Source organism: Myotis nattereri, assembly GCF_964212035.1.
Source record: "Myotis nattereri genome assembly, chromosome: 2".
In the NCBI taxonomy this organism is placed as follows: Eukaryota; Metazoa; Chordata; class Mammalia; order Chiroptera; family Vespertilionidae; genus Myotis; species Myotis nattereri.
Window position 1 is genome coordinate 202,762,132 of NC_138076.1, and position 275,492 is coordinate 203,037,623.

At 49.5% G+C, this 275,492-nt stretch overlaps 1 protein-coding gene across 2 annotated transcripts; it reads left to right on the top strand.

The window, feature by feature from the left end:
- Positions 1-14,982: 14,982 nt before the first annotated feature.
- On the top strand, positions 14,983-240,328 carry CHST11 (carbohydrate sulfotransferase 11; the record flags this gene model as incomplete). 2 transcript variants are annotated; one of them, XM_081083351.1, is made up of 3 exons in its annotated part: positions 14,983-15,100; positions 125,947-126,032; positions 239,474-240,328. In XM_081083351.1, 3 exons carry the CDS (start codon positions 14,983-14,985, stop codon positions 240,326-240,328), a joined length of 1,059 nt encoding a protein of 352 aa, XP_080939477.1. The 2 variants fall into 2 exon arrangements, with proteins under 2 accessions (XP_080939477.1, XP_080939478.1); XM_081083352.1 differs by having other exon boundaries at positions 14,983-15,085.
- Positions 240,329-275,492: the final 35,164 nt, after the last annotated feature.

Genomic DNA, 275,492 nt, shown 5'->3' on the forward strand with positions numbered 1-275,492 from the left:
AAATATTCATTGGGTTACCAATGAGATCAAAGAAGAAATTAAAAACATCCTGGAAACTAATGAGAATGAAAACACAACAATCCAAAACCTATGGGACACAATGAAAGCAGTCCTGAGAGGGAAGTTTATAGCTCTACAGGCCTATCTCAACAAAAAAGAAAAAATGGTAGTAAATCATCTAAATCTACATCTCAAAGAATTAGAAAGAGAACAACAAGAAAAGCCCAGAGTAATCAGAAGGAAGGAGATAATAAAGATTAGAGCAGAAATAAATGACATAGAGACCAAAAAAACAATACATAAAATCAATGAAACCAAGAGCTGGTTCTTTGAAAGGATAAACAAGATTGATGAACCTCTAGCCAGGCTCACCAAGAAGCAGAGAGAGAGGACCCAAATAAACAAAATCAGAAATGGTAGAGGCAAAATAACAACAGACCCCACAGAAATATAAATGATTATTAAAAAATACTATGGACAACTCTACTCCAACAAACTAGACAACCTGGAGGAAATGGACATATTCCTAGAAAAATACAACATTCCAAAACTCAATCAGGAAGAATCTAAAAATCTCAACAGGCCAATAACTATGGATGAAATTGAAAGAGTCATCAAAAAGCTTCCAGCAAACAAAAGCCCAGGACCAGACGGCTTCACAGGGGAGTTTTACCCAACATTCAAGGAAGAACTAAAACCTATCCTCCTCAGACTACTACAAAAAATCCAAGAGGAAGGAACACTTCCAAGCTCATTCTATGAAGCCAGCATCACCCTAATACCAAAACCAGGTAAAGACAACACAATGAAAGAGAATTACAGGCCAATATCCCTCATGAACATAGATGCCAAAATCCTCAACAAAATCTTAGCAAATCGGATCCAGCAGTACATCAGAAAGATCATACACCATGACCAAGTAGGATTTATCCCAGGAATGCAAGGATGGTACAATATCCGCAAATCAATAAACATGATAAATCACATAAACAAATTGAAAGAAAAAAACCACATAGTCATATCAACTGATGCAGAAAAAGCGTTTGACAAAATTCAACGCCCATTTTTGATAAAAACTCTCAGCAAGGTGGGAATAGAAGGATCATACCTCAACATAATAAAAGCTATATATGACAAACCCACAGCCAACATCATACTCAATGGACAAAAACTAACACCATTTCCCCTAAGAACAGGAACAAGACAGGGATGCCCACTCTCACCACTCCTGTTCGACATAGTACTGGAAGTATTAGCCATTGCAATTAGATAAGAAGAAGAAATAAAAGGCATCCAAATTGGAAAAGAAGAAGTAAAACTGTCCTTATTTGCAGATGACATGATATTATACATAAAAAACCCTAAAGACTCCATCAAAAAACTATTAGACTTAATAAATGAATTTGACAATGTAGCAGGATACAAAATTAATGCCAAGAAATCTATGGCATTTCTATACACCAATAGTGAACTTACAGAAAGAGAGACTAAAAAACAATCCCATTTACCATTGCACCAAAAAAATTAAGCTACCTAGGAATAAACTTAACTAAAGAGGTAAAAGACCTCTATTAAGAAAACTACAGGACGTTGAAAAAGAGATAGAGGAAGACATAAACAGATGGAAGAACATACCATGTTCTTGGATTGGTAGAATCAATATCATGAAAATGTCCATACTACCCAAAGCAATCAATAAATTCAATGCACTGCCCATTAAAATACCAATGGCCTATTTCACAGATCTAGAACGAACTCTCCAAAAATTCATCTAGAATAAAAAAAGACCCCGAATAGCTGCAGCAATTCTGAGAAAGAACAAAGTAGGTGGGATCTCAATACCAGATATCAAGCTGTATTACAAAGCCACTGTTCTCAAAACTGCCTGTTACTGGCACAAGAACAGACATATAGATCAATGGAATAGAATAGAGAGCCCAGAAATCGGCCCGAACCAATATCCTCAATTAATATTTGACAAAGGAGGCAAGAACATACAATGGAGTCAAGATAGTCTCTTCAATAAATGGTGTTGGGAAAATTGGACGGATACATGCAAAAAAATGAAACTAGACCACCAACTTACACCATACACAAAAATAAACTCAAAATGGATAAAGGACTTAAATGTACGACAGGAAACCATAAAAATACTAGAAGAATCCAAAGGCAATAAAAATCTCAGACATATGCCAAAGCAATTTCTTCACTGATACAGCTCCGAGGGCATTGGAAACTAAAGAGAAAATAAACAAATGGGACTACATAAAAAAAAAAAGCTTCTGCACAGCAAAAAAAGCCATCAACAAAACAACAAGAAAGCCCACTGCATGGGAGGACATATTTGCCAATGTTATCACCGATTAGGGTTTAATCTCCAACATTTATAGGGAACTCATACAACTTAACAAAAGGAAGATAAGCAATCCAATCAAAAAATGGGCAAGGGATCTAAATAGACACCTTTCAAAAGAGGACATTCAGAAAGCCAAGAGACATATGAAAACATGCTCAAAGTCACTAATCATCCTAGAGATGCCAATCAAAACAACAATGAGGTACCATCTCACACCTGTCAGACTGGCTATCATCAACAAATCAACAAACGACAAGTGCTGGAGAGGATGTGGAGAAAAAGGAACACTCGTGCACTGCTGGTGGGAATGCAGAATGGTGCAGCCACTATGGAAGACAGTATGGAGTTTCCTCAAAAAACTAAAAGTGGACCTCCCATTTGACCCACTGATCCCACTTCTAGGAATATAACCCAAGAAACCAGAAACACCAATCAGAAAGGATATATGCACCCCTATGTTCATAGCAGCACAATTCACCATAGCTAAGATCTGGAAACAGTGTAAGTGCCCATCTGTAGATGAATGGATTAGAAAACTGTGGTACATCTACACGATGGAATACTATGCTGCTGTAAAAAAGAAGGAACTCTTACCATTTGCAATAGCATGGATGGAACTGGAGAGCATTATGCTAAGTGAAATAAGCCAGTCAATGAAGAAAAAATACCACATGATCTCACTCATTTATGGATAATAAAGACCATTATAAACTTATGAACAAAAATAGATACAGAGGCAGAGCTGCCTCGAACAAACTGTCAAACTACAGTGGGAAGGCCAGGGAGGGTTTGGGTGCAGGAGGGAGGGGGGGTAAGGGATTAACCGAAGGACTTGTATGCATGCATATAAGCATAAACAATGGACATAAGACACTGGGGGGTAGAGGAGGCCAGGGGATTGTCAAGGGCAGGGAAAAAAAGGAGACATATGTAATACTCTTTGCAATACTTTAAGCAATAAAACAATAAAATAAAAAAATTAAAAAAAAGAACAGAGAAAGACAAACGCCTATGATTTCACTTATACGTGGAATCTAAAAACAAGCTAAACGAACAAGCAGAACAGAAACAGACTCAAAGATACAGAGAACGTGTTGATGGGTGTCAGATGGGAAGGGTTTTGGGGGATGGGAGAGAAAGGTGAAGGGATTAAGAAGTGCAAATGGGTAGTTACAGAATAGTCATGGGGATGTAAAGTACAGCATAGCCAATAATCCTATCTAATAATAGACAAATGTGGTAATTAACCATGCCTCGGCTATGCTTCCCATTGGCTAATCAGGGTGATATGCAAATTAACTGCCAACCAAGATGGCAGCCGGCAGCCACGCAGTTGAAGCGAACATGAGGCTTGGTTGCCCCGGCAATGGAGGAAGCCAAGGTTCCCCGCCTGCTGCGCCCGGCTCTGAGCCTGAAAGCAACAGCTCCGAAATGCAACTATGTTTCAAGTATAGAAGCTAAACAAACCCCAGATACCTGCTTTCAGACAGCTGGCATCAGAGCTGGAGCTGCAACAAAGTTTCAATTACAGAAGGTAAATAAATCCCAGAATTAAAAAGAAAAAAGGAAAAAAGGAGAGACTGGGAGCTTCAGTTGCAGGCTTGGCCCGCCTGAAAACAGCCCTCAGCCCCTCATCCAGGCTGGCCAGGCACCCCAGTGGGGACCACCACCCTGAAGGGGGTTCAGGCAGCCTGAAAATAGCCCTCAGACACCCCAGTGGGGACCCCCACCCTGAAGAGGGTGCAGGCAGCCTGAAAACAGCCCTCAGCCCCTCATCCAGGCTGGCCAGGCACCCCAGTGGGGACCCCCATCCTGAAGGGGGTGTGGGCAGCCTGAAAACAGCCCTCCGCCCCTCACCCAGGCTGGCCAGGCACCCAAGCGGGACCCCCACCCTGATCCGGGACATTATTCAGGGCAAACCAGCCAGCCCCCACCCGTGCACCAGGCCTCTATCCTATATAATAAAAGGGTAATATGCCAACTGACCCTAACAGCAGAAAGACTGGGAATGACTGGTCACTATGACACACACTGACCACCAGGGGCAGACGCTCAATGCAGGAGCTGTCCCCTGGTGGTCAGTGCGTTCCCACATGGAGGAGCTCTGCTTAGCCACAAGCCAGGCTGAAGGCTGCCAGTACAGCAGTGGTGGTGGGAGCCTCTCCTGCCTCCTCAGCAGCGCTAAGGATGTCCGATTGCAGTTTAGGTCTGCTCCCCGCTGGCAAGTGGACATCCCCTGAGGGCTGCCAGGCTGCCAGAGGAATGTCTGATTGTTAGTTTAGGCCCAATCTCCTGGGGAGAAGGCCTCAGCCAGCAGATGGTCATCCCCCAAGGGATCCCAGACTGTGAGAGGGCACAGGCCGGGCTGAAGGGTACCCCCCCAAGTGCACAAATTTTTGTGCACAGGGCCTCTAGTATTATAATAACTATGCATGGTGTTAGATGGGTACTAGATGTATGGGGGTGATCAGTTAATAAGTTCTATAAATGTCTAATCACTGGGTCGTATAACTGAAACTAATATAATATTGTACATCAACTGTAACTGAAAAATAAACAGCTATTTAAAAAACCAAACATGGACTTTGAGATCTGAATGTAATAATTCTGAATGCCTCCTGCTGCAGGCAGAGACTCAGGTAATCGACTGCAAAAAAAAAAAAAAATCAATATGAGAGAGAAACATTGATCAGTTGCCCGCTGTTCACACCCAACCAAGGATCCAACATGCAATCTGGGCATGTGCCCTGATCAGGAATCGAACTGGTGACCTTACCGTGCATTGGACGATGCTCAATCAACCAAGCCTCATCGGCCAGGGCAAGACTTTATTTTTTTAAAGAGCCATTTAAAGTTCATAGCAAAATTGAGAGGGAGGTATAGAGATTTCCCTATGTCCCCTCTCCCCACACACATGCCTCCCCATTATCAACACCCCCCCACCACCACCAGAATGGTGCATTTGTTACAGTAGATGAAACTACTTTGACACCTCATCATCATTCAAAGTCCGTGGTTTGCATTAGAGTTCACTCTTGGTGTTGTACATTCTATGGGTTTGAACAAATGTATAATGACATGTATCCATCATTATGGTGTTACACAGAGTTTTTTCACTGCCCTAAAAATCCTCTGTGCTCTGCCTATTCATCCCTTTTCCCCCTTCCTCAGTCCCTGATCTTTTTACTGTTGCCATAGTTTTGCCTTTTTCAGAATGTCACATAGTTGGAATCATACAGTGTGTAGTCTTTTCAGATTGGCTTCTTTCACTTAGAAATATGCATCAACCATTGCATTTTCTAGTTGGAAAAGTGAGATTTGGAATATCAGCGTTCTTGGTGAAAGGCTATTACTATTCTGCTCATTTATGAAGAACATTGCTATTTTAAAGAATGTTAGGTAGCTCACAGAAATTCCAGGAGGGTCAGAGGAGCAGGTATGTGCCTAGTCAACAAGAAACAAGACTCTCATGGGGCGGCTCCAGTAAAGACATCGCTGTTATCATCAGAATAGGTTGACTGGTGGCCACCAAAAAGGTATATCCACACCCTAATCCAGAGACACCGAGAATGTGACCTTATTTGCAAAAAGGGTCTTTGCAGATGTGATTAGGTTAGGATCTCGAGATGAGACCGTTATGGATTCTCTTGGTGGGCCTCAAATTAAAACAAAACCAAAACCAAGTATCTTTATAAGAGGCAGAAAGGAGAAAACACAGACTCAGAGAAGGCCAAGTGAAGATGGAGGCAGACATTAGAGCGATGCAGCCACAAGCCAGGAACACCTGGAGCCGACAGAAGACGGAAGAGGAACAGATTCTCCTCTAGAGTGTTCAGAAGGAGAGCCGCCCTGCCGGCATCTTGATTTTGGACTACTGGTCTGCAGAACTGTGAGGAAATACATTTCTGTTGTTTTCAGCCATCAAGTTTGTGGTAATTCGTCAGGGCAGTCACAGGAAATGAATATACTGCCACTGGGTGCATGGGTGAACCTGAGATTGCATCCTGTAAACTCCTGGCAGCTGTTCCAAAGAGCCAGACACCTCTGCCACTACCCCGGCCACACAGCACACATGTCTGATTGGCAGAGTCTAGGTCCCAGGCTGCACCCTAGCTGCAAGGGATCCTGGTAGAGCACTTCCAGGATCTGGCTTCTGCCTTGAGTGGGAGAGACTTATAATAAGGAATGCTCAAAGACGCTGGGTAGCTCTAAACATGACCAGCGTCCTCTAAAAAGGTGATTTACCCAAAGTCAGTATAGTATTAGTGTGCTCAGGCTACTATAACAAATACCACAGACTGAGTCGCTTACACAGTAGACATTTATTTTCTCATAGTTCTGGAGACTGGAAGTCCAAGATTGAAGTGCTGGCAAGGCTGGTTTCTGGGAAGTCCCTCTCCTCGGCTTCTAGGTGTCTTCCTTCTCGCCGTGTCCTCACGTGGCCTTTTCTCTATGTGCCAGCAGAGAGCGCTCTGGTGTCTGTTCCTCTTCTTATAAGGACACCAGTCCTATTGGATTAGGGACCGACCCTTATGACCTCATTCAACCTTAATTACCTCCTTAGGATTCTATCGTCAAAACGTAGTTACATTGGGGGTTGGGCTTCAACATGAATTTTGGGGGAACACAATTTAGCTCATGACAGTCGCACAGTTAGTTTGAGATGTGTTGATATTTGAGGACAGGCATCCTGGTTCCCAAACCACCTCTGAGCTCAACTCCCACTAAACTTGGACATGCTGGGTCACAAGGTAAAAAACAGAGGTCCGTGTTAGCTTATTGCCTGGCAGGAAGGAGGCAGAGAAGGAGAGGAAATGGAGCATAGAAGGGGAGGAAACTGGCCGAATTCTCTCAGATACATCAGTGGCTCGACTGTAGGTTCTGCTTTTCCATCTATACCAGTGATGGCGAACCTTTTGAGCTCGGCGTGTCAGCATTTTGAAAAACCCTAACTTAACTCTGGTGCCGTGTCACATATAGAAATTTTTTGATATTTGCAACCATAGTAAAACAAAGACTTATATGTTTGATATTTATTTTGTATATTTAAATGCCATTTAACAAAGAAAAAATCAACCAAAAAAATGAGTTCGCGTGTCACCTCTGACACGCGTGTCATAGGTTCGCCATCACATATCTATACTTTGTACTCCGTATATTCTGAGTCCTTAGTGGCAAGCCACAGAAACTGACTCTGATTTATACAAAAAAGGAGTTTATTAAGAGGATAATGGATAACTCAGAGAAACGCTAGAAGGGCTGCTAAAGAGCTAAAGCATTAGGGCGACGGCTGTCGTCTTTATCACAGCACAGAGGCCATCCAGAAAGGCCACCACTGCTGTGGACCCCGGATGCCGCAGCTGCCACCACTAACTCAGATCCTCTGCACTGTCTCTGCTTCTCCGCACCAGCAGCGCCTGATTCAGCATACGCAGTGGGTGCCTCTGATTGGTCAGACTTAGATGTGTGTAGGCTCATAACAATTCTAAAAATATGCATTATCACTCCCACTTTACAGACAAGGAAACTGAGGCTTAAAGACATTACATGACCCGCCCAAGGCAGTTAGGTCTGCCTGACTCAACAGCCCATTCTCCCAGGAACCACATTTGGTGCCTCAGCGCCATTGCTCGGAAAAGGACACAGGGCTGTTCCAGTGTTCTACCCACGAGGTAAGGCGGTCTGTCCCCTTCTCACTCCACCCTTCCCAGCATCAAGAGCTACGTATCATTTAGCACACACCTTTGCGGATTTGATAGACTAAAATGGTGTCTTCTTGTCTTGGTTTTCTTTAACTATGAGGTTGAACATTTCCCCATATTTTGTTATCAAAGTATGTTTCCTTTTTGCATGGGAAAAAGCCCATCCACGCTTTTTGTCCATGTGTCTATTGGGGTCTCAGAGGCATCATCTTAATTGTTCCTCTGAACGCTTCCTATTGCAAAGAAACTTAACGCTCATCTTTCTTTCTTTTTTTTCCCCCCAATGAATATTTTCATCGCATTTTCATTTGCTGTTTAACTGTGTTCATTTTCCTTTGACACAAAGGAGTTTCACATCTTAGGAACAAACATTTCACAACTATTTCTCAGGCTGCCCACATAACACGAGGGATTGTTTTAGGGCAAAACATTTCTAACACTGGATACTCAGATAATTTCCCCCTTTTCACGCCTTGCTAGAGCATAATCCTTTTGGGTCCATAGGTCTTCAGTGAGCCCTTTCATCTGGAGAGAGAGGGCCATAAACAACTCTGAGAGGCATGGTTCTTCACCAAACCCCAGGGCAAAAAAATGACAAGGGAACATTGTGCCAATAATTTACAGACTCATCTTATCCTCCCTCCCATCTAAACAGCTATTTGCAGGGAGAGAGGAGAGAAGGACCAGAGAATGCTAAGGCCCTGGGCTTAAAGGTCACCAGCATTTGAGCTGTAGGAAGCAAGGGCTCTGAAAGGGAGCATGTCTGTGCGTGCAAAGGCAGGAACCCCGATGAGGGGTGGAAAAGCTCTCCTTTAGCCCCAAATGGCCCACCTCCCATCTCCCCTGTGCTTAGGTGACCTCTGCCCCCAAGCTCCTTTAAGCTGGACCTTGTAAGGCATGATCTCAACGAGCAGTCTAGAAGAGATGCTGTCAGTTGGCTGTAGAAGACATTGACACGGTCCGTGCTCTAAAGCATGGGTCTCGGTACCACATAACCTTGATTCGTATCCCACCTCCCACCAGCGCTTAGCAGCTGTGCAAATGCGAGCAAGTCCCTTCATCTTTCTAAGGCTCCGTGTTGTCACCTGTGTAAGGGGAGGCTCGCGCTGTCCTTGTGTGATTGCTATGAGGGTTAGCAGTGGGGCATGCAACGTGCTCAGCAGAGCCCGGCACGTAGTAGGGAGCCCATTCTACCGTATCAGGAAATTAACTGGCAGGGGCTTGTGGGTCGTCTGCTTCGTGCTATGGCATCAGGTCTGTGGCAACGGTCCCAACACTCCACCTTCATGAGCTTCGACTTGGGGCGGCCTAGGAGATGGGGCACAGCTCACCAACTGACCTGCAACTAACTGTACGGGAGAGTGTAGACTGCGGAGTACAGGGACAATCTAAGAAACATAATCTTCTCGATTGATGGAAGTTATACCCCTGTAGAAATTTGCTAAAACCCAGCAAATGATACTTAGGACGAGGGGGGGTTATTTATGCCTATTATACTTTAAAAAAAAACAGGAGAAAAAAATCAGAAACAAATTCGAACTTTCTTCGTATCTCTTCCTGCTTTGGTCTGCTTTCTAGTTTGAGTTACACAGCGGAGCGGCCACCACGAGGTTTTCAGTTACAGGTTAGGTTCTCAGCATCTTAATCTAGACCTGGCAGCAGAGCATCAGGCCCTTTGGGTCAGGCCTGGGTCACACTGGGCACCGCCCAGGCATCTGCTGGCCTTGTCTTCCCAGCTCCCTTTATGCCCTGCTGGGGGCACTGGGATCCTGGCTCAGGGGCCACTGTGCCAGGGTCCAGCCTCTCCTTTTAACTGCAGAGACCCTCTGCCTCCCAGGGCACAGAGCGGGAGGGCTCTCACTCCTCCCTTCAGAATCTCCCCCAAAGCTCCCCTTCTCTCCCTGGCATTATTTCTTCCATAGTTTTTTTTTTTTTTAATTTTTAATTTTTCTTTTGATGAGAGAGAGAATAAAGGGGAGGGGGAAGAAACATTAATTTGTCATTCCACTTATCTGGTCACTCATTGGTTGATTCTTGTATGTGCCCTGACCGGAGATCGGACCTATAACCTTGGCGTATCAGGATGACGCTCTAACCAACTAGGCTACCCGGCCAGGGCATCTCTTTCATAGTTTAAAAATTTTCCCCAAGAAAGTCTTTATTAACCCCCTCAGGCAAGGTCGCACAAAGCTTATCTGAAGTGGAGGGGTGGGGGGGTGGAGAAGTAAAAAATACAGGAGAATACACACAAATATTTCATTAAGTACTGACTGCTCAGGGAATGTCAGAGGGCCTACGTAATGCTAATGTCCTGACTGCGGAGCAGCAGGAGGCAGGGGGCCTGGAAAACGGGTCACAGGAGCTCTGGAGGGGCCCGCAGAAGCCCAAAGCGTCATTGAGTGCCATGCCGCCCTCTCTGGCATCTGGCCAAGGAGGCAGCTGCAGCCACCTTCATGTTACAGGCGGAGAAAGCAGGGCTCAGAGAGGTGAAGTGACCTGCTCTGGGTCACACGGGTCCATCTGAGCCCTCAGCCCGACGAACGGTCTGGAGAGGAGAGAAGGGACCGTGGGGCCACTGCCACTCGCTGCCTGGCTTCTGGCGCTGTGACCTTGGGCCTGCCGACACCACTGTGGGCCTGGGTGTGTTAGGTCACCTTTTCCGCCTCCGTTTCCTCCTCTGTGAGAGAATAACACTGGCCCCATCTGGAGGGCTTGGGTCAGGGGCAATGTGTACCGAGCAGGACCTGGCCCGGAGAGCTGTGGAGATGGAGATGCACCCCTGTCTTAGTGGGGGTGCCCTGGTGGGCGGGGTGGGGGGTGAGGTCTTTGGTTGCAGCCTGAGAGCTTCTGTCATCTGGATGGGAGTTTGGGAGTTGACCAGGGGCCGCCTCTGAAGAAATATTGAGAAGGATGAGCAGCTCCAAGGGGCCAGGAGGGTGATGGAGGCCACCTGGGGGCAGGTGGAGCGGGCATGGGGCAGGGTCCAGGTGCCGCAGCCCTGTCTCCTCGGGAAGCGGGCAGAGGAGCCACGGCAGCATCCGATAGCCAAACAGTAACAGTGGGCACATCTTTCCTCCTCCCTCTCCTCTAGCTCATTTCCTTCCCATTCTCTCTCCTTTCTTCTTTCTCTGTCCCTTCTTCCATCCGTTTCTCTCTCCCCGTCCCTGTTCTAAGAGGCCCGTGAAGCGCAGCCTGCTCTCCGCTGTCATGAGTGACCCGCTTGTGTACCTGCGGTTTACCTACCTGTAGAAGATTTGTACCCTGGATCTCCACACGCTGCGGACAAATGTTTTTAAATTCAACTCCACAAATATTTACTGTGCTCTGGGTAACTGAGCGTACTTTGTGCTGGAGGTGACAGAGAGATGCAAGTGGGCAAAGCCAGTCCTCGGAGGAGCCAGTGTGGGGCCCCTGGCCGGTGCTGGCAGGACACATGCCCTCCTGCCCCAGGGAGGCTAAGGAGCTCTCTGTCTACCAGGGCCCCGGCCCACTCCTCTCCCCCCACAACGTGCGGAAAGGGCCATGGCTGCCAGTCCCGCAGGATCTCAACAAGATGGTGCATTGAAGGCGTCATCTGCAGGAACGAGGCAGCACTCGGCCTGCAGGGCTTGGTGAATATCTGTCTGTTCGCCGCGGGTGGCACAGAGGAGCCGGAGTTTGGGTTTTGCATCCATTTCTTCCTCTCCTTATGAATGATCTGAGATCAATCTACGTAGGTCTTTTCCTCAACATGTTTTTCGGGCCATACCCTGCTTTGACACAGATAGGCCCCAATTTCATTTGCAGGTTATTGAATTTGAAGAGGAAGGGTTCATGCCTAAGGATCAACCAAAAGGTTAAGCCAAGTCCCACAATGAGCAACGGGGACTATTTGCAGAAGCTCTTGGGGCAAAAAGGAATTTAGAAAAAGGAGGGAAAATAAGATCCAAAAAGGGACTACGAAGTTGCGGCCAGGGAGACGGTGCCCCACACACTTTAGGCTCTCTGACTGCCTGGCCTGGGCGTAGAGTGGAGCAGTATGTGGGTTGTTCTGGCTGATAAATGATGGACAGAGCGACACGTGCTACCTTGGGCTGGATCTCTGAATTGTGCCACATGTACAGCTCCTCTGCTGATCCCGCAGACATGTGGTGGAGTGAGATATGAGCCCTGGTTGCTTTAAGCCACTGAAGTTAGGGCTTGTTTGTTACTGCAGCAAAACAAGGCCATCTGACTGTTACACTGGAAAGACAAAAAGCTTGATTTGAGAGGCAAACTTTTGTTTCCCTCTCCTCAAAGTTCAAAATATCAAATCTCCTTTTCCTGCCATTTTATCAGTCAACACTGTCCTTTATAGGACCAATACTTATCATGTAGCATGCACAAAAGTTGTAACCGAGTTTTGTTAGGATACTAATGGAAAGGAAGCAGTGACTCTACTTTTCCCTCAACCCTAAAACAACTAGTTGAACTTCCTACTCCAAGAAGGCATCACCTCTTCATCTCTGACTTATTTGTACCTACTAGGTGCCAGCTGCAATGCTGAGCATCACAGAGAGACAGAAACGAACAAAACTCAGCCTAGTAGGCACAGTGACTCAAGAGGGGTTTGGACCTAGTGCTCAGAGCACAGAGGAGGAAAGAGGCCACTTCAGGTGAGAAATCAGGGCAGGCTCCTCGGAAGAGGTGGTAATTTCCCTGTCAGAACCTTACCCCTCACTGTATGTTTAGGCCAAACCCTGATTGTGGAAGGCTGGGCATGGCTCCCCATCCTTCCTCACCACGTGGGCCACCTTGACCCCTCCATGACCCACCAGGATTTGACAACTGACCTCTCCCTTGGCCCTGTGGCATCCCAGACTGCTTTATGCATGTCCAGGCCTTTGTACAGGTACAGTGTGGTCTCTGCCCTGGAAGGTGAGGGACCCGTTGAGTGAGCAGGGAGCAAATCCCTTCACACCGTTGCTCCCCCCACCGCATTATGTGAGAGCAGGAGTTAAGGGCAATCACTGGAGAAGGACTTTGTGCTGCAGCTTGTTTAGCTGGGCTGCAACTCATTCACATGTGAGCACACACGGATACAGTACAGACCAGCTACACACACATTGTGCTGTAATTGATTGTCTTCTGTAATCAAAGGCAAGGCTGCTGCCTTCGCTGCTTTCCCCCACGTGGTGACTGCTGGAGGAAGACTTGGGGGGAAGGGAACTGAGGGCACAGCGGTGGTGTCTGCCGCGGCCTGATCTGTTTGCAGGTTGTGTCTCTGATGTATGGAGAGGATGAGGCCCATTACATTCAGACCCAATAAGTATTCGTCAAATGCCTATTATGGGAGAAGCATTGAAAGACACATTATCTTGTTTCATCGTTAAGTTATAGTAGTAACAACTTGATTACAAGGCACAAAAGTCAGAGAGTCTTTACAAGAATATTTTTCCTGGTATATATTATTGTTAGAGTTTAAATAATGCTTTAGCTTTTAAAAATACTGCGTACATTTATAAGGAACATAGAAGGACACGACAGTGCCTGAGTCTGCTTACAGAAACCACAAAGGACAGAAGAACAAGATCTGGGGTTCGGGGTGGTAGATGGGTGGGCTGGGTTGGGGAGCCTGTGATCACGGTATTTGCCCGCATCCACTTTATTGATTGCGAAACAATCGAAAGGCATGGAATCGAACATTTTAAATCACTTCACACAATATAAGAAAGCGATAGTCAGCCAGGCTTGGTCTTGGATTTGGATGAGAGTGACTTCGCGGGGCATCCTCACACTCACATCCATCCACGAGGCTGAGACTCAGGGAGCTCTCCCCGTAGGAAGCCAGAGCTTTACAATCCACAGCTCCCTTTGCCCCGTGGAGGGGTGGGTGTCAGAGGCTCTGCATAAATCCCGGGAAAGCTCAGCCCTCGCCTGACCCTGCGGGTGTGCAGCTTCCCTAACCTTGACCTGAACTCAGCCTCTTTAGCACCTTTCCACAACTTCGCTCCAGCTGGGGTGTCCTTTCAAAGACAAAAAAAAACACAACACCACCACGAAACCACCCCGCTCTGGGAGTCGGGAAGGGGTACTCGCTCCCTGGGGGGCAGGGACAACTTCCCGGCTACCTCCTCCGTCCAGGGGTTTTAAATCATCGCATCCCACCAGACCCCTGCGCGCTCCCGGTGCCCCACCGGCTCCCGCCACTTCCTCGTACAAACGCCGGTACGAGCGGGTGGCAGCACCGCGGCGATTTTATGCGTATTTTTTTCCTCCGGGTTTTGTCATGGAAACGCTGACACAACCTCCAGACGGCGGCCCAGCCGGCCGGGGACTGAGGGCTTTTGGGACCCTGCGGGAGCGCGGCGCGCACTCCGCACTCCCCGGGAAACAGCTGGACGCGACCAAGTCCCGGGCAGGGGCGGGGGGACCCCGACGCTCCGCCCCTGCGCTCGGGGCCCTCCCTCCGCCCGGCTCTCCGCGGGCGCCCTCCCCTCGCCGGGGGCTGCGAGTTGCATTTGGTAAAACCCAGCCCCGGAATATATAGATCATTGGAGCGCAATGAAGTAGCCTTTGGAGAGGAGGGAGGGTGCCGGTCGGACAGCCACAGCGGCCAGCGCAGCGGCGGTGGCAGCGGCGGCGGCACCACCATCACCGCTCGCACCCCAGCCGCCCGGCCCGCGCGGAGGCGGCGACGGTGAGACGAGGAGGAGCCGGAGGATCCGAGCGCGCAGCCGGCGGGTCCACGCATCTCGGCACTTCCAGAGCAACTCCGGCGCCTTCCACACCCCAGCCCGGGGCTAGGGGCTCCGAGAGCGGCCGCAGAACCAGCCCGAGCCTCCTCTCGAGCCCTCCCAGCCCTGCCCTGCGCCTCCCGGGCTCCACTCCGCGCCGCGGGGTCCCCGCTCCTGCGCCCCGGGCGCGCCTCCCGGACACCCCGGTCCCCGCAGGCAGGACAAAGCCATGAAGCCGGCGCTGCTGGAAGTGATGAGGATGAACAGAATTTGCCGGATGGCGCTGGCCACTTGCTTGGGATCCTTTATCCTGGTCATCTTCTATTTCCAAAGTATGTTGCACCCAGGTAGGGGGCGCGTTAGCGTGGTTTTGTTGGATATTTTCTTCTCTCTCGCGCTCTCGCTCGGCCGCTCCGCCTGGCTTCTCTGCCTCTTCCACCCTTACCTCCTCTCTCTCGGCCACCTCGGGGCCCCTCGCTGCCCGGTTCGGCCGGGGTCACCGCGTCGGGATGGGAAGGCGGAGGGTAGATGTGCTCCCTCCTCGGCTTCCTCCCGGCTCCGGGCTGGAGGATGGGACCAGGAGGGGCGGTAGTTTTTTTTCTTTGTGTCTCCTGTCTGTCCGTCTGCGAGGTAGCTGGGGAAGGTAGAGGCTGTGGGCAGCTGCTGGGGAGCGGGGGTCGGTTTGAAGAAAGCGAAACTTCCTCCCCATTCCGGCCGAAGTCGGAGGATGAAAGAGGCGCCGGGAGCCGGCCGCGCTACGCCCGGGCACGCTGCCCCTTCCCGGTGGTGGTGCCAGGGGCGAAGGGTGCGGGCTCGGGCGAGGTAGAGACCCCCTGCCGCGAGCCCTGGAGCCCGAGGCCGGGCTCCACGTGTCCGGGGCTGGGCGCCGCGCCGAGCAGGTGTGGGGAGAGGGTGGGTGCCCGGCCCGGCGCTGCCCCTCCGCCAGGCAGGGGAAGGGGCCTGGCGCTGGCTGTTTGCCCCCGGGGTCCGGATCCGCATTGACCTTGCGGCTGGTTCCGTTGGGCCTGGTCCAGCTGCCCTGTCCCCTGCCCCCTGACTCTTGCCTCCTGCCTCCTGCCCTCTGCCCCAGCCCCCTGCCCCAGCCTCGCGCGCCCCAATCCCCACCCTGCACCCGGGGACCCGGCGCTCCTGGGTCACGCCTTGGCCACCGCAGTTTTGGAGGAAACTTCTGCTGGGACCTGGGCTGACCATCAGGTTGCGCACCCCCCCCCCCCCCTTCCTGGGCTCCTAGCACCTGGAGGCCCCGGGCCGCGTGGGAATGAGTTCCCTCCTCCCAGACCCCGGGGCTTAGGTGCTTTCACCTCTGACATCTGGAGGGGGCGAGCCAGGCTCCTCCTCCCGAGGGGCGCGAGGGCAAGTTTGGGACCTGGAAGGGTCGGGCGCCCTGTAGCGCGGCGGCTCCGGGCCCCCAGCTCGCCTCTGAAGCCCAACAGGTAGAAAGAACCTTCTTCAGGGCAGGCTTCCGGGGTAACTGGTCTCCCCGCCCCACCAAGCCCCCCCGCCCCTCCCCAGCACTGACTCTGAAATCCGTTTTTTACGCCTGTGGGTTGTCTTTCTCAGCATAGTCGCAGCAGTAATTTGCTTTTATAATTTTAAGGAGGAGGGAGCTGGAAACACGTTTCCTTCCAGGGAAACTGGATTTCTTTTTTTCTTTTTTTCTTCTTTTTGCCTCCGTCTTCTCCATTCTGCGAATCTCACACTTCCAGCAGACCTGGATTCACCCAGCTGGCGTTGGGGTCAATGGCAGAGGAATAAAGCTGTTCTTTCCATCAGATAGGCAGGCTGCGGACTGCAAGCTTCCTTGACAGCGAGGGGTCAGAATGGCCCTCGGTCCCCCTGGAGGAGCAGTTGTTAAGGCGGCCACGCTGCCAGGGACATGGTCTGACACCATCCCTTGCAACCTCAGGACATCTGAGCCAGCCTTGTCAAAGATGGCTTTTGTTGGCCGTTGGGTATTTTTAGTTTCCTGTCAGCAAACGACAGCAGGGTTTGTCACCTCACCCAAACCCGTGGCTGTGAAACTTCTAAGGGGATTTAAAAATGGACCTCGCTTGCATCGCCTGTCGTCCGGCCGTGGTTGCAGGGACAGGACCAGACAGACAGTGGCATCCTGGCGGCCAGGCCAGGCTCCACCCCGAGGGCTGGAGGACTGGGCAGCGTGCACAGACACTGAGGCTCAAACAATTTAAATCAAGGACCGAGTGCTTTGCTCTAGACTCTGGAGATGTGTTTAGGCCGCATAAAGTTTTGCCTGGACTGAGGTGCCAGGTAATTCTCTGCCGAAATGCCCGGAACAGGGAGAAATGCCAGCCTCGAGCAAGAATGCCCTTTCACTTCTCTGTACGTGTTAGCTGTCCAGTGAAACAGTAATACTACTACTAATATCACCCATGGTTTCCAGCACAGCCTGGGCTTTTTTCTTTTCCTGTGTGAGAATTGGGAAGTAACTTTCTAGCCAGAGATACCGGTAAGAGATACCAGAGACACCAACTTGGAATGGGCACGTGGCTAAGAATTCCAGCTCTAGTTAAAGAATCGGAACCCAACTGGAAAGTGGCACGAGCCCTTGCCAGTCTGGGCCTGTGGGACCAGCAGGAGGATGCTCTCTAAGGCTCTCCGGGTCAAGAGCCTCTGTCCTTGCCCCTCTGCTGTCAGCCTTTGCTTCCCGTCCTGGTTCCATTTCCTCCTAAGAAATGGCATTTGTTCATTATTCTCATCTATGTGAGTGTGCTGTCCTGATATTTTCTCCCCCAGTCCATAGAGCAAATACTACTTTCAGTACATCCTATGGAATGTGGAAAAGAATTGTGGAGAGCTCGACTAAAAAGTCTTCCTTATTGTGAGTTACCTTTGGTTCTACAAAAACTCCGTTCCATGATTTACTGTTATATGGGACATAAATATAGGCTTTGAAACCCATAGGAAACATTTTCTTTCTTCTCCATTAAAAAAAAAAAAAAAACTGCTCTGTTGATGACAGCGGATGCGAAAGCTTTGACCTACCGCTTCGATTTTCTTTGAAAGTCAGCTGATCGTTGCTCCCCTGAAGGATTTAGGGCAGTGATAGCCGATCCTTTCCCCGGGCGCTTCCGATTTAGTCTCTCCGGATCACCCTGCAAGAGGCAGAAGGCACAGCGTGGCACAGCTTGTGTAGCTAAAAATTTGGAGCCCTCTGGCAGGAGTTCTGAGTACCTGTATCTGAGATAGAAAAATTGTATTCCAAGTGACATGGATTCATTGGCGGCTGGAGAATGCCTGGAGCGTATGAGGTGGGAGAGAAAGAATGAAAGGAGGCAGCTCAGTGATGGTGGCGGGGGGTGTCTCTTACTCTGAATTTGATCTGGGTGCCATTGTCTTTCATAAACTTGAGTAATTTGTACACTTGAGTGTTTGAGCCTTCATTTGGTTGGAGGGTCAGCAGAAGTGGTCCTTGTCAGTCAGGAGGCAGTTTTCTCAGTGATGGCGAACCTTTTGAGCTCAGCGTGCCAGCATTTTGAAAAACCCTAACTTAACTCTGGTGCTGTGTCACATATAGAAATTTTTTGGTATTTGCAACCATAGTAAAACAAAGACTTATATTTTTGATATCTATTTTATATATTTAAATGCCATTTAACAAAGAAAAATTAACCAAAAAAAATGAGGTGACACGCGTGTCATAAGTTCGCCATCACTGCTCTAGATCTTTGACGCTCGGAGTCAGCGGTCTTTGTTAAGAGTGTCTTTTAGGGCAGGGCCCAGGTTTCAGGCCACGTTCGAATCCTGATGTTTTGCACAGTGCCTGACACAAAGTAGGTTCTCAATCAAACACGTGCTGGATGAATGCATGAAGTGGCTAAACTCTAGAAGACCGGCTTCTCCGGTGTTCAGGGATGCGTGCCAAGCCTTGCCAAGCACGCCTGGTCCGTAAGTCTGGCTCTATCCGGTGTGGACGCATCCCTGCCTTTCTGGTCTCTAAGGGAGCTGCGTGGTGCCAGGCAGAGCTGAGCGCCCCCAGGCTGCCTGCGTGCCCAGTGCCCAGCTCCGTGCACCTTCCTTTTGTGTTCCTCCCAAGGCCTGTGCTTTTGTGTGAAGGCCCCTGTTCATAGCAGCCTGCAGAGGAGAAAGCCCTTTGCCTTGTTCCCTTCCTCTCATTACAATTTTTTTTTCCCCTTTTGCAACATGTTTACTTTCACTGCCGCCTGGGATTGCTTTGGTTGAATGTATTGAAAGAAAGGCTGTACTCTTTACTTAAAGACTTCTTGAGTTACCCCTTTGTAGTTTCGCTTGATGAGATTTCAAACACTTTTGCATTGCAACTTTAATCTACTTATAAACAATGTGTGCTCATTTTAGAAAACGTAGGAAGTACTGAAGAGAAACAATCCTTCCTTATTCCAGCACCCAAGGGCAACTGGTACTTTTTTCTATATATTATGGAATATATATGTATATATTATATTTAAAAAATAGCTGCGATCACATCATGCATTTTGTACCCCGTTTGATAGAAATACACCATTATGGTGACAATTAAGTTTAAAGACCGAAAATTTAACCACAGCTTTTTCAATTTATAGACTTGCACATACCTCTACCCTTCCCCCACCTCCTTTGCAAGATATCAGTCTAATCTTTTTCTTTTGCTTTTTAATTTTAAATTTAAGAATCTTACTCATGAGTTGAGTCTTGGAGTTGCAGGGGCTGTGCTTATGTTCTCTATCGGCGACTTCCTTTGAAAAGGTCTAAATAGGAGACGGTTATGAATCCTGAAACAGCGTTAAATTAACGGACGGATGAGCCATTTCCAGTGTGGGGTGGCCCCTTGGCAGTTTAAGTGTTTGCGCCTCCATGGGGCGTGTTCACAGCTGCATTCAGATAAGACAGATGCACTAGGGCAGTTTCCTGAGACAGCTCTAGCCATTGCTGAGGAGTCCTCTTTCATTGCCTCCTGAGATAAAAGTGGTGCTCAGGCCCCAGAGAAATGGGGGTTGGGGGGCTTCTTGGGGGCACGGAGCCAGGGAAGCCATCCTCAGCAGAGGCGGCTTCTGTTTATGTTTATCTGGTTGAAAAGTCGCTTTGTTTAGTACCAGCTCTATTAGCACAGCCATTTAGAAACAGGAAATTAAAGGCACCACCCTTTCCCTTCTTAAATCCAGCAAAAGGACAAACCTCTTAATCTGGGGAGGGTTAAGTGAAAAGGGCTCCCTAGAAAGTCCTAGCCGGCAGGCCGCTGGTCAGCTCAGATTCTGAGAATGAACCGGAAGTTGTTATGCTGACTCATTTTCTCTTTGTAGTTTTTCCCCAGTTGAATTTTTGAGACCTCACCTTTATCACAGGGGAAGCAAGAGGCAGGTCTTCCGATGAGATTATTGGATAATCTGATCTGTCCATCAGAAATTCTTGGAATTGGTAATTTGACGCATCTTAGATCAAATAGGACTCATCGAAACTTGAGAGCAGAGTTGCTCTCTCCGTCTCTCCGTCTCTCGCTTCTGCTTGGTGCCAGATTCGTTCTAGGCACTGGGGATAAAACACACACTTTCATTTCTGTCCTCAAGGAACTTACACTCTAGTGGGGAAGCCACACTCGAAACAAATGCAGAAATAAAAAATGTATGGCCTGTCAGATGTGTAAAGAGAGAGAAACAAAGCAGAGAAGATGGGTGAGGTGGGTGAGAGGCAGGGATTGCAGTTCCATCGAGGTGATTAGGGAATGCCATTGATCAGGTGACATTGGAGACCTGAAGGAGGCAAAGAAGCGGCCAGGTGTCCGTCCCAGGAAGAATGCCCCAGGCAGGGAGCAGCACCGTCTGGGTCCCTGAGGTGGGAACATGCATGGCCCGCAGCGCTGAGGGAGGGAGCAGCCACAGGTTACGAGCTGCAAAGAGACCGTGTGGGCCTTGGCCTTGGGCTTGGCCTTGACTGAGTTTGGGATGGGAAGCTCTGGCGGGGTTAGACCAGCGACACTGGCAGGAGGGGCATGGGACAGGGCTGGAAGCTGCTTGCACTTTTTTTTTTTTCAAATATATATTTTTATTGATTCAAAGAGGAAGAGAGAGAGAGGAAAACATCAATGGTGAGAGAGAATCATTGATCACCTGCTTCCTGCACACCCCACACTGGGGATTCAGCCCGAACGAAACCCAGGCATGTGCCCTTGACCGGAATTGAAACCGGGACCCTTCAGTCTGCAGGCCATCGCTCTATCCACTGAGCCCAACCGGCCAGGACAGCTGCTTGTCCTTTTGAGCTGACCACTTCATCAAGTGGTCGCCATGTAAACCCTACCCCCCCTCCGCCAACCCCGCCCCACTTAGACCACCCCTCTGCCCCGCGGTAAAGTAGTCATGTGCACATCAGGAGAAGAGCCTTGAGAACTTGTTCCCCTGAGCTTGAGCTGGGAAATGGCATTCATCACCAAAAACCATCGGAAGTTGCCCTGACTTACGTAGGTACTCAGTAAAAATACGGAGATGGAATGGACTGCTGACTTGGGAGCGGAAGACCTGTGTCCTAGCGTGGGGTTCCCCCGCTTCCGAACCCCGTGAATTACTGGAAGACACTCGTTTTCTCAGGTTTGTGCTCGTGGGACTTGGCCGTGTTGTCACTGATGGCGTCTCAGCACTGCTGTCCTGGGCAGGTGTTTCTCTTTCAGGGAACGCAGAGCAGCACCTGTGTGAGTCCTGACCCGCTTCCCATAATTGTGGGAAGGCCGGGGAAAGGCACTCCCGCCAGACCCCAGGCTCCTACCCGGCCCGGAAGGACCCGGTAGGCCACGGCCCCCTGCTTCCTAACCGCCTTGCCCCACCTTTGCCCTCCGCAGGCCAGGCCGCTAGTAAGGCTTTTCTGCCCAGCCCCATGGGGAATCTGCACCTGTTGTCAGAGCCGGAGGGCCTGCAGCTAGTGTCTCTCTGAGAAGCTGATGAGGCTGGTAAGAGACTGGGAAGGGAGGGGAAGTTCTTTAACTTGGGGCTGGAGCCTGGAAGTCCAAATGGAGGTAGACGGGGACATTGCTTGGGGAAAGGCTCGCCCGGGTGGATTTTAGATGCTTTCCCGCCGCCGCCGCTGAGCTCTCTCCTTGCCCTTTAGAATGTGTTGTGGTTGTTGGTTTACTTGTGCTTTTTCCTTTCGGATTCAGCAGGGGGTGGGTTCTGCCTCTGAGCTGGGCCCGGAGGTGTTTAAGAGGCATTTAGAGAGTAAATACAGTCACGCGCTGCGCTGCTGAGCCCGTAGGATGAATATGTGCTGAGAAATGCGCTGAGAAATGTGTCTTCAGGCGACTTCGTCCTGTGGAACCTCACAGAGTGCACTATACAAACCCAGGCAGGATGCCACCCTAGGCTGTCTGGTCTAGCCCAAGCATGTCAAACTCAAGGCTGACACGGGTCAAATAAGCCAGGTGTAAGTTTACGTGGGCCACAAAAAACCCAAAAGCTTCAATTTTCATAGAAACGTAGGTTTATTTCAAAAAGTATAGTATTGGGAAAAAAAAGAACAAGAGCAATGATAAAAATGACTTTTTCTTCCTGACACTTGGCATCTCTTCTCTGCTACTACCTTTCGTACTTCGGGGGAAATCTTGTTCGCAGTGATTGCTTTCAAAACTGACCCAAGGTGAATGTCAGTAATTCTGGATCTGACAGGAGACTTATTTCCTTTCATAATTGTAAATAAGTGCTCACACCGTTATATCAGCTGGGCCGCAAAAATATTTCTTGTGGGCCGTATGCAGCTGCGAGTTTGACATGCTTGGTCTAGTGCAGCCGTGGGCAAACTACGGCCCGCGGGCCGGATCCGGCCCGTTCGGCTGTTCTATCCGGCCTGAGGAGCCGAAAGAGCGGAGGAGGGTTCTCTTGCTCTCCCCTCCGCTCCTTCACCAGCAGCAGTGTTAACATGGCAACGTCGGGAAACACGGCCGCAGCTCCTTCTTCTGAGTCCAGTTTAAGAACCCATTGTGGCCCTCGAGTCAAAAAGTTTGCCCACCCCTGGCTAGTGCAATGGTCGGCAAACTGCGGGTCATGAGCCACATGCGGCTCTTTGGCCCCTTGAGTGTGGCTCTTCCACAAAATACCACGTGCGGGCGCGCACGTACAGTGCGATTGAAACTTCGTGGCCCATGCGCAGAAATCGTTTTTCGGCCTGGGCGAGCCTATTTTGAAGGAGTGCTGTTGATATTTGGCCCTGTTGACTAATGAGTTTGCCGACCACTGGTCTAGTGTATTGCTCCTCGGCTACAAGCCTGCACACCTGTTTCTGTACTGAATACTGTGGGCAACTGCAACGAAATGGTAAGTATTTGTGTGTCCAACCGGATGTAAACATAGAAAAGGTGCAGAAAAAATAAGGTTATAAAAGAGAAAAATGGCACCTGTATAGGGCACCTACCATGAATGGAGCTTGTAGGACTGACAGTTGCTCCGGCTGAGTCAGTGAGTGAGTGATGAGTGAATGTGAAGGGCCTAAGGCAGGGGTGGGCAAACTTTTTGACTCGAGGGCCACAATGGGTTCTTAAACTGGACCGGAGGGCCGGAACAAAAGCATGGATGGAGTGTTTGTGTGAACTAATATAAATTCAAAGTAAACATCATTACATAAAAGGGTACGGTCTTTTTTTTTTTTAGTTTTATTCATTTCAAATGGGCCGGATCGGGCCCACGGGCCGTAGTTTGCCCACGGCTGGCCTAAGGCATTCTTCTGCACTACAGCAGACTTCATAGTGTACAAATTTCAGGCCACACTGAATTTATAAAACAACACGAAATTAAAGCAAGCAAGAAAATGATGCAATCCAGAGACACAGTAAAAACGAGATATATGAAGCTGCTGCTGGTGTGACACGGCATGCTGTTTCATAGCAAAACTTTTTTATTTTATAAGTAGAAAGAGCACACTCTAGAATAATAATAATAATAATAAAGTATAGTATAATAAGTACATAAACCAGTAACATAGTGGTTTAATATCAAGTATTTATCGTACATCATTGCATGTGCTATACTTTTATATACAGATGGGTGTAAGGCATTGCGCCACAGTGTTACAATACTGTCATGTCACTGGGCTGTAGGAATTTTTCAGCTCTGTTATAATCTTACTAGAAGCCTGATGCATGCAATTCGTGCAAGAGTAGGCCTTCCTTCCCCTGGCCTTCCCTCCAGTCGCTGGCAGGCACCGGGCCCTGGGTTTCCCTCGCAGCCCCGGCTTTGTCTGGAAGGTCGTCCGGACGGTCGTCCGGTCTAATTAGCATATTATGCTTTTATGATTATAGATGGGACCACAGTGGTGTAAGTGGTCCATCCTTGAGTGTAAGTGGTTCTCAGACACCTCTTCGCTCCTGTCCCCACCTCACCGATATGCACAGAGCCAGGCTGGCCTCTCACATCCAAACTGCTGCTTGTGTGGCTGATCCCACTCTGCCCCTCAGACCTCTGTGCTCCTGGTCTGCTTGGCGTCAGTGGACTCAGGGCAGGAACTGGGAAGCAGTCTAGGCATTTAAAGCAGGAAAGCATTTCATGCAGAGACTCTGGTGCTGATAGAATTGGTGGGAGGGTCTGGAGGCCCAGGGATCTCGCTGGGCCTTCAGGAATGAGTCGCAGTTAATCGTAGTACATGTAATAATCTAGAAACACATGTATTGGCATGGCTGCTCAAAGCTGGCCCACCAGGGGTTCTGCTACCCCTGAGACGGTCCCCTGGGACGTCCCAGTTCAAGAACAAATTGATGACACATCAGGAATCCTGATTTCAGAACTGGGACATTTACCCACTGCAGCTGCCTGTCGATACCCAGAAAACAGGAGAGCGGACCCTGTGATGCTGTAGCCAAAAACCCGTATGTCCCCATCACTAACTTTGCCAGCAGCAAACAACCCCAGAGGCAGGGAGCTGGCCTCTCACTCATGCTTTCTGAATCTTGAGTGAGTGCTTCTGTTTTGGGGGAACCATATTCACATCCAAAAACCTGGCTTCAAGGCAGCCTGGGAAATACGGCTTTTACCTGACCAACCTCTGCGGTATGGGAAGGCCTTACCGTACAGGAGGGGGTGGATGGGTGATGAAACATCTGCAGCGCTCGCCACACCCTGTTGGTGAAACATACTCGAGCCGTCATCCTCAGCATACTTTCTTTCTAGATAATCTGTGCATATTGCTACCAGTAACTACGCGTCTAGGATAAGGGTACCGTATTTCTAACTTTCTAACAGTAAGTGATTGTAAATCCACACATTTATTCTCGTCTGGGTGGTTCTGCTGGCTGACTCCGTGTCAGCTCTGATGCTATCGTCCTTCTTACCTTGCAATTCTTGTGTGTGTGTGAGTATTATCTCCCAGCCATGGTTTCCTGGCTGGGATCTCCTTAAATCCCCATTCCGTTTTGTGAGGATTACTTGAGGTGGAAGTAGATAATATAGCCTGTAAGCCTATGTATGATTCAGTGGTAAATGGTGGGCCATTGAAATGTGCTCAGAGCAGTGGGATTATTGAGGCGGCCACCAGAGTCCCTGTAAGTGTGGCTTCCCAACTCCTTTTTCAAAAGTTTCGTAAATGGCTTGTAACTTGATAATGGTGGGTTAGGTGGAGGTGTTTGTATCCATTTGTATTTAACATTAATTCCTTTTTTAAAAAAAATATTTTTATTGATTTCAGAGATGAAGGGAGAGAGAGAGAGAAACATCAATGAGAGAGAGAGAGAGAGAGAATCATTGATCAGCTGCCTCCTGCATGTCCCCACTGGGGATTGAGCCTGCAACCCGGGCACGTGCCCTTGACCAGAGTCGAACCTGGGACCCTTCAGTCCACAGGTTGACGCTCTGTCCGCTGCGCCAAACCAGGTAGGGCAACATTACTTCCTTTTTAAAAAATATATGTTTATTGATTTCAGAGAGAAAGGGAGAGGGAGAGAGAGATAGAAACGTCAATGATGAGAGCGAATCATTGATCAGCTGCCTCCTGCACAACCCCCACTGGGGAATGAGCTCGCAACCCAGGCAGGAATCGAACTGTGAGCATAGGTCAACGCTCAACCACTGCCTGGGCTTACTTCCTGTTTTTAATATGAGTTTGTTTGTTTTTTACAGTAAGTACAATGGAAGGCCTGGTGTCTTCTTCCTAGGCGCCTTGGTGGCGGGGAGCATGCCCACTGGACTTTGGAACCCCAGGTCTGGACTTGTGAATGGAATTGGTGATTGTCAGACCCATCATGGTCAACTGTGAACGAAAGCCCGGTGTTCACCGGGGCTAGTCCTAGCACTGGGGAGTCCGAGTTGGCTTTAGATAAATAGTATGGGGAGGACCGAATTCAGTTCTAACTCAGGTGCCTGTGGATAGAGATACGGAGACCCCATAATATAAGTGTTTAAGTCCTTATCAAGCTCTGGCTGGAGTGATTCTCTTAAAAGCCCTGGGAAAGAAAAAGACACACCACTAAGGCAACTCGAGTGAAATAGGCGGGCGGCTGGGCTCCTGCTAGATGCTGTTCGCTTCAAAGAATCCCAAAGAAGGACAGCGCAAAGGCCCCCCTAAGGCAGGCTGTAATGTGACACTTCGCCCTTCTTACTGGTTGACGCATTTTACCTTTAATACCATCGTATACGTGGCCACTCGCCATAGCGAGACGAGCCCAGACTCTGCAGTCCAGAGACCCGCTTTCTGCCCCCCATGCCCATCCAGCATCGCTCAAGACATTTCTGGTGAAGGCTTCCTACGAGGTAGGCTGTGTTGTAGGTGCTACAGACACAGCGGGGACCAAAGAAGACACACATCATGGTACATGCAGCTGGGGAGACACAGTGAACACATGCATGTTTAACAGACAGAGACGCCGGATGGTGACACGTGCTTCGGAGAAAAAGCAGAGCAAGAAGAAGGCTGTGCGGTGCACGCGGCGAGGGCGGCATTTTTAAACAGCGTGGTGAGGGGCGCTCCCTGTGGCGGTGGCGTTAAAGGTCCAGGGGATGAGGCTGTGTAGGGGGTGAGCTGGTGAAATAATACAGGTATTGCTTCCTGAAGGCTGCCGTGGGTCAGGTGTTTAGTGCATATTATTCCTCACGGGCATCTTACAACGCACCCTATTCTTATCACCGTTTTACACGGGAGCCACTGAGGCGTAGAAAATGCCACTTGTCTGAAGCCCCACGGGAGAGGAATTGATGGAACTGGAATTAAGCCGTGGGTCTGACTGAAGGCCTGTTGCTCTGGATGTCTGGGGCGGGGCTGTCCATTGGGGGTTACCCCACCCCCACATTGGGGAATGTGTGGGGATGCTCTTGACCCCCTCAAGGATTGAAGGCATCAGTTCAGTGGGCAGGGCCCCGGATGCTAGATATCCTGCAAAGGGTGGGATCTTTCTGCTCGTCCAGGAATCATCCGCCCAAGTGCCAACATGCTCCTCCCTGAGAAATAACCTGCCGACTCCACGCTCCAGCAGCACCTGGCATGGCCCCTGCTTACACCCCGTGACTCGGCCAAGTGCCTGGCACAGTGTAGGGTCTTAATAATTGATCGACTGGTGACTGAGTGGAAGTCACAGACTCAGAGATTTGGTCCCTTCATTTGCCAGGTGACGGCGGTAACATTACCTCTCTGACATGGTGGTGAGGACCGAAGGAGAAAAATGAGGAAATCGGTGCGAAAACGCATTGGAAAGAGGTGCAGAAACAGCACACGCACTGTTCTTACAGCAAATGCACCGTGGAGCCTCCTTCTCAGATTTTAATCTTCGTGTTTGCAAAGTGCTGTTGTATTTTATCCTATTGGAAACCCGGCAAGTGCTCATCCTTCTCATGTGTGTGCCGCACGCGGTAAGGGCTACTGGGAGTCGCTTCTGGACTCCTGTGAATGTCTTCTTTCTGAGGGTCCCACCCTCTGCTGAGCTGGCGCGCCTCCCGGCCCAGGCCTCGTGCAGCGTTTTGCAAAAGCAGAGTTCATTTGGTGAAAAGTCAGCCTTGTGGTTTCATGCCGAATGCAAAGGCCATAGCTCCTCCGCCCCCAATTATACACGTAATTACCCCTCAGGTTCCCATTAGCTTGAAAAAGTGACACTTGAAAAATAAAACAACATGGGGCGCCCGTCAATGCCATTTCCGAAGCTGAGCTCCCAGGAGGAGGAAAAGTTCGTTATTGGGGGGTGGGGGGGTGGGGGGGTGTGGGGGGTGAAATTGCCGTGTAACAGCCGGCCTTACAGGAACAGTGGTGCGAGGCTTAGGGTGGCTCATGGCACAGGACAGCACGTTCAGGCCTGTTGTGTGCAGAGGGGGACTCTACCCATAAAGTCCCTTTGCCCAGGGGCCAGTCATGCCCACTCTTTTAAAAATATATTTTTATTGATTTCAGAGAGGAAGGGAAAGAGATTGATAGAAACATCAATGATGAGAGAGAATCATTGATCAGTTGCCTCCTGCACACCCCCTACTGGGGATCGAGCCTGCAAATGAGTCACATGCCCATTCCAGGGACCCTTCATTCTGCAGGCCGACGCTCTCCAGCTGTGGGCAAACTACGGCCCGCGGGCCGGATCCGGCCTGTTTGGCTGTTCTATCCGGCCCGCGGAGCCGAAAGAGCGGAGGGTTCTCTTGCTCTCCCCTCCGCTCCTTCACCAGCAGCAGTGTTAACATGGCAACGTCGGGAAACACGGCCGCAGCTCCTTCTTCTGAGTCCAGTTTAAGAACCCATTGTGGCCCTCGAGTCAAAAAGTTTGCCCACCCCTGTGTCTAGCCAATGAGCCAAACCGGGTAGGGCCCCCACTCTTGGCTCTGCTTCCTCTGGTGCTGGGATTTCCAACCTTCCTCATCTCGTGGCACATATAAACTCATTGCTGAAATTCTGTGGCACACCAAAAAAGGTGTTACATTTTTTTTGCCAATCAGACAAAGGAAAAAATAGTATAATTTAGATTCATTCATTCTGGACGGCCATTGTTGTGTTGGCTGTTGTCATTTTTTCATTTGGCAACATAAGGGAAAAGAGGGCAGTGCCCCTGCCTAAATAGGCAGGCATTATGTGTTTTAAACATTCTTGAGGTGCACCTGTTCACAGCTGCTGCTTTGGGGGATGACGGAGACCCATTTCTGCCCATTGTCATCAGAGCAGGCACTGAAACCGAGTTAAAAGGCTGTAATGCTGCTGTGGGTGAGGCCCAGGGTTCTTCAACCTGAGGCTGTGGGCATAGTCGACGCTCTTCCCTGCTCTGCCCCTCGCCCCTCAGAGCCAGGGCCTGCTGAACTTGATACTTAACCGAGGGTGAGGAGTCTGTCAGGGCTTAGGGTTTTTCACAAGTTGAAAAAGTCTCTTTCTTTTTAGGCACTCGACCCTCCAGTGAACTTTCTGCCTCAACTCATTATTGGTTTATAACAGTGGTTCTCAATTGGGAACCATTTTGCTCCCTTCTCTCCCTACCTGCAGGGGGCATTCGGCAGGGTCTGGAGACACTTGGGGAGGGGAGTCCCATTGGCATCTAGTGGGTAGAGGCCCCGGATGCTGCTAAACATCCCACAATGCACAGGACAGCCCTCCCTCCCCTCAGTAAGAATAATCCAGTGCAGAATACCAATAGGAAACCCTTGCTTAGGTACAATATTTTTGTGATGCGTCACTAAAAGTAACACTAACAACAGTGCTCATTTTCTGGGAATTACGGCGTCAGGTAGTATGCCACCCTTGAATCATAACATTTAATCTTCATTACAACCTTGTCAGGGGAGCATTTACCAGTCCCATTGCACAGATGAGGAAACTGAGGCTAGAGAGGTTAAGGAGCTTGCCTAAGGTCCCAGAACTGGAAAGCTGGAACAGGATCCTGGCTCAGGCCTGACGGACACAAAGACTACACTATACCGCACCAGTATACCCCTTGTGCATGTTCTTGGTCTCAGCTAATTAGGTCAAGAGGCAATTATTTTACAAGAGCCTTAACCTCGCCGTAGACTCTAAGTGGGACATTCAGTGATAGCCCCTTCTCTCCTTACCCTACACTCTATCCCTGGGTGAGCTCATCCCCAGAGGGTCAGTGCTGTCATCTGTGTTCAGATGATACTCATTCTTCTCTTCGACTTGGATGTGTCTTAAGATCAAATGTTACATCTGCGTGAAACCTTCACCCCTCTTAGACAGACGGAGGGGATGGATGTCCTCCTCCGTGTCCCGTGGTACTTGGTGTGTGTACACTTCCATTATTATACTCTCTGGCATTCTGGCTCATTAAAGGCAGGCCATGACCTGCTTACCACAGTATCCCAACGTCGGGAGTAGAGCCTGGTACATAGTACTTGCCTTTTGGCGGCTGCTGCAGCAAAACCACAGGCGAGGTGGCTTATGAACGACAGGAGTTTATTCCTCACAGTTCTGGAGGCTGGACGTCTGAGATCAGACTACCGGCACAGTTAGTGAAAGCTCTCTTCTGGGACACAGAGTTAGTTTTGTTGTATCTCTGGAGTCTCTCCTATTAAGGTCACTAATCCCATTCCCGAGGGCCCCACCCTCATGACCCAAAGACCCCACCACTTAATATAATTGCTTTAGACATCAGGTTTTCTTATTTTTTAAATAGTTAGACTAGTGATAAATTTTATTTTATAGTAGAACTAGAGGCCCGATGCACGAAATTCATGCAAGGGGATTGGCCCTTGCAGCCACGGCAGCTTGCCTCAGCCCTCAAAACCCCAGCTTCGTCTGGAAGGTCGTCTGGAAGGATGTCCGGAAGGTCGTCTGGCTGTCTGGTCTAGTTAGCATATTATACTTTTATTATTGATTGCTTGGAAAATTTCACTGTACTTTTTATTTATTTATTTAAAAATCAAACATTTTTCCCAATTACAGTTGACATACATCATTGTATTAGTTTCAGGTATAGAACATAGTGATTAGCCATTTATATACCTTATGAAGTGAGCACCCCACTAGTACCCATCTGGCACCACGCATAGTTATTACAATATTATTGACTATATTCCCAACGTGTGAATTTGGGTGGGGACGCAAACGTTCAGACCACAGCAGTAGTCACTCAGTGACTATTTGTTGAATGAACAACTGCACTGCTGGTGATTGGCGGCCAAGCAGAAGGCCCCGTGTACTGGGATGGCCCTTCGGGAATTCTCAGCCACAGTCCTCGCCGGTTTGATTTTCCGTCTGATGCTACAGTGAGTGAGCTGCCGTGTGAGAGCGCACAGGACAAGTCATCACAAACCTAACACCACGGCTCGATGTAGACGCAGCCAAAAACCAAACAACTGGCAAGATGTGGTGCTTCTGTGCTGTCCCCCGAGAGTGACGGGGTGGGGGGGGGGGGGTGGTCCCAGGAAGGGATCTACTCACTCAGCTCGGAGGGAGGGTCTGCAACAAGACTCTCCTGGGCCAGCCCTGTCCAATGGGAATGTTCTGTCAGCTACATGGGCAACTACTAGTATGTTTCCTGGTAGCCACAGTGAAAAAAGAAAAGAAACAGGTGAAATTAATGTCTAAAATGTTTCCATTTTCATAGGCAATCAGCATTAAAAAATTATTGAGGTATTTTACATTGTTTTGTACGAAGTCCTCCGAAGTCCAGTGTTTATTGTATATAACACACCTCAGGGCAGACGCGTGCTCAGTGGCCACCTCTGGCTAATGGCTAGCTACCATATTGAGTACTGCAGCTCCGAAGTGCTAGAGAACTTTGTATGCATTGGGTTGCAGTTTTATGCTTGCCTTTCTCCCTCCCCCCACTCCCTACCCCTTTATTTAAGGGCAGGTTTTCATTCCTGGCTTTAAGCTACATCCTTTGGGAAGACTGTTGACTCTCTCAGGACTTAGGTGTTCAATCAGAGAGATTAGCCGTGGAGTCCTACGGGTCTAGCTAAAGTATTTCAGGCCCCTAAGGTAGATATCTTCAAAGCCTTCTGGTTAATCAATCGCCAGCCACGAGGCAGTGAAACTCAGAGGGGGTCAGGAAATGGCTTAAATTAGGCTTAAAATGGTTTTCACACAAATGTTGGCGTGTAAAGACCGGCCCAGGGACCATCCGTTCTGCCGGCTGGACAGAAGCACCTGTGATGAACTGTCTTATGGGCCAAACATGATGGGGCTACACAGAGAGGCCAATTGGTAAGGGAGGGGGAGGGGGGGATTGGTTGAGAGTGGGGTGCCGAGGAGGACTTCCTGGGAGAGGTGACGTTGCACTGGGCCCTGGGGGAGGAGGAGAGATTTGCTAGGGGGAAATGGGGGAAGGGGAGGACAGACATTCCAGGTGAGGGCTGCTGCCTGAGCAGGGTGAGATGGGAGGGAGAGTGGGCTCAGGGCGGACATGTGGTTGGCAGTGGGCCTGGAGGCCCCTGAATACTCTGAAGTTTGAGTTTTATTCTTGGGACCAGAGAGCTGCAGGGTCTGCTGTTTTGCAGATGATGAAACCTAAGCTTGTTTTAGTGAAACTTGGGTTTCACTGGCAGGGCAGACGTTTTCAACTCACTTTCTCAAATTGAACTCTGGGCCATTTTTGAAATAGTTGCGATTATGATCATTTCATGGAGGTAAGCTTATTCATGAATGTCTAACGTGCCGAGTAAGAAATAGCTCAGAAGCACTCTGGTGGGCTTTGAAACTCCGCTGTTTGCATTGCTTGTGCCCAAATGGTAGGCTGTGGGGGCTGAGTTTCAGTGTCTCGGTGGCTCAGGGTGCCCTGGGTCACCCGCTGAGTCCCGAGTAGCAGTGGCAGGAGCAGGGGAAATGTGTCCGTAGATTCTGGGAGACTTTCTCGCTTCGGTGTGAGCTCACGGAGGGCCTGGGGTCAGGGTGCGGCTGGGTCTGGCCCGGAGATGAGCAGTGCAGACAGGCCGAAGTCAGCCACTTCTTCCTGGGAGCCAAGCCCCGGGGGTCAGGCTGAGGGCCCCCAGAGGACACTCACCCTGTGCGCTGTGTGTGGGATCCGATCTCGCCGTCCCCCGGAAAGGTGCTGCCCTATGTCATCTTCGTATCAAAAGGCCGCCTCCTTTGAGGTCCCCAATCCCAGGCTGTGGGAGGGAGGATGGGTGAATTGTGGAGCTCATGCACGACATAAAAAAGCATCTCTGGCCTGAGCCAGTTTGGCTCAGTGGATAGAGCGTCAGCCTGTGGACCGAAGTGTTCTGGGTTCAATTCCAGTCAAGGGCATGTTACCTTGGTTGCAGGCTCCTCCCGGGTCTGGGCCCTGGTCAGGGCACATGCAGGAGGCAATCAATCGATGTGTTTCTCTCACATCACTGTTTTTCTCGTCTTTCCCTCTATCTTTTACTCTCTCTGAAAATCAACGGAAAAATATCCTTGGGTGAGGAAGAAAAGCAAAGGGGAGGGGAGGGGAAGGGAGGGGAGGAGAGGAGAGAAGAGAAAAGAGGCGTCTCTGGCTTTCAGATAATTTCTGGGGGGCATCGTGCTCGTACAAAACAGAGGGCCCCCTTCATTCCTCCGCTAGCCTGTGCCGCCTGCCAGCTGTCAACAAATATCCCAGGGCTGGTTTCCTCATAGGGCATCTCACCAGCTTTGATCCCCCATCCTTTTTTCCCCATTAAAACAAAAACGCACGGGGAGAACTCTCCCCAAGGTTTCATTAAAAACAAAAAGTAAATATAATGTCATTATAGATGTGCAGCATTTTTTAAGGGGGCGTGTGGCCATACAGACTCCAGGGGGTCCTGGATTTACACTTGTAAACTTCTAAGGATTTAGGGATTAGCGGTTGGAAGGTCTCATTAAAGCAGTAATTATTATTGGACGTCTATGCAAAAGTATTGGAATGGAGATCCCTTTGAAAATGGGAGAATTAGATAGGGGAGCCTCTAAGCCAGCGGTTCTCAACCTGTGGGTCGCGACCCCTTTGGGGATCGAACGACCTTTTCACAGGGGTCGCCTAAGACCATGGGAAAACACATATGTAATTACATATTGTTTCTGTGATTAATCACTATGCTTTATGTTCAATTTGTAACAATGAAATTGGGGGTCAGCACAACATGAGGAACTGTATTGAAGGGTCGCGGCTTTAGGAAGGTTGAGAACCACTGCTCTAAGCCCTCAGGGTTTATCGTTGCGCTTTCTGTGCAGCTTTGCTCTTTAAAAATGGAAGTGCCGGTTCGAAATCGGAGCAGGCAGTCTTTTAGTCACTTGTAATGCAGCAGCTTTTGTTGGGAGAGCGTGAGCCATCAGATGAAAGACAATTATGCGCTTAAAAATATGAATTAGTCACAGCAGCCCTGCTCCTGTTAGGCGAATCCCTTTAATTCAGGAGGGGAGTGGCTCGGGACTGCGGGGAGAGAGAATTCTTTTGAGGTTTTCACAGGCTTTGTTCCCTGCATCTGTGAAAGCAAATTGAGATCTAAAACAACAAATACAGATCTGAGAGCAAGTGGCTTCTTGAAAATGGAATTCCAGTGAACGTGGAGGATGTTGTCATTGGAGGGCCGCAGGACATTCCTCCTTTATTGTCGTCGGAAATAAACGAGCGATGGGTCAACAGCAACGCGTTCTGAGCCCAGAAGCCTTTGCTGTCGTCGCTGAGCGTTAGATTCTTTACAAAACACGGTGACCCCGACAGGAAGAGGCGGCGCAGGGATAGAAAAGGCCCTGGGGTGGAAGTCAGGAGACCTGTGATCTGGTCGTGGTTCTTCTCCTCAGTTCTGGGACCTTCTCACGTGTTACTAACACATGGCCACGTTGCTCCTTCATGCCCAGGAGTGGTCATTCCAGGCCCAGGAGGGTTTTGGTAAGCCCACCCGTGTCAGACAGAGTGCCTCCCAGCCTCGCTGTTGTCTATTTTGGGGTTCTGGGTAAAATTGTGCTAAAAAGAAAGTGTTTCAAGGCTATAAAGCCATCAACAACTTGGCAGTTGACTGCTTACTGTTTCTAAGACTATTTCCCCCAACTCAGATTTCCTTCTGTGAACAGTTCTCCGAACTGATACACACTTACAGTTAAGGGCAAATCATAATTAAAGTGAGAATTCCTGCTAATGCAGGAGGAACAGGTTGACATCTACCCACCCCTCCATCCATCACTGAAACATTTATGCACCAAACATTTATCTGACTCAAGAGACACATCTAAAAGGGACTTAGTTCCTGCATTCAGATAACTTGCAATTTAGCAAGTGGTGACAGACCCATAATTGTGAGCTGCTGTGCTTTGGGATAATGGCTATGGGCAGCTAGAAAAAGAGGGCGTAATTAGTTTAGGGGAGGTCGGGGAACTTTGCAGAAGAAGGACATTTGAGCAGGACCCCGGCCAGTCATTCAGCGACTCAGCAAGCCTACCGTGTGTGCCAGGACCGGTCCAAATGCTACGGAAACAGCAGGAAACAAAACAGATGATGATTCCTGTTTCGGTGGAGCTGACATGCTTGGCCGCCAATTTATCAAGTGGCAAGGTTGGCCACACTACTGCTGGCTCCTTCTCCACCATTATATCTCTACACCCCCCCCCCCCGCCCCCGCCCGCCTATGCGATGTCAAAGTAGAGCAGTGTTCACATGTGTATTTATTTATATTTCTGATTACAAAGTTAACCCATAGAGAATTTTGAAGAAAGGAACCTACTTCTAAAATTGTCACTCCTGATCCCTGCCACCCAGGAAGAATGCCTGTTAAACTTTAGTCTGTTTATCTGTGAATATATATATATATATATATATATATATATATTTACAAAGATGCAATCGCTGTGCGTATATTACAGTGTATCTTGCTTTTGCCACTTAGTGCTGCATCATGGGTATCTTTTCATGTCATCCAATTTTCTTTGAAGACACCACAACCTTCCATTGTATAGAAGTCATAATATTCCATCATATTGTCATTCTCTTTTGTTGAACAATTTTGAAAAGGACTTTTTCCTTTAAAAAAATTACCACGATGCACCGTTTTGTGCATTAATCTTTGCCTGAGTTTCTTTACGTTTCTTCGAACTAAATTTTCAGAAGGAGAATGCCGGGCTGCAAACGGTGGAGGGCGTAGGAGAGGCCTGGCCACATTGTTTTCTGGAAGGTTGTGTCCGTTTATGTTCCAGCCAGCAGGGTATATAAATGTGTGATGTCTGAGCCAGCCCGATGTAGCTGTGGTCTGGATGCCTAGCAGCCTACCTCAGACTTGGCCTGCATGGGGCCTATTTGGTTTCTGATCCACACTGGGTTACATGCAGTGTCCCCAGTGCCTGCCCTCTCACAGACTTGCCATGAACACGTGTTTGTTAAGTACATGCCTGCATGTCTGCATGAATGAACCAAGGAGAATGGGGCAGTTTCTGTGGGAAGAAAATGGAATCTCTGTCCTTGTCCCAAAGCACCTTATCAAGGGCCTTTCAGGGGACGGGAAGCCCGTCTACAGACAAGTGCTGGTCTGGAAGCCACCTCCACAAGCTCAGGGCCTGTCCAAGGCCTGTGGATAGAGCATCCTCAGGGCTGAAGTTCAATGCGAAGAAATGTCTTGACTGCTTGCTGTCTGGGTACCATGTAGTCTTCTCCGCAGCCTGACCCGGGAGGCACTCTCCTCATCCTCATGTTTAGGTGAGACTCAGAAGTTTTAAAATTCATTTGAGATAACACAGAGCTATGGCCCACCCTCCGCCCCCCAGTTCATGTGCTGGAATCGCCAGTGTGATGGTGTTAGGAGGTAGGAACTTGGGAGGTGCTTAGCTCATGAGGATAGACCTGCATGAACGGAACGAGAAGACAGCCATCTGCGGACTGGGAAGAGGGCCCTCATGGACCATGTTAGCACCCTCATCTTGGACTCCCGTCTCCAGAACTGGGAGAAATCAATTTCTGGTTTTTTTTGTTTTGTTTTTAAGCCACTCAGTCTGTGGTGTTTTGTTACAGCAGCCAGAACGGACTAAGACACACTGCTGGTAAGCGGTAGAGCTGGGATTCCCAAGTCTGTCGGACTTCAAATGCTTTACTAAGATCGTACCTCTGTGTGCAGATCATGGGGTAGTGTCTGTGTGAAAATCTCCTTCTGTGATGGAGAAGGAAAATGTGTGGTGGGATGATCCCTGAGCTGGAATAGCAGGATGATCCGTGAGCTGGAAGGCAAGTGGACAATTGCTTGACGGTTAACAGGGCCTGATAACAGCTCTAGGAGGCATTGTGCACCCAGCGGCCCTCGGCAGGTGTGAGGAAGGGATTCGGATGCAGGGAGTTCATGTAGTGACAAGGACCAAGATATTGTGGCACCGATTCTTTTTTTTTTTTTTTTTTTTCATTTATTGATTGAGAGAGAGAGATGAGGGGGAGAGGAAGGTGGGGGAGAGAGAGAGGAACACCGATTAGTTATTTATGCTTTCATTGGTTGCTTCTTGTATGTGTCCTGACTGGGGATGGTGCTCTAACCAACTGAGCTACCTGGCCAGGGCCGTGGCATCCATCCTTCCATGCATCCTGCCACTTTCAGAAGGGTGATGGCTAGCAGTGTCCCGAGAATGAAAGCTCTCTGGGAAACTACTTCTTGATGAAGCTCTCACGTTCCCTAAACAGGAAGCAGGGGTGAGAAAAGCAAAACCAAACCCAGCCCGTGACTGTGTTTTTTCTTTTGCAAAAGTGAAAGATAGTTACACACACACACACAAATACAAATACACACATGTACACACGCACATGTGCCCAGCAGATGGGGCTTCTGTGAGACATCTCTGTTGCCTGGGCCTCCAGAGGGGACGCCTGGATATATTTCATCATTCTCTCTTCTTGAACATTTTACAAGATTTTCTCTTTAAAAAATGCCACGATAAACATTTTCACACAGCAGTCTTTGAGTTTTATGTCATTTTTTTGAAGCAGTAATGGAAAATCATTATTCTTGATATCAGAGTGAGACTGGCTGTCCACCACTCTAGTGGCAGCACCCAGGGGTGGCTTGGGGGAAACTTTAGGTCCCCACATTTTCCACCAACCCACACTAGCCCACCCCAAAGACACACTTAGGAAAAATGCCATGTTTTTTATGCAAATGCAGTGCCTGGCACCACTCTCCTATCCGGTCGTCTCTCCCATCAGCCTTTTTGTATCAGAGCCGTCACTGTCCCTCTCCTCATATTCTCTCTCTCTCTCTTTCTCTCTCTCGCTCGCTCTCTCTCTCTCTCTTTCTTTCTCTCTCTCGCTCTCTCTCTCATCCTCTCCAGGGTATATTTTCCCCCATTTTTAGGGAGAGTGGAAGAGAGAGAAAAACACAAAGAGAAACACATTGATTGGTTGCCTGTTGCATGAGCCCTGACCAGGGCCTGGGCCTGGGGGGAGCCTGCAACCAAGTACTACATGCCCTTGGCTGGAATCGAACCGGGGCCCTTTGGTCCACAGGCCGACACTCTATCCACTGAGCCAAACTGGCTAGGGCCTCGTATTCTCTTTTATGCACACCCTGACTCCCATCCACTTAGCACTGTGGTAGAACCGGAGGAGGGGAAGTGAGAACGGGTCTAAAATAGCTGGCTATTAGGTTTCCTGTTAAATAGGATGTGGTCAGTTAACTTCAGTTATCTGTGTGTCTCGTTCAGACACAGCTAACAGTAAGCATACCACATGCCCGGAGCACAGTGGGGCCTGCCTGGGACTGAAAGGTGTTACCAGAAACACGGGGCCCACAAACAGCCTGAGGAAAGCCACTGTGACTTAGCGTGTGGGAAACAAAGGTGACATTACCTGGAGCCCTCGGCAGCAGCCGGCGATTTCAAGAGCTCCAGGAGGCAGCTGGGAACATCTCATTTAGGGCCATTGGGGGCCGTGGTTATGGTTTGGTTCTTCATGCACCGTGGGCGAGACCCTGAAGTTGTCTCTCTGGTCCAGGAGGTTACAGGAGGGAGTGTTTTTGTTGTTGTTTTTGCTACTGGAAATGACAACATGGACGGAGCTGTTAAACAGGGCCTGGGGTGAGGCATGTTGATGGATGGGCCATTTTCAGAAAATCTGCCTGTCTTTATTTGGCATTTCCAGACTTGCCTCAAATACTTGTCTGAGGAAGTCTTAAGGTATTGGCCAGGAATCTTTTAGATGTAAATTATCCCTCCCCATAATTCCATTCACATTGGTTTTAAGCAGAAAAGGGACTTTTTTTTTTTTTTTTTTTTGGTGCAGGGAACTGAAGGAGACCAAGGACCCTAGGACCTGGTCCCCCATGCCTTCTCTCTCTCCTCCTGGTGGCAAGATGGCTGCCATCAGTTTCAGCCTCCATCCACCCTCTCAGAAATCAATAAAAAGAAAGAATAGTTACTCCCGACTCCACGCCCCCCTTTCCCCCGCCTACCCTGCAGCAGTTTCCACAAGAGCTTTGGTATGCAGACTCATGAGGGCAAGGATTTTTCTATTTTGTTCACTGACATTCCCCAACCCCTGGAACAGTACTTGGCTTATATAGTAAGTGTTCAGTAAATACACGAGTGAATGAATGAATGAATGAATGAATGAACCTCATTGGTGTGGCTGGGATCACAGGCCCAGTCCAGGAGTTGTGCTGAGTGTAGGAGAGAATGGCTCCCTAAGCAAACTGGGGGTGCCGTTACCCAATATGGGGCATATGAAACTGGACAGAAATCACCCCGTGTTTGAGTCGAGCTGGACCAATGGTATTGGACCTGCGTTGAGAGCATTGGAGGAGCCTTCTAGCAAAACCAAAGTGGTCACTGAGTATCGATCGGCCTCATAACCGGGCAGCAGGCATTCTCGCCGGGCTGTGGAACCCTAGACGTCACAGTGCCTTGATCGAAGAGCTCAGGGAAGAGCTGCCAGCACGGATCCTGTGACTGAAATAAGAGCCTTAAACGGGCTGTTGAAATCTTCTTGAAAAATAAGACAACACTGTGACATGTTCAACATGCTCACTCCACGTATAACTTAGGGACATATGGCATCCTGGCTGCCTTGGACCCAGGGTCACCGAGGGCTGCTGACAGGTCCTTGGTTATCTCAGTTCTTATCTTTAGCCTGGGTTCTCTCAGCCCTTCACCTTAAAAAAAAGCAAAAACAACCAGCTCAGAGAAAGTCAGCCTCTTATCGTCACACAGAGATCGGGGATTCTGAGAAACCCCGCCCAAGGCCACGGATGCAGAGCGAGAAGCTGGAGGGGCACGGTGGGCCCTGCTGGTGCCTCACCCTGGCCCAGGTCTGCCAGGCGGTCCTGGGTGGCTGCTCCGGGATCCTGGCACACAGTCCCAGTCACGCACCGTCACGTTGGAGGCGGCAGAACGGCCCCTGTGTTAGCCCGGTGGGGTCACGCGGACCTCGGTTCAGCAACCTCGGTGCTTGAGTTCCGGCTAGGAAGTCATAGAGGTAGAAGAAGTACTTTGTAGAAGAAATGGGCTTAGGAAGCAAGTTATGGAGGTCAAGGAAGGGCCCTTGGAGCTTGGGAGTGAGGAAGGTGATGGTAATACCCTGGGGGAAGGGGGAGGAGGAAGGAGAAAGGCAGGGGCGTGCTCCTGGGGGGGAGGGGCGCTGGGTCCTCCATCCTAAGGTTTTAAGGGTGGAGATTTTAGGGGAGGTCCCAGGGGATGATCTCGATAGAATATCCATCAGCTTTCCAGGTGTGACCTTTCAGGGTCTGGGTCTCCACTGATTGATTGGTAGGGACCAGGGAAGGGGCTCATCACCCAATGCAGCTGGTCCTGAGGTCAGCCGTGGGGTTGCGTGTCTGGTTTTGCCACTTTTCTGGGCTTGGAGGTGAACTACAACTGAGGCATAGATGCTATCTCTAGGGAGGAAAGGTCAGGGGGTCCAGACCGAATGACCAGTGATTTGCTAGGGGAGGAAACGTCACCCTGGGGCGAGGTCCCGCCCTACAATTGTCCTTTGCTAGGCACCCTGGGCTTTCCACCCTGGTGACCTTCTGAACCTGACCCATGGCCCTTGCTGTGCTCATGTCTGCCTAACGGCCTACCACATCCATTGTCAGACTCGGGAAATGGGTCCTGGGGAACCTTGAATTCCAATCCAAAGCATCTCTCATGTGCAGTAACTATAGCGCGTTTGGGATCCATGGGGCTTATGGGGAACCCTGGAGCTGAAAATGGAAACGATGGGAAAATGACAAGGTCTCCAAACGCAGACTTCCTGCTGGCCCACCTTCCTCCTCCGTTTGGGGGCACCTGACATACCATTTTTAGGCGGCAGGGCGATCTAAGGTGGATTGGATCTTGGTTTGAAGCTGGAGTGTAAATCATCGCACAGATGTGTGTGTGTGTGTGTGTGTGTGTGTGTGTCTCCTCTCCTCGCAGCCTTCTCTGCCTGGGAGTTTCCCTCTGCTGGGTGCCGTCCAATGCCTGATGCCGCTAGTCATTCCTGCTTGACCTTTAGATTGTTCTCTGTAGGGAAAATATGAGTCTGTGTTCTTGAGCCGATGTCTCTCAGTCTTCCTGCCTCACTCCCTGTCCCTGGGAGAAAACAGGGTTAGTGTGAATTTCATGTTCACAGGATGGAAACGACGATCAGATGGGAAGACCATGCCGTGGCTCCTGGCTGTCGAGGCGGGAGTCTGAGGATGGCCCGTGGGGCGCCCGGCTCTTGAAGGTGATGACTTCAGCTATTTGGGGGTCTGGCTTTTTGCCTGTTGGCAACACAGCCTGGCTGGACTGTGGGGCTCATTAGCCCGTGCGTGCCTGCGAGTGTGACAGCCCGGCCACGTTCGTGAGCTTCGTGCTCTGGTCCCCTCTCCTGGATGCGGAGATGGTCTGAGGCTGTGTCCCGGGAACTTTTCAGTTGGCTGAGCCATGGCGCCTGTTTAACGACCACACCTGAGAGGCCAGCCTGCCAGGGCTGCTCCGCAGGAGAGACTGAATCATAGGGTCATGACAACTCAGAGCTGGAAAGAGCCCCTACAAATTAGAGGGACGAGACCTTCCCTGGGAGTAGAGAGACCCCCAACTCGGGGCTCCAACTCCACTCCTGTTACAGCTGAAAGGGGTTTCTGATGGTGGGGGTGTTTATAGGCGGGTGTGTGTGTGTGTGTGTTTATAGGCACGGGGTGGGGTGGGAAGCTTGCTAGCTTTCTACTTTTGTTATGCAAATACAGAACAGTCCAATTTAGCAGCCTCATAGAACTAGGTTTTCATAAAGAGGCACATCTGGATAGAGTGAAGAATAAGCCACATTTCAGTGTGAGATTAAAAAAATATATTTTTATTGATTTCAGAGAGGAAGAGAGATGGAGAGGGAGAGAGAGATGGAAGCATCAATGATGAGAGAGAATCATGGATCGGCTGCTTCCTGTACGCCCCACACTGGGGATTGAGCCCTCAACCCGGGCATGTGCTCTGACCGGGAATTGAACCGTGACCTTCTGGTTCATAGGTTGACGCTCAACCACTGAGCCACGCCAGCTGGGCTCCGTGTGAGATATTTTAAAGTCTCACTTTGCTTTTGGTGACTCCACGGGTCACTTCATGAGGAACACAGCAGGGGGTGATCGTAGGTCTGCCTGCCTGTAGTCTTCTCCCCATCCATGACTCCGTCAGAAATTCATGCTTAAAATGACCCTATTGTTCCCAACAATTACTAGACTAATAACAGTGGCGCCTCTTCTTGAGTGCCTGTGACTGTCATGCTGGCCACTTGAGAAACAGTGCCTTGTTTAACACAACGGCTTTGGGGAGGTTCTCGTTGTCCTTATGTGACAGCTGAGGAAGTTGCACTTGGAGAGGCAGAACATTTCTCTGAAGGTCACCAGCCGAACATAGACTGCTGGCTCCTGCAGGTTCAGAATCCCGTTACAATGTACCTGTAACAGTGTGGACTCATTTTTGTAAAAAAAGCAAGAGCTAAATCTTCCCGGGTGGGAAGTAGGGCTACAGATCATTTTATTATTTGTGTTTTCTACTATGTATTCTTTGCATGTCTAAAATACTGGTAAAATTTTCAAACAGACACACGTCTGACAACTTAAATTTTTTATTTTTATTTTATTATTATTATTAAATATATTTTTATTGATTTCAGAGAGGAAGGGAGAGGGAGAGAGAGACAGAAATATCAATGATAAGAGAGAATCATTGACTGGCTGCCTCCTGCACGCCCCCCACTGGGGATTGAGCCCGCAACCTAGGCATGTGCCCTTGACCGGAATCGAACCCGGGACCCTTCAGTCCGCAGGCTGACACTCTATCCACTGAGCCAAACCAGCCAGGGCAAATTGTTTATTTATTTATTTATTTATTTTTTTTAATATATTTTATTGATTTTTTACAGAGAGGAAGGAAGAGAGATAGAGAGTTAGAAACATCGATGAGAGAGAAACATCGATCAGCTGCCTCCTGCACATCTCCTACTGGGGATATGCCCGCAACCCAGGTACATGCCCTTGACCGGAATCGAACCTGGGACCTTTCAGTCCGCAGGCCGACGCTCTATCCACTGAGCCAAACCGGTTTCGGCTGTTTATTTATTTTTTAATTAAGCTAATGTGCCAAGGGCCCAAGACTTCTGGGAATGGGCCTTTGCACAGGGGATGAGGGTCCCGGGGAAGGAGGAGGAGAAAGAGGCTTGCTCTGTCCCAAGAGGCGGGTCCAGCTCGGGGCACCCTGGAGACCGAGGATTCGCTCCGTATCTAGGTGCACCTAAGCCTGTTTGCTGCTCACCATTGTGTCAGCTCAGGCCGCCTTAACCAGATGCCACAGGCTGCCTGGCTTCAACCACGGGAATTTATTTTCTCTTACTTTTGGAGGCTGGAAGCCCAAGATCAAAGTGTTGGCAGGGAGGTTTCTCCTGAGGCCTCGCTCCTTGGCCTGCAGATGGCTGCCCATTGCTGTGTCCTCACATGGTCTTTCCTTTGTGTGCATGCATCCCCGGTGTGTCTTTTTGTGCCCAAATTTCTTCTTGTAAGGACTCCAGTCAGTTTGCATTAACGCCCACCATCACAGCCTTATTTTACATAGTCACCTCTTTGAAAGGCCCGTCTCTAAATACAGTCCCATCCTGTGTTCCTGGGGTTAGCACTTCAGTGTGTGAATTTGGGGAGACACAGTCCAGCCCACAGCAACCCTTCCTGGCATATTTGGGCAGAGATCCGTGCCTCCAGCATTTCACGGGTGCCAAAGGCCACGGGTTCCCCATGTTATCCGTCGTGGGGATGTTAAGACGACAGCAGGCCTTAGACCAAGTCCTGCCTCGTGTACACTTTTGAGCAACCAGCCATGTCAACCTTCACTGTAGCGTATGCTTGGACCCCGAGGGAGGCCCGGTTGTGTGATCTCAGGCTGTCGGACAGCACCTTGCGTGGAAGTTCCTCTCACAGCAGGTGAGAAAGTTCTGGGGGCAGCAGTCGGCTTGCTAGTTGGATTAGGCAACAGAATCCCCTGCAAATGTCTGGCGGGACCCTGGGCCAGAGCGTATCCTGACAGATGTCAATCTTGGCCTAGAGGGTGTCAAGTCTAGCCAACCCATCCATCTTGAACACCCCTCACCCCTCACCATTGTGAAATTATTTCTAATATTCATGATGCTAAATTTCCCACCTTCTGGTGCATATGGGAGATAAAGATGGCGGATGGGCTATTAGACCGCCAATGGGGAGTGGGCTTCTGACTTCCTTCTTTCCTTCCTTCCTCCCTCCCTCCCTCCCTCCCTCCTTCCCTCCTTTCCTTCCTTCCTTCCTTCCTTCTAAAATTATTTATTGGTTTGAGAGCAAGAGGGAGAGAGGGGAAGGGAGAGAATTTCTCCTTTCACTTATTTGTGCATTCATTGGTTGCTTCTTGTATGTACCCTGACTGGGAATTGAACCTGCAACCTTGGCGTATGGGAACGCTGCTCTAACCAACTGGGCTACCCAGCCAGGGTCTGATCGTCATATTTCAGTTACTAACCACCCTGGCAGTGTGTGTTTCCCATTTAGGGACCTTACATATTACCTGGCTGCATCTAGTGTCAAATGAACATACACTGTGTCATCCAGTTGCTCCTATTGTATTTTAAGGTAAATTGCAGACAATATAAGATTTTGTGAGAAAACTTCACCATGTTAGCATTTAGCCCTGAGCCCGCAGTATTCCCAGATCAAGGTATGAGCACGGTGATTTCCTGTCTTGAAACGTTCAACAAAATCAGGAGAGGGATTGGATCTGATGCTGCATTTTTATTAGATGTTAAGTCTTGAAACGGTTTTCCCCCAACATTGCCCTGGGGAGTTAGAGAAGCAGAAACTGAGTTTCTGTTTTCACCCTTTGAAAAGAGAGGATGGATTCATAACAAGAACTGACATTTCAAAAAAAAAATACGGTTTGGTATGTGTGATGGGTCTGAAGAGACATGCAGAACTCAGGAGTACATATTTTTGAACTGTTTCCAAAATTCTAGCGTAAGATTTGAGGAATAATAAAATATTGACCATCGTTCAAAGAGGAAAAATGCAGGGCAATCTTTGGCAAAGCCTTTCACTTTGCTCACATTTCACTCCTTTCTGTGACTTGTTGAGAGCCAGCCCCGACTGTGATCTCCTGATGCTAGGGGAGGTCTCTGAGGGTTGTTTTTTGTTTTTTGTTGTTGTTTTTTTATCTTATCTCTTAAGCCTCCAGCCTCGGGTGGACACAATATATTGAATCACTTACTCGTTCATCCCAGAGATATTTCTGAGAGCCCATTGTGTGTAGGCACTGGTGCTAAGCTCACTACAAGCAGCCTCTCACTAGGTCCATATTAAATCCTGTTAGATTTCCCCCAGATTATCTCCCTTCGTGACCGTCAGAGAGAATTGTCGCTCCAACCCACCACACCCACTTCATTGGATGCAGACTTTTCTGAGAATGACCTGGGGTAGGACAGACAGGAGAGATTAGCAGGAGCCCTTAAGTAAAATCTACATAATGGAGAGTTGCCCCCAACTCCCATGATCTGTTCTTCCCATAGCAGTCTTAAAGAGATTTTTAAAAACAAACATCAGTTTACTTCAGTCCCCTCCTTAAAACCCTCCAGAACTTCCCATTGCCCTTGGGCTGAAATTTTCACCACTTACTGGGTCTACAAGGCTCTTCAAGACCTAGGCCTTGTCCACCTTTATGATCGTCTCCTGCTACCTGTGGTCTCACTTGCTGTGCTCCAGTCATGTGGATCTTCTTGGTCTCAGAACCTGCCTCAGGGCCTTTGCACTTGCTGGTCCCTCTACTGGGAATGCTGTTCTTGAAGATTGCCTGATTTCCATCAATCTGACCATCTGTTCTGAAAAATTACCTCTTGTAACACCACCCCTTAAAATAAATAAATAAATAAATAAATATTGATTTCAAAGAGGAAGGGAGAAGGAGAGAGAGAGAGATAGAAACATCAGTGATGAGAGAGAATCATTGACAGGCTACCTCCTGTATGCCCCTACTAAGGATCAAGCCCATAAGCCGGGCATGTGCCCCCACCAGGAATTGAGCCATGACCTCCTGGTTCATAGGTTGATGCTCAACCGCTAAGCCACACCGGCCAGGCACTTCTTTTTTCTTCATGTTTGACTCCTTGAAATGAGCTTCTTTTTCTTTGGCATTATCCATTTCCTCAAGTCAGAATAGAGGCTGCCTGAGGGCAGAGTCTTTGTCTGTTCATCCTCCCTATGTATCCCCCACACTACCCCAGTGCCTGCCCCAGAGTAAAAGTTCAATGAATATTACTGTTGACTCATGGAATGAATAAATCTCTTTTAATGCCCTTGGGCAGCTGTGAGTTAAGAATGGAATTCCTTTTTAAAGTTAATGCTTTTGGCTGAGGATGTGATCCTGGAACAAGACTCAGCTTGGAGGTACCACCGTGGGGTATGGCATCTGTTGATTTAAGTTTTTTTTTTTTTTTTTAAACAAGAATCCAGGATGTAACTGAGGAAAATTTCAAGTTGAATTCATATCTGCACTTACCTATAACTCTCTTACTGACTTTCAGCCAATTTGCATTTTCTTGACCAAAGACAGATCAGCAAATGGAACAAAACAGTCATGGAAATGGTGTGTTAGGGGTCCGGTTTGCTGGCAACATGGGCAGCTCAAACCAATCACATTCATGGGGCGCGGGGGAGGGCGGGGCTCTGATCCCCATGCTCATCTGAGGATGGGTGGGGAAGAGAGCATTGTTTCCTGGAACCAGGGAGGTCTTGGGCTATTTAATTTGTTCTTCGGTAGACAGACAGAGGTGTTTTCCGAGTGCACCAGTCGTTCCCTCAACAGGTATTTGCTGAATACCTGTTAGGTGGGAGGTACCCGGCGAATAAAACAGACATGAGGACTTGTAATCGAGTGGCTTTGGACGCGTCCTACGTGAGGGAAGTGGAAATAGTGTGTATGTGCAGATATGTGTCAAATGCTTCATAAATGGTGAGGGTGTTAGTTAATCGCTGGGATTTGTACTAGAAAAAGCAGGCTTCTGGTGGGCCATGGAGGGGTGATTTGATGGCCCTGGGACAGTGGCTCAGGCTAATGCTGGAGGTGACTCACCCAGGTCCGAAGGGAAGGGCTCACCTAGGGTCTTGTATATAGGGAGACCCATTAAAGGTCTGTGGAGGGCAGTCCCTCCTGAAGCATTGAATCCATTGGTGCGACACTGACAGTAGGAGCGAGCTGTTCGTCATTTGTAAGCCCTTCAGTGCACCAGGACTTGGGGCTACAGTTGGGTGGATAGAATTGGGTCGATTTCCTAACTCTCCACCAGTGTCCCCCCTGAAGGGATGCCAGATGAAAGCTAGAGCCTGCCCCACTCGCTGTCACTGCCTGGGAGCCATCCCATCCCATGTTAATGTTCCTCATCACGGCTCTCCTTCCAGGGGCTCAGTGATAACATCTCAGAAATGACACACACAGTCTCCACTTCTGAGGATGTGGTGAATTGGAGGCAGTTTTCCAGGGGAAGGACTTTGTCTCAAAGCATTAAAATAGAATCTGTTCTAAGTCAATATCTCTTTTCAACTTCTCTGAACTCCTCCAATCCACCACGAGATCCTCCACTTCAGCAATTTTGTAGGCGTATTAGTTCTGTAAGTCACCTTGAATTCAGAATAGTAACTCTGGGGTTGGGGGCAGGGGACTAGCTGATTGACTAGAGGCATTTAGCGTGCATTTAAAAAAAACATTTAAACCCAGAAGGTGGTGTGTTTTATAAAGAGATTTTTAACAATTAAAAAATTTAAAACTACAAAAATCATGTAACATAAAAGTTACCATTTTAACCATTTTAGGTGTACAGTTTAGTAGTATTACGTATATTCACAGTTCAGATCTCCAGAACTTTTATTTATCTTGCAAAACTGTATTTGTTAAACAATTCCCCTACTCCCAGCCCCTGTTAACCACCATTCTACCTTCTGATTCTATGAATTTGACTACTTAATACCTCATAAAGTGGAATCATATAGTATTTGTCTTTTTTTTTTTTTAACTGTCCTATTTCACTTAGCATAGGGTTCTCAAGGTTCATCCATGGTATATAGTATGTATCAGTTATTTTTACTTTTTATTATTTTTTATTTCAGAGAGGAAAGGAGACTGGGGGGAGGGGAGGGAAGAATCATAATTGGCTGCCTCCAGCACGCCCCCCACTGGGGGTCGAGCCTGCAACCCCGGCATGTGCCCTGACTGGGAATCGAACCCTGACCTCCTGGTTCATAGGTAGAGGCTCAACCACTGAGCCACGCCAGCTGGGCAGATCTTTTTCCTTTTTAAAGTTGAGTAACACTCCATTGTAATGTATGTAACACACTTTCTTTGTCCATTTATTCAGTGATGGATGAGATGACACATGGGTTGCTCCCAGCACTTGGCTATTTTGAATAAGTGTTAGGAACATATATATGCAAATCTCTTTGAGACCCTGCTTTCAATTCTTTTGGCTGTATACCCAGAAGTGGGATTACTGGATCACATGGCAATTCTATTTTTAATATTTTAAGGAACTGCCATACTGTTTGCCGTAGCCTCTGCACCATTTTATATTCCTACCAACTGTGCATAAGGGTTCCGCTTTCTGCACATCCTTGCCAACACTTGTTGTTTTCTGTTTCTCGATAGTAGCCATCCTGATGGGTATAAAGTGGTATCTCATTATGGTTAAACAATGCAGTTTATTACTTTTTACTTCATGTTGTAATCATTCCCTAAGTTGTAATCAATACAAAATGGAATCAATGCATAATGTAACCAGCACACTAATAGAAGTTAAGCTGCTGTTTATTGTTTATTAAGTCTTCTGTGCACCCTGCATGACTCAATTCTCACCTCAGTTCTATGAGGGACATTCCATGTTTACCCCATTTTACAGATGAGGAAATTGAGGCTTGGAAAACTGAAGTAACTTACTCAAGGTCACACCTAGCAAAAACCAGCATCTGAGAATTTGAACCTGGCTGTCTGGCTTTCGGGGAAGCCCCTGCCTCCTCCCTCTTTCTAAGGAACTAAGCTACGTAAAATCCTGAGCTGACCCACGCCAAGAGAGGTATAGATGGCGAGATTCTTCCTTGGGAATAGTTTCTTGGTGGGCTCAGGAATAAGAAGATTCTGGAATAAGGCTCATGCCTCAGTCGTCACTGAAGCTGCACGTAGCAGCCCACAGCCAGGCCCCACAGTGGCCAAGTCTCTTTAAGCCCGTAGCTTGTAAAGGACTCGACGCTTTTGGTTCGAATTCCCATAACTCTTGAGTAACTAATAGAGAAAGTGAGGGACAAGGCACCTAATTTTGAACATTTTCCTTGACAGTATTCAATTCCTGAATTTGGTTTCTATTCTCTGTGAATGTGTGTATCTGTGTGTGAGGAGGGAAGGATGTTGAATTAATAAGTTAGAAGGTTCATTCTTAGATTTCCCCCAGGTTTTCTGGAAAGCCATAGAAGCTCTGGAATGCCTGTCAAATTACAAATGTCAAATATTTGGTTTAATTTTTGTTCATCTTCATCTTATTTACTTTTGTTTCTTGGTTAGGCCTAATGTAGTCCAGTCCCCTGTAGGTGCGGTGGAAGTGGCTGTTAGCCGTAATTCCCCATATCGGTTCTCATGTTTGTGTTGGATTGTCATCTTAACAAGTGCTTCGAATTACATTAGGAAAAATACATTACGTTATTCCAGGTCAGGGGAGCAATTTCACACTCACATCTGCTAATCCTATTTGTAAATAATGGCACAGGGCCACCGAATAGGGTCAATTAAATCGGCAGGGCCATTCCACCCTCTTTGATATGTTTTATTTATCTTTTTCTTATTTTGGCACCATAAAATAGAAACCAAAATCTCCATTGAAAACTCGACTCACAGACTAACGCCCTAAAACTTTCATTATTAAAACAAAGACAGATTTGAAAAGCAGACGTGTCATTTCCTGCCACAACGTCCTGGACAGAGTTTGAAGGATGAGTTTGGTGTGTTCTGAGGACCATGGAACTGGGGGAGGGGGCAGGGGGTCTGGAAGAATTTGCCATCCAGAGACCGCCATTTCCGCTGGATGGGAGAGGGAGGCCTACTCAGCCCCTCCTGGGCTCAGACCCACCTCTGTGGCGACGCTTGTGGACGACTTAGCCACCTTCTAACTGTGTGACCCCTAGAACCCTTATCTATGATGCCCAAAGGACAATACCTGCCTCGGGGGACCTATGCACAGATTTCACAAGCTGAGGTACATCAGATACCTGGTAAAATATGATTGTCGCTTAAAAGGCGGGGGATGCCTTAGAGGAGAGTTACTGTCCTTATCATTCGTTAGGGGCTGAATTGTGTCCCCTCCAAATATGTATGTTGAAGCCCTCATCTCCGTGACCTCAGAATGCGACTGTATTTGGAGATAGAGTCTTTAGAGAAGTGATTAAGTTAGCATGAGGCCATCTGGTCTAACTGGTGTCTTTGTAAGGGGAAATTTGGACGTGTAAAGTGTAAAGACATCCTGGGGGTACATCCCAGAGGACAGACTATGTGACAACACAGAGAGAAGGCGGCCGTCTGCAAGCCAAGGAGAGAGGCCTCAGAAGAAACCAACCCTGCCGACACCTTGATCCCAGACTTCCACCCCCCAGAGCTGTGAGACAGTAACTTTCTCCAGTCTGTGGTGTTTTGTTATGGCAGCCCTAGCAAACTCATTCCGTTCATACTTTTACAACTTCTTGAGTACCTCGTGTATGAAAAAGAAGCTCACATCCCATTTTCTCTGCAAATAGTTACCTTGAAGTTTTTCCTTTAGTTGTTTTTTTTTTTTTTGAGTTTTTCTATGAGGGGCCGAAGTCTCTTGGCCTTCCCTGGCTGTTGCCTACCCTTTCTGTCTGTTTTCTGTCTTCTTCCTCCACCCTCTCTGAGGACCGCTGGACTCTTAGGCTGCTGTCGGGCATCCTGCAGGCCATCTTCCTGTCCCCTTCCTTGTTCCTTCTTATGGCTCCAGGGATGTTGGGCCACACCTTTCATCTTCATGAGAGTCTGCATCTGTGAGAGGGGCGCCTCCTTTCCCTTCTGGTCTGTGCGTGGGTCAGATGTCAGCGTCTTCACTTTCCTAAGCATGCGGGTCCCTTTTATTTTAAAGGCTTTATTGCCAACCATTACTGGGACACAGGCAGATAGAATGGGAAGTGATTAGATTTTAGGGGAATGTTAAACTGCCAGGGTGGGCTTCCCTTCAACCCCGGTGAAAAGCCAGGAGAACAAAGGGATGGGCCCATGAGGACAGGGAGGTGTTAACCCTCGTGACAGAAATCATCTATGGGGCTCACAGGAGGGCCTTCCAAGATGCTTTTTTACTGGAAACTTCCCTAAGAGACTCTCTTCATTGAGGAATCCAGCACTTTCACTTCTGGTTTATCTGACTTGGCAGGAGGGGTCTTGGGTATCTGTGCAACTCAGAGATTTCTGAGAGCCCATTGCAGGGTGCAGCTCAAGAGCTGGGGTCCTTGGGTTAACCATTGATTTTAATAGTCTTTTGCAGCTGATAACATTGTTAAGGGTTTCTTTTAAGGAAACTTTTAAAATAAGAGTTTTTTGGTGGTTGGAGGGAAAAGTTATTTTTTTATTTATATTGTTTTCTAGCAGTAAGAAGAGAGAGGGAGGGAGGGAGGGAGGGAGGGAGGGAGGGAGAGAGAGAGAGAGAGAGAGAGAGAGGTGATTATTCAGTTTTGACTTTCTTCTCATTTTTTCTTGATCTTTTAAACCCCTCTCAACATGGCCTCCACTCTCCTGCTCCACAACCTTCAGTGGCTCACTATTGCCAGTCCTTGTTGTTTTTTTTTCTCCTCCCAGGGCTTCTTTAGTTTAGCTCTCCCTATCTGGACCGTGGTTTTTTTTTTCAATTCGATGGATCCCAAAGAATAGAGCAGGAATTCAGCAGATACTTATTGATTGGTCTTTTTTGGGAGGAGGAAGGGGTGCTTGGTTTTTCTTCTTTTATAGGCTGTCGAGAAGCCGGAGGTTAGTTTTGATTTACTCTTTAGTGCACGGGCCTTCCCTAGAGGCCAGTCGGGGTGGGGAAGAGGGTGAGGGGTGGGTAGGTATCTTTGGGCCTGGATCAGAGTTGGGGTGAGGCCTGCGACCAGCCATTGGAGCCCCAACGGTTGAGGGAGAAATGCTTGTAGCCTCCTCCTGGTCCCCTTCTGGGATGGGCTGGGAAGGGAAGAATTAGGGAACCCAAGTCCTGGGCTGTTCGTTGGGAGCCAGAAGCAGCAATGGATTGTTGGGCTGTTAACTTTATGCAGCTCTGGGCCACACTCTACATTTCTGCCAAACAAAACAAAACAAAAAAACAAAAAGTCAAGGGGAAGACTGGGAGGAAATGTGTCCTGACAAGTGGCTAGAGGTCCCATCCTGGTGGTCATGAGAGCTTTGATTATAGAGAAGTCATTATTATGTAGATCAAGTAGACTCTGAAGTCTGGACAGCAGGTAGCTCAACATTTGAGAACCAGTCAGGAAGGGGAATTATAAAAGGGGGGGCTCTCCTGGCTTCAGACTGCCTCCTGCAGGGCCTGGGCCCTCAAGGCCAGCTCCTCTCATTCTGTCCCTCTGCTCACTTGCTGTTCCCCATTGTCCCCCCCGTGGCCTTGGGGCTGCCACCCTAGGATCAAGGGCATTTTCGGAGCCCTGTGCACCCGGCACAGCCAGCCTAGGGCCCGGTGGGGATAGACTCCATAGTGTATTGCTGTGTCTCTAAATAAGACTCATACAGCTTTGCAGTATTTGTTTGTGAACTTTTACTCCAGCACCCTCAAGCTCTTTCTATTTCTCCCTGGAGCTGTCTTTTGATTTCATTTGCCAGGTCTTGTTAATGGTTTGTGTTTTCCTGCTCTCATTTATTAGATTAGAAGCTTAGTTCTTGGCTTCCCCCCTCTTTAGGGGAAGTTCTTGCTTTGTCTCCATAAAACGTTGCTGTGGGGCCTTTGCTTGGTTTATTACTTTGCATGAATACCTGGCAGCTTCTAGCTGAGCTTTCCTTTTATTTCTTTTAAAGTGCAACACTGCCTCCCCTTCGGAGGGCCTGGGGCTTGCTAGGGTTTGACCTCTCATTTTTCACGTTGTGAGGTAAGAGTTTGCATTTGTCAGTCCCAGCCTAGCGATAAGTGGCACAGAGAATTTTAAATGGGTTAAAATTAAGCCATGTGGCTAGTCAGGAGCAAAATGAGCGAAGGACACCAGAAAGGAACAAGAAAGGGAGAAGATAAACGCACTCCTGAGGTCTTCTGCCATTTGATAACTTACCAATACAAGACCAATTTGTTTTTAGCTTGGCGTTTCGCTGTGAACCGGGTAGAAAGGATTACTCTAACCTTCAACGGGAAAGGAATATAGGAACGAAATGCCGCCATGGTTCGGATGCTGGATCTGTTGAAGTTACACAGGCTTTCCCCTCCGTAGCCTGTTTTAGTGGAGGGGTTACAATCCCTTGCATTGGGGGGTTTCAGTTGGATGACAAAGCTGTCAGTCATTTTTGCCCTGGTTGGTGTGGGGCTCACCCACAGGGCTTTAGCTCCAGTGCCTCTGATTCGCTGAAAGAAATAAGGAAGGAGAAGTGGAATCCAATGAGTACAGCAGGATGGCGGATTCATCTGCTGACTCCAGGGCATAAACTGGGGGGAGGTTCCTCAGGTTCAGAGTTCTGGAGGGCCCTGGCAGGAAGGCGGGTTTGATCGAGGGGGTTGAAGAGACCCCTTGGTTTCCATCCCGAGCACAGGGCCAGCACTCAGTGCCAACAGGACCTGCTATCAAGGACACTGCATTAGCCTCGCAGTCCTTGAGGTCCAGAGGGGCCCCGAGTTCCTCAGCCTCGGAGACGAGAGGCAGGAAAGTGGAGCCACTTCTCAGAACATTCTGCAAAAGAGCTAAGAACAGGCCTGGAGGCGGAGAAGGAGGCTGGAGATAGTAGCCCCTTCTTGCAGCCACAGCTGGGCCATGAGCCCAGGTCTGTCCTTTGCAGGTTGTGTGCCCTTGACCCTAACGCAGTGGTTCTCAACCTTCTGGCCCTTTAAATACAGTTCCTCATGTTGTGACCCGGCCATAAAATTATTTTCGTTGCTACTTCATAACTGTAATGTTGCTACTGTTATGAATCGTAATGTAAATATCTGATATGCAGGGTGGTCTTAGGCGACCCCTGTGAAAGGGTCGTTCGACCGCCAAAAGGGTTGCGACCCACAGGTTGAGAACCGCTGTTCTAAGTGTTTGGTTTTTAGAACCGAGTGTATTGGTCAGATAATTCAGTTAGTGAAGATGTACATTTGGCTCAGCTGGCGTGGCTCAGTGAACCAGGAGGTCACGGTTCGATTCCCGGTCAGGGCATATGCTTGAGTTGTGGGCTTTATCCCCAGAGTGGGGCGTTCAGGAGCTAGCTGCTAGCCGATCAATGATTCTCTCTCATCATTGATGTTTCTCTCTCTCTCTTCCTCTTTGAAATCAATAAAAATATATATTAAAAAATATCTTTAAGGTGTACGCTTGGAGTACCTGTTGGTTGTTGTGGGACAGAACATACCCCCACCCCAAACACAGCTCAGGTGTTCCCCCCAGACTGCTGGAGATGTAAATGGAGGGAGGTGGTGTGACTTGTGAGAGCTAATTGATTTCCATCCCCTCTGCAATCAGCCTTTCAACTTTTCAGCCCCACCCCTGCACGTGTGAAACAATTAACACGTGAGGCAGCCGGGAGGCAGCGCAGATGCTAAATCGGGTGGCTGGTAGACATTGTGTGATTCCAAATACCAAGTGCAACATGAGTTAGGGAAGGAAGAGGCAGATGTGGGGAGTCCATCAGGAAAGAGTTCGAGAAGGACGCACAGGGAATAAATGCTCGGTTAGAATCTGGAAACTCCTGAGGCCCAGGGCCCAGGAGAGGAGAATTCAGAGGCAGCTCCTTCTGCTGAGTCATCAAGATAGGTATCTGCTCAGCGCTTCTGAAACTGCACGCAGTGGGTCTGCGCAGGGCCCAGGATTCGGCCTTCCTGACAGGCTCCCGAGTGATGCCGAGGCTGCTATGCTGAGGACCAGGCTCGGCGAAGCGAGGTCTTAGGTAACATTTAGATCCGGCATTAATCTGTAGATCAGATAATGTAACTGAAGGTGTTAGTTCCAGGGAGAAGGAGCTGTTGTCACCTGGGATGAACATACCTGTCCACACATCCTCAGGGTGGTGAGCGGCATTGCATGGCCTGTGTTTAAACGTCACCCATGTCCCTTCCTAGGTGTGTGTGACTGTGGTGTCTTAGTGTGTTTGCGTTGCTATAACAAAATATGGACAGAGGAACTAGATACAATAGAAATTGATTTCTCAAAGCCTGGGGGCGGGAAGTCAGGGCAGGGTGCCAGCATGGCCCGGTGAGGGGAGGAAGGGGCGGTGCTCCTGGCATCGAGCGGATGGAAACCAGGGAAGCTGCTAAACATCCTGCAAGGAATTATGCAGCCCCAAATGTCTCTAGTGCTGAGGAGAGAATCCCTGACCTAGACCAGTGCCTCTCGGACTTAACTGGGCACTGGGTCCTTGATTAGTAGGTCTGGGGTACGGCCTGACATGCCCCTGGTTGATGTTGATGCTGCCCTTTGGGGGCCACTCTCCTTATAGCAAGTGTTTTCTAGAGTAATCGGTGTCAGAGTGACCCTGGTGTGGAACCACAGCTCCCCCACGTAACTGAGCTGTGTGACCTTGGGCCAGTCACTGGACCTCTAGACCAGTGATGGCGAACCTATGACACGTGTGTCAGAGGTGACACGCAAACTCATCTTTTTGGTTGATTTTTCTTTGTTAAGTGGCATTTAAATATATAAAATAAATATCAAAAATATACATCTTTGTTTTACTATGGTTGCAAATATCAAAAAATTTCTATATGTGACACGGCACCAGAGTTAAGTTAGGGTTTTTCAAAATGCTGACACGCCGAGCTCAAAAGGTTCGCCATCACTGCTCTAGACACTTAAGTTTCTTCATCTGTGAAATGGGGGTAGTATTACCTGGGTTAAATGAGATAATATCTGTGAAGAGCTTAGTGGGGTACTTGCCCGTGGTGAGCAGTCAACAATGTGGCTGTTACTTTCATCACCATGATTATTATTTGCTTAGCAATTTGGCTCTATTTGTCCAGCGTTTCATTATTTACCTCCTTTGTGCCAAATGGCTTTGCTAAAATAGGATCCGTTGGGAGGAGATAGAAATGACCTCCGTGACAGTGAATTATAAAGATAGCTAGTATCATTTTCACTCGTAAGTCACCCCGCTCTCTGACACTGGGTGGGGGCCGAGGCTGGAGCAGGATGTGTAACATCGACTTCGTTCATCACGTCTGTGAATCATAGCAGTTACACTGCACTCACTTATCGAAAGAGTGTGGGGAGAATTTCCTAAAAAGAAAGGGCCTGTTCCCTGGGTTTTCATGCTACAGTGGTTTTATGGATAATAGAGAAGCATGACAAGTGAATCTAGATGTCCATTTTCATTGGCATTCAGAAATATTTGCTGCCTAGCGTAGGAGAATTTCAGAGCAGGGGTAGAACATGGGGCCGACCTTTATTCAGAGCCCAGCATTGTCATGTATTAGCCATGTGACCTGGGAATTATGTCACATCTCAAAGCCTCAGTTTCCTCATCTCTAAAATGGGAGAAAAACAGCACGTCCTCCTGGAGTTGAAGTGAGGCTGACAGGAGATGAAGCGTGTACATCCCCCGCTGACTACTGAGCAGTGTCGTTCTAGGCCCGCCCTGGAAGGTTGTCTATAGGAAGCCTGCTTTCAAGTGTTCGTGCATTAGACTCGCGCTGGGAAGTTAGGAATAGAGCTCCGAAGGCCTTCCATCAGGTCTAACTCACGAGGGCTCGGGTGGGGCTCAGGAGTCACCGGAGGGGATTCTGGGACTGGTGTGCCACCCTGAGAAAGTGCTAGTGCTGAGGTTGGAGCGGTCACCTTTGGTGCCGTGGTGTCCAGCAGAGATGGAAACCTGGCCGGGCGAAGCGGTAAGAGGACACACTAACTCCCGAGAGCTGTTCTGACAGGCCTTTCGTTTTGGCAGAGGCGTCTGCTTTCTTTGCCAAGCCATCATTCATTACTGGGAGAGAGGAGGGGCCGGGGAGGGGAGGGGAGGGACACAGCTGGCTGTCAGAACAGCTGCCCTCCAGGCGGGATAACCCTGGAGCCGGCTTAAGCAATCTGGAAGTCAGAGGTGGAAGTGAGGGAGGAGAGAGCAGAGGCAGGTGCCACAAGCATTTCTGGGTTTCCTGGCAAATGTGCAAAGATGATACAGAGCAAGGGGGGTGGGGAGAGGTGAGTGCGGGGGAGGGGGGTGGGTGGCAAGGAAGCCCTGCAGGCTCCAGGTGCTGGCCCCCAGGAGGATCTTTGGAGGAAAAGGGTCTGAGCTGTGGAGTGCGGTGTAGGGAAAGGCAGGGAGAGCTCAGGTGTGCAAGCTGCCCCCCTCATCCCCCCAAGTGTCTGCGCAGAGCTCCCGGGCAGAGCAGATGGCCACTGTCACTGCCAATGCTAAATCAATGACTAGAGGAGGGTGAATGGTGCCAATTAGCAGGATACCCAGGCTCCCTTCTCCCAGCCTGAAGGGCCCCATCTGGGAACCCTGGCAGAGAACACTTTGCCTCCTATTGATAGAGATTCAGCTCTTACTGCTTTATTGAGAGACATTAAGGTGAATGAAATGGATCAAAGCAAAGACTATAGAGCCACTGCCCGTTTTCAAGTTGCAACTTTGCTCCACATCGGCTGGGTAACCCTGATAAAGTTACTTTACCTCTCTGTGCGTTGGTTTCTCCATCCATCAAATGGGCATGGTGACTTAGTACCCTCAGTTATTGCTGCAACAATACTGCCTAGCAAACAGCCAGGAGGCCTGCGTAGAACATGCTGATAACTAAACTAGTGTTATTCACACATCTGGGTGGTCAGAGGGCTCTGTGATCTTGGCTGGCCTTGCGCACGTGTCTGAGAGTCACTTGTCCAGAACAGCCTTGCCTGGGGATGACTGAGGTGTTGACTCTGCCTCACATGTCTTTTCCTCTGGCAGGGGGGGCCCCGGTATGTCCTCACAGAGGTGACAGGTGCAAGAGTCTGCTCCCATCCCACTGACCAGAGCGAGTCACTTGGCTGAGCTCAGAGTCAGAGCCTGGGGCACAGTGCCTGCTGGAATTGGCATGCAAAGCTACTTGCCAAAGGAGTGTGTCAGGGAGGGGTGAAGAGAGATAGCCCTTTTTGTAATTTATCACAATTACGAACTTCACAGTTTTTCTATTACGAGCGAACCCTCACCCACCCAGTTATCATCCTTATGACGTGAGATGAGGTGAGTGTTTTTGTGGCTTTGATAACCACGTGAGACAGTGTGATGGTGGCGATGGGAAACATCACTAGTGATTTATTCATTTGGTGGGACAGTCCTTCTCATAGCTGAGCCACCATGACTACCAGCACCACCACCACCAGGACAACCAGAATTACTGGTACCAGCCACCATCCCCCATCTTCTCTGGTGACTTTCCTAACCAGTGCTCCATGTTTTGTACCTGTACCTGCTTCTATTAACTCCACTGTGTTTGGCGTGCAGTATTTATTGATGGGTCCCCTGTTTGCCTCTCTCTAACATGGCAAAACAGGTCCCCGTAGCTTAGTCTCTAGAGCAGAACCTGGCTTATAGTGGGTGCTCAATTAATACCTGTTGAGGACTATTGACAAGGGAGTTTGACCTCGCTCTTGTGATACCCTTATTCTAAGACCAAAGACTAGGAGAAGCCCCGAGTCACATAATTAGAGTCTCAGTCACAAGTGACATGGGACACTGGATTCCATGGGTGGACACACGTCAGGAAGCCTCAGATTCAGTAGGTGCTCTAAGTTAGATATGTATAAATGACCTTGTCATGACTGCCCACATTATTTAAGGTGACACTAGCTTCTGTATCATAAATCCCCAGATGTCGGTGAATGAACACAAGAAAAGCTTATTTCTCACTCATGCAACTGTCTAGAGCAGGAGTTCTTGGTTAAGCTGCTCATCTCCACTTGGTGTTTCAGGGACCCAGGCTCTTTCCATCTTGTTGATCTGCTGTTTTCAACGCAAGGCTCCCACGGTCACTCTGAAGGTCACCTTTTTTATTATTATTTTGCTTTATTTTATTTTACTTTTTTTAGCCAGCTAGCCAGAGGGTTAGATGAAGACATTTGGTTTATTGAGCCAGGCCTGGAATTGGCTCCCATCACTTCTGCCCCCATCCCCTGGCCAGAGCTTGGTCTCAGTGGGGCAGACCTAACACAATGGCGACATTCTTTTTTTTTCCCACTTATATCTTATTTTCCACTTTTTAGCCAATCTTCACCAAACCCTACTTTGGTTCCATGTAACGTTGGGTCCTAGTCTGCAGCCCCGGGACACACGGGGGTCTTCGGGCCAGGCAGGCAGGGTGGTTGGAGAACATGGGCTGCTATTTACAGGTTTTGCATGGCGAAGGTGAAACTGTTACCCTGTGCTCTTCTTACAACACAGTTGATTTTTAGGTTAAATATTTATAAGGTACCGCTGGCTGCCAGCAACAGGGAACTCGGTGCCCATCGTGCTTGGTTTAAAGCCTCTGAGATCAATGATGGCTGAATGTGCTTTCCGGAGCAGAATGTAATCTGCGTGGAGTCGGGGACTATTGAATTGAGTGACTGCAGCAAAACTTGGCTCCTCTCTCCTTGTCGTGAAACATTGTACAGCCTGCCCTCCATGATCAGTACAAGGGAGACGTTGATGCTGGGCGTCGGTGTGGCAGACAAGGTGTTCCCTTTGTCAGGATTCAGATGCTCTGGGAGTGTATGGACGAGCAGTCAGCTTGTGATTCTTGTGTGTATGTGAGATTCTTGAAGTTCTTTACAGAGGAGTCAACAGCCCACTGTGTTATCATAAAGTATGCTGAATGCTTGTAATACGAGGACTGTGCCCAGGAAAGCCCCTAGTTTTATAGATTTGGGAAGTTTGTATGTACATTAAAATGGGTAGGGGAGAGGGGATACTTTAAATTTTAAAAGAAATGTTTTTATTTATTTCAGAGAGAGAAAGGGAGAGGGAGAGAGAGATAGAAACATCAATGATGAGAGAGAATCATTGATCAGCTGCCTCCTGCATGCCCTCCTACTGGGGACCTAGTCCAAAACCTGGGCATGTGCCCTGACCGGGAATTGAGCTGTGACCTCCTGGTTCATAGGTCGACCTCAATCACTGAGCTACAGCAGCTGGGCTTGAGGGGGGTACTTTAAACATGCACATCTCACTTAAAAAAACACCCCAAAACCTCTTGTGTTTGATGCCATAAATCAGAGCATCATGGGAGATGAATGTTCTAGACTTTGCTGTGTGGAATTTCACTGAGAAAAAGTAGCTGAACAAAATGCCAGAGCAGTTTGGGGCAAACCCTTGGCTCAGTCGGTCTCCGCCATCATGGAGTTTACAGCCTAAATCCCCTTCTCTCTGTAAATGCAACTTTCATCGGTTTTGTTTATAATAGAGTCTCTTCCCCCTCCTCCCAGAGTCCCTTTCAAACCTCCCCGCCCCCCACCCGGAAAGCAGTGGCTCACTTCTTTCCATCACTTAGGAAATTCTGTTTGGGGGTCCAGTGTATGAGACTTTTTTGGAACCTAGAAATCCACACGCCAGCTCCTGCCTTCCTGTTTTCTCTCAAAGAAGGGCTGTGCTGTATGTTACTATGTTCCCCGTGTCCTGCCGGCATTCTTCCGCATCCTCTCGCTGTCGTTCAGTTCGACGCCACATGACGTTACATGGTAAGGACCACCGACAGGCAGTGGTGTAGTCGGACCATGCATGGCCAATTTCACGGCTTTGCATGGTTTGCTGAATGTTATGCCACCCGCCTTGGTCATGAAATGGTTTGAAAAGTAACCCTTTGGAGCAGATGTTCTGCTTGGTAAGTTTCCTAGTCAGTGGAAGGGAGTGCGCTTGGCCAGAGTCTGACCTCACGGGAATGATTTCTCCTTGCCGAGCCTCGGTTTCTTGCTTACTGTCTAGGTAAATACTAAGCTTTCCTTGTCAGGGTTGTCGGGAGAATGTGCGCAAGGCTCCTCGGCTGTCACGAACACACACAGGCCCCAGTGATGGATGACGGCTATTAATTATTAGTGCTGCATACAGAGCCGCTCTCAATGAGAGATTTAAAACATCCGTGGTGCGGACTGAAGGGTCCCGGGTTTGGTTCTGGTCAAGGGCACGTACCTTGGTTGCAGGCTCCATCTCCAGCCCTGGTCAGGGTGTGTGTGGGAGGCAATCAATCGATTTGTCTCTCTCACATCTACGTTTCTCTCGCTCTGTCTCTCACCCTCCTTTCCACTCTCTAAAAATCAATGGAAAAATATCCTCAGGTGAGGATTAACCAAAAAATTAAAAGTAAAAACATCCGTGGTGGAAATAAAATGAAATAGGAGATCAGAAGTAGAGATTTTTCTGGTATGATTTTATTTTAATCTATAGCAGCCTTCGTGGGGGCAAATCCATGGTAGCTGGAACCTGTGTACCACGTAGGATTCCTGTTCACAGATTCAGTTCCATACATACTATCATTAGGAGCTGATGGTGTTCCAGCTACTGTGCTGGGAACTATTTCGTTAAAAAGGAGGGACAGAGTTAACAGGTAAGCCAGGGGGCGCTTCCTTTAAGGCCTTATTGTTGGGGTGACCCTGTGCCCTTTTTTGCCGCCCCGGATAGTCCTGGTTATGGCTGTTGTCCTGAGTGATTACTAACAATGCCTTTTTCATGTCAGAAGTCAGAGGTGCCCTAGTTTTGGGAAATCAATGATCTGTCAATTACCAATAGAGTCGATTATTGAGACACAGGGGGTTTATTGAGAAGAGGACTGTTGGAGTTCTCTGCACAGGAAGGAGCACACAAAAAGCTATTATTCCTCAGTGAGTCGAGTCCAGGCTAGATGGACAGCGTAGGACCAGCGAGGAGGAGGCAGAGGGAAGGCGTTTTGGAGATACAACAAGCTAAGCGCCACCAATGTGATCGACGGAAACCCCACGGGAGGCACCATCTGGAATTGCAGGGGGAAGAACCAGCCTCGGCACCCAGGCTGTTTTTTTTCAGTTTCACCCCTTAGCCCATCCCAGATGTTTTCATTGAGATCCTAACAATTAGGCTTTAAAAAAAAAAAGTATAAGTTTATTGATTTCAGAGAGGAAAAAAGAGAGAGAAACATTAATGATGAGAGAGAATCATTGATCAGCTGCCTCCTGAATGCCCCCTACTGGGGATCGAGCCCACAACCTGGGCATGTACCCTGACCGGGAATTGAACCAAGACCTCCTAGTTTATAGGTCAATGCTCAACCACTGAGCCATGCTGGCTGGGCCTAACAATTAGGCTTTAATGTTTGCCTTAAGAATTCTCTAGCAGAGGGATTTGGGGAGTAAGCAGCCAGGGAGGGGTCACTGCTTCAGGTGCTGAGCTGGGTCATTACCCTGGTTTTTATGTCCATTTCCTTCCTGACTCCAGGTGCACAGGCCCTATGGGTGCAGCTCAGGGTGACTTTGCATTCCCACGGGTGCTTCAAAATGACCTGATTCCAGGGGTGGGGGTGGGGGGGGGTGGGCAGGGGGCTCAACCCTGGGGTGACATAGTGATTGCCATCAGGGGGCTTTGCTGTTTGATTCCATGTCTCCCACACGCTGAGAGGACATTGGTTGCGGTAAATCTAGGGAAGTGTTATAAGTTGATAAGAATGCATGTTCAGAGTTTATTTCTAAGACAGTAATCACAAGGAATGTACATTCAGACTTCCTGGATTTGAAATGTGAATCCCCGCCCCCCCCCGCCCCCCCCCCCCCCTCGAGTGCCTGCCTTCGGTTTGAGTGTCTGAATGAAATTAAGGTGGAACAGGGTCACGCCTGGCTTAGGTATTAAAGCATCACCCTGTGTGTTCATGATGAAGCCTTCACCTTTGGAATTCCTATTTGCAATCCGGGGCAGCACAAGCGATTTTCTGTGTCGTTAACTTTCCCCTGTAGCACCAAAGGGCAGGAGGCGGCTGGTGCCCGCGTTCTCTTTCTCCAAGGCAGGTGGCACTGCCGTGTGTTCTGTGAGATGGATGATGCGTGATTGCCCTCCTGTTGGCGTGGTGTTTGTGCTTTCATACAGGAATCCTTGCTGACGCCGAGGTGCACCTCACTGGGATGTTCCCTGGTAGTTCTCTGAAATCAATACCGGGTGAATGGAGGGCCTCCTATCCATTATTAACAAGGTTCTGTGGCAGCCTCTTAAGTGCAGACAGAATTCTAGCAGTGGGCTGAGAAGGCCAAGGCCATGGCCTCAGATAAGTCATGTCAGGCCTCAGCTTTCTCCGAGGTAAACTGAGGCAGACAAGGACATGGAAAATCCGCCTTCCAGGGTTGTTTTGAGGATGAATGAGATGATCGTGAAAGGACTCCGGGTCATTCTAATGTGGTGTAATGCTATTATTAAGTTGCCCAAATCCATGGAGGACTAGAACAAGGGCGAGCATCTTCGGCCTGTGAGCTAAGAATAAAGTTACATTTTAAAATGATTGGAGCCCAGCCAGTGTAGCTCAGTGGTTGAGCATCGACCTATGAACCAGGAGGCCAGGATTTGATTCCCGGTCAGGGCATATGCCTCGGTTGTGGGCTCGATCCCCAGTGTGGGGCGTGCAGGAGGCAGCCGATCAATGATTCTCTCTCATCATGGATGCTTCTATCTCTCTCTGCCTCTCTTCCTCTCTGAAATAAATATCTGAAATAAATAAATAAATAAATAAATAAATAAATAAATAAATAAATAAGTGTGTGCGTGTGTCTGTGTGTATAAATGGTTGGGAAAAAATCAAAGAAGAATATTATTCCCTGTCACATGAAAATTCTATGAAATTCGAATTTTCAGTGTTCTTAAATCAAGTTTCCCTGGAACTCAGCTACGCTCATTTGTTTAGGGCTCTTCTGTGGCTGCGTTCGCACTGCCACGGCTGAGCTGGATAGGAGAGGAGGCTCCGGTTTACCTGCCGTGTTTCCTTCATTAGTTATTTGGGTTCTGAGGGACTCAGCTTCTCCGAGGCCCAAGAAGGGACATGAAGGAAGGTTGACCATGGCCTTTGGCCAGATTCAATTTGACTCTCGCAAAGCCCCGGAAGAGGACTTCACCCTCAGACCCGTGAGGCCTGAGCATGGTGTTCAGGAGGGAGGGTCCTGTTTGAAGGCTGGGAGGGGCCTGGGCAGATGCAGTCACCCCTGTTCATACGCCCCGAGCCTGTCCCTCGCTCTGCGTGTGGTGGCTCCTGGGAAGAAACTGGAGGCCGGAAAACCATGTGCGTGTCACTTGGAAGAAGAGCACTCTGGTAATGAGACGGGATCGGAGGACGATTGGGACGGGATTACAGCCAACCCTTCGTTCCTTCTCCGCACAAGAGTCAACCTGCAGAGTGAGTGCAGCGTCCATGGGGGCACGTTGGGAGGGCTTATTTCTTTAAAATCTGTGATCCGATATTAATTTGCCTTAAACAAAAGAAGCAATTTACTGTGTGATTCTGGGGTTTATGGTGTTTCTGCTAAGTCCTTTCATCTTTTGAAAGGTGGTGTTTTGCATTTTAATAGAAACCATTGTTTTCCTGAGAAAAAAATTTTAATCCTTTTTTCTTCTCTTCAATCGAATGATAGAGTCAGAGCTAATATCATAAGGAGATTTGAGGCCCAGTGCTGCAAATCTTGAGCTCTCTCTCTCTCCCTGTGTGTATGACGTATACACACTATCAATTACAGACTTCCTTTAAGGAATTTCCAGGAAGTGCTCTTACCACGAGGGTACAAATTAATGTTTTTCTAGTTTAATTACAGCAGTTTTGAAAGGAAGCACCTTTCAGACCATTATCTAAAGCCGACTTCCTTTAAAATTAGAGGGGCACGGTGTACAGATGGAAATCTGCCCTAGCGCACCGAGACTCACCGTGCCTGGGGGCAGCTACGCAGTGCGTGTGTTTTTTTAGTTTTCTTTTTTACTCCTCACCAGAGGATATTTTTCTTTTGATTTTTAGAGAGTGGAAGAGGGAGGGAAAGACAGAGAGATATATCGATGTGAGAGATCGATTGGTGGCCTCCTGCATGTGCTCTGACCAGGGCCGGGCCAGGGAGGAGCCTACAACAGAGGTACATGCCCTTGACCGGAATCGAACCCGGAACCCTTCAGTCCGCAGGCCAGGCCGAGGCTCTGTCTGAGCCAAACCGGCGAGGGCTGCAGTGTGTTTTGAGAGGCTGTGATAGGGATGTCTGCAGAAAAGCGAGGGGAACGCTTCCCTCTTACCGCTGTCATCATACTTACCCAGTTCCAGCTCCCGCTTTAGTAACCGCCTCGCTGCCTTCCAGTGGAGTGACCCCAAGGAGCCATTATTCCGGCCCTGGCTTGATGGGTAATCACTGGTTGCGAGGTTTGATTTGACACCAGCAGTTTGTGGAGACGTGGCTGCAGTGGGCTTTGCCAACACGTGACGGTTCCCGCGCAGGACCGGGACAGCTGTTCTGAGATCGCGGCAGAGCCTTCACACTTGGTTGCAGTGAAGTTTCTCTTGCAGGTGCAGGGTTGGTTCTTCTTCTTCTTCTTCTTCTTTTTAATTCGCACCCGAGGATATTTTTTCCATTGATTTTTTAATTTTTATTTTCAGGGAGAATGGAAGGAGGGGGAAGGAGAGAAAGAGAAGCATCGATGTGAGAGAGACACATTGATTGGTTGCCTCCTACACGCTCCCTGACCTAGGCTAGGCATCAAACCTGCAATCCAGGTACATGCCCTTAACTGGGAATCGAACCTGAGACCCTTTGGTGCGTGGGCTGAGACTCTAACCGCTGAGCTACACCAGCTAGGGCCAGGGTTGGTTCTTAAAGACTAGTTGGGTTTCCAAGGGAAACTACGTGTGTGTGTGTGCATACATGTGTGTGTGTGATGTGTGTGGGGTGTGTGGGGTGTGGGGGTGTGTGTGTGTCTGTCTGTCTGTCTGTCTTAGAAGGCCCAGCTGTAAAAGAGGAGACTCCATGGGGTGCAGGAGCTCCTTTGGCCTCAGCGTCATTCCTGGCTGTGGGCATCAGGGCTGCCATTGGGGTCACGTTTCTCTCTGCACAGCCACGTCGCAGGCAGTAAGGGATCAGACAGCAAAAACACGTTACGGCTTGTCCGCTGTCAGCCCTCAGGGGAATCTCTGAGCTGCTGCTGCATCAGTTTCCTCATCTGTCAAATGGGTCTGATCATACCCACCCTGCTCATTTCACAAGGCCTTTCACATCCCGTAAGATAACCGACCGGCCATAAAGGAACAGGGGTGGGTCATTCCATGAGGGGCAGGCAAGATAGCTTAGCAGTTAGTTATTAGTTAGCAGGGTAGGCATAGTAGTTGTGGCTGTTAGTAGCAAGAAAGGCTAATTAGCCGAAACCGGTTTGCCTCAGTGGATAGAGCGTCGGCCTGCGGACTGAAGGGTCCCAGGTTCGATTCCGGTCAAGGGCATATACCTGGGTTGCGGGCACATCCCCAGTAGGAGATGTGCAGGAGGCAGCTGATCGATGTTTCTCTCTCATCGATGTTTCTAACTCTCTATCTCTCTCCCTTCCTCTCTGTAAAAACTCAATAAAATATATTTTTTTTAAAAAAAAGAAAGGCTAATTAGTACACGGCTAGTAGTTACACGCTGCTCCTACTTAGCCAAATGCCTTTTTTAAAAAAAACAACAAACCTCTGTTTTACTATAGGACAGATGGTTCTGTCGCCTGAAATCCCAAAGCGCCTGTTGAAGACCTTAGGATGTACTGATTTTGTTCAGTTATAGGTTTTTTCCTGGAGCCGGAGTTTGGCAGAGGGAGGAACATGCTCTCTGCATCCAGCCAGTGCTGCAAAGTGTTTGTGGGTGGAGTCACGTCTGCCGGTGCCCTGAGCATCGGAGGGGGAGGTTTGAATTCCCTGGCGAGCCCTTGACCTTTGCTGTCTCTGCTCAGGAAGTCAGACAGGCCATGGCCCGAGGTGCCTGTGTTCACCCCTTCTCTTTTCTGGCCTTGGAGGTTTGCTTTGAGGTCGACTGCCTGCTTTTCCTCTGGACTCTGTGAGCTGAGGGAGAAAGAATCGGACACATTCTGAATCTTGCTGGTGGACTTTTTTCATCTGTCAAGGGAATCCCAGCATTCCTTAATTAGACATGTCTTTTCCCCAGCTGCTTTAGCTAAATAATAGTGATGATGATGATGATGATGATGATGATGACTGAATTCAGTTTCCCCAGCTTCCTGTGCAGGTGCTCACACACATTGGTTCCGTGAATGAATGACTCGGAGATTTACAGAGGAAGATTTAGAGATTCATCATGAGAGTCAAGTCAGGCCTTTGAGACAAACACTCATTTCCTCTGGGTTTCTAGCCTTTCATTTTCCCATGTAACCGGAGTGCCTTTCTGTCACGCATAGCCCCACAGATGAGCGTGGGCAGGTATGACTACGGGCAGTTGGGCTGTCCTCCCTCCTGTGGCTTCTCTGTGGGCAGCAGCTTGGGAACGCCCCCCTGCAGACCTGTCCTGGCCTCCTGGTTGCTACGGAGGGTCGAGGTTTTCAAGATTGCCAGCTGGCACGGAATTCAGACATGGTCTCATGCCACCTCTGCGTTGTAGAAATTCAGGCCCAAAGTGAAGTGACTTGCCCAGGGACACACGGACTTAGGGGACAACTAGATGGAAACCTACATCTCCTGACTCCTTCTAGCCCTGACCTAATTCCAGGAGGGCAGGCTGTGACTTCTGTCCCAGCGTGTCCCAGGCAGAGATGATACCCGGAGGGAGATGTCCTGCATAAGGTGTCTGCTGGGGGACGGGGGGAGGGGGGATTCCCAGGGCGACTCTTTGGTTCCGTGGACACTGAGGGGAAATGGATCTGGGTCCTTTCCACTGTCTGGTTGAAATGAGTCCCCTTCTCCCAGCCTGGCGAACTGTATCCTCTTCCCGGCCCGTGGGCACTTTCTGCCTCTCTCCCCCTCACGGCTGCTGCACGGGACACCAGGCTCTGGCCCAGGGAGCTGCCGGGTGAGCTTGTTTGTCCGAATTCCTGCTCGGTGGTGAAATCCCAGGCAGGATGTGAGCACTCTCCCTACGCACAGGAAATGTGGCTCTCCTGGAGCTTATAAAACCGGTGTCTGTCTCCACCAGCTTTTCTTTCCCCGCTATATTTATCAATAATAGGAAATTCAATCAAAAGAGACATTCCTTGAACCAGCGCCTGCTTCTCCAATCCACTTCTGGTCTCTATGCTCCGGTACTGGCTCGGGCTCTTGTCCGCGGAAGGGAACGTTTCTATGCACGGTAGGAGCACAGAGCTCGCTTCCCTGGGAGCCCATGAATCCAAACCTGCGGGCAAGTCGGTGTTCCTCACCCAGCCCGTGTTCTTCTCTGTAAATGAGGAAGGTGTTGTAAGGGTGACATGAGATTGTATTGTGTGTGGAATAGGCCTCCCTCAGTGCTTGATACTTGGTGAGCCTGCAAGTCGAGGTGGGTGCTGTCCAGACAGCCTCGCTCTGGAAGGATCTGTGTAGGTGTGTGGCAGGGGTTCTCAAGCAGGCTGGTCATCAGAATGACGGGGGTTCTTAAAACACCAGCGCCATTAAAAACACCACCACCAGCACCACAGACTCATTCAAATATCCAGAAGTGGGCCCACTATTCCACCATTTTATAAATGCCTTTTTTTTAAGTGATTTTTTAGAAAGAGAGGGGAAGGGGCGGGGAGAGAGAGAGAACGAGAGATCAGTTTTTGTTGTTCCATTTATTTGTGCATTCACTGGTTGATTCTTGTATGTGCCTGACTAGAGATCGAACCCACCATCTTGGTGTATCGGGACAATGCTCTAACCGAGTGGTCGGCAAACTGCGGCTCGCGAGCCACATGCGGCTCTTTGGCCCCTTGAGTGTGGCTCTTCCACAAAATACCGACTCTGCGCATGGGCCACAAAGTTTCAATCGCACTGTAGGTGCACACCCGCACGTGGTATTTGGTGGAAGAGCCACACTCAAGGGGCCAAAGAACCGCATGTGGCTGGCGAGCCGCAGTTTGCCAACCATTGCTCTAACCAACTGAGCTACCCGGCCAGGGCCAGCATCCTACCATTTAAAAACGCTCCCTAATGCCTCTTCTGATCCCCAGCTATGGTTGGGAACATCTGCTGGAGGGGTTTTACTTTTTTCTAACCATCTTTGGTAAAAGCAAGACCGTGGTGCGGTATAAATGCGTGGAGGATTTAAATATTCTGGCCATTTTTCATGCTTGGTTTGGGCTCTGCTATTTCTATGCGGTGGGACAGCTGGGGTGGGAAATGGGACCATTAAAAATTGACTGGTAAGAGACGCTGTGATGCTTCACTAACTAGAAAATGGATACCTTGCTCCTTAAAAAAGCCTTCGTCTTATTACTAAAGACAACTGAATTAACTCCACTCAGGAGATTATTTCCTGGACACCGAGGTTTGCTTCTGAGATAGCTGTGAGATGGAGGGTGGAGGCAGCTCACGGCTTCCTACCTCTTTTCAGTGGGTGGGTGGGGTTTCTTCTCCAGCTCCCTCTCCCTCTCCCTCCAACTCCTTCTCTCCCTCCTCTGCCGCCATGGCACTGCGAGAATGCGACCTAGCCACTTTCTGGAGAACTGTGGTGTTTGTGGAGTCAGGCAAGCCAGCTTAAATTCTGGCTCCAGCCCTTAAATGGCTGGAAATTTCACAAGAAGGCAACTGTTCCCACCTAGGAACGTACTTGCATCCAAACGGGCACGCAGCGTGTGGCCTGAAATGTTTCTATTGAGCAATGAGAAATATACCAGACCAGGATGCCATGTGGCCCTTTCCGCTTCCTGGTTCTGTGACCCAAAACATGTCTTTGAACCCCACAGAGTGAGCCGTGGTCCCCTTGGTGGTTAAGTGGGTGTTCACATGCCTTTCCTGAGCTTTCCCAGGTGAAATATTGTTTCTCGTATAAGGAATATTGTCATTGTATAAGGAATATTTAGTTGTACTACTCAGCATTTTTGCTGGCTATTTCTGTTATTCCTCTGTATGTTTAACAGAACAAGTTGTATGTAAGTTTCTTCCTTCTTTCCTTTTCCTTTTTCTCTTCCTTTCCTTTTCCTTTCTTTTTGGCTCTTTAGTGCCCTGGGAACCTGCAGCGCCCACACCCTTTGAAGAAATGTTCTCTGGAATCTCACGTGGGATTCCCGCACCCCACCCCAGGCGCTGTCTTTAAAGATCCACCTCGCGGGCCCTGTTTGCTGGGGAGGAAAGAGGACGCCTGCGTGAAGCTGCTCTGACCTCGGGGCTGCAGTCTTCACAAGGCCAGACAGTTCTTCTTTTTCTTTGCTTCTCAATCGGAATCGATGTCTCTACAGAAGGACCTGTTTATGGTGGTGACTAACCCAAAGTGTCCCTCTGTGGATCAATGTTTGCTTCCTACTCTAGCGACTCAAGAGTGAGAAGGACACGCGGAGAAGATGGCAAATATGTTCTGGTGCCAACAAATGGGGCTGCCTTCCAGAAACATCATTTGCATTCAGCATGTGTCTGTTTAGTGGGCAGTTATGGAGTGTGCAGTTGCTGGCATCTGCCTGCCTGCCTTGGGGAAGGTCGGAGTTCAATAGCAGCCCCCATGTGGCCCCGTCGTCACTGAGCCAGTGGGTTCTGCAGCTGGGCCATGCGTTTATCTGACTCTAGGATTCACTGTTGAAAAATGTGTTTCTGGTTAGAAAACAATCTTAGACACAGAAACATTAGAGATTAAGTTTCTTACAGATAATTTCAGTATTTTAACCATTGGTATAAGCATCTCTTCATCCATCCATTTATCTACTCATCCATCCATCCATCCATCCATCCATCCATCCATCCATCCATCCATTTTGGCAAGTGGTTATTAAGCACCTACTATGAGCCAATTCTGTGCTAGGCTGTAGGGACAAAAAAAGTCAAATAAGACAGGTCCCTGTCCTGAAGAAACCAGCAATCTAAGATGCAGGATGTTTTCCTAAATTTTAAGTCAACTTCTTACCCGACATCTCCCTATTTTTATTTTGTTTTCATTCCCATCTCTTTTGAACAAAGCACGGCATGTGACCACTGTGACATTTTCACTTGTTTTCATAAACCCCAGTTCTAGAGTTGGATTTCAGGTTTTGCATAACTCTAAGCACAGAGTCAGTGCTTGTATAATTCAACAGGAAAAGAGAGGAGAAATCATGGTTCTGAGAAGAAGATCAAATCTTAGGAGTGCAAACATGTGTTAAGGTATCCACTGGAATTCAAGTGTTTTGTTTTCTTTTTTAGCTCTCAAACTGTGTATTATTCAAAATTCCTTTTTGAGCTTTGGGTAAATTAAAGTGCAAAACTTCTAAATCTGTTATTTTGAAGGCCATTTGGGAGGCAGAGACTCCCATCTTTCAAATTAGCATAGGGACCGGATTAAAATGAGTGGTTAAGAGCATGGACTTTTGGAGTCTGACAAAACTGGGTTTGGATCTTCATTTTGCCACTCTCTTCCTGTGTGACGTTGGGCAAGTGACTTAACCTCTCTGAGCCTCAGCTCTCCTCTTTGTAAAACAGGGACAGCGACAGTATTCACCTGGGGGAACGATTCTGAGGACGGAGTGAGATCAGAGATTTTGCAAAGTGCCTGATGCAGGCCTGGCATACTGCATTGTCACATCTCGCTGTTTTGATTTTTTATCAGGAGCAAAGGGATTGTATGACCCCAAAGAGAAAAGAAAAATCTTGGCAACTTGTAGTTTCAGTGGTGAAATGAGATGTGCGGCGATGCCTTTGGGGTTACACAACTAGCAATCCCCTGAGAGAGACGAGTGCTTCTCATACCATCTTTTTTTTTTTTTTCACCGTTGCTTTGACAGGGATGAATGGTGAACAAGCTATTTTTGCAGCTAAGGGGTGGTGAGTGTTTGTGTCCTTAGAGAGGTGGGTGGAGAGAGAGTTTTAAACCTCTAAGCAGAGCCATAGATTTTTACCTGACACGCCTGAGGATTAGCATATCACCCAGGCAGGTCAGCCACTCCCAAGAAAATCTGATCCTGAAATTAATTCAACAAATCAAAATGGCAATTATTGGTCATTGTAACTGACATATATTTTTTAAAGGGCCTGCCAGCAAGTTGGATTTTATGCTAATGCTTGAGGCAAAGAGTTCAGTGTAGTGGAAATTATTTTCACAAAAGGATTGTTTTCTTTTAAAAAGGGAGTCTCTCTGGGTGTTTCGTTTTGTTTTGTTTTTTTCCTGGGAGGTAGTTCTCTATGCTGTTTATAGAGGCCTTGATCCTTTTTAAACTTAAGGAGCACGGTTGGCCTCCATGGTAATAAATCGAGAGCCATATGGAGGCTCAGGGGCATTGAATTTATGTGCTTGACTCCTTCCCCCATTCAGCTGGCTGCTTCCTGGGATGGTGCGCTTGATTGATGATGTTTCTGGTGTTCTGCGCTGCTGGGATGTCTTTGAAGTTTCTCCTGCCACGGCCTGAGGTTGGCCCCTGTGAGGTGTTAACGGGCTTCCTGCTGGGGCTTTATTTGTGAGGGGCGCTTGTTAGAGGGGCCTTGATGGGCCAGCGGGGACCCTGAGCCCTTGTTCTTGTTTGTCCACTAGGAAGGTTGATTCTCAGACCTTGCGTCCCAGATCCCCAACTCATGTTTGGAATTCAGCGCCGCATTGGTTTTATTCTTGCTCAACAGACCATTTCCTGTTTCACTTCAGGGAGGTTCCAGACCCTGGTGGGTTTTGGTGGTAGGCGATCAGGCCCAGCCCAGGAATATGCTGGAACAGTAGTTCCGAGAACCCACACTGGCAGGTAGACTCCAGCAGGGGATTTGTAGCGGGTACGTAGAGCTTGTGTCTTGAGGGAAACCCCCAAACTCCCAAATGTGCCCAAGGTTGCTCATGGCATTGTCTCACCAGTGGCCTCCCTGCCCGTACGCTCTCTCTCTTCCCAAATCCCATTCTCCACTTTCTAAAATGAAAGCCTGTTCATGCCTGTCTCCTCCTCCAAACAACAAGAAGAATGGTGTGACCTCCCAAATTCCCACGTGAAGTCCTAAACCCGGGGACCTCAGAGAGTGACTGTATTTGGAGATAGAGGCTGTGAAGAGGAGATCAAGATAAAAAGGGGTCAGATGGGTGGGCCCTCATCCCACCTGACTCTCTGTCTTATGAGAAGAGATGACTAGGACACAAACATGCTTGTGTATAAAGACCTGTGAGGACATAGGGAGAAGGCAGCAAGCCAAGGAGAGAGGCTCGGAAGGAGCCAGCCCTGCCGACACCTAGATCTTGGACTTCCAGCCTCCAGAACCATGAGAACATAACTTTCTGTTGTTTACGCTCCCCGGCCTGTGGTGTTTTGTTATGGCGGCCCCAGCAAACTCATGGCTACCTTTGACCTATGGGATACATTTCCAACCCCAAGGAATGTCATAGGAGGGCCCTTGTTTTCTGGCTTCTGTCTACCTTTCCAGCCTTGGGCTCCTCCATTGCCTGATGGACTACAGACCCTTCAAGGCTAAGTTCAAGGCCACTTGCTCTGTGTGGCCCTCCTAGACCACCCTGTTTGTTCCCTCTCCTCCCCACAGAGCTTGCATATTTCTCTGGATACTCCTGAAACTACGTTATCATAACTTTATGAATCATCCTATAATTGTTCTTTTTTCTCTGTGAGACCTTGAGGGTAGGGATTTTGTTCATCTTTGCTCCCTGGCACTCAGCTCTGAGCCTGGTAGCTAGTCAAGGTGTATGGACGTTATTGATCTGTTTCCGTAGGACCCTGCCCCCAATTCTGTGCTCTACTAGAAGAGATGACAAACCTTGATTCTCCATGGGGAGTTAGTTAATAGCACCACACAGGTGTGTCCTCAGGTGACAGTGATAACAGGTGACAGCGATAGCACCAGTAATTGTAGTTAGTGTTTATTGAGCACGTTCTATGTGCCAGATGAGCATGAAACTTATTGAATCACAGTACGCTGTCAGGTAAGCATATCCTCAAGTAAACTTGAGCCCAGTTTCCCTGGAAGATGGTGCGGCCTTAGCTGTGAGCAAGAAGAACCAAAGGGAAAGTCTTCTTTATCCCCAGCTCCTTCCCGCAGGCCAACGCCCGAGGCAGATTTTCCTGAAGATGCCCAATCGCATAGTAAAATTTCAGTGAAACTGGCAAAAGAATGAAACCTCCTTTAACTCTCTCTTCATCTGAAGTTATAGAAAGAAATCGCTTTCAGCAAGAACTCTGGTCACTAGAGCCGTTGGGATCCACTGGGTGCCCTGCTCCTCGGGAGCTGGTGGCCAGGGGCTGTCCCCTGGTGCCCGCCACTCGTTGGACATGGAAACGTAGACCTGGAGATGATTTCTGAATCGCCATCAGGTCATAAGAAAAGTTCGTGAGTGAACCAGACTCTATGCTCCTTTCCCTGTGGTGCCTGGATAGAGAGAATTTTCAATTCACTCCTCATTCCAGGTACTTCCGGACTTTTCCATTGCTCTCAACTTTGAAAACGTGCAAGAAGAGCGATGACTGGGTGGTTCTGACTGGATACACTTGACAGTATTTCCTTGTGTGCTGTGTCCCCAGGACTGATGTCACAGTTCTGTCTGCACTGTGCCACACCCACAGGGTCCACGGAGGGAATGGGAAGATTAAAGAAGTGTAGCAATGCAATCAGCAGGTCCCGGGCTTACAGGCTCTTAGACTGGGGTTGGGAGACCCAGTGTCTGCAGCACTTGTGCCTTATTCCCATTCCACCTTTCATGCCCCGACAGACACTGCTGAGGAAATGCAGTTTTAGTGGAAAGGTACAAGGGGCTCTCCCTGAGCTTCCCTGAATCTGAGGAAGGAGAAGGATGAATTGATCACCTGGAAACCAGAATGACTAAGGACAGCCGAGGATACCTGCCTGCTTGGCTTTGGCTGGAGAGATCGTTAAGCCAATCCTAACAATTGGATTCGGTCAGAGTCCTTTATTGGGTCCGGTCAGCTGGATGTATGGCAGGAAAGCGGCATATTCTAACCCCTGGGATCTGGCTGCCTGATTCAGTCTGGCCCTGCCATTTGCTTAACTGTGAGAACTTAGCCAGGTGACTTGCTCTTCCTGCCCCGGTATCCTCTGTGGCAAAATGAAGATAACCACAGTGCTTGGTGTATAGGCTGCATAGAGATTAAATGGGATAATGTATGTAGATAGCTTAGGACCCGTTTTAACAGAGCGGCTCAAAATAATAGTGGTTTCAAAAAGATGAAAGTTGCTTTTTCTCTTAAATATAGGCAGGGTGTATAAGCGTAGGGCTTGCTATGGAGGTTGCATAACAAGGGACCCAGCTTCCTTTACCTTGCTGCTTTGCCATCCTTCATATGTGCCTTCTACCTCATGACCCACGATGGCTGCTTCAGTTCCTGCCACAGTCCAGCCAGGAAGGGGGAGGGGAAGTGGAGGGCGTGGTCTGAAAGTTGCCCACACCTCTGCCACATCCCACTTAGTCCTAGGACCACATTATTCAAAAGTGAGTTTTAGGTTTTAGATGGGTCTCCCACTAAAAGCTCTGTCACCATGTGAAAAGGAGAGATTGGACATTATCGGGCAACTGGCAATGACTCTTCAAGAGTTAAATGCTCAATAAATGGTAGTTTTCACCACCACCACCACCATTCGCACCACCAGCATCATTATCATCATAGTCATGGTCATCATCATTTCTGAACTTAGCCTATACATTCCTCCGCTTCCTCACTTCCTGATTTGCCCCCTTATTTTCCATTTTAGCTTGTGCTTTGTTCTCTTGCACTATGTGGTCCAAATCCATGTGCTTCTGGCACCTTCATATACCTAGAGGCTGGGAAATAACCACAGTCCTGTAATACCCTGCGTGACGGAAGTGAAGATGAAAGCTGGTGAGGGCACTGGCAATTTAGGAATAGGGGAGACGAGCGCATAAAGTCTCAGTTGAAATCGTGCAGGGCAATTTGGTGTGGGAAGAAAGCAGTGTAACCGCCTTTCAATGTAGGTTAAGAATATGTTTTGTTTTCTTTTACTGCTTCTACTCGCATGTTTGTGAGCCTCCACTGAAGATGCCTTGCGTCTCCAGGGAGTTCTTCTCGAAGTGTTAGTCTAGCTCTCCAGCCTCCTGGCTCACCTGTGGGGTTTCCAAAACACACGTTCAAAGTCCTTGGCCCCGGAAGGATGTGGAAGCCGGGTTCCTTCTACTTTACTTGCATGTTGAATGAAGGAAGAGATTCCTTCCATAGACTCTTCCTTATTCATGATTTAAACGCTCTGCAAGTCTGTCATGGGGGAGATGCTTCACTGAGAAATCATGTGGACTTTGGACTCATGAAGGTGTTAAGGGACGGTTACCACTTTCCTGCTATAAATCCTGGCGAGGCTAATGGAATGGACCTCTAGCTAGCCTTCCTGCATCCCAGAGCCAAGTTTTAGCTTCATCATTTGTCTTCTCCCTTACTTAGCCTTTTAAAAATACGGTGTCAGAAATTGACACGTTCTCCAAGGAAAGTTACTCCAAGATTATGGCCTTGCTTCTTCCTACCTTTAAAGATCAGGGGCCATGGAGTCAAGGGACTGGGAAATCCCCAGAAAGAAACATTAAAGTCGACGTCATTTTTCTTCTCTTCCGCATCCTCTCCTCCTCCTCGCCCCTGCTGATGCTCCCTGAGAACTCTCTGGGGAATTCCTCTTCTTCGCTTTATTCCTTGTTATTGTTCTGGTTCGGGCCTTCAGCATTCCTTGCTAGGACTGTTGCAGTAGTCTCCTGGTTTCCCTGCCTCCTGCCTCTGCCTCATCCCAAGCACGTTCTCCCAGCACAGATCTGAAGAGTCAAGGTCTTGGTTGTAGGCAATCAGTTCTTTCCATTGCAATCAATGGTATGAAGTCAGCCTTGGTACCATGTCCAAAGCCAGGCCATCACTATGGGTGTCTGCTAACAATTAATAACAGGCAGAATAGCTGGCATGGTGGTAGGTATTACTTGTAATCCTCTTTTACAGCTGAAGAAATGGAGGCTAGAGAGACTAAGTTACCTACCTAATGGCACCTGCTAAAATGTAGTGGGGTCAGAATAGGACTGTGGGCAGCGAGACTCAGAGCCGGTGCTGTCAAGTACATCATGTGTTGGGCTCATTTCTTTCCCCTCTCCGGCCCTCTCCTTCCCTCATGCCCCGGCTTCCAGCCCCACGAATCAATTTCACACCTGTCTTGTCACCTTGAACCACAAGACCTGGGAGTTGTCCACATCACTGTGGCTTTGCCTAGTGGTTCCTGCTGGCTGGCAGAGAAGAGTGCCTGCCCTCGCCTTTTTGGCTGGCAACATTTTACTTCAAGGTCTAGTTCAGTCTCCTCTGGGAAGATCCCCCCTCCCTCTCCTGTCAGGTATATGAGCCAAAGGTGGCCACGGCGTATTGGCCCTCTAGGTTTTTATTTCTTTACTGCAGACCGAGACTGTTAGCTCAAAAACACGCCAGCGCCAAACTCAAGTTTTGACACATCCAATTGTTTAAAAAAAAACAACAAGAAGAACAACAACAACAACAACAAAAAACAGCTCAAACAAACACATTTTTAGCTATTTAGGACCTGCCTGCTTTGTATACCCTGCAAAATTACAAGCATATGTTGGCCATTGGTAAGACAGAGCCTTATGGTTATAAGTAAGATACTAGCAGTATTACCGCCACAAGACAGAGCCTTATGGTTATAAGATACTAGCAGTATTACCGCCATAAGACCGAGCCTTATGGTTATAAGTTACTAGCGGTATTACAGCCATAAGACAGAGCCTTATGGTTATAAGATACTAGCAGTATTACCGCCATAAGACTGAGCCTTATGGTTATAAGTTACTAGCGGTATTACAGCCATAAGACTGAGCCTTATGGTTATAAGTTACTAGCGGTATTACAGCCATAAGACTGAGCCTTATGGTTATAAGTTACTAGCGGTATTACAGCCATAATACCAAGCCTTATGGTTATAAGATAGTAGCGGTATTACCGCCATAAGAACGAGCCTTATGGTTACAAGACTCCAAGTGGTTATTGCCCTTTGGAGCTCTGTGACTAATAGCTTCCCCTCCCTGCTGTAGAGGGATGTCACGTGGCACACACGAGCCTCCTCTCCATTTTCCCTCTCCCCCAGGACTTCCCTCATCTTCCCCTTCTGAATGAGGACCCTGAGCTGAGCCTCTGGTTGATCTCAGAGGGGTTTCCCTTCCCTGCAGCCCTGCTCAAATCCCTCCTCCCCCAGTGAAGTCATTGTGTGTTACTGCCTCTCCTGGTCATGCTTGTTTCCTGATCAGCCCACAGACCCGATGATGCTCACTTATGAGTTTCCATCAGATTCTGAAACTGCCTCCCTTTACTGTACTCGTTGGTCCTGGCATAGTTGGCGGTGGACTTCATGGCCGTCCCTCTTGGGTTACAGACCAAGAATCAAGGAAGCTGAGGGTCCCTGAGTTCGGCAGGACTGAGAGAAGGTGAATGAACCCTTGGACACGGTCCGGCTTTCCCAGCATTATAAATCCATTTGCTGTTTTGCATGTGATCGCACCTCATCTTGGTATCTATATATATAAAAGGCTAATATGCAAAGTGTCCCCTCAGTAGTTCGACCGTGAGACCGGGAGTTCGATTGCTCGCTATGATGTGCGCTGACCACCAGGGGGTGGCACAGAACATGGTAGATGAGCAGCGGCGGCGGAGGGGCGCTGAGGGAGTGAGGGAAGGAGGAGGCGGGGAAGCGGGGAGGCGAGAAACCTGATTGGCCTGATTGCTGGCCAGGCCTAGGGACCCTACTGGTGCACAATTTCGTGCACCGGGCCTCTAGTCAAGTATAAATGTGTTGGTATTTTGTGAAGCACCAGAGGTAGGGCCCATGAGGAAAGGGAGAGAGAGATAGGAACATCAATGCTGTTTTGATGGCTGTGTCTCGCCACCCCTTTAATCTAGACTTGCCAAAGGAAACAGAATAAATAGGTAAAAAAGGAAGTGGGGGAGGGTTGTTGGCATTACAGAAGGATTCTTCTCTATACTTTCCCTCCCAAATTGTGTTAGAGTGAAACTTAAATTTACTGCCTTCCCCCCCCCCCCCAATATTTTAATTGGGATTAAAGTTATTCCATAATAAAGTTAGGTCTTGAGTTAGTAAAGATCCTTTTTTTTTTTTTTTTGAAAAAAAAAAAGAATTAAAGTGTGGTTTTCTTGGCATTTGGCAGGGTTTGTTATGAAGTAACTGAACTCTTTTTTCCTTAAAAATTATTAATGTGCCGAAACTGGTTTGGCTCAGTAGATAGAGCATCGGCCTGCGGACTGAAGGGTCCCAGGTTCGATTCCGGTCAAGGGTATGTACCTGGGTTGCGGGCACATCCCCAGTAGGAGATGTGCAGGAGGCAGCTGATCGATGTTTCTCTCTCATCGATGTTTCTAACTCTCTATCTCTCTCCCTTTCTCTCTGTAAAAAATCAATAAAATATTTTTTAAAAATTATTAATGTAATAGTGATATAAAGTTTTAAGGGTAAGTAAACGTATTTAGCAAAGCAACATGTTAAATATTTCTGTGACAAGTTCGGTTTCTTGTTCAGAATATTTTATTCAGGAAGGAAAGTGACTTTCAAAGGTTGTGCCTCTCATTTCAGTTTTCTTCGATGGCGTAACGGACGCCAGGCGTGAAGACACGGGCCCCTCTCAAGGGTTAGCTTCCAGCTCGCTTCCCTCGGAGCCCGGGAAATAGAGCAGGAACACATTTCCAACCGTATTTTCCCTCGGGCAGTAACTCACTTGCCGCTCAGGATTCCTGTTCAGCGATTTCCATTTCGCTGAACTTTTTACTTAGCGTTGAGTGACTTTTCCATTCATTTTCATCCCAGTGGAAACACATCCATGAAGGTGGCCGGGTGTGTGGACTCAGCTGATCCCACCGAGGAGGTGAGAGAAGCTGTGACCACCTTAGTGTTTTTTGGGGTGTAGATCCTGTCCTCTTTAGGTAAGTCTTCATAGGATTAACGCAAGGCTGAAAATATGAAGGCATCTTTTTAGGGTGAATCTTAAATTTACTCCCCCTCCCCCCCCAATACTTTAATTGGGATTAAAGTTACTCCATAATAAAGTTAGGTCTTAAGTTAGTAGAGCGCCTCTTTTTTTTTTTTTTTTTTTTTTTTTTTAAAAAGAGAAATGACAATTCTGGAAAGGTTACATGTGACTCGCTGTGAACATCGATGACTCAGAGAATGTTCTTCTCATTGCTTATTGATCAGCTTTTGCTATGGGCTCCTGCATTGCCATTCTCCCCAACAAGCCTTAAGGATCCACAGGCCACCACATAAGGGTCCCAGGAAGGAAGGAAAGGAGGGAGGGAGGGAGGAAGGAAGGATTCAGTGTGTAAGCTCGTGCTGGCTATGTGTGGTTCTTTCCATGAAAGATGCAGGATCTAGAAGCTCTGCTAGACTCCAGGCTGCTGGATTGAGGAACTAATGGATGTGTAGAGTGATTTTGCAGGAGCTTTTTGATCGGATTGTTTTCATTTGCACACTGGTTTGTTAGTTACCAGAATATAAGGACACATTTTTATTTACTTAATTGTATTAAGGAACTCCATTATTCTTAGTTCACACAAGCCGGGTTTCTGATGAGCTGTGCCACCCCACCTTCATTAGGCAATTTAAAACGGGAATTATACGTTTTTCGAAAAGTAGCTAATTATGGTTAAACCCGACACATTTGCATTTTTGTAGAACTGCTGAGGGAGGCAAAGATTCTGGGTAGAAGACTACATCCTACTGGGTTGCAACCACATTCGTGGCGGGAGCTATTTCTTCTGATTCTAAGAAGACTTGGAAATGTGACATGTATCTTCTCATTCTCTCTTCAGAGGCCTCACTGCCTTTTGGGGTCTGTGGGCCGGGTTCTAGGTCAGGAGCTCTGTCCTTGATGTTGCCATGGAGACTCCCTCACCTTCCTGGATTTCAGGGTGGAATGGAGGTGTGTGTGTGTGAGGGGGAGTGTGGAATGAAAAGACACCAGCATCTGGGACTGTCTCCTGCGCTGGTGGCAGCTTGTCTCTGGGAGAATCTGTCCTGGGTGCTCTCTGGGTCGCCGTGCCCTGGGTGTCAACTGCACCATGTCTGGGTGCGCTGATCTGCTCATCCTGAGAGGCTGGCGTGTCCTTACACCTCAGGGCCAGAGCCCACACTGACTCTTTGACGGCGCTGCATTCCAGGAGCAATGTGGAATGTTGTTTACCTCTAGCAACATAAACCTCGCACTGTGGGACAGAGGCATTCGAGAATATCGTCCTGTCTCCTCTGGCCAAGGTGGTTCAGTATCAACTAAAATTAAATCCACATGGGTACACCGAGCACAAGGGGAGACCTGGGGGGCCGGAGAGCATACTGCCTGTGTGTCTGTGATGACATTTATTTGCCCAGTGGTAACCTCAGAGTTATAAATCAGGGCATTATTTCCCAGACAGCATCCTGTAGTCATTCATGGTGCTATAGGAATTCCAATTTATAATGTATGTCTACATACACAGGCAGAGAGCATGAAGGGCATCCTAGCTTTGGATTCAGGGTTAATAATAAGCGGATTCATCCTAGAGTCCTGGGCACAGTTGGATTGTGAAGGACAATCCTTATTGGTAGATTACATTCACGCTCCTTCACGACATCTATTAATTCAGCTCTTTTCAGTGACCGGTCAGCAGCGTTTAGAAGGGACGTGCATTAGAAACAGGGGAGAGGCTGTCATTTGATAAAGTGTATCCATTTAATTTGTTAGGTTTTATTTTCTATATAAAATGGAGAGAATAGGAAACTGGACCAGTCTTCCTGCCTAGCAGGGGCAAGATGGACTAAGAAAGTGTCTTAGGGACATGCGTTCAGAAAGGCTGAGAAATGATGCCTGGAGTTGATGAGAAATGAGAGTGAGCACTTTCTCACCCCCTTTCAGGGCAGAGTCAGACCATGTAACTTCCTTTAAGCCTCCTGTGGGTGTCCATAGACCCAGGATGTAAGACTAATGAGACCAGCTTCTTCATATGGAACTGGCCGTGAGTTGAGGGCCTTTGGGACAAGGTCAGGGGTGTGGGGTCCGAGGACCAGCATCATTGGTGTCCCTGTTGTTAGATGTTAGAAATGCAGAGTCTTGGGCCTCACCTGCCCAGGTAATGCCCTGGTAGGATCTGCCCCGCACTTGGCTTCACTGTTCTCCCTGGTTCTGCACATTAGCCCGTGACGCATTTTCTTGCTTTCTCCTGGGGATAGTGAGGACTCCAGGTTTTGGGCTGTGACACTGCTCATTGTGGCTCTGCTGCTTGAAAGTTATAACTCTCTGCCTTGCTGTTCTCATCCGTAAAGTGGAGATAAGAGCACCCAGCTCAGAGGGGCTTTTTAAGCAGTAAGTAAGCAGTATTTGTAAAACACTGCTCCAAGAACCAGTCCGATAGTACAGGGTGGTTATGAGTGTGATGATGGTGAGGTTTGTGACGTATGTCCCTGCTGATGGCCCATGCCTTCGAAGAGACTTCATCTTTGTTTTCCTCCATGTCCCTTCTCTGTGCCTGGAATGTGGTTGATGGTGATGTAGCATCCGAAGCTGAAAATCCTGGATCTTTGGAAGATCAGTGTGAGTCAGAGGCAGCAGCCCTAAAAGCTAAGCTCCCTGGGGAGCATTCTAGAAGCCTTTAATGAGACTGTTCCTTCGCCGTCAGGTTCGGGCAAGTCCACGGCTGCTCTTCGGGGAGCAGACCACATTGCACACAGGTGTGGGGAGCGAAAAGGTGTAGTTGCTAAGAAAACACCAGCTCAGTTTCCATCACAGTGTCACTGTGGAATGAGCTGGGGAGTGACGGGCTCCGATACATTTGAAATTGATTTGACTTGTCCGTCAACTGGGGAAGATGTCATCTTGGAATGGGGTGTGGTTGTGAGACACAGAAGATCTAAAACAGCAAATTCTAGGGAGGTGGGCTGGGCTGCTCCATGGACACATGGTCCATCAGGTGGGACTTTTAACCTCAGGCCTTGCGGGTGCCCAGGTAGTTCTTGGCAGAGCTGGGCAATAGAATTTGGAAAGCAAAGAGTGATGGCTCTTTGCTAACCTTTCTCCCTGCTACCCACACCTGCTGATGCCTCCACTTATCGCCTTCCTCCTGGGACAGCGGAGTCCAGGCGTACAGCGCAGCGCCCTGCGTTTATTCCTGGCACCAGCGCCTGCCCGCTGTGTGACCTCCGGCAGGTTACTTCCCTTCTCTGGCTCTGCATCTGTACAATGCAGGTAACAATATCGGAGGCTCGGGTAAGATGATGCATGGAAAGCTCCAAACCTAATATTTATCTTACATTACAAACTAGAGGCCCGGTGCACTGGTGGGGGGTGTGGCCTGCAGGGACCAGCCCACTGTGGGAGCGCTGCTCATCCTGGTCAGCCGAGCAGTGCTCCCCCTGTGGGAGCACACTGACCACCAGGGAACAGCTCCTGCATTGAGTGTCTGCCCCCTGGTGGTCAGTGCACTTCATAGCGACTGGTCGACCGGTCGTTCTGGTCGTTGCGCCGTTCAGTCGCTGGGCTTTTTTCAGTTATCTTTTCAGACGTAACAATGATATAAACGTAACTGTAGAAGTTATGAATAACATGAGTAAATAAAATTTGCCACTACATTGACCTATGTTTTAAAATGGTATTGTAATTTAGGATCCATAAGAAGAATATAGGTGCATCTCATATTTAGGGGGAGTCACCATTTTAGCTAAGAACCATAACCATCAATTCCCAGACTTTGTAATTTTAGTTTCTGGCTGGAGCTCTAGCAGGCAGCTCTTTGGGGAAAGCTATATTTTTGCAAAGAAAGAAAGAGAGCGTGCGAGCGTGCACAAGATGGGAACCGCAGCTCTCGGGCCCAAAGGACAGGTCTCTGGTGACCCCAGGCCCCTCTCCTGTCCTCCGCTACCCTCCCCTGGATGCTCTTGACTCAGATTCGTGTCACAGCAAAATCAGAAGCGACCGATGACATGTCAAGGACCTTTGGGGAAACTTGCAAATGGGTAAAACCGCAGCGTTCAGCCTGGGACTGCGAGGGCTGCCTCCTCTCTAATTACTAAGCTAATGAGAACTGGAGACGCAGGCTCCAGGGGCCCTCGGGGAGCCAGGAGCGATTGCGATGCCCGACCGCGGCCCAGGGTTCCACTCTGGAAACGTGGTCTGATCTAATCACGCGTGGTGTGTGTTGCATTGAAGAAGTGGAGTGGAAATCGAGCTTTCCCTCTAAGATTCCGCTCCTGGAGTTAAGGTTGAAGTCAGGTTAGAAAAAATACTTTTTCATCTGCGACATTTTGATAGCGAAAGCTGGAAGTCCCCAATGGCAGGGCTTCCAAGGGACTTTCAGGAGAAGCCCCGAGTCGCTGATGTGCCGGCTTCTGGGAACAAGGATCTCAATGCAGCTTCAAGTTTTATCCCACAAAATATTTTCAAAGTAAGAAAAATCACTGGGATTATATCCAGCAACTTCTTTACACACACACACCATTTTTATCTGCCCTGGTCATGCTGTCCTTCTTTGGTGATTCACCGGCAGCCTTTGGCTTTGCTCCAGAGATGTGAAATTCTCGAAGGTGACCTGCACGGAATGGTGTCAGCTCACAGTGACTCATCACCTGTCTGCGAATTCACATCTTCCATGGCCGTCTGCCCGAATATCCCTCCTGGGGGTTTCTTCTCTGTCTACGAGACCCTTTTCATGAAACATGGTCCGTGTGCAGCTTGCATGTCATTTGTCATCTCTCGGAGTTCTTTCTTTTCACTACAACAGGAAGGACGATGGCGATGTGTACGAAGGGGTTCTCTTTAACATGTGTTCCATTTCCATGTTGGCCCAGTGGATGTTCTAAAATAGACTTTGGATCATCACCGCTTCCTTTCCAAGCCCACGGTTAAGGATGGGACAGTTACTCAGGATGCGTTTGCCTGATATTTAAGGGGCACCCTTGTTCTTCGTTCCATTTCATGGGGGGAGTGAGGAGACAGTTGAGGAAAGGGCCATGAACCTTGTGTCAGGACCGCTCATCTGGACGGGAGGCAGTGTCTCAGGCACAGAGACCACCAGGCAGCCTGCTGGTGTTGGCATGCCCCAGCGTCACTGGGTAAGAGCACCCCTGCATTTACCCTCTCGCAACACCCTGGCTGTGAGGGGTCAAGTTGGGGTGAACAGTAACTTCATCTTTCCTCAACTGAGAAGAGTGAGGAGTGCTTGAGATGCTAGAGTAAGAACATTGTGGAGAATATGCCGGCAACGGTTTGAGAAATAACCCACAGGCAGCCGCCCCGGAAATCAGCCTGGCGGTTCTTCAGAACTTGAACGTGGAGTGACCAGCGGCATTCACTTCTGCGTATATACCTGAGAGAATTGAAAGCAGGAACTCGAACAGGTATTTGTACACCAATATTTATATCCCTATAACAACCGCCAAATAGTGGAAACTGACCCACATGTCCATGGAGAAGTGGATGGGTAACACAGGGGGTCTGTCCACACAGGGAAATATTATTCAGCCTTAAAAAGGAAGGAAGTGCTGATGCGTGCTACAGCATGGATCAACCTTGGAGACGTTATGATAATGAGGTGTCAGTCACAAAAGGACAAATACTGCCTGATCCCCCTTATATGAAGTTCCTAGCATAGTCCAAATAGAGACAAAAGTAGACTGGTGGTTGCCAGGGCCGGGGTGGGGGGATGGGGAGTTATTTAATGGGTACAGAGCTTTAGTTGGGAAAGATGAAAAAATTCTAAAAAAGAAAAAAAAAGATGAAAAAATTCTGTAGATCGATGATGGTTGCCCTGAACTCTATACTTAAAGGTGATTAAAATGGTAAATTTCGTGTGACGTGCTTGCCCTGGGTCTCTGGGAGGTAGGTCCTCGGGGACAAAGGGGGGTGTTGGTGAGAAAAGGGAGGGCGGCACATGGGGTGTTTCCAGCTTTTACACGAGCGGGACAGGTCGGTCTTTTTGTCAGTGTCATATTTGCCCCTGAGGTGGAGAAGGGGCGTGGTGATCTCCTCTGGCCTCACATGCCTTGTGAATTTTCCTGCAGAGGAATGTGGTCATCCCCCCCCCCCCCAACCTCCCTGCCCTGGATTTGACTCGTCTCACAAGCACCCGGAGGTGTAAGTTCAGGGAAGTGAATACCTGTGGTGGAATCCTGCCTGCTGTACTTTATCAGCAGCATCATGAAGCACACGGGGCTGGTGGTGGTCACTAAAGCCACTTCATAGTTTCCCCGCGTCCTCCTGCCTCTTTCTCTACCTCCCCCTCTCCCACCCTCACCCCAATAACCCACACATTCCACCGGGCTGGGCTGGTGGTTGATGTTCCGCCCTTCGTTTACTTTGGGCACCGGTTTAGAAGTATGAATTGAACTGATTGCTGTCCGGACGTAGGGTTTCTGGAGAGAACCTTCCTGGTTGTAAAGACAGTACTCAGAGCCCTAGCTGGTTGGCTCAGTGGATAGAGCGTTGGCCTGCAAACTGAAGGGTCCCGGGTTCGATTCCAGTCAAGGGCACATGCTCAGGTTGTGGCTCAATCCCCAGTAGGGGGCGTGCAGGAGGCAGCCGATCAATGATTCTCTCTCGTCATTGATGTTTTTATCTCTTTCTTTCTCTCCCTCTTTGAAATCAATAAAAAAATATATATTTTTAAAAAAGACACAGTGGCCCTAGCTGGTTTTGGCTCAGTGGAAAGAGCGTCGGCCTGTGGACTCCAGGGTCCCATGTTCGATTCCGGTCAAGGGCATATACCTTGGTTGTGGGCACATCCCCAGTCGGGGTGTGCAGGGGCAGCTTATCGATGTTTCTCATTGATGTCTCTAACTCTCTATCCCTCTCCCTTCCACTGTAAAAAAATCAATAAAATATATTAAAAAATAAAAATAAGGAAGACACAGTGCTCAGAAAAGAATGAGCAGAGTTAAGGCTGAGAACAGTGTAAACTATAGAGATTGGGCCCCGTGTGGGCACAGAAAAAGGACCGGGTTGGTGGGGCGAGGGGAGGGAAAAGGAGAAAATGAGTTTTGCTGTTGTGGGAAATCAGGAGTCTGAGCTGCAATAAGGAGCTGTGGTGGTCGCAAGCCTTCCCCGGAGGTAACGGATTAGGTGCTTTCTCTCTGGTCTCTCGCAGTCATAATGAAGTCATTGTCAAGCCCATCTGAATCCCGGCAGTGAACACGCTGGGTGGAGGCTGGCCCTCGCACAGGCCCGCATGGTGTACAAGTATGCCGTCACCCTGCCCTGCGGCGGGGAAGTGGGAGGTGTCGTTTATGAGAGCCAGCCTGTTGCGTCCTGCTTCTGAGAAGTGGGAGGCGTCCGGGAGTGAGTGGCACACTGTCCTTTCTGTGTGGGGTGTCCCTGTGGGAAGTGAGAAATCCCCAGAAACAGGCACAAGTCCTGGCTGAGCATCCTTACCCGTTAGTTACCTGCAGAATGAAAATGAGAAAAGGACCCCAGGCGAGTTTTGGTACAAATTGTGGGGGAACTATCAAGTCATTGCCTTCTCAACTTCTCTGTCCTGCTGTCCTTGTGAGGTTTAAAGACCCAGTGAGCGAGTGGCCCCTCGAGGGCCCGAGGGCCCGAGGCCTCCTGGCTTGGCTGAACCTGCGGGGGCTGGGACCCTGGGGGCTGACCAGCATTCCTTTTCCGAGTCTGTCCTGGTTTCCTTTGGAGAATGAATGTGGACTGTGTTCCGATGGAGGATGGAGGGAAATAGCCGCTCTGAGTCAGGGTTTTGAGAATAACAGCCCTTGTCTCTGGCCGTTGGGCACATGCTTGGTTGATTGACTACCTAGAAACCTAGGCTTAAATATAGAACAAATGGATATTAAGATACTTAATCTGTTTTTTAAAGAGGGGAAACTAATAGTTATTGAATGGAAACTCTATGTTCTAAATATGTTATTTTCCATCGTTCTCCCAAAATCTGGTGAGGCAGATGATAATAATAAGTAACATTAATTACAAACATATGTCGGGCTCTCTTCTAAGTATTTTATGTGTAAAGTAGACAGACTTACTCCTCTCAACAGTGCGCTAAACGTAGATACAAGAACTCATGACACTGAGACACACAACTGGTTAAGTAACTCGCCCAAGATTTTGCTTAGTAAGTGACAGAGTCAGGATTCGAACCCAGATATTCTGGCTTCAGAGCCCAAGCATGGACGTACCCCCTACCCCCAAGAAGAAGAGCCCCAGGGTGACTTGCCGAAGGTCATGGAACCATAAGTGACCAATTTTATTTCTCGATATTTCTGATCGATCAGGGATAGTCGAGGGTTTAGCTTTCCTCCCCAAGTTCTTCCTAGCTGGCCTCCTAGGGATACCCCGAGCAACCCAGAGCGCCCCCTGAGAAAGGTCTGGGGTTCGCGTCCACACGTAGTGAAAAGGGAACTGAAATGCGGCCCCACCAAAGTGCGAGTGTGGCACCTCGTCTTTTTTCCCAGGGTGGGGACCGATTCCATCACGGCAGGCTCCCGTCGGTGTCTGCAGCGACCTCAGTCCCCCCACCCTTCTCCCTCCTGAATAAAACCCGAACAAAGCCAAACAAAAAGTCCAAAAGCGAGACAAGTGATGGCAGGACCAGCGTGTTCCCTGGGGTCGTTGGCCCTTGCCCAGGGGGTGAGCCCAAACCTGCCGTGACAAGCAGCTCCAGGCCGTGACAAGCAGCTCCAGGCCGTGCCTTTTGGGGCAGCATCCCCCAAAGCACTAGTTGGGTGGCACTAAGGTTTCCCAACCAGATGATGTTCTGCCGTCAGAGCAGTATTTCTGATTCAGGCCTATGTCACAGAAACACCAGAGAAACCAAGTAGAGAACTTACCTTTTCTATTAAAAAAAAAAAATCAATAATAAAGTACTCAAGTCTTTTGGCCACTCTCACAAATACTGACGTGTTTGTCTTGCTGGTTCCAGGGAGGAATGCTGGTTTGTGGGGGGTTGAATGCTATTGTGAAGGGGAGTAACTGCGATGGTACAAATTGTTAAGCCCTTCTCCAGCACTGGGTACAACAAAGAGGGAATGCAGCCCCAGAAAGGGGGTGGGGGTGCAGCTCCAGGCAGATGGGCCAGATGGTGTGATTGCCAAGTGGACTGGAGCCCAAGTCTTCAGGTTTTCAAGTGGGTAATTAGACCAGGAAGGAGCCAAGGGCAGGCCTGCTGGCGCCAGGAGCAGGAAGATTTTCCCTGTTCAGGTAGGATCGTCTTAGAGCTGAGCCGGGAGCATGCCAGTTAACAAACACCTGATGCTGTGTCCGTGACCGGGGGCAGAGGTCACACAAGAGCGCGCAAACGGGATTCCCGCCCCTGAGCAACAGGAAGTCTTCGGCTGAAGAGAGACGAGAAGAAGACAGTGTGATTAAGCAGCAGGCTGCATGGTCCTGCGCCCAAGTGCGAGCATCTCTGGTGAGCGGAACATCTGACATAAAGCACAGGCCCTGGAGTCGGAATGTTTGGGTCTACATTCTAGCCACTCAGGCTGTGTGGCCTGGAGCAAATGATTTCATCTTTGGGGTCTTTGGTTTTTCCTATAAAAGGAGACTAGTCATAGAAGCTACCTCATGAATTTGTTACGAGGATTAAATGATTGTCCTCCTGGATAAAAAGAAAAAAGGCCTTTGTCCCTGCTTCCGGTTTTTGAATTCAGTCTAAATGCCTGGAACTGCAGCAGCTCTTTTGTGCCCATGAGACAGTGATCAGGACGGGGCAGGGGGCTGGGGGGCGGGAGAAGGGGGGGAAGAGGGGATTTGATATGCAAAGGATGGCTGCTGAGAAGGGTGGAACTGTCAGGATCCTTGATGACTCTGCTGGTGGCCAGGCCAATGCCTACCTACCTCCAGACTTTCTTATGTGAACCACTGCTGGTTAAGTTTTCTGTTATTTGCAGCCAAATGTACCATAATTGATACAAATTTGTTGCTGTACTGTAAACTCGTTGAAGGTAGGGCAATGATTTATTCACCTTTGAGCTCTCAAAGAGAACTTGACATAATGCCCTGCACACAGTAGGTACTCAGTGATTTAAGACAGGAAGATGGATGGTTGGAAAGAGAGGGAGGAGGGAGGGAAGCAGGTGGAAGTGGTATGCTGGTAAATGCTTAACTGTTGTCTCTCCCTGGAAAAGAGTCTGGATTTGTGGCATTTGCCCATTTCTAGGGTGTAAATATTCCCATCATGGCTGAGTTCCAGCTACAAGATGATGCTGAACTCAGCTCTTATGAGTTGGTGCAGACAGCCCCAGCTCACCACTGGAGGGATAGAGGGTGAAAGGAGGGGGAGAGGAAAGGGAAGGAAAGGTTTTATTAAAATGAACAATAGTGATAATGCTAACAACAGTAACAATATCTAAAGTTTATAGGGAGCTTACTCTGGGCTAGGTTCTGCTTCAAGTCCCTCCCTGTGCCCTTCTTACACCTCCTTGTCCAGAAAACTGGGTCACATGGCCTTTCCTAGCAGCAGGAGAGGCAAGGAACCGTGAACCAAGGGGGGGGGGGCGGGGTGAGTGGGCTGTCACCAGCATAGACCCTTCACCAGCCTTCCCTTACAGCTGGGCCCCTGCCTCTCTGAGCACAGGCAGGCACCTGTCGGCGATGAAGACGGCTGTGGGAGGGCAACCGAGAGCGTCCACAAGGGCAGACTTTCCAAGTAGAGCGGGTTAGTTTTCAGACTCCCAAACCGCCTTTTCAGCAAAGTTAACTAGTGCCATTATCAGCCAAATCACACAGCGCTCCCCGCCTTCCCCCTTCTCCGTGAAGACCATCCCAGACGTCATAACCTGACCTTGCCCTTCCCAGCAGAACGGTTGGTTTTCTCAGACCGATTCCAACTAGAGCGATAAATCAGGTGGGCAAAAAGGAAAATATATGCAGATCGCCACAACATGGGGGCAAGAGAGCACCCACGAGAGAAACCAAGGGCTCCTATGTGCGGATTCACTGCCTTTCGGGTGGGCTGGGCAGGGACTGGCTGTGGGGAATGAGGAGGAGAGAATGAGGTGACTGGGGGTGTCCTTCCTTTCCGATCAACTTCCTCCTTTACATACTCTCCCTGGAAATTGCTCACCTCGGAGTCCAGAGTTATCACCACCCTCTGGCAGGTGGAAAATCTATATATATCAAAGCCTAATATACAAAGCTTCCCCTTTGGAGTTCGACCAACCGGGAGTTCAATCGCTTGCTATGACGTGCACTGACTACCAGGGGCCAGTGTAGAACGAAGGAAGCCCCCAGCCAGCAGCTGGGGAAGGGAGGCCCTGGCCTACAGCCGGCAGCCTCTAGGGATCCTACCCGTGCACAAATTTCATGCACTGGGCCTCTAGTATATGATAAAGGAAAAAGCCAAAGTTGGGACCATTGTTGGAGGGTGGGGGGGGGGGGGAAGGCAAGAACTATGCTAAGGGACATTTCTGTATCATCTTCAGGATTTTCACAGATGTTATATTCAGGTGTCAGTTTCTTTAAAAAAAAAAAAAAAGATTGTGAGTTATTTACTGGTTCCACCTCATCAGAGGCCCAGAGGGGAGTGCAAAGGCAGCGAAGGAAGAGATGTGGGAGATTGATGATTTGCTGAGAGGACTCTGTGTGACGGGCGAGCCTCAGCTGCCGCCTGTCCACTGAAGGGGAGAGGGATGAACTGCTGGACGACCCAGACCAGGTTTTGAAACAAGGACTCACTTCCGCTGGAAGAAACGCCCGGAGTACGGGGTTTCAAAGGGGCCGTCGCTTGTCAGCAGGCTGCAAACTGTACCCTGGGGGTCTGAGTCGGTCCCCACCTGACCACCCTTTGGACACTGAATCAGAGGCACCCCCTCGGCCATGCGGAGTGGACATCCAAGGGGACATTGGTCGGAGGAAAGGTGATTTAATGCTGGGGCTTTTCCCAAAGGAACAACCGAAAACCCACAGCAGAGGAGCAGGATGGGTTCCTTGTTATTTCTAGCGTTTCTCCCGGTCACCTGGCCTCTTCCCACATGGTTGGTGCATCCTGTTGTGTTAAAAGGCAACCTTACTTTTTCAGTTTAGAGATCAGGATCTTGGGGAGTCGGTCACCAGCCAGATACCTTGATCTTCCTTTAAGCAGAATGCAAAGGGCCTTGCTGTGAATATGGCCTCTCTCTTCTAAGGCATGCTTGTTCTTCACGGGCCAGGTATAAACATTTCAGGCTTTGAGGGCCATGTGCAGTCTGTTACAGCTTCTCACCTGTGTAGCTACAGAGCGAGAGCATCCATGGGTGATAAGTGAGCGATGTCATGGCTCTCTTCCCATGAAACCATTTATAAAAACAGGCAGCCAGGCGGATTTGGCCCAACCGTGGCCAATGGGAGCTGGGAGGGGTCTTAGATGGACTGAAAACTTCTGTCTTGGATCATAACGCATTGCAAAAGTCAGTGCTGCAAGACCCTTCCCCACTGGAAATCCCAATGGGGAGCAAAACGGGGTCAGTGGAACCCCTCTTTTCCCATTGGTGGTGATGCGCCAGCCTAACGGTAGGAGGCAGAGAACATCTTTGGCCACTTTAGTGAGAGCACTGCTCTTGTCTGGATGGTGCAGCGCCTGGGATGTCCAATGAGATGGTGTTGGCATGTTTTATGTTGGTTGGCAGGTGGCCATAGTTTAAATTTCTCCCCGGGACTTTGCTAAGCCCTGGTTTCTCTTATTCCCTTCATCCTTCTGATAGTGTGGAGAAAGGGAAAATTGGGTGAGTGCTGACAATCCCTATTTGAGCTTATTTCTCAGCAGTTTTCAGGCTTTGGTCTTATTTCAGAGGCGCCTATTCTACCATCTTGAAGTGTGGGTTGGGACTCACTAGCCTTTCCTCCCAGGCTGGGAAGAGTTCGTTTCCAATTTTACAAACGTGACTTCCCCGACAGGAACAATGATCACCCAATCGCAAACCGCACAGATCTATTTTCACATGAAGGCCAGAGGAGGTATGGGGCCAGGCAGACACCTTGTGGACCCATGTGTCGGTGTTAAGGTCTCCTAACACTGACAGCACGGATTCGGTGGGAAGTCGCCTGGTCTTCAGTTTATCTCTAAGTGTGTATTGGTTGTAGGTTATTAGAAGCAGTTCCGCTTCAAGTGACAAAAGCCCTGCTCTTGTTGCTGGAAGCACCCAGTTTCAATGCCTTGTAGGTCTTGCAGGAAGAAGTGACTCACCTCACCCCCCTTTCTGGCTTGCTCTGCACCAGTGAAACTGAGAAGGATGTCCTGTCTATGGAAAGTCTGGATTGACATGTTTTGTTGATTATGGCTGTCAGATTCTTCAAGGTGATTTAATGGTGGGGAGACCTAGCAGGCTTGGAGAGTATTTTACACCAAACTGTGTGGGTCTGGTAGCCATTTAGGGACTAGTAATGGAATCTAGAGCTCCGTGTGAGGCTGTGGGAATGCAGTGAGGGGTGCAGGGAGCCCAGGCTGTGGAAAACTTGGGTGTGGGCAGCTGTTGGGTGATTTGATCCTCACGTGGGCTGGTGACAGTTGTTAGTCATCGTGCTTTATAAAGTCTGTCCACCACAGGTAGCAAGAGGGGCCAAGGGTGGGAAAGGGGGGGCAGGCCGGATAGAGGGAACAGCATGTGCAAGGGCACAGAGGCACGAGGGACCCTGTCCTATTGAGGAAATAAATGCCTGTCTTGGAGGGCAGAGCTGACCAGTGTTTGATTGGAGAAGAGAATGGACCAGGAGCAAAGGATGTGTGGGCCCTGGCGCTTGTGCCCCTACTCCTGGAGATGACTGAGCGTATGCCCCTGGCGTTAGCCTCCCGTTTCCTGTGCTGCATAACATGAGATCAGGCATTGTCACTTAGGTGCCAGAGAACCTAGGGTTCCACAGAGGAATCTCAGGGCTGCGGGGAAGAATCGAGGAGGGGGGAGGTAAGCATCCCCTCCCTTCCCATCAGAGCAGCTCTGCTTCATCCTGTGTCCAATACTGGCTTTGCTGCCCAAGGTTTTCTTTTAACGGAGACTTCCGTGACTTGACAGGTTGGGCCCGCCTGTACTAGCTGCCCTCAGAGGGCCTTCTTATGCTGGCCCCACGGGGCTCTGTTAGGGTTCATATGAGCTTGAGTCAAGACCAGAGCCTTAGACCTTGAGCCTGCCAATCCCACTGGCATAGTTTTCCCCATGAAGAAGTAGGAGGGAGAGGGACTTGAGCTGCAGTGGGGTTGGTGGGGAGGTGGGTTACTGAGTTATTGGAAAACCCAGTTTCTAAGCTTGTCTTTAGAAGAGCCGTCAATTTCACTCATCCCTGCACTCATCCAGTCATTGATTTGTTTATTCATTCAATGCCATGTAGGCCCATGCTGTTCAGTGGCATCATGGGGCCTCCTCGGGCTCACCTCCGATGTGCTTGGTTAATGCCAAGCAGATGGGTAGGACGCTCATGTTAGGGCGGCAGGTGATAATGGAGGTTCTGCTCACTTGGGACTTGCTCTCTGGAGGAGGGCCGGGGGGCCCTGTTCCTTTGATATCACCATATTAGGGTCATTGTCCCTCCCTTTTAGGGGAAGAATGCGGAGTGAAGATGAGCAGGGGAAGGAGGACTTGATGCACAGGAGAGGGAAATGTATTTTTGTCATAGGGTTTTCACTCTCTAGACTTGTGGGTTCCAGTCCAGTCATCTGGAGTGACCAGAAGAAAAATCTTCTGCTCATGGTTGAGACTGGAGGTACACACCTCCCTCTCCCTTTTCCTCTGTCCCCCTCACTTGCTGTCTTCATCTCTGCGGATTTGTAGCTTCTATAAAAGATGCCGTTCTTTGTAGAAGTCAGAGACAGCTGGTCCTAGTTTGGGAACTGACTGCCAAGAACCAGCGGTGGGACCTTGGACAAGTCACCCAGCCACCCTGAGCTCAAGTGCAGAGGAGGGGGTTGGTCCACGTGGTTCCAAGGCCCCCCTGGCCATGCCTGGATGCCTACATTCTGTCTGACTGCTGTGTCCGGAAGCATTAAAATTTATTGTCTTCCCTGGAGCCAACTCCTGCTCCATTAAACAGCTTGTCCCTGAGGCAGATGGAGCTGGCAAAGGGCCTGTCCTTAAAAGCAACAGGTTGGGTGCTGGCAGGCTCACAAAGGAAGTCTCCAGGGAGGTCGCCTCCCTGCTGCTCTCTGCGCAGGGGGTCCGGGACTCTCTCACAGCCTGTGGACGGAGAGGAGCCCTGCCCCCCGGGAGAAGGGATTACTGAGAAGGCAGGGGGCGGGCGGGGGAAGATGGGAGAGATGCTCCCAAAGGCAGACCCTGGGACACTTGGCAGAGGTGGCGTCAGTCATTGGGATCTCGGGTGACATGTGTGGCGGACGTTCCTGGGGTGAGCTTTGGAAGGACAAGAAAGACCTCCCAGAAAGAGAGGTCATAGTAATAGCAGCTGATGCTTAGTTACCTTCCATTCTATGCAAATTCGTTACGTATATTATCAATAATACCTGAGAGCACATAGAGCCTCCATGTTACAGAGGGGAAACGGAAGCTCAGAGACCTCAAGGGACCAGCTGCAGGTGACTTGGCTGGGAATACATGGAGCTAAGATTGGAAGCCAGGTTTGGCTCCAAGCCTCCCTTTTCCATTGCACCAGCTGAGAGAGTATTATAGGGACGGAGGGAGGGGCCCTCCATCGCCCTGGAGCCCGGGTGGAGGCGTGGGTGTCCTGGGCCTGCCATAACAAATGACCACAAAGTAGATGACTCGACACAACAGAAATGTATTCTGTCACGATTCTGGAGGCTAGAATTCTGGAATCAAGGCTTGGTTATTTCTGGAGGCTCCGAGGGGGAATCTGTTCTGTGCTTGTCTTCTAGCTTCGGCTGGTTGCTGGCAATCTTGGTGTTCTTGGCTCATAGAGGCATCCCTCCAATCTCTGCCTCCATCCTCACACGTCGCTCTCCCTCGTGTTCTGTCTTCACATCATCCCCTTCTCTGAATGTCTCTGTGTCCACATTTCCCTCTTGTAAGGAGTCCGGTCATGGGATGAAGGCCCACCCTACTCCTGTATGACCTCATCTTAACTCGATTACATTTACGAAGACCTTATTTCCAAATAAGGTCACATGCATGGGTTCCCAGCAGCTAAGACTTGAGCAGATCTTTTCAGGGGTACACAGTTCAACCCACAACACTGGACATGGCAGTAAGGTGGGAATAGAGGGGTGGTTAGGGCTCATTCGCAGCTAGGACCCCGGAGGCTGGAGAAGCCAGCGCATGGAGAGCTTATAGACCATGCTTAGAACTTTGGACTCAGTCCTAGACTAGGCAATGGGGAGTGGGGGGGCATTGAAGGGTCTGAATTGGGGATGGGTGGTCAGACAGGCTTGGTGAGCTTTGGGAGGAAGGGGCAGGGACAAGAGGGGACTCTTGGTGCCACCAGGAGTCTTGTATAACAGCCTGGAGGAGAGATGAGCAGGGCCTGAGCCAAGGCACTGATGGAAGAGGGTTAGATCACGCAGGGCCTTAAAGGTCAAGGTTGGGTGTTGAATCATTTCTAATCCAGGTTGACAATGATCTGGATACACATCAAGGGCCTATAGGAAACTGAAGTTGAACTGGAAAAAGACAAGGCAATTGTATTAACACTCTTCTCAACTCTGCTTGCGTTTACCCTTGTCTGTATACAGAGAGACACAGCTTTGGAGTTAACCTAGGCCAGCTGTGGGCAAACTATGGCCCGCAGGCCGGATCCGGCCCGTTTGAAATGAATAAAACTCAAAAAAAAAAAAAAGACCGTACCCTTTTATGTAATGATGTTTACTTTGAATTTATATTAGTTCACACAAACACTCCATCCATGCTTTTGTTCCGGCCCTCCGGTCCCGTTTAAGAACCCATTGTGGCCCTCGAGTCAAAACGTTTGCCCACCCCTGACCTAGGAATTCAACATGGCGGAACAATAGGAGGGTTTGGTTGAGCCATAGGGGGGTTCATGGTGCCTTCTAGGAACCCTGTCTTGTGTGGGGTAAATTAGAACTCCAACATGGATCAGCATGGGGAAAGCATCTTGAGACAGGAGGCAGCGATGGTCATGGCCCAGCAGGCAACGCTAGCAATTGATGATGCTTTAGAGTTGGGTAGCAGAAAAGACGCCTGACTTGAACTTGGAAGAAGATAAGAATCTAGTTTCAATTCCCCTACTTACTGAGTGATTCGTCATTTAACTTCTCTTAGCGTAGTTTCTGAAGCCGACGTCCTTGCTCTGTTTATCCATAAAGAATAAAGAAGACTGTTGTAAACTCTCGCCACTATTCTAAAGAAGGTGCTGGGCCTACATGAAAACCCCTCTATTAAACCATAAAACATTGAACTTGGGGCTGTGTTTTATCCACCCCGTGTCTCTTGGACTTAGAACGCCAAGGTTACTGGAAGGGTTTAAAACACACACACACACACACACACACGTTATATATGTGTGTATGAGCATGTATGTGTATGCATGTATGTGTATATAAACTGTGTGTGTGACTGTGTGTGTGTGTGTGTGTGTGTGTGTTTTCCCTCATACCTTTAAATCTGAGGTTCTCCATCAGGACAAGTTCGCCAGAGGCGAAATTTGCCAATGTCTCTAAAGAACACAGTGTACGGTTATCTTGAAAATATCAGAGCCACTCAAGCTGGCCAAGTTGCAAGAATCTTTGGGATATGGAGCAGGGGTCCTCAAACTTTTTAAACAGGGGGCCAGTTCACTGTCCCAGACCATTGGAGGGCCGGACTACAGTTTAAAAAAAAACTATGAACAAATTCCTATGCACACTGTACATATCTTATTTTGAAGTAAAAAACCAAAACGGGAACAATATTTGTATTTGCATGTGGCCCGCGGTCCGTAGTTTGAGGACCCCTGATACGGAACCTCGTGCTTCCGACGGGACACACCCCCTGGAACAGGTGAAATGCATCCGGGATGGAGGGTGCCTGGCAAGTCGGGACCTTTTCAGGTCGGCAGAGAAGTGCAGTTACAGAATACCTTTGAGGTTTACTCAGACCTGGCAGGAATTCAGTTCTTTCTTAGAAGGCAGCGGAAGCTCCGTTTTACATGCTGTTTCTCTGTGGACAGAGAGGTGTTCCCCGGGGTACACTGGACTGTGTCGCTGCCGCTCTTTCCCCACCTCCTCTTCCATTCGCTGGTGTCCTTTAGGATCCAGGCCCTTCTCCAGGACACGTCCCCTCTGCTGAGTGCCTGCAGCACCTCTGGCCTCACCCCTGTTAAAACACACTGCCTTGTGATGTTCTGTCCCTGGTGAGACACTCCCCTGAGCTGTGCAGAGCATTTAGAGCAGCCGTGGGCAAACTACGGCCCGCGGGCCGGATCCGGCCCATTTGAAATGAATAAAAAAAAAAAAAAAAAACCGACCGTACCCTTTTATGTAATGATGTTTACTTTGAATTTATATTAGTTCACACAAACACTCCATCCATGCTTTTGTCCCGGCCCTCCGGTCCAGTTTAAGAACCCATTGTGGCCCTCGAGTCAAAAGGTTTGCCCACCCCTGATTTAGAGGCCACACTATGCATCTGCGGCTTCCCGGGACCGGTGACCATGGGAAAGATCACTGTATCTGTTACCTGTCCAGACCAGGATTCAGAGGGACGGGCTGGGTGGGTGGGCTGCTGATTAGGGCTGGGGTCCCCTTGCCTTCTGGCCTCCTGGATGGTTTGGTGCTCTGACTGGGGTGGCACTGATGGAAGAGGGAGGAGCCAGGCTCTCCTTCACTGCAGTCTGTTGCTGTTTGGCTGGCTGGCAGCGACCATTGCCATGCAACAGCCAGAGGTACTGCACCAGTGGGCCTCTCCCCCACTGTCTGTGCATTGGCCCCTCTGTATGCCCCCTTCAGCCCGCAGCCCTGCCACAAGAGGCGACAGAGGGGACTGGAGCCGTGAACTGGGCCAATTGTCATTGAATTCTCCTTGCTATACCTTTACTGATGAGCTGTAAGTCATTAACTTTGCACAGAGCTAAGATGGGGTGAGAGTGGCTCATGGCTGGCTACCTGGTTGCTTCTTAAGACTGGGAAGGTCATCTTGACATTGTATAGATGTGACCGTGGGAATTGCTGATGGGACCTAGAAATGCCATAACTGTCATACTCTGCTATTGCTTGTGGTATGTTTCACATTTATTAACTCACTTAAGCCTGAAGGCAATATTTTCCATTTTATATATGAGGAAGCTAAATCTCAGAGATGTTAAGTAACTTGCCCAAGGTCACACAGCAAACAAGAGGAAGAGTTGGGATTCAATCCCAGGCCATGTGACTTTATAGTCTGTGCTCTTAACTCGTTTTGTACACTGCTTTTCTACTTCTAAAATAAAAGTAGAAACCTACCCATGGAGATCTTTAAAATAAAAGTAGGAGATTAACTCTTTAAGTCAGTGCTCTCTTATCTATAAAGCTACAGTTTTAAGTATTTTCTTAATAAAGTGAGTAGTTATGCCGTAACTGGCTCAGTGGAGAGAGCATCGGCCTGCGGACTGAAGGGTCCCAGGTTTGATTCCGGTCAAGGGCATGTACCTTGGCTGCAAGCACATCCCCAGTGGGGGGTGTGCAGGAAGCAGCTGATCGATGTTTCTCGCTCATCGATGTTTCTAGCTCTCTATCCCTCTCCCTTCCTCTCTCTAAAAAAATCAATAAAAAATATATTTAAAAAAAAATAAAGTAAGTAGTTAAAGGTATGCCAGACATCTTTCAGTGATCTCATAATAGCTTATTTATCTCCCAACGACCTTGAGGGGGAAAAAGAATGATGCTGTTATTCCCATTTTATAGATGAGAAAACTGAAGCATAGGGAAGTTCCATAACTCATCTAAGGTCGCAGGGCTAGGATGTGACAGAGCCAGTGTTGGAACCCAGTAGTGTGGCTTCAGATGACACACACATCAACAAAACTAGCTTACACATCGCAACAAGACAGACGTCTCGGTGGAAGAAATTCCAGGCACAGAGAACACTCTTGGAGTAGCCACATTCGTTATCAGAGCTCAGTTTATGAGACCCCTCCAATTTTTCAGAGTGTGTTATATTCAGAATGAAAATAAAAGGCGTATAACAAATACAACCTGTTGAATTCATTGACAACGACAATCCCCAGGATTTGTGGACAGTTTACCTACCATTGAGCATCCCTTATGGTCTCAGTTTTCTGTTCTGAGCAGTTACTTTGAAAACTCAGCGAAAAGCTCAGAGGCTGTCTCAGTCCATTTTGTAATCTCCTTACCACATCGCGCTGTGGCTGAGCACATCCCAGCCAACGTGCTGGATTGAGGGGAATTTGAAGTGTTTTGTTCCTGTAGCAGAACCTAATGCAGTGGGGAGATTCCAGGCTGGGAATTGGCGGTCCAAATTCTGTGCTGTCCCAGCCTGTCCATCTACCTGTCCCAGCTCAGGGGTCCCTGGGAGGTCAGTCTTGGGAGGTCAGGCAGAGAAGGTGATGGTGGTACCGGTGGTGGTGGGTGGTACCATGGACCACACTGTGCTGGGAGCCCCCAACGCCGGGTTTTCCCTTTGAGGGCCCGCGCTCAGTGCCCTCCTGTTCAGCTTCATAGCCTTATTTTACAGTTGGCAGGAGAGGACACGTTGTGAAAGAAACTCCCCTTGCAGTCCAAGCTCTTGGCCATCTGAGCAGCCCCACTCCACAATCTGCGAAATTGCTAAACTCAGAAACAGTTAACGGTCTTGACATATCTGACAGCTTACAAAACCGCCCCGCCCTGGGTTTGATCGCCGCAGTGGTGTACGCGGAGTATGAACCGAACGTCTGTTTTGGGAGGGTCTGAGTTAATCACACCCCCCCCCCCCTATTCATAAAGGGTTAAGTTTCATAAGAGTCAGACTCAGGTGCCTGTTTCTCTCCTCTACCCACACCCTGTTTATTCCTCTCCCATAACCTTCTTGGTTGTTGTTCTAAGAGAAAATTGACTCATTTTTAACATTTAACAAGCCCCCCCCTCCCATCAGTAGGTGTGTGAGCAGCTGGGGATTTTACCATCTGTGAACCCTTTACCCTCCCAGCAGATTCTCTTTCTACTTCGTGGCGCTGTGCATCCAACCCGCTCCACGCGCCTTCTCTGTGCCCCTCTACTCTCTTTCTCACGTCAGGAATCAGTCTTGGTGGTGCTGGGCATGGGTGACCTCAAAGCTTTCCTTCCTTCCGGAAAAATGTGCCAGGCGTTTTGTGTCGGGGAAGAGAAGTGAGTACACAGGGTTCTTGCCCTCAAGGGGCTCGTGAATTTGGGAGGAGAGGCAACAGCATGGATGTTACTAATTGCTGTTTATCAAGTGCTCAGGATGGGCAAGGCACTGGTTTCCCTGAATGGTTCCGTCTAATCCTCACACAGCCCTGAGAGTTTGGGAATTTCCTTCTCATGTTAGCGATGAGAAAGTGGCCAGGAGGATCCTGGGCCCAGGTTACATAGCTAGCAGGTGGTGGGGCGGGCAGCCTGTCTTCAGACAAACAATATTATAACCATTATTAGTAGTAGTAGTAGGAACAGTTATTGAACGCCTACTACGAGCTGCGTGCCAAGTGCTCACGCCCACTATCTTTCCGTCTCCATGAAATGCTACGGGGACGGTTTCCTCAGAAGGCCACGACCTGCCGTGAACACACAGTGGGAGGTAACAGCGTGGGGCTGATAAAGCCTGATTCTAGAGCTTCCAGGCTCCTCACCCCTGGCCTATCCCCTCTGGCCACAGCAGTGCCACACTTGTCCCCAGCCCAGCCACATGTTAGAGGGAAAGGGAGGGAGACTGAATATGACGGCAGCACACAGGCCTGGAGTGGGATGGTCCCGGGGCCTGGGTTCTGTGTTCACCCCAAATGGGGTGTATGAGTCCGTCAGCAGCACTTCCAGGCCCCAGTGAGCCGGACAGAGGGACCCCCGGAGCTTGATGCTCAGGGCAAGGGGACCGCGATGAGGTGGGTCCCTTCCGGCGGGGGTGAGCGCTATGGGAAAACACACAGGAGAGTGGGGTCGCAGGGGGCCCCAGAAGGCCTCCCTCAAGCGGGGACACTTGAGCTGCAGTCCAGGTGAGGATCGGGGTGAAGAGGGGCGTGGCTGAGGCAACGGAAGGCAAAGAAAGTTCTGGAAGCAGGAACAGCTTGTTGGTTGGACCAGAATGTCCTGGGTGTGCTCTGAGATCTGTGAGTGGCTCTCTGCGGCTGAAGGGTGGCATTCGGCGGGGTGAGGTGGACACCGTGTGGCTCCCTCTGAGGGGGCTGCTCTGTAAGCGGCAGGGTTGGGGCCTCCTTTACCGGAAGGCCCCCCCTGTGAGCCCAGGGGTGAGACGTGCTCCCTCATCCCTTGGCCGCTTGCCTGGAGGGTGGAGAAGCTCACGTTTGAAATAAAAGGGTTGGCACTCTTGTCACCTCTAAGCCCAAGGGCCATGATTTGTGACCACAGAGTGGATGGCATGAGTGCATACCTGTTGGTCTTCTTTTAATGGTAAAAGTATGAAAACTGCCGTCTCTTAGATTTGTCCCCTCCCAAGCACATCCACACGTATCGGTGACAGTCACACTCCTTCCGTGCTCGCGTGCGCCTCATTGGGTTGAGCGCCTCATTGGGTTGAGCGCCTCATTGGGTTGAGCGCCTCATTGGGTTGAGCGCTTTTGTTGCATCGGGCCTTTTAGACAACTCTGTGAGCCGAGTACTGTTTTTATTCCCACTTGCAAGATGTGAAAGCTGAGGTCGGGAGAGGTGACGTGTAAAGAGCCCAAGGACACACAGTTGGGAGAACAGGCCAGGTATCGTTGTGCCCGTTTTACGGAGGGAGAAGATGGAGGTGCCGTGATGGAAGAGATTTGGGCCTGGAATCTGGGTGATCTGATGGTCTACCAGCAACAGGACAGGTGGTAGAATGGCCTCCTGTGTGCCTTGCCCTGACTTGTTCAAGCCCTCAAGGCGAGCAGGAGCGGCCGTCCCGGCGGCCACACCCCTTTGGACATTTCTAAAGCCCATGTCAGGCCTGCCTCTGGTTCACCTACCTGTTCTGTGCAGCCCGTTGTCCCCAAATCTCTCACGCGCCCCAGGTCCCCCCAGCTCACCTGGGCCACTTTTAAAAGGGCTGTTTCCTGGGCCTCCACATAGGCCTGTTGGGTCAGGATCCTGCTCACCAGGCCCCGGCATCTGCGTTGACCTCACCCCAGGCAGTCCTGAGAGATGTTTAGGTTAGAGAACCACCAGCCTCTGCCTCAGTACTGAGACCCCGAGGGGTGGGAATGGCCGTGGATTCACTCTGAGGTTCACTCTGCTGCTGAAACACAGGACCGTGGTTACTCTGGCCAGGGGAGAGGCTCTTAGATCATCCGCCCCAGGCGTTTGGGGACGTGCTGGAAATAGCTCAGTGGCTCAGTGTTTCTATTTTGTATCAGTGTGATTAGGTGTGTCTGGGGGCTACAGCCTAATGTTTTTTGGGTAACTTTTAAAATTTTTGTAGTAAAATATATATAACATTTTAACCATTTTTAGTGTTCAGTTTAGTGGCATTAAGTACATTCTCATTGTTATGCATGCAGCCCAATCTAGAAGGCTCCTTTGGCAACACGGAAGGAAGGAAGGAAGGAAGGAAAGAAGGAAGGAAGGAAGCAAGGAAGGAAGGAAGGAAGGAAGGTAGGTCTGTGCACACAGTAGGTGCTTAATTTTTCAGATGACAGTGGAGCCCTGGGGATTATTGGGGTGATAGGGTACATTATTATGCATTTAGTAAGCTATTCCCCTTTTGACTTCCTTATGAGCAACTTAACCTCAGTCTGAGATGGTGAAGGAGAGGCTGGCCAGCTATGCTTACCGTTCGCTTTCTATTTCTGGGCCAGGCAGGACGATGAGTTCATTGTCTGGTCAATGCCAAGGGCCACTTCCCCTGCCTCCCCCAATTCTCCCCATAATGGAGAAGATCTCACAGTAAAAAATCCAAGGTTCCCCCTAGCTCGTGGGTGGGTGTAAGAGGCAGCCCACGGTCATGACTGCGACTAAGGTTTCCAGTGCTGCCCACTGCAGACCGCTCTGGTTGAGAAGCAGACAAATGGGCCTTTTTATATTTAAGAGGAGATGTTTTTTTAAACCGTGTATCAACAAAAGATCTGTAGACGATTTTGTTAGACATTTCACACTGCTGACTTCATAAGTGCAAGAGCACTCATGACCCGTTTGTGTTTTTGGTGCGTTCGGGTTTATTTCTGTGGTTGCCAGGCTCTGAGGAGCCCACAAAAGCTGGCCTGTTCAGGGGTGGAGCGTGTTGCCAGTGGGATGTTGGTGAGGCTCACGGCAGGGTGGGGAGGGCATGAATCAGCCGGTGGATGCAGAGTTCCAGAAGTACTGAATTTTGCAGCTGGGAGGGATCTTATACAGAGCACACCTCCCCCCCACCCCCCATTTCAAGATGATATTGAGACCCAGAAAGTGGGGGGGAAGGGGTCCTTTCCCAAGTTCACAGGACTCATAGGAACTCAGCCCAATGCTGGCTTCCGGGTCTCAGTCCTCTGACTCTCCAGTGCCTCAGACCTTCCTGAACCTTGAACTCTGGCTTCGGTCGAGTACAATAGAAGTGTTCCTGAAGCCAAAGGTCCTTTCCAAATTCCCTCGTGTAGCTTGTGACTTCCCTGTTTTTCTTTTCCTGTGTTTGGGTAGAATCCATCTTTGCTCCAGAGCAGACCTTTCCATTTGAGTTTCTTTCCCAAGATCTTTATCTTCTTGATTACATTTTGGACACCCACCCACGCCCCCGCCCCCTCGGTTCTGAGGAGGCCCCTGGGTGCATTGGCTCTCTCTCTCCAGGATGGCAGCACAGCTGGTTGGAAAATGGAAAATTGAGTCATCGGCTTTCTGGCGTGGCTTATCTTTTCTCAGAGGTCTGAAGTCCCATCTGATATTATTTAGTCTGGGAAGTGATTTGGATGTAAGCAACAGAAATGACTCAACAGAGCTCTCTGTGATTCGGATTCTGGACGATGCCTTGGAAACTGGCTGAATTCCATGGAGAGAGACCACCAGGTGAGAGCCAGACCTTCACATTCCCAGCAAAAACCAGGAAGGTCCTAGGCCAGTGGTTCTCAACCTGTGGGTCGCCAACCTGTGGGCCGAGACCCCTTTGGGGGTTGAACGACCCTGTCACAGGAGTCGCCTAAGACCATCGGCAAACACATATATAATTACATATTGTTTTTGTGATTCATCACTATGCTTTAATTATGTTCAATCTGGAACAATGAAAATACATCCTGCATATCAGATATTTACATGACAATTCATAACAGTAGCAACATTACAGTTATGAAGTAGCAACGAAAATAATTGTATGGTTGGGGGTCACCACAACATGAGGAACTGTATTAAAGGGTCACGGCATGAGGAGGGTTGAGAACCGCTGTCCTAGGCTCTTGTGACCTGCCAACCTCTCAGCTGCGAGGTCGGATTAATTAACTAACTCCGGGGTGTTGATTGAGGACTTGTTTTGTGCTGGCTTCACTCAAAATAGGGGATAGAAAAAGAAATTTAACATGGCCTCTGACATTAGAAAGAGGCAAGGAGTAGGTGCCCAGGTGTCTATGGAAGGGCTTAATCCCATGTTTCTGTTCCCTTGCTACCCTTAAAGAATGAGAGATGCTATGGAAAACAGTACGGAGGTTCCTCGGAAAATTACAAATAGAGCTACTGTATGACCCAGCAGTTCCACGTTGGGTATTTTTCCAAAGAAAACAAAAACACTAATCGAAAAGGTATGTGCACCCCTGTGTTCATGGCAGCATCATGGGCAATAGCCAATATATATACATGGAAGCAACCTAGGTGTCCATCGATAGATGAATGGATGAAGATGTGGTACAGATCTACAACTCAGCAATAAAAAAGAATGAACTCTTGCCATTTGCAACAACATGGGTGGACTGGGAGGGTATTACGCTAAGTGAAATAAGTCAGACAGAGAAAGACAAGTACTGCATGGCAGCTGTTGCGTAGAAGGAGTACGATTGAACTTGGGTCCGATTGAGTTTGAGGCTCTGCTCCAACCCTTGACTGCACCCCTGGACAAGCCATGCAGGTCCCCAGCCCCCAGCCCCTCACCATGGAATGGAGGCACGCTGATTCATCCTGGGACCATCGGCACGTCACTTAACCTCTCTGACCTCTCATTTCTCATCTTTAAAATGAGAAGCTGTGAAGATGCGTGTGGAAGGCCCATTGGGACAGGCAGGCTGCTAAACAGGTATTCATTATCGTCATTCCCATGTCAGGAAGGGGCTGTTTACTTCTTTATCTCGAATAAGGTTTAAAAAACACACAACTATATTCCAACGTGGGTAACTTCTCTCTCTCTCTTTTTTTTTTAAGATTTTTTAAAAAATTTATATAACTTACAAAATGATCACCCAATAAGTCTAGCACGTCAACGTGGGCAACTTCCAGTTGCCAGGGGGTAGACGCGTCCCCTGGGCTGTGTCCTCAGGTTCCCAGCCTGACTGTCCCCAGCCAGCCATTCCCATGGGGTAACTCTTTAGGCCAAGCGTATTGGAGATAAAAGCAGACTGGTTAAGCATCCTGCTCGGCAGGCCCAGCTGACCAGGAGCCATGTTTTGGGTTACCTGCTGCCTCTGGGTGGCCTGGCTCACCACCCTCTTCACCAGCATGCATAATCAAGAGGCACACAGAGCTGTTATTTGTCATCGAAAAACACAGACAATGGTCACATAAGATCAGCCCTAAGTAACTGGTCCCTTTTATTTCTGATAGACATTTGAGGAAAAAGGCCCGAATTTGAATAAAACCATGTGCTTTGCCCAGCTGGTGGTGTTCATTGGTTGAGTGTTGACCCATGAACAAGGAGGTCAGGGTTCGTTTCCTGGTCAGGGCACATGCCCAGGTTGCAGGCTTGATCCCCAGTGGAGGGCATGCAGAAGGCAACCGATTAATGATTCTCTCTCATCATTGATGTTTCTCTCCCTCTCCTCTTCTTTCTCTGAAATCAATAAAAATATATATATTTTCAAAATAAAAACCACATTTGCTTTTTGCTCTCACCACCCTCCAGTCGTTTCCTTTGGGGATTGAAATTAGAAATCATTTGTCACTTTCCCCCATACATTATAGGTTTGGGGGATAAAATACCTTTTTTGGTTTCTGTTAACAAAAGAAGATTTCAGGCTAAGTCAGAGGATAAAAGAAAATGGAAAGTAAAGATTGGTTTCTGAATTTGACGGAAGTTTCCAATACTGTTCAACCACAGGAACGCCAAAAACTTTAACTATAGGTACAGACTGGAATAATAAAGTTCAGATCATGAAAAAGGGGGTGGGGATTAGTTAGGTAAATTAGGTTAGAGGTCAGGCTGCCGGTATCCAAATACCATGAGACTCAATTTCTTCTTTTGAGTTGGAGTTAATACCCTCTGCACCGTAGACCTGGAGATTGTAGGTAATTGAGAGTCGTGTGAACGAATGAATGCTCAGTGTCGGATCCAGTCAGAGAACGGCAGACAAATGTGTGCCTTCAGCCTCTGTGTCAGAGACAGAATTGTGTCCCGTTAAAATAGTGGTTCTCAACCTTCTGGCCCTTTAAATATAGTTCCTCATGTTGTGACCCAACCATAAAATTATTTTCGTTGCTACTTCATCACTGTAATGTTGCTACTGTTATGAATCATAATGTAAATATCTGATATGCAGGATGGTCTTAGGCGACCCCTGTGAAAGGGTTGTTCGACCGCCAAAGGGGTCGCGGCCCACAGGTTGAGAACCGCTGCGTTAAAAACTTCCTGGATGTGTAAGGAGCCCAGTTTCTCTCTTTACATCTGGTCTATTCTGCGTCCACAAAGTACCTGGGCCCAGACGATGCTTGTCGAGAACGGGGCGCCCAGTCCTCTGCGGCTTCCGGCCTCAGTTGGAAGGACGCGGGGTTCTCCTATGTCTTAGTGACTTGCTTGAGCGAACTGTTGAGAATGTTAGGTTCCCACATACTGATTGAGGAAAGCCCTGAGCGTTGACACATATTGAGATCGGAAGGAAGTGAAAGACAACAGTGCCCTCCCTGCTGTTTCTGTGGCCCTCCCTGACCTGGCCCAGCTTCCCTCTCTGCAAAGTCGCTCCCCCTGGACCGTGGACATCCAGGAGCCTACGTCTCCTGCCAGCCTTTTCCGAGCAGAACCTCCTGTAAACAGATGCTTCCTGCGTCCTCACTCCTCCGGACAGACGGACGGACGTTGGGGCCTGCTCCCAGGGATGTGAGCTCCTTTGGCTCCTGCTGGAGGAGTGACCTGGATCATGGAGGAAATGTTATCCCTCTTTGTTTATTTGGGGTGGTGTGGTTTCTCAGATTTTGAGAAAGCTGGTTATTACTTGATTTAGTGACCAAAGATTAGAGATTGACTGGAAACCAGAATTTAAAGGAGCACTGTCCGGGAGCTCTGGCGCTGTTCTTTGGAGGAGGGTTAGGTCTCATGATAGAAGGTCTTTCTTGGTGCTGCTGAAGACCCACTGCGTTCAGGACACCGGGGAGGGGACCTTGGTGTGATGAGTGGCTTGGGCATGGGGCTGTCACAGCGTGGGTTATCCTGGAGCTGTCTGCCTGCGCCTGAGCAGGCCCTCTCTTTAGTGTCACCCTCCAAGGGCAAGAACGTTTGGATGATGTGACACTTTGCCACTCGGACTTGAGGATATTTGTATTGGCTTGGAAAACATTAAATGTGCAGAAGAGAGAGAGAGAGAGAGAGAGAGAGAGAGAGAGAGAGAGAGAGACCACCTTCTAGGGGTTTGGGCTTTAAGATGAGGGCTGGGGTGGGAGTGGAGGAGGCCCTTGGATGTGTGAAGGGAGTCAGGAATGTTCTTCATCATCATCGTTTCGTATTTGATCAAATCTAAGAAGGCTACAAGTGTAAGATGCATCCCTATTTCAGAGAAGTTAAAAACACGAAAATAATGTGCACCCAGGAATTGTGGCTGGCTGTCTACTCGGCGCTTTCATCTCCTCCCATCTTATGGGTGAGAAAACAAGGACACGGATGGGCGAGGAAATGTGCAGAAGATCCCTCAGCCGGCTAGTGGATCGCCAGGACGCCCTAGGGCTCACACTTAGCCACCTCGCTCTGCTCCCCAGCAGTGAACTTGGCGCATTACGTCTGAAATATGTGTCTGAACACTTTGATGTCAACACGTTGACCCCGCTGCACTCCATCACCTTCACGAAGTAACTTAAACCACATTTTTATGGCTTCACAGGACTGCTCTTTCTAGGGATGGACCCAGGGTTGTGAAATGCTGCTTTCTGTGTGTTTCAGGTTCACTCATCTCCCCCTCCTCGCCTATATCAGGTAGATCTCTATGGATAACACTCAGATAATGACCGTTTGCCCGTTATCTCGGTCTAGAGAACCTGTCGCTACTGGCTGTGTCACTTTGGCAGATGCACTTGTTTCCTCACCAGTAAAAGGGGAATAACACTTGTGTTCAGGATGGTCTTCAGAAAGGGAAGGTTAAATAGCGTTTACTAAAGCGGCTGGCATTCAACCTGGCATAGAACGGAAGCTCAAAGTATGTTCTGCTTATTTCCCCCTCTGCCCTGGATCACCCAGATGGTAGGTAGCCACAGGCTGAGAACCGGACCCCTTTCTAACGCCCCGGGCCACTTCCCACAGACACAGAGAGGTGGCCCTTTATCCTCTAGTACCTGTAACCACTGGCAAACGCCCTATTATTTTACAGCATAAAAGGCCCCGCCTGGCTGACTTTGAAGGGAGTTTTAATCGAAACCCAGCCTGAATGTGTGCACTGCCCCGGAGACACCAGGCCTTCCTGCTTCTTGCAATAACAAGGGTCTGTGCCCGGCTTTCTTACTTTTGGGAGAAAGATGGGACTGTCTCCATATTGTCACAAAGGTGTGTTTTTTTTTAATAAGTCTGAAAACGCTCAACATTTCCCTGGGAAACTCACTGCAGCCGCGTTGGTTCTCCCTTTCCCCTCCTTGGGTTCATCCTCATCCCACTGCGTAGCCTCAGAGGGACAGAGGAGTGAGGCTCGGTGAGTGAGTTTCGGTGGTGTTGCATAGACTCACTAGGAGGGAAGGAGGGAGGGGAGAGATGGGGAGGGTGGGCTGTTAATAGGCTACAGCTGCAGTGGTCGTTCCCTCTGACCACACTTCAGGAAGAATAACATCTGAGGCGCCGCATGGCTCCCCGCCAAGGCCCCGAGTGCCTCTTTGCCCCCAGCCCAGGGCTCCCCACCCACTTCTCCAGCACCTTTATCTCCCTCACCCCGATGGCAGCAACTGAAGAGATACTTAGGCACTTGACATCCTGGACAGGCAATAATTGGACACACTATTGTGCTCTTAATTTTCAAAGATCTGTCGGGGGAAAATGTCGGCATTAGTGGCTACAGATAATTCTGGGACTTTCTTCGGGAAAGTCTCTATTTAGAACTTCCCTAGTTTTTGGCAGCATCTTTAACTCGTTGAGTTGATTTGGATCTAGTGTTATAATAAAGCCATCCGTTTTAAGTGGGAGAAATAATATACAACTTGGAAGAAGCATAAAAGCCTCTCTAGTCCTGGCTGGTTTGGTTCAGTGGTTAGAGGACTGAAGGATCAAGGGCACGGACCTCAGTTGCAGGCTCGAACCCCAGCCCAGGGTGTGTGCTGGAGGCAACCCATCGATGTGTCGCTTTCACATTGATGTTTCTCTCTCTCTCTCTCTCTCTCTCTCTCTCTCTCTCTCTCTCTCTCTCTCTCCCCCCCCCCCCTTCCCTTCCACACTCTCTAAAAAATCAATGGAAACATATCCTCTGGTGAGGATTAACAACAACAACATTGTTTTTCTCTTTACACCGTTATGTGTTCACACAGCTGAGATCCTGACCCTCATGGTCGTTCGAATTCTGCGGCTTTAACGTAAACCCCTTTCCCATGCCTCACGTTGTTACCTTTACCAACACTGTCATGTTCTGAGTAGTTCATATACTGTGATTTAGTAACGATGTCCCTAAGTGAACTATGATTTATGAAATTCTTCCTCTAATCTTGGACATTGAGACTGTTTACAGTGTTTGGCCACTGAAAGGGAAGTATTATAGGAAACGTCTTTGTGCATAAATCTTTCAGCTTCTGTTCAAATCCCGCCTGGGTGTAATTTCCCAGGAGGGAAATCGCTGGAGGGGAAGGCTGTAAACATCTTCACAGCGCCAGCCATGCGGTGCGTGCGGGGGTATTTTAAAACTCCGTGTTCTCTGTTAGCATCTTGGGCCGGCGAAATGTCGGGAGAAACGGAGACACATGGACAGTTAAGAAGATAACTCCCATCTTTAACTCACCTGGACGTACGGAGATGAACATACGGGTGTGGGCAGGTGGGTGGCTGCCTGGAAGGCTCTTCAGGGGTGGGCAAACTTTTTGACTCGAGGGCCACAATGGGTTCTTAAACTGGACCGGAGGGCCGGAACAAAAGCATGGATGGAGTGTTTGTGTGAACTAATATAAATTCAAAGTAAACATCATTACATAAAAGGGTACGGTCTTTTTTTTTTTTTTTAGTTTTATTCATTTCAAACGGGCCAGATCCGGCCCGCGGGCCGTAGTTTGCCCACGGCTGCTCTAGCTCCTCATTGCCGTGAGCATGTCTTTCGTTGAGGGAGACCTGCCCTGTAACGCTGTCTCTTGCTCATGGAGAGAAGGTACTGTCTGTCCAGCAGCCGCACGGCCGCCTGCGGGAGCTGCCTCCCTCTCTCCTTGAGCAAAGCCGACATGGTTGGACCTCCCTCGTGCATCACCAGCTCCTCCTGTGCACTGACTGGCTCGTGATCTAATGTGTCTACAGCAGTGATGGCGAACCTTTTGAGCTCGGCGTGCCAGCATTTTGAAAAACCCTAACTTAACTCTGGTGCCGTGTCACATATAGAAATTTTTTGATATTTGCAACCATAGTAAAACAAAGACTTATATTTTTGATATTTATTTTATATATTTAAATGCCATTTAACAAAGAAAAATCAACCAAAAAAATGAGTTCACATGTCACCTCTGACACGCGTGTCATAGGTTCGCCATCACTGGTCTATATCATGTCCATGACAGTGAGGTTCGGGGTTGGAATAGAAGAGGGTTTTGAGGTGCTCTCTTGGGGGATAATTAGAAAAAGAAGGGGCTGGGTGGGCATCAGAACGGTAGCTTATTTAACTTACTGCGTGCTTACCTTGGGCCCCGCTGCTCCAAACACTTGACATGAATTAACTTATTTAGGCCTCACAACAGCCTTACTGAGTAGGCATGTTGTCCCCATTTTACAGATGAGATCACCGAGGCCAGATGGTTGAGCATATTGTCAAGGTCACATAGGATGTGAGCCCCTGTGTATTAGTTTCCTTGGACTGCCCCCACCGAGCACCACAAATGGGTGCCTTAAAACAGCAGAATGTATTCTCTCACTGTCTGGAGGCTAGAAATCTGAAAGCCAGGTGTGGGCAGGGCTCTGCTCCCTCTGTGTAGGGGAGAATCTTTGTCTCTTGTTAGCTTCTGGTGGCTCCAGCAGTCCTTGGCTTGTAGCCGCATCGTTACAATCTCAGCCTCCATCTTCTCAGGGCCTCCTTCTCTGCGTATTTCTATGTGTCCTCTCCTCTTCTTATCAGGACACAGTCATTGGACTGAGGGCCAACCCTGGTCCAATAGGACCTTATCTTAATTTCACTAATTACATCTATGGAGACCCTATTCCAAAAAGGTCCCATTCTGCGGTTCCAAGCTGCCCAGCCTTCTGTACCGGGGGGAAGAGGGTAGGTGTGGGGTTCGTGCCCTGCCATGCTTGAGGTTACCTAGAATATCTCCCCTCACAAGCAGCTGCGCTATTCAGGGGGACTCTGAAGCTGTGGGGGACCCCAGAGGCAGACCTAAATGTCTCCAAGTCATAAAGTCAGACTTGGAGCAACAGCCACAGAGAAGAAAGTATTTTGGCATGTTATCTGCATCACTGCAAAATTAACTTCTAAGCATTCCCGGGAAACGGGGGGAGCGTGTGAAATTCTCCAGGGGGAAGGGCGGGCACATGGAAAGTGAGTGCGCAATGCCCATAGTTACTCATTTAAAGTGTGCAGAATGTAATTAATAGGATCTGGACTGCCGGGGCTGTCTCTCTCGTTTTATTTAAGTGAACATAAAACGTAATTTATAAGGGCTTTCCTAGGTTAACTGCCAATTTCAGTTCCTTGAACTGTTTTTCCACAGGGTCTTACGTTTCTCAACAATAAAATCCGTCTACCCCGTTAGGGTTTTCGGGACAGAATTTGCGCTGAGCTTGGGGGTCAAGGCGGGTTCTCCGTCACCCCAGACACTCGGACCCTCTGCCCTTAGACCAGCCTGAAGGTGCCAATTCCTGTTAATTCTCTGTTAATGTGAGCGTTTTTATGTCATTGAGGTGACAGTTGTGTATAAAAAAGACTCCTGAAAAGACGAAAGCTGCAAATCATGGGAAGCTAGCCTTTAAGTTAAGAATCTTACTCTTCAACTTATAAATGTAGTAAAATGCTAACACTCCCGTTTAGGGTAACTTCTGTAAAACTAATTTTTTATTTTTCAATTATAGTTGATGTACATGTTAGTTTCAGGTGTAGAACATAGTGATTAGACATTTATATACCTTACTAGAGGCCCAATGCATGAAATTCGTGCAAGAGTAGGCCTTCCTTCCCCTGGCTGCCAGCACCGGCTTCCCTCCAGCACCCAGGACCCAGGCTTCCCTCCAGCCGCCAGCAGGCACCTGGGACCCAGGCAGCCCTGGCTTCGTTGGGAAGGTCGTCCGGTCTAATTAGCATATTATGCTTTTATTATTATAGATGAGGTGATCACCCCAGTAAATCTTGTACCCATCTGACATCACTCAGTTATTACAATATTTTTTACTATATTCCCTATAGGGTAGCATTTGATTCATATTTGAGCCTTTAATAAACTTAACTTTCTTTAACATTTTAAATTGCATTAAAAAAATTTAGTATATTGCACTAGCTGGTTTGTTCAGTGTAATCAGCATTGGCCGGCAGACTGAAGGGTCGCGGGTTCAATTCCGGTCTCAAAGGCATGCACCTCTGTCACAGGCTCAACCCTGCCCCCCACCCCCCCCCCCCGCCAACCGGCCCCCCCAGTTGGGATGTGTGCAAGAGGCATCCAATCGATGTGTCTCTCTCATGTCGATGTTTCTTTCTCTCTGCCTCTCCTTCTCCCTTCCACTCTCTCTAAAAATCAATGGGAAAAATATCCTCAGATGAGGTTTAATAAATATTTTTTAAATTTAGTATATTAATATCCTTTTTTAGTACTTCAGTTGTCTGACAAAGGAATGCTTACATAATATCAATCTAATACCTCAAACTTAGAAATACAGTGACTCTTAAGTTTCTTCAATGCTCCAACATCACATGCAAACTTAGAAGATTTCAACTTAAAATCGGGAGGCAAATAAATTATTTAATTAAATCTTTCATATTGTTATTGCAAGGTAGACCTACTCAAATAGGTCTAAATAGGTCTTAAAATATAGTAATTGTAAGGATTTTCTTCTTAAACATTTCTGTACTTACTCTTTTAAATAGCCTTATTGAGACATAAAATTCACCTATTTTAAGTGTAGAACTGAATGAATTTCAGTATGTTTACGGAGTTGTACAACTATTGCCATGACCTAATTTTAGAACATTTCCATCACTTTAGAAAGAAGCTTTGTGTCTATTTACCGTCACTCGCCATTCCAACCCCAGGCCTTAGGCAACCACCAGCCTACTTTCTGGCTGTATATTGGCCTGTTTTGGACATTTTCCTTATTTACCTTGAAATCATGCTGGGTTGGGGTTTTAAGAAAACAATTTTGCCACGTCAAACAATTTTGGGGTCCCCAGCAGTTTGGGGGGTTACTGCCTCAGTGGCCTGAAGTTGATGATCTGACCCCTAGCTGGGGAGCTAAGCTCCGCCTCTGATTGGGGCTCTTGCAGCCGATGATCCAGGCCTAAGGCCCTTCCTACCTAACTCAAAAGTCTCCCCTCTGCTTCCTGCCTGTCTGCTGGGCTCGCTGCTCCAAGACCTGAAGTGGGAGCTGACTGAGCACTCCGTGGGGGGCTCTGGCCCCGAGGCCACGGTTCTGAGGTCATGCTCATGCCGCCACGCAGCCTAGACCACGATCCATCATCCTCACAGGCTCACCCAGGGGCCATGCCCACCCAGCAGCCTCTTGGCCCAGCCTCAGGTTCCGCCGCTCCAGGTTCCCCAGCAGGATGGTTTAGAAAGCAACCCCCCAGTAGGGACTTACAGATCTCTGTTTATTTAGAGATCCGTGCTCATGGCAGCATTATTCGCAGTAGCCAAAAGGTGGAAACGGCCCTCATGTCCATTCATGGATGACTAGATAAGCAGAATGTGGTCTGTACACACAATGGAATATTATTCCCTCTTAAAAAGAGTGAAATTCGGACACAGGCTATAATATGAACGAAACTTGAAGTTTCTAAGTGAAATAAGCTAAGTCAAGTAAGTCAGACACAAGAGGACAAGCACTATGTGATTTCACTTCTATGAGGGATGAGAGTAGTTAGATTCGTAGAGAAAGAAAGTAGAATGGTGGGTGCCAGGGGCTGAGGGGAGGGGATTGGGGGAGTTAGTTGGATACATTTTCAGTTTGGATGATAAGAAAAAATAGTTCTGGAGATAGATGGCGTTGTTGGTTGCACATCAGTGTGAATGTACTTCATGTCACTGAATTGTACACCTAAGGTTGCTCTCCATGCTCTCTCAGTGGGCGGGCTGCAAACCCTACTGGCCAGAAAGATCATTTTTTCAGTTTTGCATCCTGCCATTTTTCTTGCTTAATCAGAACCATTTCTGAGCGTACTTTTCTTCAATCTTATATAATCGTACCTTGAGATCCACACAGCATGGCTCTAGGACACCCCCGCCCCCAGATACCGAAATCCGCGGGTGCTCAAGTGCCCTACATAAACTGGCATCGCACACTGCGCCTCATTTTCTTTGCTTGTGTGAGAGTCATCGGACCACAATGTCTCCAAAGACCCTTCCTGTCCGAGATGCACCTGATTCTGCACTCACCTGTCTGATTGACAGCTGGTTTGCACTTGAGCAGGGACCCTGTGCTTTTTGGAAGTAGGCACGACCCTCTGCTCCAGGCATGTTCTTTTGTAGATGGGCTAGAATCATCCAGAAGAGGAAGTGCGGTGACTGCAGAGGCCCTGGTTTTGGTGAGTGTATTTGGTGGCCCAGTCTCCGGCAGGTAAATGGTGTAATGTAGACAGTATATCTTCAAAGCTGAGTATCAGAGTTGTCATCGTTCCCCCCCCCCCCCCCCCCCGCCCCCGCCATGGCAGGTTTCTGTGGCGGTAAATTGCCCGGCTTTTAGGTGAAGCCGTGTCTTTTCTCTTCCCGAGTTCTACCAAGTGCATTCATCTAATGCTCAGATTTATACCCTTGACCTTCATCTGCCAAAAGTTTAATTTGCTTTTTCTACAACCACCTCCCAGGCTGGGCATCAGGAGCTCGAGGAGCTTGTCGGAGGAGGAGAGACTGACATGGAACTTAGCTATAATTAGGTTCAGATTATTCCCAAGTGACATAAAACCTCAAATCCCTCCGTATTCTTTAGTTATTGCTTCTAGGGGCTCCAGTAAGGAGAAACGATCTGGAAATGGTTTTGAATGGCTCTGGGCTGTCCCTGCCCGGGAGACCGTGAGCAGGAAGGCATAGAAACTGGAAAATTGAAGTTGGATCACAGGATTAATGAAAGCTTAGGGTGAACTTGTCCCTTACCTCAGTGCTTTGGGGCTCCTGAAAGGTCACCTGGAACACGATGTGTGAATGTCTATAAAGCACCCAGAGGCCCTGGTGAGTTGGAGAACCTGGGCCACCGTTCAGCACGGCCTTTTTGCCTGGCCTCTTCCAGGCCTGAACATTTCTAAGCTGTGATGTGGCTCATTTTAGAGAAGTGGGGGAAAGCTTGCAAGGTTTGGATCCCAGCTCTGCCACTGACAAGCTGGGTCATTGGGGAAATTCTTCAACCTCTCTGAGCCTCAGTTTCCTTGTCTTTGAAATGGGTGTGATACTGCCTACTTCCAGGTGGTTGTGAGGAATAGAGGAGAGACACCAATAAAGATGAGTGCGTATCGAGTGCGTGTAGAATTGTTTAAGGCACCCAGTGGTTCCACAAGAATGCCTCCGATTTGTTTTGCTTTATGATTTTGTTTTAACGCCTTTGCTAAGAAGGCCCTTGGAGTAATTTTGAGGAAGTCTGGTAGGAAAGGGCATGTCAACGTCTTTGTTCTTTTGCTGTGAGGAAGTGGTCTGACCTGATACCCTTTAGCAGAAAGAATATCTTCCGTGAAACCCTCAGGTCACTTGACCTGTTGTTTTATTTTCATTCATTTGGACCCAATGTGCTGAGTACCTACTATGCACTAAGCACTTGGGCAGAGGGCAGATAGGGAGGGCCTACAAGAAAGGCAGGCCTGGGGGCTCGGCTGCTAGGGACGAGAGTGGGAGGGGGTGAGAGGCAGGTCCTGCTCCCCCAGCTACCCCTGTGGGACCTTTGACCTTTGGCTGTTTTGCCTCCTCACTGGGCCCAGTTTTTGGTGTGTGTTTCCCCTGCAGTGTGCAAAAGGGCTTGTACTTTGTGTTAATTGCTCATTCAAGTCTGGCCTTTCTCACGTCTACTCCAGAAAATAAAAATTAAAAACCACCAAATGTCTAGTAATGAGAGTGCTTAGCTCCGTTTTATCCCCAGAAAAGCGAAGGGCTTAAGGGGAAGCTTTGAGCAAAGCTCTTCCAAAACAGTAAAAAAGCAGAGTTTAGTATTCCGCCGCGGTTGGCCGTTTCATCATGCTGCATCCCTTTGGCAAGAGATGCTTTAGTCTGGGGCGGCTGAACGCGTGTAAGCGTGTTCTGTCTTGATGTGAGGACGTTTTCTCCTCTGAAAATGGGTGGCGTCTGGCGGTCAGATGTGAGATGAGGACCCTTCAGACGCCAAACCTGAGTCTCGATTCTGTATTCTTTGCTGGGCAGGCGCCAACAAGGAAAGCTAAAACCTGGGCCTATCCAGACATGAGAGCATCCCACATACACACTGGGTTCAAAACGCCTCAGATTTCTTAAGATAAAAGTCAATCTCTCCTATTAACCAATGTCACCCCCATAAATTTAATATTTTTAAATGGGGGGGGGGGGAGAGTAAATCTCCCAGAGATACAGGTTCCTGAGTATTTGAAAACATTTCTTACCACGTCGTAGTGTTTCTGAGGACCGACTTACCTCTCTTTCCCCTCCGCTTTCTGAGAGCTGCGTAGGACTGGGCCAGTTCTGTGCCCGATGGTGACAGGAAGAACCCTTGGTGCTTCATCACTCCCTCCCGCCCCTCCTGTCCTCTTTCTTCTTCTGACTATTCCTTCTAGAGCAGTGGTTCTCAACCTTCCTAATGCCGCGACCCTTTAATACAGTTCCTCATGTTGTGGTGACCCCCAATTTCATTCTTACAAATTGAACATAATTAAAGCATAGTGATTAATCACAAAAACAATATGTAATTATATTTGTGTTTTTCCGATGGTCTTGGGCGACCCCTGTGAAAGGGTCGTTCGACCCACAGGTTGAGAACCGCTGTTCTAGAAGTTGAGCCAGAACAAAGAATTCCGGTTCTAGCCATAGTGACTCAAAGGGAGGCTCTCCTGTTGCATTTAAAAGGTGGTCCAGCCCTAGCTGGTTTGGCTGGGTAGATAGAGCGTGGTCCTGGGTTCACTTCTGATCAAGGGCACGTTCCTCCCTAGCTCCTCCCCAGGCCGGGGCTCATGCAGGAGGCAACCAATCGATGTGTTTCTCTCACATCAATATTTCTCTCTGTCTTTCCCTCTCACTTCCACTCTGTCTAAAAATCAATGGAAAAATATCCTCCGGTGAGGAGTAAAAATAATAGATAGATGATAGATAGATAGATAGATAGATAGATGATAGGAGGGTGAGGTTCTTCCCTTCTGAGACCTTCTAACCCCGCCCCCTCCAGTGGAATGTCAGGCTGGAGTCCTGGGTGACTGGGACAAGAGGGTTTTGTTCCAAGAATGGCCCCTGTGGCCCATCCTCCCCCAGGGCTTGAGGCCACCAGCTCTGCTTTCTAGAAGGTTTTTTGGGGGAGAGGGCAGTCCCCATACTTATTGCTATTATTATTAGATGGCATTTTTTCCATATGAAAAACCTAGTCATTCCAACCAAGATGCCAGCCTTTGGCCTTTGGCCTTGGATTGTAAGCTGGGAAGACATGGATGACGCATCTGTTTCACAGCCAGGATTTATCTTTCCTTTCATATCCTCTCCGGGCCCTACCCTCTTCTCTCCCGCCTTCCCCTGTTACTGCTTAACTGCTCTGCCCCAACCCCCCACCCCGGCCCCTCACACCCGACCGCCCCTCCCCCAGCGCTTCGCCAGGGCTGTGTAGCCGTGTTTCTCCGGGGAGAGCCGCTGTTCTGTGCTTACGAATTAGGGATTTCGAGTTGGAAGGTGTTTAGAGATGACCTGGTTTTACCTCTTTGCCTGACCAAGGAGAAAGCTAAGGCCCAGGGAGAACTTGTCCAAGGTGAGGCTCTTGGTTCGGTGGTAGAGCTGGGGGCAGGATCCAGGCCTGTGACATTGCACATGGACGGTGTTGGGTGCCATGTATCAGGCTGTTCTACACGTTCATATAATTCCCATAACCACCCTCGGATATAGGCACTGTGACTGCATTCAGCGATTCGGACATTGACTCCATGTCCCAAGAGGAGTTGATAGGGAAACCAGGCTCTGGATCCAGTTCTGGTTAATTCAGTCCCGAGTCTTCTCATTCCCAAGGGCACTGCCTGGTGACCAGTTTGTCCCAGTTTGCCTGGGACTTTCCTGGTGTCAGCACTGAAAGTACCCTGTCCTGAGAATGTCCTCAGTGCCAGGCAAACCAGGACAGTCGGTCACTCTAGCTTCCGTAGGGTGACCTCCAGAGGGGGTGGGGAGAGCTGTGACATAGTGCCTCTCTGGGCAGACTGTGGTCCCATGGTTACAAAGCAGAGTGGCCTGTCCTTACAGAAGTGGCTCCCTCAGAGCAAGCTGGGTATGGCTCACCCTTTTTCTAACCTGCTGAGCTTGACTTGGACACTGCCCATCTCAGCGCCCTGTGACAGATGGACTAGACCACGCTGGATGGCAGGAGTCTGTGCATTTGGAGAAAACATCTCTGTAATTACAGCGCCTCTCCGGACTCTCAGAGCGTGGGGAAGAGGAGGACCCGTGCCAGGCTGTTGGGAAATCAGTCTGGGAAAGGTCTGAAGTCAGCTGGGTGTCAGAGCTGTGTGGCCAGGGACAGGGGTGGAGACCATTTGGGCCTGAGTGACTCTGTCCAGGAGGCTTCCCTTTGAATGTTGAGGGAAGTGAGAGCACTGGATTTTGCGGTGGGAGTGCTAAGTGTGAAAGCATCAAGACCACTGATTCCAGCCCAGCTGGCGTGGCTCAGTGGTTGAGTGTTGACCTCTGAACCAGGAGGACACGATATGATTCCAGGTCAGGACACATGCCCGGGCTGTGGGCTCAATCCCCAGGGTGGGGCGTGTAGGAGGTAGCCCATCAATGATTCTCTCTCATCATTGATGTTTCTCTCTCTCTCCCTCTCCCTTCCTCGCTGAAATCAATAAAAACATATTTTTAAAAAAGAATCACTGATTTGAGAAACAGATAGGCCTAGGTTTGAATTTGCTTCTTTCTCTGCCATTTGCTGGCTGTCATTTGGGGCAACTTAACCTCTCGGAGCTTTTGTGCTCAAATGGGTACAGCCATCATCAGGAGCAGGGCTGGGAGGGCAGAGGGGAAATAAAAAATGAAGCATCAAAAATATAAATAGCCCTGGCTGGTGTGGCTCAGTTAATTGAGCGTCATCCCATCACGGGAAGGTTGCCGGTTCAATCCCAGTCAGGGCACATACCCAAGGTTGCAGGTTTGATCCCTGGTCGGGGTGCGTACAGGAGGCAACCAATTAGTGTTTCTCTCTCAAATTGATATTTCTCTCTTGCCCTCTCCCTTCCTCTCTCTCTAAAAAAAAATCAATAAAAATATTTTAAAAATATATATGTGGATAAATAAGGTGGGGATAAAGGATGTTATTATTCATTATTTCTAACAGGATTTTTATAAGAACCTAATGAAGCAGTGTGAAAAAAAAAAGGCTTAATTAGCATTGTGTCAGGCTTCTCAGGCACATGGTAAATTCTCAATGTGTATTTCTCATGATGATGATGATTAAGCGATTGCTGTGTTTTATAAGACCTGAGTTCCAGGCCTCGGAGTTGGTTTTATGAAATGCATCAACGGCAAGCTCCCACCTAGAGAACCACAGCATTTCCGTTTTGTGTCTGTAGACCTGAGTGAGTGGTGCCGCCGCTGCTTTCTTCTGCCCCAGCAGCACGGGCAGGGGCATGGGGAGCCGTCCCGAGAATGAGTGGGCCCCACTCCCTTGTCTCCAGCGGACTTTCCGTCAGGGGCTCTCAGCTCACTGGGAGTGAAGCGTCCCCTTAAAACCAACAGTGCTCGTCACCATAGTGAAACAAACACCAGGGGCTTCGTTTTAATTTTAGCTTCATTTATGTGTTTGGAATACACACAACTGTTCCCGGTTCCAAGAAATCATACTGTAAATGGAGCTAATTAGATTCTTCCAAAAACGGTCTTGAATTTCATTGAGTCGAGTTTGGAAAGGAGAAAATAAGTGTTGCTGCTAAATAGAACGCGTGGTGGTGGGTGGACAGTGGGAGGCCAGCATTAAACATCCTCAGGGATTCCTTTCTTAGGACTCTAGATCATCAAACTTTTCATTTTCAAAGGGGAAAAAGTAACAGCATCCTGATGCTACTGGAAGTTTCCTCCGTAGATAGCAGGAAATGAGCTGTCCGCTGTGCGTAAAGGAAGCCTTCATTCCTAGGTCATTCGTAAACTTCTTTAAGTACCCACTGTGTGCCAAGCACCAGAGAAATAGCATGAATAAGACGGGGAGGATCAGTATCCCCCCCATACCTAGTGCCTGGCACATAGTAGGTACTTGATAAGAATTAGTCGAAGGTTAAGTGAGTGAGTGTAGTAACTGTTAGCTAATAGTTTGGCCATCATCTCGCTCCAATTTGATGAACCCTATAACACTGGATTACATTTTAAATCACCTGTCCTAGAAGTGGCCAGCCAACCAGGTCTTGGGCCAGGAAGAAACGATTGAGACGTGGTGGATTGGGCACTTGACATTGGTCCTGCGTGGCACCTGAGAGCATAGGCTGCCTGTGCTAGAATCCTGTCTTCCCCTCTTACAGGTCTTGAGATCGAGGCTCAATATTCCCATCTGTGAAGTGGGGACATTCGTGGTACCCACCCCATAGGGCTGTTGTGCCGATTAAATGTGTGACTTCTTGCTGTGCCCTGAACGCTCTCTGACTGTTAAATGCCACCGTCTGTGTGTCTTGGTGGCTCAACCTCCTCTGATGCCTTTTTCCCCTGAGACACACACAGGGTCGATGGACTCACATTGAAGTGCGTGATTGGCAGCCCTTCCTTTGTCTCCCAGGCCTGCAGTAGGCCCTGTCATTGGATATGAAGAGTCCAGTCGTCAGGTTTGAGTCTCAGCTTGGCAACTTTCCACCCATGTGGCCTTGATCTTGGTCAGGTTCCTGAAGTTTAGGAGGTGATCTGTAAAAGGCAGGTACTTCCTTCACTGTGTGAAGGGTCACGCTTCACCAAGTGCCTGGCACACAGTGAGCGCCCCATAAATGGTGGGATTGTGATCATTCCCATAAAAAGCACACAGGGCCCCTTTGGCTTCTGTGGCCTGGGGTGCCAGAGCTGCTTCACACGGCGCCCGGTGAAGTCCGGGCAGGGCTGCAGGAGCCGCCGAGGGCAGGCGGCCTCGGGAAAGAACCCGTGCTGCAGGCCCCACACGGTCAAAGCATTTTAAAGGCCTTGTATTAGAAAAATAAACCAATTAAATAATACTGCCCCCCATAAAAGCTGACTTTTAATGGATTGCACGCTGGGGTTCTCTCCGTGGCGGTCCCGCAGCCACAGGTCTCGGCCAGCCGGTCTGCCGCCATGGGGAGAGTTTAATCTTGCATGGCGTGGGCATAATTTTACAAGCTTTATGGCTGTTTTTTTTCTCCTCCGAAGTGTTGCTATGTCATTGTGCACCAAGGGCAACTTGCGTGCATTTAACAGTTTACCTCGTTTTGGGTGGAAATGAAAAATGAAGTAGTAAATTAAAGAAAAACACAACATGGATTTTTTTCTCCCCTCTTCTCGAGGCAACCGTGGAGGAACAAAGGACCAGTGTTTCCCCATCAGCCTAATCAGATTCTAATGGCTTTTATGTGCGGACAGTTGCGCGCAGATCGCCTCCTGCCCAGAGAGGGCTGTAGGCCGCGGCGGTGCGCTGGGGATCACACTGCTGACCCCAAGAATACTTGGGGCCGTTCTCTAGGGCAGGGGCCAGCAAACTGCAGCCTGGGGGCCACATCTGGCCCATCATTTATGTTTGTGAAGCGGTTAAAAAAAAAACCAAAAGAAAAAGCATATTTCCTGACATGTGAAAATGAGGTGGAATTCAGATTTCAGCGTCCATCCATGTGCTGGCGCACAGCCGCGCCCATTCATTTCTGCGTGGTCTGTGTGGCCGAGTGGAGAAGCGACGACAGAGACCGTATGGCACAAAGCCAAAACAGCGTCTGGCCCTACGTAGAGAAAGTTTGCTGGCCTGGCTGTCGGAGGGGAGTGGGGAGAGAGAAAAGGCAGCTTGGAGTGTCCCGGAGTTGAGGACTTACCCTCGGGGTGTTCATGCGGCTCAAAGTGACAAGTCCAAGGAGAAGTGCATGAGGAGTGGGTTCACCCGGAGACCTACCAGAAGTGATCGGCTACTGGCGATGGCTTTCCTTACCTTTTGGACCGCAGGTTGGTCTGCGTGGCTTTCCTGGAAGAGAATCCGGAGCCCGGCCTGAGGTCTGGTAACTTCTCATCAGCTCACCCGACGGCTCAAGAATGGAGAAGTTCCCACGTCCCCTCCCAAGGACAGGGGGAGTGATATTTGTCATATATTATGTGCCAATCTAGTTTATGATCTCCAGTAGCTTCAGAAATTTCTAACACACACTTTTTTTTTTTGCCGCCACCCAGTTGAAGCATTCTGCATATAGTAGTGACTCATTTAATCCTCCCAGCCAACCCAGGGAGCCATGTGCGTTTGATGGGGAACTCAAGCGGTTAAAAATGGTTCACTTTAGTTATGCAGTTAAGAGGCTTGGGAACTGGTGCACGTAGAAAGCTATTGTTCCAGGGACTGGAATGTCTGGCTGGGCCTGGCCTGACTCGAGGAGACCCGCAAGGGATGCGACCTTTGTGCCTCAGGAAGACTGCAGGCACCAAGACAGTGTCCGAGCCATTGTGCTCAGGATGCAGATCAAGAGTCACCGGTCAGCTGATGAAGGGGTGCTCGGAAAAGCACCCGACTGTAGCTCTTATCTGATTAACCTTTTCCCCTGAACTCCAAACCCTTCCCCTACATTTTTTTTCTCTTTATGAAAAAGGGTTGGCTGGAGATGAGATGTAAGACGGTCTTTTAGGGTACGTAACCTGCCACCCTCTCGGATCGCCGGCCGCCTGAATAAAGCCCCCCCATAAAGATGCAACCCTTGCCTCAACTTATTGGTTCTGGTAGTGACGGGTAGCCCGCGTGCCGACTTTTCTGGGCTCACTTTTCTCATTCCCGTTTGACAGACGAAGAAACAGAAGCACAGAAAGGTCAGGCACCTTGCCTAAGGTCACACAGATGGTGAGTGGTAGAGCCAGGATCCAAACCCCGGCTGTCTGCTGCAGAGAGTGTCCTGCTGCCGCTCTGTAGGGGTGGAATGTTTAGGCCACGAGAGGACCCGCTTTGCTCGTTCCCATCATGCCCCCACCATGTCCGTGCACAAGAAAATCGCCTCCTCTATGAGAAGAAGGCACTTGTCCATTCATTCATTCCCCTCCCTCCCGTCAACAAATGGTTATCCGACGGCTAACGAGGAGGGGCTGCAGAGAGGGAGGGTGTTTGGGAACAAGAAGAATGAGACCAGAGAGAATCTTTTCCATTTAAAAGTAGTCCTTGATGTTGGACTTTTGAGACGTTCACTTAATTCCCCTCTTTTGTTCATTGTACGCGCCACCTCTGTCTGTCGGAACCACAGACGCTCTTCCTTTCTGCCTCTAGCCGATATTTTCAGGAAAAAGAACCTCATTTACCAGAGGCTTTGGGAGGCCAGGCCCTGGACTCATACCGTGGAAGAGCCCCCCTGGGGACTCGGGGAGGGAGGGGCACGGTACTATTCTGGGGACCGGATGCCTTGGGGACCAGGAGCAAGAGGTTCTGACTGACTGTTGAGGGAAGACGCTGTGGACTCTTAGAAAGGTCACCAAGGCTGGTGCTGGCACAACTCACTGTCTGAGAACAGCCTCACAGTGTCTTTTGTAAGTAGCTTCATTTCAGTGTTTCAGAGGCCTGTGTGGTTGCCTTAATATTTGCTGGGAAGGACTTTTAGCATTATCGCTGCCCTGCCGGGCGTGGCGATGCCTGGATGTGGGGAAGGCGGGGTGGCCCTGGTGCCGTTACAGGTACAGCTGTGCTAGAGCTGCTTGTCTGTCTTCCTTCCCCACCTGTTTCTTCTTCCCGCCCTGTGCCTTTTCCTTGGTCAGACAGCAAACGTTGGTTGCTCGTTGCTGATGAGCCTTCACTTTCTTTCCTCAGTCATGCGGAGGAACCCCTTCGGCGTGGACATCTGCTGCCGGAAGGGGTCTCGAAGCCCCCTGCAGGAACTCTACAACCCGACCCAGGTAAGCCCGGGAGCTTCCTTGTCTCCGTGCATCGATTTGGGGGGTGGGTTGGGGGGCGATGAAAAACTCCGAAATGCTATGCTTTGGGGATTTGAAACTCCTTGCACTGCCTGGTGTGTTACCTTCAGGGGTTGCTTTCTGGGTCACCCTTTCTCTGTACAATGGTTAGAATTAGGTACTTCCATGGGGTCGTGCTGGAGTGAGCCCCCGAGATCCACACGGGTGCCAGCAGTGGGACTCCCATGGCAGAGCTGGCGGGCTCTGCAGTCCCCCCTTTGGCACCCCAAAGAAGGTACACATGGGAGTGAACGTGATTATGAAAGCCCAGGAACGCCCCAAGAGCCCCACCTCACTGCGCCATTTTGGCAGGACACCCTGTGTGTGGGGGACTTTTGCTAAGTGACTATCAGGTATAAATTGGACTTGATTGTGAAAAGAGTTCCTCTGAGCAAAAATACGCTCCAACCGCGGAAAAGTGTTCTCCGTGGAGATCTGGGAGCAGAGGGAGGAGTCCCGGTCGCCATGATGCGTGTGGGTCTTGATGAGGAGGCTCCGAGGCTGGTCCTTTTGTGGGAACGTTAATTGGCACTTGACGCTGAGAAGTGGTGAGTGAGCAATTAGTGGCCCATCCGCTGACCTTCGATCGCTGTTAAGAAAGGGAAAAGAAATTTACTGCTTTGGCCATAGTCTCTGAGCTTTATTTTATATCAAATTCTTAATTTAGTGTGTCTGTGGACCAAGTTGCTTGGTGGAGGCCAACACTGCTTGGTCCTCGAAGGTACTGGACTTCCAGAAGTTTTGCAAAGGGATGAGCCTGCGGATGTTCAGATCCCACATCTCTTCCCTGTCTCTCACCTGCACTTCCTCCTGGAACAGTGGGCTCCTGAGGTTGCTCATCACAGGTGGCCTACCCAGGTCAATGCACTGCTCCGTCAGCCCCTCCCTCCACCTCGGAGCTCGGTGTGACCGGGCCAGGCGGGCTAGGCCGCTGCAAACTGGGGCTTCCTTTACTCGGAGCTAGATATTCGGGTTTTGTTTGGTGCCCAGATATTTCGATGATAGCAGGCAAGTCTCCCGGCCCGTTCTCTGTCCTTAGGAAGAGGCAGAGCCAGCTTCAACAAAGGGCAGGATTTCTGGTCGGCCACATTGACAACAGCACAAGCAACCGAGATGCAAGCTGCTCTCCTCTTTATGTTGCCATCCTGTTCTCAGATCATTCCGCCTTCAAACCAAACTGCCAGAGCACTGCTGCTTTCCTGAGGAATGTCATGGGCAGCATATGGTATCAGGGGAAGAGCCTCTGTCTGAAGTAGATGGCCCTCTGGGGCTGTGTCTGTGCGGTTCGCTGCTGTGTCCCCAGCCCTAACACAGGGCCTGGCCTCTAACAGGTGCCCCCAAATATCTGTGATTGAAAAATGAATGTCCAGGTTCAAGTTCCTACCTCGCCACCAACTGGTAGTGCAACCTTGGATGCACAATGAGTCCTCCTTTAGGCTCAGTTTTCCCGTCTCCCTGGGATGTCGGGAGGGTGAAGTAACTCGGATGTGTCAGAGGCTGTGGAAATATGATTCATCAGTATCATGGTCATGAGGATGGATTCAGTGTTGGAAGTCTTGACTTTAGAGTCAGACCAGGTTCAAAGAATGGCTTTCTCACTTATTGGCTATGTGAATGTGGGCAAGACACTTAACCCCTCTGAGGCCACTTTCCTGCCTTTATAACATGGTCCTCAAAATACCAGCCTTGCCCGGCTGGTGTGACTCAGTGGTTGAGCGTCGACCTATGAACCAGGAGGTCACAGTTCGATTCCCAGTCAGGGTACATACCCGGGTTGCGGGCTCGATCCCCAGTGTGGGATGGGCAGGAGGCAGCCAATTAATAATTCTCTCTCATCATTGATGTTTCTATCTCTCTCTCCCTCTCCCTTCCTCTCTGAAAAAACTAAAAATATTAAAAACAGAAATACCAGCCTTGCAGGCTTACGTGAGAAGATATGTCTTCCTCGGTGCCTCTTAAGGAGTTTGTTCATCCCCGGATTCATTTCACCCATTCACTCCTTCAGCTGCTATTATGAGTATCTGCTCTGTGCAGCTCAGTGCCAGGCGCTGGGCACAAAAGGGTGAGCAGTGCGTGCGGTTGGCCTTCCACATCTGGTTCCATCCCAGGGTTGGCCTGAGTGAGTAGATGGGCAAGTAAACCAGTCAAAGGAGAGAGAACCCTCCTGGGTAGAGTCCATCTCTCACTCAGTGGTGCTGGGAGCTTGTGTGGGTGAGATGCTCATTTAGCAGCAGTAGCCCCGGACCTGGGAGGGAAGATGGGGCTGGAGAGGCGGCTCTGGGAGCATCTGCGAGGGTGTAGGTGGATGAGTCACCGCCCTCCGTCAAGAATGCCAAGGGCAAGCTGTCTGGCCCCTGTCGCTGGTCACCAGGAAAGTTTCCCTGCAGGAAGATGGCCCTGTTTCCTCGGGATGTTGTCCCGGGATGTTTTTTCTTAGGCTGGTTTCCTTTACAAGCTGCAATTATGTTCCACTCCCACGCAAGGTCGGTCCATGGCGCTTCTTGGAGAAACTGTTGCCCTGGGGCGCTTCGGGGAGAGTTTAGTTAGGTCAGTGGTTCTCAACCTTCCTAATGCCGCGACCCTTTAAATACAGTTCCTCATGTTGTGGTGACCCCCAACCATAAAATTATTTTCGTTGCTACTTCATAACTGTAATTTTGCTACTGTTATGAATCGTCATGTAAATATCTGATATGCAGGATGTATTTTCATTGTTACAAATTGAACATAATGAAAGCATAGTGATTAATCACAAAAACAATATGGAATTATATATGTGTTTCCCCATGGTCTTAGGCGACCCCTGTGAAAGGGTCATTCGACACCCAAAGGGGTCGCGACCCACAGGTTGAGAACTGCTGAGTTAGGTTTTGTGTCCATGAGGCACTTGCAACTTTGCACCTGATCAGGCTTAGTGACTGGTTTCTCGCGTTTTCCTACCAGCCAGACTGTTGGCATTGCTCAGCCTGGGTTGATGGTATCACAGAGGCAGAGGACCACCCCTGCAATCGCTAGAAACCAAACTGCTCCTGGAGACCCAGGTCCCCCTTGGATGCTGACTGGGTATTTGCGTTTGACAGATGGTGGTGAAAATAGGAACTGTTTATTTCAGATGATAAGAAACCAACATTGCGGCAAGAAGGCACCGTCTTGTTACTGTGTACTGATGCCATAGACCCAGATGCTTATGCACATTTCATCCAGTGCTTATAATAAGCCCCCAGCTAGGCATTGCACCCTCATTTTATGCATCGGAGAACTGAGCCGAGAAGGTCATACAGTGTGCCCAAGGTCACACAGCTAGTAAGAAACAGAGTCAAGATTCAAACCCAGAGCAGACGACACATCTGTTTATCTCTATGCTGTGCTCACTGTCCCCAGCAAACTTGTCTTGGCAGGAATTATCCCTTGTCCCCTCAAAAAAAAAAGCATGCAGATTTTTGTTGGAAAAAAGCTTAAAACCTCTCTTGGGAAAATTGGCAATAATCTGATTTTAGTGCCCAAGGTTTCTTATTTTAGTGCCTTGCAAACCTCTAACCATTGAAACAACAATCGGTTAAAAAAGTTTGTAGTTGATATTCTTAGAAAAACTGCACTCTGATGTCTTATAATTTTCCCGGTTCTCTGCTGCCTCCCTGGCCCTAAAATAAAACGTAATTGCCGATCAGATCAGCTGGCGACAAGTCACCAAAAGTTCAGGAGTTTCCAAGTGCATATTTGTGGGCCGCACACATCTGTGGGCCGCCCTGGCTCAGCTCAGATGCAGGGCAGAGCTCCGATGTCAGCCATTAATAGGGCATAATTGTCCCTAAATGCCAGTGAGGGCGAGACAGCTTGTCCTTCTGCCTCGCCCACCTCCTGGCCCTCTCGTGGGCTCCCTGAAATCTTCACAGCATCACTCATGTGGGTCAGCCCTGCCCTGCCCTGCCTGGTTCTTTCTTTAGCATTTATACTCGCGCTGTGATTACCACGTTCTAGAAGACAGATGCACAGCCCTGGGCTGACCCGCAGTTCATGAGCACGGAGCCAGGAGGCTTGCGCGAGGTTCACTGGCTAACAGGCGTGCCTAGGGGTCTCTGAGGACCCGTCAATGTTTTATTACAAAATAATAAAACCGGACCCTTACTGGTCCATTCTTCAATGTGTTAAAGTAAATTTACTTCTCCATAAGGTAGGCCCCAGGAGGAAAGATGGAAAGAGGGAGAGAGAGAGAGAGAAGGAAGGTAGGGATGAAAGAAAAAAGAGAGGGAGAAAGGTACTATTCATGGACTATATAATGCATCTCAGTGACTGTTCTAGGCGTTTTTCACACATCTCTCATTGCGTTTTCACAACAACCCTAAAAGGAAGGTATCTGATAACCCCATTTTCAGATAAGTTAACGGAGGCTCAGAAGGGCTGAGTTATTTGCTAGGATCTCTCAGCTTCTAAATGGTAAGGCTGGGTCTATCCAACCTGGGGGGGATTGTAGGAAGGTCAGAGCTGATCACTATCTTTTCTGGGTGGACAAAAATGCTTCCTTGAGGCTCTTTCTGCACTCCCCCCCCCCCCCCCACACACACACACACTAAGCTGAGACCTGGGATGTACCCAGGATAGTTGCAGAATTCCCAAAGCCAGAGCCAGGGCTCATGAGATGGAATGGCATGGGATGCACAGCAGTTGTCCAACAAACCATTGCAAATTAGTGTTTTGCTTATTGAACCTGATATTTAGAGACAACTTTGTCTGCTGGCCGGAGCCACGCTAAGCAGGACTCATCCCCAAGAACTTTGCTATGGAACAGCACACCTTGGTGAAATTTGGAAGCCGAGGTCATTGATTCGGTTGAGGGTTTTAAGTTGATAAAGGCCAGGGCCCTCTCCTCATCCCGACCTAAACAGTTTCTCAGCAACGCTTGCCAAAGGATGCTTCTCCTCCAGGCATTTGTAGAATAAACAGAGGAAAAAGACATGGGGAAGAGAGACACTTAGGATGTGATACGTGCTGGGTGAGAGGCTTTTAGCAAAGTTATGGGACAATCAGGAGTGAGCAGTTAACCCTCCGAGATGCAGGGCACAACGGGAGGCGCTAGTGCGGAGGTGGCATTTGAGCCAGGCCTTTGAAAGCACATCAGACTTCACGTGACAGAGGAGGGAACAGCGTCACGGAGGGAAGGAGCAGCAGGCGCAAGGACCGCGGGGGGGACAACCCATGACACATTCAGAGAACGGAGGAGTTTGTGGCTGGAGTCGGGAGCTGGTTGGAGACGAGGCAGGAAAGGAGGTTGGTGCAGGTGGGTGGACAGGGCTTGTCCACTGTTGCGGAAGGTTTAGTTTTTATTCACCATCAGGGTTGGAGGCCCTGAAGAGCCCACAGACGATAGTGTGCAACGTATGGACCAGCTTCTGCTTCTGACCCAGCCTCTTGTTAACCGAGGGGCTTCTCCAAGGCAGGCCGTGTCCCCTGGCCCCTGCATGGCCTCACCTATAAGATGAAGGGTGTGGACTAGATCGTGGTTCTCAACCCCCCTGCACATTAGGACACTCAGGGAGCCTTGAGCAAATGCCAGTGCCCAGGCCTCACCCCGAGGTTCTGATTGTACTGGTTGGTCTGGGATAGGGCCGGATGTCAGTATTTCTCCAAGTTCCCTAGGAGATTCCGATGGGCAGCAGGGTTCCGGAGCCCTGGACGGGAACAACTGAAAGGGCCCCTCCCCTTCTAAAAATCGTTGATTCTCACATAACCCGTTACATGAAAAGCAGCTCAAGGCACGTGCCCTGAGGCTGTTCATGATCATTTCTGCTGGAAGCCCCCAGGTCAGTTTTGTGCGTTGGCCTTGCCCACTAGGGTGGGGATCCCATTGGGAAAGGTGTGTGGGTCAACGCCTTGAGCGCTGGAGATCGGTCAGTATGTATTTTGTGGACAAACCCAAGAGAGAGCCCCCAGGCAGGCGGAGAACTGGGAGGAGCCCTGCGTGAGGACACTTGAGCCACTCGGACTCGTTCCACGCCAGGTGTCTGATGGGCGCTTCTGAGAAGGGAAGAAGGGCTCCCTGCCCTTTGAATTGTTGCTGAGGAAGAATGATGCTGAATGGTCATATCCACTGGGGACAGCAAGAAAGAGCAGACATTGTCCAGCCCCAGCTCTGGTCAATTAATCCCTTCATTACCAACCACCTGGTAAATGACGAGTCTGTCTAATTATCTTGCTTTGACCCAACAGCTGCCTACCAGCCGAAGAGGGATTAATTGATTTAGTTGTGGACTGGCTCCCTATGCAGAGATATTACTTACTGTCAGCCTAGCAGAACGGCAGCTGGCTGGCCAAGATGAAATATTACATTAACTTGATCTTACACACAGCACTTGGGAAAATGCTTCATTATTAATTGCAAATTACAATAGACGAGCAAAGCCCATTTCAAAAACCAAGGACAGCGAGCCGCCTCTTTCACCGTGGCCAGTGGCTCCATTGTTCTTGAACCTGGGAAGGCGACCTGGTCGGATTTCCGATCAAGCCAGGACAGAGGGGGACTCCAGAGCCAGGCATGATCTGGATCAGAGGAAAGGGTTGGATGCTCAAAGGAAGTGGGGGGAACCCAGCCCAGGTGTGTGACCTGGGGCAACTCCTTAGCCTCCCAAACCTTGGTTTCCTTGGCGGTAAAATAGGCGTGCGAGGCCAGGCTTGCAGGTCGGTGAGATTCCACATCACGTCTAAAAAGCACCCAGGAGAAGTGCCGAGGGCAGAGCTGGTGTTAACCAGTCGCCGTTAATGCGCTGAGTTTGGTAACCTGGGACTTACCTTATCAGGTCGGGGCCAGGCTGTGCCCTTGTACCGCAGGCTCAGTCGGTGTGCAGATACACACTTGGAATTTTGTTGAAAAATAATAAGATAGATTATTTCCTCTTGCCTGGAAGCTACTAGCTAGTCATTGTGAGTACTTCCTAAAAATGTTGATTTATGTGTTCTGTCTGGTAGATTGTTATTAGTAAGCTTGATGCACTGACTTCTAAGGCCATGGGTGTGTGTGTGTATGTGTGTGTGTGTGTGTGTGTGTGTGTGTGTGTGTGTGTTGGGACATGGGGAGATACAGCTGTTCGGTTTTAAAGGCCTCCTGTGGTTGTGTTTGTCATACCCCCAGCACCTAGCTAAGTGCCTGAGTAATGGCTGTTAACCAAGACTCGTCTCTGGGCGTGTCAATGTGATGTCATTGATCTCATCGATGGGTCCGCATTCATTCAGGCTGTCTTTGTAGGCGGTTGTTCTGTTTCAGGAAGCCTAATTTGACCCACTGTGTTCACATCTGCAGAGTAAGCTCCGTGTCCGTCTGTGTGGATATCATCTGGCGTGTTTCAATGAGAGAAGGGCATTCGCATGATGAAACGACCTGGGCAATTTCCAAATGGTAACACAGCTGTAAAATCTGCCATTTTCGGAAGTTATTTCCTAAATTACCCTCAATTACAAGAGGCCTCTACATAATTTGATTTTTTTTTTTTTGTAAGTTACACAACTCAAGAAGCTTCTCAGCCCATTGGATTTAACCTTGTCGGCATGGCTAGAGCTGAAACAAAGCCCTAGCTTGTACTCAAGTTTTCTGTGGAGGAGCCTAGCTGGGGATGGGTGTCGGCACAGCCCTGTCTTCCTGCCTCCTGTCCCCCTCACTTCCCAATGGCAGTCGGCCTGCAGATCTGGGGGGAGAAGGGTTTTTCCTCTACCATTACTACTGCAGTGAAATCTGGGGCAAAGAGCTGAACCTTTCCTAGAACTGGAAACCTTGGTTGTAAAATAGAAATAAAATACCAGCAGTTTCGTTATTAAGGATTAAGTTAGAAAACATATAGAAAGTTCCAGGCATGTGGTGAGCTGCTCAGTAAATTCTGATTTTTTAGTAGCTTTGATGAAACCTCCTTCAGGAAGCTCTCCCTGATTTTTTCTTCCTCCTTCGAGTCCAGGTTAAATGTCCTTCTAGAACGGTGCTGCTGACTCACAACATAATGCGACTCACACATGTAATTTGAAATTTTCCAGCAGCTACATTTTAAAAAGTAACAAGAAAACAGGTAACATTCATTTTAATAATGTTCTATTTAACCCAGTGTATCTAAAACATGATCCTTTCGACATGTAATCAGCAAGAATATTTAAGATATTTTAATATCTTGTTTTCATTCTAAGCCTTTGAATTCTGATGAACACATCTCAGTTCACACTGGCCACATGTCGCGTGCTCAGTAGCCACATGTGGCTGGTGACTGCTACGTGGCCCATGCGGGTCTGTAAAATGCCCCCTTATCCCCACCCCCATGCTCACGTTCCCCTTGCTCATGACACCCGTTCACACATTGGACATGACTTTACTCGGCTTTGCGCCCCTGAGGGCGGGGGATGTGTCTTATTCATCTTAGGGCACCTAGTGGCTCCCCAGCCAGTCACAGAAATGGGGCTCAGGAGGTGTGGGCTCTGAGGGCACCTCCTGTGCCTGTGCCTCCAGCAAGCCCGGCGCGTGGAGATTTGTGCTGAGGAGGTGGCCAGGGCTTCGTGCCCCTGGAGGCACCGAGGCAGCCACCCATCCAGGCAGGAGGGAGGTTTCCTGGGGCCCAGTGAGGTCCCTGCTGTGGAGAGTACGTCCCTGCTCCAGGCCGAGACCTGGTGGGTCCCGACAAGCATCCTTCCTGAAGTGTCCGTGCCAGTCCCATGGAAGGGCTGCCCCTCGGAGAGGTGTCCTTACCAGTGGTTCTCAACCTTCCTAATGCCGCGACCCTTTAGTACAGTTCCTCATGTTGTGGTGACCCCCAACCATAAAATTATTTTCGTTGCTACTTCATAACTGTAATGTTGCTACTGTTATGAATCGTAATGTAAATATCTGATATGCAGGATGTATGTAGGCGACCCCTGTGAAAGGGTCGTTCAGCCCCCAAAGGGGTCGCGACCCACAGGTTGAGAACCGCTTGCCTTAGACTCTATGAGATTCCTTCTGGAGACTAGCACGGGGCGGGGAGTGGGAAGGGAAGGTTGAGAGAACAGTGCAGGGGGTTGGATGCTTGAAGGGACTCGGGAGAGACAGTAGGCGCTCACTCCATGTGCCCTGAATGAAACGGAACTGGAATTCCTTTGCACCCTCCGTCCCTCCCCCACTTCTTGCAACGCCCCCTGTATTCGCTTCCAGAGCTGCTGTGACAAAGGGCCGCAGGCTGGGGCTTCCACAGCAGAACTTGAACCTGGCATCCTGGAGGCTGGAAGCCTGAGTGAGCTCAAGGTGCGGGCAGGGTCGGTTCCTCCACGGGGCCGTGCGGAAGGCCTTGCTGCCCCAGCTTCTGGAGGTTTGCTGGCGATCGTTGGCGTTCCCTGGCTCGCGGAAGCGTGACCTCAGTGTCTGCCTTCGTGTGCACACGGCGTTCTCCCTGTGCCTGTCTGTGTCCAAATCTCCCCTTTTTTAAGGGCACTGGTCACATTGGATGAGAGGCCCACCCTACTCCATCCAGTATGACCTCACCTTCACCAATTACAGCCACAATGGCCCTGTTTCCAAACAAGGCCACATTTTGAGGTACTGGGGCCAGGATTGCAACACACGAGTTGGGGCCGGAGGGAAGGACACAATACAACTCATACCACTTGCTGTGTGCAGAGCACTGTGCTGGATGCTGGGGCTCTGGGGACAAGAAGGCCTGGCCCTCTGTTAGTTCAGACTCCGATAGCAGCGAAGGGCCAGTAAACTGTTACAAAACGACAGCTGTGCGAGTTCAGTGCACGATGCTGGAGGGGCGTAGGGATGAACTGTTACCTGGACTCGGCGTGTGCACGTCACAGTGTGTGCATGTCTGTGTGCTCGTGCGTGTACAGTCTTTGTCGCCCCATGGAGCAAAGGCTCAGGAGAGATGGCACACGGCCGAAGAGTGGACTTCACCCTCCCAGGCACAGTCAAACCTGGGCATAGGGGCAAGGACGCCCTGACTATCAAGGGACTGAGCATCGCCCCGGGGCCCTTCATTCGTGCCCCTGTGGTTAGGACAGAAGCTAAGGATGCATGAACACCAAGTGCCTCCGTAGCTCCTGAATTCTAGAGAGGTTGGCAGCTCGGGTCCCAGCCGATCCGCGGTTCAGTGTCTACGTGACCACGCCGCGAGACTCTGCCAGGTTGGCCTTGCCCCAGCCTTGGCAGGTGCTGGGCAGGCCTGGAAGGGAGCTGGCTGTTCTGGAACATGCCACAGGGTGTGACGGCCAGACAGACTCTGGAGCTGCCTAAAATGGCCTGCGGCTGAGTTTCCTTCTCCTCGTCTTAAATCAGGGGTTTAAAGCCACACATGGCCAGCGCACAATTCTGGCCGTCATCCTGAATGCTGGAGAGAGCGCTCATGACCGACGTTCCGTCTCCATCGCGTTCCCTGAAGGCCATGTCCACAGACATATCTACAGACATAAGGACGTCCTGCCGGAGCAGAGCTTGGCATCTGAGAGCCGGGCAGGCTCAGTGCCTGCTGGGACCCAGGCCTCCCATCCCGTCCCAGCATCTGGGGGAAAGCTCTGAGAGAAAGGGGAATGTCTGAGGCCACACAGCCTAGAAGTGATCAGAGCACGGGCTGGGACCGGCCCTCCTGGGCTGGCATCCCGGAGCCCACACCTGCCAGCTGTGTGGCTGGGGAAAACTTCTTACTTTCTCCGTAAAATGAGGACCATACCAGCACCTACGTCATAGGGTTCTTGTGAGGACTGAATGAGTCCAGACACGTGAAGCGCTAGAGCAACGTCTAGCACTGAGTGAGGCCAACATAGTGTTTCTGCTGTTATTATTATTCAGGCGCAAAGGCCGAGGAGCAGATGACCCCCCAGGACAGATGAGCATGTTGAAGTTCAGAGCTCTCAGAAGACAGGCCTCCCTAAAGCCTGATCATCTTCCACCCGTTAAAAGGGAACTTTAGAATTTTTTTTAAAAAAGAGAAATTCTAAAGATTGCCCAGCTGGTGAGGCTCAGTGGTTGAGCATCGACCTATGAACCAGGAGGTCATGATTCGATTCCCGGTCAGGGCACATGCCTGGGTGGTGAGCTTGATCCCTAGTAAGTGGTGTGCAGGAGGCAGCCAATCAATGATTCTCTCTCATCATTGATGTTTCTCTCTCTCTCCATCTCCTTTCCTCTCTGAAATCAATAAAAATATGTATTTTTTAAAAATCCAAGTGCTTGGGCCACACCTTCAACTTCCTAATTTAGAATTTCTGTGGCATCAGTGCTTTTTGAAAGTTTCTGGTTGGTTCCCCCTCGCAGCCGAGTTTGAGAACCGCTGCTCTAGGGTTTATTACTCAGGTAGGCCTGGGGACCAGCAGCCTTGGCACTACCCACCTGGGAGCTTGTTAGAAATGCAGAGCCTGGGCCCCCACCCAGCCTGCTGGATGGAAACCTGCATTTTAACAGGGTTGCGAATGGTCTGCACCAGCGATGACGGGAGAGGGCTCCTGGGGGAACAGCCGCTCTCTGGGACCCCGGGGAGAAGCAGCTGGCCGGTGCCTTAGATAACAAGACAGGTGGTGGATTTGGGAGCCAGGAAAACCAGAAGTGGTCCTCGCCTGTCCCAGAGCCTGGCAGGCGTCTGCTTTCTGGAAAATTGGAAAATAGAAGCTGTGTTTATGCAGCATGGAGTGCTGTCAGTGGCCGGGAGCTGGAGTCCCCGAGGCGGCTGGAGGGATGGCCAGCCTCTCCTTCCTCTGGAGGCATGCAGCACTCACAGCCGGCTCACCTCGGGCAGAAGAGATAGCTGACTGAGTGGGCGCCCTGGAAGCGAAGGCCACTGTGGTGCCTTTAAAGGCAGCCCCGTCCTTCCTGGGTGCTGTGTCCCGGGGTGAAGCGGATTTACAGGGTTTGGAGCTGAACGGGGCTCCCTGGGGTGGCCGCGGTCCAAATTCATTGGGCTGTTCCTGACCTTTGTCAGGGAACTGGAAGGGGGACCCCAGGGTAGGCCCTCCATTCCCCTACCCTCACTCTAGAGGCCTAAGTCCTGAATTCAAGTCCTGCTTCTTCCGTTTACTAGCAGTGGGATCTTGGGCAAATATTTCAACCTCTTCGGGCTTCAGTTTCCTCACCTGGAAAGTAGGAATAATTTATTCAGCTCTGTCTAAAGAGGCCACATGGTATAGCAGGTAAAACTTGGAGTCAAGCTGCCTGAATTCAAGTCACATTTACTGGCAGACAGCCGTGTGTCAGTTACCTAATCTCTGGGTGCCTCCGTGTCTTGATCTGTAACGTGGGTATAACAGCAGTGCCCGCCTCTTCGGATTGTTATGACTATTTAATGAGTTGCTTTGTGTTAAGGGCCTGGAATAGTGGCCAGCACAATCCACACTCAAATTTGTCAGCAAGGATTATTTTCTCACCTTGATGTTTTCATCTTTAAAAATTCCCACTATTCGTCCTTAAAAAAAAAAAAAAGATAATCACAGTTTGGGTCCTAGGAACTTTCCCTTCAGAGAAACTCCTTTTGCCCAGTGACTTTCACAGTCCCTCACATTCAAGCCACCCGTCATTGGCTTTTCAAACGCATCCTTCCCCACTTTACAGATGGGGAAACTGAGGCACAGAACGAGGTTGTTGACGTTTAATGTAACACGTGTGCGGTCCTCCAGCCAGTTGAGAAGTTAATTGCGGAGCCGAGGTTCCGTGGCTCTTGGCACCAGGCCACCTCCACCAGTTCAGCTGCTGTAGGGGTTCCTTGAGGAACCTGAACTGAGGGGACCTGAACTCCTTTGAGTCTCCACTCGCTGTGCGTCGTAGAGATGAAACCCCCCCTCTCCGTGCCCACTCTTGGTAGGTCGTCAGCCGGCATGAAATGCGGGCGAGGCCTGCTCTGGGCACCCCTGGGTGAAGGATGCCCCTTCTCTCCCAGTGAGCGGATTCAGCGAGGGGATTTAGTGTTGGGCTGTGTGTCTCCCCTGCTGTGTACCAGCACCCTCTCTCTGCTTCCTGGCGTCACCTCTCCCAGAAACTCACTCAGACCCCTAGTGAGTCAGGCCAGAGCATCCCTGAGTCCAGAGCGACATTGCTCAGGCTAGAAACAGCGCCTGGCATAGGAAGTGGAGGGAAGTCCTCCTGTTGGTTGAGGAGTTGGGAGGCTGCTTTTAGAGGTGCTGGTGTTGAGCTTGTCCCTGCCTAAGTAGGCACAGGGCCCATCTGTAATTTTCTCCTAACCCCCCTTTCCCCCCTCCCCCCGCCCCCCTTGCTAGGAGCAGCTCCATGGAGACACCATTGGATGGTCATCTTTGATCCACTTGCCAAAGCGCCAACCAAGAATCAGTGTTCAGACAGGAGCACAGTGATGTGGGTCTCTTTCCTGATAACAGGGAGCACAGAGCCGGTGGAAGCCAGCCTCACACAGGCTGCTGGGAAAAGCCGGGACAGGGATGCCCTGCTGGGGAGGGTTGGCCACACTGATAGGAAGACCCATTGGGTTTCTGTGGGGTCTGTATGACTTCTACAGCCTTGCACAGACCGCCCGCAGTACCTGGTAGAAGGAATTAATTATAGGAAAGGGTCAACTCAACCCTCACACCCACGTATCCCTAAGGGTAAGGTTTTAAATAAACTCACACTAAGCCCTTGGTTTTTGCGGACGGAACATTCTGGGTTCCACTTTGCAAGAGCAACCCAGAAGTCCGTTAACAAGGAGCAACTGGTCATCTTCACAGAGGGACAAATGTGAATCAGAGAAAGCGATTCCTGCTGCTAATACTAGTAAGTGAGCCCGCCATCCACTCAGCCCAGCCGCTGCGGAATTTTGTACTTGTTGTGCCCGAAGGAACCTTTATCCCAGGACTGATGGGCCTACTGGAAAATGTCATTGCATTTTGTAGGGCAACTGCATGCCAGAGTGACATTTGGAAATTGGGAGGTTGTCTTGGGACAGGTCCCCTCAAAGGTATTTAGTCACCCCCATAGACTGGCTCCCAGATGGAACCCCGCTTTCTCCCACTCGCTATGCGGGGTCTCTCTCAGTTCATCTCTGTTTAGAGTCTCAATCTCGCTCTCGGTAGTTTTTCCTTCGTTTTACAGGATAAATGCACGGATGTCTGAAAAGAAATGCGGCTTTTGTAAGGAATTGGCAGGTACTAGGGAAGTTCACAAGCAGCTGACATCCAATTATTCACGGTCAGGGGGGAAAGGGATGAAATAAGAAGCAGAAATCCACAGATCATCTCCAAACCTCGTGATAATCAATAGCCTTCTCTTCCAACGTGCCTTTCACCAGGGCCAAGAAATAGGCTGACTCACCCTGCTCTTCAAAACGGAGTCCTGAGAGATCAGCAAAGAAGGGCTAATTTGCCAAACCCTATTTTAATGAGAAGCATCTAGAGCAGCGGTTCTCAACCTGTGGGTCGCGACCCCTTTGGGGGTTGAACGACCCTTTCACAGGGGTCGGATAAGACCATCAGAAAACACATATATAATTCCATACTGTTTTTGTGATTAATCACTATGCTTTAATTATGTTCAATTTGTAACAATGATATTGAGGGTCACCACAACATGAGGAACTGTAGTAAAGGGTCGCGGCATTAGGAGGATTGAGAACCACTGATCTAGAGGAACCAAAATTATTTTTTTTTAAGTGTTGTTTTTTAAAAATTAAAGTGTCATGTTTCTTGAGCAAGTGGCAAAATGAGCGTATTTTGTTGGTTGATTTGTTCATTGTCTAACCACTGGATAACATGTGACATTGTGATTTTCTTTTTGCTAAAAATAAATTATTGGGATTCAGGCCTACAGGATCTTGAAATAAGAACCAGGAGCTAGGAGAATGAGAGTCAATTGCAATTGATAATTGAGTCTCCTTCCCCCAGGGCACCATGGTGTAACTCAGTCAGAGGGGAAGAAGTGATAAGTATCTTGTTAAGATAAGGCCTTGCCAAAAAACAGCCCCTGGCAAATTGCTGCCATTCCTTTATCTGATTAGTGCACAAGGTGCAGTCTTTTTTGAGCCTAAGGAACCTGCTGGTCTTTATCAGTTCAGTTGTTCTAATTTCACTTGCTAAAGAGCAATGTCCAAATCTGTCCAAAGCTTGGAAGGCGGTGGTGCCTCCTATCTCCAGCTTTGCACAGGGGGATCCCAGGAAGTCCCCCAGACCATGGCCATCAGTTTGAGGGGCACCTTCATCGAGGCCGAGGAAAAGGATCTGTTTGGGGAATAAAAGCCAGCCTTGTGAACGCATGTAGCAGGAGCTGCTAAACCCAGATGAGGGAACCAGAGCAGACATCTTGTTTTTCCTCTCTGATGCTACCCTTGACTTTGCCCTTGACCCAGGGCCATTCAAAGCCCAAGGCCTGCAGTTACTTGCCTCCTAAACTGGGACAGGCAGAATGCCCCCCCCAACCCCCCCCCTCCCCGCCCCAAAAAACAACAAACACAAAAACAAACAAACAAAAAAAACCCAAAACCACGATGTCCGCATCCAAGTCCCCGGAGGCTGTGTATATGTCACCTTGCATGGCAAAAGGGACTTTGCAGATGTGAATCAGTTAAGGATTTTAAGATGGGAAGATTATCCTGGTTTATCCGGGCAGGCCCAGTGTAATACCAAGGGTGACAAGAGGGTCAGTGTCAGTGTCAGTGTCAGTGTCAGTGTCAGTGATAGAGATGGGATGATGGGTGGAAGCTGAGGTCAGGGTGATGTGAGGATGGGGCCATGAGCCAAGGAATGCAGGTGGCCTCCAGAAGCTGGGAAAGGCACAGGCATGGTTTCTCTCTTGGAGCCCCCTGAAGGGATTGCTAACACCCTGACTGTAGGACCTGTGATCTCCAGGGCATAGATTTTTGTCTTAAGCCACTGATTTTATTACAGCAACAATAGGAAACTAACACCTGAGCACTCATGTCCAGGGTCCAAGGGAGGCGTGGGAGATGCGGGGTCTGGGACTCTAGCGTGGTAAGTGTGAAAAGTGGGAAGACTGATGATGTTGGTGGGGACACTGCCTTGGACAGAGCGAAAACTGATACTGTGAAAATGCGTAACAAATCTAAGCTGTGAGCCAGCAACCCTGGTGGCCGAGGTACAGTCGAGGTCTGGGCTGCCTGTCGTAGATAAAGCAATGCACGGGCACTTGGTGTAAAATGTTGGGTGCCGGCCGACCAGCTGGACTGTCTGCAGTTGCATTATGAAGCCAGGAAAAGGCTATTTCATTTCCATCTTCCGGGGATAGGAGAAAAGCACCAGCCTCTCCAAGCTTCCCTTGACTTCCAGGAGAGGTTTATCCAGCCACAAAGCCTATGGGTGAGCCCGGATTGATCTCCACTCTGAAAAATGCAATTGAGCAAAATGATTGTGATGAACGGCGGCTCCAGAGAAATTCAGTGCCCCGCTTCCATGTCTCAGGCTGGGGAAGTGAAATGTGGAGGCTTCGTGGAGGGAAGGTGGGTGGTGAATGAATTGCCCGGCTGAACCACAGAATGGAGGCAGATAAAAGCATTGTGCAGAGCAGTTATGCATCTCATTAAGATGCACACAGTCTCGGCCTCTGGTGCTAGGGGAATTGTCAGAGCAATTATGTGCAAACCTCAATTGTGAGATTTGAAAAGGGGTCAGTGCATAATTGGCAGGTGAAGAAAAAGAAGGGAGATGGTTTGAAACAATCGGTATTCAATGGTTGTTGCAGCAAGAAGACAGGGATATAAAGAGGCAGACACCCCGATCACTCAGGACTAAGTGTGTGTGGCCTCAGTGTCAAATGCAGGCCAGGTGGACAGTGCATGTGGTGCCCTGAACAGGCCTTAGAATCAAGTGGTTTGCTCTGTAAGAAGTTACAGTGTGGTGCTTAGGACACTTTTGTCTAATGAACGAATGATTGGTGCTCGCCACATGTTTGTCAAGGAAGTGAATGAAGGAAGAAGGGAATGAATGAACAAATGAATAAGCCAATAATCCATGTAAAATGAGGATACTAACAGTACCTACCTTGTATGGCTGGTGTGAGAATTAAATGGAATAATGCACCCAAAACCCTTAGCACAGCGCCTGACACTAGCAGACACTCATATTTAGCTCGTATTGTTTGTACGTTTTTCCTCAGGTGCTTTGGTGAGCTTCGGCCGCCGTAACAAGATACCCGACTGGGTGGCTTAAACAATAGGCATTGCTTTTCTAAGCTCTGGAGGTTGTAAGTCCAAGATGAAGGTGCTAGCAGAGTTGCTGTCTGGTGAGGCCTTGCTTCATGGCTTGCATGGCTAGCTGGGCCCTTACATGGCACCTCTTCTCTCTGTGAGAAGAAACAGAGGGAGCAGAGGGAAAGGGAGATTTGGTGTCTCTTCCTTTTTGTCTAAGGACACCAGTCCTGTTGGGTTAGGGCCCCACCCATAGACCTTATTTCAATTTAATTACCTCCTTAAAGGTCCTGTCTCCACATAGGAGTCAGGCCTTCAACATACGAATTTGGGGGAGGACACAATTCCGTCTGAAATACTTACTGGTAAAGAATCAAAACTTTAAAAAAAAAAAAAAAAACTAATTAAAGAATCATTAGGCCCAACCTGATCACTACGCTGCTACACAAAAACCCCTGAAACCACTGAAGTAACCTTTTCCTGGGACGAGAGATGGGAGTGTTCCAGAAATTGGACAGACTTCCAAGAACCCCTGTCCTTCATGGGTGGGGTACCTGATCCCATGCTCCCCCAAAGACCCCAGAGGCCATCCTTTTACTCTTCACTGTTAGAAATAGAAGCAACTCACGAATGCTTTTTTCTTCCCTAAAAGAAGCAAATTCCCTGAACTCTCTCTCTACCAGCTTCCCTCACACAGATGCCCCGGGAGTGAAAGTCAGCCACGTGAACCTACGTGAGCGCTTCTGGGTAGCGTTTCTTTTTCTGTCCTTTTCATCTCCGAATCCGCCTGGAAGACAGTGGAAGCTCATTAGCGTGGCCCCTGCTAATTTAGAACATGTAACATTTCCTCCACATCCACCATGAAGCAGGAATCTGTGAAGCAAGTTCACAGTGTGAGCATAATTAGAAAAGACGAACCCTGTGGAGCTGGGAGGTACCTGGAGATGATCCCCTCCGTCTGTCCCGTGGTGGCTCGTTTCTTTTCCAGTAAAAACATGCCGGCTCCTCCCAGCGCACACAGTGGGACTGTTGACCCTCCTTGCGGACACCGGCCTGACTCACGGCGCCTTGTTTGTTTGTGAGAGACCCAGGCGCTTTATTGGCTGTGGGTGCTTTTTACTATGTGGACTTCGAGTATTAAACGTGCATTTAAAAGCAATAGTCTGCGTTTCAGCTTTTCCACTAATGACGACTGGCCTCCTCCCAAGGTAGTTTGCGTTATTTTGGTGAGGTTTTATAGTTATTTAATAATAAATACTTCATAAAACCTCCTGTACAATTCATTCTAACCAGCACTCCCTCCTACAATTATGTCACCAACAACTTCTTTTTGAAGGACCAGAACTTTTGCCTATTCATGTGAACCTTGAAAGCGGCATTCACCGAACCCCGAGAAGCAGGGAGAAGCGTAGTCCTTTGCAGGACAGGGGCCGAGCGAGTGGAAGAATGCATGTGAAAGCATTCTGCACCTTTGGGGAGGGTGAATAAATGCTTTATGTTTTTCTTCGCTGCCATCTCTGACTTGGGCAGCCCCCCAGGAGGGGTCAACATATATTTGTAGGTGCAAATGCAGCATTTCCTAGGACAGTCCCTAGGGAGTGGGCTGCTTTTCAATGTGATTTTTTTTTAAAAAAATAAATGAGATGCCTACTTATTCATTTAAATCAAATTGGAGCTGCCACAAGGACGGGAATGTTCTCATTAGCAGATCAGCACTCCCGCTCTGGAGTTAGGCCTATTAGGGTGCCAGACTTCAATCAGTGGGTTATTTCCTGAGCCCAGGTTCAGAGCGCTGGCGAGGTGGACAGCATAACAGACGTTCCTTAGCCTTGGATTCGAGGAATTCTCTGCCATGGCCATGGCCCACAGGAATGGAACACTCAAGTATTTGGGGCAGGGCTTCATATTCTCACCTTCCTGGGTATTTAATGTATCCTCAACTCCAACTCTGGATTAAGGTTTATTGCCAAAGTGTCTTCTCAGCATAAAGTTAATTCTATACTTGGTAGGATGATGGTGGTGATGATGATGATGATGATGGTGATGGTGGTGATAGTAATGATGATAATGGTGCTGATGGTGATGATGATGGTGGTGATGGTGATGATGATGGTGGTGATGATGGTGGTGGTGATGATGATGGTGGTGATGATGATGGTGATGATGATGATATAGCAGTGGTGGTGGTAGTAGCGGTAGTCATGGTTGTTGGTAACATTCCTTACACACTTTCTCTGTACCAGGCACTATGCTGGTGCTTTGCACACATTATTTCAGTCATCATAACCCTAAAAGGTAGAAACTCTGTTTGACAGATGATGATGCCAAGGCTTGGAGAGGTTAATAACTTGCCTTAGGTCACACAGCTGGCAGGTAGTCACTGCGGGAGGTAGTCCCCGGCCATCTCATGCCGTTACAGCCCGCACTGCTGCCTGGCACAGTCCTCTGAGTCTCCGTCTGCCCAGACTCTTACGTCCTTGGATGCATGCTACTCCCATGATGGTGACTCAACGGGCTCGGAGTGGAGGGTGTCAGGCAGGCCCCTATATTCGCCATAAAGCCTGCGGTCAGGAGGCAGGAGACTGTAGGTCCTTTGCCTAATCCCAGCGTCCCATTCTTCCTGTGCTTCCTTTAGGGGCGTATTTCCAGCTTGACAATCGCTGACAGGTGGCCCCTCACCTCACAGAGCCCACTGACCACACGTGTCCAGACAGTCTCTTTAAGGTTCCGTTTTTCACATTCAAGAGAAGATAAAGGGCAGACGATTTCGGTCTTCAGCTGCCAGGGTCGCACATGAGCCTATACTGGTAAAGGCTTGTCGAGTCTGGAAGCATTTCCAGTTTCCTTCTCAGAAAGAAGTTTTGACTTTGGGCCACTGATGCCAGTGAAATGTGTTTCCCACTGTCCAGGGCAACGGTGAATTATTCTAATGGAAGAGTGTCAGCACCAGCTAGAATGAGCAGCAGCATTTCAAGTGAGCTGGCCTCTCCCTCATTCTTTACTCTCCTCTTGGGCCCCTCTTTCTCTTCCAGCCACACAGGGCCTGGGTTAGTTCCTCTGCTGTACTTGCTTTTCCTGCCACTGGGCCTTTGCACATGCTGTTTCCACTTCCTAGAAAGCTCTCTTCCTTCCCTTTACGATTGCCCAGCCTCAAGCCAAGGGTTGCCTAGAATCTGTTTCCTTAGCACCTTTTCCTCTCCTTTATAGCCCTTGGCCCATTATAATGGTTTTATTTTGTTTTTTATTACTTGTTTAGTGCCATCTTCCCCATTAGATGCTAAGGCCAGGATGCCTGCCTCTGTGCCTGCTTTATGCCCAGTGTAGCTCCTGAAACATGGCAAGTGCTGGGTAGCGGGGATGAGAATGCGGCACCTCCAGCTTTAGAACAGCTGAGTGTTCTGACCAATCTACTCCATATCTTCTTTTCCATCCAGATTCCAGATCAAGAGTAGCAAATAGAAAGGCGGTTAAGAGTGAGAACTCCAGAGGCAGGCGGTCTGGGTTTGGACCCTAGTCTGGCCTCTTACTAGCTGTAGCCATTTCTACTGCCGTGTAGCAAATTACCACAAACTTCGCAGTTTACCCCAACACACATTTATTAGCCCTCAGTTTCCGTGGTTCAGGAGCCTGGACAGCCTCAGCTGGGTCCTGTGCTCAGGAACTCACCAGGCTGCAGTCCCATGCCAGGCCCAGGTCCCTTTCCAAGCTCTCATGTTAGTGGCAGAATTCATTTCCTTTGAGCTGTTGAAATCGCAGCCCAGCAGGACAGTCTCTTGAAGATACTTACCTGACTAGGTCAGGCCCATCCACGATAACTTCCCTTTTAATGAACATACTGTCAACTGATTAAGGACCTTAATTACTTCTGCAAAATTTGTCTGCCATTGCCTTATAATGCAACAGGAGTGATGTCCCATCATATTCCCAGGGTCTACCTATACTCAAAGGAAGAGGATTATACAGGGCATGTATACCAGGGGAGCAGCACTCTCAGGGATCCCATCTTAGAATTCTAGCTGTGTGGCCTTGGGTAAGTTGCTTAACCTCTCTGTGCCACTGTTACCTCATCTGTAAAGTAGGACTAACAGTAGTTTGTAGTGAAGATTACATGAGTTCTTTTATGTTAAATGCTTAAAACAATTCTTGGCAGGTGGTGAGTATTCAATAAATGTTAGCTGTTTTACAGCCATAAAGATGAGAATCCCAACCTAGCCAGTGGGATCCACACTTTAGAAACACACTCCCACCAACTGGCTGGATAATGAAATCTGAGAAGCCAGGCTGAAGGGAAAGGAGAGGCAGGAGAATGTCAATGAGCTTGGAAAACTGGCCATCTGAGAGAGGAAGGACAGCTTCCCCTCCACAGCTGGAACATGGGCGAGGCAGACAGAAAGCTGTGTCAAATTACCAAAGCAAATTGGATCTAAGTGGACACAAGTGCCCCCATTACAGTTCCGGTCACTAAACATCTTAAGGCAGAGAGTCATGTTGTCTCTTTGGAAAGCTTAGAAATCCTTTATGTCAGGGATTTGAATCAAGATTGACATTTTAATTACGAAGAATTGCACATAACTGATTATTTGGGCAACTTTTGTAAGCAGCTGTACCCCAGAATATAGGTCTGACCTAAAGAAAGACTCCCAGTTGGTTCAGTTTATTTATTTTTTAAAAAATATATTTTATTGATTTTACAGAGAGGAAGGGAGAGGGACAGAGAGTCAGAAACATCAATGAGAGAGAGACATCGATAAGCTGCCTGCTGCACACCTCCCACTGGGGATGTGCCCGCAACCAAGGTACATGCCCTTGACCGGAATCGAACCCGGGACCCTTCAGTCCACAGGTCGATGCTCAACCACTGAGCCACGTCGGTCGAGGGACCTTTATCTTTTTAAACTGAACCAACCGGGCCCTGACCGGTTTGGCTCAGTGGATAGAGCGTCGATCTATGAACCAGGAGGTCATGATCCGATTCCCAGTCAGGGCACATGCCCAGGTTGCGGGCTCGATCCCCCATGGGGGTCCTGCAGGAGGCAGCCAATTAGTGATTCTCTCATCATTGATGCTTTTATCTCTTTCTCCCTCTCCCTTCCTCTCTGAAATCAATAAAATATATATATTTTTGAAAATGAAAAGATAAGGGTCCCTGGTTACCCAGGTGAAACCCGAGTGCGGGTGCGATGTGCCTGGAGGGAGGTCTGCCTAGAAGTTTGCTCCGCGATGCACGCATCTGGCTGGAGAGTGTGAAGCATCGACTTGTTGATCAGGCTGGGATGCTGTTAACCAAATGTGGGGAGACAGCGAGGTGGGTCAATGAAGCAAGTTCACGGTGGCATGTTTACGCGCGCCAGCTGACAGCGAGAGAGAGATGACACAGCTTCTATCTTTGGCAGGAAGTTGCGTCAGAGAAACCCCTTTCAGTGGGGTCCCCTGGGGCAGGTCATTCCCTCTACTGTAAATCTCATAGTTTGCATCTGACAATTCAACTCAAGTCCTGTTACTGACAGTGGTGGTGGGCACCATGGATGCTCTGCCCAGATCCCCCTGGCTGCCCTGTGGTTTCTGGGTGCCCACCCGCCAGTGTCTACCTGCTTTTACCTAAAGGCCGAACCTGGGACTAGCTTCAGAGGCTGCATTTGGGCTCCTAGAGCTGCTTCCTCTCGTGCACAGCGAAGGGCAAGAATCCAGGCATTTGCCGCTTCCTGGGCAGCTCTTACTTAGCCCGGCTCCCTCACCTCAAGTGGGGGCAAACGGAGGAATCCAGTCACGCTCCACGCTCCCCGTGGGATCAGGTTTAGGACTGGCTTTAACGCCTGAAATCACATCCTTGCTGGGCTTCTTTTCCCATCCGACTCCCAGGACCGGCTATGTAATTTGCAGAGCCCCTTGTTAAAACATTCTTAAGAATTAAGAATCTCAAGACAGTGATAGTAGAGTGTTACACCAAGCATGAGGGCCTGTGTGATGGGCAGGCCGCGTGTGACTTCACAGGTCGCACACTACCAAGCCAGCACTGCCCTGCCCCCTCACCTTGCCCCCCACTTTCCTGGGAGCACCCCTTATTAAGTCATTGTGTGTGAATTCTTGTCCTGAGCTCTGTTCTGGATAGATTCTAAAATGCATACGCACCAAGCCTTCCCTCTGGGAGCCGAGGGAAGACAGATGAAGGCACCGATCATTACATCATCACACATCTGGCCACGAGGCAAAGCCTGATCCTGCAGGTACCCGCAGCGAGCGGTGTGGGACGAAGTGCTGTCTGGGAGCACGTGAGGGCTCCTGGGGGGGGGGGGGGAACCCTTTGGAAAACCAGCCCTGTAATTGGTTCCCTAGCCCATCGGTTTGCTCAGATGACATTGTTATTCCTCTTCTAAGTTTGTTGGACTCTTACTTGAAATGACCCGGGGCCCCTCCGTGGCCTGGCTGGTGACAGTGCTAGGCCGAAGGTGCTCACTTCTTCCTGCTCCTCTCCAGGGAGCCCACAGACCAGCCCCAGCTTCCCAGAACCATGAAGCACTGGGCCCCACGCCTCCCCCGAACCCCCAGAAGCCGGGAAATGCAGGCTGTGGTCCTCCCAGCGAGGGTGGGCGGGGGAGGCCGTGTTGAAGTGTGTGGCTCTGCGGGGGCCCTGGACCACTCCTTTCTTTATCATCAGCGTTGCCAGGCTGAGGCCGTCCCTCATTTTCACAGCAGGCCGCCGGGCAGGGAGGATAATCGCTCTTCCTTCCGGGAATAAGTGCATAAATGCCCTGGAAACACTGGGCTGTGCCAGGAAGCAGGAGGAGGGGCCTCCTCTCCGTTTGCGCTGTGGCTGTGCCGTCTCCCTCGTTAATGCCTGAGCTGGTTAGCTGTGCGTCAAGTTCAATGTGAGCACCCGCTGATCACGGCTCATGATTCTTCCTCGACACATAACCCACTTGTGGCAGTAACTCATGATTTCCTCACCGTCTTTATTAACCAGTCCAACGAAGGCACACATTATTCTCTGAATATAGATAATCGAACGATTTTTAATTATTCCGTCGTGTTGGAAGGGGGAAGAGAGCGAGAGAGCTTCACATCTTCCTCTCTCTGCCTCTACTGTGGTAATTTGGATTTTTTAATTGTTTTTGTGGTGGTGGTGGGAGGGGTCGGGGGTCAGGCTTCGAACGCATCCCTCAGTGTGGTCTGCAGAGTCCGGCCCCGGCCGGCCTTGGGTCACATCTCAGAGCCCTGTTTCCAAGGAGACTTCGTCTGGTCCTGTGACATTCCCCACACCTGCCTGTTCCCTCGGCCTGTCTCGCCCTCCATGGTCCCAGCTGCCTGGGACCCGGCTTCCTCAGGAAAGCTTTCTCTGGCCCCCCAACTAGCTCGGGTTCCTTCATCACGTGCTCTAGCCGTTCCGTGTGCTGTGCTTTTCTAGCACTTCACTCCACAAGCATATATTGAACACCTACTGTGTGGCCGGCTCTGGTGAGGCGCTTCTGCCATCAGTGAACAGAGCAGGCACCCCCTGTTCTCGGGGAGCCTGTAATTCTGCATTTTTTGAGCGTGTGATGATAAAGAACTATTTGGTAATTAGCTTATTAGCCTATCTTCCCCACTAGCCTGGAAGCTTCATGAGGACAGAGCCACATCGGTCTTGTTGGCCAGTCTGCAAGGCACTGCCAAGGATCATGACTTTCTGGCACATCGTAGGTGCGCAGCAGGTTCTCAGGGGGTGAAAGGTGGCTTGTGATATGATGGCTGCTTGATCCCCCAAGGCTCTCCAAGGTGGCAGTGCCTTCCTTTGGAATCCAGGTGTCATTATGTGGAATTTCTTGGGGCCGAGGAGAGGGGATGTGAGGGAGGAGGAGCTGGCTCAGCCGCAGGTCTCCCAGAACCCCCGGGGTCTGCTCTCTGTCCACCCTCTGCGATGCGCCCCGCAAATTTTGCACTATTTCCAAATCTCTCCTTGTGGATCGCTCCTCATTTCAGCTTCTGTGTATTTTTACTCTTACAGTTTCCTGGGGCCATTTCATTTTTTGTCAGCTGTGTATTTGCTGGGTGATGGCGACGGCCTCCTTTGCTTGCCCCGTGGCCACTTCACCAGGTGTCAAGACGGGTCCCCCTCTGGGTGGGGGTTGGTTGGTCCATGTCTGTTTCACCACTTTGAGCCCATGCCTGGCTGCTTCCTGCTGATTTGTCTAGATGAGTCATTAACCTCCTAAGAACCCCACACCCTCAGCTGAAAAACAGATCATCGCCCTCCTCAACGAGATGTATTTGCTCCATTTATCTTATGGGACGGCTCATTCGCCCACTCGTCCATTTATTCATTCATTCATAAAGTGAGGGAGGGGAGCGGGGAGGAATGGAGCAGGTCAGGACTAGAGTTAGGCAAGCAAGGCTCCTGGTTAGGCTGCATTCACTGTCTGGCGGTCAAGTGCAGGCCAGCATCCTGGCCCTGGGAGGAAGGAAGAGTATGAAGGTCTTTCTCCCTGGAGCAAGAACGCTAGTGAAGACGTGCCCTGCCTCTGTAGCCAGCCCCACCCCCCTTTTAAATTTCATTGATCACAAAAGCCTCTCACCAGGTGGTAACTGACCTCCAGGTGTGAGCCCAGGGTAGCACATGGAGGGGCCTCCACACAGCCTTTCCTGATCTCCCCACGTGTCTGTGCTTTGTATATATCAAAGCCCATGAAAGACCACTGGGGGAGTGGGGGGGAGAGGGCCAGAATCTCCACCTTTTTAGGGGTGAAAAAATACATTTTTACCCTTAAATCATCACCTAAAGGCCCCTTCCATGGCAAATGCTACCTGGTCATCTGGTGGCACGTGCCCAAGGCTTCTCATCTTTTAATATATGCCCAGGCTCTTAAAAGGGCTGTAATAGCCCGCTGTCTTACAAGCAGTCCTCTTATCACAGGGGGTCGGGGAGGGAGTTCAGGAGGCAGACATCAGCATGCACACCTGGCACATCCAATGCAGCTGGATAACGTGTTTGAATAAGACGGAAAATGGCCATGCTGATGGCTCGGCGGTTCCCAGACACTTGGCGGATTGACGTAGCCGTAGGACACGTCCATGGCACAGCTGCTGCCGCAGCCCTCAGCTGAGTCCGATGAACCCCATTTCTCACTCTGATGCGGGCGGAGTTCGCCGGGGCTGCTTTCATCCGAAGAAGTGAATTAGAGAGCCGCTGATTGCAAATGTGGGGGGTGATGGTGGGGGGTGGGTAATCACTCAGCAGAGAAGCAGCTGCCAGTGGTCCTCATCTTCTGTTCAGCAGCTCCCAGGCCAACGCGCATGACACAGGCTGAATGAACGTTAGTCGCATTCAACCCCGTGTGGTTTTCATTCTAGGCTGGATAGACTGGGTCAATTACAATTTAATAATAATAGTAATAACAATATAGCTAATACGTATTATGTATGATGTGCTAAGAGCTTTACATGAAGGATCTACTATGGATCCCATTGTATAGATGTGGTCACTGAGATCTAGGGAGCTAGGGCAGTGGTGCAGTCGGGATCCTAATCCAGGTCATTGGCCATCTCATATCCTCATATCTATGTTCAGTGTTCTCAGGGATCCTGCCTCGCTTTCCCAGTTCTGCCACCTTCTATTCAGCCAGACGGAGTTACTCTCTGACTTGAAGAAACATTGTGGTCCACCCCTCACTTTACAGAGCAGGACAGTGGAGGCCTGGAGAGGGAAGGCGGGACCAGGGGAATATCTCGGGTCCTAACCCTTTGCAAAACTCTGTGTATTTGTTCTCCGTCTTCCCTCTGCCAGCTGGAGGTGTTCTTCAAAGTCCTTGGCCCTTTAGACATGCTCTGCACTGTCCATCCCTACGACACCTTTCACGGCCACCCTCTTTCTTTCTCTAACACTTGGGTTTTGTGCATTTATTTATGTAATGGCATTGTGTCGTGTTTAAGGCCTGGATGTGAATCTTGGCTCTGCCACTTAGCAGCCGTGTGGCCTTGGGTAAGTCACTTAACCTCTCTGTGCCTCAGTTCTTCGTCTGTAAAATGATATTAGCAGTGGGTGTGGAGTGAGTGTCCACCATATGCTCTCATGTAAACTTCTACCCTTCCTATTGGAGGTGGGATGGGAAGGGTGGTTAGCACCCAACAACTGCGTGAATCGCCAGCACCCACCACTCTCAGGATGAAGGGAATTCTTGGGGTTTGGGGGTTGGCGTAGGGGGACCATGGTACAAAGTTGGGGTTGGGGTTACACAGAAAACAAGCTTATGTATCTGCTAGGAATCCCCTGCCATCGGCCTGGTCGTCTGAAGAGAAAGGGCTGTGGGACGTTTGTCTCCAGTCCCCCTTTCTGGGTGCCTTTGGTGGAAATCTCCAGCGAATCCGCGAGGGCAGAGTTTCTATATCTGGATGGGTCCCAGTTCTGCAGTTCCTTTTAGTGGCTCTAACTTCAGTTCCTTTAGTTCTCAGCTCTACTCTCCCCACTTCCTAAAACCAGAAAGGCTCCAGCAATCTTCAGGGAGTTTAACAAGTCCCAGAACCAGTGGCAGGTCCCTATCCAGAGAGCTAGGCACTTGCCTTACTCCTGGCACTCCAGTGGAGATTGTCTTTGCTAGAGATGTCAGTCTGGGAACTCGGAGCTCGGAAGTGTCAGTGTCAAGTGCATGTCCTGTCACGTTACTCTGGATGCACCTGGGCATGGCAGCTCTCAGGGACTGGGGTTCCCAGAGTCCCATCTGGCTTCCCATGACCTTTGTTAGAAGATTGTGCCATCCTGGAGTCAGCGGGACAAGTGACAGTAACTTCTGTCAAGTGACAATAACATTCATTCATGTGCTTTGAAATTCAGGTCTGTAGTCATATTTTATACTGCCCTTTTTGGAATCGGTGGACATGGTTTGGACTATAATAGGGTATACTTGTATATTACAGGCGGAAGATTAATATAACAAAATATTTTAAAACAGCCAGTCCCAGCACAAAATTTGTATATGACCGTTCATAGCTTTATTCATAAAGGCTCTAAACTGGACACAACCCAAATGTCCACAAACTTGTGAATGGATACAGAGAAGTGGTATATCTATACAGTGGAGTACTATTCAGCCATAAAAAAGGAACGGCTGTGGATACATGCAATACTATGAATCTCAACATTATGCTAAGTGAAGAATGCCAGGCTCTAAAGACTACAAACTAGTTCAATCTGTCTGGCAATCTAGGAAAATGGAAAGCTACATTGATAGCAGATCAGTAGTTGTGCTGGCCTCAACCCCACTTTTAAGGGGCAGACGTGAGCTGGGGGTCCTGATATTCTTCCCCCACCTACACTAGCCAGTCCTGCAGACAGAACCACCATCAGGACTCGGTGTGTGGCTGCTGTTGTATAGCCGTCAAGCAACAGCCAGGCTGGACCTAGGAGGAAGAACCAAGATGAGGTTAGCAAGAGTCCAGGGCAGCTGGTAAGACAGACACTGTCTTCATGTTTTCCTGGTGAGGTCAGCAGGCCCCTCTTTTCTTTAAGTTGAATATATTGGGGTGACATCTATACTAATAAAAGCATAATATGCTGATTAGACTGGATGTCCTTCTGGACGAAGCCAGGGCTGCAAGGGAAGCCTGGGTCCCGGGTGCCAGAGGGAAGCCAGTGCCGGCAGCTGGGGGAAGGAAGGCCTGCTCTTGCACGGATTTCGTGCATCGGGCCTCTAGTTGGTTAATAAAATTACATAGGTTTCATATGTACAATTCTACAGTGCATCATCTTAACAGGCTCCCCCTGGAAGCTGGAGACAAACACGTTCATTTTATCTAAAATAAATTTCCATTTTCTAAATATGCCAGAAAAGCTATTTTTCAAAGTGCACCTTTTCCAGATTATACCCATCGATCATTTTGGAAAACATAGGAAGACTGAAATGACATTAGAAGGACTTTAACTGCTCTACCCAGAGATAATCATCATAAACGTTTACATTTATATTCTTCCGGTTTTTTTGATGAATATATAGAAATAACATATTTTTTTAAAAAAATGGGATCACATCTTGATCTTATTCTTTTCCTTTAACAGATTGTGAGCATTTTTACTTCATTATATATTATCCCAAAATGAGATTTGTACCTACTGTAGGATGTTTCCATTTACATGTTATTTATTGATATAACAAATCGCCCTAAAGCTTAGTGGCTTAAAACCACAATTCTGGTTATTTCTCACAGTTTCTGTGGGTCAGGCATGTGAGGGTGGCCTGGTTGGGCGGCTCTGCCTTGGGGTCCCTGGTTTGGTGTGGGCTGGGCTGGAACGGGGGGACCCGCCCCCAAGGTGGTTCATGCACATGGCTGGCTAGTGGCACTTGTCCTCTGGCCTTTCCACAGGGCTGCTTGAGTGTCCGCACAGCGTGGCACCTGGGATCTGGGTTGAATGGTGGGGGGGGGGGGGGGGGCGCAGAGAGAGAGAGAGAGGGAAAGAGAAAACCAGGCTGGAGCTGTGTCTCTTCTATTGTCTAGCCTCAGAGGTCTCACGCTGTCACTTGGGCAGGAGTCTGTCTGTCACTCGGGCCAGCCTTAGTGTGGGAGGACAGGAACACCAGGAGGGAGGACCATTCGGAGCCCCCATGGCGCTGGCTACCCTGCCACCCCCACTTAACCAGCCCACTGCTGCTGAGCATCTATCTTGTTTCCACTGTTTAGCTATTATGTGGAATGCACATTCCTGAAAGGCTTAGGCAGCTGATGTACACGTGCCTGGTCTGCACTTGGTTGCACTTAGTCCAGTCAAGGTCTCAGCTGGGACCTAGGAGCAAAGGCATCTGGGGCCCCCCAGCTCCCAGCCCCCTTTAGATCATCCGCTTAAGCATCCTGATGACCAGCCCCTGAGGGGATCACCGTAGAGTTCAGTGGATTAGCAGGGTCTGGCAGGAAGCAGAATTGAACTCAGAGACTCGAATGAAGAAACCACTTACAGAGATTTGAGTGAGGACGAGGAAACCAACAAGATTTGAGGCACATGAGACTGGCCAGAGGCCTGAAGGGGTGGGGGAGTTCGGCTGCCCAGTGCAGTGGAAGCAGGGAGGGTGCACCCTGATCTCCTCTGTCCACTCTCCTCTCTCTGTTTTTCTCTCTGTTTCTCTTTCTCTCTCCCTCGCTCTCGCTCTCGCTTTCCTTGCCTCTATCTCTCCTGCTCCCTCCCCGTCTCTCTCCCTTTCCGCTGGTTCCTCCTGTTGGCCAACTGAAACAAGTCAAGCAGTAGCCAGCATGGACCCCATTTGGTATGTTCTGTGGGGTCACCTCCCGAGGAAGAGAGAAACCTGGAGAATGAGCGGGAGGCGGGACCGAAGAGGAAACGGAGACTAACCAACTCATTGTCCGTCAGTATTTGTGGCCCATCATTCGGGCCCAAACAGTGCATTAACCCTTTGCGGTCCAATTTTATTTTTGGAATTCAAACAGTCTGGTCCAAATTAATTGACGGGATTGAATGTTGAACCGGTTTGCGGTGTCAACTTCAGGCTCGATGTTGGACCTGCTACTAGTGCCTGGTCTGTCGAGTCAGCCTCGACGTTGGACCGAAAAGGGTTAAAACAGGTACCTAACCCCTGCCATGTTGTAGATGTGGGGCGATTTTATTATTAAGAATAATCCTAACAGCAGTTTAGCTATAATGTGTTAAGTATTTTCCATGTACAGGGCAATGTATTACATTACAGGGCATTTTACACACACTCTTTCCAATCTTTACAGCCAATCTGTTAGGCACGTGTTCTCGCGAGCCTCTTCCAGGCGGGGAAAATGGTTTGGAAAGGCTCAGGCTCCTGCCTGGGCTACACAATTCGTAGCAGAGCTCGACGGAGCCCAAATCTGCTTTATTCTAACTCCAGGTGCTTCCCTCGCGACGCCGCCCGGGCCAACCTAAGGGGCTGGACTGCCGTGATTTCTGCAAAAGCCTTCAATAGCTTATCCTACAATGGAGCAATTTTTTTAAAAAAAGAAGAATATAATCTTTAACACACCAACTCATCTGGACAGTTGCCCAGAAGTTAGAGTATCGTCTGTTTGTCAAATTAGGGGGGTTGTGCCAGCGCATACAAAGTAGACCGAGTAGAAGAGTGAAATGAGGAACTCAGCGCTGTGAGCGGTGGGCTGACGTCACAGGGGTCACCTTCCAGATCTTAGCAAATGATCGTTTGGAGGCTGCTGTTGTTGATGGACGAGGCTTGCTGGCATCCCCTGAAAACAGTGTCCTGGCAGCCCTGGGCACCCAGGAGGCACGCTGTCAAGTCCTTAGTTCTAGAAGGAAAGTTTCCCCCCTACTGCACATGATGGATGCGAGGGGGATCAGGGGGAAGGGGTGGGGGAGGGAGGGCGGGAGAGACGCCACATAACGACATTGCTTTGCACTCGGCACATCACAATAATGGAAATGACCTGCTCTGTCTTCAGTGCTGGCCACGTGAGAAAATAAAAAACAGCAACGTAGGAACTTCCCTGTTTGATTTTATTACATCCTTCAGCTTCTTCCTGCGAGGAGGCAGTGGCCTTGATGACAGGATGCGGTACGGGGGTGGGGGTGGGGGTCACCTAGGTGGAGGAGGGGCTTTGGCAAGGGCTTCCTGTGCAGCCAGAACCTGGTGGGTTTGAGAGATGTGTGTGACTCCTCCGGGCAGAGAGTCTTCTGTTTATCCGCCACCCTCTAGGTGCCATGATTGAAACACCTGAAGGCTCCGGTTATTGCCCCGTCATTCTCTTGGAGATGCAGGCTCAGGGGTAGCAGGGCTCAGGGGGAGGAGATGACGGGGGCGGGGGGGGGGGGGGGCAGCCCATGTGTTCACAAAGTCTCCAGGGCAGAAAAGAGGGGACCAGGCTCCCATCCAAGCCTTTGCCCCCCTGTGGGGCAATGCCACATGGACTAGACTTTAAATCCAATTTTAGCCCAGCCGGTGCGGCTCAGTGGTTGAGCATCGACCTATGAACCAGGAGATCATGGTTGGATTCCCAGTCAGGGCACACCTTCCAGACCTTAGCAAATTATCAATCCCCAGTAGAGGGCATGCAGGAGGCAGCTGATCAATGATTCTCTCATCATTCATGTTTCTATCTCTCTTTTCCTCTCTGAAATCAATAAAAATATATATTTTTTAAAGAAATAGAATTTTACTTGAACCTAACATGTGGGAAGTGCAGTAGTGCTTAGCTTGGTGAACATGGACCTGGGGTCCTGCACACAGTAGGCACTTTCTTAGGCAGCATGGCTCAGAGCCTAGCCAGTGTGGGGTGGTTAAGAAAGAGGCCTTGGGAGCCACGTGGCTTGGGTTTTGCATCCCATCCTCTGTCATCATGGGTGAGTCACCATGACAATAGCCCTACCCGCTGGTGTTGTACAAGGATTAAACGATGTAGCACTTGGGAAGAGCTTCACACATGGTGGCTGTTAGTCATTATTATTAATCCTAATTTTTAGCCCCACTTCCAAGTAGCTACGGTGGCCTTTTATGGCTGGATTTTTTCAGGAGCCCAGTTGTCAGCTCCTCTCCTGGTTCCCCGCCATCCAGCACAACGCCATCAGATTAATTTCCAAATTAATCTAAAGCTTTGTGCTCATTCCTTATCTGCATTAAAAGAATTAATACCGATGTCAGAGCCCTGCCTTACAACTTGGCGTCCGTTCACGTGGACACGATCTGCGGGTTCGCATTGGAAAGTTTGAGCCAAGAATGTGACACCCGGGGAGGGTGTTCGGGTGCATATAATTGAATTAACATTATTGAACAGCTACCCTGTTCCAGGCGCTGCTGTTCACCATTTCACACCCTACCCCCACCGGTGTTTTTGAGGAGAAAAAACACTTTAAACACAATCTGAACTTGGAAACCCCGGATGAAAGAGAAGGGTTTCAGCTTGGGGTGGAGGTGGGAGAAGCCCAGAGCCCCCCTCCGCACCCCGGCCTTTCACCTTCGGGCCAATCATGTGTGGAGTGCCCCCGCTTGGCCTCCCCTGGTCACTGCTGCTTTGTGCTGTCGGAGAACTGACCAGAAGTGACCGACCCCAGGCCATCCTGGGAGGCTCTGTGGAAACAAAGCCAGAGCCCTTATTTCTTGGCGTATCGTCCATCTTCCCGCTCCTTCCTCCCCCTTCCCTTGCCTCTCCTTCCCTTCCTCTCTCCATGAGCCTTGCCACTGAACCCTAGATTTATGATGAGCTGATATTAGGCAAGGAAGGGAATGCTCCCGAGCCTGAGTTTCTGTATCTGTAGAGAAGGTATAAATATACCCACTTAGCTGGGCTGTGGGGCATGAAGGAGATGTGACTATACCCAACACAGTCCCCAGTCCATGTGAGGCCTCACCCTTCCCACCCAACCCAACTCTTAGAGTCATGGAAGATGCAGAAATAGGAGGATGGGGGCAGGCTGGAGGGGATCCATGGAGGGGGGAAAGGAGACATACATAATACTTTCAACAATAAAGAATTATTTAAAAAATAAAATAGTATTGAACAAATACACACACACACACACACACACACACACCCCAAAAATAAAGCAAAGATATTACTATTCCCCAGCTTTCACAATTAACAAAGGTTCACTTTTTAAGAAATAATGTCTTTGGTACTTAGAGTAATTAACTCTAGGGATAAAGTTTAAGACATGTTTTATTTTTTAAAAAGAAAGAAAATGCAGAAATATTTTAGTGTTTCTTAACAGTCATTTACATTCTCAATGCACTCAAATTTGCAGTTTGATTGAGAGAAGAACCACCAAATGAACTAAGAATGGCGCTGGGCAATGACAGTCCCTGTGGACAGGATAATCTAATTACACAAAGGAAAGCAGCCCACTGGGAGCCCTGCCTGCCAGCCCCAGGCAGCAGCAGACTGTGGGGTCCCATGTCCCCGTGGCTACAAAGGACTGGAAGGTACAAGACAGGTGAGGGGACAGTGAGGGGTGAGGGGCTCAGCGTGTCTACAGGGGGAAATGGTTCCAACGAGCAGCAAATGATGATCACTGGTGTGCATCTTGCCGGGTCGCCTCTGGAGAACAACCTTTGCATTTGGGTTAATTTAGAAAATATTTTACATCTGCTGCGTTTATTGTTAACTCGCCCAGTTCTGGTGGGGTAGCTGTTAAATTCCTAAGGCCAAGACAGAAGACAGCGCTTACAATCCTAGACCAGGCGCCTCCCGCTCCCCCCCCCCCCCCCACCCCGCCCCGGGTTGAAATGAGGCCCTGTCTGCTGCTACCCCAGCATCCCTACTCCATGTGCCAGAATGTGCCAGGCCCTGGGCTGAGGTCTGTATTCATGTCATCACTTTACCTTAGTTCATTTAGTCATATCAACAACCCTATGAAGTGGGTGCTACCATCATCTCCAGTGAGGAAACAGAGGTTCAGAGAGATGGAGTGACATGCCCAAGATCACAAAGCAGGGAGGGGCAGAGGCAGGATTAGAACCGGGGCAGACTGGCTCTGGGCTTGTAATTGCTAAGCAGTAGAGGGGTAGTCAGACCTTACAGACGGGCACAAGCATTGAGGAGTGTCCTGAAAAAGCTTCCCAGGCATTTCCCTGCTGAATGACGTAGCCTTGATGAATGACACCAGACCTTGGTCCCACCCCTGCTCCCCAATAAGAGCTGCAGGGACCCATGGAGAAACCTCGGGAGGGAGCTGTCTTTACACCTCAGTGTCCCTGACATCTGCAGGGGGCCAAGATCCTGTTCCCAGGGCCACTACCCCGCCCCCGCCCCCAGGCTGGAGCAAAGCTTGGATGCGCAGGTAGTCTCCCAGTTGACAGAATGTAATGGGGTGCTGGGCACCCCGTGTGGCCCCTTGCTGTCTGCGCATGATAAGGTAAGGGGTGCTAGGTTCACAGAGTTCATTTCACAAGTATTTATTGAGCACCTAACAGGCACTAGGTGCTGGGGGTGCAAAGGTGATCTGGAAGGCAAGGTCCTGACGTCCTAGGGGGAGCTCTTTGAAGAGATGGCCAGGGGAGGAGGGGCGCTGCAGTCACTGGAGACAAATAACCCCCAGCATCCGAATCCTCTGGGCTTATCCTAGCACTGGGTGGAGCCCCAAGACCTTCCATCGGCTCCTCCCGTGGAATTTTCTTAAAAGGCTTTATGGCGCGTGTGAGAGAAGCTGCGTGGTTGTCATAACAGCATGGTGACGAGCTCAAGAGGAAGACGCCCACAGACTCAGTGGGAAACAGCCAAGGACGTGGAAGCGTGCAGAGAGGGTTGTGAAGGGGAGGAGAACACGGGGCACTCCAGGCGGGGGTGCGGCTTTCCCCGGGTCCCTGAATGCCCCTTGCGGGTGGCCCTCTGCACAGAGTGAGAGCAGGGAGGAGGGGTCCCCCTGGGGGGCAAGCGCCCTTCAATATTCCTCGGGGGGCTTATACCTCCTGTGCACCCCCTGCCACCAGCCTGAGGCCCCGAGGCTTAGGCCACTTCACTCCGCAGGGGCAAGGGGCTCATGCCAGACAGCTCCGCCCGTCGCCGAAGCGGGGTGATGCCGGGTCACCTCCGGATGGATGCCAGGGAACTGGGAAAACCCCACAGCCCCGCCATTCTCCTGTGACTCTCCGCTGCCAACTTCCCCCAAAGTCTGGACCTCACCGTGGATCAGCAGGCTCCCGTCTCCTACGTGGAGATGGTCCTGCCTGCGCTGGCAGGACTGAGTGACGTATGTGAAGCTTTGGGCACCGAGCCAGGAGCTGATTTTTCTCATCCTTAGGCCGCTGGCATGTGTGTTTGGGGTCTCTCTCTGTCTTAGCCTTTCATGACATTCTGGGAAATGCTCAGAATTGAGGATGGGGCTCATTCATGCCCAATAACTGTGGGCGGACGTGGTGGGGGCTGTGGAGTGGACGGGGAAGGCTCCTGCATGCCCCGCTTTCGGTGGTGGACGGGGAGCGACTGCAGAGCTCAGAGCAGGCCTCCAGCCGCGCAGTACGGATCCCCCCACCTTGGAGCTGGGCTGCGGGCAGCGTGTGGAGGACACTTCAGGCTTTTCTGTTCGGCTTTCCTGGTTGATTTAAGAGATGCCGATGGGAGGCGGCTCTGCCACTCCACCCTAAGCGGGCTCAGCTGGACAGCGAGGGTGGGTCCCTTCCTCTCCTCGCTCCCCTGAAGGTCTGTCAAGCCTTTGCCCAGAAACCCCAGCAGGAGGTAAAGGGCGGAGCCTGAGGCGGGAGAGGAGGGACAACTGTCTTCTTGTTTGTGTATTTGGGGAGGAAGAGCTTGGTGGACAGAGAAACAGTAAATCAGGTCTCGACCTTCCTTTTTCCTCCACTGTCTCCCGCTCCATCCCAACCACCCCCACCCCCCGTGGTTATGAAGATGGTTTTTTTTCTCTCTATCTCACTGGCGGGGCAACATTCCAGTGCCTGTGAGCTAAGCTGGCTGGGGCCACTTGTGCATCAGCGGGTCCGATCGTCAGCTGGTCCGATCGGAGTTCACCTTTTCTGACCCCTTCTAGGTACTGAGGCTGCAGAGGTGCTCAGCCGAAGCCCCTGCCTCTAGTTCACACTCCGGAAGTTTCAATGTTTCGTGGAATTCTTTGCAAAAGGATGACATTCTGGGAAAGACCTTTAGACTTTGCCCAGTCAAATGTCATCTTTTTGCCTGGCTGGCGTGGCTCAGTGGTTGAGCATTAACCTCTGAACCAGGAGGTCACGGTTCGATTCAGTGGTCAGGGCACATGCCTGGGTTGTGGGCTTGATCCCCAGTAGGGGGCGTGCAGAGGGCAGCTGATCAATGATTCTCTCTCATCATTGATGTTTCTATCTCTTTCTCCCTCTCCCTTCCTCTCTGAAATCAATGAAAGTACATATTTTTAAAAATTTCACCTTTTTTTTTTAATTGAAGAAAGGAAGTAACTGGCTCACAAAGCTTGCACAGCTGCGGAGCCCAGCCCAGCCTCAGCCGCGGTGCTGGGTCTCTGGGCTGTCAGTCAGGCCCGGCTACCACACCAGCATGCTTGCTCTTCCAGTTACATAACAGCCCAGCGGAACAGGACTCCCTGTTCTAGGAGCATCTAAAATTCACAGCTTGCAGGTCTCTCTCGTCTTTGGGCGAGAAACAGAGAATAAACTTTAAAGGTTTCCCATCCTTCACCCGAAATGACCCTTTGCCCACACGTTACGTGGTCAGTGCCCTGCCTTTTATGGTAGAAGACGTGCGACGTTTAAGCTGGTTCTCCCGGAGGAACGGCGGGACTGAGGGGACACGGAGCTGTGTGGGGAGGATAGGCGGGACCCGCCTCCCACGCAGCGGTTTTCAGGAACAGAGAGAGCTGGCCTGGGAACCCCAGCACCGCCCTCCTCCCGTGGCCGATGAGAGGAAACCCCTCAGCATGTTCGCAGATCCTGCCCCTCCCTGGCCCGGTCTGCGATCAGCATTCCCAGCCTGGAAAATTAGCCATCGCCGTCTCACATCACCGGGGTCTGGGGAGGAAGGAAAAAAATGTAACACCCCAAGTGCCTCCTGTGTTTGAATCAACAGGTCATCCTGGCCCCGGGTACCTGAGCGGCTTCTGCCTGTGCCCGCGGTTGCCGCTGCCCCGGACGGGACGGGACGGGACGGGCGTCCGTGTGTTTTTGAGGGTCCCAGGGCTCCGGGCAGCGTGTGGGGAACACGCAGAGGGAGAGCCTTGCTCAATGAGCCACTGTGTCTGTCTTGGCGCGGGCTCCTGGAGCGTGGTGTCCAAGGGAGCCTGGGCCCAATAAAGACGGGCTTTCTTTCCCTTTCGGTGGACAGAGGGGGTTTTGAAGGTAGCAGGGGAAACAGAGTGAGCAGTGTTCAGGGACGCAGCCCACCTTCCCGGGTACTTTTCCACTGCGACAGACCTGCCCTGCCCGGGCAAGCTGGCCCGGGAGCCGGAGATTTTCCAAGCGCGCTGTGTGCCCTGGGGCCGGGCGGGCTGACGGGCGCTTTTGCAGAACCCGGTCTGCAACATCCTAGGTCAGGGGGGCGAGGAAGACGCGTGTCCCTGGGTGCGTTAGGGACCTCCAGCTGCCGGAACAAAGTCCCCCCCACTGGGTGGCTTAAACAGCAGACATGTGTTGTCTCTGTTCTGGAGGCTGGAAGTCCAGGACCAAGGTGTGGGCAGGGTTGGGTCCTTCCCAGGCCTGTTGCAGGCCCCTCTCCTTGGCTTGTAGACGGTCCCCTTCAGGCTCCCCTGGCTTTCTCCCCACAGAGCGGGCGGGGTCCAGATTTCCCCTTCTGAGATGGACACCAGCCATGTTGGATGAGGGCCCCCCCTCGTGACCTCATCCTAACTTGATTTCCGCTGTAAAGACCGCATCTCCAAACATGGTCCTATGCTGAGGCCCTGGGATTGCGGATGCCGATACTGGAACTTTGGGGGAGGGAGGGAACACAATTCAGCCCACAGCAGTGTGTACGTTACGTTCCAGCCTGTTTATCGGGAGATGGGGAAGCAGCCCGGGGGCCATAACTGGGTCGCTTCACAGCGGATTGATGACTGGCACTTTTCGCTGCCTTCTGGTTCCATGTTCCTTCTTCCAGACACACCAGTCAGAACCTGTTTATACCACAACTAGAGGCCCGATGCATGAAAATTCGTGTAAGAGTAGGCCTTCCTTCCCCCAGCTGCTGGCACCGGCTTCCCTCAGGCACCCGGGACCCAGGCTGCTACCCTCCTCTGGCCACTGGCAGCACCCGGGACCTGGGCTGGCTTCCCTCAAGCTGCCTGCAGGCACCTGGGACCCAGGTTGGCTTCCCTCCAGCCCCAGCTTTTCAGGAAGGACATCCAGAATGACGTCCAGAAAATGTCTGGTCTAATTAGCATATTACCCTTTTATTATTATTATTATAGATAATTAGAGCTACTCCTCACTGGTTGCTCCTTAGGTACCAAGCAAGGTTCTAGGCCCTTTATTCATGTCATCCTCTCCATGGCCCTTGACAGAGGCTCTGATTGTCCAGACAAGGGAACGGAGGCACAGGAAGGCTAAGTAACTTGCCCAAGGCCACACAGCTAATAAGCGATAGAGCTGGGATTCGAACCCAAGCCATCTGGTTGCAGGCGGTACATTATAAACTACTTCTTGAGTTAATAGACTCCGTATTTGGCATGAAGCCCGTCATAGCTTCTGTGCTCAAGAATTGGGATGATGCAAGGGGTAAGAGCACAGGCTCTGGGTTCCACGTCTGTGCGTCCTTGGTTACCAGCTGTGTGACTTCGGGCAAGTGATGGAACCGCTCTGTGCCTCACTTTTCTCATCTGTAAAGTGGGAAGGACATTCTCTCACGGTTATTTTAGGAAGGACACATGAGAGACCAGCACACAGGAACTGTTAAGTAAATATTATTTTTGGTGGCAACATTATTTCACCATTTTCCTCAAAGAGCCATCACCCATCCCTGTGTCCACCTCATTCTCTGTCTGCACAGTCCAGAGCAGCACTGTCCGGTATGGGAGCCCCGAGCCCTTGAAATATGGTCAGCGTGACTGAGATGTACTATATGGGCTAAATATACACCATCATTTAAAGGTATAGCATCAAAAATCTAAATTATCTCAATTTTTATATTGGTTATATACTAAAGTGATCATGTTTTAGATATATCGGGTTAACAAAAATATATAATTACAAATAATTTGTCTTGTTTTACTTTTTTTTTAATGTGGCAACTAGGAAATCTAAAATGGCATGTGTAGCCTGGCTGGTGTGGCTCAGTGGTTGAGCGTTGACCTAGGAACCAGGAGGTCACGGTTCGATTCCATGTTAGGGCACATGCCTGGGTTTCTAGCTCAATCCCCACTAGGCGACATGCAGGGGGCAGCTGATCAATGATTCTCTCTCATCATTGATGTTTCTATCTCTCTCTCCCTCTCCCTTCCTCTCTGAAATCAATAAAAAAAAATCAAATAAGTAAGGTGGCATGTGTAACTCATACTGGGCAGTGCTGATCTAGACTATAGACTGGAAGCCCCAAGGACCACATCTATTTTGTCCACTGCTTTATCCCAGCACCTCTCTCAGACCCCACCTAGCCTTACAGAAGACATTTTAAAAAAGAAATAGTTGATGTACTTTTGATTATACAGATGCTCTGCTCTTAGACCCAGAAAGGTCTGTGGGGCCCTAAGCCAGGAACAGGGGAAACTGGAGTTTTCAGCTCTCTAGGTCTGTGGCGGTGATGGCTGGGCCTTGCTCTCCTGTGGCAGCCCCGCTAGTCAGCCCAAGGGAAAACACGGCTGTGGGTGTCGCTTCTATTTTCAGCAAGTTAGAGAAGCCAACTTGCACAGAGGACCCGGAAGCTCCCTTCATAGGCCCAGAGGCCATGAAAGGGATCACTGTGCACAGTGAGCAGGAGAGCAAGGCCTGGAGGAAATTTCCATCGAGTCTCAGGTCCTGTTCTGGATGTGGCTTCTCACACGGAGCCTTGTGAAGATAAAAAATGCAATCCTTCCACCTCTGTTCCTCCTCCATCCCCCTTCTTCTCTAGAGCAAACCCCAAACCCAGACCTTGACCTCAGGTTTATGGAAACAGACCAGCTTCACCTGCAGTCCTGACAAAACCCAAGAGGTAAGGCCTCTCGGGGTAGGGATTTCAGTCAAAGAAAGCTGGGCCTGGACGGGGCCTTCGAGACCGGTCCAGTCTCTTCCTTCTTGGCTTTCTGTGTTCTCCTCCTTCCCGAGACATCCGTGCTGCTGGTGAGAGCGCAGCGTGCAGGAGACGTGAACCCAGGTGACCACGTCCACAGCTTAACCTGCCCACTGTCCCCTCGCGTCCATCGCAGATCACCTGGGCTCCCCCACGCGCCCTTCTGAGAGGGATGCTGCTGGGTTCACCTCCGCCCAAATCCTGACGTAGCTTGGCTTCAGTCGTGTGTCTTTGCGCAAGTGACAACTTCTCTGCGACTCCTTTTCTTCCACTATAGAGATGGGAAGAGTTGCGCCAGCCTGACTCGTCACTGGGGTTAAGTGAGATAATATGTGAGCAGCAGCAGGCGGTGCCCGGCACGTGGTAGACAGGTGAGCAGCAGGGGAGGGGCTTCCTTCCTCTGGCCAGGACAGGTGAGCACATGGAGCTGGGCTCTGTGGCCGGTCTCCAGCACACACAGGATTTTCACCCCAATTTATGTATTTTAAAAAATATATATATTTTATTGATTTTTTTACAGAGAGGAAGGGAGAGGGATAGAGAGTTAGAAACATCCATCAGCTGCCTCCGGCACACTCCCAACTGGGGATGAACCCAAAACCAAGGTACATGCCCTTGACCAGAATCGAACCTGAGGCCCTTCAGTCCACAGGCTGACGCTCTATCCACTGAGCCAAACCAGTTAGGGCTTCACCCCGATTTAATGACACTTGGTGAAGAGTTCTCTCCCATGCAGATCGGGAATCCGGAAGCCGGAGATTCCCAGTCCTTCTGCATTGCTCTCCAGGGCCACCTGTTCTTCCTGTTTGTGTCAGGATTAGAACAAGGAATCTTGGCAAAGAGGAGATATTCCTTCTAATTAAACATCCTGAGCCTCATTTCCCAGTTGGGGAGGATCCAGTGAGCTCCATATGGGTGGAGGAGAAGGGGAGCAGGAAGTCATTTGTAATAGAAGTATAAACTCAGACGGTCACAGGGGTTATTAACGAAAGTCAGAGGTCCGCATTGCTAACAAGGCACCTGGCACACAGTAGGACCTCAGGGCATGCTGGTCCCTTGTCCTTGGCGTGATACCGAAAGCAGGTGGTAGAAGAAAGGAGAAGGACTTGGAGGCCTGGACCCGGGTTCAAGCATTAGTGTTGTCTCTCATGAGCCGTGACCCCCTCGAGCAAGCCACTCTCCATCTCTGAGTCCCAGGGATTTCTCAGCTTAAAAATTGGTCGTGAAGATTGAATACCAAAATGAAAGGGCTTTGTAAATGGCAAAGCACAGAGTATTAGCTCCCCATCCTTAATTGCTGTGGATAATGATAATGATTTTGTGCCTCTTTTTAATTTGATTTGGGTAAATATTAGTCAATTCCCAGTTATGATTCAACCTAGATTTTTTTCTCGAATGCTACAGTTTCTAGGCCATCTCCCAACTCTTGCAACCAAATATCAACCACGTTCGCTTCCTGGGAACAGAAACCTAGGTTTCCTTCATCCTTTATTCCTTCTTGCCTGATCCATCAGGGGTCCCCGGCTCCCCGAGGCACCAGATGGGAGAGCAGGAGCTCTTTTTGAGAAGAAAGAAAAGGCCCTTTGAAAAAACGGCTGATATCGAATGTTTATTTAATTTTTTTTTGGGGGGGGGGGTCCTGTTTTTGTTTTGTAGGTGTAATGCAAGTAGAGTTTATTGCTACTTGAGCTTTTAATTGGTTTACTAATATTTTTTATAGCTTCTTATTTTAATGTTTACAGGCCCCCAGATGCTGGGGTTTACTGACGTCCGTGAAGGGATTGATAAATGATTTAGTTGAAACAGCAAAACTGGAGGCATTGTATGATTAGAAACTGTGCCACGGAGCCCACTCCGGAGCCACTCATTTCATGCGATTTGCGTGCTGCAGCTGTTTCTCACCACAGTCAAAGGAAAAACAAATATCGACTGTTCCCCTCCCCCGGAAAAGCAGGGGGTACCCAGGGGACTGGGCAAGGCCTTTGGGGAGCAGCAGGAGGGGCTGGCAGTCTGGTCGGGGTTAGGTCTTCAAGGCAGGGCTTCCTCCTCGAGGTTCGGGCAAGCCCTAGTCCCCCTGCCCTCACCTCTCTGCGCTTCTGGTGAGGTTTACCTGCCCGGATGGCAGAACCGGCGGACACGTCATCCTCATGTCGTTCAGAGCAGCCGTGAGACTTCTGCACACACTTTCCCTCAGATGTCAGTGGGGTTGAAACCCTCTAACATCTCTTTTGACCTGGTGATTATCTGTTGAGTCTGTGGTTTAGCCTGGGCTGATTTCGGTGGGTTTGTTTGGCTGTTGCTTTTTCTTCTCTGGTGCCATCAGAGATTGCTTGCAATTTCTGACATCTTTTTTTCCCCCCCTCGGATATGAAAGAGATATTTGTGTATTACAGAAAATATATAAAATATACACATCAAGGTCAGGCTTATGGTGCCCAGGGCTACTGCACACATTAATAAAAAGTGGCCTGGAAAAAAAATCAAATGAATATACACATCAAATGAATGAACTAGAATTCACCAGCAAACCTACCATCTAGAGATAACGATTATTAGCAATTTTGATAAATATCCTTTCAGACTTTTTTCTCTGATATACACCTTTGTGGTGGTTGGTTTTTTTTAATGGACATAGCCTATATTTTTTTTGTTTTATCCATTTATCTTTTTTGAGCAGTTTTGCTCCACAATAGTCAATGGCTGATGTCCAGAGGGGCATGGGCACACCGACCCTAAGAGCAGATAACACACTGGGAATGGTTTGCCCAAATGCCTCATGCCTTTGCAGAGAGGTGACGTTGGCTGCAGCTGTGCATTTTTGTTTGGGGTCCTTCAGTGTCATTTCAAGGGCACTGACATAATATAGATGCCTCTCATCCTTTCTTTAGTCCACTTCAGGTACTATTCTTAACAAGTTTCTGAGGGTGACTTAGTTATTCTTGTTCCCTTCCTTTTTCCTTCTGTCCATTCATTCATACATGCATGCATGCATCCTTCCATTTATTCATCTAACATACTCTCTGTCCTTCTTCAACCCAAACATGTATCCATCCATCTATCTACCCATCCATCTATCATTCAACATACTGTCCATCTGTTCTTCCTTCCATCCAAACACCCATCCATCCATCCACCCATACACCCATCCAATGTACTCAGCAACTAGGTTGTGTCAGGCCCTGTTTTTGGCGGGAAGGACGCAGAGGTACATGATGCGGCCCCTGCCCACTAAGAGTTAACAATCTCCATCCAGAATCTCCATCTGCCCTGGGCAGGAGATGGTACCCTCCATCTGCTTTCCCCACCCTGGCATCCGTCATTCCAGCCCGCTACCTGGCAGAAAACCAGGGGTATGACAGGTAATTCCTCTTTTCCAATGGAGGCATCTCAAGGGTAGAAACTGTATCACTTCGCTGTTATAAATCCCTAAACGCCGACACACCAAAGCCCGGGACAGCGTGAGACCACAAGATGAACTGAACATTAGAGTAGAGGGTGAAGTCGCGGCAGCAACATGTTTAAAAAGCTCTTTCTCAACACAACGATTCTGTATCTCATACATCGCAGAAGAAAGGGGACGCTGACAACAAGCTTCTTGATAACTTTAGGTGTTTTTGCTTGTTTGTGTTTTTTTTTTGGTGTGGTCTTCCCAGGTTTGTGAGAGGCAGCAAGGCTGTTCTCTCCAGGTTTAAGCAGCATTTCCCCCTCCCTCGTGATTTGTTCTGGAGAAGCAGGGCTTTGTGTAAAGAGGTAAGATTTATTTTGCCGGGGAAATAGAACGCGGAGCATCGCTGGAGGAAGCCCTCGTTGGCGGCCGGCTGCAGTGACTGTAAAATGTTCTAAGTGTGAACAGCCCCACCCCCTCAGACAGAGTGGGCTGCACTTTTTCCAGGAAAACAGAAAAAGTTGTTTCTTTTTTACGGTGCCATTTCGACTTCCCCGGACTGCCATAGATTTACAAGGAAGCCGTTTCTCCAGCGGGTCTCGGTGACATCCTGCAGCTTTGCATGTGCCCCTGATGAAGGTGCTAGAACCGTCCCATGTAAACATTTTTCCATGTCACCAACTTGGGCCCATTCGTTACTTTTATGGAGCTACAGCACATGTGGGTGTTGTTTTTTTAAAGATACCAAAATATTTTTTAATAACCCAACCCCGAGGCAAACCTCAGAGGTTCATTGTAACAGCGAATGAGGCCAGCGCTCAGGCTGCTCAGGAAGAAACAGACAGACAGACAGACAGACAGTGGCTCCTCGCCTTTCTGTGCCGCAGTCACACCTTCCACAAGGCGTGTCCCGGAGGCCCACCCCCACAAGCCCTCTCGTCTTTATCCTCTCCTCCCTGCCATCTCTCCGGGTGGGTCGTCCGGCCACTCTTAGGTGGGTGGCAGTTGGATGGGAACGGCCTTGAGATTTCAGAACAAAAGGCCTTGAGGTTTGACTCCATTTACCCAGTTTCTTGCTAGCTGTGTGGCTTTGGTGAAGTTACTAGCCTCCTCTGGGCTTATTCCTGCATCTGGAAAAGGCAGGTATAATAATCATACTCATCTCAGGATTTGGGGGGAAATAGAGCTTTGGAAAGGGAACAAAGGGAAGCGTGGGAAGAAAAGAGAGAGAGAGAGAACACCCCGCTGCCATCATTTAAAAAATGTATCAGCCCTTGTTGGTTTGGCTCAGTGGATAAAGCATCAGCCTAGGTCCCGGGTTCGATTCTGGTCAAGGGCACATGCCCTGGTTGCTGGCTCGATCCCCAGTAGGGGGCGTGCAGGAGGCAGGCAGTCAATGATTCTCTCTCATCATTGATGTTTCTCTCCCTCTCCCTTCCTCTCTGAAATCAATACAAATATATTTTTTTAAAAAGAACTGTAAAAATGTATCATAGTCTGGAAAGTCTCACGTCAAACTGTGCCATGTCCGTAGAGGCAGCCGAGGGTAGAAGTTACGAGGGCAGAGTCTGCAGGCGCACTGCCTGGGTGTTCGGCGAGGGTGGGTGCCTCCATTTCTCCTGTAAACTTGGGGTAATAATAGTGACAACTCCTGGGGTGGTTGTGATGATTAACCTAGGTCAGCGATTTTCACCCTCTTTCGTCTCATGGCACACAGACACTAATTACTGAAATTCTGTGGCACACCAAAACATGTTATATTTTTTGCCAGTCTGACCAAAAAAAAAGGAATAATTTTGATTCATTCATAAGGGACGGCTATTGTTGTGTTGTCTGTTGTCATTTTTTTTTATTTGACAGTCTAAGAGAAAAGAGGTAAGTGCCCCTGATTAAACAGTCAGGTGCTGCATGTGTTAAAAACTTGTGGCACACGGGCTGAAAATCGCTGATGTAGGTAATCAATCTAAAATGCCAGGCAGTGTCTGGCACATATATGTTCAATAATTGCGAGGAGTAGTATTTCTAATTTTTTACTTTGTGTGCCTATTGAAGACTTGGCATGTAAATTTGAAACAAAAATTTGTAATTTTCTCTGGATACAAAGACCCATTTAGTCTTTCCTTCTTTCCTTTTTCCTCTCTTCCTTCTTTCTTTGCATATTTAAACCAACATATATGGAATTGGCATCAGGTTACTTTATTTAAATAGCTGTCAATTGCAAGTTCAGTTTGAACAGGGATTAAAAGATATATTTACTATTTTGAAATTGTGGCAATTATAGATTCTTTTTCCCCAAAAAACCCACACCTGAACTGTTTTCCTCAAAGTTTCCAAAGCAATTCAACTTTGGGTGGAGGCAAGAATCGAGAAATTTAATAAAGGAAGTTTGGGTATGTTGTCCCCCCAAAATGCATTACAGGAGATCAGGGGTTATTGTGAAACGTGAGCGGCCTCTTGCAGCCCCTTTGCCTTGCTGAAGCCCGATTTTATTAAGATAAGACTATTCCATCTTCTTCTGTTGTTCTCGGGACGCTGCACTTTTGTAATTTATTTGCATCAGTCTGCATGTTCAATTCTAGAGGGTGTGATTATGGACAAATAAAATGGGATGGAATAATACGAGCATCCTGCGTCATTGGTATTCAAATTCAGTATTCAAGGCTCAACATGCATGAAATACAAATTTTGCTCTGAAATACAATGGATGGCCAACAATTGTTTCTTGATTAAACTAAGAAGGAAAGGAAAGGAGGGGGAGGGGGAGGGAGAGGAAGGGTCCTGTGCGTTACAGCAGGTTGGGGGCTGGGTCTCTTCAGAGACATGGGGAGGAGTCTGATAACCCCATGTCCACAGTTCTCCAGCACTATGTGTGCTGTGGTTGGGACAGAGCCAGACGACAAATTATCTTGTTCTCCAAAATCGTGCCAGGAGTAGGCTGATTACCCTAGCCTGCAAACATTAAGGTTCTTACCCTAGCTCTCAGAAGAGGTTGACAGCATTTTGGTATTATGGAGACTTGCAGGGTCCTGCTCCCTGACCACTATTTTTACAATAAAACTAGAGACCCAGTGCACAAAATTCGTGCACAGGTAGGGTCCCTAGTGGCTGCCTGCTGCTGGCCAGGGCCTTCCTTTGTTCCACGCTGCCCCCTGGTGGTCAGCACACGTCATAGCGAGAGATTGAAATCCCAGTCGGTCGAACTCCCGAGGGGACATTTTGCATATTAGGCTTTTATATGTATAGATGTTAGTGACACAGCCCCAGCCTAGGAACTTGGTGGTCTATCTCTCCTGGGCCCTTTGGCTCGCGGATAGCCAGCCAAGGCTTGTCTTTCACGGGGTTTGCTAGAACGTGGGTCTGGCTCAAGGTAAATGTCATGCAGTAATGACACACACACTGTTGGAAATTCCAGCCCTTGGGTTTCGTATCAGCCTTAGCTTGCCTCTCAGTTAGAAGCAGGGTTCTGCCCTGTGCTGGGAAGGGCCCAGTGGAGACCCAGGGCAGTGTTGCACGAGTGAATGGTCCTGACCTCATTCTCCATCTGCGTTTCCATCCAAAGCAGGGTGTTTGAACTCGAAGAGACTCCAGCGTTCATCCCGGCTCTGCCTCCTACTCAGTTTTGACCTTGGGCATCCAGGAACTCCCGGGGGCCTCACTCTCCTCCTCCGTAAAGCAGGGCCGGAATGATCCCACCCTGACAGGTCGTGAGGACTGAACAAGGCCTGTCAGCTTTGTAGCACCGCCTGAGGGCCCGGGTGACAGTGGTCTCGCGTCTAAGTTATCTGGGGGCTTTTCAAATGCCTGAGGTGCCCAGACCCAGAGATCAGCATCAGAAACTCTGGAGATAGTGGCCCAGGAGTTCCTGTGTTTTAAATCCTCAGAGATGAATTGCATGCTCAGCCAGGGTTGAAACTAATTGTAAAGGAACTGGATTCGCAGAGCCTTCTCGTTGGGAGGCAGTGTAACCAGCATGACCATAGGACAGTGATGGCGAACCTTTTGAGCTCGGCGTGTCAGCATTTTGAAAAACCCTAACTTAACTCTGGTGCCGTGTCACATATAGAAATTTTTTGATCTTTGCAGCCATAGTAAAACAAAGACTTATATTTTTGATATTTATTTTGTATATTTAAATGCCATTTAACAAAGAAAAATCAACCAAAAAAATGAGTTCGCGTGTCACCTCTGACACGCGTGTCATAGGTTCGCCATCACTGCCACAGGAACTGGAGTTGAATACATGGATTCTAACCCCAGCACTCCCTCCTCCCCCTTCCCCCCCCCCCCCCACACACAGCCATTTACCATTGACCTCGAGCCATGACTTAACTTCCCTGGAAGTCAGTTTACTCATCAAGAAATCAGGACAAGATTAGCACCTCTCATAGAGTCACGTGGAGATTAAATGAGATAATACACGTCACGTCTTCTAAATGCCTGGCACAGAGTAAGCCTCCGGTATGTGATAAGCATTTTGTGACTCACTTCACCTTCATAACAGCCTGAGGTTGCAGATGCTCTCATCATCCACATTTTTAACTCTGGGAGACAAAGACACGGGCATTCGTGTAACTTTAAGGTCACAGGCGTGTGAACCCGCTCCCCACAACACCAGGCTCCTCACCTTCACAGAGCACCGAACACGGTGCTGAGCGGGGTGTCGAGTCAGGGCGTCTGCCCAGCTAGGCTGCCGGTGATGCCCGGTCCGCGGGCTGCAGCTGACCTCACAGGTGGGCCCGGGGTACGTGCTCTGTAAATGATGTTTATTTCCTCTGGGGTAGAGATCGGCTGTGTGGTGCAGAGAGAGAGCGGCATTCTGGGTCCTTCTGTCTGTCTCGCCTGTAACCGTTTATTGCTCCTCTGGGGTGGGCGGCGCTAATTCCTGCCTCATGAGCAGCATCCTCCAGAGATGTCGGGGTCACGGAGGAAGAGAGAGAAGCTCACCCCAAACCCATGCTTTTCATAGGGAATTAGGTTCTGGGGATCCACAGCCCTCCGGGAACTTAATGTTCTTTCAAATCGACCCAGTAGGTTTCCTGTAAGAGAAGCCCCAGGCAGCCATCGCACCCCGACATTTCTCTGCCCCTATTTCTACAGGCAAGGAAAACGGCCCAGGAACGAAGGAAGCCCCCAGCCCCAGGGAGGCTTAGACACATGCACTCCTGCGCTCCTCCGGGAGCACAGGCCCGCACAATCGCCCGCTCTGTGTCCGGCCAGCCAGCTGGGCCCAGCCTTCCTGGGCACCGAGCTCTTTCCTTGGCCTCCCTCCCCCACCTCCTGCCCCGCTGGCTCCACACCCTCCTGAATGTTCCATTCTGAGCGGCCACAATCGGGAGCCTGTTTCCTTGCTGGGAAAAGGGGCAGCGTGAAGGCTTTTAAACTTGCTGGGTAATTTAAGGTATTTATCGCTATTTGGAGAGCTCTGCTTGTTTTGAATCCCACCCCCCACCCCCCCCCTCCCCCCCTCCCCCCCCCCTCCCCCCCCCCCCCCCCCCGCCAGCTTTCAGGAATGGTGCACATGATTATTTTTTCTCTCTGAAAAGGATGCCTCTGGGTCCTTCCGCTGCCCTGAGGCTGGATTCTGAATGCAGCCTCCAGACCTGGGCGCCTGTGCTGAGGTTTTGTTCATTCTTCATTCAGGCCGCCCATAAACATTCATTAGGCGCCTCCCGTTCCAGGCCAGACTCCTGTTTACAGGCAGCTCCCCGTCCTGCACTCGCCTGGCCGTGAGCGTTTCCAACACGCGGGGCAGCAGACGTGGAGGTCAGAGAGCCTGGCTTTGGATCCAGGCCCACCCCGAGGTCAGGCCATGCTCTGCCCAGGAGCTATGTGGGCACTGTTCTCTGTTTCTCCAGAACTTTTTTCCATCCGTAAAATGGGTGCAATCACAGCTCCTTCCTTATTGCTCTGGAGGTCAGACTACCTGGGTTCAAATCCTAGCTCTTCCATTTCCTCCTTCTGTGATCCTAACTTCTCTGTTTTCTGAGTTAATGTATCTTTACGTGGAAAATGAGAGGGAGTTCTCAAAAGGGAGAGGGCTGGCCGAGTTAATGCATTTAAAGTGCTAGTGCCGGCACATAGAATGTGCTCAATGCAACCAATGCCAATGAGATAGATAGATGATGATAGATGATAGATAGATAGATAGATAGATAGATAGATAGATAGATAGATAGATAGATAACACACACACACACACCTCCTCCCCTGGCAAGAGGCACTTGGTAAATCTAAATTACTCCCCTCCCCCCTTTCCTAGAGGCTGAACAAGCCCATAGCTGGACAGCGGTGGGCACTTGCCAAGATGTTGAAGAATCTGTGCTCTGCACTCCGCTTGCTGAAGGTCTTACTGACCTAATAGGGAGAGATGGAGAAGGGTCCCCTGGTGCACCCTGGCCAGAAGCCCCTTGGTCTGCTGACTTCCCTCTGTCCTGGCCTGGCTAAGGGAGACCCTCCCTAGGGGGCCTGCAGCAGAGACATCCCCACACTCAGAATCTATAAGCACTGGCTGCCCTGGGGCAGTGGCCCTTCCTCCCTTTTCCATTCAAGTTCCTCCGTGAAATGCTTTCATCTCCCCCATGTTCCCCATGCAGTCTCCTTCATGGATTAACCGCCCTCCTCCGAAGGTGATGGGCAGACCAGAAAGTCCTAACACCATGTATGGAGATGAAAAATATCACCAGATTGGAAGGCTTCAGTGAAAACATGGCCAGTTTTATCTTTCCTCCTGGCCGCATGGAGGGGGCAGGTGATCTTTCTGGTTAGCTTACCTCTAGTCTGCTGGCCTGCACCCCCTCCTCCGGGAAGCCTCCCATGATCTCCAGTCTGATTGGACACCGTGGTTTTATACTCCCCAGGGATGTAGGGGAGCAGGTCAGAGCCAGACTGCTCGATGGAAACCTTGATTCTGCAAGTGAATTGGCTTTGCTGCGTCTTAATTTTCTCATCTGCAGGATGGGATCAGCAATAGCCCCTATGTCACAGCGTCATTGTGAATATTCAGTGAGATGCCCCACATAAAGGGCTTAGACTGGCTGGCCCCGTATCATTACTGTTGCTTGGAGTGTTATTTTTGTGAGTTTATTACTTTTATTGTTTTTGTCACCAAAGTACTGATTAGACTCTCAAGGGTCTGGCAACAAATTAAAAATCAGAACAGTATCTCATTCAACTCCTGAGAAGGATCGTAATGATGAAAAAGCCGCTGTTGTAAGTGAGGTGAAATTTGTTTACAAAAAAACCCTCTACTAATATAAAAGCTCCCTTTAAGTTATATTTTTAGACATTTCAGCCAAACTTAATTTTTTTCTTTCTCTTCCCCCTCCCCCCCCCCCCATATTGCATAAAGCGGAGAGAGTTCCCACAGCCTGGTGGGCGCCCCCTGCAGGTGTGGGCCGGGGGCACAGTGAGGCTAGCACACTGGGCAGGGACAGCGATTTCCTCTCTGTAGCTGGGGGTCACTGCTCAGTGGCCATGTCATACCGGTTAGAAAATATCTTCATTATCAGCCCCAAGGAAAGAATGCCAACATTTCTGCTCCGACTTCACGTTTGTTATGATTCAGGTAGCCCGGGTGTTTCATCCTTGACTGTGACATACTTGCCTGCAAATGCCAGAGAAGTGCAAGGAGGGCTGTTTCTAGAAGCACAGAAAGCTAGGGGTGTGCACAGGGGCTGCAGGGCTGTACAGTGGGGCGGCACCTGCAGGGGGAAGGGGGCTGGCCCTGCTCTGGGGTCAGCTGTAGCACGGAGAATCATAGCTCCTGTGAGTCTCATGGACGCATCCACTCGGGGCCCAGCAGTCCACAGTGGTGTCTACGCAGCGAGAGGGGCGGAAGGAGCAGATAGCTCCAGACCTGGAGAATAGAGAGGATGTTGCTTTCTGCTTCCTGGCAGATTCCTCCGAAATACTGCAGTTGAACCATAAACTCTGAAGGAAAACCGCTTGATGAGATATCCTGTGACCTGAGAGCTGGCCACCTGCCCGGCCTTGGTCCTTCAGTGCTGGAACATGTGTGTGGTTGGCCTCAGATGCCAGTCCCACCTCCAGAGAGACCACGGGAGGAATGCCCTCCCAGCCGGGCGAGATGATCCCTGTGACGGGCAGCTCAGTAAACGACAAGGAGCGCACACGCTGCGAGGCGGCTCTCCAGGCTGGAAACTGGCTCGTATTGACTGCGAGTCTTCCTCCTACAGCGAGCCTCCCCCGCGTTTCCCATGTCACTCGAATGGCACCCTGTTCCACCCACGGCCCCCCCCAGACATCCAGGCTGAAGATGAGCTGAACTCTTGATACAGGGCCATACCTTACCCATTACTTTTCTGTGGCTGCCATAACAAATGACCAGAAGCTAGGTGCCTTCAAACAACAGAAATCGCTCTCTCATGGTTCGAGAAGCCAGGGTCTGAAATCGGGGTGTGGGCGGGCTCGCGCTCCCTCTGGAGGCTCTAGGGAAGGGTTCATCCGTTCCTCTTCCTGCTCCTGGTGGTGGCTGGCGCCTCCGACTGGGGGGCCCAGCTATCGGCTCCATCTTCTGTGTCTTCTGTCTCTTAGGAAAGACGCTTGTCATTAGATTGATCTCAAGATCCTTAATCACATCTGCAAAGACCCTTTTCCAAGGGCCATTCACAGGTTCTTAGGAATTTGGATGTGGGTGTGTCTTTGGGGGCCACATTCAGCCCATGGCCCCTTTTATTGGAAAGGTTAGTTTTACGGATTAGCCCCGACTGGAGGAGGTTTTCTGTGGTGATCCTCGGGCATTCCCCCAAGAATAAACATCTGGTCATTCATTTCCAGCTGTGTGACTTGTGCAAGTTACTTAACCTCTTTGGGCCTTGATTTTTTCACCTGTAAATAGGAATAGTAATAACAGCACCTACACATAGGCTTGTTGTGAGGATTAAATAAATTCACGTAAGGAATAATGCCTTGGGTACTGTCTGGCACAGGGCCAGCCTTCTTTAAATATTAGCTATTATGATGGTGGTTATCATGGTATCATAATCACATTGGAACCTACCCCCAGACAACAAGACTTTCCTAGACCACTCATTTATTTATGTATTTTGCAATTAAAAATTTTTTTTAAAAATTATAGTTTGCATTCAATGTTATTTTGTGTTAGTTTCAGGTGTACAGCAGAGTGGTATACTTTACAAAATGCGTCCCCTCCCCGATATTTCAGGTACCCACCTGGCACCATACATAGTTATTGCAATATTATTCATTACTAGAGGCCCAGTGCATGAAATTCATGCACAGGCAGGGTCCCTAGCGGCTGCCGGCTGCCAGCCGGGGCCTCCCTTCCCCTGCCTGCCTGCTTGCCACCGCCCCTGGCCGGGGCAGGGCTGGCTTGGGGGAGGGGCCAAAGGCAGTTGGCCAGTTGACTCCACCCATTGGTCGAACTCCCAGTCGAACTCCTGGTCGAGGAGACAATTGCATACTAGGCTTTTATTATATACTAGAGGCCCGGTGCATGGGATTCATGCACTGGTGGGGGCCGTGGCCTGTGGAGATCTGCCTGCTGTGGGAGCACCATTCATCCTGGTCAGCCAAGTGGCTGTGGACCCGCCCTCTGAGCTGCTGCTGCCACTGTGGGAGTGTTGCTCATCCAGATCAGCCAGGCAGCTCTCTCACTGTGGGCGCACACTGACCACCAGGGGACAGCTCCTGCGTTAAGCATCTGCCCTCTGGTGGTCAGTGTGCATCATAGTGACTGGTCAACCAGTCGTTCTGGTCATTCCGCTGTTCAATTGCTGGACTTTTATTATATAGGATGATATTCCCTAAGCTGTACTTTAAATCCCTGTGACTATTTTGTAACCACCAATTTGTGCTTCTTAATTCCTTTACCTTTTTCACTTAGTTCCCTAAACTTCCTCCTCTCTGGCAACCATCTGTCTGTCCTCTATATCTGTGAGCCTAGACCACTCACCTAACATTCAGTGTATTCTTCTAGTGTGCTGGCCTTTTATGTCTCAACTTCTTGGCTTAGTCAAAATATAGCTTGGAATATGTTGCTGTGTGACCTTGGGCAAGTTCCTTAACCTCTCTGAGCCTGGAAGGGCTGCTAAAAAGTGAAAAGGGGTCAGTCATGTGGCATCTGGTTGACATCAGTCTCCGTTGGCTGCACCGTGAGAAAACAGCATGTTACAGGCTGCTGCTACTCCGCAAACCCCGGTGGCATCTTTCTTCCCCGCGTGTGTCTTTACGGCTGCTTGGTCTTCCCCCGCTGTCAGCTCTCCCCGGCCTGTAGTGAATGGCTTGCTGTTAGTTTTAGTCAATTTCCACCCCTGAGCCCAATTTTTCTTCCGTTTCAGGAACCGATAAGGCTGCACATTCCAGATTGCAGTCCCAGAGCATATGTTTGGGGAGAAAGTGTGTTAGCTATCTAATCAGTCGGTAGCTGTGCAGTTAGCTAAAAGGTTCCCAGGTAAATTCTAACTCGGTGTGCTTAGAACACCTGCTCTTTCCTTAAAATGCCGCATCATTTCCCTCGGTGGTCTGTCCTGGTGGGTAGTGACCGGATCCTAAGTCCTGGGGTAGCTAATATTTCTGTAACAATAGCCACCCTTACAGAGCCCTTACTCCCTGCCGGGTGCTGTCCTCAGCACTTGGCGTTTCCTCCTTGTGAAGAAGGGCCTGTTACACTCTCCATGTCACACACCAGGAGAGAAATGAGGCCCAAGGAGTTCCAGCAGCTTCTTGCCCTTTACCACCCAGTTGTGGTCGGTGGATTTGAACCCAGGCCTCGGAGTTCCGCAGCTGTGTTCTGAGCCTCCACCCAGCCCCTCGGTAACGTCTGCAACGATTTCTAGGAAGCACAGTCCTGCCAGCGTTTTATGGAATTAATTGAACGTGGAATGGCTTTTCCTGTTAACTGAGGAACCTACGTCCGTCTCTGCTAGCAGATTAGGATGTTTCCTTTGCCCGCTGGTTCCGACTGTTGTCGGTGGAAGTGGAGTTCTTGGGGTGCCGCTGGGGAAATAATTCCCTGAGGCCCCCAGGGGAGGATGGGGTTCCGTAGAAAGCCTTATTGATGATGGGAAACTAAGGGGGTTCCCCTTCAAGGTCCCATCTCTGTCTGTCCAGCCTGGAAGAAGTCCAATCTTGCCTTCAGCAGGGCTAGAATGAAAAGCAGTGTCCAGAGTTTTGGCTTCGTGTTAAAGTCCACTCCAGGCCAGCATCCGGCTGGCTTAGCTTGCGTTCCCAGCTGCGGCCCATTGCATGTGGGGTCTTAAGGCCCCCTGGCAGGCGAGTGCAGGGTCACAGAGCAAGAGAGAGGATAAAGGGGAACCAGAAGGCAAGAGAGAGGGAAATCTTGGTTTGGGGGTTTTTAACATTTCAAGATTTTACGCGCTTGCAGTGGCTTTGGCCTCCTAGCCAATCCGTGGTTCCCCAGGCTAGAAGGATAGGCGCCTCCCGTGTGCCACCCCGACTTTTACTGCACATGTGCCTGTCTCCCCCTTAGTTTGATCCCTTCCCCCAGTGACTTCAGGGAATGGACCGGTGGTTTCTTGGGGTGTGAAGCTGTAGTTTCCTGGTGACGCTGCTCAGATGACCATGCTTATAATGTCTGGCCTTCCCTTTGCTCCCTTCTTCTTTTTCTTCTTCTTCTTCTTATTATTATGCATTTTTCTGTTCATTTATTTTATTTTTTAATCCTCACCCTAGGATAATATTGATGTGAGAGAAACACATTGATTGGTTGCCTCCTGTATGCGCCCCCACCAGGGCCCTGGGCTGAGGAGGAGCCTACAGCCAAGGTACATGCCCTTGACCGGAATCAAACCCGGTACCCTTCGGTCCACAGGCCGACGCTCTATCCACTGAGCCAAACCAGCTAGGGCTCTTCTTATTTTTAATATTAGCTAACAGTGGTAACAAAACTAGTGCAAATTTTTTGTCTTATGGGTTTTCCCATCTGGGATATAATGCCCTCATCTTCTTATCCTGTGCGTGGTATCAAAATATGGTCTTTCAAACCAGATGCTGTGTGACCTGGACAAGCCATATCACCTCTCTGAGCCTCACTTTTCTGGGGTTAATAACATTTCACACATGAAGTATACTAAAGTATATAAAGTATCAGGCACAATAGCACATCTCAATACATGGTAACTTGAAAAGTAAAATATAAGATACTTTGTGTTTTTCTAAAAAAAGGTGCTGTATAACTCTTAAGATATAATTTTTTTTTTACTACATTTCTTTCCTCAGATAAATCTAGGTTAGATAACTATACTACTACACGTGTGTTTAGTGGAGAACATGCTAATATTGAAATATTCTGGCCAAATGAAAACTTTATAAAGAGTTGAACCAGAAATTTTTCAGAGTTGAACCAGAAATAGATGAGGCTGAGGATCATCTGTCTATAATAATAAAAGCGTAACATGCTAATTAGACTAGATATCCTTCCAGACGACCTTCCAGACAAAGCCGGGGCTGCAAGGGAAGCCCGGGTCCCAGTTTCTTGCCGGAGGCCGGAGGGAACCTCGGGTACCGGGTGCCGGAGGGAAGCCGATGCCGGCAGCTGGAGGAAGGAAGGTCTGCTCTGCACGAATTTCATGCATCGGGCCTCTAGTCATTTAATAATTTACCAGTGAAATAGGTCTGATTAAGAAAGTATAATGGACATCAACTGCGTCAGGTCCAGGAGGATCTCCCCATCTCCAGATCCTTCACTTACACCCGTCTGCTCTTCGCTCAGGAAGGTCCCACAGGCACAGGTTCCGGGGGTTGGGATGGGCCCCTGGGGGCCGTCATCCTGCCCAGCACCGATGGACATTCTCCCTTTGGCACGCACCACACGCTCATTTCTCGGGGTGCTGCGTGGCGTTGGCTTTGGGGCCAGGCAGGTTTAGTCCCAGCCTCAGCTCCCCCTGCCCCCAGGCATTTCACATCTTAGCGCCACTTTCTCCTTCCCTCATCCAAAAAATAGAGGCTTCAGTGCCCGTTTTGCAGGGCTGTCTAGAGCACAAAATGAAGTAATGTGTGCAGAGCGCCTGGTCCTAATTGGCTCTCAAAAATGGGAACCATTCTTCTCCACGATGATTACTTTTAAATTATTTTTAATGCTCCTGTAACAACAAACAGAGCCCAGTGTCTTGGTGGACACGAACAAGGGCCTTAGCGTGCAGGTCGCGGGGCTTCTAATAATGGGCCGCCCAGAGAAGAAACACCAGCGCCGGTGCCAGCCGCCAGGCCCGGGCGCGGCGGGAACAAAGGCGGCATTCAGCTGGCCGGAGGATAGGTGTGGACCCGAGGGAAGCGGAGCGCAGATCCGCGTGTCAAACAGTATTTTATTGTGAAGGCTGCGGATCAAGGCGGCCTTTGGGAACCACGTTTATATTAAAAGAGGCACAAGATATTTTATGGCCCCTGTTGAGGCCCCGCACTAAATAGCAACGCTGTTTGATCAGCTTTTCACAGGTTAGGCGATGTTTCCAGGAGGAATTGGGTATAAATCTTTCAAACTGCCCATTTGAAAGTGGGAGAAAGCAGTGGAGATTTGAGGGCAGTGGAGCGGAGAACGAGAGAGAGAGAGAGAGAGAGAGAGAGAGAGAGAGAGAGAGAGAGAGAGAGAGAGAGAGAAAGAGAGGGGGGGGGAGGATGGGACCTTCTGAGCAGTTCAGATGCGGGGCACGCCCTCCTTAGGGACCATGTTGCTGAGATGGGCAGCTGGAGATTGGGTGGCAAAGAGGGGGCCCTGCTTCGCCTTCCAACCTCATCTCATCTCACCCTGCCCTCTGGCCCTGCGCTCATCAAACCTGCCAAACTAGTTCCCACCACAGGACGTGAGCCTTTGCTGTTCTTGCCCCTGGAACGTCCTTCCCCACAGATCTTCCTGTGGTCGGCTCCTTCTTGTCAAGTCTCAGATGAAAGCTCCTCCCCCGAGAGGTCTCCGGCACCGCGCCCCCCCCCTCCCACCCCCAGTCACTCCTGTAGCGTCATCACTCTGTTTTATTATCGTCATAGCAGTTGCCACGGTCAGAAATGATCCTGCTCATGTGTTTGTCTGTCTGGTGTCTCTCTCGCCACTTCTGGAACAGGGTCTCTAAGGGAACAGGGACCTCGGATCGTATGCACTGCCATCGCCCCTGCACGAGGACTTGGCCTAGCACGGAGAAGGCATTTATGATAGGAATCACTAACACCAGGAGTTTATTTGTGCAACATCCCGTTCTAAGTGCCTTACGTGCATTCTTTCATGCAGTTGCTCTCCACGAACCCATTTTACAGATGAGGAAACCGAGGCATAGTTAGGTACATGAAAAAAAAATCATTACTAAACTAGTCAGACATATTTGAGGTGTTACTGAATTAATTTAGCAACTACATCAGTTGTTGATTGCTACAGTCATCCTGTGTAACAAAACACCCTATTTCTTCATGCAAGTTGTCAAGGGTGCCAAGGAGCAGAAAGAGCAAGGTGGGTTTTCTTAAATTTTTTCTACTGGTTGGGAGATAGAGCCTGCATTTAAATTTAAATGTATGTGTGTGTGTGTATGTGTGTGTGTATGTGTGTTTATTGATTTCAGAGAGGAAGGGAGAGGGGAAGAGAGATAGAAACATCAATAATGAGAGAGAGAAAAAAAATGAGAATCACTGATCGGCTGCCTCCTGCACGCCCCCTACTGGGGATCAAGCATGCAACCTAGGCATGAGCCCTGACCTGGAATAAAACCGTGACCTCCTGGCTCAAATGGTTGACGCCCAACCACTGAGCCACGTCGGCCAGGCAAGACTGCACTTTATATTTTCAGAGAGTCGCAATGAAGATTCATCGAGCATCCGTCCTGTGCCAGGCCATTCTTCCACCTTTTATTTTACTCTTACTTATGATGCACTTTTTGTTGGGATTCAGTCCCCAGAGTTGGATACTTTTATTTTTAAATACTCACAGCAGCCCTGAGAAGTATGGCACTGGCCCCGTTTCATCTGCGTGGGAAGCGGAGATGGAGGGAGGTGAAGGCACTTGGGCTTACAATCTCGGTCCTATTTTTATTCCTGCCACGATTCTCCGGATAAAAGGCTCTACCCGACAGAGCGTGCCTGGGACACAGGAGGTTCTCCTGAAAAGTTGGCCGAGTGAATGAAGGAGGAAGGACACCCACCAAGCTGTGAGGGTGGACATCGCTGCTTAGAGATGAGGACATTGAGATTTAAGAGATTTGGTTCAAGGTCACTTGGCTAGTAAATGAGTCAAGATTCCAACCCAGACAGTTCCAGCCTCTCGAGCCAATGCTGTCTGGACCTATACGTCTTCTGCACATTTAGACTCACCCCGCCAGGAGAAAGGCAAGGGGAGAGCAGGGTGTATGTGTTTGTAACCCCTCAAGGGGCAGAATCCCTACTCTCTTAAGACCAGAACTGCCGCAGGCCCTGAACGTCCCTCCCCAGCCACAGTCTCCTCTGAATGAGGCTCGGGAGGGGGTGCTCTGCCCTGGCCTTGGCCCTCCATGTGGCTGGGGGAGAGGGGCTGGGAACAGAGAGACCCTGCAAACAAAGCCCTCCCGGGCAGCGAGGCCAGGCCTGCGGGGCATTCGGGCTTGACCAGGGCGTGGCAGCCTGGCCGAAGGCTCAGGGACACCTGCCCGGGGAGACGCGCACTCTGTTTCTCATTTGGAAACGACTCTCGTCTCATTCACAACCCAGTGGGAAAAAAGATGAAACAGGGCCCCACCCTGCGGAAAGTCTTAGAAAATCTGAATTCGCTTCCAGAAGTACCGCCAGAGTCATTGCGGCTCATCACCCGATGACCAGCTCCTTCCACGAGACAGCGCTGGCTGCGGGACACGGGCTCGCCCCAACCTCTCTGTGTGGTGGTGTTGTGTGTGTGTGTATCCCCCTCCCCCCCTCCCACACACACACACCATCACAGTTAGCTGCTGGCCCGCCCTTCACTTGGGAGTGTGAGGGATTTAATGATAGCTGGTAAAGCCCCACCAAACCACCTGCTTTTGTTTGAATGACTTGCATCTTGGTCATCTTCCTTCACTCACCCAGCATTGCTGGGCTCCTCCTAGGAGCCAGGTTTGCACCAGGCCCGGGGGTACAGGAGTATGCATTGCCACTGCGGTCCAGGTTCTCACGTCGAATATGTTCTAGTCGGGGAAGACAGGCAGTGCCAAACAGATGAATGGGAAAATGCCAGGTAGTAGAATGTAACGATAAAGCAAAGCAAGGTGATGGGGTCATGGAGGGGTGGTCAAGGAAGGTGTCACTGGGGCAGGGCCGTTTACACTGTGAGATGTGAATGGGAGGAAGGAAACGGCTGTGGGGACATTTGGGGAAGACGTTCAGGCAGAGGGAAGGGAGGACAGGTTGAAAGGCCCCCCCGGTGGAAGCCAGGTTGTTGGTGTAAAGAACCCAAAACAGAGTGCGGCTCTGCCGTGGGGAATGCTGGGAAAGGCTGGCAGAGGGGGCCAGGCAGGCGGGCGGGGGCCAATCCGTGGGGCCCGGTCAGGCCACAGGAATAAGGATGTGTTTACAAGGAAGCACCATCGCTGTTGACCGCTAGGCAGAGTATGGAGCCTCCCACTGGTGCCCTCTCCTGGGAGGGCTTATTTCTGCTTGTTGAGGCAATGGCCCGGCTCTTATACCCGGTAGGGTGGGAATGGCGCTCTCCCTGGACATGTGTGGATGTCATTAAACCCCTCACACTCCCCTCTGCTCTGGTTCGTGCTCACCAGGCTAACTTTCAACTCTCTCAGTCACTCGGACCTTTCATGGACCCTGCACTGCCCGTGTTCTCCAAGCCGAGGAAGGCTGGGCGTGCTGGGCTCCGGGTTCCGAGTGCCACAGCCACGTTCCTGATGAAGGTGGGGGTAGGGTCAGACAAGTCCACGTTCAACTCTCCAGCTTGCTACTTAATGGCCGTGTGATCTTGGACAAGACCCTTAAGGTTTCCGCACCTCAGTAACCATGGGGATAGTAAAAATATCGACCTGGAAAGGTTGCCATGAGGATTAATTGAGATAATAAGTGGAAACATCTAGCACACAGCTAAGTGCTTGACTACTCTCAAGGTTTCTTCACTCCCGGTCTGTCGTGTAGTCCTTGGAAGCGAAGGGATAGAACTCTAGCTGCACACCCCTGAGTCCCAGCGAGGAGCTGGGAGCATGGGCTGTGCACACTGCCATCTGAATCATAGTGTACATAACAGGAGATCGCCAACAGAAAGGAACGCGGTCCTGATCCATGCTACGCTCTATAGATGATCCTCAAAAACATGGTGCTCAGCGAGAGAAGCCCGTTACAAAAGACCCTGTATCGTACGATTTCATTTCATGTGTGTGAAATCTCTAAAGTCAGAGAGAGCCAGGGAATAAGCATGGCAATGATGCAGGAGCAAGGACAGGAGGCAGAACCAGGAGGAGGACAGGGCTCCCCAGCCCCACTGACAAGGAAGGGCTCTTCCTGCAACACTGTGCCCAGACCCCCGGGGGTGGCTCCTGCCCGAACGAGCCTTTCCTTGCTTTCTTCCTTGAGGGATTACAGAACACACAGGAATTGGTACGAAGTACAGGTGGACCAACAGGTAGGGGAACGGGTGGGCGGGTGCGTGGCGTCAGCCTGGGGTAGTGAACAGAGCACTGGTCTCGAGTGTCAGAGCTACTCAGCCTGTTGCCTCTCCGAGCCCAGTCCTATCGTCTGGAAAAGGAGAATGATAAACCCTGCGCCTCCCTAGCTCCAGGGGCCCTGGGAAAGCTCCGAAAAAAAGCCAGGCACCTCGGTCCAGTCCAGGTGCTCCGCAGCTGTAAGGAATTACAGTCTGTGTAGCCGCTTCCCTCAAAGGCGGCCTGCAGGCCCCCACGCTGCAAATAGATTGTGATTAAAGTGCGGGAGTAAGTCAGAATCTTAGTAAACGCTGCGATCACTTTGGCATTCCTCCAGCAAACTGCATGGGTTTTTTTTTCTCTCCTCTCTGCTCCCAAGCAATCTTTCTTACGTTGGAGGTTGCCAAGATTTTATGGCTATGTGGTTATCTTCTCCATCCAGATGGTTAGCATTATTTTATGCGAAGATGAATCTGCAAAACCTCATCTGTCTTATTGCTCCAGGGGCATTAGGTGTAAGGCTCTTTAAAAATCTTAAAGGGCCGAGGTGGCTCGTGACCGCACACTTTTTATCAGCTGTGGCTTGGAAACGCTGCTTTTCTATCCCTTTATATTTGTATATAAGCAAACTAGTTTGTTTGGTATAAACTGCCTAAACTTTACGACTCTTAATGCATATGCTTGTGACTGAGACTTGCTTTGTACTGAGGAAAATTAAGCTATGATTTATCATCCGGTGATAAATTGTGAACACTTTTTTCCATTTTTATTTTGTTGTGTCTACTCTTGTGTGTGTGTGTGTGTGTGTGTGTGTGTGTGTGTGTGTTGACTTCAGAGAGGAAGGGAGAGGGAGAGAGAAATAGAAACATCAATGATGAGAGAGAATCATTGATCAGCTGCCTCCTGCATGTCCCCCACTGGGGATCAAACTGTGCCCTGATTGGGAATCGAACCGGGACCTCCTGGTTCATAGATTGATGCTCAACCACTGAGCCACTCCGGCCAGGCTTCTTTCCATTTTTAAGCATTGATCATATATGAGTCAGTGACCAGGGACTCAAATACCCCTTAGCGGTGTGACCTCAAGCCAGCCTCTGGGCTCCCTGAGTTCCACTTTCATCCCTAGGTGAGCCCCGCCTGCAGGACTGCTGTGACGGTGACATGTGATCAGTATGCGCAGTGCCTGGCGTAGAAGGACTTCATGAAGGCTATTAGGTAGCACTGTTGCTGTGGTTGGGCCGATGAAGGATTCTGTGTGAGAGTTGGGCCTGGTCTCCTGTCTGGGGCAAGTTCGATGACAGCAGCAACTCCTGGCCCTGCAGATGCTGAGCGCCCGCTCTCGGCCTGTGCACACCTGAGACAGGACTGGTCTTACACCATTCTCTTGTGCTATGCCTGGGCATCTCTGGCAGACCGTCCCGGGTTTTCTGATGGTTCCAGGAATTCTTTAAACCATTTCTACATAGTGACTCACAGGGTTGACCCGACTTTTCCTCACAGTCGAGTGGACAGCCACTCACCTTCTCTTGCTGTGGCACAGGGGGCGACTGACTGTCCCCAGATGGCAGGATGTGGGACAGACACACTCTAAGAGGCAATCCTCTGCACGTCGCTGCTCTCCCAGGTGCAGAGGACACCAGCCCCCGGTGGCTGGTTGATGAGTGCTGTCAGCGAGGGCAGGAGACTTGATTCTGCACAGGCAGTTCCTCTGTGCCACTCTCCATGGGCTCTTTACCCAGGACTTCCGGTCTTCTTGCCACCGGGGACACTATTCTATCAGAAGGAAGGAGTCTTGGGCTGTTTTTGTTATTGTTGATCTTGGTGGCTTGTTATTTGTTTGTTTGTTTGTTTTTAAGGTTTTATATTGTGAATCAGTTTTCCTGTCTCTCTGCTGGGGTTGGTTTGAAAGTTGTTTGTATTGGTTCCAACTTGCAAGGCATGTGGCCCTTCTCCTATGTAAATACCACAAACCCGCAGGTAACAAGGCAACCTCTCTGGACGTTGCCAGGCACTACGCAGGGTTGCCATAGGGCCCAGTTTTCAGGAGTTACTCTGGGAAGTCCACAGGGGGTCACCAACATTTCCTGGGCCATCAATTTAGCATCCAAGTGCTGTATGCATGGTCTTCTCCTTTGGGTTTTCAAGCCCATGGTTGTTGACTGGATTCTCAAAAGCACCTTGGCACGTTAGCGGTACTTAGTAAATGTATATAAATCTTAGCACAGCAGTAGTAATAACTAATAGTCATGGCTCACAGTGAGTGAGCACTAACGGTGTACTTATACCAAGCTGAATGAGTGCTTTACTCAGATGATCTTATGTCACCCTCCAACCACCCCAATAAATAGGTGCTGTGACAATCCCCATTTTGCAGATGAAGAAACTGGGGCCACAGAGCTTATGAACTTGCCCACAGTCACAGCTGGAGAGCAGGGGCGAGGGTTTGATCCCAGGGTGGTCTTCAGACAACTTTTGGGAAGTTGAACAGGTGCTTCGAGCTGAGATGGGAAGAAAGATGCCAAGGTCAACCGAGTACAAGTTTCCTTTTAAAGAAATGGCCTTTTCTGCCCAGAATGATCATATTCTGGAGAGCTGCAAAGGAAAAGGTTTCCCTCAGCTTTCGATTTTAATAACTGTTCTTATTGAGCAGCAACAGCCCAGGTGCGGTCTCTTGGTGTGGGAGCTGCTGTTGTCGGGCCTGACCGCGTTCTGTTCTGGTTAGGAGGCAGCTTTGTCATTCTGCTTCCTGCTCTTCACTGATGCGTGGAGGAGATAATGTTCGCGCTTGAATTGGGCAACCGTGTGGTTGTTTTCTGTGCGTCACTTCCCAGCGTGACTTCACCTGGGCCTTGAAATTCTCAGAAAATGCAAACGTGTAAAAGTGTGGGTTTTTGTTTTTGAAGTTCCAACGTGGGTCTTTGTTAGACTAATGTCTTTTATTTATTCATCAAAAGGGAACTAGCAGCCAATACCCATGTAAAAATCAGTAAATGCTGTTCAGTCATTTTATTAAAGGCGATGGGCAAGCGGCACACAAACATGGGGAAACGTTCACCATCAGAGAACTATAATTACAGCCACAGTGAGAGGCCACGGCACCCCTTTCAAAACAGCTAAATCGGAACAACTGACAATACCAAGTGTCGGCAGGCTGTGCGGGAGCAGGAGCTCTCAGACACTGCGGGGGTGGGGGTGAGGAGGACAACGCAGGTGGGCAGAACCAGTTTAGATCACAATTTGGATGGCAACTGGGGAGCTTTGTGGGCTTTAAGGCTGTTCCAGCAAAGGAGAACCGTAGAGACCTGCTGGTCCCATCCTGACATTTTTGCAGATGAGATGCAAGCACTCAGGTGACTGCAAATCCACTAGGTTTTAACTCTGGACGAAAAGTTTGCTGTTAGCCTGGCCGGTGTGGCTCAGAGGTTGAGCCTTGACCTAGGAACCAGGAGGTCAGGGTTTGATTCCCGGTCAGGGCACATGCCGGGTGGCCGGCTCAATCCCCAGTGTGGGGGGTGCAGGAGGCAGCCGATCAATGACTCTCTCATCATTGATGTTTCTCTCTCTCTCTCCCTCTCCCTTCCTCTCTGAAACCCATAAAAATATATTTAAAAGAAAAGTTTGCTGTTAGAAAAGATGGGTTTAGGAAAATGCCTGGAGCTCTTGTCCTGGTCTTTGACTGGCCCCTGTCCCTTCCTGCCCAGCCTGCAGCCTCAGGCCACCATGGCCTGCTGCCTCCCCTGCTCGACCTACACCGGATGCCTTTTCCATCGCCCAGGGTGGGGGCCAGGGACCGTCCTGCCCCGTGGGAAGCTGAGCCTGGTGTGTGAGGTGTGCCCTGGGTAAGGCTGGGGCGGCACTCACCTCTGTAGCCCTGACGCTGAGGAGGGGTGGGCAGAGCCTGGTCAAGGTTCTCTTTCATGCACTCATTCAACAGCCTTTTGCTGGGCACTCCCTGTAATTACTTATATAACGAGTGGTAGTAACTACATTTATCTCATGCTTTTCTGTGCCAGGCACTGTGTTAGGTGCTGTCTTACAATAGGGCCCAAGATATTCTGGGTTCCTGTCCAAGGCTAGAGACGGGGTGGGGGAGGCACCTGGCCTTTAATGCAGGGGAGAGGTGAGGCTGCCCTGGGAGAGGCAGACCACCCCCTCCCCGACCACACACACACACACACACACACACACACACAGGGATCACAGGAGAAAAATCCAGCCCCTCACCCCACCCCAGCTCTGCCCCCGCAGGCCCTTTCCCCGGCCCTCTCTGCCATGGTCTCTCTGTCTCTTTTTCTCTTTCCTACCCCCCTCCTGCACACACACCTCTTTCACAAAATGCTAGTGTATGTTTTTTTAATTTAAAACCACTGTGCAAAAATCATAATTTAGATCAAAACTGGGTAGACGCAACGTGGAGAGTGTTTTTAATTTGTCTAATAGCAAGTGTCTCCCCAGTCAGGTGGGCGTAAGGCTCTTGCGACGTGGAGATTTAAGTAGGAATTAGCCCCATGCAGCCGCAGGAAACCAGTCGGGCAGAGAAAGCATTGAAAAGAGGGAGCCGGCAAGATTTCATTTCCATTCAAATAATGTGGTGCCTGTAATAAGGTGGGAACCTGGCTACTAGCTCCTACCAAGGGGAGTAGGTGGGAGGCCTTGCATTCAAGAGAGTTTGCAAGGGGGGGCGGCCTTGAGGACTTAGACCTTCCTGCAGGGGTCTGCCTTGTGAGGGTTGCATCACTTCATTTGTATTCCTCCTTTCAATTAGCCGAAACTGGTGTGACTTTGTGTTTTGTCTTTGCTCGTTTCCTTGCTGGGTAGCAGTGAAAGTGATTTCTGACTCCAGCTCCTATGAAAAGTAGAAGCATGAAAACCAGCATCCGAGGCCTTCCTCTGGCCAGTCGAGAGAAAACAGTGAGAAGGGGCCCGCATTAAAGGAGACATGAATGAATGAATGAATGAATGAGACAGGAATTCATTGTCTGCAGTCCCTTTTGGAGAATTTCTCGAGCGCATAAAGAGGCCTCACAGAGATCCTCAGTGTGGCACTGTTTATACCAGGGAATGGTTTGGATAGCCAAGTGAATTGTATTATTCCAGACTATGAAATACTCTGCAACGATTAGGAAGAGCAAGGTAGACCTAAGTCTAATAAAATAACTTCATCTCCTGTTGTTGAGGGAAAATGGCATGTAGCTAAAAGATACTTTCAGTTCAAGGCTGTCTATCTTCAAACCTGCAGTATACACAGTATTTTCTATGCGTTCCCTTACGGTGGAGGCGTACGGACATGTAGAAACTGGTCTGGGAGGACTCTGATCAGACTGAAGTCAGCGGCTCTGTGTAGAAAGGTAGAGAGGGGACCAGGAGTGAAGCTGTGACAGTTACACCCACGGATGGAGCCTCTGTCCTTGGAGCGGGAAGCCCACACGCTAAGGTGCTCCAGTTACGGTGCCGACCAGCTCTGGCAGGCCAGGCCTCGGGGGCGGCTTTGTCCCCGCTCTGAAGTCAGGCAGGGCTGTCTGCCTGTCTACCATGTACAGGACACTGCGTCAGGAACCAGGGCCTGTGTGAGCAACACTACCAGCTAGCCTTTGAAATAGCACTTGCAGTTTGCCAGGTAGCGTTTTATGTATATGAACTCCCTGAATCCTCACCACGAATCTCTGGTGCAAACACTATTAATATTACCATTTGACGGAGGAGGAAATCGAGGCCCAGAGAGGTAGAGTGACTCACCCATTGTCACCCCACTAGAAAGAGGAGGAACTGAGATCTGAACCCAGAGCCCATGCTGTGAAGCTGCTGTTCAATATGTGGATGGCGATAGGAATTATCCGCCAAACAAAGTGAAGGGCGGCATTAACATCTGTGCAGACCAAGGGGCATAGGCTGGTGCTGGCTCGGGCACCAGGATGTTTGGTCACCTAAACTGTGCTGCTTCTTGACCCCAGGCTGAAGGGTACCTGCCTGCCTGCCCTCGTAGTGTCTGCAGTCCGTTGAGTGGGAGACGGTGACAGTGCTAATGCACTGTGCCAGGTGCCGGGGGAACTATGAGAAAATGGGAGCACAGAGAGGGCCCCTGATTTGGTCTCTGGGGATCAGAGAGGGCTTCCTGGAGGAAGGGACAACTAAGCTGAGACAGATGGGTCACTAGGAGTTTACCAGGCAAAGCCGAGTATGCAGTGTGAGAGCTGAGGCTGCAGGGCTGCCAAGGCTAAGGTGCACTTACTTCTCTGGCCTCAGGCACACCCCCACTCTCTGGGAACCTCCAATAAAATACAATATAATTTATATCAGGAGTCTGCAAACTTTTTCCTAAAGGGCCAGATAGTATATTTTAGGCTTGGTGGGCCAAGAGGCAAAATTGAGACTCACATGGGAACATATATAACCATTTAAAATGTAACTATATAAAAATATGGCCCAGCCAGCATGGCTCAGTGGTTGAGCATCAACCTATGAACCAGAAGGTCATGGTTCTATTCCCGGTCAGGGCCTATGCCTGGGTTGCAGGCTCGATCCCCAGTGTGGGGCGTGCAGGAGGCGGCCGATCAATGATTCTCTTTCATCATTGATGTTTCTATCTCCCTCTCCTTTCCTCTCAGAAATCAATAAAAATATTTTTGAAAAATAAAATAAATAAAAAATATGGAAATTATTCTTAGCTCCAGGACCATAGAAAAACAGGCAGCTGATTGGACCTGGCCCCCAAGTTTATACCGGAAGTTTCTGTCTTGCCCACCTCTACCTAGCATATCTGTTCATCGGAAAGCGTTGCCGGGTGTCACCTAGACAGTGGGGAGGCAGCTTAGCACCAGGGCCATTCACAGTTCAAAAGCCCAAAAGCCCAGGAGTCCTGTGTTCAAGCCCATCTCCGCCCCCTGGAAGGAGGGCCTCCTCCCCCATGAGCCACTTACCCTCCCAGAATCTCAGTTTTTCAGCCTGTAAAATGGGGACAAACCTGTGCAGCTCTAGTGAAAATCCATTATCAGCGTCCTTCTCATTCCTATTACTCAGCACTCACCAAGCACTTCTGCGCCAGGCACGCCACCCCCAGGAGCTCACAGGTTACCTGGCGGCCAGGACGCCACGCACAGATATTGTGTGAATGTGGTTTTGGTGGTCATTTCTGTGAAAATTCCAGGCCTGTGGGCAGGAGCAAAGCCCCCGCTCCAACTCGGCTCTTGTGGAAGGAACGCGTTTGGTTGCCGCCCAGCGTTGTACCTGGGATCAAGTGTGCTCCAGTAACACGAAGCATGAGCGTGGCAGAGGGTGTGAGCTTTTATGAGAACGTGCCATCGAAGTTCTTGGAACTCCTGGAATAAACAGGCCGAGCTGTCGGTGGAGCTGCTCACGGCTGGGCGCCGGTCCTGGGCTGCATGGGGAGTGATCAAGCCGCTGGAGTCCGCACCGCCTTCTTTTGCATCAGAACTCTCCGCCATCTCTGCCTACATAGCCAGAGCGGCTGTGGGTTCCCAGCTTTGATGTGGAACTAGGGTTCCCTGGGCCCGAGTGAGATTCCAGGCCAGGCGCTGCAGGAGTCAGGGGCTTCCCTCCAGACTCTTTGCTGGATGGGACACAAAGCAGCCAGAGAAGGCTCTGGAAGGTGGGGTGGTCCTTGAGTCAGCTATTGGGAAGTTGCAACAGCAATGGACATGGGGGGAGGGGTCCTTTGGAGCTGATGAGCTGTCCTCAGATCTTAGAAATGCCACTTAAGGAACATGTGTAACGTTGAACAAGGAACAGGACTTCTTTGCACCTCAGCTTACCCATCTGTAAAATGGACATGGTATTGCCCAGCCACCCCGCTTGCTGTGAGGAGTAACTAGTGGAAAATATTAACATGTAGTGAGCGTGTCTTACGTGCCAGCTCTTGTGCTGAGGGCCTCGTCTTTCCCTCTTGAGGGCACTGTGGGGTGAAGGCACGGAACAAGGAGCCATTCCGTGTGTCTTCCAAGAACTTAGGCAGTTTGGCTCCAGAATTATCAACATCCTGAACCATTGGATGCCTCTGCCCCATTAAGAGAGATAACATTCATAAATAAAAAAACACAGTTCTCAAAACGTGTGTGGTGCATGGTGTGTGTGTGTGTGTGTGTGTGTGTGTGTGTGTGTGTGTCCTTGCGGTTCCGCTTACTGCACAGGCATTTCCTGAACACCTACTCTGTGCAAAGCTCGAGACATAAAGATGACTAAGTCACAGTTCCTGGCTGCGAGAAGGCAGCTTCCAGACAGATATTTTTGTCTTGTTTCAGAACCGGTAATAAGGATGCTTCCTTGCTCTCAAGTCTCCCCATCCTGTCCTTTAACTTACCATTAAGTTTTTTTTCTTTTTAAATTCTGTGACCACAGAGCAATGACCCATGGTCAGAAGGAGCTGGGGGTAGGAATCCATAGCCCACCCCTTGCTCTTCTCATGCATACCTGGTGCCATGTGCCAAGGTAACCACAGTGAACTCCTGTTCTGGTCTGTGGGAACAGCGGGACAGCCCAGGCGGAGCCAAGCAGATGAATAACGTTATTGGAGGAGAATGTAAGAGAGGACCTTGTGTCAATAGTGATGTGACCCGCCCCCTCCCCATCCCATGTGGGCAGGGGTGCGGGGCTGAGAGAGGGAGGCGCGGGAAATGTGTTTGGCCTTTGCCGAGCAGTTCTGAATGCGCACGATGCAGCCTTACATCCCAGGGGATCCTGAAGCCCATCTGCCTGCTGCCGTGCTGTGCAAGAGACTTGCCAAACAGTTCCCGCACCTTCTGCTTGGCTCCTCCCTCTCTACCTTTCCTCTTTCTTTCTTTTCAACTTAGGAAATTTTTGAAGATGAAGAAAAGTATAACAAATGACATAATAAGCAGTCTTTTACTCACCGCCCCAAATTAATAAAACATTTTGGTGTATTTGCTTCGACTCTCTCATAGGTCTGTATGTGTAATAGAAATACGCCATCCCCAAGGTAGAAATGCTTTTGACTCCTCTGTCCCTCCTTCTCTCAGCCTCTTCGTACAGACCTGCCCTCTGCACCCCAGCGTATGTATTTCCACTCACTTCCTCTGTATGTGACCACTTACAAGAGCAGTACAGTTTGTGTTTACCTGATTCATGCAGGTGCTGCCCCCCTGAATATAGTATTCTTCCGTTTGCCTGTTCCCTTCCTCCTTGTGTTCTGAGATCCAGCCTTGTGGATCCCTCAGTTTGTTTCAGCCGCTCTATCATTTTCCGTCCTATGACTGTACCACATTTTAGTTTTCCACCTCCCTATAAATAGGCACACAGGTTGCTTCCAAGTCTTGACCACTACAAACAACATTGATTGGAGCGTCTGGCGCATGTCCACCTCCGGACGCACACGTGCAAGAGCTCCCTAGCATCTGTGTGTCAGGACACCCACCGCAGCGGACCAGGGCGCCTGTGTCCCCGTATTCTCCTAGCCAGACAATTTAGGCAGATGTTTCTCATTTCTCAACAAATGAATGACTTCTTCCTATAAAAAAAACAGGAACAAACAAAAAACACATTTAAATGAGAAACAAATAAGGAGCGTGCACATAAGTGTGTGAAGCCTTTCAATGAAAAGGAATGCTTTGTAAATCCCTGGGCTCAGCGTCTTCCCGCCTCCAGGCTCCTGGGCAGCCTGGCCCCTCTGGGAGAGCGAGCCTCCTCGCTCCCTCTCCTGGGACTTCAGCCTCTCACACAGCAGCATCACGTCGTGGCCTCGGCCCAGTGAAGGCGTCTTCCCGCAGCAGTTTCACCAAGTCGTGACTTTCCTCCTCTGGGTCATTTGAAACTGCTGTCAGCACGTGGTCCAAGTCTCGCCCCCAACCTCTCACCTGGACAGTCACCCCTCATCCTCGCCGGCCTCCTAGCTTCAGTTTCCCCCATTTAATGCTTCCATTTAATGCTTTCCTTTCTATGCTCATTTCACACAATCATTTATCAGCCCATTTATTCATCCGTCATCGGCAGAAGCCCTGCCATGTGCATCTGTGTATTACGGCCCCTCATTACCTGCTGGATCAAATCCAAATGCCTTGGCCTGGCCTTCGAGGCCTTTCCCCATCCCACCTCCACCGTTTCCCCGGCATCCAGTCTCCTTGACCTCAATTTTGCAAACTCATGGTTGTGGCGGGCCAGCACAGCCAGTGGGTTCGGTGAGCCTGAGGGGGAAGGGGAGGGCGAAGGATTTAGAAAAAACAGACATAGAGAATGATCTGGGTCGAGGTGGATGTCCTGTGTCTGGCTGAGGCAACAGAGACCCAACAGCAAGCTGATGCTTTATTTTATAGCCAGAGGTAAACAAGGTAGTGGTCACCATAGTTACAATGTTCTTGTGGGTTTCATTTGTTTTGGCAGCACTTGTTTTTGCATCTCCCTCAGCCCATTAGCTGCCCAGATAAGATCTAGGGAGCGTCATAAGGTCAAGCTTAATTATGCTAAGACGTCTGTGCCCTCTAAGCTGGGACTTGTTTGTGGCTTTGCCAACAGGTCAGTCCAAGGCTTAACTCTATAACCGCGCCCTACAATGGTGACAGTGTTCTTGCTCCCTCTGCCAATGCTCCGGTCAGTGCTTGTTCAGTGCTTTGTGGTCACTTGAGGCTCGGCTTGGTTCTTATCAAGGAGCCTTCCCCATGCTCCAAGGTGGAGCTCACCTTTTCCTTTCTGTGCTCCATTAGAGCTTGGTGCGTAGTTTTCTGTCTCACCAGCCACCTTTGTAGCCTTGGAGCTGAGGACTGTGCCTGGCATGCAGAAGGTGCTTAAGTAAAGGTTTGTTTGTTTTTTAATGTATTTTTTTTTATTGATTTTCAGAGAGGAAGGGAGAGGGAGAGAGAGATAGAAACATCTATATATATAAAAGCCTAAGCGACCGAACAACTGGTTGACCAGTCGCTATGATGCACACTGACCATCAGCGGGCAGACATTCAATGCAGGAGCTGCCCCCTGGTGCACTCCCAAAGCCAACCTCCCATGGCCCCTCCTCCCTCCGGCCAACCTCCTGCGGCCCCAAATGGCCCCGATTGCTGTCCAGGCTGAGGGACCCCACCCATGCACGAATTCATGCACCAGGCCTATAGTCAATGATGAAAGAGAAGCATTGATTGGCTGCCTCCTGCACACCCCCTATTGGTGATCGAGTCCGCAACCCAAGCATGTGCCCTTGACCAGAATGGAACCCAGGACCTTCCAGTCCACAGTCCAATGCTCTATCCACTGAGCCAAACCAGTTAGGGCTTAATTAAAGTTTTTGATGACTATCTCCCAACTCCTTTACTGCTGCACCTACCAGGTCAGCAGAGGCAGTGAGTCTGTTATCTGTTCAGGAAGTTTTTCTGTTGAGCAAATTAGTGCTGGAGACATGACTGAAGGTTTGTTTAATCTTAAGAAAAGTAATTGGTTTTTTAAAGAGTGGAACATAGTGATGAATGAATAGTCTTTATTTTTAATCAGGAAGTCTTATCTAAAGCAAACATTCTCTACTTGAAAACTCTTTTGATTTTACTCTTTATTTATAAAAGTAATTCAACTGAATGTAATCGACCGTCTTTAATTCGGATTTTGCTAATTAAGATCAAGCTCTTCCAAATCAATAGGAGTTGGGGAAAGAGACCTCACTGCCTGGCTGGCCAGCCAGTCTGGTACATGCACTAGCTGACTGGGCTGCATTCTGTGAGCTCACTGGCTCCAGCTGCATGGGAATCCCCTGGAATACTAGTCAACATGCAGATTCCCAGGCCTGGCCCTGGAGCTAATGAATCAACTCCCTGGGTGCGGCCAGAAATTTGCATTTTTAACAAGCTCTCTCCTTGACTCCATCTCACATTGAGAGTGAGAACCATGGACCGAGGTCTGTGCTACCCCGTCTGGTAGCCACTCATCACATGTGCTATTGGGCACCTGAAATATAGTCAGTCCACATGGAGATGTGCTGGAGGTGAAACAGACCACCGATGTCTAAGACGTAGTGCTCCCCAAGGTAAAATACCTTGTTAATATTTGTTAAATATTGAGGCCTTGTTAAAACAATAAATTTTGGATCTGTTGAGCTAAATTATTCATTTCACCTGTTTCTTTTAAGTTTTTTATTATAGCTGCTAGAGCATTTTTCATAGATATGTTTTTATTGATTTCATAAAGGAAAGGAGAGAGAGATAGAAACATCAGTGATGAGAGAATCATTGATTGGCTGCCTCCTGTATATCCCCCACTGCAGATCCAGCCCTCAACCTGGGTATGTGCCCTGGCCAGGAATCAAACCATGACCTCCTGATTTATAGGTTGATGCTCAACCACCCAACCACACCGGCCAGGCGCTGCTAGAGCATTTTAAATTACAAGTGTGACTTGCATTTTATCTCCATGGGATGGCACTGGTCTGGATGGTTGAGTAGCTGAGAACATGGTGCTTATCTCCTGGTGAATTTCCAGTAGTTGGTGTTGTTCACTAAGTGTCCTTGGGATGGATGAATGAATGAATGAATGAATGCAGTTGATCGGTAACACATGACTTCCTATTGCCTCCTGTGGGCCTTGAGACAAGCTGTTTGACTTCCCTGGGCCTCAGTTTTTTCATCTGTAAAATGGGCAGAGTCACCAGAGCCCTGTTATCCGCTTCTGGTAGGATCTTGCCAGTGAATTAGGAGGAAGGGTCTTAGACCTCCACTAACAGTGACTGAGAAGCACTGCCGAGTGGGGGCAGGAAACGGTGCTGCCCCCGCTTGCTGAGGGCTGAGGTCAGAAGCCTCCCTGGGAACCCACTATAATTTCATCTTCCGCTGCAGCCCTTCCCCAGGGCACCTCTTGGTTTCCCTTGGAACCAGGAATCGCCCTGCCCCCTCTTGTGAGCTGCATTGCCCATCTTTCTTGCAGCTGAACCTACACAACTTCTGAGCCTGTTATTCATTTTTATCCCATTACCAATTCCTGACTCAACTCTAGAAATGCCAGATGAAACATCATTGTGTGTTTTTCAAAACCCTTCTACATTGCTCTGAAGGTTATGTATTCACAAGGCAGGATGGTGTTCAGAGGGCAAGCTCAGATCATCTGGGTTCACATCCCATCCCCATGTATTACTAGTTATGTGACCTTGAGCAAATGAGCCCAGTGACTGAGTTTCCTCATTTGTAAAATGGGGATAACACTAGTAATAAACTCATATGTAAGATGGAGAGAGTTACATGAGAATCCTTACTAATAAAAGGCTAAGTAGTCATCACACCCTCACGCGTGATGCCCTCACGCTGTCACAAGATGACTGTGCGCACAGCAGAGGCGGGGTTCCCATGGCCCTGTGTGCGCACCGTGGAGGCAGGACCCCTGGCTCTGGCCTCCGTCTTTGGGGCAATCCATTGAGGAGCCCCAGATGGGTGAGCGGGGCCTACCTCTTTGGGTTGATCAATCACGGGGCTCACGCACTGTGAACGGGCACAGGTCAGGCTGGGGGACCCCCTCCCGAGTGCATGAATTTTGTGCACTGGGCCTCTAGTGATGTATATAAAGCAATTAACAAGGTACCTGGCACCTGGTAACGTATTGGTATTATTACTGATGATGTTATGATTGCGGTTTCAAAAACCTTTATTTTGCACTCAGTGTTAAGGCTAGTATATCACCCAATATCCCAGAGAAGGGAAATTTCCCCCATTATAGCAGCTTTTATGAAAAATGGCCTAGTGAAAGGATTAAGGGTGTAAGCAGCCATAAGATCCAGAAAGGAAAAGTCCTAGGAACTAGACAAAATATGATAATAACAATAATGCTAAACGCCTGCCGTAGTCCAGTCCCAGAGCTGGGTCATGTCCGTCACACGCGTGGTCTCGTTTCATCTTCACAACCACGCCGTTCGCCCCGGGTGTGGAAGCTGTGCCTCCGAGAGGCGGCGTCCAAGGTGAACCTGCTGCTGCGAGGTCGAGTCCAAACCCGAGCCGGCAAGACCTCTGCTCCTTCTACCGCCTCATAGTCCTCTCTGTCAAAGTGCTGGGATCCATCCTTTCCATGTGTCTGAACGTCTTTTCCTTCAATAACACACTTTCATCCCCAACATTATAGAAGACCAGGCAAAACCAAATCCCTGAGGTTGAAACCAGAGGCCCTATTGCTGGAGAGAGTACCCCAGGGCTTGCTGCATGGGGGGGTCAGGTGATGATGAAAGGCGAATGGTGGGGTGGGCTGCCGGGGTGTATGGAGCTCCCTGACCCTGCAAGAATCAAGGCTGAAGGCGCAGCGTTCTGGCATGCTCGGCACTGAGCAGACCAGGGAGGTTGCTCCAGGTGAGAGTTCAGGATGGGAGGTGAAGGATGGAGTCAGGAATTAGGAAGCTGGGACCTGGGTCCCCCAAAGCTGGCCAGTGTGTTCAGTTCCAGAGGGACTGAGCAGAGAAGATGGAGCCTGATGCCCACTGGGGTGCTGGCATGTGGCAGGGACACAGTGTGACCCGGTCCTGGGTTCTAGTAGTTCCCGAAGCCCAGTTCACCTGGGTTTGGACTCAGCGGGCACTCACACCTGGCAGCCAGGCTGGGCCCGGGAGGGCAGGACTCGGGTCCACATGCTGCTGCAAGCGCCTGGTCACATGGTCACCAAGGTCCCCTTGAATTCTGAAAGCCCGTCTTCATTGGACGAGCAGGACGAGAAGTCTGCCTTCTCCCGTTTTCAGAGAACCTGTGTGTAAGCTTGGGTAACTCGATAGTGTTTCATTCGCCTGGCCACCTTCCAAGTTGTCCGCTGCCCATTTCAGAGAAATCCTGAATGCCTCCACATTCTAAGAGCTCATTAAATGATAACAACCCTAACCATTAGCAAGCCCTTTCTCTGTGACTTGACCGGCATTCTTGTCGGTCATGCTCTGCGCCGTTTCACAGAATCATCTGTGAAATTTCACAGGAGCCCTGGGTTTATAGATGCGGACACTGAGGGAGGCATGGAGAAGTCGAGTCCTTTGCCCCAAGTCACGCATCTAGCGAGGGGGCCCCCGATCATGCTCTGACTGTGCACACGAGGACGCAGACCTATGGGGTCTTGGAGGCCTGGGCCCAGGTGATTCCTCAGGTCCTTTAGGAAGCATCCGGAAGGGAGCAGACAGCCCTTCGTCCCAGGTGGCTGACCGACCCCAGTCCACGGGGGCGGTCATCTCTCCCTCCCCTGCTCCGTCAGCTCCTTCCCAGTCCCTCTCCACCTTCTCCCCCCCCCCCCCCCCAAGCAGTGTCTTAAAGCAGGTTGGAAACATTAGCTTGGCCCTGCTGTTCATCTTAGCTGCTGTTGGCTCAGATGTAGTTTGGACGTTTCTCCAAGGGCAGACAGCAGGCCAGCCAGAGCCGATAATGGATTCCAGCAGACTGGACGCCGTTCAGATCTCATGCGAGCCTGGCATCCGCGTCCTCCTCGTGCATTAGCAGCTGTGGGGTGCTGAGCACCCCCCCTCCCCAACCCAAGGAGTTTGGCCCTGAGGCAGCCTGGAGGGCTCAGCAGGTGGTGGTCATGGCTGACCTCCTGGCCCCTCACCACACCCCACACACCCCTCTGGGACTAATAAAGAGAAATGCTGGCCCTCGGGCTCCCCTGACCTCCATGCCTGCTGGCCTGTGTGAATCCGTGAGGCCGGGAATGCCTTTTTCTCCCCTGCTGTGCCTGCTGGGCCTGGGACAGGGCTGGCCTCGCAGGCGCGCAGGAGACGGGTTTGTGGAATGGAGCGTTTGAAGTTCCTGTTCATAGTGTTCTGCTAGCACAGCGGTTCTCAACCTGTGGGTCGCGACCCCTTTGGGGGTCGAACGACCCTTTCACAGGGGTCGCCTAAGACCATTGGAAAACACATAGATAATTACATATTGTTTTTGTGATTAATCACTATGCTTTAATTATGTTCAATTTGTAACAATGAAATTGGGGGTCAGCACAACATGAGGAACTGTATTGAAGGGTTGCGGCATTAGGAAGGTTGAGAACCACTGTGCTAGCATGTGGGCTGCTGGACTCCAGGCCCCTCGCCCCATCTGCTTGCTGGGTGTCTGCTTTGAAGAAAGCCGCCCCTCTCACATCCCCGGCTCAGCAAATGGCACCCCCTGCCCCCTCTCAGCTGACCTGGACAGAATCCTCAGAGCCCCCCTCAGCACCCTCTTTTCATGCCACGCGTTCAGCCCACACGCAGAGCCTCTCAGCTCCACCTTCAACACAGACCAGGAGTGCAGCGGCTGCTCTCCTCCCACCCCACCCCACCCCACCCCACCCCACTGCTGCCCCTGCCCCCAGTCTCGGGGGCTCTTTGAGCTTCCACCCCCCTTCCCACCCAGGACAGTCTCATGCTGCAGCCCGAGCGGTTCTAGAGCATAAGGCGGGTCACGTCTGCCCTGCACTCAGCCCTCCGCTTCAGAAGGAAGGCCCGGCTCCCCATTCCAGGCTCACTGTGGTTCCTCGCACACACCAGGCCCGTGCCGGGCACACCCCAGGCACACGCCAAGCTCTGCCTTCGTCTTGCTTCCCCAGATATACTCGTGGTTAGTGTACCTTCCTCACTTCTTCGGGGCCTCTGCTTAGACATCACTTTGGATTCTCCGAGGATTAAGGGATTAACACGTGAAAAGCATTTAGAACATTGGGCGGCTCACTGGCTGTTGGTTACGGCTGCGTTCTTACCAGGGATCCTTGGGGCCTGGTGGATAGCCATCACTGAGGCTGGTGCGTGGACGGCACGCCCAGGGCCTGGCCCATGCCACACCCAGTGGGGATGTCAAACGTTTGTCGAAAGGAAGATGCCAAGATGAACGCCCTGCTCGGTACAGGCCATGAGAGCTGCACAGTTTGAGAAAAAGATGAGAGTCCATCCTCTCTACGTCCTCTGAGGACAGGTTTCCTGCCGGTCCCCACTGCCCACAGGAGAAGTATCCAGTCTAGGTCCCTTCCCCAGGACTTAGCCATTCCTTCCCGGCTCCAGGCTCCAGGCTCCGGGCTCCAGGACATGGGGGAAGTCAGGGATAGAGTCTCCCGGTAGGGACTGAGCTCCTGACCAGGTTGTGGGGCGGATGGGCTGGGAGAGAGAGGTGCCACGGGATGGGCAGCTTCCCCTCCGAGAGGAGCCGCTGGTGGCCAGCTCTAGCACCTCACCTGTGGCGCCCAGGATTCGCCCAGGCAACCTAGGAATTCCTGCTGCCACTGCTTCGGCCTTTTCTTTCTCCCCCAGAGGCGTCGCGGTGAAGGCTGTGGCCCAAGCGTCTGGGTCTGCTTCCAGGGCTGGCCCAAACCTTGTTAGTCCTTCTCCATGCAGAGCAGCTCATAATCTGAAGCAGCTGCTGTCCCCCAGCAAAGCCAGGCTGTGGGTGTCCAGGACCCCGGCCTTCGAGGCCTCCTCTGGTTAACTGGACCTCGGCTGCTGGCCCCTGATGGACAGAGGGGACGGAAGGCCCTCAGGGCACCCCGGTGGCACTCAGAGGCACACCCCAGTTTCAGCCTCCGGGTTAGTGGCAAGAGTTTCTGCCTGTTTGTGTTCTGTGGGCCACTGTGTGTTGAAAAACAAAGGCATGGAAACTTCTCGGGAATAACAATACGTGAAGCTTTTCCCCCCACTACGAGGGGGTGACCCTCGCCTGGCCGGAAGCCTCCCGCTGATTGGCAGCCTGCTCTGTGCCCGCGGAGCCGGCTGGGCTGGCTTGGGAAGGATCTTGGCTCAGGTCGTGTGGTTTATGCAACGTAATTTTGTGAGTGGAAGCCCGTGGCCTGATGGGTTTGGAGTCAGGGAGACCCAGATTTCGGCTCCAAGTGCATCGCTTACTCTTTGCCTTCACTTCACCTCTGGGAGCCTTCATTGTGTCATCCATAAAATGGGCGTGAGACTCACCACCTTGCAGGATCTCCGTGAGGACTAGGGACCGCGTATGGCAAGAGCCCAACACATAGGTGCTCAGGAAACAGGAGCCAGGATATCTTTCCGTTTATTTGTGTGAGTTTCCATTTCTTTCGTCCCCGTCTTACAATTTCCTTTTTCAACGATAGTTTACATCCAGTATGATTTTGTGTTCATTTCAGGTGTACAGCATAGCGTTCAGACGATATACTTCGCAAAGTGTTCCCCCCAACATTTCCAGAGCCCACCTGGCACCATACATGGTTATTCCAATATCATTGACTCTATTCCCTAGGCTGTACTTTACATCCCCGCGACGATGTTGTAACTGCCAATCTGTACTTCGCAGTCCCTTCACCTTTTTGGGCCCAGGCCCCAATGGGAGCTGTTGTTCATTGCTCCATGCAACAGCTCTTTATTGAGCACCAACTGTGTACTAGATGGAGAATAACTCAGACAAACCCCCCTACCCCTGTGGAGTAAACGTTTTGGATGGAGCGCCAAATGATAACCAGGTAAACAGTAAAGCGGATAAGTCAGGCGGGCGGGCTGCAGGTTAAAGAGTGTGGGCAGAGGCGGCTCACTGAGTAGATGGCGTTGGAGCAAGAACCTGAAGGTGGCCAGGGAGCTGGCTGTGCAGAGACTGGGTGATGTGCTTCGTACTCTAGAGAAGCAGTGCCCCGCGTGGGCCAGCCTCTAGGGGGAGGCTCGCCCTCCATCATCGTCATCTTTGCATCTTTTGACCCGGGCTTTTCAAGACATGGCTCTCTGGGCCCCATCGCCTGGCCTCCGCCCCTTCATATTTTTTTTTAAGTATATTTTTATTGACCTCAGAGAGGAAAGGAGAGGGAGAGAGACATGAAAACATAGATGATGAAAGAGAATCATTGGATCAGCTGCCTCCTGCAAGTCCCACACTGGGGACCGAGCCCACCACCTGAGCATGTGCCCTGACTGGGAATCGAACCCATGACCTTCTGGTTCGACGCTTAACACTGAGCCATGCTGGCTGGTCTGCCCCTTAATTTCTAAGCCTTATTCACCAAATGAATCACCCTGCACAAGACTTGCAGTGTCTTCAAGGAGTTTTGTCTGAATAATGGAATTAATCGGACCAAATGTTATTTTTAAATGTTCCAGGGAAAGAATGAATGTGTGCCACTGTAGGGCTGCCAAATGTTAATGTGGAATACTTGGGGCAGCACGTAGCTGAAAGGGGGAGAGGAGCGGGTTGGGGAGGAGGGACAGGATCACGGCCAGTGTCTGGATCAAGGTCAGTTTCTAACCTTTGACAGTGAAGACAGGAGGACAAAACACTGGACAGTCCTTCTCCCCACCCCTTGCGTAGCCAGCTCCTTCTCATCATTCGGGTCTCAGTGCAAATGTCACCTCCTCAGGGAAGCCCTCCCTGACCAGCCCACAGAATTACCTTCCGAGCCTTGTCACCACCTGAAATTATCTTATTTCAGTAGTTTGGCATGTGTGGTTCATTTTCCCTTTTAGGGTGAAAGTGCCAGGAGGGCAGGAACCTTGTTTCCCACGAACCTAGGAAAGTAGATGGTACATAGTAACTGCTTATTGGTTATTGCAAGTGTTTATTGGTTAAATGAGTGGATGAAACCCCTTCATATAGAGCTGGGGGGTCACCCTAGACCAGTATTTCTCCACCTGCAGGTTATGTCCCATGAGTGGGTTGTGACATCAGTTTTGTGACCCACAGATAGCATTTAAAAACATGAAATAGGGAAGCATTCAAACTGTCAGGGCTCATTACACACAGGAAGTATTGCTTTTTTAGAACTAGGTATCCTTGTGCCTATATATTCTCTTTATATCTATGGAATGACACTTTATTTCTCACTGTGGAGTCGTCAGAGAAACTCAACAGTGAATTCTAAGCTTTCTCAAGCTCGGCCTTCAAAAGGAGCGTTCTCCCCTTTGCGACTGTAAACCTAGTCCCATAAAGTTTATATTCCGGGGCCCAAGCAGAACTTGCAGAAAAGGTTCCTTTGTTTCCCATTAGCGGGGGTCGGGGGAGGGGGGGGAGAGTGGGAATGAAAAACTTTCCACTGTAGAGGGGACCCAACCTCATAAGTCTCCCGCTGACATGCGTGAAGTTATTTACACGCTCACATACAAATATACACAAACACACACAGACACATGCTCATACATCCACCAGCACACAAGCACACGAACACAGACGGATGCACACAGACACATCCACACTCAGCACTCACACAGTGATCCAAATATGTATCTATACACACACACGTGCACATAACACACAGATACACTCGCACACACTCATGGATACATCGACACAGACACAGTTACAGACGCACGCGTGTGTGCACAAGAACACCCTTATTTCTTCCATTTTGGTGCTGTCACCTCCCTCCCCCACCATGGAGCCCTGGGCCATTTTCGGGTCTGCACACTGGCCGGGAGCCTCAGAGCACAGCCCGGTCCTCACCGGCGTCGGGTGGGTGGGCTGGGCATGCCCACCGGCTTGGCGTTTCGGCTTGGGTTTGAATCTCTACACCTGGCTGAGTGACCTCACGGAGCCTGGTTCCTCACCTGGGCATGGGGACGATATGGAGGTCACGCCTACCTCCAGGTCGGGTGGCTGTGGGCACGAGCTGTGGGCACACGAGTCCCAGCAGGAACATCGGGACCCACGGTGCCCCTCCCGCTGTGTGACATGGGCCGGCTCCCGGGCCCTGGGAGCCTCTCTTATAAAACGGGGACGTCACATCTCCGGCCGGACGCCAAGCAGGGACAGGTCTGTAGGAGCGGTGCCGGCACAGTGGCTGGCGAGGCTTGGGAGGTGCCTGTCACCTGCTGTGTCCCCCACGGCTGCATCTTCCCGGTGGGCCCCCTCCTAGCCCCCCCCGCCCCCCCCCCCCACACACACACACGCTGTCCTCACACAGAAGCCAGGCTGGGCTCCCCTGGGGAACCTCCGTCCCAGCGTTTAGAGACGTCCCTCTGAAATGATGCTGCATCTTCCCTGCGTTATTGTAAGGATCAGCCCCGTGTCCAGGGGGCTCAGGTCTAAGGCATCGGGGCAGAGGCCGCTCAACGCTCAACGAACGCACATCAGTTGAAAAGACTGTGTCGGTTTCACCTGCTGAGTTTCCTGGCATCGGGCTCACAGACAAGGAGGTGACAAGAGTGGCTACCGGGGTGGGGAGTGGGGGTGGCATCCCGGGTCCAAGGGCAAGGCCTGTGCAAACACGGCGCCCGGGATGGGGAGGAGCGAAGCATCCCTGACACATGTTCTGCGTGACATTCAGCTTCCAGAACAATACAGAGCAGTGGATGTCAGTGACAAAACTCACAGAAATGCAATAACCTAACCAGAGAGCAACAGACTGGCTGCCAGCTGAGCTGCCTCCCGGCCCTCCCGAGAGGCGTCCCCATGCGGGAGGCCCGGGAGCTGCTCTGCCCACAGACTCACCCACCCCCGGGAGCTGCAGGGCCTTCTCTCTCCCCTCCGCTTCCCTCCATCCTCAGCCGCCGGGGAATAAATGCTGACTGAGGCTCTGGTATGTGCCTGGCATGTGCCAGGCGCCTTGCGGGACAGGAAAGCGAAGGGGACAGACACGGCCCTCACAGATGTCTGCATCTGGTGCGAGGACAGACCTTATCTAAATCACGACACCCACGCCGGCCAGGCGTGCTGGGAGACCGGTCTCACCGCCAGCTCAGGGCGAGGCAGGGCGGAGAGAGGACGCCATTGAAGGAGGCATTGAACTGGGGACATCTGGTTTCATCCTTACCACTTCCCCTAGAGCAGCGGTTCTCAACCTGTGGGTCGCAACCCCTTTGGGGGTTGAACGACCCTTTCACAGGGGTTGCCTAAATACATCCTGCATATCAGATATTTACATTATGATTCATAACAGTAGCAACATTACAGTTATGAAGTAGCAACGAAAATAATTTTATGGTTGGGGGTCACCACAACATGAGGAACTGTATTAAAGGGTCACGGCATTAGGAAGGTTGAGAACCACTGCCCTAGGGGAAGGGCCCGCTGGGGCCTGCACAAAGAACCACATGTATGCTTCCATTGCTAGGAATTGTCCAGAAGAGGCAAATCTACAGAGACAGAAAGTGGGTAAGAGGTGGCCTAGGGCTGTGGGCGGGGGGGGGGGGGGGGGGGGCGGGGACATGATAGCTAAGGATTGGGGGGGAGGGGGGGTGGCAGGTACAGAGTTTCTTTCTGTGATGAAATTGTTCTCAAATGAATTGTGATGACAGACGTCCCCCTCTGGGGAAAGACTGAAAAGCACTGAATAGTACGCTTTGAATGGGTGAATGGCATGGCATGGGAGTTACAGCTCAAGAACGTGGTTCTAGCTCAGCTGGTGTGGTTCAGTGGTTGGGTGTCGACGTATGAACCAGGAGGTCAGGGTTCAATTCCCGGTCAGGGCACATGCCTGGTTGCAGGCTCCAACCCCAGTGTGGGCAGTCGATCAGGGATTCTCTCTCATCCTTGATGTTTCTATCCTCTCTCCCTCTCCCTTCCTCTCTGAAATCAATAAAAATATATTTAAAAAGAAAAAGAAAGTGGTTCTAACATTTTTCATTTAAAGTCGAGCCTTCTTACCCTTCTGTCAGCTGGCCTGTCCCCACAGCTGGGAAGCAGCTGGGTCAGCCCCTCTCTCTCTCTCTCTCTCTCTCTCTCTCTCTCTCTCTCTCTCTGTCTCCCCCGTCCCTCCCTCACTCTCTCCCTCCCTCCAGCATCTAGGTGAGGAAGGCGGGAGGGGTGGAAAAGGTGCAAGAGAAGTCTGGCACGGCCACCTGGGTCTGGACCTGCTGTCGGCTCTCTCTCCACCAGCACATGCCTCCAACGGGCTCTTCCCTTCATGGCGCTTTGTGGGTTCTCAGACATTCCCTAGTCCCTGGGGATCTCCGGCCTTCGGTTTCCTTAATGAGACACTATTCCAGCTTGTGGCTTCCACCTGCTTCCTCAGCCCCTGCACCCCCAAGGCCCCGGGATCCCATAGTCACGCCCCCTGCAGACAGCCCCTCGTGGACCTGCCCAAGGATGGCCCTTGCCAGCCCTCCTCCGAGCAGGGCCCCTCGTCGGGTCCCCGGGAAGCCACCTCCATCCCTCCCCTGACGCCATCTGAGGGACTGCCCTGTAGCTCAGCAGGCGCTTGAAGCTGCTGGGGAGTAGCAGGTGTGAGCCTCAGACAGCGGGTGAAGGTAGGGGCACGTGGTAGGGGGCACATGTATGCAATTCTTTGTCATGTCAAAGCCCCTCTCTCCATTTAAGGTGAAAGGCAGACCTCTTGGTTGTGGGGGTGTGGGCAGGAGGCGCCTGTGGCTCTAGAGCAGCTCTCTCCAGTAACCCTCTCTAAAACCTAAAACCCCAGCCTTCTGCGAGGACATGGGCAAGGTTGAGTGGGACTGTGGGCAGCGTGGAGAGTCTGGGAACTCAGTTCTTAGTGCCTCCCTCACAGCCTCCTGTAGTCCAGTGCCTGCTTTGATCGAGCCTCCTGTGTAGGCTCATGCTTCAGCAGAAACTCCCATTTTAATATCCTGATACAATTATAGAATACTAGAGGCCCGGTGCACGAATTCGTGCACCGTGGGGTCCATCAGCCTGGCCTGCACCCTCTCGCACCCTCTCGCAATCCGGGACCCCTCGGAGGGTGTCGGACTGCTGGTTTCAGCCCGATCCCCGCAGGCCACGGGATCGGGCCGAAACCAGCAGTCCGACATCCCCTGAGGGATGTAGTAGTGCGTGAAGCAGCAGGCAGCTGGGAAGGAGCCCAAGCCTGGGCCAGTCCGCTCCCGCTTGATAGCCCTACCGCGGAGACGGGGAGAGACTCGTGCTGCTGCGCCTGCCAGCTGTGAGCCCAGCGTCTGTCACCCGTTGGTCAGCTGAGCAGTGCTTCCACTGTGGGAGCGCATTGACCACTAGGGGGCAGCTCCTGTGTTGAGTGTCTGCCCCCTGGTGGTCCGTGTGCATCATAGCGACTGGTCGTTTGGTCGTCTGGTCGCTTAGGCTTTTATATAGAGAGAATATATATAGATTTTAGGGGAGATCAGATTCCCGTATCTTCCCTGGAGGGGTGGATTGTGCTCAATACTAGTAAAACCATATTCATGCCAGGATGGGCTTGTCCACTGAATGTGTTTCCTGAGATGCCCTGTGAATGCTTTTTAAAGACGTCCCTTTCGTCCGGCCAGTGTGTCTCGGTGATTGTGTGTCGACCTGTGAGCCAGGAGGTAGCGGTTTTGATTCCCTGTCTGGGCACATGCCAGGGTTGCAGGCTCAATCCCCAGTGTGGGGCATGCAGGAGGCAGCCAATCGATGATTCTCTCTCCTTGTTGATGTTTCTATCTCTCTCTCCCTCTCCCTTCCTCTCTAAAATAAATTTAAAAAAATTTTTTTTAAATAAAATAAAGATGCCCCTTTTAAAGCAGTGCCTGAAATGCCCACATGGCTTTGATTTGAGATCCTGGTATTTTCTTGCCACTGCCCTCATACCCTCTCAGGGCAGTGGCAAGAAAATACCAGGATCTCAAATCCCCCACTCCCTCTCCCTATACCATTTGAATAGCTCCTGTATCCAAATCAATAACAAGGGCTTTAAAAAATCACAAGGAAAGTTGAGGTGGCGGTGTTCCACCCGGGTTTTGGAGTGTTTGCTCGCATACCTACCTGCCCTGAAGCCTCCGGCGGAGACGTCACCAGAAGATGGTAGAAAAGAGCTTTGAGAAACGGTCCTTCTTTCCTTCCTCTGTGACTCAACAGCCAGGCTTTTTTTTTTTTTTTTAATGCCCTTCATGTTGATTTTCTGTTAATCTTGGGAAGGACCCAAGCACAACGGCAGCCAATTTCTAATTGAATCCAAATTTGGGGCGTGGGGGTGGGGAGTGAGGGGCGAATTCTCTTCTCTTCGCAGCCACATGCAGTGTCATTGCTAAGCAGTGTCTCCAAGGGTGAATGAAGCGGGACTTCAGAGGACGAAGGCGACTAGGCAGCCAGACCCTCTGAAGATGAGGGAGGGATGCTTTTGGAAACTTTTAAAACATAAATCAGCTTGGAAAGGACGTAACTAGAACACGGGCCCTGATGGACTTGCCTCGCTTGGTTCTGAGTCCACCTTAGGGTCGGTACCTCGCGCGTTTGCCGTCTCGCGCCAACGAGGGAAATGAGAAACCACCACAGACAGAAGCATCTCCCTGGAGGCTTCCGCATGGCTCCCCGGGTGCTTTATCCGATTCCCCCAAAATTAACGTTATGGGAGGGGCGCGGTGGGGAGCGCCAGGCGTACGTAGGGAAGGAATCTTCTCGGGAAAAGCTGCATCTCCTTGGAAACGTGTTGATGGGCTGGCAGCAAAGGGAGGCCGGGCTGGGTGGGGTCGGGCATGAGTTGTGAGGATGGAAAAGTCACACGGAGCCGCCATTTCCCCAGCACTCGCCGCGTCTAAGGTTCTGTGTGAGCATTTTATAAATTGTGTCGTTTGGTAGCTCTGCGGCGGGCACTGCTGTTATCACTCTCCTTGTGCACCTGGGGAAACTGAGGCAGCGAGCTGAGAGGTGAAACCTGGGATTCGCTCCTTCACTCCTCAGCTCCCCGGGTGGAGGTCAGAGGCAGAAAGGACAGACGATTCGTTTTGCCTGTGCATTTATTTACTGTGTGCCTGAAATAATGCTCCTCACAGCCACCTCACCTCGCAGCTCTGCCCTCCCTTCGCAGAGGAGGACATGAGGACCAGAGAGGTTAGGTAACATGCCCAAGGTCACACAGCTAGAAGGCAGTGGCGCTGAGATAATGGTTCAGGTCTGCCTGGTTTCAAAGCCCGATCAGCCACCCTCTCGGTGGCTCTGGAGCCCTGTAGTCAGCATTCGGGGTGAAGGCAGCCGGGCGTGTCTACACGGATGGGCCGCTCACCGTCAGAATTACCAGCCAGGAGGACTCCTGTTTAGCCAGAGCCTCTCTCCCTCCACGGGCCCTCCACACCGCAGGTAAATTCTTCAAGCGGACGTCATCACGCTTCAAACCTGCCCCCTCTCCTCGCCACATAAATGCCCTTTCTCCTGGGCTGAATGGATGGGGGCCGTTCCTCCCAATTTACGAGGTGATACCAGACTGAGCTCTGAGCAGTGTGCCTGGGCGCTTCTCCTGGCCGGGGCCCTCACCTCTTAAAGCCTCCTCTCACTTGGCTGGGAGCAGGGGGATTGTGACTTTAGGGGACAGTCGTCTGTTGTTCTGTGCAAGCACGTCCAGACCCTCTTCCAGCCTCCTCCTGCGGGACCCCCAAGATAAAGAGGGAAATGCACTCGATGAGGGACTCCAGCCCCAGGCCCCGCGGCTGTGCCGTGAGGACACAGGGCTCTTGCGACTCTCCCGGTGGCTGCGGAGGACAAATCCTGCCTTGTCCACCAGGCTGGGAGCCCGGCCTCTTCAAACACGGCCAGGCTGTGGTTAGTCCCGCCCAGGCCCTCCTCGGGGTGCCAGCAGGTACGCCAGGACCTGGCAGAGCTGCATTTATTCTGCTTGGAGATTGGACATGGCCCGGCTTCCTGTGACACCCTTTAGCCAAGATGAGACAGTGGGCACATACACGTCTGAGACGGAGCCCTCCCAGGCAGCATCCTGTGAGCAGGGCTGCCTGCCTGGCTTTGCCCACTCTGAGCATGATGGGTACACCCACCAAACCCTGGCAGGGGCCCCCGTTCCAGGTGCATGCAGTGCAGCATCCATACTCTGGACAGTATTTTCTACAAGGGTTTCTAATGGCAGGTCACGGGCATGGGACAGCTGCCTGTGCCTGCCTGGAACTCGAGGCCTTATGTTCAAATCCTGACCTACAGGCAGAGCCCAGCGTGGAGTCCCGGGTGTGCATCCTGCCCAGGCCCTGGACTTGCCGGGCACCTGCGGGCAAGTTCTGGCCCCTCTGGCAGTCTTCGCTCCTCATCTGTGAGATGGAGACCATCGTGGTCACTTCTGTCCGGGCCATTGTGAAGGGTTCAATAGGACGCGTGGCATAATCACAGCTCATATCGAGTCTGCTCACCAGACGCCAGCCGCCAAGCAAAACACTTCCTTTTGTCTCACTTAATCCTCCCTGACCCCATCAGGCAGACTGTTCTTGTTCCTCACGTGATCGATGTGGGCCCAAGAGGTGCAGAGCGTGTGGAAGGTGTTGATGGAGGGAAGGAAGCCGGCTCCTCGGCAGCCTGCAAGCTCACTGGCCCCTCCTGCCCTCACCTAGGCTCCTGTGGCCCCCCCCCCCAAATCTGTCCCAGCAGGAAGCTCTGCCATCTCAATGCCCCTCCCCTCGGGGAACATTGCTCAGGGATGAATGGGTCTGGGATGCAGGCTGCTGCTGGAATAAATGAGCTCATGTGCGCCGTGCCTGGCTCTCATCGAGTGAGCATCACCCTATGAATCTCGATGAGCTTACCCAACGTATAGCAACGCTGGATCGGTGTTTAAATGGACGGCCTTGTGCTCGCTGAGAATGAACAGTCAAGAGAGGCCTGTTGACTGTGGGCAGCTCAGCTCTGCGTGGGCTCAGACGTGGGGTCCCTGCCAAGCCCTGAGAGAGGTGCAGCCCCAGACTCAGGCTCCGAAGGGTCTGATGGTGCTCGTTTTCCACAGGGGGTGCCAAGGGCTCCGTGACCTACTTAGCATGGCCTTTCACACACAAACCCTCAGCCACAGTATCCCAGACACCTGCTTACATGGGGACTTGCCATCCTCTGGGCCAGACGCACACCTGGGGGTCGCAATCACACCTACACCCCCTTTTGGGCCTGTCCCCATTCCCTCGCATTTTAGGTGCTGCATGGGAGAGTGTCTACATAAAAGTCAAGGTGCTGGCCGGAAGGCGGGTGCTCTGGAGTGTCTACGGCCTGTGAATCCCCATTGCTCAGATTAGGAAACTGAGGCCAAAGATGATTGTGGGGCCAGCTCAACGTTCCCAGCTTCTGAGTTCCCTGCTTGAGGCTCTTTCTTAAGCTGCCTCGCCATGTGTTACTGGTGAAGAATTAATTTTACAAAAAATATTTTCACAGTCTTCTCGCCCTCCCTCCCCCAGCCCCTTTCAGGAGTGTTGGCTGTTTGTAATCCTACCCCCACCCCTCCTCCTTGTAGGTAAATAGGTGATCGCTGCTCTTTAGAATTGCATGGTGTCTCCACCCTGCCCCCAGGACTTGCCTTTAGCCGCTGGCCTGTAGATTGCCATGAGCAAGCAGATACGACACTTGAGAGTAAGCAGAACGAACAGTTTCAATCCTGTTGCTACCCATGTCTAGATTAAGGCAAGGAGGTTCCCCCCAAAAAGGCAGACGGTACTAAAGGCTTGAAGGGCACGCTGCAGGAGGCAGGCTCCTGCCGGGAAAGGTTCTCTGACTTTCCGAGGTGCCTGGAACCCCAACACCTCTCTCCTTTGAGGGTCAGCATCCACCAAGGCCGTGACCCCAGCCTCCTCCTCGCCCGCCTTCGCCTGTGCCCTGCCCCCAGATTCTGGGCTGTGGTGGTTCCCTAATGGGGATCCCAGTGCGAGATCACCCCCAGTGCACTGTCTCCTGGGCCTGTGACTCCTGCCTCCCCAGCTGGCACACAGGCTGGGAGGGCCAGGGTTGAGATCTGGGGTCCCCATGTCCCTTCGCAGTGATGTCAGCATCCCCTTCTGGATGAAAGGGCTGGGAGATGCAATGCTATGTTGGCATATAGTGTGAAATCCTGTCCTTTCCTGTCCATTGCATCTCTGGATGACTCTGTGAGATCAAATATATCCTCCCCTGGCCCCTTGCCACCATCATTCTCTCTCTCTCTCTCTCTCTCTCTCTCTCTCTCTCTCTCTCTCTCTCTCTCTCTCTCACACACACACACACACACACACATGCACGCACGATGCTGACTGCAGTCCGACAGGAATATAGGCTTCCTGCCATTAATCGGAGGCCCTGCCTGCAGACACAGCATCACTGTCTATTCGTAGTTCTTGTTTAATTCTAAGAAATGCTGCTCTAGCTAATACCTACTTCAGGGTGCATGGCTGGTTGTTGTATCAGCACTTTTTGAGTTATAAACACCCCCCTTTAGCTGCACCTCCTCATTTATTTTAAGTGCTCTTTGGAACGAAGAGCTGCCAGGTGGCCCGCAGGCCCAGGGGAGTGACACGGAGGATGAGCTGGTCGGAGAAGTGGCCGGCCCCTGGAGGTGGTCAGGGAGGGTGGCCGGGCCTGAGACTCCACTTACTCCCGGAGTGTGAGAATGGGCACCCACCCTGCCCTCCAGACCTTTCCCGCCTTCCAGGCTCCGCCACATCTTTGGGCCCAAGGCCGTGTGGTCTTGCAAACGTGTTGTTTTTTGTAAATTGAATGAATGGAGCTCTCTGGTTCCACCAGCTCTGCTGGAGGCTTGTGGGGCCCAGGAAACACGTCTCCTCCTGAAACGTGCCCACTGAGCAGGCAGGATGGCGTCAGAATGTTCGGACCAGCCCCCGTTTCCCGAGGCCCTACTGTGTGCCAAGCATTGTACCCACGCCATCTGATTTTACCCTCCCCACAGTCGCAGGTGGTAGGTACCGTGCCTTTCCCCTTTTCACGGATGAGGAAGAAGGAACCAAGGAAGGTTCTGTAAGCTTGTCCACAACCTAATAATACTGAGGGGCAGAGCCTGGATTCATGATGTCAAACTGGGACAAACACCTGACCCAGGTTTCCGGGGGCTTGAGCAGTCGTCACGGCCTTTCTGGGGGAAGTATGTTTGCCTTTGGTTCTGTGTTGCACTTGGCCTTGAGGGCTACGACTCAGCCTCCCCTTCCAGCCTTGTCCTACAGGCACCTCAGCCAGTGGGACCCGGGGGCCAGGGTCTGGGTTGCAGCCACGCTCACCCCAGGACCACAGCCATCTAGCACCCACGTCCCCTGAAGATGAATCGTCACAGCTACTAATCTGAAACAGTATGACATGCCGGGGTGGCTGCCAAGGCTGAACAAAGCCGACAGACGCTTGGCCTTTGAGGGAGAACACCGTGAGCTTCCCTTCCCTTTCCTTTTGATTTGCTCTGTAATTAGAAACGAAAAACAAATTGGAGAGGGTCCGTGAGCAGAAGAAAGCTAATTTGAAAAAAACAAAAAAAAAGAAAGAAACAGAACGAGTCACACAAACAGGAAGTGGGGGGTGTTAGCTGGTTGGACGCTGCTCTGGGGCTTTTTAAAACGACAGCACCTGTTCTAGAGTATTCTAGACCTGTGTGCACCTCCTCTGCCTCCCTTAACGAACCTGGGGTTTGGGCTAAGTCCTCTGGGGGTCAGAGGAGCAGTGCTGAGTGGCCATGCACCAGAGGGCAGGACAGGAGGCGAATATGCCCCCTTGCGCACCGCGGAGAAGATGGATTGCATATTCCATGAGGGGTTCTGGGTCTCATCTAGAAGCCTTAGCAAAATGCGCAACCAAAGACGGCTTAAGCCTTTGCTGGAGTCCAGCTTTGAAGTTCAAAGGCGTTCTTGTCCTTTTCATTATCGGACAGGCGGGTCAGAAGTTGGGTTTGGGTGGTCCTTGCTGACCAGCAAGGACCATGTTGTGGGTCCCGGTGCAGAGCCTGAAGCAGACCCGGGACCTGCCCCTCCCTGTGCTCTGAGGGAAAGCCAGGACAGCTGGATTCAGGTGGGGACCTGAGGGGCTTGTAATTAAAAGGCTGTGGTGGAAACCAGAGGCCTGGGATTGGTACCTGCGACGGCAAACTAAAAATGGACTCTACCCGCAAGGCAGACAGGAGGATCCCAGCCATGGGGGGGCCACCGGGAGTTGGAAAACAAGAGAGGCAGCAGGCATCTGCCTTCTCATCTCCCCACCCCCAGCCCCACCCCGGGCAAAAGAGGTCAGCTCCAGGGTGGAATTTTCTAGAAAGGGTGGGCTTGGTTATTGATGTAGGGATTAGGATGGGGTGTGCTAAGATATGAGGGCTGAGACATCACAGTGTAATTTCTCAAAGAGTTTCCTAGACACGTGTTTTATAACTAACTGGGCTTTGCTGTGTGTGATTAGAATACACTGCCTACTAAACTCATCAGCAAGGTTTACTGTATCTGAACAGTCTCATTATCTGTCTAGCAGAACTCTGGGCCCTGAAAGGGTTGGGTGTGGGGCAGGATAACTTTGGGGAGATGGAATAGGGACGATATTAGGGACAAGTCTAGGGCATGTCAAATGGTTACGTAACAAAATTAATAATTAGGAAGGACAAATTTGGCCACTTGGCAGTTTTGTGTGGTCCACCGAGCTGCCCTAGGCCACCAGTATAATTGTGAGCAGGTGGGTCTCTAGGGATCTAGAACCACACCCTGGCGTGGTTTCTTGGGTGGCGGTGGAGTGCCAGCATTCCTAACTGTCGAATGAATGAATGAGTTAATGTGCTTTTATAATCAGGTTTACACAGAAATCTACACTCAGGACCCAAGGAAGACAAGTTTCATTCTCCAGTGTCTTTCATTTAGTCTCATCTGATAGGTACTTATTGGGCACCTACTTATGTGCCAGGCAATGTTCTAGGTTCTGGGGACACAGCAGTGCACACAACAAACAAACCCTTGACTGCAGAGTTTATGGACTAGTGGGGGGACAGGCACACAGTCACAGCATCATGAGAAAGGCTGGGAAGGAGGAGAACAGGCCCCCTAACCTGCTCAGAAAAGTCCTCCCGGGAAGCAACTGGTTAGCCGAGGCCTGGCAGGTAAGCTAGAAATCAGCAGACAAAGGGGAGGGAGAAGTGGACCCGGGCAACAGAGAATGCTTTGGGGTAAGATTCTGTATTGAAAGAGTGGGGGGCCTCTAGGCATAGCATCATTTTAGAAAACAACAATAATAATAATTGCTCACGGCTCTCCATCAAGAGAATTTTCACTTCCTTTTCATAGGCTGCTGCTCTAATTGGGTAAGAGGTCCCTTCAGAAATAGAGATTGTAATTAGTTGCTATTCAGAAGTCTTCCAAGGAACTAATTTGCAAGTCTCTTCAGGCTTGGCCTTAAAGCTTCCCCAAGGGCTGTTACTTTGTGTGAACCAAGCCCTGAGGAACCTGCTGGATTTCTGATGAAAAGAAAAGAGGAAGTCAGGTGTGCCCACAGGCAGCACACAGGGCACACAGGGCTTCCTGGTCCTGATTCAGAAGCATCTGGAATAATCGAACTGTCTTCAATCCAAACTCCTCTTATTAAAAAAAAGAAAGAAAGAAAGAAAGAAAAGAAATAGAAGAGTCCTGAGGTGAGCCTGCATCAGCTGAGAGTCTGTTTTCCTTAAGAAGCAAGGGAGTTGGGGTAGCAATCTCAGACTCGAGCCACCCACCCGGCTGAGGTTAGGGTGAATTTCAGAATCCCCAGACCTGAGTTTTAAACTAATTCTCAATAGTGCTCTGCATTTTGCAATGTCCCTGTGAAAAGTGCTGGCTACAGGGTGCTGTGGTCCCCCTGGTTCAACTCAAGAAAACAGGGAGGGCCTGGCCGGCGTGGCTCCGTGGCTGAGCATCAACCTCCGCACCAGCAGGTCACCTGTTCTCTTCCGGATCAGGACACATGCCCAGGTTTCAGCCTTAATCTCCAGTAGGGGGCATGCAGGAAGCAGCTGATTGATGTTTCTCTCTCTCGTGGAGGTTTCTATCTCTCCCTCTCCCTCTTGCTCCAAAATAAGTAAACGCATATTTAAAATTATTTTTTATTTTTATTTTTTTAAATATGTTTTTGTTGATTTCGGAGAGGAAGGGAGAAGGAGAGAGAGAAAGAAATATCAATGATGAGAGAGAATCATTGATTGGCTGCCTCCTGCACGCCCCCTACTGGGGATCGAGCCCACAACAGGTATGTGTCCTTAACTGGAATCGAACCTGGGACCCTTCAGTCCACAGGCTGATGCTCTATCCACTGAACCAAACCAGCTAGGGCTTAAATTTATTTTTTAAAAAGAAAACAGTGGGGACCCCTGAAGTCCCATCCTCGATGTCTTGAACATCCAGAGGCTCCAGCCCTGCCCGGGAAGGCTCACCTCATCCTGCCCTCCCAGGTGCCTCCTGCTCTTACTGCTGCTAGAGAGGAGGGGAAGGGAAGGGAGAGGAGGGGAGGGGAGGGGAGGAGAGGAAGGCAGGGGGCAGAAAGGGACAAGGTGGACAGCCAGTGTCTCTCTCCCGCTTGAAGGGCCTGTTAATTGTCCCTGCTTAATTGCTGAAAGCGGAAATGCAGTTTACACGAGTGTACTAGCAATTAAAACGGGAACAAAGCTGGGAAAACACACCAAAGCACTCATAATAATGCTCTCTAGTTAACGGGAACTTGGAGGATTTTTCTTTTCCTTTGATTGTTTACCTCTAATCATGACCTTTAGTTTCTAGAATTGTTTTAAGAATTATAGTGAGAGAGAAAAAAGGGAGCAACAAAGATAAGCTGGCAGGGAAACAGACACAGGGTTGGAATGACCCGTAACAGACCAGACTCCTGCCCAACTTGCTCTGTCTCCTTGAGCCAGCGTCTCTGAACTTGAGCTTTCTCGTCTGTGAATGGTGCTCTGTGCCTCCCATCCTCAGCCTGGGAGGCCAACAGCTGAGTCCAAGGCCACCTGGGAGCGGGCGGAGGGGCTCTGCTGGCTCCTGGGCTGCAGCTGCCTGGAAGGAGCCCCGCCGGCAGAGGTAGCGAACCTGTCGGAAGCACCAATGTCAATGCCGGTGCAAGGACCAGCCTCTTCTCCCCGGAACTGCAGCAGCTGTTATGCGTCCTGAGCGTGGCCGGCTGCCGGCTGCTGACCAGCTGCCTTCCGAGGGCAGTCTTTCCTGCCTGCCCCTCTCACCCTGTCTATACCTGTGCCTTGACATTGGCTAGCTCCTCCGGCATTCCAAGCCAAAGAGCGCAAACTCACCAGAACCTTCCTTGGAGGGCTGGTTCGCTGCTCGCAAAGGCTTTGGAGGGGTGGAGGGTGGGCATCTCCGTCACACTGACCCCTCCCCTGAGCACGGGTGCAGCCCCAACAGCTACTCTGCCGCCAGCAAACACACAGGAAGTCCGATCCATAAGCAAAGCCAAGCCCAAATGTGTGCGCCCAAGAGATTAATTTCCTCCCGTGTGTGCGGGTGGGTGGCTCTGTGCGATCCTGAGACTGGAGGCTCCAGTCCGCTTGGTTTGGACGTATCCAGAGAACATACCCCAAAGAAGGTTTCTCTTTGTTTCATCTCGGGGGCATGCGGAGCAGAAAAGAGAGAGACTCAGGTATCTTCCATTCCGTTCATGGGCTTTCAAACTGTGGCTCTGAGGCCACATTTTCTAAAGAAGAGCAAGCAAACGGGTGTGAGCCAGGCCTGCCCCATCCCTGCAGCCCTGAGCCTCGCCAAGCAGCATTCTCATCTGGGAATCAGAGCCGAGCTTATCCGCCTCTCAGGGTTGGGGGGGCTTCAGGAACTACCTCCTCAGATTTCCAGCACCAAGGAAAGGTTTCTGGAATGTTGGGTCCCTTCCCTCTCCTCCCCTCCCCTCCCTTCCCTGTCCAGGCCTGTCCTGCATGTAATGATTCCAAAACATGGTTTGCAGTGAAACAGTGGCCTCCCCCGAGGAGCACTCACTCCCCAAATAGAAAACCCAGCCCTTCTGGGGAGACCCCAGGCAGTGGGCGTGGCCACCAGGCAGCCCTGCACAGAGCCCGGGAAAGACGACTGGGCACACGGGGCCTGTGTTCCAAGCTCGGGAGTCTGGACTCCCCGTGGAAGGCCATAGAGACTCGTGGCGGCTTCATAAAGTGCAGGAATGATGGACTCCAAGCTGGGTGTAGAGGGACTGACCTGGTCCCGAGGTTCCGGGACAGCAGTCAGGCTGGAGGGGATGTGACTTGTGCCCAGGCTGCCAGCATGTGCAGGCGTGGCCAGGCTGTGGGGAGCAGATGTCCAGGCGTCTGGCAGGGCACCTGGGCAGAGAGCATTGCCATGCCCGGAGGCAAGGACTTGGGAAGAGGCGGGTGACAATGCGCTTTCAGATATTTGGAGTTTGGGGCTCCTATGGGACGTGGCTGGGTGATGACCAATGGGAAGGTGAGGCCCGGCTTTCTGCCTTCGCCGGAAGAGTCCTCCCTGCAAAACCATTCATTGCCCTCATGTCTCTGAAAGGTCTGGGCAAAGAGCATCCCAGGTGGAAGGGCAGGAAGTTCAACCACCCAGATGAACTGAGTGTGCTGTGTTCCCTGGAAGAGAGAGAGGGAGGGAGGGAGGGAGGGAGGGAGGGAAAGGTGGGAGGGAGGGAGGGAAAGGTGGGAGGCAAGGAGGGAGGGAGGGAGGGAGGGGGAAGGAAGGAGGGAGGGAGGGAAAGGTGGGAGGCAAGGAGGGAGGGAGGGAGGGAGGGAGGGAGGGAAGGAAGGAGGGAGGGAGGGAGGGAGGGAGGGAGGGAAGGAAGGAGGGAGGGAGGGAAAGGTGGGAGGCAAGGAGGGAGGGAGGGAAAGGTGGGAGGCAAGGAGGGAGGGAGGGAGATCTTGCAGAGGAGGCAGCTGGGAAGAGGTCAGTGACTTAGGCTCACCGAGCAAATGCCCAGCCTGGCTGAGCCGGAGCTTCATCCTGAGGCATCCGACTTGGTCCCATGTATTTCCAGATGTTTCTGGTTAGAAATTTCTATAAAACTCAGAGAAAATGCCCAGCCCTTCTGGATCCTGGCTGACTGAGCTGTGGCAGAGCCCAGGGAGCAGGTGGGCTGCGGCCCGGGCCCCACCTCCAGGGCACCCCGGGAAGCCCACATGGATGGCTGTGATCGCTCCGCTCTGCCCTGAGCTGGCCACGCCCGGGCTTCTGGAGGCTGGTTCAGTTCTGAACTCCACCCAGGTGCCCGTGGGAGACAGGCCCCTGTAATTCCCTAAACAAAGCTGTGGATGTCCTGGAAGTCCGTGTGAGACACCCTGGAAATCCGATTGTGAGACCCAGGGAGAAAGGGGTCCCTCGGCTGAGCAAGGCGTCTTCATTTCGGATCTAGATGAAAACAGAATATGGCTTCTGGGGACAAGAAGGCAAACCCACGCCCGAGGCTTACACCCTCGAAACCTGTAGTGTCTTTGAGAAGAAAGTTTGACTTCCCTTTAACACCATTGACAGATGATTTTTATGGGACATGCTAACTAGTTATGGGAATTTTCAAAACTCTGGGAAGGGTATTTAATCAGAGCTCTCTTCCTAAGAGTTTAGTGGTCCAGGCTATTCCCAGTGGGCATGAGGTTGAAAAGGCGGGCAGCTGAAGGTCAGCCCGGGGGGTCACTGGTGTGAGACAGAGGGTCCATGCTCCGGAACTGGACCACCAGGGCCAAACCCAGGCCCCACCTCTTACAAGCTGTGGGCCTTGAGATTTGTGTGTAAGCTCTCTGAGCCTCAGTGTATTCATCTGTAAAGTGGGGGTAACACTTCTCAGGTTATGGTGAGAACTAATTGGCACAGTGACTGCCAAGTGCTTAGCAAATGCCTGACCCATGGTGGGCACCCAGTACCTTCCCGTCCCTTCACCAGACAGGTCCCACCAGCACATCCCGTGTGACACGGACTGCGCTCAGGCACAAAACATGCAGGCATAGCGGAGAGTGTTGTGAGGAGGCCCGTGTGGGACAAGAATTCTCAAAGAATGAAGCTGGGCTTCCATTCTTGCATGTCAGGGGCTCTCAACAAAGCAAATATGACAGCTAATCTGGGTCAAAGAGCAAAGATAGGCCGACGACCTTGGGAAGTTGCTTAACTTTCTGGGCCTCCGTTTCCTTATCTGTAAAATGGAGGTGTCAGTGTACACGGCACAGAGTTATCAGAATCAGAGAGAGTTGGGTGCATGCCAGCACGGGTCTGGGGCTGTGGGCGTGGCCGTCAGCATCACTGTCACTCCATTGGCCAGCTGGCCCTCGGGCTGTCACTCTGGCTCTGATTACCCACGACTCCATTGAAGGATGGAGAGTTCCCCATAAAGAGGCAGGTGCCCCCAAGTACCAGTTAAGTTCTCAGTCCGCCTCCAGGCAGGAGTCCACCGCCACGCGGAGCCCCCGTCTCTCAGCCTGGGGTCGTCCTGGTCCATCCCTGTGCCCCCGCCCCCCATATGTGATCCCCCGCGGGACCCGGCCCTCCCTTGCCACATGGCGCGTGCTCACTAAACATTGACCTCAGTCAATGCAACACCTGGTTTTCTTCCACCTGAGCCTGCAGGTGAATTTGTAGGCCACCTTGGGGTCATGGACTTGCTAATGAGTGGGCAGTTGGTCCAGACCCTTGTAGATCATTCTGTTTTGCTCCAAACCTCACACTGACCCTTTGCCCAGTGCTTCCTGAGGGCAGTGCAGGAGACACGAGGCTGGAGACATCCCTGCCTCCTTTTGAGTGACTGGTTTTTACGTTTTTCCGAAAAAATGGAGGCAAGGTGATCCTTTTCTGCCTGGTTTTGTCCCCAGGGCCCAGCCTGGAGCCGGGGCAGGGAAGGTGAGCCGGGAGGAGGGCGGGCATGGCTCGCCCCTGGGAAGGCTGGCGGCCTGTCCCCCTCCGTCCCCAGGTGCCTTTGTTCCCTGGAGCTGCAGGGCCTCCGATGGAGGATTCAGCCAGCACAGGGAGTGGATTCACTCATGGGAACCGGCTCCCCTCCCCAGACCCTGACCCACTTGCTTTCTGGCCCTCTGTTCGCTGTGTTGTCTCAGAGAATGCCACTTAGTGTATGAGAAGAGATTCCCTTGCTCCATGGGGTCGTCATGTCTGCGAAGCTTCCTTTCTGGAAGGCCTGGCGTGGGGTGCTGGGGCCTCCATGGGCCCCGCAGCTCATGCAGCTTCGCAGGTCGGCCTGGCTCCACCACTCTGGGCGCAGCCGGTGCAGGGACAGCCATCGAGCCCCACCCACAGGTGCCCTGGGGTGGCTGACGCTGCATCTGCGCCTTCTGTTCCCCCGCCCCATCCCCTGCTTCCCCGGCCTTCTCTGGCCCAGCTTCCGTCTCCCCTCTCTGGCCTCGCGGGAGCTGCCCTTTCCAGGGGAGATCGGTCCCCACCAAGGAAAGTCGTCGCCTGAGCTCTGATCCTACTCCAGCCTCACACCCGCCTGTGAGATAATGAGCTCCAGGTGACTGAGCACCTACGTCAGCATGTCAAACTCGAAGGCTCACAGGGGCCACATAAACAAGGTTTACGTTGATGTGGGCCGCAAAGAAACAAAAGCTTCAATTTTCATAGAAACGTAGGTTTATTTCGATAGAGATGCTGAATACAAAGGGCTGAAATAAATGAGTCATTGTTAACATAAAATAATAGAACATTTTAATAAAAAGTAATCTGTTTTCTTGAACATTAACTTAGCAGACACTGAATAACTGCACAAATTAATAAGCGTAACGCAAATAAACCTCTTTTTCTTGTTCTTTGAAAGCAAAATATTTCCTGTTGCACACACCAAACAAGTCAGTCCAAGACTAATGACGTGGCCGTTGGCTGCTAAACTGTTCGCTGCTGGTATTAGTGGAGAGAAATGTGCACCTGTGCGTAAGGCACGTAAGGGAAATGAATGCAACACGATTATAGTAATCAGTCATTAGCGAATGTTGTAGTTCGTTACTAATAATTATGTATAACAGGAGATTGTAAAAATTAAGTTATGAAATTTTAATTAAAATGTTTCTTACATACCATTATATTGGGTGGGCCACATGTGGCCCGTGGGCCGCGAGTTTGACATGCTTGACTTACATGCTGAGTGAATACTATAACTCATCTGATCTTTTCGGCCACCTTTGAGGCAGGGGCTACTTACCCATTTTGCAGATGGGGAAATAGAGACTTGAGGAGGTTAAGAAAGCCCCAGACCTGTAGGCTAGCCAGTGCAAGATCTCAGAGTCCGACACCAGGTACTGCCAGTCCCTGAGTTAGCACCTGTCAGCTGCCACACAGACTGCATTGTAAAGTCTTCCTTTCCTCATCTGTGACCTGTTAGAATGTGTCTCCCCGAAGACAAACCTTACCTTACTTTGCACTAGCCTCCTCTCACCATCACCCCCAGTAAAGAAAAGGTTGGGGGCAGCTGCCAGATTGAGGTGACCTCCCAAGGGATGGAGCATAAGACCAGGAGGTCAGCGACCCGCTGGCCAGTGGGAGAGGGCTGACCAATCCAGATCCCACCGAGGGGCCAGGTGGGGCCTGCAGGCAGTAGGCTGGGTCAGCTGGGGGCCAGGGACAACGTGTGCCTGCCTGGCAGAGGGCAGGTGTCAGCCCTTCCACAGCGCTCAGAGCCCGGGCGTGTGGGCACATGCAGGCCTGGGCTTTCTCTCCCGCTCCGCCCTGTACAGCACTCTTTGGCCTCCACCCTGGAAAGGCAGGGGAAGTGAAAGGACAAGTGACATCAGCCACTCTCCCTCCTTGGTGGTACGGAGGCTTAGTTAAGGAAGGTGAAGGCAAGGGACTTCTTGATCATTTCATAACCACATTGGCCTGAGTGCAAGATGAGTGATGCCTTTGGTGCCATCCCCTGCACACCCCCAGTGCATTGAACATAAAGAAAGCTGTTTTCAGCATCACTTAGAACCTTAGGAAGTCAGTGCTGTCTTATACGCCCATTTTACAGATGAGAATACTGGGGCCCGTGTTAAGTAACTAACCCAAGGTCCGCCTCCGGTAGGTGGTGGAGCCAGATTTTAAGTCCCGGCTGCCTGGCTGCAGAGCCTTTGTCTTACGCCACTCTGCCACTTGATGGAAACAGATGCAAGTAAAGAAGATCTTTTTTTTCAGGGGAAAGAACCTTTAACTTTGATTATTAATTGCCTGTGCATGAAGAGCAGCTGCAGGCCAGGGGATATGCTTAAGTCTTTGCAGACCTTATTCTTTTAAACCTCATGACAGCCTGTGGCGTGTGTGCTACTATCAACCCTCACCTTACAGACGAGGAAACAGGCTGGGAGGGTGGAAATGGGTGAGTGCCCCTGGGTCATGTGGCTCGTCAGGGGTGTTGTCAGGAGTCATGTCCAGATGTGTCTGCCTTATTCCAGCATCTGACCTCCGACCCCTGTGAGGTCAACTCAGCAGAATCCCCGGCTTCCTGGGCAGGGTGAGAAACCAAAAGCTCTCCATGTTTGCTCAGTGTCTCTTTAATGGGTTCAGGGAGGCACTCATTTTCTATAAAAATTCTATCCTGGCTCTGGCTGGATGGCTCAGTTGGTTGGAGCATCATCCTGCACACCAAAAGGTTACAGTTCGATTCCTGGTCAGGGCACATATCTAGGTTTCAGGTTCAATCCTCAGTCGGGGCATGTATGTGAGGCAACCGATCGATGTTTCCCTCTCACATAGATCTCTCTCTCTCTCTCTCTCTCTACCCCTCTATCCCCCCCCCCGCCCCCCCCCCCCCACACACACACACACACACTCCCTCCCTCCCTCTCCCTTTCTCTCTAAAATCAGTAAATGTATCCTCTGGTAAAGATAAAAAAAAAATTCTATCCTAAAATTAATTCTTCCTTCCACTGGCCCAAACGAGGTCACTATTCCTTTTTAAAAACAAAGTTGGTGTTAGAATTTCCACTGAATATAACCCCACGTGTGTCACCAAAACACTGCTCTTAGGTCGGTAGAAGGTAGCAAGGACGTCTTCTGTAGCTCACGGAGTGGTTCAGCACCACGTGGATGGCACGTGGGCACCACCCCGCATGCTGTCCCCGAATTCATCTCTACGCCGTCAACCAGGGCGGCTGGGTGGATGAAACGAGAAGATTCCACTCTTCACAATAGATGTTTCTCTCTGTATTCAGCAGCCACCCCCACAAGGGAAGACGGGGTCCGGGCCTAGGGCTGCTGCTCCCGGGAGTGGGCGATGAGGTCCCGTCTCTGGGCCTCAGATTTGCCATCTACACATCAGAACATGAGATCAGATGTTCGCCAAGGTGTTTTCCAACTCAAAGCTCGGCGTTCCGAAGACTCTAGGGGAGTGAATCACTCAAGCTCTGGGACAAGGATGAAAGATGTTTGCACTCCGATGATCTTAACTTGAGGGCGTCTTATTCATGTCTGGGCCCCAGGTCGAAGCCCAGGACATCACGTATGGTGTGTTATGTGTATTTGTATGCCCCAGACGTGACCTGAGAGGCAGCCCAGGATTAAAAAAAAAAATCCTGTACGTTTCTCAGTACCCAGCAGGTGAATTTAGATGTGTTTGCCCCTGAAGTGCTCGACGGTGGCCTTCCAGGAAGCTCCCAAGTGGACCATCCTTGGGAGAGGGAGGGGCAGTGAAGTGACTGAGACAAAAAATCTTCGTACTGGAAAGGCACTAATGTGTGGGCACAAGGCTGTTCACCCTTTCCTAAGCCCTGCAAGTGCTGGGCACTGAATGCCTGGCACCTGGATGGAGAGATGCCCAGGCCCTGTCCTGAGGCCCTGGAGGAGGGAAATGAGATAAACTCCCTTCATTCTCGGTGATGCAACTCTGAGCCCGGTGGAGCAGCTTCAGACAAAGAGGTCAAGGTGGTGGAAATGGCTCCGTGGGGGCCCAGGTGTGTTGGGGATGGGGGTGGGGAGGGAGGGAGAGGAGGCAGTGCCTCCAGGGCAGGGTGGGAGGAGGGTTTGGGGCCCCGTCTGCAGAGCTGGCTCAGCCTCTCCTCTTTACGAAAGAAAGAAACACAAAACAAGCACCATGAAAGCCCAAGAGAGTGGCTCGCGGGCACCTTTGGGACAATAGGGAAAGGGGAGACGGTTGAAACGTGCTACTTGATTAAGAAGTAAGGTGACCTTTTTGGATCTCTCCATCCAGAGTTCACTTTGACATCCCAACGCACGCTGTAGAGCCTGCTGGTACATAGGAATAGCTAATCTCTGCCTACCGAGAAAATTGCTCTGCAGAGCACCGATGTGCTTAGCAGCTGCCAATCCACGTCGCCTCCGATTGCCTCTGTCTGTCTTCTGTGTCAGCGAGATATTGAATGGCCGCGAGCCAGACATTTCGCACAGATGACAAATGTGTTGGACGTTCACTGCAGACCCGCTCGTGTAAAAGCAAATGCTGCCTCAGCAGTTCTCAGTGGGACGCGGGGCCAGCGGCCTTGCGGGATCCCTCCTCCGGGGCAGTTGTCAGGAGCGGGTACCTAGGACACCCAGACCCACTGAGTCACAACTTCTCAGGAGTCCCCATTGTACCAAACACCTGCGGCCATTCTCAGCGACCCTGACAATGGAGAATTGCCATGAGGCAGAGGACGGCGGAGCACTATGCCTGCTACACTGCCGGCCACTTAGGAAGCAACCCTCTAATACGCACAGTGATCAAGAGAAGGACTGTTGACCGCGTGCCTTCTGTGTGCCAGGCTAGTGCTTTCCAGGTGGGCTCTCGTGGAACTAAAGCAACTCAGAGAAGTAGACTCTCTAATTGTCCCCATTTTACAGATGGGAAAGCAAGCCTGAAAAGGTCAAGGGATTTGGACAGAATATGAATAGTAGAACATGCTGGTGAGTCTGGGAAGAGAAGCAGGAAGAGCCAACAGAGCCTGTTGGTCCAAGGAGGGAGAGAGCAGATGGAGAAGCTGAGGGTGTCACAGCGCCCTGTCCCTGAATAGCACTGCCCTTGGGGAGGCGCCTGGGTTGGGGTGCCCTCAGCAGTTTGAGGCTGCGCAGCGGAACCCTCCTCCCTCTCTCCTGCCAGCATTCAGCTCAGTCAGCAGGTGCACGCTCTGCCCGCCCTCTGACTTCTGATTTCCCAGGAAACCCAGCCTCCCCAGCAGTGTGGGAGCCGCATCCCTTCCCCACCATTGTCCCTGTTCCGGGCCACCATTCATCGGAGGCCAGTTCAGCTTGGCAGCCACCCCATCCCTGTTCCTGTGCCCCTCCCGCACCCTCCCGGGCATCCGGAAGCCCAAACAGCTGATCTGAGATGGAAAGGAGGCCTTAGAGCCACACCTGGCCGGGCTGGAGGGGAGCCCTGGCAGCTTGCACCCCACGCCAAAACTCCAGGGCAGCCCTTGGTGCCTGTACCCCCTCTCACGATTTCCCTCCTCCTGTTTCCTGGCCTCGCCAGATGGGTGGAAAGTACCAGTTTCCCCCTTCAGCAAAGGCTGTTGCAGTCACCGGAGCCCATTTCCACCCGACACCCAGAGCCCAGCTGCCTCTCTCTTGGCCTCCGGCCGCTGGGCCAATGCTGAGCTCTTGCTCGGCTGCAGGATCTGTGCCAGAAACCCTCCTGGGGGTGGGGTGGGGCTGCCGGGGCAGGAAGCCTGTGCAGCCTCATCAGGCATTTGGTGGCCTTAAAAGTCCCCGCTGTCCCCCCGTCATTCATTCGAGCACGCATTCATTCATTCCACAGAGTTTTAAGGCAGTGGTCGCCACCCAGTGGTCCATGGACACTGGTGGTCCGTGAGGTCTGAAGGGTGGCGACGGCTGCTTTAAGGGCCTGGTATGTGCCGACACAGGGCATACAGAGTGAACCAAAAACTGAAGCCACCTTCCCCCGCAGAGTTTGCATTCTAGACGGGAGAGACACACAGAATAAGTGTGTAAATTGCGATGAGTATCACAGAGGCAGGTGAGGCGGGCGGCGGGAGGGCCTGAGAGCTGAGCTTCCACTGGTTTCTCTCAGTACCTGCTGCTGACGGTCAGCCTCCTGGTTGCACTCTGGAGCTCCTGCAGTCTGCCCGTTCCACCCGGTTCTCCCGTCCCGCACTGCCCCCCTGAGCGAGGCAGCTGGGCCAGAGACTCCGCGAGGGCCCCTCCTCCCTGGCCCCATCCTCAGATGCCTGGGTGAGGGCGCCAACTGGTGGCCCACAGGCAAACCCAGCCCCAACAAGTACAGTTTGGCCCACAGCATTTAACAAAAAAAATTATTTCAATTGTAGCTAACATTAAAGAATGCAGGGATGACACATACATACAGTCTGGTTTTCTGGCTTCTCTCCAGACACTGAAAGATCTTCAAAGACGGGGTCCACATTCCCTCATGGGTAAGGCTGAAGTGGCATCCCCCCACCTCCCAGTGGCCCAGGGACGCCCTGCCCACTCTGGAGGGCAGTTGAGTCTGTGACCCTAATCGAGGTCACCGGATGCAAACCCTGCACATAAAAGAAGTACCTTACCCACAAGCCTAAAAGGACCCTCTACAGCAGCGGTTCTCAACCTGTGGGTCGCGACCCCTTTGGCGATCGAACGACCCTTTCACAGGGGTCGCCTAAGACCATCCTGCATATCAGATATTTACATTACGATTCATAACAGTAGCAACATTACAGTTATGAAGTAGCAACGAAAATAATTTTATGGTTGGGTCACAACATGAGGAACTGTATTTAAAGGGCCAGAAGGTTGAGAACCACTGCTCTTACAGTAAACCCTCCATGTGTGGGCCTTGATTTCACCGACTTCGGATGTAACAGACAAAATTTCCGGTCCTTATGTCATACGCGGAAATTAACACCTTGTTAATTTTAAAATGCTTTTAACCAAGATTTGCTTGAATTAACAGGTTATTTTTGTTGTTGTTATTACTTCAGTGTTATTTTTAACACATTTTAGCGAATAGGCCATATGTTGGAAAAAACACTAGTAGTTTTGCTGACATAAATAAATGTTACATATCTACAACTAAAGTCTACGTATTTAAATCCAAGAGGCGCTGCCCGTAAACAATGTTCAGGGATGACTAGCTCATAACCACACTGCACTGCCAGCGGTAATCGGTTCTGTTGTCTCCTGACCTGACTTTCTGCAGCCGCTGATGTTCCCACGTGCGCTAGGCCACGCCCCCTAAGCCACGCCCCCTCCATGTACATTTGTTTCCTCTTGGCGCCTGGTGAATGCGTATTTACTAGGCCTATTCAGTGTAAATATAAAATTACTGTGACACGTATAGGAAACTTTTCTGTGAAATAAGAACGTTTCATACATATTTAATTACACAAATGTGTCTGCATGAGTAAAAACAAGTAAATTAACTAATTTGTCAATTTTTTAACAGACGCATTCGGAAAACCTACTTATGTGAGGACTTTTGGCTTTCACAGGCACCCCCTCGCCTGAATTAGTCCCTTATAGCAAGGTTTTCCTGGACTCGCTTGTTTCTGCCCACGGAGCTCAGAGCCCAGCCCTGGGTCACCCCACAAGACGTCTCCTGCACCCCCGCCTCATGTCCTAGGGCTTTCCACCCATTGCACCTTTTCCTTCCGTTTGCTTTGGAAAGAGATTCCATCCTTGCAATCAAACAGGTGTTTCCCTTTGTGATGGGTTCAAATCTTAAAAGCCAATTTCTCTGGCAATGTTCATGTCAGTTAACCTGGAATCACCTCTTTCCTGAACGCTTTGTGTTCTGCAGCAGGTTCAGACCAGATTGGTTCTTTAAAGACCCAATATCTTTCTCCTTTCTTTTCTAAACATGGAAGCTTAAGCATTCTAGGATTCCCAGTAGTTCTCTGTGGACACACCCAAAGACATCTGAGACCTGTGACCCTCTAGACCAGTGGTTCTCAACCTTCCTCATGCCGCGACCCTTTCATACAGTTCCTCATGTTGTGGTGACTCCCAACCATAAAATTATTTTCGTTGCTACTTCATAACTGTAATTTGCTACTGTTATGAATCGTCATGTAAATATCTGATATGCAGGATGTATTTTCATTGTTACAAATTGAACATAACTAAAGCATAGTGACTAATCACAAAAACAATATGTAATTATATATGTGTTTTCCAATGGTCTTAGGCGACCCCTGTGAAAAGGTCGTTTGACCCCCAAAGGGGTCGCGCCCCACAGGTTGAGAACCGCTGCTCTAGACCTTTGACCTCTGGCCCTATTGAGTGGAAAGCCCGTTTCCATTAGATCTGAGGACCAGGAAGGTGCAGGTTCCTGCTCGCGTCCAGTCTGTGCTTTTTAGGTTGTAGCTTGTGGCACTGAAGCCGCTCAGGCAGGGGTTCCCGCCTGGGCAGCTGTAGCATCCCCAGAGCTGAGCACACCCAGAGCAGGTACACCAGATCTGAGGTGGGCCCCAGGCCTCACTGGAGTTTCAAGCTCCCCTGTGGTCCCAGTGAGCGGCCAGGGTCGAGACCCACAATTTCAGGGCTGCCCTGGGGCTGGTGGCCCCCAGGTGGGTCTTCGGACCATCGGAGGCTGCACAGTGCGTGGTCTCAAAGTACAGGCTGTCGGGATTTGAACCCCAGCCCCAGTGTAGTGCCTGATCGTCAGCCAATTACAGTGGGGTCTTGACTTACGAGTGTCCCCCCTAACGAGTTTTTTGAGATCCCAGCTGTCTCTCGGCTGATTTTTTGCATTGAGTTGATAGAGTAATTTGAACAAATTAAACTCGTAAGTCAAGGCCCACTGTACTTACTCTCCCTGCCCCTCAGTTTCCCATCCATAAACTGGGAACACTGATCTTATTTAGAACGGTGACGATTAACAGGGGCTGGAACATAGTATGTACATGGCAGCTAGTGTGCTTAGATATACTGCGTACCTCTTTTTTGCTGTAAGTGTGGTTTCACCAGTGATTCCTCATGAGTTGCCCTTTTCATGAGAGTTTAGGAATTTCTGTACCTGAAAGAAATGATAGAATCACAGCAAGTCAGGCGGTCAAGGTCTCCTCTGCCCCTCCCCCATCCTAAACGCCACAGGATGACTGATGGTCGAGCAATGAGGGCTCGTGGGGTGGGGGAGTTTGTATTAGGATTTTCAAGTGGAGAAACCGAGGCTGGGCCCAAGCTAACGGTAGTTAATGGCTGATTTGGCCAAGCCCCCCTCACCTGATGCCTCCGAATTTACCTTTCTCTCTGGGATGCCACTGTTCTCCGGGAGGCTGCTCCTCCCTCCGGTTGGGTCCTCGTGCGTGAGAGAAATGTAAACACCACAGAAGATGTTTTAATTTAAGGGCAACCAGCTTCTCTTCCTTTTAAGATGAAACGCCAGAAAGTTTGAAAGACTTTTTCAAACAGCCCCTAAATGTGGTACCTACACTGATTATAGATGCCTTTTTTTAAATGTCCAAATTAAAAATAGGCATCCAAACGAGAAGGCAGGACCCAGCCGGGAGCCTGCAGCCGTGTCCACGGTTTCCTAGAACCAGCCCTCGCTCTGGCCTAATTTATACTTTCGGGAGATGAAAGGGAGGCGGGGGGATCGGGGCTGGAACTGAAGGCAGATCTGGGACGCTCTTGGCATGGACGACGAACCCGGGTTCCGTCTTCTGTAATTAGGAATAGCTACGAATGGGTGAGGGATGTCACATCACAGTCCTTTCCTCACAGTGCGACACCGTGATTCTCAACGTGGGGTCCCGGGCCAGCAGCGTCCGCCTCCCCTGGTGGGATGAGCTCCCCACAACTCCAGATTCACATGTTGAAGTCCCATCCCCCAGGCTCTTCTAATGTAACTGGTTTTGGAGACAGGGCCTTTAAAGGGGTGATTAAGTTGAATTCATTTAGGGCGGACCCTAATCCAGTAGGACTGGTGTCCTTGTAAGAAGAGGATGGGACAGCCAGGTGACGAGCAACAAGAAGGCGGACATATGCAAGGCAAGGAGAGAGGCCACCCCTGCCCATACCTCCATGACTGTAAGAAATAAGTTCCTGCTGTGCCGTCCACCCAGTGTGTGCAGTACTCTGTAATGGGAGCCAGAGCAAACTAGCACACTCAGGAACTTGCTAGAAATGTCGATTCTCAGGCCTATCCCTGACCTACCAAATCAGAAGCTGCATCTTCACAAGCCCTGCAGGTGATGTCCACGTGTGCTGGTGGTTGAGAACCACTAACATGAAGTATTAATACTTGGCGGTAGCCAGCCCCCAAAAAATGACATGTGGTTGGAAACATGGTCTGGTGTGTTAAATATAAACCTTCTTTTAGCAGGCTCTGGAGAAGTTCCAGTGGGTTCTTTAATGAGATGGCGTATGCGAAAGTGTTCTGTAAATGCTGGAACGTTCTGTGGACTTTAGGCGGCAGTGAATAGTAACATTAGTATTCAGTCAGCTGGGGCAAGCAACCCTCTGAATACTCCAAAGTGAGAAAATGGAATCCAAGCACCTCCTGCGCTGACTGAACTTTCTGAGTCGCTTAAAATCTTGTCCATTTTCTGCCCCAAGCATTTGGAATGCTGCTCCTTTCTGAGCACAAAAACAAGATTTAATCACATTTCCCTTTTTGCCCTTGCTACTAGGAAGCCCACAACCGAGTGAGGTCTTTAATCACAGCCCGTGTAGTTAGTATATTTGTGTTTTTTTTTTCTATTTCAGTTTTATTCTGCATCTATGTCCTTCATGGTGGCTTCAAATACCTTGAGGAAGGAAAAAAAAAAGAGAAGGAAAGGGAGTGAAAGAGGAAAGAGAGTCAGTCCTCTCACAGCTCAGAGAGTTACCAGATCAACAAACCTCTGCTGAGTGGAATTGATAAAACATGGCTGGGAAAGACAGGTGTTCTCTTTCGGTGACAAGGGAGCAAACTGTTCATCAGCGAGTCCTCTTCATGCCCTGTCTTCTTGTTGCCCCATCCCCGTGGGTGATACTCAGGGAACTTGTCCATTGCTGGAGTTATTCCTGTTACTGGAGCTCCTGTGAGCCCTGCTTGGGACCAGTGTGGAAGTGACAGGGCCAGATTTGCATGTTTTTAAGGTTAGAAATCGCTGTTTGCCTGTGGTTTTCAACCCGTGTGCCGAAAGAATTTTTACAACACGCAACACCTGACTATTTAGTCAGGGCACTGACCTCTTTTCTCTTAAATTGTCAAGTAAAAAAAAAAAAAAAAAAAAAATGACAACAGGCAATACAACAATAGCCATCCAGTGTGGATGAATCAAAATTATACCTATTTTTTGGTCGGGTCAGCAAAAAATCTATTTCCTGGTGTACCTCGGAATGTTAGTAATCAGTTTATGTGTGCCATGAATGAAAAAGGTTGGAAATCGCTGTTGGGGTAATTAGAAATGGGCAGAGACAGAAAGTAGATACATGATGAATCTGTAGCGAGTAAAGATCTTGTGATGTTACAGGGGGCTGGATTTTACAGTAACTACAAATGAGAAGTGGTGGGAAAATTGAGTCCTCGTGCGCACAGGGGAATGGATATCAGCTAGCCGGGAGCCTGCCCCAGCAGACAGCGAGCGCCCGACACGTTTCCGACAGGACTTCGGTTCCAGTAAAACAACATCGTCTGTCCGTCAGTTAATATTGTCCATTTCAGTGTTCACATTTGTTTGGGTCACGTATACCTACTTGTGCACATTATATTTGTGCATATTTTAAGTAACGTTGTATTTTTAATAAGTTAAACCAACACCTGTCTGTATTTATTTTAAAATAAGAAGTTCTAAAAAATAGTTTGTCTGCCCTAACCAGTTTGGCTCAGTGGATAGAGCGTTTACCTGCGGACTCAAAGGTCCCAGGTTCGATTCCGGTCAAGGGCATGTACCTTGGTTGCGGGCACATACCCAGTAGGGAGTGTACAGGAGGCAGCTGATCGATGTTTCTAACTCTCTATCCCTCTCCCTTCCTCTCTGTAAAAATTCAATAAAATATATATTTTTTAAAAATAGTTTGTCTAACAATTCAACACTGGAGGCCCAGGTGGACTTCCTCCTCCTAGAAGGGGCCCGGCTGTGTCTCTCGATTGAGAAGGCGCTGGTTCCCTTGACTCTGGCCTCTGAGTCCTCAGGGACTCGCTGCTACAGGTGTTCCATTCGCCACGCCAGCTGGCGCGGAGAAGAAGGAAATGGGAGAGAAAGAAACCTCAGATACCACATGGCAAAGCCCCACTGAGTTATTTTCTGTCCCTACAATTGGACGTAAAGCGATACGCTGCTATCGTTTCTATTTTTCACGGCTTTGTGGTCCTGAATGCAGTATTAACTGACATGCTCCCTCCCTGGGGACGCAGAAGGCACCGAGAATTGTCTCCATCTGAAAAGAGCTGGGAACAGGGCGGTGGAGGTGGGAGGGGTGCTGAGGCCCCGTTTCTCTGCTCTTTTAATAATTTATTGCCTTCAAAACTGTCCATAGCGATTCAAATGGGCAAAATTGATGCCCCTTTTCCTTCCTGGTCCTTCTATTTTCCTTCAGGACAATCTGTGGCTTTGTTTTTAATGGCATGAACGTTCTTCTTAAGGTGAAGGATAGATCCGCTAAGAAGTCAGGGTATGCGGAGGTCATCGTTTTCCTGTTCAAAATAAATAGTGAATTCCATGGCCTAGGGCTGGCCTGCAGCAATAGGGTGTTGGAGGCCAAGATGCAGGCGCACCAAGGTGGTCTGGCCTCCTGTCTCTTATTCTAGGTCAGTGGTTCTCCACCTTCCTAATGCGGCGACCCTTTAATACAGTTCTCCATGTTGTGGTGACCCCAATTTCATTGTTACAGATTGAACATAATTAAAGCATAGTGATGAATCACAAAAACAATATGTAATTATACATGTGTTTTCCGATGGTCTTAGGCAAACCCTGTGAAACGGTCGTTCGACCCCAAAGGGGTCGCGACCCACAGGTTGAGAACCGCTGTTCTAGGTGGTTCATGAGAACTGGTTCCGCCTGGAAGTGAATGGCCTTTTGGGGAGAAACTTTTGCTCCTAGAATGTAGAGGAGCACACACATCTTCCCTGTGGCCCCGTTGCAGGCTGCCAGCTCTGGCCTGGTGCCTCCTAGCCTGTGAGCCCTTTAGGAAAAGGTCGTATCTCCCAGCGGAGCAGAATAGGGTGAGGGCCTTGTACACTGTTAGATCTGCGCACATCTGACTGGATGGATGAATATGGCATAAACAACGAGCTCAAAGGCAACACGTGCAAATACCCGAATGTTCTGGTTGCAAATAATATCATCCAGACTCCAGCTGCCTCACACAGCAAAGCAAATATATTAACTAATGTAACAAAAGCCCAGGAGTCGGGGGTCTGGTTTCAGCCACGTACAGACCTAGGTATTCAGATGATGTCACCCCAATACATCCCTGTGTCTTTCTGCTCTGCACCCTTCATTCCCAGCCCAGCCCCTCCCTGTCCCCACACTCCAGGGGCCATCCACACAGCTCGACAGCTTGAGAGAAAAGGGAACTGAGAATGGAGAACAGGTTCCCCGAGGAAAATCGAATCCCCGATGCCAGAGGCAGCAACAAGCAACAGATGTCCACAGTGACGGGCATGGAGGAACAGTGCCCCCCACCCCCCACCCCCCTTGCATCAAAATAGAGCAATCAAATGTCAGCCTCCGTGCTTGCTTGCTTTCAAGAAGATGGGGTGCTGGACATCAGGGTGGAGTTGAAAGCGGGCTGCTTTGCTTGCCAGGCAGACCCGAGTTGAATACTGACTCTGTGTTACTCACTGTGTGATCTCAAGCTAGTAACTTTACCTCTCTGAGCCTCCCTTTCCTGTTTCTTCCCAGTGAGCCTGGAAACTCAAAGGAGCAGTTACCTCATTGTACTGTTTTATTACTGCATCTGCAGTGCCTGGCAGCATGATGCCTGGCACAATGGCAGGTACTTGGTGATACTAAATAAATCAACAACAGTTCAAATTTGTTGTACAGTGAAAAGAAAAACTGTATCGCCCTAGCCGGTTTGGTTCAGGGGATAGAGTGTCAGCTTGCGGACTGAAGGGTCCAGGTTTGATTCCAGTCAAGGGCACATGTCTGGGTTGCGGGCTCAATCCCCAGTAGGGGGCGTGCAGGAGGCAGCTGATCAATGATTCTCTCATTTTTGATATCTCTCTCTCTCTCTCTCCCCCCCTCCACCTCCCTTCCTCTCTCTGAAATCAATAAAAATATATTTTAAAAAGAAAAACTGTATTTATGTAGCTGTAGCAAAATGCCAGGCACGTAGAGGGTGATGCATACGTTATAGAGTTGATCATTATATTATCCTACAAAGGAAGGATGGTGGAACCAAGAGCAAGAGTAAGGGATGGAGACTCAGGCCACGTAATGGTCCGCTGGCTGTCTCCGTGGCCTGCTCCGGCCGTCACAACGATGCCCGTGGCCAAGTGCCAACATCCCGCCCGAGCACTGAATTCTCCTCCCCCTTGTGTCCCCTCTGCAGCTCGAGCTGTCCAACACGGCGGTCCTGCACCAGATGCGCCGGGACCAGGTCACCGACACCTGCCGGGCCACCAGCGCCGCGAGCCGCAAGCGGCGGGTGCTGACGCCCAGCGACCTGAAGCACCTGGTGGTGGACGAGGACCACGAGCTCATCTACTGCTACGTGCCCAAGGTGGCCTGCACCAACTGGAAGCGCCTCATGATGGTCCTGACCGGCCGGGGCAAGTACAGCGACCCCATGGAGATCCCGGCCAACGAGGCGCACGTCTCGGCCAACCTGAAGACCCTCAACCAGTACAGCATCCCCGAGATCAACCACCGCTTGAAAAGCTACCTGAAGTTCCTGTTCGTCCGCGAGCCCTTCGAGCGGCTGGTGTCCGCCTACCGCAACAAGTTCACGCAGAAGTACAACACGTCCTTCCACAAGCGCTACGGCACCAAGATCATCAAGCGGCAGCGCAAGAACGCCACGCAGGAGGCCCTGCGCAGGGGCGACGACGTCAAGTTCGAGGAGTTCGTGGCCTATCTCATCGACCCGCACACCCAGCGCGAGGAGCCCTTCAACGAGCACTGGCAGACCGTCTACTCCCTCTGCCACCCGTGCCACATCCACTACGACCTCGTGGGCAAGTACGAGACGCTGGAGGAGGATTCCAACTACGTCCTGCAGCTGGCGGGGGTGGGCAGCTACCTGAAGTTCCCCACCTACGCCAAGTCCACAAGAACTACTGACGAAATGACCACGGAGTTCTTCCAGAACATCAGCTCGGAGCACCAAACGCAGCTGTACGAAGTCTACAAACTCGATTTTTTAATGTTCAATTACTCAGTGCCAAGCTACCTGAAATTGGAATAAAGGGGAAGGGGGAGGAGGGGGGGGCTGGGGGAGGGGGAGGGGGGGACGAGGGAGAGAATCATGCTTTTTAATTTAAGATTTTTATTTGTCAAAAGAATTATATGAATATTGGGTTATTTTGTAAATTAATATTTCTTTGGGGATGATGCTGCGAGCAGCATAGTGAGAATTATTTAAAATCCTTGGTAGGGAAGGACAGCTGTCTTTGCAGGGGAATAGGGGTGGGTGTCCCTGGTTTTAGACATGAGTACTGCAACACTGTCTCAAAGGTTTCCTTGTGTTCCGGTGAATTCCATGAATTGTGCATTCCATGAATTCTAATTAATATTATTTATAGTTATTTAAACATAGTGTCTGTAGAGATTTCTTGGTGTGGCAGCATAAGAAATCTGTGTTTCATTCTGCGCTTGCTCTAGCTCACTTGGGGGCGTGAATGTTCTGTCGCCGCTCATGGACTCACTGTGTGATAAGAGCCACTGTGATGTGTGTTGATGCCACCGTGCTTGACATTCTGCCAGAAATAAACGGAAAGAGGCACCTTTGCAAGGGACAAATTCCACACTGATTTTCAATCAACCCCAAAGTCCCTTGCCCTAAAGAAATGTGATTTTTTTTTAAGCCAAGGAGAGAGCTGATGGTAGCTTTTTATTTTCCCCCACCGGAATTAATAGTCTGATAGAATAAGCTTTTCTAAAGAAATTTTTAACTGGCAGTGCCAGTTGTGATAAAGATGAAATGGCTGTTGCTTTATAGTCAGCAAGTATTTATTGAGCAACTACTATGTGCTGGGCCTCATTCTAGGCCCTGCAGATAGAGCATTGAACAAAACCAGTAGTGTCGACCCTCAAGAAGCTTTACATGGACACCGAGTATCCAGCTTGACAATTAGCAAACCTCCGCTACCTTGGGCTGTTCATGAGCATGTCCATGACCCCTATAAATTTGCATTTTTCTATGACCCAAATTTGAAAACCACATGCTTGGAGCAGGCCCCCAAACCGGGTGCGTCATCCAAGCTCAAGGCCCCACACAATAGATGGCAAAAATATTTCCTGTCCTGTGCCTGCTCTAAGGTATTGGTAGTGTCCACCTTTAACCCCAGAACAGACTTGCCAGGCACAGCTTGGAAGAGTGCGGTGATCGATTAGTGATGTCTGCTTCAGGTGAGGGAAGGGGAGCTTCAGCTGCTTCCGGTGCCGCCTCCTGCCATCTCCATGTTGCTTCCTACTCTTCCACATAACACCGTGGCAGGACTCCTACCCTCGGGGATTTGCAATGGAATGGCGTTTCTACCCCTCATAGAGGTCCGGGTACACACGTGCACATGCACACCCTCTCTCAAGGCCTCCCAAGGCTAAGAGGCCATCAGCACCTGTGTGATCGCCACGCCTGAGCAGCAAGGACAGCCTTCCGTGATGGTAATCCTTGCCCCTTTCCTCTGGAAGGCTGGAAACGTCCACTTCCGGTTCCTTGCTAATGAACACCTGCTCCCGCTCCTCACCTGCAGCCATTTCCCACTTCTCGGTTGACATTTGAGCCACCTCTCTCTTGCAGCTAGTGAATGAGTTGGTAGCAGATATTGTACATAATAATAATAATAATAGTTCTAACAATAGGGGATGGGGTGGGCTGGGGTGGGGGTAAGTTTTGCTTTTTGTTTCGTTTTTTGATGCAGCCTATAGCCAAGGGGTGAGAAGACTATTCTAAAACAACAAAAAATGAATAATTTATTCACAGAAACTATGAAAATTGTATGATAAATCTCAGAGCCAGCTCCGTGAGCAGCAGCTGCCACATCTCACCGAGAAAATTATTTTGTTGAATGTGAGTGAGGTGTGCCCGGGAGGAGGTGGCCGGAGCTATTTATAAACGCTGTGTACCTCCTTCCACGCTCTCTCCCCTTGTGAAGGGCACAGTGACTCTACCCTGCATGGATAGAGATATATGCAACATGTTTTACCCTTACAGTCTCCGGCTGTCCCTGGAATTGGGACTGTGAACTCTATTTCCAGGCAAAGGAAACTGTCCTCAGAAACAGGGCTTCTGCTGACAAAACAGGCTGCCCGTCGTTTTAAAATGTGTGGTCCTAGGGGATGTCAAGTTCATGGGATGCAAAATGAGAGTTTTGTGGTCACATATCCTTGGCAAACGAAGTGAAGTCCGTTCCCTTCCTGCGGGACTTTTCAGAGCCCTGATGTGTGCTGTGCATTGCCAATCCCAAGGGGATCGTTGCGTCAGCAGCATTTCCTGAACTTACGTGACCAGAATTCTCTATTTTGCAGATCATCTCACAGAGCTAGCGTTCCACAGAGTATACTTTGCTTAGGTTGATTTAGCCCATCTGAGTTCTTCAAGGATAAAAACTGCCTCTCTTACCCCCTCCAAAAACCAAAAAAAAATCAAAATCAAACAGCACCACAGTGACCAACAGAGGTAGGTACCTTATCCAGTGAATTCAACTTTACCTTACGTGCAGTGGTTCTAATCCTGGATTCTACCGCAGGCAATACTTCCTCCCTCCCAAGCCAGTGCAGGAAAGTTTTGGGTGGTATGGACAGAAGCGGGGGGAGCGGGGGCATAAGGCCAAAGTGGTCCCCCTATGCCCCAAGCCTTAGGCTGCTCAATGCAAGCAGAGTGAGCTCAACTCTTGCTGAGCGCTTCTTCGGTTCCATAGGTTGGAGCTGTCCGCTGTGAGTTCTTTGGTTTTTAAATGGAAAGTCGCTTAGATTTCCTGGCTTTTGCATTTCCGTGCCTGTCTTTGATCAGCTATGCGAGCGAGCTCGGTGCTGTGTGCCGGTCGCCTTCTTTCATCCGTTTTCTCTCTCTACGGTGAGAAAGATTGTCCCTCAGGGGATGATACATCACCGTGGTTCTGCAGTGAGAGATTCTTTCTCCTTGTATTTTGTTTTCAGGTTTCATTTTCTAATGGTCTAAAATTTTTTTTAATTGATTCCACTGTTTTTGCCGAATGTAGAAATTAGTGTGTCCTTGGTTAAAAAGAATTCATGGTTAAAAATGTGCCTGGAAAACAAAACTTTGTGGGGTTTTGTTAAAGAGAACTGTTTGAAATGCTTGCTGTGGCGTGCTCAGCTGGAGAGAAGTACAGGCAGGGGTCCCACCTCTGAGCCACTTTTCAAGGGTGCTGCCGTGTGCGCAAAACCAGGTACCGCCAGGGTAGTACTGACAAGGACATTCCTGCTGACCTATTAGCCACAGCGTTGGAATCCTTGCACCTTCTCTGCCCCCACCCCGCTCCCCGCCTCCCCAGCTGGTCTGGGGAGAAGGGCAGTCTGCTGACCCTGGTGTCTCAGAGGGGACCTTCCTTCCTACCTGTCCACCAGGTGAGCTTCACCGTCCTGCTTGCTCAGGACCTGGGTGCCACAGGAGAGCAGTGGGCGGTGGAAACTCCAGTCAGACCAGTCCTCCTGGTGGCAGAGCCCGGGAAGCCCAGGGTCTGAATCCTGCCCACAGAACAGTGATGGCGAACCTATGACACGCGTGTCAGAGGTGACACGTGAACTCAATTTTTTGGTTGATTTTTCTTTGTTAAATGGCCTTTAAATATATAAAATAAATATCAAAAATATAAGTCTTTGTTTTACGATGGTTGCAAAGATCAAAAAATTTCTATATGTGACACGGCACCAGAGTTAAGGTTTTTCAAAATGCTGACACGCCGAGCTCAAAAGGTTCGCCATCACTGCCCTAGAAAGTTCCCATAACTGAAGCCAGTCCCTAGCACACTTAGCTGGTGGGGTCTGGACTAGTCCTGAGGTGGTGGTGGCAAAAGTCCCTGTTCTAACCTGGCAAGAAGCCGAGGGACTCTGTCCGGGTGGGTGATGCTCAGAGGACATCTCTCAGCCCAGTCCTTCCCCACGCGCACACTCATGCACACACACAATCTGTGCAGACCTGGGGAGCAGAATCCTTCCCTTACCCACTCCTATGTCAGCAGGACTGACCTCATCGCGCCCCCACGTTCCTACAACCAGCATTTCCCCCAGCCTTTTCCCATCACAACCAACTAGACCCTATGAACAGTCAACAGGACCTTCTACAGCCAGCTTGCCTGTTGGCCGTTAACAGGCGCTTTGCAGTCTGCTACTCTGTCAGGTACGGAAGGGGCTGCCCGTACTGTTGTCTTAGGAGCATGCTCAGTATGGCATATGGACATATAATTTAACATCTCTGTGGAGTTTGATTTTTTTTTACATATTTGTATGCAGTAGAGGGCTTGTTGTAGAAACCTCTCCCTGTATCTTACTGTACTGTTCAAGAAAGCTGAATCCCACTTTGCCAACAAAAGCGTGAAATGTTCCTGAACCTTCCTCCAGGAAAAGCCATTCAAGCCTGATTATTTTTCTAAGTAACTTCAATTAAATTGAAGAAAAAACGAAGCTTCTTTCTGTGTATGGTTTGTTCATGGCTCACAGACAGGAGACTGTTGGGGTGGGGTGGGCTGTGTTCCTTAGCATGTGGGGGCTCCTGCGGGTGTACAGCAGAGAATGGAGAAAGTCCGAGATGCGGACCCCATCGGCGTCTTGGCCAAGGCAAAGACCACCATCGATCCAGACCCTTCCTGTTTAGTGCACGAAGGAGAGCTTTCTTCATTCTGTTTTGTCTATAAACTCTTTGCAGACAATGTGATAGAAGACCCACTACGACCACGTAGTCCTACCAGCCATGTGAAAAATAAGGAGACAGCCGGGGCCAGTGTGGCTCATTTGGTTGGATGTCATCCCATGCACTAGGAGGTTACCAGTTCGATTCCCGGTCAGGGAACATGGCTGAGTTGCAGGCTTGATCCCCAGTAGGGGGCATATAGGAGGTAGCCAATCAATGTTGCACTCTTCTATCGATGTTTCTCCTTTCCTGTCTAAAAATCCATAAACAATCTATATATATAAAAGGCTAAGTGACTGGCCGACCAGCCAATCAGCCAGTAGGTATGACACACACTGACCACCAGGGGGCAGACGCTCAATGCAAGAGCTGCCAAGCAACAGCAACTTTGCAGAGTGCCCTCTCGCACTCTGGAACCCCTCAGGAAATGTTGGACTGCCAGTTTCGGCCTGATCCCCACAGGCCAGGCTGAGGGACCCCACCTGCCAGAGGGACCCCACTCACTCCGCAGATGCCCTTTGAGTCCCAGCACCAACCCAGGTGCAGCCGGCCGGGGATGGACTCTGGGAGGTTGGCTCCAGGGCGTGTCTGGCCTGTCTCGCCCAGTCCCGCCCCACCAGCCACCTTCTAATTAATTTCCTTTCAATGTGCATGATTCCATGCACTGGGCCTCTAGTTAAAAATAATAATAATAAGGAAACGGAGACTCCAAAAGGTTAAGGGGTGTTGGTGACAGAGCCAGTATAGGAACCTGGGTCGATGCACCTTCAGAATCCCATGCTTTGGATCCTAAATGACATGCCTCTCTAAATGACTGTCCCACCGTCCAGAAGTCCTGCCTTTCAATCCCCAATTGCCCAATTCTAAATCCGTTCCTTTTCTGATGCCCCTCTCTCATATAGCTTCTTTCTGCTCCATGGATGGACGTTTCTTAGCTTCATTGATAAAAACGACTTATTGATTTACATTTTGCTAAAGAAGAAATCACTCAAAGTTGTTTCTCTGTTGTATTGTAGTCTACTTTCTTTAAACGTATTACCTAAACATTTTAACATGAAACTATTGGGTTAAAAAGTATATTTCATATTTCAGCCCTACCAGAAATGGTTCTCATCACCAGTGGCCTGGCTCCCACCCATGCCTGGTGTCATCGCTGCCCTTGCTCTGGTCTCATAAGGTTGGGAAATGTCTAGACATGGAGCTTAGTTGTCTGAAGTTAGTGGAAAATGCACTTCCTTTTTAATGTAGTCAGTGGATAGAACTTTGTCATTCCCTGCCCCTGTCTCAAGAACATCCCCAATTTTAGTTTACTCCCCCTAGGGTAAGACAAATGGCCTCTTGTCAGTGGCCAGCTAACCAGTTGGTATTTCAATGGTATCACAGGTGCCCGCTGTCTGACGCCATAGAAACTACGGAACCTGTGGTCTAGACCAGCGGTCGCCAACCGGTGATCTGCGGACCACTGGTGGTCCGTGAGGTCCAAAAGGTTGGCGACCGCTGGCCTATACCATTGCCAGGGAGGAGTCACTATTGATCCACCACCAAATGAACAAAAATTGCACCTGGCAGAATGATTAGCATACGGTGCCAGGGTGTCCTTTCTTGGGAAAAGCTTTCCTTTCTCAAGGGACATCTTTCCTACATTTTTGGTGTTCAAAACATTTTTATAATGGTAGATGTTCATTGATAGTAGAAAGTAAAATGTTGGCAATTCCATTGTCAGCCCCCAAAGTCAAGTCAGACATTTTCTCAAAAAGTCATGACATCCAGAAAGATCAGGAACCACTGGCCAAGAATGCATTTGAGACATGAAGTGAGGGGCAGAAACTCGAGGGCTTGGTGGAGAACAGAATTCCAGGGACATCCCTCCTGGGGTACAATTCTGAGCTTTGCACAGCTGGTAGCCATGTGCCTGCTCTCCCATTTGGACCCCTGAGGTCCTGGGTGACTTACCAGAAGTAGAAGACTGGTCTGTGTTCATTCACTATAGAGAGCTTATCAGACATCTTGGGTCCAGAGTGACGGATATTTCCAAGGTAACACAAAAAAGGGACATTCTAGCAAAACTGACATGAGACTAAAACAAACAACCTTTTCCCCATTCCATAATCCTCTCCTAGCGCCAGCCTCCTCCCCACATCACAACAAGCTGTAGATGGAAGTTGCCTGTTGATTCCAAATACGTAGCTGGCCGAGAGCTGTTCACAGACATACTACCTCCGCCTCTTCCTCTGACATAGGAAAAACAGGAACATCTGAATGATGCCAGAGTTGACATAAATAAGAACCCTTAAGCCCTAGCCAATTTTTCTCAGTGGTTACAGCATTGGCCTTAAGACTGAAGGGTCACAGGTTCAATTCTGGTCAAGGGCACATATGTAGGTTGCAGGCTCAATCCCTAGCCTCAGATGCGGCACATGTGGGAGGCAACCAATGGATGTGTCTCTCTCACATCGATGTTTCTGTCTCTCCTCCTCCTTTCCACTCTCCCTAAAAGTCAATGGGGGAAAAAATATCTTTGAGTGAGGATTAACAACCAAAAAAGGAAAAGGGGGGGGGGGGAGGGAGAGCCTTTGAGATCGCCAGCCCCCGTTCAACCACCAAGGAGTTGTTCATAATCTAGAGGCAATCTGAGGGCCTCAATGTCCTCATTGGCAAAATGAAAAGAATTTTTAATTTTTCTTAAATGAGCCCCTTAAATTGTTTTTGTGCTGAACACTCATATCTAAAACAAATGAAGCAGAGATGTCGGGATTGAATAGCGTGAGGCCCACTGGGGCCTCTCTTCCCTATAAAGGTCCTATGGACTTCCCTGGACCCTTAGGGTTCTAAGGAACACAGTTTGAGAACCACTAAGTTAGATGACCGCTGAGCCCTTCCAAGCTTTGACATGCTCTAATGATTTACCCAAATCTTCCTTTGTGGCTCGCTCTGTGGCTTTACGCCAAAAAGGCCCCTTAGCAACTAGTACTCTGGAGGTAAAAACTGCTTTAAGGAGGGAGTTAACGCAACAGCATTGGGATGAGATTACAATGGAAGAGAGGAAATTAGGAAAAAGAAAAATTAGAAGCTAAAGGCAGATGCAGGAAACAAGTAGCTCACACCCAGATCCAAGATGGGAAGCAGAGTTCACACTCTTTCCAAATGATCTACCAGGGAAATGCAGTTCCAGATTCCTACAAAACCTCTTTAATTTGAAGTATAAGAGACTGGACCAAAAAAACAGACTTGCATTCATCTGCTTTTTAAAAAAAAGAAAATAAGAGAGCATCTCATTCTGAGAGACTAGCAAAGGCCTTGGATTTCACACTGGTTTAGACAAGCCAGCGGGGGAGGGCAATCTTCTGTGGCGAATCCAGCCTTGGACCTTCACCCCACAGATCATGCCAGAAACAACTTGGTGCTGGAACCAAACTGGCAAAAAGATGAAGGCAAATGCCTAAAGAGGAAATGAAAGAAGGGCCTCTCACTACAGGAACGACACCTGTACACTGAGCGTACAATGAGCACAAACTCAGCTGGAGGTGGCTGGGAGATGTTTGCTTTTAATGTGATCTTTTCCAAAAATATATCGTTCCATAAAGAAAGCTGGCCATAAAAGTGGCTAACTTTTATTAACTCATGTAGTTTATAATGTGCCTTGTAATGTATAAAATGTTTTCCATTTACTCCTCATAACATCCAAATAGTTGTACCCTTTTAAAAAATATATACTAGAGGCCCGGTACACGAAATCCATGTACTCGGGGTGGGGGGGTCCCTCAGCCTGGCCTGCGCCCTCTCGCAGTCGCAGAACCCTTGGGGGATGTCTGACTGATGGCTTAGGCCCGCGGTTAGCTAGACATCCTTAGTGCTGCTGCAGAGGTGGGAGAGGCTCCCGCCACCGCTGCTGCACCTACCAGCTGTGAGCCTGGCTTCTGGCTCAGTAGTGCGTCCCCTGTAGGAGCACACTGACCACCAGGGTGCAGCTCCTGTGTTGAGCATCTTCCCCCAATGGTCAGTGCACGTCATAGCAAGTGGTTGAGCATAGCATTTCATTAGCATATTATGCTTTGATTGGTTGAACAGACAACCAGACGACTGGACACTTAGCATATTAGGCTTTTATTGTATAGGATTTTTATTGATTTTAGAGAAGGAAGAAAAAGGAAGGAGAGATAGGAACATCAATAATGGGAAAGAATCATTGATCACCTGCCTCCTGCATGCCCCACACTGGGGATTGAGCCTACAACCTAGGCATGTGCCCTGACCAGGAATTGAACGGTGACTTCCTGGTTCATAGGTTGATGCTCAACCACTGAGCCACACCGGCTGGGTGTATTTGTATCCTTTGACAGGTAAAAGGGAGCAGAAGAGTCGAGTCATGAAATAACTTGCCCTGATTTTGTCATCTATGGCAGAGCCAGGACTCACACCAAGTCTGGTTGACTCCCCAGCCTGTGGGAACCAGCATCACTTAGGCCAAGCCCGGAGGCAGGCGTATAAATCTGGGGATGATGGTGCTGCAGACAGGCATGCAGAGAGATTAACACTTTAGCCAAAGTGGCCAAAACTGATTAAATACAACTGAAAGATATTAAGAGAATAAAACAAAAGAAGCTGAAGAATGAAAGGGTAGAGTCAGACTAAAATAGTCACAGAAAACTAAAGGACTAAATTAAGTTTCTGCCTGTGCTGTTGAAATAGGAAAACTCAGTTCCCTCCCTGTGTTTCTCCTTTCCTCTCACACCACATTGTCCCACTCAGCACTCTGACACCAGATGTGCCGGGGAAGGGGCGGGGGGAGGAGTACCCACAACAAGCTGGCCACTGACGAAAGGATTTATCTTACTCAAAGGGGAGTAAACTGAAACGGGGAATGTTCCCATCCAGACTTGCTCCCACTGACATTTGCAGTGGGATAGCGTCAGAGCCCACAGGTTAAGGTCTCAGTCCCACAGGATGACCTCCCGCCTATTCAGATGCCAATCACAAATCACCTGTGCTTCTGACCAGTTGGCTATAAATCAGAGGTTCCCACAACCCCTTCTCATGTTCAAGGAATTCACTAGAGCAGCTCACAGAACTCAAGAAAATAGTTTTCTTACTATTCTATATAATAAAAGGCTAATATGCAAATTGTCCCCATGGGCAGTTCTACCAACCAGGAGTTAGACATGTGCTGACCACCAGGGGTGGCGAGGAACATGGCAGGCGTGGCTCTGCCCCGCCAGCAGTGGTAGCAGGCCAGGGGAAGGGAGGCCCTGGCCAGCAGCCTGCAGCCTCTAGGGCAGTGGTTCTCAACCTTCCTAATGCCCCGGCCCTTTAATACAGTTCCTCATGTTGTGGTGACCCCCAATTTCATTGTTACAAATTGAACATAACTAAAACATAGTGATTAATCACAAAAACAATATGTAATTACATATGTGTTTTCCGATCGACTTAGGTGACCCCTGTGAAACGGTCGTTCAACCCCCAAAGGCAGTGGTTCTCAACCTTCTGGCCCTTTAAATACAGTTCCTCATGTTGTGACCCAACCATAATATTATTTTCGTTGCTACTTCATAACTGTAATGTTGCTACTGTTATGAATCATAATGTAAATATCTGATATGCAAGATGGTCTTAGGCGACCCCTGTGAAAAGGTCGTTCGACCGCCAAAGGGATCGCGACCCACAGGTTGAGAACTACTGCTTTAGGGACCCTACCCATGCACGAATTTCATGCACTGGGCCTCTAGCTTATCATAAAAGGATATGATGGAAGGATACAGATGAGCTTCCAGACGGAGGAGAGGCACAGGGCGCGGTCTGTGGGAAGGGCACCGACTGTCCGTGCTTTCCCAGCCCTCCACTACCCCAGAGCCTTCATGTGTCCACCAGCCGGGAAGCTCTCCAGAACCACACTTGGGGGATTTCTTTGGAGTTTCCTCACTTAGGCATGATCGAGCATTAACTCCATTTCTGGCCCCTCTCCCCTCCGACTAATGGGGGGAGGGCTGAAATCCAAGCTTCCAGTCATGGATTGGTCTTTCTGGTGATCAGCCCCCCTCCAGGAGCCCACCAAGAATCACCTTATTAGAGCAGAAGACACTGCTATCACCCGGGAAATCCCAAGGGATTGAGGAGCTCTGCGTCAGCAGCAGAGCTCAAATATTACAACAGCAGAGGTTCCTGGCACTCTGATCACTTGGGAATTACAAGGGTTTGGGGAGCTCTGTGCCAGGAACAAGGACAGATATATGTATATTTCACAGCTGTCTATTACAGTATCTTGCCAAAACAACTAGACTAATAATCGATACATTTGGGAAAACTGTTCAGAAAGGTTGAACTTCAAATAAAAACCAGATAGCAGAAGTGAAGTTTAAATTAGGGGTCTCAGGCGAGGCTGTGAGCCCGCTGAAGGGAATAAGCCCCGAGTATTCTGACAGTCTGGACAGAGCAGGCCAACCTGGGTGTCACACATTAGCCCCAAACCAAATTTCCAAGGTGGCTGGCTGTTCGGGGTGAAGACACTGTGTTCCAGCAGCTGCTCCCATTGCAGTGCTGCACAGTGCACCCTGGGGTGAGCGGCAGAGGGATGCGTGACCTTCCAACTGGGTGGAGAGGCCAGAGATCAACAGGTGAAGAGGGAGAGGCTGGACGGCAGCCGGGCGTATCCTGGGGCCGAGACAGCTGTGGATGTCCCTCAGGCTCTGGTCCACAGCTCCCTCTGCTTGGCTGGGCTCCCAGCAGATGTGCCAGGTGTTACCCGGCGCTGGGCAGACCTCCTGTGAGCTGAGTGCTGGGTTTCCCCACCCGTCTAGGAACCTGCAGCTGCCGGGGGATGTGTTTATTCATTCATTCATTCATTCATTCATTCATTCAAGCATGTGTTAATCATCTGCCTGTTTCAGACCCCATGCAGGATGCCAAGAATATGGGGGATTCTGAGGACTCATAATCAAGAGGAGAAAACAGAAATATTAACAGATAATCAAACTGTACATGAGGAAGAAACACCAAACTCTGCCTGGGAAAGAAGCAATCCAAGTCAGTAAGCTAGAGAAATAGAAGGTGAGGGATTAGAGCAGCGATTTTCAACCTCTTTCATCTCACGGCACACAGAAACTAATTAATAAAATTCTGCACCGCACTGAAAAATATTTTTGCCGATCTGACAAAAAACAAAGTAGGTGTAATTTTGATTCATTCACACCAGACAGCTCTTGTTGTGTTCTTTTATTTGACAATCTAAGGGAAGAGAGGCCAGTGCCCCTGACTAAATAGTCAGGTATGGCATGGCTTTTAAAAACTCCTGCCGTTGAAAAGTCCCTGGGTTAGAGTAGTGGCTCTCAACAGGGAGTGATTTTGCACCCTGGTGGACAGATCTCTACCACGAAAACTTGTCTGGCTCAAAAATGGGGAGGCTGGGAAACCCTGACCGAGAAGTATTCAGAGGTACACTCTGCGGCTCTTAGTAACCAATGGATGTGCAGGTGACGGAGAGGAAAAGGGGGCAGAGAGGAGGACTGGCATGTGCCCATCCTGGAAACGATGGCTGGAGACTGGGGCCATCATGAAGGTCAGGTCATCAGGAGCAGGTTCCGGGAAGGCCATGCTGAAGGAAGCTCATGTGGGCCGTCCACGGAGAGATGGAGCTCAAAGTGTGGTCCGTGGACCGGGGGCATGAATATGCCTTGGGCGCTTGCTAGAAAGGCAGTGCTTCAGGCCCTACACCAACCCTCTTATAGTGTAAGCAGCCGGTGAGTCACACGCATGGCGGCATCTGATGTACAAGAGACAGTCCAAAGGGGAGAGGGGCCATTGTCCATCATTGCCTGTTCTGCCAGCCGCCCTGAGACATGAGTATGATGAGAGCCGCTGGGTCTGGTTGGACGGCGTGTGCGGCACCAAGGTACCTGGGTGAGGGTGCCGTTTGACATTGACCCCGAAGCAAGGGATGCATTTTTTCTTACCCTGCTTGTTGGTAATGGGCACGGGTTCTGCAACCACCCAGAAGGTGTATTGTTCTAAGCACAAAAGCCCAGCCCCACGTCCCCTCATCTGCAGTTTTGAAATCTAGAAAACCCGAACACCAAAGCCTTTTTCGTAGACTTGCAGCAAGCCCACTTGGCCAGCAAAAGCTGGTCTTCACTGACGTGCGACTAATGATAGTTTTTACTTACCCCACTTACTGTGAAAACGCATACGTTTTCCTGCAGAGAACGCGCATGTGTGTTCTTGAGGGCGACAGCCCCACACCCTCCTGGAGTATCGGGTAATACAAGCTATTTACACAGCATTATTCTTCTAAAATTTGAAAAATTTTCTGAGTTCCAAAACACATCTGATCCCAGGCTTTCAGATAAGAGCTGGGAACGTGTCCTGCCCCAGTTTTACAAATGGGGAAACTGAGGCTCAGTAAGGTTTAGCACACGAGGGAGCCAGGGTTCAAACCCGCACTCTTTCTGCATCACACCAGTTTCAAAAAGCTTATTGAGGAACACGCTGATGAGAACCAGGTCCAGGCCTTTCCCTCACAGGCAATGCGTATTTTCAGACAGAAACCTGGGTCCGAGGCGCGAGGACCTGCCTTTTGTGTGGCTCTCCCGTAACACAGCGAACACAACGCCAGTCCCTACACTTGAGCTCCCCGTTTTGACAAGCGCCTCTGAGTGTTCTGACCGCACTGAGCCCAAAGCCGGGCCCCCTGTGACGGCAGCATCCATCAGCTTCAGCCCCCCGGGGCAGACACAGAATCCCAGCAGCCTTGCAAAGGAATGAAAGCAGTGAATGCTCATCGTACCTGTGATGGAGACGAGACAAACGCGGGCAAACCAGCGGGGATGGCTTCTGGGGCGCTGTTCTCATCCCGCAGGCGGGGGTCTGCAGCGGGGCCCAATGCCAATTCCTTCTTGAAAAGACGTTCAAGTGCTTTGGAGAGCCAACGACGTCCGGGTGCTTTGTCATCTCTTCAGAATCAGGGCTTGCTCCTGATCCCTCTGCTCCTTCAACAAAGGACAGCTTCTATTCTCCTGACAGGAATAAACCCAGAGCTAGGAATTATCAGCCAGACAAGAGTCCATGAGCCATCTCTGAAATTTTGCAAACTCTAAGTTAGTGGTTCTCAACCTTCTGGCCCTTTATATACAGTTCCTCATGTGGTGACCCAACCATAAAATTATTTTCGTTGCTACTTCATAACTGTAATGTTGCTACTGTTATGAATCGTAATGTAAATATCTGATATGCAGGACGGTCTTAGGCGACCCCTGTGAAAGGATCGTTCGACCGCCAAAGGGATCGCGACCCACAGGTTGAGAACGGCTGCTCTAAAATGATCTGCATAACCCATGGACACAGACAATATTGTGGTGAAGGCCTGGGGTGGGGGCTGGGGGGTGGGGGCAGGCTGGGAGGGGGTACTGGGGGCAAAACGGGGACATCTGTAATACTTTCAACAATAAAGATTTAAAAAAATACTTCAGTGAATACTGAACTCAACAATGTCTTCTGCTTCATTTCGGATTCTTCCCATTGTGTACACATGAATGACACATTTTAAGTGTATTTATCACTTAGTATTATTTGATGCACACATTTAGATATCTTCTCTGGAGAAGTGTTTATTCAAATCTTTTGCCCATTTTAAAAATTGGTTTGTCTTATTATTGAATTATAAAAATTCTTCATAGATTTTGCATAGCAGTCCTTTATCAGAGATGTTTGGCAAATATTTTCTCCCCGTCGGTGGCTTGCCTTTTCATTTTCTTAGCAGTATCTTTCAAAGAGCAATCATTTTGATGCTGGTATTTTTTACATTGTTGAGTGCTTGCATTCCTTTAAGACAGGGGTGGGAACGTCTGGCTCATGGGCCATATAAGGCCCACAAAATCATTTTTTATCTGACCCTGCCAAGACATTAGGGGTGAGTTCATTAAATGTTTTAAGTTGATAATTTTTTATGGCCCAAGAATGATGTTATAAATATCCAAATGGCCCTTCCCAGAAAAAAGGGTCTCATCCGCGCTTTAAGAGATGTTGGACCCATCTGGCATGACTCAGTGACTGAGCATCGACCTATGAACCAGTAGGTCATGGTTCGAGTCCCAGTCAGGGGACATGCCTGGGTTGCGGGCTCCATCCCAGGTGTAGGATGTGCAGGAGGCAGCCCATCAATGATTCCCTCTCAGCATTGATGTTTCTATCTCTCTTTTCCTCTCCCTTCCTCTCTGAAATCAATAAAAATATATTTTAAAGAAGAGAGAGATGTTGGGCTTTATAGCAAGCAGTTATATTACTTGTGGATTAGATTGATCCTTTTGAATTTTTTAAAAAATCATTGAGGAGGGGTCTAGAAAAGACTTTTTTTCTAGAAAAATTAAGCTCCATGGGTAAGGTCTGGCCTTTCTGAGGATCCTACTTAGTGTCCTGAATATTCAATGAAATCTTTCACTCTGGCTAAAGGCCACTCAGATAATACCTGGCACTGTGTGACCCCTGGGAGTTACTTGATATAGGGTTCCCCAGCAATTGTCCTTCCCCGAGAAGTTGTTCTGGCCTCATCTGATGGGGTTTTACCCTATGCAGGCACTCATTGGTCTTCAGTCAAAGGACCTCTATCCACATTTCTGAAGCTCTTTCTTACCGTAGCTCTTCTCACTCAGGTTACCCTACTCTGCCAATCCTAGACACCCTGGCCTCTCAGAACACCAGTCTGCTCCTCACCTCAGAAGGAATGGTGGACTGAGTGTGGGAATTACCTCCAGACAGAGAGCTTTGGCCATGGTAGACCGCACCTCAATGGTCCCCTTTTTCTCAGGGATCAGCCTGGTGCCTGATGTCTGAAATAGTTGTTTCCTATATTTTTCCATTTTTCTAGGGCTTCCTTGTGGGGTTGAGGGGGCGGGAGGTAATTCTGGACTGTGTTTATCCCTCCCGCTCCCTCACAGAAGTCTGCTTATTGTTTCAAAAGCTATAGCTAAGTCAGTATAACACGGCTTATTTTGTTAATCCCTTAACCCCGAGAATTTAGTTAATCCCTTAACACTAAGAACTCTAATTTTAAAGCAATTATAAACAGTGCCAATATGAACATTGTTGTTATTAAAAAAAAAAAACCTTTTATTTTCTTTAGAGGATATTTTCTTGAGACTTAGTAGAGTTACTAAAACAAAGGATATGAACAATTTTATAGTTCTTGTTGCAATAGTTTCTTATTGCCCCTGAAAAGCACTGTAATATGAATACGTATTTCTCTTGGTTACCAGCATTGGGCTTTTTCTTTTTAATTTATTTTCATTAGTTGAAGCCATGAGTAATGGTGCCTAGAAGATAGCTCCGTTTATTATTTTTTTCTTATATTGCTAGGAAAAATTCTGCATTTTCCCATAAGACAATTAAACGTGTGGATTTTCTTGTATATAAACTATCTGTTCATCAACCTTGAAGATGTAGCAAGAGGAATTAATGGCATTTAGATTGTAGAACCTCATTATATTTTGTAGGACAGTACGCTATTATCTGTTGTGTTTTTCACATAGCTTAACTCCCTCTTTTAGTTTGCATATGACTTTCGTTTTTAAGTGTTTCTTTAAGTAACAGATGGTTAGATTTTTTTCAAATAGATTTTAAAAAATATTTCTATTGATTTTTTTAGAGAGAGAGGAAAGGAGAGGGAGAGAGAGAAAAAAACATCGATGTGAGAGCAAAACATTGATCAGTTGCCTCTGCATGCCCCCTAACTGGGATGGACCTGGCAACCTGGGCATATGCACTGACTAGGAATTGAACCGGCAAATTTTGGTACACAGGACAATGCCCAACTAACTGAGCCACACTGTCCAGGGTCAGATGGTTAGATTTTATTCTTTTATTTTTTTCATCCTCATCACAGGAGATGTTTTTTATTTATTTATTTATTTGTTTGTTTATTTATTTATGAGAGAGAGGAAGGGAGAGGAGAGATAGACAGAGAGAGAGAAAAACATTAATTGGTTGCCTTCCATGTGTGTCCCCAGGGGTTGAACCCACAACCTAGATATGTGCCCTGACTAGGAACTGAACCCACAACCTTTTGGTATACAGGACGACACTCCAACCAACTGAGCCACAGAAGCCAGGGCAATTCTTACAATTATTACAAAGCTCCTTTTGGCTTCTAAAAGAGCAATCAAACTAATCCCTTGGTTGGCAAACTGTGGCTCTCGAGCCACATTCGGTTCTTTGGCCCCTTGAGTGTGGCTCTTCCACAAAATACCATGTGCAGGCGCATGTACAGTGCGATTGAAATTTCGTGGCCCATGCGCAGAAGTCGGTTTTCAGCCTGGGTGAGTCTATTTTGAAGAAGTACTGTTGATATTTGGCTCTGTTGACTAATGAGTTTGCCGACCACTGAACTAGTCTATGCTAAAGGTCAGGTGAAAGGTCAATTTGACCTTCTAAGATTAACCTGGCCAACCCTACAACCCCATGAATACTGACAACCCCATTTCTCTTAGCTGTGTGCAAGTTTTCCCCAAAGCCTTCTTGTTCTATTTTTTATAGCTTAAGGGATAAGTAAACTCCAAATTTGTTTTGTAATTGCATCTCAGTGCTTCTTCTTAACTCCTTAAAGGAGCCTGTCTTTAATCCAGAAACTCTTTCTTGGAACATTGCACCTAGAAATGGTGGGTTTCTCTGCCATTCCCTCCCAGTGACTGCATTGAGATTGCCATTCGGTTTAGAACACTGATCTTTAATGATTTCCATTTACCCTGGCCTTTCCTCTGGGGCCCTGGACCAGTGGTTCTCAACCTCAGCTGCACATTAGAATCACCTGGGAATCTTTTTAAAATCCTGATTTCTGGGCCTCGTCCTCCGGAAATTCTGTTTCTTTGTTACTGATGTTGTGGCCCCACCCTATAGTTCTTTCTCTCATGCTGGCTCCGCCTTCCTTTCTAATGCCCATCATTTCCTAACCTTTTACATGAACTCTTATTCTTTATGCTTCCTTGAGGGTCTTTGGAAATCTGGGCAGATTTGGTTAAAAAAAAAATTTAAAGGTTATTTACACTTAGAGATTATGAATAAGCCAGGAAAGAAGTGTTTTGGATTTTTTAAAATACGCAGATGGGCTTCTTTTTATTTATTAACAGCTTTTGTGCATTTTCAATATTATTCCTTAAAGCAGCTGTTTCTCTTTCCCACCTGCCTGTCACTTCAGATTTCCATTTGTTCATTTACAAATCGGGACGGGGCCGTATGAAAGCAAAGCACACGGTAATGTCCTGATTTGAAATGTATCCGTTTGCTCATTTGCAAACCTGAGTGGGGAGTTACAAAAGCAAAGCACAAGGTAATGTTCCCGCTTTTCAATGTGACTCACATACCTGAGAGTCGTTTGGAAACCCAGCGAGGGTCACAGAGAGAAGGCTGGCTTATTCTCCATCCCCCGAATACTGTTTCCGAGGTGTTAGAACTAATAGAATACTTGCCAAACTTATATTAGTTCTGCGGGTAGGCGTCCCCCCACTTGACTGTACAACTCTGGGGGGAACGTTTCTCTCTTTATCCACAATTGTACCTAGCACGATGCAAATGAATAACACGTGCTTAACTGGGCAAGGCATCATCTGTTTATACTTCCAAAAAGTTTTAAGAAAGCCTATAAAAATGTTAATTATCTGGCGTTGGGGAAAATGTGACACAACCTGACTTAAAGAGGGAAAAGTGAGGAGGGATAATGTTTCTTTTCCTGGATGGAAACTATATAACGTTCAGCGTTGGTCTCAAGGAAGGCACGTTTTCAGATGACAAGCGGCTCTTCGGGTGAGTGGGGCAGCCAAGTGACGGGGCTGACGTACGCGGGTAGAACTTGAATGTGGAAAATACAAAAGGGAAAAAACTATCCAAACCGTATAGACACCGGGGGGCTTGGGGTCACGCTATAGTTGGAAGCCAGTATCTTCATGCTGAGTTTTGGCAAAATGGATCCAACCCTGAACTGAGCCTGGATGGTAAGAATGAGCAGCGACACAGCAAAGTGGGAGACCATTCTCCGCCTGCTGGGCCCTGGGCACATGCAGACCCTTGTCATGGTCACATTAAGTCGGAACTGCCTCACCTGGAGGGGATCACTCAGGGCCTGGGCAGGGACCACTGACCAGCCAGGGTGAGCTGGCCATCAGTGCTAGGTTGGTGTTATTCGAGGTGCTGGGCAAGGCTTTAAGTAAATCCCCACTGGGCTTAGCATATCCACTCATTCCACATGCATTTATTGAGACACTAAGGAATATCCAGGTGAATAAATAACAGGATGCGTCCTCAAATTGGTCACAGAGCATAAGATATTAATAGCAAAATATGCTAAGGGCATAGCTCAGTATCTTGGGTGGTAATCATGTTTAGACAATGATACGACATTATTGCTGATGTTTTCCATTCTATGATTGACTCTTATTCTTTGCCTCCCAATGTGAGAATAAGCCTCTTGCAACATACATATCACTCAGGGTCCCAGAGAAATGATCTCCATAGAAATGTTCAATTGTCCTAATTATTCTAAAGTGAAATCCATTAGTCAATAAATGAAACCCAGGCATGGGCTCACTCTTGAATAGAAGCTGTTAAGTTAATTAAACAAGGAGGCCATTAGACTGAAGTGGCTCTAATACCTTGGCAACCTACACAAGCAAATGCAAATATAAGCCTGTAAATGCCTCAAGGTTATGAAATCAAAATGCCAAGGACAACCGATCGCAAACAGCCAACTAGGCTTTAAGCTGTACCCAGTCAACTAACTTTCTTTCTTTGCTTCTGCACCATCTCTAAGTAAGTCTTCCCCCTGACTCCCATGGGCAGAGCACCCCTAACCATGTCTGGTTTGGTGCTGCCCAATTCGAATTTATTTTTGGTCAAATAAACTCTTAAAAGTTTTAATATGCCTTAGTTTATCTTTTAACAAAGCATATAGCCTAGGAATCTCCCAATATTTGGAAAACCCATCCAAACAAAAGAAAGCCCACAAAGGAAAGAGAAAAAATAAATTCAGAGTAAATAGAGAAGATTAAAACAAATATAAAAAATACCAGGCGGAGCTGGTATCTTCCAAGAGGTAAGAGAGGTTACTGTATTCATAAAAGAAGAAATGCCAAGAACAAGGGATGAACAGGAAATGAAAAGAGCTCTTAGAAATTAAAAACAGGATAGCCAAAATAATTCAATTGAAGATAGGGAGATAAAGAAACCTCACAAAGAGAAGTAAAAAAATAAAATAAAATAATACAAAGATAGAAAACAAGAAAGATGAGACAGGAGGTTAATCTTCCAAGGAGGTACAATTGCCAACTAATAGGAATTCCAGGGAGATAAAACAGTGTAGGAAATTATCAAATAATAGTGGACATTTCCCCAGAAGTAAAGGAGGGATTCTATGTGTTAAGTACAATGAATTTTAAAAAAAGAAAGAAAAGCCACCCCAAGGGGCATATCATTATAAAATTTTTAGTAAACAAAAGCTTCTAATAAAAGAAAAATAACAGCAAGTAGAAAAAGAAAACTACTATATAGTCAGAATGGCAAGAAATGAAAATTACAACGTAAAAGTTGAAGATGACATACTGAGCAATTGAACTTAGCCCCTCTTGTTCCTGTAAAAAAGAAAATAAGAAATTAAGGATGGCTCCAAGTTTTTGGCCTCAGCAAGTAGAAGGATTGGGTAGTCATTTATTAAGATGGGGTAGACTATGAGGGAGGAACATTACTTGAACAAGTTAAATTTGTGATACCTGTATTAGTTAGCTACTGCTGCATAACAAATTATCCCAAAATTTAATGGTTGAAAAACATCAAGCATTAACTGTCTCACAGTTTCTGTGAGTCAGAACTTGGGGGCAGTTTAGTTGGGTGCCTCTGGCTCAAGGTCTCTCTTGAGGTAGCAGTGGGGCTGTCCGCTGGGGCAATGGTCTCATTTGAAAGCTCAACTGAGATTGACGGGATCTGCTCCCTCAATCTGCTCCCATGTTTTTTGGCAGGCCTCACTTTCTCACCACGTAGGCCTGTCCGCAGGGCTGCCTTATGACATCATGGCGGTTGGCTTTCCCCACGAAGAATGATCCAAGAGAGAGGTAGAGAGAGTGAGCACCAAGACTGAAGTGACATTCCATCCTGTCTGCCATATGCTATTCATTAGAAGAGAGTCAATATGCCCAGCCTGCCCACACCCAAGGAAGGAAGATTACACAAGGGCATGAATACCAAGAGGTGGGCACACTCACTGGATGTCCCCGTGGCAAGGTCATGTGGGCAGTTTGAACAGAATCTGGCATTTGGGGGGTAAATCCAGCTAGAAAGTCATCATCAGGAAAGTATTTATTATTGGATGTTAGGCATCGGAGACCATCTTTGAAAGGACTGGAGGAATCGATCCTGGGCTACGTCTCCAGGAACATGGCCCAGACCTACCCTGCAAAGCTAGTCTATTAAAGGAACAGCCATGGGCCCTGTGGCTACAGAGCCCAGAGAAAGTGTGCCTCTGCCTCCCCTAGTGCAAGAGAGATGCCAGGTGTGCCAGCAGTTTCCTCAAGTAACTAACTTTAGAATCAAAGTTCTCAAAGGAGCATATTCTCTGTCCTAGTCACATGGAGTTGGAAAATGTGACTTTTTAAAGGGTCTATTATGGGAGGGTGGAATTCATATCATGGAAAAATAGAGAGAGAGTGTGTGTTTGAAAGATGTGAGGCATCTATAAAGGACTATTGTTCACCACATTCTGGAAGGAACTGAGATAATTTAGCAGAAATTGGAAGTCATAAAACAAATCTAAGAGCCACAAAGAGATATGGAGATTATATCCATTCAAAACTCCAAGTTGTTAACCAAAAGCAAATCTGAGCAGTTTGTGATAAAGATATGAATACAGACATTAAGAATGTGATAAGTTAGGCGGAAGAAATAGATGAGGAAAATCTCTCAGAATGACAAAGAAGTGGAAAATTAGAGATAAAAAAAGCCAAGAAACACATAATCTCAATCAAAAAGACCACATTTAACCAAGTCATCCAAGAAAAAGAAAAGAAAAATAGAAGGCATAAAATTATTTTTTTTTAATTTTTAATTCCCAGAACTCAAGGAAAATACTTGAAAGGGTCTTCCAGAAACGAAGTTCATTGAGTGCAAAAAGGCCCACATAACTATATGCTATTATGAAATTTCAGAACAGCCAGGGTAAATATCCTATCTAATAATAGACAAACATGCTAATTGACCATACCTTCGCTAAGCCTCCCATTGGCTAATCAGCATGATATGCAAATTAACCGCCAACAAAGATGGCGGCTAATTTGCATACTGCAGGCAGGGTGGGACAGCACCATCCCGCCTGCCCTGCCGCCATCCAGGCCTGCTACCTGTGACCAGGTGCGGTGGGTGTCTGTGTGCGACCCGACCCGGGGCTGCCAGGCGATGTAGCAGTGATCAGCCAGCCCGCCTGGGCGTCCCGTGTGCGACCCGACCCGGGACAGCTGGGCAGGGCAGCAGCGATCGGCCAGCCCACCAGGGTGTCCCCTGTGCGACCCGACCCGGGGCAGGGCCCAAACCCCGGATCAGTCCTGCCCTGTGAGCGACCTGGAGAGGTGGGGCAGGCACCAAGGGATCGGGCCTGCCATCTGCCACCTGGGGAGCGGGCCTAAGCCAGCAGGTGGTTATCTCCCGAGGGGTCCCAGACTGTGAGAGGGCACAAGTGGAGCTGAGGGACACCCCCCATCCCCTCCCCTGCCAGTGCACAAATTTTTGTGCACCGGGCCTCTAGTAAAGATGATAATGATGATTAAATTATTTTTTTAAGCTAACATTTTTATAGGGCTTACTATGTGCAAGTAGATGTTTTAATCACTTTTTACATACTAACTAATTTAATCTTCACAGCAGTTCTATGACTTAACTACTATAATTATTCAGATGAAAATACCGACGGACGTACCCATGGATACACAGCTAGCAGGTGGCAGAACTGGGATTCAAACCAGTCTGGCTTTGTACCCTGGACCATGGCTTTTTTTTTCCTTTTATGAATACCAAATTCTAAAAGGTAATAGAGACATGCCTTCAAATGTCTGAAGGAAAAAGATTTTGAATGTAGAATTACTCAAAATATTAACCCAGTATGGGGGTGAGGGGAGTTTAATACATTTTCAGACATGCAAGAACTCAGATATGCAAAAACACCTATATTTGAGACACGCAAACACCTATATTCTTTATCTGAAAATGTAACTTAAGGATCTACTGTGTCAAAAGGAAAAACAAATCCAAGACAATAACATCAGCTCCAAGTACACTGAAACTAATTAAAGAATGTAACCAAAAGTAATCCCAGGAGAACTTCTATGCAAATGAGCCTAGAAAGTCATGTGTATATTAGTGTGCTCAAAATACATTAAACAGCTGGAAGATATTAATGATAGAGAAATTTGTTTCCTATCAACAAGAAAGAAGATAATTTTAAAAGAAGGGGGCGGGGGGGGGGGGTAGGGAGTGACAGCTGTACAAGAATACTGATTCCAAAAGCAACACAAACTAACCACAAAGCAATTCAGAGTATTCGATGGAGTTGAAGGGAAGAGGGTCAATTTGACTTTTTTTTTTTTTTTTTAATATATTTTATTGAGTTTTTACAGAGAGGAAAGGAGAGAGACAGAGAGTTAGAAACATCGATGAGAGAGAAACATCGACCAGCTGCCTCCTGCACACTCCCCACTGGGGATGTGCCCGCAACCCAGGTACATGCCCTTGACCGGAATCGAACCTGGGACCTTTCAGTCCGCAGGCCGACGCTCTATCCACTGAGCCAAACCGGTTTCGGCCAATTTGACTTTTTGACTTTCCCCTTTGATGGCACGAGTGTGAGCAGCAACCCCACAGGACTAGATTTCCTATTTAAGCATCCAGTCAACCTGCCCTGGCCCTTCATTAAATAGTTTATTGAAACATAACTTTCTAAACTCTGTTTTCCATTTACATAAACTTGACAAAGTAACAGCACAGCGAACAGGACTTGGGAAGGAGGGAGAAGTGGAGGAATATGCAGGGGTGCAAATGCTCTTATCCTGCATATTGGTAAGTAAAGGAACAATATCCAATAATTAAGGATCAAGAATCAGACATTTAAACAAATTACGTATAGTTATACAAGTATCCAAAATCACAGCCAGTTATTAAAAAATATAACCAACAGAATGAGGAGGGAGGTGTCGCAAAAGGAGACGGTGTAAATTACGTTTTGCCTGTTTCACGTTGGTCATTAGTAAACACTGCTTAAGACCAGCGGTTCTCAACCTGTGGGTCGCGATCCCTTTGGCGGTCGAACGACCCTTTCACAGGGGTCGCCTAAGACCATCCTGCATATCAGATATTTACATGACGATTCATAACAGTAGCAACATGACAGTTACGAAGTAGCAACGAAAATAATTTTATGGTTGGGTCACAACATGAGGAACTGTATTTAAAGGGCCAGAAGGTTGAGAACCACTGGCTTAAGACCAAGAATTCTTGAGGCAGAGGGCTAAGCTATGCAGGCGTCCCTGGTTTTATTGCGCTTCACAGGGGTGGCGTTTTGACAAATTGAAGGCAGGGAACCTCCACCAGAAAAAAAGATTATGACGCACTTTATTGCAATGGTCTGGAACCGAACCCGCAATATCTCCGAGGTGTGCCTGGAGTTTAGAGCTACAGAGGTAGCCATGGAAAGACTGAGAGCTGGAAATGAGTCAAAGGGCTTACCTCTGGGAGCAGCCGGGAAGGAGTGGGGAGCAAGACTACCTCCACAGTGTTTGGCTTCTCATTTCCAGGTGCATCTTGAAAGAATCCAAAAAGGGTGACGCTCCCACTCAAAACCCTGGTGAAATTTGGGACCCCTGGCCCCCCGCATCCGTCAGCGCCGGCCATCTCGCTTCAGTAAGCGTTTCGGTGAGAAACTCCGTTTCAGGAGGCAGTTTTCCAGTTTGGAGCCAATTTACATTCCTCCTCTTCTACCAAGACGAAGAAGAGGGACTGGGCCTGGAGAGAGACTGCAGGTGGAATCTGATGCGTCGCCTGGGAACTTTTCAGGAATGCAAAATGTCAGGCCTCACGCCAACCCTGCCCAACCAGAACCTTCGTCCTAACGCCCATCCCCCCACGCCCGTGACTTACATGCACGTCAGTGTTTGCGAAGCCCTGCTCTGAAGGCGTTAGTTCGTAATCTGGCTGCCCTTTAGAATCACCTGGGGAGCTGGGAAAACGTGTGGATGCCTGAGCCTCCCCTCACAGCAGTTAGGTCCGAATCTCTCAGGGGAGAACCAGGCAGAGGCCTTTATGGAAGCTGCCAGGTGATTCTAATGCTCAGCTGGGAGCTGGCGGTGAAAACCTTTGCACAAAAGGGTCCATCTGATTGGATTTCAGGAAAGCTTTTACCACGACTGCCTCCCTCGCAGATTCAGATATTCATCCCTTGCCCATGGGCTCCCCTACCTGCCGGGGTCCAACCCCAGCAGGTCCAGGGGTCCCCAAAGGTGTGGATGGAGTCGGCGAAGAAGGAATGACGTGGAGGCAGCATTCAGTTCATCAGCGGCCTAGCCAGGATCTCTAGCCAAGTTCTGTTCAGGATCTCCAGTGAAGTTCTGGTTAGGATCTCTAGCCAGGTTCTGTGTCCATGTTCTCTTGTTAGGTTCTCCAGGTTCTCCAGCCAGGCTCTGTAGCCATGTTCCCTCGCTAGGTTCTCCAGTCAGGTTCTGTCCAGGTTCTCCAGCCAGGTTCAGTCACCAGGTTCTAGTCAGGTTCTCTTGCCAATTTCTGTAGTCAGGTTCAGTCCAGGATCTTTTGCCATGTTCTCTCGCTAGGTTCTGTCTCTAGGTTCTGAGGCCAGTTTCTGTCCAGGATCTTTTGCCATGTTCTCTCCAGCGAAGTTCTTCTGTCTCTAGAGAACGTTCTGTGTAGGTTCTGTGCCAATTTCTGTCTCTCTTCTGTCTGTTGCTGTCTTGTTACATCTGTATTTATACTAGTTGATTCCAATCCTATCAATCTCTATTTCAAAGGTTAGGGCGTTTCTTGTCTCCATTCCAGGGAGTAAAGATTATGTAGCTTAAGCATGATTATTCATAGTTAAAGTGATTAATTACCCGCCTGGCACTTAGTTAAGGGATTTTATTCCCTCCCTAACTTCAGGGGAAAATCCCTACTTGGGGAAACAACCTTTCTCAGAGAGGCGACCTTGGTTAAAACACATAGTGCCAAGAAGGTGAGCAAACATATTAAGAACAGTATGCCATATATGCCAGGTCCCTTGAAACAGCAAGGATGGACTGGCTCCCGGCACCTACCTCTAGCTCCGTTTTTCTCCATGAATGACTCTTGGTCCTGTGATGGACAGGAGGCAACTGCAGAGGAAAATAAGAAGTGAGCTCGGGGGATAAAAGGAGAATGAGGAGGCCAGCCCTGGCCCCAGCCAGGCCTGTGTCAAAGCGAAATGAGTGACGGGAGAATCATGAAGGACCTTGGCGGCTGGGCAGAAAAGCTCCCTTAATGAAGTGGGGGAAAGAGAACCACCGAAGACGGGAGAGAGGTGGGAGGGATATGATGAGAATTAGGGTAAGTTTGGTAAACTGGATCTTCCTGAAAGTACATATTGACCCAGTTTAAGCCAAACATTGAAATGATGACACCGAGGGCATTCTTCTCCGAAAACTACCCACCAAGGTGCTTCCCATTCCAATCCGCTCTGGAGCCGACAATAAAATCCAATCAAGTGTTGCTAATTACACCCTCTAATGAATTGTGAGACTGCCGAATCCACAGTCCAGAGGCTTGTGCAGTCAATAACTGTGTTAAACAGCCTCAATTACTTACATATGGTGTCTCACTTTGGTGTTAATTGTATCTATTAACCCACACAGAATCCGTTTGGAATTCCTGCAGGATGGTTTAATGCGCTGGTTCCTTGGAGGCCACTAACCACATTTGCCTTTGCCCTGAAATTATTCAGCCTCTGGATAAATAGCAAAGAAGTCTAAATTTCTTCCTCATGTGAAATGCTTCATAATATCTTTGAATTAAACCTCAAAATCACCCCTACCAGTGTTTCCCCATCACAAGGGTGTCTGAAAGATAGACACTAGAGCAGCGGTTCTCAACCTGTGGGTCGCGACCCCTTTGGCGGTCAAACGACCCTTTCACAGGGGTCGCCTAAAACCATCCTGCATACCAGATATTTACATTACGATTCATAACAGTAGCAACATGACAGGTATGAAGTAGCAAAGAAAAAAATTTTATGGTTGGGTCACAACAGGAGGAACTGTATTTAAAGGGCCAGAAGGTTGAGAACCACTGGGGTAGAGAAAAGGGAACAGGCTTGCTTCCCTCCGTCGGATCCTTTCGAAGGACATTTGTCATCTAAGTTAGTGGTCTCAGGAGCCAAGATCTTCTCCAGCTAAGCAAGTCATCTCCGGTTACCACACTGAATGGGCCCCCAATGTTCCTATATTTAACCCTGTGCTTTTGTGGGCATCCATGATTAATAGACTTGAGGGCACCATCTTCCTTCTGATGATCATCCTAATGGACACGGTTGATATGGTGAAGCCAGAGGATGGCACACTCCAATTACGTGATCGGGAATGGGACATTAATAACCGAAGTTGTATTTAGTGTGTTTTGTTGCACACCAGGGCTTAAGTAGATACTGTGGTGTGTAATATGCAATAGAACAAGTCAGGATCTATGTTGCCATGGAGATGTTTGATAGCGGTTGTGAAGCCTAGGAAATGCATGCAGAGCCCTGGTGCTGGGTGCTCCTGGACATTTCCTACAGAAAGTATTACTTGCTCACCATCAAAAGATGCGGGAAATCTTTAAATCACGGTCCTGTGATGATGTCAATCAACCTTATGTTAGCACTAATGGCAGTGACAGATGGTAGCCTGGGCGACGAACAGAAACCCTCTGTCGTAACCTCTAGAGCCATTGAATGCTTCAGCAGCAAATTTTATTGGAAAACCCCATTAGGAATGACATGCTTTGGGAAGGCTAGGCTTGCTTTTTCTTGTAGGTTATATAGCTTTAAAAAATACAATCATAATAATACATGTTCACTGCAGAAGATTTGAGAAATATAGCGAAGCATGAAAAGAAAGTCATCTAAAATCTTACCATTAAAGATTATTATTATTTTGCTGTGTTTCCTTCCAATCTTCTGAAAATGCCTAGTTATACATCAACATATTTCTTTTTTAAATTTATGTTTATTTTTTGTTGTCTAAAGTTTTATATATGTCTCCTTTTTCCCCAAATGACCGCCCCCCGCCCCCCAGCCATTCCCACCCCAGGCAAGCCCCCACCGCCCCAGTGTCTGTGTCCATTGGTTATGCTAATATGCATGCATACAAGTCCCCTACCATTTGTCTCTGGATCTATTCTTGTTCATCAAATTATGACATCAACATATTTCTTATCTCTCCTCCAGCCCAAAGCCACTGAGTCCTGTGGAAGCCCTTCCCTGTCCCCAGAGCATGTCTGAGCTACCCTTAGGGAAGAGCAAAGTTGGGGCCTTTATTTGATGCCCCCCAATGTTCAGCGGTCCATAGTGAGGGGGCTGCCACAGTTCACCCAAGGTAGCCAGGAGGCCAGCATCTCCAATGACCCATTCTCTGAACCAGGGGTATGACTCCACCAAGGAGACCGGAAGCCCCTTAATGAGTGATTCAGTGGTTGTTGCAAAGTCACCCTGACGTGGCGAGGGGCCAGGGAGCTGATCAGCTGCATCCCAGGCTCTGCATTAGGACCATGAGGTGGCTGGCCCCACAGCTGACTCCATTAGTAGGGTCTCGGGGGACTTTAATGTGGGGTGGTGAGACATGCCGGCTAGGCCTTCAGGGCAGTGCCACTCGGACCTCACTTCCACCTGAATTCTTCCCACTTCTCCCTTCTCCCCGTGGTCTCTCCAACCTGCTCCTTTCCCCTTGAGCACACTGCCACTCATCCCTGTAGAAATACTAAGCTCACTAAGCTCTGCTCCTGCCTTGCAAATTTCACAGCCTGAGGACCGCTCCAGGTGGGTTGCAGTTTCTGTTGGCTCCATCACTGCCACTCATCCCTGTAGAAATACTAAGCTCACTAAGCTCTGCTCCTGCCTTGCAAATTTCACAGCCTGAGGACCGCTCCAGGTGGGTTGCAGTTTCTGTTGGCTCCATCAGGGGCAGCAGTGAGCACGGGTCTCGGTGACCACTGATGGGGACTTGTGGGGGTTGAGATGGAGACCAAGGGGTGTGGATAAAGTGGAGTTCTGAGGCCGTTTTCCTAAAATAAGATCTGAAATTATAGACCTGACCTTTCAGGGAGGATTCTTTTCCTTCCTGAGGCATGTACTCCTCCTTACCTGGGCTGTATTTGTGTCCTTGCATTAACTTCCCAGGAAACTTGATAACGTGGCTTCATTGTTTCTCTCTAATCCCTGGGTGGGGGTGGTGGAAGGCAATCCACAATAAGATCAAACTGCATATATCCTGATCTTTTTCACTTTATTGTGAGAATTTCACCCATGTCATTAAATATTTTTAGACAATATGACCAAATGTCATGATACGTATTTTATACCTATTTTGTAAATTATGTATCCTAATTTTTTAAACCAACCCTCTATTGTTGGACATTTAGTTGCTTTACAGTTTTTACTCATATCAATAACTGCTATGAATTTTCTCAGACACAAATCTCTGACCCGCTCACAGATAATGTACCGTGAGCTGCAAGGACCTTGCTTCATCCTTTGAACTCCCCTCAGTGCTGAGAGAAGGGGTTTCACAGATGAACTTCACGCATGGCCCAGGTCAGCTTTCACTGGGGCCTGTCAAACCTGCTCTCTAACACTAAGCGACATGAAATCACCAGATCATGCCACGTCCAATTAGCATCCGCCATGAGCTCTTCACTCTGTAAAGAGGCATCTTGTGTTTTGTCATATTCAATTTCTGAAATGCTATTAACAGAGACCATTAAGGTACTAGAGAATCAAAACACAAGTAATGATCTTTTAAAAACACTTTGCAATGAATGTATCATGCGTGTTGACTCATAGCTCCAGCAACAAAGTCCCCTATTCTAAGAATGTCCTTGTCAGAGGAACTACTGAACAGACTGCAGGCAGTACCCAGCATAAATTACTCTCCCTGTGCTCCTGGTGCCGATATACACCATCAAATGCAAATCATAGCATTGAGCGCAGGCTTGACAGCCAGGTACAAGCAGTATACATGTACCTGTGCACAAGGCATGTACACACACACGCACGCACGCTCATACACATTTATTCTATGTGTGATGGCAATGCCTCAATGATATGAAGATCAACTGCTGAGCTATCAAGAGAAGAAGACTGCCAAGACCAAGAATACTTAGATCCCGAAGCGACCTGACTACTGCCTTGGGGTGGAGAAACTTCTAGAAATCACCATTAAAGGCTATAGTTTTACCCCCGTGGGACTTGACTATCTGCCCAGCCCTGGGCCCAGAGTTGCTCCAGGAATACAACCCAACCGAGCTAGGTTGAATCCCAGGAGGAGTTCTGAAGCTGTTTCGAGTCTGTTTTACTGAATAAAACTCTCATTTTGATATGATGGGAAAAGAGGTTTGGCCAAACTCAATCTAAGCGTATCCTGCTTCCTAAACAACCTAGAGGCAACCGGAGAGTTACCATTGGAAAAATCATCCACGTATTCTTCACTTCTGAAAGTGCCTGCTTACAGTATTGCATAAAGTCTCAGACAAAGCTTGTTTTCTGGCCTATTCTTAGCAGCTGATAAAATGGCCTTTCGGGGGCCTTGCCTCTGATGTGCAGACTGGCGTGGTGTCACCTCAGAGGTGACCATCATCCCCTCTGCCTACTTCCCTTTGTGAGAGGGAGACACAGTCCAATTACCATGTGTCCCTGCCCTTACTTGGCCCCAGCAGATTGGATGTCAGGCCTGACATAAGTCAATTAGCTTTCCTGCCTGGAGGAGCTGGAATTGGTGGCTGACTGAGTGACCTAGCTGTGTTCCCCAAATAGCTTCAAGCGTGGCAGCCTTCTGGGTAATGTCTTCCTTTAATAGCCAATGAAGATTTCATGAGATGAGTAGAAAAGAGGAACTTATATATGTGTTGATTGTCCAGTAAATGCAAACAAAGATTCTTCACTGTGCCCAAGCACAATCTTTTTGTGTTATTGTCAAATGCACCATTCCTGGCTAATTTCTCCCACTGTTAGGATAAAGATAGCAGAACTGTGATTACTTGCAGCGCCCTGGCTCATCAGAACCTATTTGTACGGAAACTATAGATTTTCTGGCCTCTGCAGTTCCCTAACACCATTTAATCAATACCGTATATATTGTTGCTCATGTTACATCATGCATTTCGCAACCCCCCCCCCCAACTTCCAGCCCTCTCCCCCCTTGCCCCCTCCCTGACCGTGAATACTGGTTTCCAATGACTTTCTCAAAGGTTGTTACTGTGTTTTGTTATGAGAGCCAAAAGTGCTAATCTTACCTGAAAGTGTGTAGGAAAAGGTGAGGATAATTTTTCTGATCAGGTTAACTTTACCGTTTGGAATTCTATAGTGTGAATACAGACTAACACATTGCAACCATGAACTTCCAGGCTGTGGTTACTGCATTTCCAGATGTGATGTCTTTCAGTGTTGACTTCTTGCTGACAGATTCCAATGCTAGTCAGGTCCCTTAAACTTCCTTGTAAAACCCACTCATAGCAAGAAGACTCCTAAGTCAGGTTAACCAGCACCCCCACCCTTGAACCTGAACACCCTCAGTATCTGATCGTCTTCTTCATCCTCCACCCCCAAGCCATGTCTGATCACCCTGGCCTGTCTTTAGCCAAGAATCCTGTTAGGTCAGTGGTCGGCAAACTCATTAGTCAACAGAGCCAAATATCAACAGTACAACAATTGAAATTTCTTTTGAGAGCCTAGGGTACTCCTAATGCTTAGGAAGAGCCACACTCAAGGGGCCAAAGAGCCGCATGTGGCTCGCGAGCCGCAGTTTGCTGACCACGGTGTTAGGTCAGCTTAGCTAGAATGGCCTTTACCTCTGATGTTTCCTCATAGTAATTTTCCATGCACTCACCCCTACCCCGGTATTTGGCTATAATTCCCACTTGTCTACTCTGTATTTGGAGTTGAGCCCCATGTCTCTCCCCACTGCGAAATCCCATTGCAGTGGTCCCTATGCCTATCGTGACGGTCCTGAATAAAGTCCACCTCACCATCTTTAACAAGGGTCCTTGAATTTTTTTAACAAAAAAAAATTCTGCCTACCACACACACTGTCCTGTTGCCAGTGGGGAGGCTGGGCAAGGGGCCAGGAGCATAGTGAGAAGAATGGTCCCGTCCAGACAATGAATGGCTGTTCCTTGTCCAATGCAATTTAATACTGACCTGGGAGAGCATGACATCAACAAACCAACTGGCGGGAAGAGGGGACACCAATTGGAAGGGCCAATCGCAGAACAGTGGTCATTAGGACTTCCAAGGAGAAAGAAGTGGCCACCCGCCCCGAGGGCTGCCTGGCACGTGGCACAGAGCCTACAAGAGGGTAGGGAGACCTTCTTGGGTGGAACTGACAGGATGCACAGGGGAAAGGATGCCTGCCACCACCTTGCCACACTTGGATGCTAGACCAGAGACAACGCCGCCGTCAGAACGCTGACAACAGAGTCTGGGGCTACAGAGCAGGGGTTAGCTGTAGATTCGGTGGCCAAGAGCTCTGTGCTTGTCCTGACATGTCACCCCAAATCAACATGTCAGCACCATTCAGGAAACCTGTTAGTATTCTCACCAGTGAGAATGAGCAGCTTTCCATGTTGCCTTCTTGGAACTGGGGCCAGACATAAGTCCAGGGACTACCCCAAGGGCAGGAGTCTGACTTCCTGGGGGCATCTGTTTGACCCCACATGAGGTTGACCCCTAAAGGGGAGAAACAGGTACCAGGCATCTGGTTGACCCCACACAAGCCTGACCCCTAATTGAGAGGAGAGAAACAGGAACTGGGCGCACCATCTGCCTGGCTGGTCCCAGGCATCGGACAAAACGACCCGGGACGGTAGTTGCTTTTTGCAAACGGAGTCCATACAAGATCGGTTTCGGGTCGGGGCACGCTGCCCACAGGCCGCTGCTGATCCAGGTACTAGTCCCAGGTACCCGAGGGAGACTTAGAAATAAAATTTGAAGAATTCACTCTCAAACAGAGGTGTGTGAACTTTTTCTGCGTGCAACAGGCCAGACAGTGGATACTTTAGGCTTTGCAGGCTGTATGGTCTCTTTCTCAGTTCTGCCGTTGTAGAAGCCAGCAGCCAACGACAAATGTAACCAAACGGGCATAGCTGCATTCTAATAAAATTTTATTTACAGAAACAGGCAGTGAACTTGGATTTGGCCCGCTGGCTGGATCCCAACCATTGCATGTGGCAGAGGACCACGGGCAGAGGCGTCACTTACCTGGATCGAATGGTGCTAATAGTGGGACTACAGGACCGAATGATAAATGCACCTGTAATTGTGGTAGATATGCGCAGACTCCCCTCTACAGAGCTCTTATCATGGTAAACTTATCACTTACCACCAGCAATTGCATCTGATTCCCTACAGCCTTGCCAAGAGAATGTTTTATCCGATTTTGAATTTTTGCCAATTCGATAGTGAGAAATGGTATCTCAGTGTGATTTTAATTAGCATTTCTTTCCATCTGAGTAGTTCTGAGCATCTCTCTCGTTTTTTTTTAATGAACCATCTGTCTTGGGCTATTTTATTATTTTGTTATTGGCCTTTTTCTTCCTCATTTATATTAGTTCTTTACCTATTAAGATTAGCGCTTAATGTGTATGCTGCCATTGTTGGTATGGTAGTCTATGTATGTATCAATTAGGTCAAAGTGGTTGACAGCATTGTTCAAATGTCTGAGATACCGCATAGTCACTCAAGTGGAGCTGTCCAGCAAGCATTTGGAAATACACATCCAGAACTCGGGTGAGAGGCCTGGACTGGAGAAATGAGCTTGGGAATATTAGAAACAATGCGATGGGTTAGGTCACCTGGGGAGAAAAAGTAGAGAAGAGGTAATAAATACATCACAACGTTTAGAGATTGAGGAGGAACCACCACAGGACAGAGAAGGGGCCCCCAGGGGTGTAGAATATAAAGCAAAAGGCCAATGAGAATTCTTATTGAGAATTGATCACTGGACTCGCCAACATGGAGACTACAGATGACCTTGACAGGAATACTTTCAGTTGAGGGGTGGGGACAAAAGCCTGACATCTCGGAGAGCAAAGTGATTAGAGCGCTGGTGGTCGGTGAGGTCTGAAAGGTTGGCGACCGCTGGATTAGAGAAATACAGTCGGCTGCTAGACAGTTGAGGGTTAACTTGATGTCTGAGGTTATAAACTGAAGGGTCTGTCGGAGCAGCCATGAGTTTTTCACCAGCCACATTCAGCTGCTCCAGGGCAGGGAAAGCATCAGTGGAGAGCTACGTCTAACCAGAGCTGTCCAGTCACGATGAAGGTGGTAGTGGAGGATGTACGGATTGATGAGCCCAGGAATCTAAGCTGGAAAGTGAGAAGAGTGCTTCGAACAGAGAAAAAAGTGATAAAGCAATAGATTGGAGATCTAGGTATGGTCAAAGCCAATATATCATACTCATAACTACTAGATATATACACAGATCACCCCAGTCTCTTCTGGGTGAGTTCTACACAGGCTTCAATGTCCATGTAGTTTATTAAAAAAAAATACAACAGGATGGGTAAATATTTCTTCAATTTTATTCTTGAGTTTACAATAATTCAAGGATGAAAGATGCCCAGAATAAATGGGTAGACTATCATACCACAGATATATTATATGGCAAGGAAGCCCAAATACTGAAAGACTTTTTAAAATGTACTTCATTTGGCTACATCACTGATAGTCTCGATGCGGAATTTTTGATGTCTTCCAGAAGATACATTACCCTAAGCTCCCAATTTATCATGTTCTGAGAAATGATTTAAAAAAAAAAAAATGGTTGGTAACCAAGAATAAAAAAATGTTTTCAAAAAATTATCTCTGTGTAAATAAAGTGTCTGGTAGATTAGTGAAAGGAAGAAGTTTGGAAAGCAGGAATTTTTATATTGTATAAAAATACTGTGAATTCACATTATTTAAGACTGATAACAAATTATTTTTGTGGGTAAATAGGTCATCTTATCATTCGCATACTTATCTAAAGGCTTTCAGAAAACAGTACAATGTTTTAGAGGAATCTACATCCCTCTTATAAATTAATCCAGTTAATTGATGACTGATTTTTCCATGTTTTTATTTTTTTTTAATCACATTCCTTTTAGACGTTTTGTTGCTGTAACCAAGACTGAGAAAGGAGCTATAAATCACTCATCCTAGTTCTTTCTCAGCATCTACCTAGAATGACGGGATCTGGGAAGGGTGGTAGCAATGAAATGTTCTATGGAATAAGGCATTGTTCTCTTTATTCTACCGTTTTTATTTATCTGAGTTTTCCTGGCGCTTAGG